The sequence below is a fragment of the Melanerpes formicivorus genome, unplaced genomic scaffold (genome assembly GCF_026170545.1).
Source record: "Melanerpes formicivorus ecotype bairdi unplaced genomic scaffold, bMelFor1.0.p_v2 SCAF_93, whole genome shotgun sequence".
In the NCBI taxonomy this organism is placed as follows: Eukaryota; Metazoa; Chordata; class Aves; order Piciformes; family Picidae; genus Melanerpes; species Melanerpes formicivorus.
In genome coordinates this window covers 10461-290580 of record NW_027142445.1, presented here as the reverse complement: position 1 = coordinate 290580, position 280120 = coordinate 10461, and the positions used below count along the sequence as shown (strand labels likewise).

The 280120-nt window shown below is 54.1% G+C and overlaps 6 protein-coding genes across 11 annotated transcripts; 3 read left to right on the top strand and 3 right to left on the bottom strand.

The window, feature by feature from the left end:
• Positions 1-17224: 17224 nt before the first annotated feature.
• Positions 17225-26389, top strand: A4GNT (alpha-1,4-N-acetylglucosaminyltransferase). The gene is made up of 2 exons (XM_068165841.1): positions 17225-17635; positions 25778-26389. Exons 1-2 carry the CDS (start codon positions 17231-17233, stop codon positions 26387-26389), a joined length of 1017 nt encoding a protein of 338 aa, XP_068021942.1. The 5' UTR covers positions 17225-17230.
• Positions 26390-29026: 2637 nt separating this feature from the next.
• GFM1 (G elongation factor mitochondrial 1) lies at positions 29027-60608 on the bottom strand. Its single transcript, XM_068165838.1, has 18 exons — positions 60510-60608; positions 59192-59344; positions 56838-56970; positions 55952-56156; positions 53595-53711; positions 50612-50762; positions 49990-50144; positions 48983-49067; positions 47874-48011; positions 46417-46518; positions 45531-45587; positions 44961-45098; positions 42084-42166; positions 34639-34801; positions 31942-32086; positions 30984-31144; positions 29684-29737; positions 29027-29483 (listed from the first exon to the last, which is right to left on the bottom strand). Exons 1-18 carry the CDS (start codon positions 60594-60596, stop codon positions 29352-29354), a joined length of 2259 nt encoding a protein of 752 aa, XP_068021939.1. The 5' UTR covers positions 60597-60608; the 3' UTR covers positions 29027-29351.
• LXN (latexin) lies at positions 35865-43120 on the top strand. Its single transcript, XM_068165840.1, has 6 exons — positions 35865-36127; positions 36994-37056; positions 37717-37891; positions 38403-38539; positions 40098-40160; positions 41170-43120. Exons 1-6 carry the CDS (start codon positions 35951-35953, stop codon positions 41263-41265), a joined length of 711 nt encoding a protein of 236 aa, XP_068021941.1. The 5' UTR covers positions 35865-35950; the 3' UTR covers positions 41266-43120.
• Positions 60609-61621: 1013 nt separating the features above from the next.
• Positions 61622-84526, bottom strand: MLF1 (myeloid leukemia factor 1). 6 transcript variants are annotated; one of them, XR_010990803.1, is made up of 9 exons: positions 84415-84526; positions 76874-77036; positions 71800-71844; positions 69289-69375; positions 68364-68492; positions 65898-66057; positions 64805-64919; positions 62024-63895; positions 61622-61911 (listed from the first exon to the last, which is right to left on the bottom strand). XR_010990803.1 is itself a non-coding variant. In XM_068165833.1 (8 exons), the coding sequence occupies exons 1-8, from the start codon at positions 84459-84461 to the stop codon at positions 63793-63795; spliced, it is 849 nt and encodes a 282-aa protein (XP_068021934.1). In that variant the 5' UTR covers positions 84462-84526; the 3' UTR covers positions 61622-63792. The 6 variants fall into 6 exon arrangements, 5 of the variants coding, with proteins under 5 accessions (XP_068021934.1, XP_068021938.1, XP_068021936.1 ...); XM_068165833.1 differs by having other exon boundaries at positions 61622-63895; XM_068165837.1 differs by lacking the exon at positions 84415-84526 and adding an exon at positions 80421-80443 and having other exon boundaries at positions 61622-63895.
• Positions 84527-97498: 12972 nt separating this feature from the next.
• Positions 97499-268098, bottom strand: RSRC1 (arginine and serine rich coiled-coil 1). Its single transcript, XM_068165813.1, has 10 exons — positions 268018-268098; positions 263911-264105; positions 261078-261203; positions 231286-231444; positions 195650-195686; positions 181222-181273; positions 127890-127958; positions 100335-100441; positions 98678-98824; positions 97499-97734 (listed from the first exon to the last, which is right to left on the bottom strand). The coding sequence occupies exons 2-10, from the start codon at positions 264096-264098 to the stop codon at positions 97642-97644; spliced, it is 978 nt and encodes a 325-aa protein (XP_068021914.1). The 5' UTR covers positions 264099-264105; positions 268018-268098; the 3' UTR covers positions 97499-97641.
• Positions 268099-269596: 1498 nt separating this feature from the next.
• On the top strand, positions 269597-277476 carry SHOX2 (SHOX homeobox 2). Its single transcript, XM_068165789.1, has 5 exons — positions 269597-270100; positions 271353-271561; positions 274145-274202; positions 274305-274393; positions 275025-277476. The coding sequence occupies exons 1-5, from the start codon at positions 269824-269826 to the stop codon at positions 275274-275276; spliced, it is 885 nt and encodes a 294-aa protein (XP_068021890.1). The 5' UTR covers positions 269597-269823; the 3' UTR covers positions 275277-277476.
• The last annotated feature ends 2644 nt before the right edge of the window (positions 277477-280120 follow it).

Here is a 280120-nt window from a genome sequence, read left to right as displayed (position 1 = left end):
TGCAGCAGCAGAGGGCTCTGCCTGGTGGAGCTCTGATGCCATCCCCTGCCCTGCAGCAGCAGAGGGCTCTGCCTGGTGGAGCTCTGATGCCATCCCCTGCCCTGCAGCAGCAGAGGGCTCTGCCTGGTGAAGCTCTGATGCCATCTCCTGCCCTGCAGCAGCAGAGGGCTCTGCCTGGTGGAGCTCTGATGCCATCCCCTGGGTGCTGCAGCAGCAGAGGGCTCTGCCTGGTGGAGCTCTGATGCCATCCCCTGGGTGCTGCAGCAGAGGGCTCTGCCTGGTGGAGCTCTGATGCCATCCCCTGGGTGCTGCAGCAGAGGGCTCTGCCTGCTGGAGCTCTGATGCCATCCCCTGGGTGCTGCAGCAGCAGAGGGCTCTGCCTGGTGGAGCTCTGATGCCATCCCCTGGGCACTGCAGCAGCAGAGGGCTCTGCCTGGTGGAGCTCTGATGCCATCCCCTGGGTGCTGCAGCAGAGGGCTCTGCCTGCTGGAGCTCTGATGCCATCCCCTGGGTGCTGCAGCAGCAGAGGGCTCTGCCTGCTGGAGCTCTGATGCCATCCCCTGGGCACTGCAGCAGCAGAGGGCTCTGCCTGGTGGAGCTCTGATGCCATCCCCTGCCCTGCAGCAGCAGAGGGCTCTGCCTGGTGGAGCTCTGATGCCATCTCCTGCCCTGCAGCAGCAGAGGGCTCTGCCTGGTGGAGCTCTGATGCCATCCCCTGCCCTGCAGCAGCCCTACAGCAGCGATGCTCTCGGCACTCCTGTGCTCTGGACACGCCTGGGTCCTGCTGCACAGAATCTGGGTAAGGAAGCACAGTTCCCCACTCTGTTCCATCTTTTGCCCCTCCCCAGCCCTGGCCAGGATCAGTGTTTTGGATGCCCACCAGCAGCCCCCTGGAGGGTCCCATTTCCTCCCCTCTCCATGCCAGTCCTGCTGCTGGCTCTGTGCCTCCCTCCCCTTCAGCCTGGTTCTGCTCCTGGCCATTTTCTCCTGTTTCACACAGGGTTTCCCAGGTGGCAGCACATCAGATGCTTTATTGAACTCCAGATAGATTGCATCCACCAAATCTCCCTTGTCTGGGAAGCCAATTATCTTATCAAAGGAGGCTCTCAGCCCAGGCTGGCCCAGGCTGCCTTTGCTGAAGCTCTGTTGCACTTCATCTCCTTTCTCTCAGTGCCTTTAACTAATGGTTCCTTCAGGATGTGTCCTGCAGGACCCTGAGCAGCTTACCCCAGGCAGAGCAGCCTGGCTCAGGCTTTTCACTTCCCCTGCCCTCCCTGGTGAGCCATTCATTTGAGGGGCTTCACTTGGTGCCATCTGCCCTGCAAACCTCCTCAGAGGTCTGCCCTCTGCACCCCCTGTGCCACTTCTCCCCAGGTGGGATGGAAACTTCCCCAGCCCCTTGGGCTTCACCTGGGTCCCCTCCAGAATCCTGCTGCCACGGCAGGGGTGGCTGCTTCCATTCTTCACCTCTCATTAGGAACAAGCTCTGCAGCAGGAGGCTGCTGGAGCGCTGCAACAGGCTGCCCAGGGAGCTGCCAGTTGAGGCTCCATGCCTGGAGCCCTTCAAGGTGAGGCTGGGCAGGGCTCAGGGCAACCTGCTCCAGTGGAGGATGTCCCTGCTGAGTGCAGGGGTTGGACTGGCTGACCTTTGGAGGTCCCTTCCAGCCCAACCCATCCTGTGATTCCACCACCCTCATAGTAGAGAGCTTCCTGCTGCCCAAGAGCCAAAGCTCTGCAGGGCAAAGGACAGAATCATAGAGTCAGTAAGGCTGGAAGAGACCTCAAGGATCATCCAGGGACCAGCCTGAGGGTCTCCCTCTCCATGAATCAGGCCCAGCACAAGCAGTGATTTCCCATCACAGCCCTGCCCAAGCATCTCAGCCTTCAGCTGGAAGAGGAGTCCAGGCCCTCCAAGCTTTGTGGTTCAGGACCTGAGTTATGCCAATGCCTCTCTGCAGGCGCTGCCTCTGAGATGCTAAACCCTAAGCCAGCAGCTCTGGGAGGATCCTGGCTGCCCAACAGCAGGAGTGCCCAAAGAAGGCTGCTTGGGAGCTGAAGATGCCCACAGAGATCCTCTTTGCTCTTGTGGTGCCTTAAAAAACAAAACCAAACCCAAGAGTCCACCAAAACCCACCCCAAAAGCCCAACAAAGGAGCCTGGGCCCTCCCCAGCAGTCTGCTAGCTGTGCCTTGGCAGCTGCTGCACCAAATGTTGTGTCTTGGCATGGTTGGATCCCTTCTTCTCTGAGTCTGTGCTGTTGGACTCGTGTCAGAGGAAGCCAGCTGCTAGGAGGCTGCTCCTGAAGCCTTGTGCCTCCCACACTCCCTGTGGCAGCCCTTGGGAGGGGGACACTGTGTGGGTCACAGGGAAAGGGAGGCCAGGATGGGACCTGCTGGTCACAGACAGAATGAGGGTGAAGGATCAGAGAACTGGCAGGGCTGGAAGGGAGCTCAAGGCTCAGACAGCTCCAACCCCCCTGCCATGGGCAGGGACACCTCACACCACAGCAGGTTGCTCACAGCCACAGCCAGCCTGGCTGCAAACACCTCCAGGCAGGAGGCTTCCACCACCTCCCTGGGCAACCTGTGCCAGGCTCTCACCACCCTCATGGGCAACAACTTCTTCCTCACAGTCAATCTCAATCTATTCTCCTCCAGCTCAGATCCATTCCCCCTGGTGCTGTGACCACCCAAGGACTCAATGCCTCTGCCACAAGCTCCCTGTGCTGCGAGGGGAGGGCAGGCCAGGCCATGCCAGCAGTCCCTGCAATGCCTCCCAGGCAGCCCTGCAGCCCCTCCTGCCTTGTTTTCCACTCCCTGGGCTGTCAGCTTGCTGGAGGAAAACCATCACAGAATGGGTTGGGGTGGAAGGGACCTCAAAGCTCATCCAGTTCCAACCCCCTGCCAACTCCTCCCACCAGCCCAGGCTGCTCAAGGCTGCATCTGAGCTGCCCCTGCACACTTTCATCCACAGCCTCCCTGGGCAACCTGTGCCAGGGTCTCCTCCCTCCCAAGATTGCTTCCTCCTCCCCAGGAAGAAGCTCTTCAGCATGAGGCTGCTGGGACTCTGGAACAGGTTGCCCAGGGAGGTTGTGGATGTTCCAGGCTGGGTTGGGTGAGGCCTGGAGCAGCTGAGTCCAGCTGAGAGGGGTCCCTGCCCAGGGCAGGGGTGTTGGAGGAGATGAGTTCTGAGGTCCCTCCCAAGCTGAGCCACTCTGTGGTGCTGAGGCTCTCACAAACTAAGCTCCAAACTAAACTCACCTGGAAACCAAAGCCCCAGGAGCCTGGAAGTGTCCCACACAACCTTCCCATGGCTTCATTCCAGTGCTGAGCATTGCTGCTGCTCTGGTTATTGCCTCTCACTGCAGGGCAAGCCCTGGGACATGAGCCTGCAGCAAGCTCTCCAGAAAGAGGATTTGCTTGGCTTGCTCTGGGGGTGGTTGCTGTGCTGCAGGGCTGACACTCACCCAGGACATGGTGCAGGAACTCCTTCCAGTCATACCACCACCACCACAGCCATTAGTGCATGAACTGGCCAGGCTGAGGAGTTCATGCACACAGAAAGCTCCTGGTGCTTGGCTCTCCACTAAGTGGTCACAAACCTCAGGCATCAGCTGCTGAGAGGCTTTCCAGTGAGCTTCCTCCAGGCATGGAGCTGCTCACTGCCCAGCTCCTGGCTCTGCACTGTGTTTGGATCAACCTCCTCACAGGATGCTGAGGGGTGGAAGGGACCTCTGGAGATGACTGAGTCCAAGCCCCTGCTCCAGCAGGGCACCCACAGCAGCTTGCCCAGCAGCACAGTGCCCAGGGGGGGTTGGAAGCTCTCCACACCAGGAGACTCCACAACCTCTCTGGGCAGCCTGCTCCAGGCCTCCAGCACCCTCACACCAAACAACTTTCTCCTCCTGCTCACATGGAACCTCCTGGGTGCCACTTTGTGCCCCTTGGCCTGTCCCTGGGCACCACTGAGCAGAGTCTGGCCCCAGCCTCTTGCCCCCCAGCCTTTAGCTCTTGCTGAGCATTGCTCAGCTCCCCTCTGGGGCTGCTCTTCTGCAGGCTCCCAGCCTTTACTCCTCCCAGAGCTGCTCCAGGCCCCTGAGCAGCTTCTTGTCCCTCTGCTGGGCTCTCTTCAGTCTCTCTTGACCTGGGAGAGCCCAGAGCTGGACACAATTCCCAGCTGAGGCCTCACCAGTGCAGAGGAGGATCAGTGACCAGTGGTGGGATGGGACCTGCCTGCTCAGCCTGCTCTGCGGCCAGGGTTGTCCTGCTGCTGCCATTCAGAGGCTGGCATCAGCTGCTCTGTCCCTGCTGAGCAGAGCATGGGGAGGGCATGAGTCAAGGAGGGGCAGATCAGCCTGCTCACAGCTGTGTGCCAGCAGAGCAGGCAGAGAGGATTCCTCCTTTCTTAGGAGCAAAGCAACCTCCTGGCTGGAGCTTTCCCCTTCCACAGGTCTGTGTTTGTTTGTTTGTTTCCCTAGGGGCTGGAAGCTCTGTGCTGTCCAGCAGAGATGATCAAAAGAGGGCTGCAGAACCTCTGCTGGGAGAGTTGGGGCTGTTCAGCCTGGAGAAGGCTGCAGGGAGACCTCAGAGCTGTGTTTCAGTATCTATAGGAAGGGACTGTCCTGAAGGGGCTGTGGGGATAGGATGAGAGCTGATGGTTTGAAACTGGAACAGGGGAGATGGAGACTGGATATGAATAAGAACTTCTGCACAGGGAGGCTGGGGAGAGACTGGCACAGGCTGCCCAGGGAGGTGGCTGAGGCTCCATCCCTGCAGCCATCCAAGCTCAGCCTGGAGGTGTCCCTGGGCAGCCTGCTCCAGCTGGAGCTGTGCCTGGGGCTGCAGGGGGGTTGGACAGGATGCCCTCGGGGGCTCCCTTCCAGCCCAGTGCCATCTGTGACCCTGTAAGGACCCTGCTGGCAGGAGCAGGGAGGGTCTGCCCTGGGCAAATCACCTGCAGGTTGCTGCTGGGTTTTGTGTGCTGAGGACTTTTGCCTTGCAAGGGCTGCAGCGTGAGCCCAGCCTGGCTCCCTGTGGCAGGAGCATGATCTGCAGCATGCAAACTGCTGCTGGGCACTGGCTCTGGCCAGAGGGAACAGAGCAGCTTCTGATGGGAGGAGACTTCTAGAAGGTAGCTTTTCCAGGTGAGGCCCCCAAGCTCTAATAGTGTTTGCACTCTGATAGAGCAGCACTAAAAGCCTCCCTGGGGCAAAGGCAGATTTAGAAGCACCCCCAAGGGCTCCATCTCTCCCTGCACCCTCCAGCAGCATCCCCTCTGCAGCTAACAACCCTCCCCGAGGGCACAACCCCCAGCAAACACTCAGCAGCAGGGAGCCTGCCCCAGAGCCCCACGTGGAGGAGGTAGGAATTCATCTCACAGCAGCTGAGTGAAGGAGAGCAGGGGAGGGCTGCAATAATCAGAGCATTGCCTGGGCTGGAAGAGCTCTCCCAGAGCAGCCAGCCCCACCAGGAGCCCAACCACGGCCCCAGCTGCCATGGCCACGGGTCTGTGGAACCCCTCCAGGGCTGGGGACTCCACCACCTGCTCCATCCCAGCTTGGAGCACAGAGGTGTCTGAGCCTGGCTGCAGGGCTGGCTGTGCCCTTACCTCCCCCCAGCAGCAGCCAGGCCTCTGGGGTGCAGGGGGTGGGGTCCTGCTGGGGGGAAGCACAGAACCATGGATGGGTTTGGGTGGAAAAGGCCTTCAGGATCCTGGAAGTCCAACATCCTCTGCTCCCAACGAGGCTGGGGCTAAAGCATGGCCCCCAGCACAACCCCTCTGCCTCATTCCAGCCCCTCCAGGCATGGGGACTCCACCACCCCCCTGGGCAGCCTCTGCCAGGCCCTGACCACCCTGGCAGCAAAGGCATTTTGCCTCCTCTCCAACCTCAGCCTCCCCTGGCACAATTTCAGGCCATTGCCTCTCCTTCCATCACCTGAGCCTGGGGAGCAGAGCCCAAGCCCCAGCTGGCTGCAGCCTCCCCTCAGGGAGCTGCAGAGAGCAAGGAGGTCTCCTCCTGGATGTGTTCTGTGTGCCCTGCCCTGGGTGCCCTGCTCTGGCAGGGCTTGGGCTGGCTGATCCCTGGGGGTCCCTCCCAGCCCCTTCCCCTCTGCAGGTGCCCTGCTGGGCACACACACAGCTCCCTGCACCCAGAGGGCTCCTCTGGAGCTCTGCCTGGCAGCATCCACACCAAACCTTGGCCCAGCAGGGGGAATCACCACCCCCCTGGGCAGCCTCTGCCAGTCCCTGACCACTCTGGCACCAAAGGCATTCTGCCTCCTCTCCAACCCAACCCTCCCCTGGCCATTGCCTCACCCGAGGCCGGGCAGAAGAGCCCAGCCCCCACCTGGCTCCAGCTCCTTGCAGGTCAGGCTGCAGAGCAGGGCCCTGGGCAGTGTTTGCTGAAGGAGAGGGTTGGTGGCAGAGGTGTGTCGGGGCGGGGGGCTGCTGGCCCACGTCATTGCCCGCGGGCTGGCCTTGGCAGCGGGGCCCTGCTGGCACTCAGCCGGGCTGCTATCTGCTGATTAAGCTCTGCCTATCTCGCCGGCTCCCCGCGGGCGCTGTTTGCCCTGCTGGCTGTGCCCGCGGGAGCTGCTCCTGCATCCTCCGCCAGGCTCTGCAGGAAACACCTCTGGGGCAGAGCAAACAGAGCCGGGGGCAGGCCCTCTGCAGCCTGCAGTGGGTGCCCCTGGGCTGGGCACACCTCGGCGAAGCCGGGGAGGGGAGGAGCTGAGTCGCCTTTCACAGGGCAGGATGGGCTGGAAGGGACCCTGAGCATCATCCAGCTCTGGGCAGGGACACCTCCTGAACCCATCTGCAGTGGCCAAGGCAGCCCTTGGGCTGCTGAACCACAGCTCAGGCAGGCAGAGAGGTGTCTCCTCCTGCTCATCAGCAGACTTTAAAGGCTAACTCTGAATGCAAAGTTGCTCAGGGCCTCGTCCAGCCTGGCCCTCAACACCTCCAGGCAGGAGGCAGCCACAGCCCCCCTGGGCAGCCTGTGCCAGGCTCTCCCCACCCTCACTGCCAAGAATTTCTTCCTCCTCTCCAATCTCAATCTCCCCTCTCCCAGCTCAAAGACACTGCCCCTCCTGTGCTCCAAACAAGCCTGGATGAGGCACTCAGTGCCATGGTTTGGTTCATCAGATGGTGCTGGGTGAGAGGTTGGGCTTGATGGTCTCAAAGGTCTTTTCCAACCTGGTGGATCCTGGGTGAGTTTGGTATTTTCACGAGGGGACTGGGTGAGTGCTGGTGGTGGTGCTCTGGGTGGCTTTGCCCTGCTCCACTGTGCACCTCGTGTGTGGCTGTTGGCACTCGTGGGCTGGACAAAGCCTGCAGCCCTGCTGGCAAACCTGTCCTGGAGACAGAGCCCTGCCAAGGAGCAGGAGATGTGCTCTGTGCAGCTCCTCTGCTCCTTGGCTCCTGTGGGGTGGCTGGGAGCCAGGCTCACCCCCCCCAGCAGCATCCTCTGGTGCCCTCCCCCAGGCTGGGCAGAGCTGTGCCAGCACAGGTCAGGCTTGCAGGAGGGCTGCACTGGGGAGGTCTCTTTGGTGCTGCAGCTCCACCTCTGCCTCAGGACTTCTGCTCTCTCAGCACAGAATGGTCACTGAAGTCCACAGCCCTTAGACTTCAGGACCAGGGAGCACCTCAGGGGTCCTTCCAAGCCTGTGGTGCCAACCTCGGGGGCACCTGACGGTGCTCCTGTACCCCTCAAGCCCCCTGCTTGGGGGCAGGCTCTGAGGGGTCAGCCAAACCTCCTGCCTGCCTCCTGATGGGGAAGTGGGCAGCAGCTGAGCTTGCCAGGCAGCCAGCCCAGGATGTGTGATGGCATTTGGGATGTGCTTGTGCGGGAGAAGGCTTTGGTGCCGCTGGCCTCGGAGGGCTCCACAGCATCGCTGCCACTGCAGCAGAGCCCTAGGGGCAGCCCAGCAGCCTCCCTCCCTGTGGTGCTGCATGCAGAGAGGCTTCACCTGCTGGCACCAGGGGCAAGTGGTCTGCCTGCAGGGCTCAGTCTTGCCCATCCCTTGTCAGCCCCTCAGGATGGCTGGGGCTGAGGTTTGGCTGCCCCCAGGGCCTTGCACCGTGCTCTGTGCCCCTTAGAGCAGCCCTGGCTGTGATCTCAGGTTGAGCTCAGCCTTATCTCAGCTCAGCAAGAATGCAAACAGCAGAGCTGCTGCAGAGCAAGCCATGAGGCTGTCCCAGGCCCTGGCAGGGCAGCAGATAGAGAGGCAGTGCACAAGCAAAGGGCTCTCCAGCAGCTCTGGATACCTCCTAGCGTGGTCCAGCTTGGCTTTGCTCCCCCGCAGCCTGCTCCCTGTGCCTGCTCTCCTGCAGCCAAGAGGTGAGTTCTGTTTCTTCCCTGGAGGTGTGGGGCTGTAGAATCAGGGCAGCAGGTCAGAAGCTGTGCAGTCTGCAGTCCCTTGGAGGTTGCAGGGGCTGCACTGATTACAGCCTGCAAGGGATATAAGAAACTCTGCCACAGCTCTTCCATCTGAGAGGGGTTTCCAGGGGTGCCTGGTGCCCAGGCTGGCAGGAAGGTGGCTGTGGGGTGCAGGCACTGTGCTGGCCTGGCTGTGGCTGGAACTGACTGGGGCAGGAGGGGACAGAGTGGTGTAGGCTCAAGCAGTGCTGTGTGTGCTGCAGGCAGGGACTGCCCTGGGGCTCTTCCCTGCCAGGAGAAATAAGGAGCAGGCACCACACAGAGCCAGCTGCAGAACCCCACCCGTGCTCAGAGGAAGCTGAGGCTCCACAGCCCCCACAGAGGCTGTGAAGTCTTCCTGCTCTGGAGACTTTCCAGCCCCCCCTGGGTGTGTTCTGGGTGCCCTGCAGGGGGCTGGGACTGGATGATCTCTGGAGGTCCCTTCCACCCCCTAACGTTCTGTGGTTTGGTGAGGTTGCCCCAAGGGAGGTTTAGGTTGGACATGAGGATCTATTTCTTCCTCCAGAGGGGGTCAAAGCCTGGCCCAGGCTGCCCAGGGCAGTGGTGGAGTCCCCATCCCTGGAGGGGTTTCAGAGCCCTGGAGATGTGGTGCTGAGGGCCATGGGTTGGTGCTGAGCCGGCAGGGCTGGGGCAAGGCTTGGACTGGGTGATCCGAAAGGTCTCTGCCAAGGCAGAGGATTCTGTGCCAGCTGCAGTGCTGGGGGCACAGCAGAGGCTGGGAGTCTCTTTTGAGGAGATGCCCAGGAGCAGTGGAAATGAGGAGTGAGAGCAGGGCTTGGCACTGCCAGGGGCATGTGAGGGGTGTGTGCTTCACCTGAGCTGCAGCTGACTTGCTGCACACAGTGGCAGACTCAGAGCTTGTGGAGTCTTTCTCCAGAGGCTTTCCAACCCCCCTGCATGGGCTCTGGGTGCCCTGCCCTGGGTGCTCTGCTCTGGCAGGGGGGGTTTGGGCTACATGACCTCTGGAGGTCCCCTCCAGCCCCTGCCCTGCTCTGTGGACTGCAGGACTCTGCTGACTCCAAGCTGCAGCTGCTCTCATTTTGTGTTAAACAAAGATCTTTTGGCCAGTAAGGAGCAGAGACCCCAGAGAGCTGAGCCTTGCCCAGGCTGCTCCCAGAGGATCAGGAGCTCAGCACTGGGGGGGGTCAGGCTGGACCCCACAGCTCCAGTGCACCCCAGCAGCTTCATTTACTCCTTTTGGAGGCCACCAAGATGAGCAGAGGATGGAGAACCTCCTCCATGGGGCCAGGCTGGGAGAGTTGGGGCTGTTCAGCCTGCAGAAGAGAAGGCTCCAGGGAGACCTCAGAGCAGCTTCCAGCACCTGAAGGGCTCCAGGAGAGCTGGGGAGGGACTCTGGACAAGGGCTGGGAGTGCCAGAATGAGGAACAATGGCTTTGAGCTGGGAGAGGAGAGACTGAGACTGGAGATGAGGAAGAAATTGTTGAGAGTGAGGGAGGGGAGAGCCTGGCACAGGCTGCCCAGGGAGGCTGTGGCTGCCTCCTGCCTGGAGGTGTTGAGGGCCAGGCTGGATGAGGCCCTGAGCAGCCTGTGCTGGTGGGAGGTGTCCCTGCCCATGGCAGGGGGCTGGAGCTGGATGAACACTGAGATCCAACCCAACCATTCCATGCTGTATTGACAAACCCTGCTGCACCTTCCCAAGGATTCCTCAGCAGCAGCCCCAGCCCTGGGCACCCCTGGCAGTCGTTGGAATCTCTCCTGTGGCCTCCCAGCCACCTTCCTCTCCACCTGCAAACGCTGAGGTTGCCTCAAGCACGGCAGCATCTCCAGGAGCTGCCCCACGGAGCTGTGCTGCACGCAGGGAGCAGCCCCCTCAGCAGGGCGATTCCCCCACCCCCGGGCCTGGGCTTTGATCCTTGCAGCTCAGCAGCAGGGCAGTGAACGTTCGGCTAACAGCAGCCCCCAGGTCAGGATGAGAATTCCTCCCTCTCCACACAGGCCCCTGGGGAAAAGCAATTTCCCAGGAGGAGAGGCTGGAGGGTTGCCTCCAGCACAGGGAGCTGGGGGCTGCTTGCAGGGGCTGCTTGTTACCTCCTCACCGTCTGCAACCCAGGCTCCTCCCAGACTGTTCTCAGCCCAGGGCTTTGCTAGGCTCATCCAGACCTCAGCCACTGCATCTTCAAGGCTGTCCAAGCAGCGATGGCAGCCTGGGACTGGCAGCCTGGGACTGGCAGCCTGGGACTGGCAAGGTGCTGCCCTTGGCTTTGCTGCTCCAAGCAAGTCCGAGAGAGAGAGCAGCTGAGATTTCAGCGCTGCCAAAGCTCAGCATCAGCTGCTGGCCCCTGGGCTGCGCTGCAGCAGCAGCAGGCAGGGACCAGGCCAAAAAAGCCTAAACCCTGAGCACGCTTTGGGGGTGGGGAGGGAGCTGCCAGGGACCAGAGCTGTGCTTGCCCTGGGCTGGTTGGCTTGGAGCACCTGGGGAGGAAGATGCAGGGGCAGGAAGGGGAGGGGGCAGGAGGGCTTGGTGCTGCCCTGGGGGTTTGTTTGGCTGTTTCTTGGCGGTGCTGAGTTTCAGTGCCGTTGTTTCTCGGGGCTTTGTTTTGCTCTTCCCTGGTGCTGGAGTTTCGTGGTGGTTGTTTCTCCACGGTTTGTTTGGCCTTCTCTTTGTGGTTTGTTTAGCAGCTTCTTGGTGGTTGATGTTTTGGCTTCGTGGTGGTTTGGGTTGTTGGCTCTTGGGGGTTTATTTCTCTGCAGCCTCCTGGGGGCCGACTCTGCAGCCTCCTGGGGGAGACTCTGCAGCCTCCTGGGGGCCGATTTTGGCAGCCTCCTGGGGGGAGACTCTGCAGCCTCCTGGGGGGAGACTCTGCAGCCTCCTGGGGGGAGACTCTGCAGCCTCCTGGAGGCCGATTTTGGCAGCCTCCTGGGGGAGACTCTGCAGCCTCCTGGGGGCGACTCTGCAGCCTCCTGGGGGGAGACTCTGCAGCCTCCTGGAGGCCGATTTTGGCAGCCTCCTGGGGGAGACTCTGCAGCCTCCTGGGGGCGACTCTGCAGCCTCCTGGGGGAGACTCTGCAGCCTCCTGGGGGCCGATTTTGGCAGCCTCCTGGGGGCCGACTCTGCAGCCTCCTGGGGGCCGACTCTGCAGCCTCCTGGGGGCGATTCTGCAGCCTCCTGGGGGAGACTCTGCAGCCTCCTGGGGGCCGATTTTGGCAGCCTCCTGGGGGCAATTTGGCAGCCTCCTGGGGGTGACTCTGCAGCCTCCTGGAGGCCGATTTTGGCAGCCTCCTGGGGGCAATTTGGCAGCCTCCTGGGGGTGACTCTGCAGCCTCCTGGGGGCCGATTTTGGCAGCCTCCTGGGGGCAACTCTGCAGCCTCCTGGGGGGAGACTCTGCAGCCTCCTGGGGGCCGATTTTGGCAGCCTCCTGGGGGCAATTTGGCAGCCTCCTGGGGGTGACTCTGCAGCCTCCTGGGGGCCGATTTTGGCAGCCTCCTGGGGGCAATTTGGCAGCCTCCTGGGGGTGACTCTGCAGCCTCCTGGGGGCCGATTTTGGCAGCCTCCTGGGGGCAATTTGGCAGCCTCCTGGGGGTGACTCTGCAGCCTCCTGGGGGCCGATTTTGGCAGCCTCCTGGGGGCAATTTGGCAGCCTCCTGGGGGTGACTCTGCAGCCTCCTGGGGGCCGATTTTGGCAGCCTCCTGGGGGCAATTTGGCAGCCTCCTGGGGGTGACTCTGCAGCCTCCTGGAGGCCGATTTTGGCAGCCTCCTGGGGGCAATTTGGCAGCCTCCTGGGGGTGACTCTGCAGCCTCCTGGAGGCCGATTTTGGCAGCCTCCTGGGGGCAACTCTGCAGCCTCCTGGGGGGAGACTCTGCAGCCTCCTGGGGGCCGATTTTGGCAGCCTCCTGGGGGCCGACTCTGCAGCCTCCTGGAGGCCGATTTTGGCAGCCTCCTGGGGGCAACTCTGCAGCCTCCTGGGGGGAGACTCTGCAGCCTCCTGGGGGCAACTCTGCAGCCTCCTGGGGGCAACTCTGCAGCCTCCTGGGGGGAGACTCTGCAGCCTCCTGGGGGCCGATTTTGGCAGCCTCCTGGGGGCCGACTCTGCAGCCTCCTGGGGGCCAACTCTGCAGCCTCCTGGGGGGAGACTCTGCAGCCTCCTGGGGGGAGACTCTGCAGCCTCCTGGAGGCCGATTTTGGCAGCCTCCTGGGGGAGACTCTGCAGCCTCCTGGGGGCGACTCTGCAGCCTCCTGGGGGGAGACTCTGCAGCCTCCTGGAGGCCGATTTTGGCAGCCTCCTGGGGGAGACTCTGCAGCCTCCTGGGGGCCGATTTTGGCAGCCTCCTGGGGGCCGACTCTGCAGCCTCCTGGGGGCCGACTCTGCAGCCTCCTGGGGGCGATTCTGCAGCCTCCTGGGGGAGACTCTGCAGCCTCCTGGGGGCCGATTTTGGCAGCCTCCTGGGGGCAATTTGGCAGCCTCCTGGGGGTGACTCTGCAGCCTCCTGGAGGCCGATTTTGGCAGCCTCCTGGGGGCAATTTGGCAGCCTCCTGGGGGTGACTCTGCAGCCTCCTGGAGGCCGATTTTGGCAGCCTCCTGGGGGCAACTCTGCAGCCTCCTGGGGGGAGACTCTGCAGCCTCCTGGGGGCCGATTTTGGCAGCCTCCTGGGGGCCGACTCTGCAGCCTCCTGGGGGCCAACTCTGCAGCCTCCTGGGGGCGATTCTGCAGCCTCCTGGGGGAGACTCTGCAGCCTCCTGGGGGCCGATTTTGGCAGCCTCCTGGGGGCAATTTGGCAGCCTCCTGGGGGTGACTCTGCAGCCTCCTGGAGGCCGATTTTGGCAGCCTCCTGGGGGCAATTTGGCAGCCTCCTGGGGGTGACTCTGCAGCCTCCTGGAGGCCGATTTTGGCAGCCTCCTGGGGGCAACTCTGCAGCCTCCTGGGGGGAGACTCTGCAGCCTCCTGGAGGCCGATTTTGGCAGCCTCCTGGGGGGAGACTCTGCAGCCTCCTGGGGGCCGACTCTGCAGCCTCCTGGGGGGCGATTTTGGCAGCCTCCTGGGGGCGACTCTGCAGCCTCCTGGGGGGAGACTCTGCAGCCTCCTGGAGGCCGATTTTGGCAGCCTCCTGGGGGGAGACTCTGCAGCCTCCTGGGGGCCGACTCTGCAGCCTCCTGGGGGGCGATTTTGGCAGCCTCCTGGGGGCGACTCTGCAGCCTCCTGGGGGCCGACTCTGCAGCCTCCTGGGGGGGGACTCTGCAGCCTCCTGGGGGCCGACTTTGGCAGCCTCGTTGGGGGCTGCTTGGAGTCTCCCTTCTGCTGGGCTTTCTCAGTCCCTCTTGCCCTGGGCTCTGAGCATTCCTGCTGGGGCTGAGCCTGGCTGGGGCTGTGGGGCTCTGCAGCTCAGGCTGCTTTATCTGCAGGCTTCGGAACAAGCTGTCTCCAAACCTCTTGTGTTTGCTCTCCACTCCTTGTCTTCCATCCAATATCCTTATCTGCAGGAGGAGGCCCTGGGTGCTGCCTCCTGCATGAAGGGCTGCAGGCTGCTGGGGCAGCACAGCAGAGTGGGAGGACCCTGGGGAAGGCTGGCTGGAGCTAAAAACAGGGGCAGCATTCTCTGCTCTGCAGGCTGCTGTGTCCAGCAGGTCCTACCCACAGCCACTGCTGGCACCCTGCTCACCCCTGGCTGCTTCTCCCACACTGTGGTGGTCACCCAGGGAGCAAAGTCTGTTGTGGGACTATGGGGAGGTGCTCAAGGCCAGCTTGGATGAGGCCTTGAGCAGCCTGGGCTGGTGGGAGGGGTCCCTGCCCATGGCAGGGGTGGTGGAATTAGGTGATCTTGGAGATCCCTTCCAACCCAACCCATGCTGTGAACAGTCACAGAGCCACAGATTGCATCAGGTTGGAAGCTGATCCTGTCCTCCAAGGGCATCCTGTCCAATCCCTGCAGCCCCAGGCACAGCTCCAGCTGGAGCAGGCTGCCCAGGGACACATCCAGGCTGAGCTTGGATGTCTGCAGGGATGGAGCCTCAGCCCCCTCCCTGGGCAGCCTGTGCCAGTGTCTCCCCAGCCTCCCTGTGCAGAACTTCCTCCTGGTGTCCAGCCTGACTCTGTCCTGCTCCAGTTCCAAACCACTGCTCCTCATCTTCAGCATCCAGTGTGGGGAGGATCTGGCTGGGGGATGTGGATCAGGAGCTGCCACAGCTTCCAGCACTCGCTGGGGAGCTTCCAAAGGGCTCAGCTGTGTTCTGCTTGGTGTCTGTGCCTCATGAGCGAGCCCAGCACACAGAGCTCTGCTCCCTCACACCCCCTTCAATCAATCAGGCTGGGGTGGCTGGACACTGCTCTGTCACTCAGTGTCTCCTCTCTGCTGGCCCCTGGCTCAGGACCGCTGCAGAGCTGCTGGGGTGCAGCCAGGTAACCTTTCAGGAGGGAATTTCCTTGGTCAGGAGCCTGTCCCAGAGGGTGATGCAGCTGTGACTCACTCCTGCCTTTTGCAGCAGGAGCAGCCCTGCTGCCCTGGGGCCTTCTCTTGTGGGCAGAGCAGGAAGGAGGAGCTGGGCCAGGCTGACGTAGGCTCCCCTAAAACCTGTCCCTCCTCTGTCCTTCCAGGTGAGCCCTGCTGGCCCCAAACCACCCTTGGAAGTGGGACTCAGCCTGCAGCAGAGGCAGTTTCCCTCTGTGCATCGGTGTCCTGCCCTCAGAACCCCCTCTGCATATGCTCCAGACAGTCTGGGGGTCTTCAGCAGGAAGCTGGGCTTTGAAGGACTCCAACTGCCACTGGGATGGCAAAGCAACCACCTGGCCATGTGGGTTTCTCAGAGCTATAACCCAGGTAGGTCCTAGCCCCTTGCTTGTGCAGCACCCGCTGCTTGCTGGCCTCACATCTGCCTCCCTCTGCTCCTGCAGCCCCAAACCCCTCACAGCCCTCAGGGCTGAAGCGTGAGACAAACTTTGGTGCCCAGGTGCTGGTGGTTTGGCTTTGGTTGACACTTCCCAGCCTCTCACCATGACCTCACTGGCAGGGGCAGCCTCCCTGGCCACCTAATGCCACTGGCACATCTGGGTCCTGGCATCCCCTGCTTGTGGACAAGCAGTGTTGGCACAATGCTGCAGTGCTTGGCAGCACTTTGCCACACCACCCTGCCCCAGGGCTTGGCTTGGTGGCCCTTGGCATGGCATGGGCTGAGCTGATCCTTCTCACCATGCCCTCCCTGCTCTCTGCCTTGCTCCTTCCCTCTCTGCCTACCCAATGCCTGCACAGCTGTGCCATCAGCACAGAGCCTCCCCAGGGCCTCTCCTGGTGTCCCCTGCCTGGACAGGGATGAGGAGGTGTGACCCCAGCACCTCAGCCCACAGGGTGGACCATGAGACATCCTGCCAGGGCTGTGCTGGGGAAAAGGCCTGAGCCTGCCCACACTGCCTATGTGCCATGGAGTGGAGCTCAGAGCCTGCCCACACTGCCTGTGTGCCATGGAGTGAAGCTCTGAGCCTGCCCACACTGCCTGTGTGCCATGGAGTGAAGCTCTGAGCCTGCCCACACTGCCTGTGTGCCATGGAGTGAAGCTCAGAGCCTGCCCACACTGCCTGTGTGCCATGGAGTGAAGCTCAGAGCCTGCCCACACTGCCTGTGTGCCATGGAGTGAAGCTCAGAGCCTGCCCACACTGCCTGTGTGCCATGGAGTGAAGCTCAGAGCCTGCCCACACTGCCTGTGTGCCATGGAGTGAAGCTCTGAGCCTGCCCACACTGCCTGTGTGCCATGGAGTGAAGCTCAGAGCCTGCCCACACTGCCTGTGTGCCATGGAGTGAAGCTCTGAGCCTGCCCACACTGCCTGTGTGCCATGGAGTGAAGCTCTGAGCCTGCCCACACTGCCTGTGTGCCATGGAGTGAAGCTCTGAGCCTGCCCACACTGCCTGTGTGCCATGGAGTGAAGCTCTGAGCCTGCCCACACTGCCTGTGTGCCATGGAGTGAAGCTCAGAGCCTGCCCACACTGCCTGTGTGCCATGGAGTGAAGCTCAGAGCCTGCCCACACTGCCTGTGTGCCATGGAGTGAAGCTCAGAGCCTGCCCACACTGCCTGTGTGCCATGGAGTGAAGCTCAGAGCCTGCCCACACTGCCTGTGTGCCATGGAGTGAAGCTCTGAGCCTGCCCACACTGCCTGTGTGCCATGGAGTGAAGCTCAGAGCCTGCCCACACTGCCTTCATGCCATGGAGTGAAGCTCTGAGCCTGCCCACACTGCCTGTGTGCCATGGAGTGAAGCTCTGAGCCTGCCCACACTGCCTGTGTGCCATGGAGTGAAGCTCAGAGCCTGCCCACACTGCCTGTGTGCCATGGAGTGAAGCTCAGAGCCTGCCCACACTGCCTGTGTGCCATGGAGTGAAGCTCAGAGCCTGCCCACACTGCCTGTGTGCCATGGAGTGAAGCTCTGAGCCTGCCCACACTGCCTGTGTGCCATGGAGTGAAGCTCTGAGCCTGCCCACACTGCCTGTGTGCCATGGAGTGAAGCTCAGAGCCTGCCCACACTGCCTGTGTGCCATGGAGTGAAGCTCAGAGCCTGCCCACACTGCCTGTGTGCCATGGAGTGAAGCTCAGAGCCTGCCCACACTGCCTGTGTGCCATGGAGTGAAGCTCAGAGCCTGCCCACACTGCCTGTGTGCCATGGAGTGAAGCTCAGAGCCTGCCCACACTGCCTTGCCACCACATTGTCCACACATCCTTGCCCTGCCCATCCCCTGCCCCGCCCCAGCCCCGCCCCTGCCCCGCCCCTGCCCTCTTCACCTGTTGCTGTTGCTGTCTCTCCTCAGCGCCCCCGGCTGCGGCGTGACATCCCGGGCCCCGGCAGAGCAAGGATGCTGAAGAAAATCCACCTCTGCCTCAGCTTCTTCTTCATCTCCGGCATCCTGTACGAGCTCTCCCTGCTCTCTGGCTGCTTCTTCCCCTACGTGCCCCTCTCCAAGCACCTCCTGAGCCCCGAGCAGGTGCTGAGCCTGGGCAGGAGCATCATCTTCCTGGAGACCAGCGAGCGCCTGGAGCCGCCCCCGCTGGTGTCCTGCTCCGTGGAGTCTGCCGCCAGGACCTACCAGGACAGGGCAGTCATCCTCTTCATGAAGGGACTCGGCAACCACACAGCCCTGCAGGGCAACTCCAGCTACGCAGCCTTCTCCCTCCTCTCCTCCATGAAGAACGTCTTCATCTTCCCCCTCCAGCTGGAAGCCATCTTCCAGGAGACTCCTCTGCTCCAGTGGTACAACCAGGTGGGCACCGGGGCAGGGGGGAGGCAGGGACAGTATCACAGTACAACCAAGGTTGAAAGAGACCTCAAGGATCATCCAGTCCAACCTGTCAACACAGACCACATGACCAGACCATGGCACCAAGTGCCACATCCAATCCCCTCCTGAACACCTCCAGGGATGGGGACTCCACCACCTCCCTGGGCAGCACATTCCAATGACCCATTGGTCACAGTTCTCTCTGTGAAGAACTTTCTCCTCACCTCCAGCCTAAACCTCCCCTGGCACAGCTTGAGACTGTGTCCTCTTGTTCTGGTGCTGGTTGCCTGGGAGAAGAGTCCAACCCCCTCCTGGCTACAACCTCCCTTCAGGTAGTTGTAGAGGGCAAGGAGGTCTCCCCTGAGCCTCCTCTTCTCCAGGCTAAGCAACCCCAGCTCCCTCAGCCTCTCCTCACAGGGCTGTGCTCAAGGCCTCTCCCCAGCCTTGTTGCCCTTCTCTGGACACCTTCAAGTCTCTCAATGTCCTTCCTAAACTGAGGAGCCCAGAACTGGACACAGGACCCATGGTGTGGCCTAACCAAAGCAGAGTACAGGGGCACAATGAGCTCCCTGCTCCTGCTGGCCACACTCTTCCTCCAAGTCATCAATGAAGATGTTAAAGAGGATGGGGCCCAGCACTGATCCCTGGGACACACCACTGCAGAGGGTCCCTCTGCAGACCAGAGCCATTTCATAGAGCTGTCAGCTGCCTCCCTGGTGCCCAAGTAAAAGACATTGTAGATAGAATTCCCAACCTCGTGAGTCCATCAGACTACTGCCCACTGCTGGTCTTTCAGGTGGGCAGTGACGATGTAACAATGAGGGGCTCACAATCCATTAAAAAAGACTTCAGAACCTTAGGGCAAATGCTAAAGGGATCAGGGGCTCAAGTCATGTTCTCTGCCATCCCTCTAACGTCAGCAATGGATGAGGACACACTGAGGAAGGGCCAACAGGTCAATTCATGGCTCAGGGGCTGGTGCCATCAACAGGGCTTTGGGTTCCACAATCATGGATTGGTTTTCAAGGCACCAGAGCTGAAAACAACTCATGGGACACACTTGTCCCAGAGGGGGATAAGAATCCTGGGGCAGGAATTGGCAGGGCTCATTGATAGGGCTTTAAACTAGATTTGAAGGGGGAAGGGGTTAATAGTCTCCTGCTGGCCGGTGACAGAGGGGCAGCTCACCAGCAGTAGAGAGAAGGAGAGCTGGTAAGGGCTCTCAACTTGCTGCCCTGAGGCAAGCCACGAATGATCCACCAGGACATTCTGTGGAAACCGAGGGGAATTGGCACAAGAGGAGGCCAGGGCCAGCCCAGCTGAAGTGCTTCTATGCGAATGCACGCAGCTTGGGCAATAAACAGGATGAGGTAAGGGCCACTGTGCTGCTGGGATGCCACGACATAGTGGCTGTTACTGACACTTGGTGGGATGAATCCCATGACAGGGATGTAGGCATAGATGGGTATAAACTCTTTAGGAAGGATAGGCAGGGAAGGAGAGGAGGAGGTGTTGCCCTCTATGTCAATAGCCAGTTGGAATCAGTGGAGCTCCAACTGGGGAGGGATGATAAGCTAGTTGAGAGTGTATGGGTCAAAATTAAAGGCAGGACAGGGGAAGGAGATATTACTGTGGGGGTCTCCTACAGGCCACCTGACCAGCAGATCCAAGCAGATGAGGCCCTCCACAGGCAAATAGAAGCAGCTTCCAGGTCACAAGCCCTGGTCCTCATGGGGGATTTCAACCACCCAGACATCTGCTGGAGGGACAACACAGCAAGGCACCAGCAATCCAGGATGGTCCTGGACTGCATAGAAGACAACTTCCTCCTCCAAATGGTAGAGGAACCAACAAGAAATGGTGCTATGCTGGACCTTGCTCTCACCAACAGGGAAGGGCTGGTAAGCAACGTGAGGCTCATAGACAGCCTTGGCTGCAGTGACCATGAAGCAGTTGAATTGAATCTCCTCAGGGCAATCAGGAGGAAGTATTCCAAGCTCACGACCCTAGACTTTAGGCGTGCAGATTTTGATGGCTTCAGGGATCTGATAGCCAAAGTGTGGTGGGACAAAGCCCTGGAGGGAAGAGGGACCCAGGACAGCTGGTCAGTATTCAAGGACCACCTCCTCTGTGTCCAGGAGCTCTGTGTACCAACAAAGAGAAAAGCAGGTAAGAATGCTAGGAGGCCTGCCTGGATGAGCAAGGAGCTACTGGACACACTATGACATAAAAGGAAACTCTACAGGCAGTGGAGAGAAGGACAGGTAGAACAGGGGGGAGATAAGGAAGTTGCCTGAGCAGCAAGAGTCCTGGTTAGGAAAGCCAAAGCAGAGTTTGAGTTGAATCTAGCCAGGGAGATTAAAGGGAACACTAAGAACTTCTACAGGTATATGAATGGGAAGAAGAAGCCTAGGGAAGGTGTGGGCCCCCTCAGAAAGGAAACTGGTGACATGGTCACAAGTGATGAGGAAAAGGCTGAGGCACTTAATAACTTCTTTACCTCAGTCTTCACTGCAAGGGCCTCTAGCCACACTCCTGATGTTATGGAAGACAATGCCAGGGACGGGGAGGAAGAACTGCCCATGGTAAGTGCAGATCAGGTTGGTGATCACCTGAAGAACCTGAAAGTGTTCAAGTCCATGGGACCCGACGGGATACACCCACGGGTGCTGAGAGAACTGGCAGAGGAGGTTGCTAAACCCCTCTCTATTCTATTTCAAAAGTCCTGGCAGTCTGGGGCAGTCCCCACAGACTGGAAAAGGGGAAACATTGCTCCCATCTTCAAACAGGGTAAGAAGGAGGAACCAGGGAACTCCAGGCCAGTCAGTCTCACCTCTGTGCCCGGAAAGATCATGGAGCAGATCCTCCTGGAGGCACTACTGGCTCAGAAGAATAGTGAAGAGGTGATTGGGAACAGTCAGCATGGCTTCACCAAGGGCAAATCCTGCCTGACCAACCTGGTGGCCTTCTATGAGCAGGTGACAAAATTAATAGCTGAGGGGAGAGCAACTGATGTCATTTACCAGGAGCTGAGCACAGCCTTCAACACTGTCCCACACCACATCCTGGGCTCCAGGCTGGTGACACATGGGTGTGATGGGTGACCACTAGATGGATAAGGAACTGGCTTGATGGCTGCACCCAAAGAGTGGCTGGCAATGGCTCCATGTCCCAGTGGAGGCCAGGGACAAGCAGAGTCCCTCAGGGATCAGTCCTGGGACCAGGCTTGTTCAACATCTGTGTGGGTGCCATGGACAGTGGCATTGAGTGCACCCTCAGCAAGTTTGCTGATGACACCAAGCTGTGTGGTGCAGCAGACAGCAGGAGGGAAGGGATCCATCCAGAGGGACCTGGACAGGCTGGAGAGGTGGGCACAAGCCAACCTCAGGAGGTTCAACAAGACCAAGGGCAGGGTCCTGCAGCTGGGTCGAGGCAATCCCAGGCACAAATCCAGGCTGGGCAGGGACTGGCTGGAAAGCAGCCCTGAGGAGAGAGACTTGGGGGTGCTGGTGGAGGAGAAGCTCACCAGGAGCTCTCAGTGTGCACTTGCAGCCCAGAAAGCCAATCAGATCCTGGGCTGCATCAGGAGAAGTGTGGCCAGCAGGGCAAGGGAGGTGATTCTCCCCCTCTGCTCAGCTCTGCTGAGACCCCACCTGGAGTACTGCCTCCAGTTCTGGAGCCCCTATTACAAGAGGGATGTGGAGGTGCTGGAAGGTGTCCAGAGCAGGGCCAGGAGGATGAGCAAAGGGCTGGAGCACCTCTCCTGTGAGGACAGACTGAAGGAGTTGGGGCTGTTCAGTCTGCAGAAGAGAAGGCTCCCAGGTGACCTCATTGTGGCCTTCCAGTGTCTGAAGGGGGCTACAGGAAGGCTGGGGAGGGACTGCTCAGGATCTCAGGGAGTGATAGGACTAGGGGGAATGGAATGAAGCTGGAGGTGGGGAGATTCAGGCTGGAGGTGAGGAGGAAGTTCTTCCCCATGAGAGTGGTGAGGCCCTGGAATGGGTTGTCCAGGGAGGTGGCTGGGGCCCTGTCCCTGGAGGTGTTTAAGCCCAGGCTGGATGAGGCTGTGGCCAGGCTGCTCTAGTGTGGGGTGTCCCTGCCCATGGCAGGGGGGTTGGAACTAGCTGATCCTTGTGGTCCCTTCCAACCCTGAATGATACTATGATACTATGCAGGCCAGGATGCCATTGTCCTTCTTGGCCACCTGGGCACACTGCTGGCTCATGTTCAGGCAGCTGTCAATCAGCACCCCCAGGTCCCTCTCTCTTTGGCAGCTCTCAGCCACTCTGACCCCAGCCTGTAGCTCTGCCTGGGGTTGCTGTGGCCAAAGTGCAGCCCCTGGCACTTGGACTTGTTGAATGCCATCCTGTTGGCCTCTGCCCATCTGTCCAGCCTGGCAAGGTCCCTCTGCAGAGCCCTTCTGTCCTCTAACTGACCAACATCTGCTCCCAGCTTGCTGTCAGCTGCAAATGTGCTGATGCCTGACTCAATCCCCTCCTCCAGATCATCAATGAAGATGTTAAAGAGGATGGGGCCCAGCACTGATCCCTGGGGCACACCACTGGTGCCTGGCTGCCAGCTGGCTGTGGCACCATTCACCACCACTCTCTGGGCTCAGCCTCCAGCCAGTTCCTAACCCAGCTCAGAGAGCTGCAGTCCAAGCCAGGGGCTGACAGCTTGGCCAGCAGTTTGCTGTGGGGGATGGTGTCAAAGGCCTTGCTGCAGTCCAGGCAGACCACATCCACAGCCTGCCCCACATCCACCAGGCAGTCACCTGGGCATAGAAGGAGATCAGGTTGGAGAGGCAGGACCTGCCCCTCCTAAATCCATGCTGGCTGGACCTGAGCCCTTGGCCATCCTTCAGGTGCGGTTATTGCCCCCAGGATAATCTGCTCCATCACTTTCCCTGGCACTGAGGTCAGGCTGCCAGGCCTGGAGTTTCCAGGTTCCTCCATCCCACCCTTCTTGTGGATGGGGACCACCTTGGCAGCTTCCAGTCACCTGGGACCTCTCCAGTGAGCTAGGACTGGAGGAAAATGATGGAGAGCAGCTTGGCAGCTCATCTGCCAGCTCTCTCAGCACCCTAGGATGGATCCCATCCGGCCCCATGGACTTGTGAGTGTCCAGGTGGCTCAGTAGGTCCCAAAGCAATTCCTCATGGATTGCCAGGTCACTACACTGCTCCCTGACCCCATCGCCCAGCTCAGGAGGCCACTTGTCCTGAACTCCTCCTGCCTTGCTGTTAAACATTGAGGCAAAGAAGGTGTTCAGGAGCTCAGCCTTTGCCTCCTCTTCAGTCACAGTGTTCCCCTCCAGGTCCCATAGGGAGTGCAGGTTCTTCCTGCCCTTCTTTGTAGTGTTAATATATTTGTAAACATGCTTTTTATTATCTCTGACTGAGGTGGCCAGCTTCAGTTCCAGCTGGGCCTTAGCCTCCCTAATTTTGTTCCTACATAATCTAACAACTTCCTTGAACATACCTCGAGAAGCCTTCCCCTCCTTCCAAAGGGGGGAGGGCTGAGAAGTGGAGAGGGAGGAAAAGTCTGGAGTGGGTTCAAGAGGGAGTGAAGACACACAGGGCTGCAGCAGGGGAGGTGTAGCATCATGGAATGGCTCAGGCTGGAAGGGACCTCAGAGCTCCCCTGCTCCAACCTCCTGCCATGGGCAGGGACAGCTCTCAGCTAGACTCAGCTGCTCAACCTCATCCAGTCTGGCCTTGAACACCCCCAGGCAGGAGGCAGCCACAGCCTCCCTGGGCAACCTGGGCCAGAGCCTCAGCTCCCTCCTGCTGAACAACTTCTTCCTCAGCTCCACTCTAACCCTGCTCTGCCTCAGCTCCAAACCATTTCCCCTTGGCCTGGCTCAGACCCCCTCAGCAAAAGTCTCTCTGCAGCCTTCCTGCAGGATCCCTTCAGGTCCTGGCAGGCAGCTCTGAGGTGCCCCTGGAGCCTTCTCCTCTGCAGGCTGCACAGCCCCAGCTCCCTCAGCCTGTGCTCACAGCAGAGCTGCTCCAGCCCTGGGAGCATCTCTGTGGCCTCCTCTGGCCTCTCTCCAGCAGCTCTGTGTCCTTCTCCTGCTGGGGACAGCAGAGCTGGAGGCAGGGTTGGAGGTGAGGTCTGACATCAAGAAGCCATCAGGAGGAAGCTCTTTATTGTGAGGGTAGTGAAGCACTGGAACAGGTTGCCCTGAGAGGTGGTTGAGTCCCCATCCCTGGAGACATTCAAGGTCAAACTTGCTGGGACCCTGAGCACCCTGGCCTGGTTAGAAGTGTCCCTGGATGAGATGGCCTTTAAGGGTCCCTTCCCAGCAGGATTCTGGGACTGGCTGTGTGAAAGGAATCACCTGGAGCTTGTCTGGGTCAGAACAGGATCCCTTTGGCCACCCCTTGCAGTGTGTCCCTGGCACACATCAGCAGCATTTCCTCCTCTCTAGCCGCAGAGCCTCATCCCTCTGGCAAGCAAACATTGGTAGCAGTGCTCAGGTCCCTGTGTGGATGAAGCATCCCTTCACACTCCTCCTGGGCAGAAGCTGGTGGGCCAAAAGGTGCTGCTCCAGCCCTCTGCAGTGCTTGTTCCTGCTGGCAGAGCCCCCAGCAGCTGGGGTGTGGGAGAGATGGGAGAGATGAGTGAGCAGAGCCAAGGTGGGAGCCTGTGAGCTCCACCCTGCAAGGAAATCCCTGGTCACAGCTTGGCTTGGGGCACCTTTGTTTGCCTCCATCTCTGGGCAGGGCAGAGCTATTTAGGGTCAGACCTCTTTGGGTTGGAGAAGCTCTCAAAGATCATCAACTCCAACCGTCAGCCCAGCCCCACCATGGCCACCAAACCCTGGCCCCAAGTGTCCACAGGTTTGTGGAACCCCTCCAGGCATGGGGGCTCCACCACCTCCCTGGGCAGCCTCTGCCAGTCCCTGACCACTCTGGCACCAAAGGCATTTTGCCTCCTCTCCAACCTTAGCCTCCCCTGGCACAATTCCAGGCCATTGCCTCTCCTTCCATCACCTGAGACTGGGGAGCAGAGCCCAACCCCCACCTGGCTGCAGCCTCCTCTCAGGGAGCTGCAGAGAGCAAGGAGGTCTCCCTCAGCCTCCTCTTCTCCCATTTCCTCTTCTTTTTCCTTTGTCTGAGACAAAATGACCACCAGTGCCAATGGGAAGCCTCCAGCCTGTCTCCAAGAGCTGGCAGTGCTCAGGGAGTGCCCACAAGGTACTGCAGCAGGCAAGGATTGGTGGCATCACTGATGTCACCTTGGTGACACCACCAAAGCAGCTGAGAGCTGCTCTGCATTCAGCTCTGTTTCCACAGCAAGGCTCTCCAAGGCCCTCCACTGCCCTCTTGGCTTATCCCAGGTTCCACAGCTGGAGGCAGAAAAGGTGATGGTGCCTTTGCAAGGCTGCAGGGGTGGGGTTGGGAGTGTGGAATCATGGAATGGGTTGGGTTGGAAGGGATCTTGAGGCTCATCCAGCTCCAGCCCCCTGCCATGGGCAGGGACACCTCCCACCAACCAGCCCAGGCTGCTCAGGACCTCAGCCAGCCTGGCCTTGAACTTCCCCAGGGAGGGGACATCCACAGCCTCCCTGGGCAACAACCTCAGGTTGTGGATGTCCCCTTCCTGCAGGTGTTCAAGGCTAGGTTGGACAGGAGAAGTTTCCAGGCAGGAGGCAGCCACAGCCTCCCTGGGCAGCCTCAGCTTGTCCCCCTCCTTGGAGGTGTTCAAGGCTAGGTTGGACAGGAGAAGTTTCCAGGCAGGAGGCAGCCACAACCTCCCTGGGCAGCCTCAGGTTGTCCCCCTCCCTGGAGGTGTTCAAGGCTAGGTTGGACAGGAGAAGTTTCCAGGCAGGAGGCAGCCACAGCCTCCCTGGGCAGCCTGTGCCAGGCTCTCCCCACCCTCCCTCAACACTTTCTTCCTCCTCTCCAGTCTGAGTCTGCCCTCTCCCGGCTGAAAGCCATTGTCCATTCTCCTGTCCCCCCCAGCCCTTGTCCTGTCCCTCCCCAGCTCTCCCCTCAGGTGCTGCGGAGCCACTCCAAGGTCTCCCCGGAGCCCTCAGCGGACCGCTGCTGGTGCCGCTGGCCGGCTGCAGCCCCTGCTCCGCCAGCAGCATCCCTGAGTCCCCTTTGCGCCCCCGCAGGTGGTCCCAGAGCAGGAGAAGAACTGGGTGCACGTCAGCTCCGACGCCAGCAGGCTGGCCCTCATCTGGAAGTACGGCGGCATCTACATGGACACCGACGTCATCTCCCTCCGGCCCATCCCCGAGGGCAGCTTCCTGGCGGCGCAGAAGTCGCGCTTCTCCAGCAACGGCATCTTTGGCTTCCCTGCCCACCACTGGTTCCTCTGGGACTGCATGGAGGACTTCGTCCTCAAGTACAACGGCAACATCTGGGGCAACCAGGGCCCCTTCCTGATGACCAGGGTGCTGAAAGCCGTCTGCAACCTGACGGACTTCCGCGGCGCCGAGGACCACAGCTGCCGCAACATCTCCTTCCTCAACCCCCAGCGCTTCTACCCCATCCCCTACCCGGCCTGGAGGAGGTACTACAAGGTGTGGGACCGGAGCCCCAGCTTCAACCACTCCTACGCCCTGCACCTCTGGAACTTCATGAACCACAACCGCAAGGCCGTGGTGGCGGGCAGCAACACGCTGGCCGAGCAGCTCTACCGAGCCTACTGCCCCACCACCTACCAGGACCTCATCCAAAACGCTCAGCAGAGGGACCCCACACCCTCGGAGGCTGCTGCGTGACCTGCTGGGAGCATCCTCCCGGCCCTCCCCTCCCCGGGGCCGCAGCGCAGCTCCCGCGGCGGCCAGCGGCCGGCTCGGCAGGGCGGAGAGCTCTCTGCGGCCGCCAGCCCTGCTGGCCTGGGGGGCTCGGCAGGGGGTGCAGGATGGTGCTGCTTACCCCGGGCAGGAGTCTCCGGTGGCACTAAGGACACCTTGGCCTCAGTGCTGTGTCCTCAGAGGTGCTCAGGAACCAAACCTTCCTGAAACAGAGGGACTCACGAGGTCCTGAGGAGAAGCTTGGCCTCGGGGGGGCAAATTCTGCTCTGGGGGGAGCAAATTCTTCCCTGGGGGAGCAATGTCTTCCCTGGGGAGAGCAAATTCTTCCCTAGGTGAGCAATTTGTGCTCTGGAGGGAGCAATTTCTTCCCTGGAGGAGCAGTTTCTTCCCTGGGGGTAGCAATTTCTGCTCTGGGGGAGCAATTTCTTCCCTGGGGGAGCAGTTTCTGCTCTGGCCCCGCTGGCACTGTTGGCAGCTCCTGCTGTCAGAGGAGCCGGTGCGGGCTGAAGCCTGAGGCCGGTGTCCTGCAGCTGGAGGGAGGCTGCCAGCTGCAGCTGCTGAGGAAGGGCAGCCCAGGGCCCTGCCCCGCTGGTCCCCTCTGGTTTCTCACCCAGCTCACCCCCTACGTTTTTGAGAGGGACCTTGCTGGTGCCAGAGAGAATAAACTGGTTCAAAAGCCACCACCCCTGAGCCTGCTCTGCCCTGCAAGCCCCTGGCAAAGCCCCAGCTGCCAGCCTCTCACTTGGGCTCCCCTCAGGAAGGGGCTTGCCCTGCCCTGTCCCCTGAGGTCAGTGCTGGCTGAATGCTCCTGCTGGAAAGGGAGGAGGTGCTGAGGCTCTGGGACAGCGTGGGGGGTGGTCCCTCAGGGCTCCCAAAGCCCTCTGGGGTCAGTAGAGGTCATCTGCCCTGGAGGTGAGGAGCAAAGGTCTGCACTGAAGCCCAGCTGAGCACCCAATGGCTTTGGGGCTTTTCCAAAGTCGGCAAACTGTCCTCCCTGGGCAGCCTGCTCAGCTCTTGGGGGCCCTAATTCAGCCTCCCAAACGTTGGAGCCATTAAGGTTGGAAGAAGACCTCTAAGCTCCTCCAGTCCAACCTTCAACCCAACACCACCATGGCCACCAAACCCTGGCCCCAAGCACCATGGCCACAGGGTTGTGGAGCACCTCTAGGGCTGGGGACTCCACCACCTCCCTGGGCAGCCTGGGCCAGTCCCTGACCAGCTCCCTGCAACTAGCAGGCCCCAAGGCTCCCACTTGTGTGTCCTACCAGGCACACAGGGGGAGGGTGAGGTGGGCATGGGGCTGCCAGGCTCAGCCAGACCTTGGCTTTTCAAAGTGAGAGCCATTTGGAGGGTGCCTCAGAACCATGGCCTCATTCCAGCTGGAAAAGCCCTTTAAGGTGCCTGAGTCCAACCCTGCCCTAACTCTCCCAAGGCTGGGGCTGCACCATGTCCATTTCCTTCCCTTCCTATTGCCTCTATTGCCAGAGTGATGCCAAGCCTGAAATGCAGCCCAGCCTGCCAAGCTCTGCCTGTGCGGGCAGAGCTGCTCTGAGCAGCGAGGTGGGGGCAGGCTGGTGGCCTGCCAGGGAATGTTTGCCACCTGCACAATGCTATCTCCTGCACACACAGCAGTGTGGGGCCTGCTGACACCTGCAGCCTGGCCTCTGCAGCTCCACACTGCAGCAGCAGCCAGCCAGAGGGGGAAGCCCTCTGCACACAGGGGCTCTGTGTGGAGGTGAGGCTGGAGTCTCCTGCCAGGCCTATGCCCACCCTCACCACCCCCAACCCCAACAACTGCTTGAGTCAGTCAGGAGGCAGCAGGATGGCCATGGACTGATGGAATCACTTCAGTTGGAGAAGTCCTTTCAGCTCCTCCAGCCCAACCGTTCTCCAGCTCTGCCAAGCCTGGGGCTAAGCCATGGCCCTCAGCACCACAGCTCTGCAGCTTTTAATCCCCTCCAGGGATGGGGACTCCACCACCTCCCTGGGCAGCCTGGGCCAGGCTTGGAGAATCCTTTCACTGAAGAAGCTTCCTCTAAAGTCCAACCTAACCCTCCCCTGGGGCAACTTGAGGCCATTGCCTCTTGTCCTATCTCTTGAAACAAGGGAGCAGAGCCCAACCCCCACCTGGCTGCAGCCTCCTCTCAGGGAGCTGCAGAGAGCAATGAGGTCTCCCTCAGCCTCCTCTTCTCCAGACTGAACACCCCCAGCTCCCTCAGCTGCTCCTCCCCAGCCCTGCTCTCCAGACCCTTCCCCAGCTTGGTTGCCCTTCTCTGGCCCTGCCCCAGCTCCTCAATGTCCTCCTTGGAGTGAGGGACCCAAACCTGAAGGCAGTGCTGAGTCCAGGGGCACACTCCCTGCCCTGCTCCTGCTGAGAGCAGCCAGCTGCTTTCTCTGGGGCTGGGGGGAGCCATTTCCCCCAGGGGTCCCAGCACCCCTCCTTTCATCCAGACAGGGAGAAGGCCCTGGCTGGGCACCAGAGGCTGCTGGAAGCCCTGTGGAGAAACCCAAACCTCCTGAAGCAGTTTTGCCTCATCCTGGAGGAGAAGCTGGAGAGCATGGGGGTCAAAAGGGTAACTCTGCCCTTGCAGTGCCAGCATCTGCCATGCCAGCCCTCAGCCTGTGCAGGGACACAGAGAGGGCTCTGAAATGATTTATTGGTTTTATTTTGGGGGTGGGGAGAAACCAAAGCCCTGACAGGCAGTGACAAAAAAACCCCAAGGCAGCCTCAGCTGGAGCAACCACACCTGGAGAGGCAGAAGGGAAGCTGGAAGCTGCCATCTTCAGCCTGCTCCTTCGTATCTGTCCAGCAAATGTTTCCCCCAAGCAGCAGTGCACAGGCTCCAGAGCTGCTCTTCCTCTGGGGCAGGGCAGGAGGCTGTCCCAAGTGTACTCAGGAGGAACGAGGTCAGCACAGGGATCAACATCAGCTCTTGAATTTCCCCTTCTTGGCAGGGAGTCTCCCTGTTGCCTCCAGGTGCTTGTTAATGAGCTCCTCCTGCACACTGGGGGAGCAGGGTTGGTATTTGCAGTACTCCATGGTGTATTCCCCCTTGCCCTGAGCAGCAGGAAAAACAACAGTCAGAGCATCCCAGAATCCCAGCAGGGTAGGGGCTGGAAGGGAGCTCTGGAGCTCCCCAAGCCCAAGCCCCTGCTCCAGCAGGGCACCCACAGCAGCTTGCCCAGCAGCACAGTGCCCAGGGGGGGTTGGAAGCTCTCCACACCAGGAGACTCCCCAACCCCTCAGAGGGTACTCACCTCTGTGCAAGACCTCAGCTCAGTGGCATATCCAAACATGTCATTGAGGGGCACCTGAAACCCAAGCAGAGTCAGAACAAGAGGGTTTGCCTTCACTTGTGGGTGCCAGGCTCCCAGAATGCTTTGGGCTGGAAGGGACCTTTAAAGGTCATCCAGTCCAACATCCCCCCCCCACACACTCCCCAATTATCATCCAATTAAGCTCAGTTTCATAGACTCACAGAAACATTTAGGTTGGAAAAGGCCTCCAAGATCACCCAGTCCAAGCCTTGCCCCAGCACTGCCAGCTCACCACTGAACCATGGCCCTCAGCACCACATCTCCCCTGCTCTGAAGCCCCCCCAGGGATGGGAACTCCACCACTGCCCTGGGCAGCCTGGGCCAGGCCTGGACAGCCTCTTTGGTTGTCATGTCCAACCTAAACCCCCCCGGGGCAACTTGAGGCTGTTCCCTTTTGGGCTGTTTCCAGCTCACGCTGAACTCAACCCCCAGCACTTCCAGGTCCTTCTCCCCAGCACTGCTCTCCACCCTGCTTGGATTTGTGCTTGGGATTGCCCTGACCCAGCTGCAGGACCTTGCATTTGGCTCTGCTGAACTTCATGAAGCTGGTACTGGCCCAGCTCTCAATCTACCCTACCCCAGGTGTGAGCAGCAGACTTCATGTGCCCTAACATGAAAACAAATCCATGTCCAGAGGGGACCTGAAAGAAGGGATGTGGAGGATAAGTCTCTGCCAGAAGGACCTTTCCCTCTGCACCTCTCACTGGGAGGCTGCACCACCAGACTGAAAAGGACCTGGGGCTGTTTAGTCTGGAGAAGAGAAGACTGAGAGGGGATTTAATAGATGTCTATCAGTATCTGAGGGCTGGGGGTCAGGAGGGAGGGGACAGGCTCTGCTCAGCTGCACCCTGGCACAGGACAAGGGGCAATGGATGGAAACTCCAGCACAGGAGGTTCCACCTCAGCATGAGGAAAAACTTCTGCACTGTGAGGCTCCCAGAGCCCTGGAGCAGGCTGCCCAGAGAGGTTGTGGAGTCTCCTGCTCTGGAGCCTTTCAATCCCTGTCTGGATGTGTTCTTGTGTGACCTGTGCTGGATTCTCTGGCCCTGCTCTGGCAGGGGGCTTGGACAGGAAGGTCTCCTGAGGTCCCTTCCAACCCCTGACATCCTGTGAGCCTGTGACCACCAGCCCACCCCCAGGGCCCCAAGTCCCTCTGCCTCAGCTCTGTCTGAGGTTAGGTGGGGAAGGCAAAGGAGCAGCAGGGAGGGAAGGCAAAGCCAAGGGCAGGAGCAGCCCAAACCTCAGCGTAGAGAATGAAGTAGTCGCCGGTGCCGTCCTGGCCGGTGATGACTCCGTGCCGCCGGTTGACTCCCGCGATGACAGCCCCCTGGAACTCGATGGGAGCCATCACCTCCACCGCCATGACGGGCTCCAGGATGCGCACAACAGCGCCCTCCATCGCTGCAACACAACACTGCACTGCAGCCAGCCCCGCCAGCAGCCCTGCTGCAGCCCCACACAGCCCTGGGCACTGGAGGGAGCTCCAGCAGCAGCCCTGCTGCAGCCCCACACAGCCCTGGGCACCGGAGTGAGCTCCAGCAGCAGCCCTGCTGCAGCCCCACACAGCCCTGGGCACTGGAGGGAGCTCCAGCAGCAGCCCTGCTGCAGCCCCACACAGCCCTGGGCACCGGAGTGAGCTCCAGCAGCAGCCCTGCTGCAGCCCCACGCAGCCCTGGGCGCCGGAGGGAGCTCCAGCAGCAGCCCTGCTGCAGCCCCTCACAGCCCTGGGCACCGGAGTGAGCTCCAGCAGCAGCCCTGCTGCAGCCCCACGCAGCCCTGGGCACCAGAGTGAGCTCCAGCAGCAGCCCTGCTGCAGCCCCTCACAGCCCTGGGCACCGGAGTGAGCTCCAGCAGCAGCCCTGCTGCAGCCCTGGGTGCCGGAGGGAGCTCCAGCAGCAGCCCTGCTGCAGCCCTGGGTGCCGGAGGGAGCTCCAGCAGCAGCCCTGCAGCAGCCCTGGGCACTGGAGGGAGCTCCAGCTGCAGCCCTGCTGCAGCCCTGGGCACCGGAGGGAGCTCCAGCTGCAGCCCTGCTGCAGCCCCATGCAGCCCTGGGCACTTCAGCCCCAAGGCTCTCAGCCTTTGCTCCTCGCAGAGCTGCTCCAGGCCCCCTCAGCATCTTCTTAGCCCTCCCTAGGTCATTATCTCTGCCGCCAGCACCACAGCATCAGGACCAGGTGTTCCAGCAGCTCTCTTCATACCTTGCTTTAGGGCTCCTTCTCCTGCTCTGATGAAGGAGATCTCGTTGGAGTCCACCATGTGGTGAGCCCCGTCCTCCAGCACGAAGCGCACGCCCGAGATCCGGTGCCCTGACACCAGCCCTTTCTCACAGGCTTCCCGGAACCCCTGGCAGGGAAGAGCTCAACCTCAGCGGTGTGCACCCCACAGGGAAGCATTAGCAACAGCCTGCCAAAGGCAGCAAGCTTAAAACAAAGCTGCAGGCCCTCCAAACCTTTCATGATCTCTTTTAAGTGGAGCCCCAGAGGAACTGAAGCAGCCTGCTGGTCCTTGGCGTGGGGGAACAGGGCCCTGGGGAAAGCTTTTCGTCCCCAAGTGCTGGAAAGCCTGCTGGGGCAGCTCAGTTTAATAATGAAGTATCAAAAGGAGGAATCACAGAAGGGTAGGGGGCTGGAAGGGACTTCTGGAGATCACAGTATCACAGTATAACTAAGGTTAGAAATGACCTCAAAGATCATCCAGTCCAACCTGCCACCACAGACCTCATGACTAGACCATGGCACCAAGTGCCACATCCAATCCCCTCCTGAACACCTCCAGGGATGGGGACTCCACCACCTCCCTGGGCAGCACATTCCAATGACCAATGACTCTCTCAGTGAAGAACTTTCTCCTCACCTCCAGCCTAAACCTCCCCTGGCACAGCTTGAGACTGTGCCCTCTTGTTCTGCTGCTGGGTGCCTGGGAGAAGAGACCAACCCCCACCTGGCTACAACCTCCCTTCAGGTAGTTGTAGAGGGCAATGAGGTCACCCCTGAGCCTCCTCTTCTCCAGGCTAAGCAACCCCAGCTCCCTCAGCCTCTCCTCACAGGGCTGTGCTCAAGGCCTCTCCCCAGCCTTGTTGCCCTTCTCTGGACACCTTCAAGTCTCTCAATGTCCTTCCTAAACTGAGGGGCCCAGAACTGGACACAGGACTCAAGGTGTGGCCTAACCAGTGCTGAGCACAGGGCACAATGACTTCCCTGCTCCTGCTGCCCACACTGTTCCTGATGCAGGCCAGGATGCCCTTGGCCTTCTTGGCCACCTGGGCACACTGCAGGCTCATGTTCAGGCAGCTGTCAATCAGCACCCTCAGGTCCCTCTCTGTTTGGCAGCTCTCAGCCACTCTGACCCCAGCCTGTAGCTCTGCCTGGGGTTGCTGTGGCCAAAGTGCAGCCCCTGGCACTTGGACTTGTTGAATGCCATCCTGTTGGCCTCTGCCCATCTGTCCAGTCGGTCGAGGTCCCTCTGCAGAGCCCTTCTGTCCTCTAACTGACCAACATCTGCTCCCAGCTTGCTGTCATCTGCAAATGTGCTGATGCCTGACTCAATCCCCTCCTCCAGATCATCAGTGAAGATGTTAAAGAGGATGGGGCCCAGCACTGATCCCTGGGGCACACCACTGGTGCCTGGCTGCCAGCTGGATGTGGCACCATTCACCACCACTCTCTGGGCTCAGCCTCCAGCCAGTTCCTAACCCAGCTCAGAGAGCTGCTGTCCAAGCCAGGGGCTGACAGCTTGGCCAGCAGTTTGCTGTGGGGGATGGTGTCAAAGGCCTTGCTGAAGCCCAGGCAGACCACATCCACAGCCTGCCCCACATCCACCAGGCAGTCACCTGGGCATAGAAGGAGATCAGGTTGGAGAGGCAGGACCTGCCCCTCCTAAATCCATGCTGGCAGGACCTGAGCCCTTGGCCATCCTTCAGGTGTGCAGTTATTGCCCCCAGGATAATCTGCTCCATCACTTTCCCTGGCACTGAGGTCAGGCTGCCAGGCCTGGAGTTTCCAGGTTCCTCCATCCAACCCTTCTTGTGGATGGGGACCACCTTGGCAGCTTCCAGTCACCTGGGACCTCTCCAGTGAGCCAGGACTGGAGCAAGATGATGGAGAGCTGCTTGGCAGCTCATCTGCCATCATCCAGACCAACCTCCCTGCCCCAGCAGGAGGGAACAAGCGAAGGACCAGGAGAGGTTTTGCTTTTCTTCTGATCCAAACCCAAATGGCTGCTCCATGTGGGACGCACAACTCTCTCCACTCAGCCAAAAAGAGTTTGGTATGGTTTGGGGTGGGTTTGGTTTTTTCCCCCCCTCCCAGGGTTTGGCAAAACACCTGGAAGTGTTTTTTACCATGGAGTAAGGAAGGAATTGTTTGAGGCTGAGGAGCTGAAAGGCCATGCTGAATGACACAGTGCCTGAGGGACAGAGGCAGAGGAAGCCTGCAGGAGAGATGGAAGAGCAAGGCTCTTTGGCAGTTCATGGAGGCAAAGTCACTCGATGGCAGTTTTCCACAGGACTGCCCCCAGAGGAGCACAGGGGAAGGTCCAGGTTGGGGCTCAGGCAGGAGAATTGTCTGCCCACACCCACAGCCAAAAGCAAAAGAGAAAAGCAGATTCAACAGGAAGGTTTCCTGAGAGCCCCAAAGGGAAGCCAACCCTCTGCAGTGCCACAGGCATGGAGCCCTAAGGACACACCACCAAAGGACACAGAGAGCAGCTCTGAATTCCCTGGGAAGCTTAGGGATGGAAGGCATGGAGCAAAGCCACACTGGTCTGGCCCTGCTTCCATCCCAGTCTGGTGGCCTGGGGCACGAGAGAGTGACCAGATGTGGCTAGGTGCCAGGAAAGCAAGCACATGCAGCATTTGTTAGGTTAGATACACACAGCGGGGAAAAAACCTTCTGTACCTTCTCAACAGCAGGCACAAACTGCTTGGGGATGTTGGTGCCAATGGTTCTGTCCTCAAACTCCAGCTTTGTGTAGTCCTCTGGATCCAGGGGCTCCAGGAAACCAATGACTTTGCCATACTGGCCTGCTCCACCAGTCTGCTTCTTGTGTATGAACTCAAACCTGAGAACAACCAAACACCCCCCCAAGAACAGCACAGCACTCAGGACACAAACCACAGGGTTCTTAAGGGGAACAAATCCCACCCTGTGTTTTGCTTTTGTTAAAGGGCTAAATGCCACCAGAGCAGCTGACACAGCAGCTCAGGGCAGTCAATCCCCCAATAGGGAGCACCACAGCTCTTCATCTGGCAAGCAGGGAGCTGAGGGATCAGGATGAGCTAAGTGTCTCCAAAAGCAGCCACAAGAAGCAGCTGCTGCTGTGTGCAGCAAGCAATGCTAGTGATGAGCATAGAGCAATAGAATGGCTTGGGTTAGAAGGGACCTCCAAGCTATGGGCAGGGACACCTCCCCCCAGCCCAGGCTGCTCAGCGCTCTCTATCTTTAGGCTTCCAGGTTTCATTGACTAAATTACATTCCTGGTTTTTCCCCTGCACAAACCAGCTGTTTCCACCCACAAAGTCCACAAAAGGACACAAAGTGGCAGCCAGGAGATTGCATCTGAGCAGGAGAAGAAAGTTGTTTGGTGTGAGGGTGCTGGAGGCCTGGAGCAGGCTGCCCAGAGAGGTTGTGGAGTCTCCTGGTGTGGAGAGCTTCCAACCCCCCCTGGGCACTGTGCTGCTGGGCAAGCTGCTGTGGGTGCCCTGCTGGAGCAGGGGCTTGGGCTGGGGGAGCTCCAGAGCTCCCTTCCAGCCCCCTCCACGCTGGGCTTCTCTGACATTAATTGCACGCCACAGACAAGGAAATAATCAAGAGGGAAACGCAGGAATACGAAACTTGAAACCACTCTGGAAGTGAAACCGCAGCGACCACAGAACCGCACAGCGGCCTGGGCTGGAGAGGAGCTTAGGGACCACGGCGCCCAACCCTCCACCCACGGCCACCCACGGGCGAAGCCTACCGGGGCACAGCCCGCAGAGCTTCACCCACGGTCCCCGCAGCGCACGGCAGGGCAGGAGGAACGGCCGTGAGGCCAGCCCTGGGCCAGGCTCCGCCCCTGGCCCCGCCCCTCTCCAAGCCTTACGCCTCCAGGCCCCGCCCCCTCCAGGCCCCGCCCCCTCCAGACCTTACCGCTCGACCTCACCTCTCCAGGCCTCACCTATTCCGGCCCCGCCCCGGCTCCGCTGGAGCAGGAAGAGGCTTCGCCGCCGCCATGGAGCTGCCCCCGAGCGGCTCCCCGGCGGCAGCGCTGGACACCGCCACGGAGCTGCCCCCGAGCGGCTTCCCGGCCAGCCGGGCGGCAGCGCTGGCCGCCGCCTACCTCTGCTACCGGCGGGGGGGCCCCAGCCGCGGCCTGGCGCTGCGCCGAGTCCGCCGAGCACGCCGGGAGGTGAGGTCCGGGCCGGCAGCAGAGCCAGACCCTGGTCTGCTGCGCTGCTTCCTGGGTCTGCCCACGGGGGAGCTGCGGGGTGCTGAGGCTGTGACTCGGCGAGGGGCAGGCTGGGGGCAGAGCGGCCGGGAGCTGGGGGTTAGTGGCTGAGGATAAGCCAGCGGTGCCCAGCTGGCACCAGCCTGGCTTGGGGCAGCAGTGGTGTGAGCAGCAGGAGCAGGGATGGGCACTGGAGAGGCTGCACCTCAAATCCTGGCTTCAGTTTTGGGCTCCTCACTCCAAGAAGGACACTGAGGAGCTGCAGCAGGTCCAGAGAAGGGCAACAGAGCTGGGGAAGGGTCTGGAGAGCAGGGCTGGGGAGGAGCAGCTGCAGGAGCTGGGGGTGTTGAGACTGGAGAAGAGGATCTGAGGAGAGACCTCCTGGCTCCTACAGGTCCCCATAAGGAGGCTGGAGCCAGGTGGGGTTGGTCTCCTCTACCTCATCACGATTGATAGGGTGAGAGGAAATTGGCTGAGGAGGCCCCAGGGGAGGTTTAGGTTGGCCAGGAGGAATAATTTCGTGCCCAGAAGGGTGGTCAAAGCCTGGCCCAGGCTGCCCAGGGCAGTGGTGGGGTCCCCATCCCTTGTAGGGTTTCAGTGTGGTGCTGAGGGCCATGGTTGGTGGTAAGCTGGGTGGTGCTGGGTTAAGGGTTGCACCTGATGGGTCTTGGAGGTCTCTTCCAACCAAAACCATTCTGTGCTCCCTAAAGCCTGCTAGGAGAGGAGATGCAGCAACAGGACCCTGCCAGCACACAGCTCTCAGTGACTGCAGTCAGAGGAACTCAGCCTCTCCCCAAAGCAATGCTCTTCCTCTTTCCCTTCTGCAGGACATAGCTGATGTTGGGCACAAATACCACCTGGAACTGGAGTTAGAAGATGTCACTGCCAAAGTGAGTGCAGTCTGAGTCACAAAGTCTGCAGGCAGCAGCTTGCCAACACTGCTGTGCCCTAAAGAGCCACCACTGGGTTCTGCTGTCCCTGCTGAGAGCAGTGCCCACAGCCCTGCCCCTTGCTGTCCCTGCTGAGAGCAGTGCCCACAGCCCTGCCCCTTGCTGTCCCTGCTGAGAGCAGTGCCCACAGCCCTGACCCTTGCTGAGAGCAGTGCCCACAGCCCTGAGCCTTGCTGCCCCTGGCTGAGAGCAGTGCCCACACCCTTGACCCTTGCTCTAGTGTTGGAGATGACTCTGTACCCCAAACTGGTCCCCAGAAGGCTCAGTTGCACCAAAAGGTAACTTTGCCCCCAACTCTCTGCTGCCCACCCCTGGGGCACAACCCAATGCTTCCAGAGGAGGACTTCCTGCTGGGATTGGATCTCCACCTGAAGCTCTCTGAGCACCACCCCTGCTGCCCTTTGTCAGGGCTGAAAGCCAAGGGCCCTGAGGGGACAGAAAGAAATAGCTTTCCCCCTGTCTTCATCACAAGTCCCTGTGGAGCAGACTGCAGAGCACATTGGCAGCCCCAGGGAGGAACAGAAACGTCCCAGGAGTGCAGATTGCCCTGATCAGACCTGCCCTGAGGCAAGCACTAACCCACCTGATCAACTCCAACAGGACACCCCTCTGAACTGCACTGCTGAGGTTCTCTATCACCTGGGCAGCCAAAGCACTGCTCCAGCTGTGCAGGTCACACTTGAAGGGGAGCTCAGGGCCACAGCTGAAGCAGATCAGCTCTTCTACCATCGACTCAAGAGCCTGGAGGAGGAGCTGCTGGCAGAAAACATTCCAGGTACAAGGGAGGGGAGTGGTGAGAAGGAGACCTCCGTGGGCAGAAGCAAACCTGAGCTCAGCTGGTGGTGGTTCCATGGTCCACATGGGAGGCCTGCTCCCTGGAGGTGTTCAGGACCAGGCCTTGAGCAGCCTGGGGCTGGTGGGAGCTGTCCCTGCCCATGGCAGGGGTTGGAACTGGATGAGCTTTGAGGTCCCTTCCAGCCCATTCCATGCCCAGGGGGCATCAGGCCTTCCTCTGAACCCATCCTGCTTCACTCTCTCTCTTCCAGACTGCTGTCAATCCTAAACTCTCCCCTGCACTCCAGACCTGGCACCTGATTTGCATGTGCCTGTCCTTGAGCTCTGCCTGCTGCTGCTCCCTCTGCCCTCAGCAGTGTGCTGCTGCTGGCTCTGGCTGGCCTGGCAGCAGAGCTCCTCCAGGTGACTTGAGCACCTGCTGGGAGGTGCTGAGGCTCTGCTGCTGGCTGCAGCTGCAGCAGCCTCATGGCTGTGCCCATTCTGTTTGCCAGACAGCCAGGGCAGTGTGTCCCCAGACATGGAGCCTCTCCACCTGCTGGCCTGGGTGGCCTCTGGCTATGTCATCTGGCAGAACTCCACTGAGAACACCAAGCTGCAGCTGGCCCAGATCAAACGTGTCAAGCAAGTGGTAAGTGCCCAGCAGGGGAAGGAGGGCTCAGGAACAAGCAGCTGTGCCAGGCAGAGCTGCAGCCAGCTTCTGCAGCAGGACCACTCAGCTGTCTCTCAACTTCTTGGTCTGGTTTGTTTTCGAGGCAGAGTTTGGGCTCTGCTCCCCCTGCCCTTCCCTTGTCCTGTTCACATGAGGAGCAGCTGTGAGGCTGCTCAGGTAAGCCAAGAGAACTCAGGAGGTGTGCCAGCACAGACAGGGAGCAGAGCCCCCAGCACCAACCAGCCTCCACCTTCCTCTTACCTCTGAGTGCTTACAAGGATGTGTTTGCCACTGAGCACAGGCAGTGCTGCCCAGGAAGCTCTGGGCAAGAGGGGGAGGCAGGCAGAACCTGGCTTTGGGAGCTCAGCCCGGGGCTTGTCAATGTTCTGCTCCCCCTGATGGCTTCCTGGAAGTGCTCACAGATGCTGCAGGGCTGTGCACAAGCAGTGCTGTGGGCAGCAGGAGCAGGGCAGGGATTGCCCCCTCCCCCCCAGACTGGGCACTGGGGAGGCTTCACCTCAAATCCTGGCTTCAGTTTTGGGCTCCTCACTCCAAGAAGGGTCTGGAGCAGGGCCAGAAAAGGGCAATGAAGCTGAAGGGTCTGGAGAGCAGGGCTGGGGAGGAGCAGCTGAGGGAGCTGGGGGTGTTCAGCCTGGAGCAGAGGAGGCTGAGGGAGACCTCATTGCTCTCTGCAGCTCCCTGGGAGGAGGCTGGAGCCAGCTGGGGGCTGGGCTCTGTTCCCAAGGAGCAAAGGTTAGGATGAGAGGCAATGGCCTCAGGTTGCCCCAGGGCAGGTTCAGGTTGGACATCAGAAGCAGCTTCTTGACTGAGAGGGTTCCCCAAGCCTGGCCCAGGCTGCCCAGGGGGGTGGCTGAATCCCCAGCCCTGGAGGGGTTTCAGAGCTGTGGTGCTGAGGGCCATGGCTTGGCCCCGGCCCTGGAAGAGTCAGAGACTGGTTGGGGCTGGATGCTCTGAAAGGCCTTTTCCTAGCAACCTGCTTCTGTGCTTCCAAGATGCTCATCCTCTCCTCAGTAAACCAGCTGGACCCAAGGACAAGGCAGTGAGGAAGTCCAACCCAACTGAAGAGCTCTCTTGTGCTTTCCTTCCTCTGGGGCACAGCTCCATGAGGAGCATGTTCCAAAGGCCAGCAGTTGAGAACTTCTCCACTGCAATGCCTCTGGAGTTCCTTCCAGCTCTCCTCCTGCTCTTTGGCTTCAGCTGACCCCTTATGGGATCAGGTGTGGCCTTCCCAGCTGAGCTGAGCTAAAGCCTGGCTCCTTCAAAGGAGGAGTCAGCAGCACTTTAAGCTTCACAATCTCTCAGCTGTGGTTTTGCAGTCCACAGAAACCCCAAACTGATCCTTTTGGTTCCTCCCAGGGCTTGAGCTCCACCTGCCTTGTGCACAGGAGCTGCCAGCTGGAACTGATCTGCAGCAGAGAGGTTGTCTGCTAACTGGAGAGAGCTGATTGAGAGCTCTCAAAGGTGCTGGGGGGAAGGGGGAGCCCCAGACTGATCCTTTCCCATCTTGTCTTTCCAGAAAAGAAGAGATGAGTATCTGGAATTTGACTACCTGGTCCTGCTTCATGAGATGGTGTCCCAGGTACAGGCTTGGTGCCATGGGGCATCTTAATTGCCATGAGAGCTAACTGGGTTACTGAGCTGGACAGCAGTGGATTGCTGGAATCAGCCTTTTTCTGCAGGCTGAGAGCTGGGCAACCTCCCAGCTCAGAGCTGCAGCTGCTGAGGGGTCCCAGCTCTGCTGCCTGCAGCTCAGGGTGAAGGCAGAGCTGTCTCAGCCCTGTCAGCTTCTGCCCCAGCAGGCACCAACCTGGCCAGCTGGCAGCTGCCCCTGGGCCTAGCTGGGAATGGCAGAGGTTCAGCAATTGGCTCTTCAGCTCCTGGGAGATGCTGTGGCCAAACAGGCCAGGGATGGAGGGAAGAAGCAGCTGGCAGCACCCTGGAGCTGCTTTGCAGCTGGAGCTCCCCAGAGCTGCTGTGCCAGAGGCCAGCAGTGGTGGAGCAGTGCAGGGAGCCAGCAGCACCCCTGAGAAGAGAGCAGCAGGAACTGTGGCTCCCAGCACACTGCTTGCACTCTCTGCTGCTTTCCATCCTCACTTTGTGAGCTGAGCAAATGCTTTTGAGAAGGAAAACAGCAAATGGGGAAGAGAAGCTCCCAGCTGTGCAACCTCCTGTGAGAAACCATCCACTGATGACCATCAGGGCTCTCACTCCAGCTCACTGCTTCCCACCCCCCTCCCAGCTACCTTGGGTTCGTTCCTAAGTGCTCTAGGAGGAGGAATTGCTGAGGGACAGCACAGCTCTGCATGGTGCTGAAGGACAGGGGCCAGAGAGGGGTGACCCACACAGACAGGCCTGAGCTCCAGACCTTGCCTAGGTGAAAGCAAACTGGAGCTGGAGCAGCAGGGAGCAGAGCACAGGCTGCAAAGGGTCTGCAGGAGAGGTTCAGATACTTGGAGAGCTCAGAGGGCTGTGTGGTGTTGGGCCCTGACTGCTGCTGCTGCTCAGCCTCCTCCTGAGCAGCCTGGGGGAGGCTCTGTCACAGCCCTCAGCTCCTTCTGCCTTTCCCCAGCTGTGTTCTCTCCCTGCAGGAGATCATCCCCTGGCAGATGAGAGTCCTGTGGCACCCCCAGCACGGAGTGCAGGTCACACAGGCCAGCTGCCAGGCACAGCACAGCTTGGAGTGACACAGCTGCTGCCAGGGAAGTGCTGCACTGCCACAGCCAGCACCCGGGGGGAGGGCAGAGGAGGTGCTGGGGTGGGGTGCAAGCAGGGATTGAAGGCACAAATCCTTCCTCAAGGGAACTTTCCACAGAAGCAGCAGGGTAGGGGTTGGAAGGGACCTCTGGAGCTCCCCCAGCCCAAGCCCCTGCTCCAGCAGGGCACCCACAGCAGCTTGCCCAGCAGCACAGTGCCCAGGGGGGAGACTCCACAACCTCTCTGGGCAGCCTGCTCCAGGCCTCCAGCACCCTCACACCAAACAACTTTCTCCTCCTGCTCACATGGAACCTCCTGGCTGCAACTTTGTGCCCCTTGGCCTGTCCCTGGGCACCACTGAGCAGAGCCTGGCCCCAGCCTCTTGCCCCCCAGCCTTTAGCTCTTGCTGAGCATTGCTCAGCTCCCCTCTGGGGCTGCTCTTCTGCAGGCTCTCAGCCCCAGGGCTCTCAGCCTTTGCTGCTCACAGAGCTGCTCCAGGCCCCTCAGCAGCTTTGCAGCCTCCCTTGGGCTCTCTCCAGCAGTTCCCTGTCCCTCTTGAGCTGGGGAACCCAGCTGTGGCCTCCCTAGAACAGAGCAGAACAGGGAGAAGAACCTCCCTGGACCTGCTGGCCACACTCATGCTGCATCTCAGGAGACCATTTGCCCTCTTGGCCAATTTCTGGCCTTTTCTGGCCAATTTTTGGCCTCTTCCTGTACACTGTGCTTTGATCTGAGAATCCTGGGGGCACTTCCTGTGCTCCACCCTCCAGCTGTGCACCAAGCCCTCTGCTCCAGGAGGAATACTCACGGGACAGCTGAGGCGATGCACTCCCTGAAGGCCACCTTTGGCTTTCCCATGGTGCAGGGGCAGCCATATTCCCTTTCCATCCTCTGCAGAGGAGACAACAGAAGGCAGTGACCTTGCTGCCCTGGAGCAGAGTGCAGTGGAAATGATTTGATTTTGCAGCTCTTTCTGCCATGAGAAACCTCAGCAGGGTTAAGCAGGCTCTTGGCTTGGGGGTGGATTGCTTTGGGGACCTTGGTGGCTTGGGGCTGCTTTGCTCTCTGGCAATGGTGTGAATGGTTCCCTGTCACATCCATCAAGAGGAGAGAGAGAGAGAGTGGGTGTGAGCAACAAGCTCTGCCCCAGGAGGCTGCTGGAACACTGCAGCAGGTTGCCCAGGGAGGTGCCAGTTGAGGCCCCAGTCCTGGAGATGTTCCAGGTGAGGCTGGACAGGGCTCTGGCCAACCTGATCTAGTTGGGGATGTCCCTGCTGGGTGCAGGGGTAGGGCTGGGTGAGCTCTGGAGGTCCCTTCCAGCCCAGCCCAGATTCTGCAGTCAGCCTTGTTGGGGAGATGTAGAACCCCAGAGAGGCTCAGGGTGGAAGGGAGCTCAGAGCTCATCTCCAGCCCCTGCCATGGCCAGGGACAGCTCCCAGCTACACTCAGCTGCTCCAGGCCTCACCCAACCTGGCCTTGAACACCCCCAGGGAAGAGGCAGCCACAACCTCTCTAGGATGCCCATTCCACAGGCTCAGCTCCCTCCTGCTGCAGAACTTCTTCCTCAGCTCCACTCTAACCCTGCTCTGCCTCAGCTCCAAACCATTTCCCCTTGGCCTGGCTCAGATCCCCTCAGCAAAAGTCTCTCTGCAGCCTTCCTGCAGGATCCCTTCAGGCATTGCTCCAGACAGAGGAAAGGGGAACAGCATTCACCATTTCAGCCCAGTTGAGGTTTTCCAGCCCCAAAGCTCAGCCTTTCCTCATCCTTTCCCCACCTTAGATCCATTGACTGTGTTAGAGTCAAAGGCAGAGATCAGCTTGAATCCAATAAATCACTCCACAAGAGCTGCTGCCTCCTGCCTGCCTCATCTCTCACTCTGGAGTGACCTCAGAGGACACAGGCAGTGCTCAGGACAAGGCTAACTCCTCAGAAGCCCAAGCTGCCCCAGCAAGCTCTGGTGCTGCACTAGAAGGGATTTCTTGTGCCTTTGAACCAAAAGGGAAAGCCACTCCAGGCAGGAAGCTGCTCACAGCAGTTGGCAAAGCCCTCAGCAGAGGAGCACTGCAGACAATCATCCTGCCTGGAGAAACTCCTTTCACTTCAACTCCAGCCAGCCTCCAAGCCTGGCAGTGAACCCTCAGCACCACTCCTCAGTGGCTTCCAAGCACCTCCAGGGATGGAGGAAAGAATCTTCAACAATCATAGTATCAGTATCACAGTATCAGTCAGGGTTGGAAGGGATCACAAGGATCAGCTGGTTCCAACCCCCCTGCCATGGGCAGGGACACCCCACACTAGATCAGCCTGGCCAGAGCCTCATCCAGCCTGGGCTTAAACACCTCCAGGGACAGGGCCCCAACCACCTCCCTGGACAACACATTCCAGGGCTTCACCACTCTCATGGGGAAGAACTTCCTCCTCACCTCCAGCCTGAATCTCCCCACCTCCAGCTTCATTCCATTCCCCCTAGGCCTATCACTACCTGAGATCCTGAGCAGTCCCTCCCCAGCCTTCCTGGAGCCCCCTTCAGATACTGGAAGGCCACAATGAGGTCACCTCAGAGCCTTCTCTTCTCCAGACTGAACAGCCCCAGCTCCTTCAGTCTGTCCCCACAGGAGAGGTGCTCCAGCCCTCTGCTCATCCTCCTGGCCCTGCTCTGGACACCTTCCAGCACCTCCAGATCCCTCTTGGAATAGGGGCTCCAGAACTGGAGGCAGGACTCCAGGTGGGGTCTCAGCAGAGCTGAGCAGAGGGGGAGAATCACCTCCCTTGCCCTGCTGGCCACACTTCTGATGCAGCCCAGGATCTGATTGGCTTTCTGGGCTGCAAGTGCACATTGAGAGCTCCTGGTGAGCTTCTCCTCCCCCAGCACCCCCAAGTCTCTCTCCTCAGGGCTGCTTTCCAGCCAGTCCCTGCCCAGCCTGGATTTGTGCCTGGGATTGCCTCCACCCAGCTGCAGGACCCTGCCCTTGCTCTTGTTGAACCTCCTGAGGTTGGCTTGTGCCCACCTCTCCAGCCTGTCCAGGTGCCTCTGGATGGATCCCTTCCCTCCAGCTGTCTGCTGCACCACACAGCTTGCTGCCATCAGCAAACTTGCTGAGGGTGCACTCAATGCCACTGTCCATGGCACCCACAAAGATGTTGAACAAGACAGGTCCCAGGACTGATCCCTGAGGGACTCTGCTTGTCCCTGGCCTCCACTGGGACATGGAGCCATTGCCAGCCACTCTTTGGGTGCAGCCATCAAGCCAGTTCCTTATCCATCTAGTGGTCACCCCTCACACCCATGTGTCACCAGCCTGGAGCCCAGGATGTGGTGTGGGACAGTGTCGAAGGCTGTGCTCAGCTCCAGGCAAACGACAGCAGCTGCTCACCCCTCAGCTGTTAATGAAGATGGGGAAGCAGTCTTCAAGAGCTAAGAAGTGAAGGGCCCTTCCCTAAGCAGCTAGAATTGTGCACAGGGCTGCCACACACTCCCTGCTGGGGAGCTCTCAGCATTCCTCTCCCACCCTCCCCTTGGTGAGGGCAGCTGTGCAGCTCCAATCACCTCCTGACCTGGGCATCAGCCTTGGTGCCAAGGGTGGCATTGCTCACCCAGCTGCAGCTCCATTTTGGGCTCAGCCAGGAGGGGAAGGGGAAGGCAGCTAGGAGCAGAGGCCAGCTGGAAGCTGCCTGCCAGCCTACCTGGGCATAGATCTCCAGGTGCAGTTCCCCCATGCCTGAAACGATCGTCTCCTTGCTCTCCTCATCAAAGTGCAGCCTGAAGGTAGGATCCTCCCTGCTGAAGCGGCTCAGGCCCTTGGAGAACTTGTCAAAGTCGTTCTGGAAGGCAAGGAGCAGCCTCAGGGGGCTGCAGCCCCAGCCTCAGCCTCCCCTCCCACCCAGCAGCAGCCCCAGCCCCAGCCTCCCCTCCCACCCAGCAGTCATACATCTAAAAGGCCTCCAATGTTCCTCTCTCCCCTCCTGAGGCTCTCTTTTGAGGCCCAGGCAGTCATGTTGAGGCCCAGGCAGTCATGTGGAGCTGTGTTTCTCTCCCCCAGGTATTTCAAGCCCCAGTTCAGCCAGGTGGAGGCCCTCAGCTCTGGGTGCAAGTGCTCCTCCCCAGCAGCTGTGTGCTGCTCCACACCGCTTCAGGCAGAGCACTGCAAACCTGCTCCCTGCAGCCCCTGGTCCCACAGGGAGCTGTGAAGCCCCAGGGAAAGGAGCAGAGGAGAAGCAGCTCAGGGAGGAGGAAGCTGATTCCCAGGTTCCTACCTTGTTGGAAGGCTTCATGGCCACTGAGACAACAGGGTCAGGGATGTGGATGGATTCCTGCAACAGCCATCAGGGAAGAGGAGCAGAGAGTCAAGCTCCACTCTGCCTGCTGAGCTCACCTCTCCACAAGCACTGAGCTTGGTGGAGCTGTCCTCTGGACCCCCAAGGTTGGACTCATGGAGTCCAAGCCTTACCCCTGCACTGCCAGCTCACCACTGACTCCTTGGCACCACATCCCCACAGCTTTATGACCCCTCCAGGGATGGGGACTCCACCACCTGCCCTGGGCAGCCTGGGCCAGGCCTGGACAACCCTGCTGTGAAAGAAACTGTTCCTCATCTCCAACCCAAATCTCCCCTTGAGGACATCTCCTCTCATCCTGGGAGCAGAGCCCAGCCCCAACCTGGCTGCAGCCTCCTCTCAGGGAGCTGCAGAGAGCAATGAGGTCTCCCTCAGCCTCCTCTCCTCCAGGCTGAACACCCCCAGCTCCCTCAGCTGCTCCTCCCCAGCCCTGTTCCCCAGACCCTTCCCCACTTTTCCTGCCCTTCTCTGGCCCTGCTCCAGCTCCTCAATGTTCCTCTGGGAGTGAGGAACCCAATCCTGAACCCAGGGCTCAAGCTGTGTCCTCCCCAGCGCCCAGCACAGAGGACAACCCCCAGCAGCTTTGTTGCCCTTCTGTGGGCCTGCTCCAGGACCTTCTGGATGCTGCTGGACACAGGGACCAGAGAGGGTCCCCACAGCTGGAGTGCAGCTCCTCCAAGCCCTGTGGAGGTGGTTGTCAGAGGGGCAGCACTGACCAAGGGGAGCTGCAGCAAGGAGCACCCAAGGAGTGCTCAGCAGTGATCCAGGTGGCAGTGGCTGGAGGGAGGAGGGGCAGGGGACTCACCATGGAGATGTCTGTGCTTGTTTTGTCAGTGAAGGTGTCCCCACTGGCACAGTCAATCCCAAAGAGGGCACAGATGTCTCCTGCATAAACTTCATTGACATCCTGCAGAAATAAAAGGTCACTCAACACCAGCAGTGCCCTGAGAGCCCCCAGCTGCTTCTCAGAGGGGCCCCAAGGCCTGTGCCCAGCAGCTTGGAGGCTGAGCTCCTCTGACAATCCCAGCTGGGCTGAAGGCTCTTTAGAGCTCCTCTCACTTCACTCAGAGCACACCAAGGAGGACTCAGCTTGGATGTGAAGGCAGCAACAAGAGCTCTGCTCCAGGCTGCCCCAGCCAGAGAGCTCAGGAATCCTGAAGAGGGGAGGCTGGGATCTGAGAAGCCACTTGGAGTGGAGAATTCCATGGGAGAGGAATTCTTTGTTTTGCCAAACCCTTCTCCCCTCCCCCAGGGCTGCAAGCTGGGGATAAGTCCTCAGCTGTCCTGCTTCAGCTATCAGCTCAAAGCCTTCTCTTAATGCTTCTTGGGCAAAGGTTGTTCCACTTCAGCAGGGACCCCTGGATCCTGCATGGTGGGGCTGGGGCTCAGCCAGAGCAACCCTCCTGCTCCAGCAGGGCACCCACAGCAGCCTGCCCAGCAGCACAAGGGCCAGGGTGGGTTGGAAGCTCTCCAGAGAAGGACACTCCACAGCTGTGTCTCTGGAACTGGGGAGCCCAGAACTGGCCCCAGGACTGCAGCTGTGGCCTCACCAGGGCAGAGCAGAGAGGCAGGAGAACCTCCCTTGCCCTGCTGGCCACACTCTTCTCCATGCAGCCCAGGCCACCTTTGGCCTCCTTGTCCCCAGGGGCACACTGCTGGCTCATGGTGACTTTGCTGTCCCCCAGCACTCCCAGCTCCTTCTCCATGGAGCTGCTCTCCAGCAGGTTCCCCCTCCCTGTGCTGCTGCAGGAGGTTGTTCCTCCCCAGGGGCAGGAGCCTGCCCTTGCCCTGGCTGCACCTCCTGAGCTTCCTCTCCCCCAGCTCTCAGCCTGGCCAGGGCAGGCTGCAGGCAGCACAGCCTGGTGGAGGGGGGGGGCTCCTGCAGCTCTGTGACTTGCTGGGGCCCTGGGCAGCTCTGATGCCCTTGGAAGGTCCCTTCCAAGCCAATGCAATCTGTGAACCTGTGAGGGTCCACTCTGAAGGGGACTGAAGTCCACCTGAGGGAGGCTGGCCCCGGGAGGGAGCCCTGGGGACCACCACGGGCTAAGGGGCTGCAGAGGGAGCTGCAGCAGGAGCCAGAGACAGGAGAACTCAGCACAGGGTCTGACAGAGCCGCTGCAGGTGAGCAGGGGAGGCTGCTGAGAGAGAGAGCCCAGCAGGGAGAGGCTGCTGAGAGAGAGAGAGCCCAGCAGGGAGGGGGTGCTTGTGTGCTGCCCCAGGAGAGAGCCCCGGGCAGGGCAGGGCAGAGCGGGTGGCACTCACCTCCATGGTGTCGGCGTGCATGCGGAGCAGGCGCTGGACGCGCAGCCGCTTGCCGGTCCGGGTGTTGTAGATGTGCTCAGACTTCCTCAGCAGCCCCTGGTACACCCTCAGGTAGGTCAGCTGCCCGAAGCGCCCCGCCTGCACCACGGCCTCCAGTCAGAGAGCAGCCCCTGCCAGCCCCAGGGGCACACAGCCACACAGCTGCCAGGCACCTCAAGGCTCAGCCAGTCCCAACCCCCCTGCCATGGGCAGGGACACCTCACACCACAGCAGGTTGCTCACAGCCACATCCAGCCTGGCTGCAAACACCTCCAGGCAGGAGGCTTCCACCACCTCCCTGGGCAGCCTGTGCCAGGCTCTCACCACCCTCATGGCCAACAACTTCTTCCTCACAGCCAATCTCAATCTCCCCACTTCTAGTTCTGCTCCATCCCCCCCAGTCCTATCCCTCCCTGACACCCTCAGAAGTCCCTCCCCAGCTTTCTTGGAGCCCTCTGCAGATCCTGGAAGGCCACAATGAGGTCTCCTGGGAGCCTTCTCCCCTCCAGCCTGCACAACCCCAACTCCCTCAGTCTGTCCTCACAGCAGAGCAGCTCCAGCCCTCTGCTCCTCCTCGTGGCCCTGCTCTGGACACCTTCCAGCACCTCCAGATCCTTCCTGGCACAGAGGCTCCAGCACTGGCCCCAGAGCTCCAGCTGTGGTCTCAGCAGAGTGGAGCAGAGGGGCAGAATCCCCTCCCTGGCCCTGCTGGCCACACTTCTCTTGCTGCAGCCCAGGCTCTGCTTGGCTCTCTGGGCTGCAAGTGCTCACTGCTGGCTCCTGCTGAGCTTCTCTTCCCCCAGCACCCCCAGGTCCTTCTCTCCAGAGCTGCTCTCCAGCCAGTCCCTGCCCAGCCTATAGCAGTGCCTGGGATTGCCCTGAGCCAGCTGCAGGACCTTGCCCTTGGTCTTGTTGAACCTCATGAGGTTGTCATGGGCTCAGCTCTGCAGCCTGTCCAGGGCCTGCATGCAGCACCAGCTCCTGCAGGGCCTGCATGCAGCACCAGCTCCTGCAGGCAGTGTCCTGCCTCTGCTGGGTTTGCTGCAGGAGGGGCCAGGGGCAGCTCTTACCTCCAGCTTGAAAGCCAGGCCTATGAAGGGCTGGGAGCCATCTCGAGCAGGGTTCAGCAGGAACTTGCTGCCACCCTGAGAATCCCTTAGAACAAGAGAGGTGCAGAGGGAGTTTTAAGTTGTGAAGCAAAAGATGAGCCCAACCTCAGACCACCCCTCAGGCCTCCAGTGCCACAGGTTAGTAGCAGAGTGAAAGCTGCTGACAGATGTGGCTCCCACACACTCAGGAACCATCTCGGAAACTGCAGCAGGTGCTCAGAGGAGGCTCAGGCTGTCAGACCCTCACATCCCACAGTCCCAGCAGGGAGGGGGTTGGAAGGGATCTCTGGAGCTCCCCCAGCCCAAGCCCCTGCTCCAGCAGGGCACCCACAGCAGCTTGCCCAGCAGCACAGTGCCCAGAGGGGGTTGGAAGCTCTCCACACCAGGAGACTCCACAACCTCCCTGGGCAGCCTGCTCCAGGCCTCCAGCACCCTCACACCAAACAACTTTCTCCTCCTGCTCTCATGGAACCTCCTGGCTGCCACTTTGTGCCCCTTGGCCTGGAACTAGCTCCAGCCCCCTGCCATGGGCAGGGACACCTCCCTCCAGGACAGGCTGCTCAGGGCCTCAGCCAGCCTCCAGGCAGGAGGCAGCCACAGCCTCCCTGGGCAGCCTGTGCCAGGCTCTCCCCACCCTCACTGCCAACAATTTCTTCCTCCTCTCCAGTCTCAGTCTCTCCTCTCGCAGCTCAAAGCCATTGTTCCTCATCCTGGCACTCCCAGCCCTTGTACAGAGTCCCTCCCCAGCTCTCCTGGAGCCCTTCAGCTCCTGGAAGCTGCTCTGAGGTCTCCCTGGAGCCTTCTCCTCTGCAGGCTGAGCAGCCCCAGCTCTCCCAGCCTCATGTGAGGCTGAACACAACCAAGCACCGAGCAGCGCTGCTGTGGCCTCTCAGCAGCCTCCTGCTCCATATTTTGCCTGCTTTGGGCAGCATCTCCCAAGCCCTCCATGCCCCCCTGCACAGACTCACCCCTGGTTCAGGATAGCAAAGTTCTCCACCTCTGAGGGGTTGGGGAGGTACTCCAGGACAGCATCCAGCAGGGGCTGCACTCCTTTGTTCTTCAAAGCACTCCCCACCAGGACTGGGGTGAAGGACTTCTTCAGCGTTGCTCTTCTGATGGCAAGCTGCAAAAGAGCAGGCTCTCAACTCTCCTCCTGCAGCAGCTGCAGCAGCCTGAGGGGGTTGCAGCCATGCAGCAGTCCAGGCCCTTCCTCTGGCCATCTCTACTCCTGGGCTGGCTGCTTGGGGCTCTGGTTTAGGGTGAGCTTTGCAGAGCAGGGCTCCGGGCTGGACTCGGCGATCCTGAGGCTCTGTGCCAAGCTGAATGCTGTCTGTGCTCCTGTGCCTGAAGTCACTGCTGCACCTGCACCAGAGCCTCCTGATGCAGATTCTCCATTCTCCTCACCACCAGAGCTCTCTGGGGCCGAGTTAGAGCTAAGCTTCCTGCTCGCTGCTCCTCACCCCTGTGTGGAACCTCCCGGCTGCCCCTTCCCTGCCCGCTGGGCACCGCAGGCAGGAGGCTGCCCCAGCCCCTCGCCCCCCACCCTGCCGCCACCACGCTGCACGGGGAGAGGAACCACCACCAAGTCACCTTCAGCTCAGCAGCTGTGGGAATCTTCTCCTCCAGGAACAGTTCCCCAAGCTGCTCATCGGCATTGGCCACGCACTCGATCAGCTCCCGGCGCCGCGCCGCCGCCTCCGCCCGCAGCTCCGCCGGGATCGCCTCCGAGCGCACGCTCTGCCTGCACACACACACACCATGGGCACCCCACATCCAGCAGCTGCACCCCAAACCAACAGCTGCACCCCATACCCAACAGCTGCACCCCACATCCAGCAGCCCCCGGCGCCGCACCGCCGCCTCCGCCCGCAGCTCCGCCGGGATCGCCTCCGAGCGCATGCTCTGCCTGCACACACACACACCATGGGCACCCCACATCCAGCAGCTGCACCCCAAACCCAACAGCTGCACCCCACACCCAACAGCTGAACCCCAAACCCAACAGCTGCACCCCACATCCAGCAGCCCCCGGCGCCGCGCCGCCGCCTGCGCCCTCAGCTCCGCCGGGATCGCCTCCGAGTGCACGCTCTGCCTGCACACACACCCCCGCCATGGGCACCCCACATCCAGCAGCTGCACCCCAAACTCAACAGCTGCACCCCACACCCAACAGCTGCACCCCAAACCAACAGCTGCAACCCACACCCAACAGCTGCACCCCAAACCAACAGCTGCACCCCACACCCAACAGCTGCACCCCACATCCAGCAGCCCCCAGTGCCGCGCCGCCACCTGCGCCCGCAGCTCCGCCGGGATCGCCTCCAAGCGCACGCTCTGCCTGCACACACACCCCCCCCCATGGGCACCCCAAAACAACAGCTGCACCCCAAACCAAGAGCTGCACCCCACACCCCACAGCTGCACCCCACATCCAGCAGCTGCACCCCACACCCAACAGCTCCCGGCACCGTGCCGCCGCCTGCGCCCGCAGCTCCGCCGGGATCGCCTCCGAGCGCACGCTCTGCCTGCACACACACACCCCCCATGGGCACCCCACACCCAGCAGCTGCACCCCAAACCCAACAGCTGCACCCCAAACCAACAGCTGCACCCCACACCCAGCAGCTGCACCCCAAACCCAACAGCTGCACCCCAAACTCAACAGCTGCACCCCAAACTCAACAGCTGCACCCCACACCCAACAGCTGCACCCCACACCCAACAGCTCCCGGGTCCGTGCCGCCGCCTGCGCCCACAGCTCCACTGGGATCGCCTCCGAGCGCACGCTCTGCCTGCATACCCCCCTCTGCCCCCCATGAGCACCCCACATCCAGCAGCTGCACCCCAAACCCAACAGCTGCACCCCACACCCAACAGCTGCACCCCACACCCAACAGCTCCCAGCGCTGCGCCACCACCTGCGCCCGCAGCTCTGCCGGGATCGCCTCCGAGCTCACGCTCTGCCTGCACACACACACCCCCCATGGGCACCCCAAACCAACAGCTGCACCCCACACCCCACAGCTGCACCCCACATCCAGCAGCTGCACCCCACACCCAACAGCTCCCGGCACCGTGCCGCCGCCTGCGCCCGCAGCTCTTCTGGGATCGCCTCCGAGCGCACGCTCTGCCTGCACACACACACACCCCCCCCCATGGGCACCCCACACCCAGCAGCTGCACCCCAAACCAACAGCTGCACCCCAAACCAACAGCTGCACCCCACACCCAACAGCTGCACCCCAAACTCAACAGCTGCACCCCACATCCAACAGCTGCACCCCACACCCAGCAGCTGCACCCCACATCCAGCAGCTGCACCCCAAACCAACAGCTGCACCCCAAACCAACAGCTGCACCCCACACCCAACAGCTGCACCCCAAACCAACAGCTGCACCCCAAACCAACAGCTGCACCCCACACCCAACAGCTGCACCCCAGACCCAACAGCTCCACCCCACATCCAGCAGCTGCACCCCACATCCAGCAGCTCCTGGCACCCGCGCCGCCACCTGTGCCCGCAGCTCTTCTGGGATCGCCTCCGAGCGCACGCTCTGCCTGCACACACACACACCCCCCCCATGGGCACCCCACATCCAGCAGCTGCACCCCAAACCCAACAGCTGCACCCCACACCCAACAGCTGCACCCCACACCCAACAGCTGCACCCCAAATCAACAGCTACACCCCAAACCCAACAGCTGCACCCCACATCCACCAGCTCCCGGCGCCGCGCCGCCGCCTGTACCCTCAGCTCTGCCGGGATCGCCTCCAAGCGCACGCTCTGCCTGCACACACACACCCCCCATGGGCACCCCACATCCAGCAGCTGCACCCCACACCCAACAGCTGCACCCCACATCCAGCAGCTGCACCCCAAACCAACAGCTGCACCCCACATCCAGCAGCTGCACCCCACATCCAGCAGCTGCACCCCAAACCCAACAGCTGCACCCCATATCCACCAGCTGTACAAACACACACCCACAGGCACTCCAGCAGCACCCTAGCAGCACCTCCAACCCACCAGCTGCACACACACCCCCAGCAGCACCCCAGGGCACCCCCACATCCACCAGATGCAGATCCAGAGGAGGTCTCCAAGATAGTCAGAGGCTGAAGCACCTCTGCCATGGGGCCAGGCTGGGAGAGTTGGGGCTGATCAGCCTGGAGAAGGCTCCAGGCAGACCTCAGAGCAGCTTCCAGCACCTGAAGGGTGCCAGGAGAGCTGAGGAGGGACTCTGGACAAGGGCTGGGAGTGCCAGGATGAGGAACAATGGCTTTGAGCTGGGAGAACGGAGGCTGAGAGTGGAGAGGAGGAAGAAGAAATTCTTTCCAGTAAGGGTGGGGAGAGCCTGGCACAGGCTGCCCAGGGAGGCTGTGGCTGCCTCCTGCCTGGAGGTGTTCAGGACCAGGCTGGATGAGGCCCTGAACAGCCTGTGCTGGTGGGAGGTGTCCCTGCCCGTGGCAGGGGGTTGGAGGAGATGACCCTGTGCAGAGCTTCCTGCTAATATCCAACCTAGCTCTGCCCTGCTGCCCTTCCAACCCATTGCCCAAGGTCCCCAACTCACCCCAGAGCCCCATCAAAGTAGAGAGCTCTCTCTTCAATCAGGTCTATAATGCCTGTGAAGTTGCCCTCCAGCCCAATGGGGATCTGAACAAAAGCTGCATTGTGCTTCAGCTTCGACCTGAAAGAGTGAGAGAAGAACAAACCACCACCACAGATCCCCTGCAAAGGGACTGCTCCCCATGTGCCCACAGCCCACCCTGCCCAACCCCACACTCCCTGCTTCTTTGGACAGGGCCAACCCCCCCCAGTGCTGATGGCAACCACTGCTGCTGTGAACCTGAGGGGCTGCCAGCAGAGCAACCTCCAGCACAAACTGCTTTAGAGTCACAGAGCTGCCAGGGCAGGAAGGGACCTCAAGGCTCAGCCAGTCCCAACCCCTGCCATGGGCAGGGACACCTCACACCACAGCAGGTTGCTCACAGCCACATCCAGCCTGGCTGCAAACACCTCCAGGCAGGAGGCTTCCACCACCTCCCTGGGCAGCCTGTGCCAGGCTCTCACCACCCTCATGGGCAACAACTTCTTCCTCACAGCCAATCTCAATCTCCCCACTTCTAGTTCTGCTCCATCCCCCCCAGTCCTATCCCTCCCTGACACCCTCAGAAGTCCCTCCCCAGCTTTCTTGGAGCCCCCTGCAGATCCTGGAAGGCCACAATGAGGTCTCCTGGGAGCCTTCTCCTCTCCAGCCTGCACAACCCCAACTCCCTCAGTCTGTGCTCACAGCAGAGCAGCTCCAGCCCTCTGCTCCTCCTCAGAGCTCTTCTCTGGGCACCTTCCAGCCCCTCCAGATCCTTCCTGGCACAGAGGCTCCAGAACTGGACCCAGAGCTCCAGCTGTGGTCTCAGCAGAGTGGAGCAGAGGGGCAGAATCCCCTCCCTGGCCCTGCTGGCCACACTTCTCTTGCTGCAGCCCAGGCTCTGCTTGGCTCTCTGGGCTGCAAGTGCTCACTGCTGGCTCAGGTTGAGCTTCAGATCCATCACCTGCCTGGGGGAGCTGCTTCTTCCTCAATGACTATTACCACCTGGGTCCCACAGAGGAGGCAGGCAGCAGCACCTGTGGGGTGTGAGCCATGCCAGCCCTGTGCCAGCTCCCTGCTAGGACCTGCCAAAGTCTAGGGGGGCGGGAAACAAGAGCTCATTTTCCATCAACCAAAGCAATGTCCAAGCTCAGCTCCTCAGCACTGCAGGCCTGGGCTGACAGCACCTCTTGGCTTCCTTGAGGGTCTGGGGGTCAGGTGAAGATTTAACCTCCAGTGAAGTGCTGGCCTCCTGGCCCATGGCAGGGGGTTTGGAACTAGCTGATCCTTGTGGTCCCTCCCAACCCTGACTGATACTATAAAACTGCAAGCACAGGACCCTCCCCCCAGGAGAAGCCTTCTCAGAGTCTCTCACATGTGCACTCTGGAGTGCACCCTCAGCAAGTTTGCTGATGACACCAAGCTGTGTGGTGCAGCAGACAGCTGGAGGGAAGGGATCCATCCAGAGGGACCTGGACAGGCTGGAGAGGTGGGCACAAGCCAACCTCAGGAGGTTCAACAAGACCAAGGGCAGGGTCCTGCAGCTGGGTCAAGGCAATCCCAGGCACAAATCCAGGCTGGGCAGGGACTGGCTGGAAAGCAGCCCTGAGGAGAGAGACTTGGGGGTGCTGGGGGAGGAGAAGCTCACCAGGAGCTCTCAGTGTGCACTTGCAGCCCACAAAGCCAATCAGATCCTGGGCTGCATCAGGAGAAGTGTGGCCAGCAGGTCGAGGGAGGTGATCCTCCCCCTCTGCTCAGCTCTGCTGAGACCCCACCTGCAGTACTGCCTCCAGTTCTGGAGCCCCTATGACAAGAGGGATGTGGAGGTGCTGGAAGGTGTCCAGAGAAGGGCCAGGAGGATGATCAGAGGGCTGGAGCACCTCTCCTGTGAGGACAGACTGAAGGAGTTGGGGCTGTTCAGTCTGGAGAAGAGAAGGCTCCCAGGTGACCTCATTGTGGCCTTCCAGTATCTGAAGGGGGCTACAGGAAGGCTGGGGAGGGACTGCTCAGGATCTCAGGGAGTGATAGGACTAGGGGGAATGGAATGAAGCTGGAGGTGGGGAGATTCAGGCTGGAGGTGAGGAGGAAGTTCTTCCCCATGAGAGTGGTGAAGCCCTGGAATGGGTTGTCCAGGGAGGTGGTTGGGGCCCTGTCCCTGGAGGTGTTTAAGCCCAGGCTGGATGAGGCTCTGGCCAGGCTGATCTAGTGTGGGGTGTCCCTGCCCATGGCAGGGGGGTTGGAACTAGCTGATCCTTGTGGTCCCTCCCAACCCTGACTGACACTGTGATACATTCAGCCGCTTTGGGAAGAGCTGAGATCTGCATCCCCAGGGTGCTAAGTACCTCAGCTGCTGCAGGGCCCTCTCTGGGCTGGAGCCCTGCCTGTCCAGCTTGTTGATGAAGGTGAGGAAGGGCACCCTGTAACGTGCCATCTGCCTGTTGACAGTGATGGTCTGGCACTGCACCCCTCCCACGGCACACAGCACCAGCACGGCTCCGTCCAGCACCCGCAGGGACCGCTCCACTTCGATGGTGAAGTCCACGTGGCCTGGGGAACAACACAGCCCCCTGGCACCCCAGCCCTGCTGGCCAGCAGGGACTGTGCTGACAGCTAGCTGCAGGGGGGAGCAGAGCCAGCACAGCAGCCTCCAGCTCTACAGCCAACAGCCAGGAGAGGACGCTGAGGGGCTGGAGGGTGTCTAGGGAAGGGCAACGAAGGGGCTGGAGAAGAGGGCTGGGGAGGAGCAGCTGAGGGAGCTGGGGGTGTTCAGCCTGGAGGAGAGGAGGCTGAGGGAGACCTCATTGCTCTCTGCAGCTCCCTGAGAGGAGGCTGAGGGAGACCTCATTGCTCTCTGCAGCTCCCTGAGAGGAGGCTGGAGCCAGGTGGGGGTTGGGCTCTTCCCCCAGGTAACAAGAGACAGCGCAAGAGGAAAATGCCTCCAGTTCCCAGGGGAGGTTTAGGTTAGACAGGAGGAACAATTTCCTCCCCAAGGTCTGGACCAGGCTGCTGAGGGCAGTGGTTGGATCATCCTCCCTGAAGGGGTCTGCAGGCTGTGGAGATGTGGTGCTGAGGCCATGGGTCAGTGGTGAGCTGGCAGTGCCTGGACACAACCCGCTCCAAGCTCTTTGCCAGCCCCAGGCACTCTGTGAGCTCTTCCTTGAGTGACCACCAAAGAGAGAAGTCAGGATGGCCCAGGGACCCCCCTCCCAGCTTCAGAGCTGCCCTCACCTGGGGTGTCTATGATGTTGATGTTGGTGCCCTTCCACATGGTGTATGTGGCAGCAGACTGGATGGTGATCCCCCGCTGGCGCTCCAGCTCCATCGAGTCCATCACAGCCCCGACTCCATCCTTGCCTTTCACCTTGGCACACAAACCACACCAGGAGGGACTTCAGCAAGGCCTTGGCAGCTGCAGGGCTGACACTTTATGAGCTCAGCATCACCTTCATGCAGAGAAGAGTGGCCCAGCCTGCCCAGGGCAGCCCCCATCCCTGGAGGGGCTTCCAAGCTGTGTGGATGTGGTGCTGATGGCCACGGCTCAGTGCTGAGTGCTGGGGCAAGGCTTGGACTGGGTGACCTTGAAGGTCTCTTCCAACCCAAATGGTTCCATGATTCTAGAGGGTGATTCATCAGCTTCCCCTGCAAACTTGACTGTCATGTGCCCTCCTGAGGGCCATTCCAGGGATCTGCAGGAAATGCTCCTTGAGGGTGGCTTCCACAGGGGAACATCCCTGGAGCCCTGAGCTCCCTGTTTCATACAGCCACAGAATGGCTTTGAGCTGGAGCATGCCCTCAAGACCACCCAGCTCCAACCCCATCCCTCACCAGCCCAGGCTGCTCAGGGCCTCATCCAGCCTGGCCTAAAACACTTCCTGGGACAAAGTGTCCACAGCTTCTCTGCACAACCCATCCCAGTGTCTCAGCACCCTCATAGCAGAGGGCTTCTCCCTACTATCTAACCTAAATCTCCCCTGCCCTACCTGCAGACCACTGCCCCCTGCCCTGTCAGCACAGGCCCTGACAAACAGCTCCTCTCCAGCTCTCCTGCAGCCCCTTCCTTCAGCCCCCTGGGAGGCCGCTCTAAGGCTTCCCCAGAAGCTTCTCTTCTCTGAACAGCCCCAAGCCTCAGCTTGTCCTCACAGGAGAGGTGTTCCAGCCCTTGGATCATCCTTGTGCTGCTCTGGATCTTCTTCACCACATCCATGTTCTTGGACCTTGTCAGTGGTGTCCTGTGACAGGATGAGGGGCACTGGACACGAGCTGGAACCCAGGAAGTTCCACCTCAGCATGAGGAAAAAACTCTTTGGTGTGAGGCTGCTGGAGGGCTGGAGCAGGCTGCCCACAGAGGCTGTGGAGTCTCCTGCTCTGGAGCCTTTCAAGCCCTATCTGGTTGCATTCCTGTTCCAGAAGCTGTAAGCTTGGACTGGATGCTCTCCAGAGATCCCTTCCAGTCCCTGCCCTGCTGTGACAAGCAGAGTCCCTCAGGGATCAGTCCTGGGACCTGTCTTGTTCAACATCTTTGTCAGTGACATGGACAGTGGCATTGAGTGCACCCTCAGCAAGTTTGCTGATGACACCAAGCTGTGTGGTGCAGCAGACAGCTGGAGGGAAGGAATCCATCCAGAGGGACCTGGACAGGCTGGAGAGGTGGGCACAAGCCAACCTCAGGAGGTTCAACAAGAGCAAGGGCAGGGTCCTGCAGCTGGGTGGAGGCAATCCCAGGCACAAATCCAGGCTGGGCAGGGACTGGCTGGAAAGCAGCCCTGAGGAGAGAGACTTGGGGGTGCTGGGGGAGGAGAAGCTCACCAGGAGCTCTCAGTGTGCACTTGCAGCCCACAAAGCCAATCAGATCCTGGGCTGCATCAGGAGAAGTGTGGCCAGCAGGGTAAGGGAGGTGATTCTCCCCCTCTGCTCAGCTCTGGGGAGACCCCACCTGGAGTACTGCCTCCAGTTCTGGAGCCCCTGTTACAAGAGGGATGTGGGGGTGCTGGAAGGTGTCCAGAGCAGGGCCAGGAGGATGAGCAGAGGGCTGGAGCACCTCTCCTGTGAGGACAGACTGAAGGAGTTGGGGCTGTTCAGTCTGGAGAAGAGAAGGCTCCCAGGTGACCTCATTGTGGCCTTCCAGTATCTGAAGGGGGCTCCAGGAAGGCTGGGGAGGGACTGCTCAGGATCTCAGGTAGTGATAGGACTAGGGGGAATGGAATGAAGCTGGAGGTGGGGAGATTCAGGCTGGAGGTGAGGAGGAAGTTCTTCCCCATGAGAGTGGTGAAGCCCTGGAATGGGTTGTCCAGGGAGGTGGTTGGGGCCCTGTCCCTGGAGGTGTTTAAGCCCAGGCTGGATGAGGCTCTGGCCAGGCTGATGTAGTGTGGGGTGTCCCTGCCCATGGCAGGGGGTTGGAACCAGCTGATCCTTGTGCTCCCTCCCAACCCTGACTATGACACTGTGATACTGTGATGCTGTGACTCGGGGGCTGTGTGCGGGGCTCTCCAGCCGGGGGCAGAGCTCCACCTCCCAGCGGCTGCCCCGCGCCCTGCCCTGCCCTGCCCGCAGAGCAGCCCTGCTGGGGTCCCCCGGCTGCTGACCTCGTGCATCTGCGCTATCCTGCCGGTGTAGAAGAGGATCCTCTCGGTGAGGGTGGTCTTGCCCGAGTCGATGTGCGCCGAGATGCCGATGTTGCGGATCCGCTGGTTGGGAAGCGGCCCCGAGGAGCAGCGCCGGCAGCAGGGCACCGCGGCCTGGGGAGCAAGGCAACAGCACACCTCAGCAGCTGCCCCTCCGCGCTGGGGCTCAGCAGGCAACGCAACGCGGCAGCCTGCCCGGGGAGCCGCTGGATAGCCCTCCATGGCCAGGCGGCAGGAGGCCTGGAGCAACCCGGGCTGGGGGGAGGTGTCCCTGCCCATGGGACCCACGGCAGGTTCTGACCCCAAGATCAGAGGCTTGGTCACAAGACCACCAAACACAGCTCCCTGTGCCAACAAACACACCCAGGAGAGCTGCGCTGAGGACAGGCTGAGGGAGTTGGGGTTGTGCAGGCTGGAGGGGAGAAGGCTCCCAGGAGACCTACCAGGATCTGCAGGGGGCTCCAAGAAAGCTGGGGAGGGACTTCTGAGGGTGTCAGGGAGGGATAGGACTGGGAGGGATGGAGCACAACTAGAAGTGGGGAGATGGAGATTGGCTGTGAGGAAGAAGTTGTTCCCCATGAGGGTGGTGAGAGCCTGGCACAGGTTGCCCAGGGAGGTGGTGGAAGCCTCCTGCCTGGAGGTGTTTGCAGCCAGGCTGGATGTGGCTGTGAGCAACCTGCTGTGGTGTGAGGTGTCCCTGCCCATGGCAGGGGTTGGGACTGGCTGATCCTTGGGGTCTCTTCCAGCCCTGACAGTTCTGTGACTCCATGGAGCCGCTTTGCTTTGCCCTGGCCCCAGCCGTGCTGCTCAGTTAAAGCACCGTGGCCCTTCCAGAAGCTCCTCAGTGCCTCCTCACAGCTCTGCACCACACTCTCGGAACCCAGGCAACCCCCCTAGGCTATGTCCCGCGTTTCAGTCCCAGCCTTCCGTCCTGTTCATCTGACCGAGTCCCCGCAGGGTTTTCCCGCGGCTGATGCGGTGCTGCCTGCCGGCTCTGTGCCCTCCATGCCACCCTCCCCTGCTCCTCCCTCCCAGCGCCTCGGTAACAGGGGGGAGACCCACCCGGCCCCGGCGGGGCACCGACACCTTGCATGCAGCCCGCGGCGGCCAGCCCTGCCCCGGCTCCCCCCGGCCCCGGCTGCCCCCAGCGCCGCGGTCAGCGTGTCCCGGGGCGGGCTCGGCCCTCTGGCTGCGACCCGAGCCCGCAGCCCCAGGCCACGTCCCCTGGGCCTTCCCGCCCCGTCCCGCCCCACCCTGCCCGTCACGCCGCGGCCGGCACCTGCGGGTGTCTGCGCCGGAGCAGCTGCAGGAGGCTGGGGGCCAGGCCGGCCCGCGGCAGCCGCAGCACCGCCAGCACCCCCAGCATGGCTGCGTCCTGCCCGCGGCGCCCGCAGCGCTTCCGGGGCGCGGCGCATGCGCGGCGCAGGGACGGGGCGGTGCCGGAGCGGGGCAGGGGCGGGGCAGGGGCAGGGGCGGGGCCGGAGCGGGGCAGGGGCGGGGCCACGCCGGGCAGGGGCTCGGGCTGCAGGCGGCGGTGTGCCCTTGCGGTCGGAAACGCCAAGGGTGACCTGAGGGCCATGAGGATGACTGTGGTCGGCAAGTCCAGGGAGGGTTTCCTCCGCCTCCACTTTGCCACATCTGCAGTCCTGGGGCCAGCTCTGGGCTCTCCATTTGCGGGACAGGGAACAGCTGGAGAGCGTCCAGGGAAGGTAGAATAGAATAGAATAGAATAGAATAGAATAGAATAGAATAGAATAGAATAGAATAGAATAGAATAGAATAGAATAGAATAGAATAGAATAGAATAGAATAGAATAGAATAGAATAGAAGAGGTTGGAAGAGACCTTCAAGATCATCGTGTCCAACCCATCAACCAATCCAACCCACCTAAAGAACTAAACCATGGCACTGAGCACCCCATCAAGTCTCCAAGACACTGAAAGACACTGAAGGGACCTGGAGCAGCTCTGTGAGGAGCCAAGGCTGAGAGCCCTGGGGCTGAGAGCCTGCAGAAGAGCAGCCCCAGAGGGGGGCTGAGCTAAGCGACCCGTGGGGAGCAAGAGGCTGGGGCCAGACCCTGCTCAGTGGTGCCCAGGGACTGGCCAAAGGACACAAAGTGGCACCCAGGAGGTTCCACCTGAGCAGGAGGAGAAAGTTGTTTGGTGTGAGGGTGCTGGAGGCTCTCCTTGTGTGGAGAGCTTCCAACCCCACCTGGATGTGTTCTGGGTGCCCTGCCCTGACAGGGGGGGTTGGACTCAAGGATGTTCTGAGGTCCTTTCCCGCCCCTGCCCCTGCCCTGCTGTGGTTGAAGAGTGTTCTGAAACAGCCCCAACTAACCAATGCACAAAGGGCTTTCTGCTGTGGAATGAACCAGCACAAGCACCACAATAAACAATAAATAACTTTTATTAAAGAATTACAGCTTCAGCTGTTTCTGTGATTCACAAGTTCTTCTCTGTGACATTTCAGGCCCCTGAGTGCCTTTTGTTTTGCATAACAAAGTTGAGTGGCATCAGTCAGCCTCCTCTTCCTCCTCCTCTTGTTTCAAAGCCACAGTCTGCACTTGTATCGATCACCTGGAACTCCTCCAGCTCCTGCAGCACAGCCAAGCATCTCAGCTCTCAGATGAATTTATTCTCCTGTTGCAGAGCAGCACCCCTCCAAGCAAAGCCTGGTGAAGCTGGATGCAAAGGTTTGGTGCTGCTTATTACTCTGAAATTTGAGTGGCAGGCTCAGAAAACGCCTCCCTGGCCTTAAATTGCCCATGAGACCCACTGCAAAGCTTAGCTTACCCCTAGGGATGGAAGAGGAGGCCCTTGAGGTCTGCTCAGTGTCAGAGAGTATCCTTCAGACTCAGGGTGCTGGGGCAAGAGCTGATCCTCTCCTCCTGCTGGAGGCTGTTATCCTCTTCACCACCTTGCTTACCTGAGCCACTCACAAAATGATTCAACAGCACAAAATTACAGCCCCAAGGATTTATTGCTCCAGTAACAGGAAGAGACCAAGTTTAGAATGCAGTAAGGAAGCAAAGAATTGGTTTAGGTCAGTTCAACCTCAACTCTGACAATTTCCTTACCAGAAGGCTCCTCTGAACCCTGGGCACATTTCCTGGCCAGAAAAGAAAGGTTTCAAAACAGTTACAAAGGTATTTTTGGGGGACAGATTCCCTGCTCAGAAAGTGACCAACAATTAAAAGGGACTTCTGGCCTCTGAGCAATGTCCCCCTCAGGATTCCACAGCACTTCTCTTGTCACCTATCAATACAGAAGCAAATTACCTGGGACAGCTGCAGGAAGGGAGGATTTGAAGGCCACTTCCTTCTTAGCCAAAGCTGAAGTTACTAAAGCTCTTTTCTGATACAAATGATGTCTATTTTTAAGCCCCCACTAAATGTTTTAGTCTTGACATCTACCCTCCAGTGCTGAAGCTGTCGTGTTCTAGCCTACAGAGGTTCTTGATGCCACAGGGATCAATCCTGCCTAACAGAATCTCCTCTGAACTCCAACCCTGCTGCCACAGAGACCTCTCTGCCTCTGGACACCAGGCTGAGAACCTCAGAGCTTCAGCAAGCAGTAACCAAAGCCAACACTCAGGGGGATGAGGTGTGGGATTTCCAGGCTCCATCCAGTCAAACAGGACACAGCAGGAGGGAAAGCACATCTCAGCTGGCAGGGGAATGCTTCCCTCCACATGAGGCTCCCCTTGGCTTCCAGAGCAGAAGGAATGGTGCAGTGTTGGTCATCCACTTCCACTCCTGCTTCCTCAACCCAATTTGCTGATGAGGAGCAAAGCCACAGCTCAGCTGGAGGACACAGTGTGGGATTATCACCAAAGAGTGAACAGCTTCAAAGATGGGGGGAAACCCATCATTAGGTGACCTCCCCAGGTAACAGAGGCAAGGAGCAGAAACACAGAGAGGAAAGAGGTGGAAAAACAAATTGTGGGCAACAGGAAGCTGATAAACTCCAATCAATTCCCTAGCATGGCAAAGGCTTCAACCTATCTCCTCTTGCTGTTCTTCATGTACAGGAGGTGAATCTGGGGGGCTCTAGAACACTTTACAGTCTGATTTGAAAGACATAAATCATCTATCTCTCCATTTAGTGGCTGCAGTGTGTTTATATTGCCATCAGTTACTCTGCCACCTAAATTAATGCAGTCATTGCTTCAGCCACACAGAGAATTTACTTCCTCTGCCATTTAGAGTGTGTGGGGTGGGGGTGGGGAGAGCAGCTTGCATCACCAGGCTGAAGAAGAAGTCTGAGCTGGGGGCAGCAAACCCTTGCAGGTCAGAAGTTTGGGGCTGTTCTGTGGTTGGTTTTTATCCCAAGCAGCATTCCTGCAAATCCACTCAAGTGCTTGGAAATGGAGAAGGTGTGTGGAGGCGGGGGGGGCCTACAACCTGCTGCAATGAGATGGTTTGAAGTGAAGCTGCCAAGGACATTCAGGTGCCAGGAGATGGGGAGTAGCAAGGCACAGAGAACAGAGATTGGTCATGGAGAGAGGTGTACTTAGATCAACAGAAGCAATGCAGCACCAGCAGCAGCCAAATGGAAGCCATCTATTGTTTGCTGCTCTTGAGGGGCAGGTGTGTTCCTCTCACATTCAGGTTCTCCATGGAGGCTCTGGGCTCCCTGGAAGCCTTGATGGCAAGGGGTTTCTCCCTGCAACAAAAACCAACCATCACTCACAACCACCACGTACTGGGGAAAGGGGAAAATACATCCAGAGTGTCATGCAAGGGGTTGGGTTGGAAGGGACCTCAGAAATCATCCAGCTCCAGCCCCCTGCCATGGGCAAAGACAACTCCCACCAGCCCAGCTTGCTCAAGGCCTCATCCAGCCTGGCCTGGAACACCTCCAGGAAGGAAGCAGCCACAGCCTTCCTGTTCCAGTGTCTTCCCCACCCTCACTGCTGAGAATTTCTTCCTACTCTGCAGCCTACACCATCATCAAGAAATGATGATGGAGTTTCTGTTCATTGCTTCTGTGGGGCTCCAGTTGTTAGATGTAAGCCCTGAGCTCTTGCTGAGCATTGAGAAGGTTCCCTTCTCAGGCTGCTCTTCTGCAGGCTCTCAGCCCCACGGCTCTCAGCCTTTGCTCCTCAGAGCTGCACCAGGCCCCTCAGCAGCTTCCCAGCCTGCCCTGAACTCTCTCCAGCAGTTCCCTGTCCCTCTTGAACCGGGGAGCCCAGAACTGCACCCAATACTCAATACAGCCTCCCCAGGGCAGAGCAGAGGGGGAGGAGAAGCTCCCTTGGCCTACTGGCCTCACTGCAGCTTAGAGCAGAGGAGCATTGCCCTTCTAGAGCCTTCTCTACCAAACATGCACTGATAAAGGCATCACAGCTTCCACTATGTCAGTAGGAGAGGAAGAACCCCAGAAAGCTTGCTGGACAGCAGCCCAAGCAGGGCAGCTTCTGCTCAGATGAGGACCAGGAGATGCTGTTTCCCCTCAGCCTGCCTGGCAGCACTGCTCCTTCAGGAGCTGATTGCTTCACAGCTGGATTTTCATCTGGCTTCTAGTTATTTCCTGTTCTGGAAACTCTTTTTTTACCTCCTCAGTCCAACTTACTTGGGCACATGATGGATGCTTCTGTACTTTGGAGCTTCCAAGTGGCCTCCGGATCTCGAGGGCTTGAACTTCATAATCTCCTTCTGCCATTCCTCATCAAAGGTCTGGGCCTCAGCTGGAAAACAAAGAGTTCAACTGTAGTAAACACATACAGGGGGAGGAAAAGCAACATGTGATGCAAGTGAGGGGTTCTGAACAGTGGGGTTTAAGCTCTGCATTCTCCACAAGGCCTCACGCTGCAAGGGATGTGGAAAGAACAACTCCAAGCTTACTGCCAGCCTGCCCTGGGCTGAGCCCCAGCAGTGTGGGCAGCAGGGGCAGGGAGAGGATTCTGCCCCTCTGCTGTGCTCTGCTCAGACCTCCCCTGCAGTGCTGGGGCAGCTCTGGAGTCCTCAGCACAGACAGGGACCTGGTGGAGCAGGGCCAGAGGAGGCCACAGCAATGCTGGCAGGGCTGGAAGCTCTCTGCTGTGAGGCCAGGCTGGGAGAGTTTGGGCTGTTCAGCCTGGAGAGGAGAAGGCCTCAGGGAGACCTCAGAGCAACCTTCCAGGATTTAAAAGGGACTACAGGAGAGCTGGAGCAGGACTTTGGACCAAGACATGGAGAGACAGGATGGGGGCTGATGGCTTCAAACTGGAAGGAGCTGGATTTAGATTGGACATGAGGAGGAAATCCTTCCTCAGGAGGGTGGTGAGGCACTGGGACAGGTTGCCCTAAGAAGCTGTGGAAGCTCCAAGCCTGGCAGAGTTGAAAGCCAGGTTGGATGAGGCCTTGAGCAGCTTGGGCTAGGAGGAGCTGCCCTTGCCCACAGCATGGGCTTGAAACTCAGTGACCTTCAAGATCCCTCCCAAGCCAAACCATTCTGTGACCCTTTGATCCAAAGTCCTCCCCACCAGCAGCAGTGACTGCAGCAGCCAACCCCTCCTGCACCACCACACAGCATTTTCAAGTCTGCTTGGTTTAAGTTGCCCACATTTATATCACAAATGAGGGAATTTGATTTGCAGACTCCCAGGCTGAGCAAATTCCCTTCTAGGATGCCTCAGGCTTCAGAGCTGGCAGGTGAGACAGCAGAGCTGCACAGCAGGACCTACTCTCATCCAGGTTGATGAACTCCTGGTTCATTTCCTCATCCCCAGTCCTGCTGTTCTTGGATTTCTTAATGACATGGCCACGCTCCCTGAGGTGGTGACCAATGGCCATCTTCTCCACTCCACTCTCAGAATCCCTCAGGGCTCTTCTTGTCTCCTTAACCTGGACAGAAAGAAAGCCCAAACCCACATGAAGTGTCCTGCCAAGCCAAGAACTTAGAGAGGGTTAGTTTTTGCTGCCTTTCTTTTGGGACAGGTTGGGCTTCCCCAGGCAGCCTGGGCTTCACACACAGCACCAAGTCCCTGCCTCCAGCCCACAGATAGGAAGATGAGAGCACAGCACCTAAAGCTGGGCTGCAGCCAGAGGAGTGTGGCCAGCAGGGCAGGAGAGGGGATTCTGCCCCTTGACTCTGCTCTGCTGAGACCTCCCCTCCAATCCTGTGCCCATGAGGGACACAGAGCTGCTGGAGGGAGTCCAGAGGGGGCCACAGAGGTGATCCCAGGGCTGGAGCAGCTCTGCTGTGAGCACAGGCTGAGGGAGCTGGGGCTGTGCAGCCTGCAGAGGAGAAGGCTCCAGGGGCACCTCAGAGCTGCCTGCCAGGACCTGAAGGGATCCTGCAGGAAGGCTGCAGAGAGACTTTTCCTGAGGGGGTCTGAGCCAGGCCACGGGGGAATGGTTTGGAGCTGAGGCAGAGCAGGGCTGGACTGGACCTTGGGAAGGCACAGGTTGGCCATTTAGAGCAATAAAAGGAAACCAATCCCTGGTAGCAGCTGTCTGGCTCAAGGGGTTTCTAAATCAGCTAAATTCAAGAAAATGTTAATAAAACTACAAAAACCTTCAGTTTGGTTCCTGAGGAGGAGGAACTCAAACTCCTTAAGGGCTACCAAGACCTCTGGGCAAGAGCTAGAGTGAATTTAGGGCACCAAAGCAGCTCAAGTGCCACAAGCTGCAGAAAAATGCCTTCCCCAGTTAAAAATCTGCAGCAGCTTGCCCAGGCAGTTGGTGGAGGCCTCCTGGAGGCACTCAAGGCCAGACTGGATAAGGCCTTGGGCAGCCTGGGCTAGTTGAGTCTCATGGCAGGGAGGTTGGAGGAGATGATCTCTGAGGTCCCTTCCAACCTGAGCCATTCTCTGATTCTTTTATTTCCAGGGGGCTGTCCAGCCTGGAGAAGGCTCCAGGGAGACCTTGGAGCAGCCTTCCAGCATTAGGAGGGAGCCACAGGAGACTTTTCCCCGAGGCATGGGGTGAGAGGGTGAGGGGTGATGGCTACAGTATTCATTATTGAGGGGTGGAAAGGAGAAGCTCAGTCTAAACGTGCAGCCAAGTGCTCACCATTCTCCTTGGCAGCAGGAGAGCACAGCTTTAACCAGGCTGGAAAAGACCTCCAAGAGCATCCAGTCCACCCTCTCACCCAGCACCATCTGATCAACTCAACCATGGCACCAAGGGCCTCATCCAGGCTCCTCTTGAACACCTCCAGGGATGGTGACTCCACCACCTCCCTGGGCAGCACATCCCAGTGGCCAATCTCTCTGGCTGGGAAGCAATTTCTTCCTCACCTCCAGCCCTGAACCTCCCTACCACTCCTGAGCACCAACAGGAGGAGCTGATGCCAATCTTCCCAGCACAAAGGCACAACTCACTGCTGGGCTGCCTGGCTTGGAACCCTCCTCTTCCCCACCCCCCCCGCTCCCCAAAGGGCCAACAACTCATTGCCAGGTTGTCATGCTGCCCAGTTGAAACCCAGGCAACCACTTATCCCTGTGGGGATATTATTAGACCCCTTCTTTTGATAACCCAAGTGTCTGCTTGAGCTTGAACACCTCCCCCCCAGCCAATCAGCCCTCAACAGCCTTTCCTGCTCAGGGATAGTCTTTCATGAACTCCCCTGCAGGGTTCAAATTCAAATTCAAATTGCTCAGCAGGATTAGAGGCAACAGCTGCAGGGGGAAGTCTGAAAGGGCAGCCCCAGCCCCAGCCTTACATAAGCAGCCCACAGGCTGCTTGAGGAGAGGGCAGGAGCTGAAGCTGGGCTCTGCAGGAGCAGACATCAACAGCTTCTTGTTAGCTGGGATTTGAGACAGGACTTGAAGGGTTCAAGGGAAGGGAAAGGCACTGGAGATGGCTTTGAAGATTCAGCTGTCCTGGGCCTCCATTTGCTAGGCCTACAATTTACTTGATGCATGCTTAGGAGCAGACCAAATGCCCAGGAAGCCAACAGCACTCTGGCTCCAGCAGCCTTTGATGCAGGGCAAGCTCCCAACACCTCTTTTTGGCTGTGTGAGCTGCCTTAGGTGACCCAGCTTCAGCAGAGGGCTGGGACTCAAGCTCCAGAGCTCCCTTCCAACCCCTGCGTTTCTGAATGAGAGGGGGAAGTGCCTGCAATGCAAAGCAGCTGGAGGAAGCTGGGGGTTGGTGCAGGCTCTGCTCACTGCATGCCCTCTCTGGGCCATCCCAGCAGTACTTACACCTCCGGGGGCCGTGCGGGTCTGGGCTGAAGCCTGGAAGACCTTGGGAGGTTCATCACCCACTTTGGAGTAGGTCATCACAGAGGAAGAGCTGAAGGTGTGTGCATCAGGGTGCACAGACAGGTCATCCTGCAAGCAAGGAGCACTTCTCATTAGTGCAGGTGGAAACTCAGGGATAAAAGCTACTCCTTGGCCTCCGAGGCTCCCTTGATATGAACCAGAATATCCCCCTGGCAATTAACCCTCAGACCTGGGGAACACAGACCTGGGCAGCTCCTCACTCTGGTCCTGCCTTTGGCTGGCTCTTGGTTCCCCAATGGAGGAAACAGGAGGGAGACCATGTCTGGAGTTCTGGGTCCAGCTCTGGGACAGGGAACTGCTGGGGAGGGGCTAGGGGAAGCTGCAAAGCTGCTGGGGGGCCTGGAGCAGCTCTGGGAGGAGCAAAGGCTGAGAGGCCTGGGGCTGTGGAGCCTGCAGAGGAGCAGCCCCAGAGGGGAGCTGAGCAATGATCAGCAAGAGCTAAAGGCTGGGGGGCAAGAGGCTGGGGCCAGGCTCTGCCCAGTGGTGCCCAGGGACAGGCCAAGGAGCAAGGGGCACAAAGTGGAGCCCAGGAGGTTCCACCTGAGCAGGGGGGAGAAAGTTGTTTGGTGTGAGGGTGCTGGAGGCCTGGAGTAGGCTGCCCAGAGAGGTTGTGGAGTCTCCTGGTGTGGAGAGCTTCCAACCCTCCCTGGATGTGCTCCTGAGTGACCCTGCTGTGGCAGGGGGGCTGGACTGGATGATCTCCAGAGGTCCCTTCCAGCCCCTGCCAGGCTGTGGTTTGACCTTTTCCCTGCCAAGGCTTGGAGCAGAGCTTTCAGCAGCTGCCATCCTCCAGGACCCTTCACCTCAGAGCCAGGCCAGGGGCTGGGGGTTTCTTCACACTTACAAATTTCCTTTGCATTTCCAGCATGCTGTTTCTCATGTTTGCCATCATCCTGTCCATGGCAAAAAAAGGATCCCCAAAATCTGCATCCTGTTAAGAGGGAGAAAAAAAAGAGGAGAGATGAAAAATGAAGCTCTGCCTCTTGACTCCTCAGGCCCTCTTTCCTGCAGAGCAGACCAAAGAGGTTCTCACAGACACACACAAGCCAGAATGCTGCTTTGTAAGGGAAAGCCAGTGCAGGAAGCTTGGTTGTTGGAGACACTGGGAGGACAGAAGGGAAAGGTTTGACACTCAAGTATCAAAATAAGCTCTTTTGGTGCCAAATGAACATCAGTCCTGTCCTCCACAACCTCACCAGATTCTGCTACAGGAAGCACCATCTGACCTCCCATGCCTTGATGAGCAACTGATGACCAACTCACCTCTCTGTAAAGCCCTTCAAGCAGTTGGAACCACGCTGAAAATGCAGCCCAGCAGGCACAGCTGCAGCAAGGGTTACTCATGAAGGGGCAGGGGGGATAAAAGCCATCATCACACAACTGAAACTTGGTACTTTAATGGCAGCTTCACTCCAAAACAGTCACTTGCATTAAAAAGCAAGCAGAAGGTCCAACACTGCACAAGGGAGAGCTCCTCAGCAGGGCTGCATGCACTGAGCTGCCCTGGGAGGGTCTGGAAGCTGAGGGCACAAGGGAGAGCTCCTCAGCAGGGCTGCATGCACTGAGCTGCCCTGGGAGGGTCTGGAAGCTGAGGGCACAAGGGAGAGCTCCTCAGCAGGGCTGCATGCACTGAGCTGCCCTGGGAGGGTCTGGAAGCTGAGGGCACAAGGGAGAGCTCCTCAGCAGGGCTGCATGCACAGAGCTGCCCTGGGAGGGTCTGGAAGCTGAGGGCACAAGGGAGAGCTCCTCAGCAGGGCTGCACTGGGAAGGTCTGGAAGCTGAGGGCACAAGGGAGAGCTCCTCAGCAGAGCTGCATGCACTGAGCTGCCCTGGGAGGGTCTGGAAGCTGAGGGCACAAGGGAGAGCTCCTCAGCAGGGCTGCATGCACAGGGCTGCCCTGGGAGGGTCTGGAAGCTGAGGGCACAAGGGAGAGCTCCTCAGCAGGGCTGCATGCACAGGGCTGCCCTGGGAGGGTCTGGAGCTGAGGGCACAAGGGAGAGCTCCTCAGCAGGGCTGCATGCACAGGGCTGCCCTGGGAGGGTCTGGAAGCTGAGGGCACAAGGGAGAGCTCCTCAGCAGGGCTGCATGCACTGAGCTGCCCTGGGAGGGTCTGGAAGCTGAGGGCACAAGGGAGAGCTCCTCAGCAGGGCTGCATGCACAGGGCTGCCCTGGGAGGGTCTGGAGCTGAGGGCACAAGGGAGAGCTCCTCAGCAGGGCTGCATGCACAGGGCTGCCCTGGGAGGGTCTGGAAGCTGAGGGCACAAGGGAGAGCTCCTCAGCAGGGCTGCATGCACTGAGCTGCCCTGGGAGGGTCTGGAAGCTGAGGGCACAAGGGAGAGCTCCTCAGCAGGGCTGCATGCACTGAGCTGCCCTGGGAGGGTCTGGAAGCTGAGGGCACAAGGGAGAGCTCCTCAGCAGGGCTGCATGCACTGAGCTGCCCTGGGAGGGTCTGGAAGCTGAGGGCACAAGGGAGAGCTCCTCAGCAGGGCTGCATGCACTGAGCTGCCCTGGGAGGGTCTGGAAGCTGAGGGCACAAGGGAGAGCTCCTCAGCAGGGCTGCATGCACTGAGCTGCCCTGGGAGGGTCTGGAGCTGAGGGCACAAGGGAGAGCTCCTCAGCAGAGCTGCATGCACTGAGCTGCCCTGGGAGGGTCTGGAAGCTGAGGGCACAAGGGAGAGCTCCTCAGCAGAGCTGCATGCACTGAGCTGCCCTGGTAGGGTCTGGAAGCTGAGGGCACAAGGGAGAGCTCCTCAGCAGGGCTGCATGCACTGAGCTGCCCTGGGAGGGTCTGGAGCTGAGGGCACAAGGGAGAGCTCCTCAGCAGGGCTGCATGCACTGAGCTGCACTGGGAGGGTCTGGAGCTGAGGGCACAAGGGAGAGCTCCTCAGCAGGGCTGCATGCACAGAGCACTCCAAGGCCTGCTCCAGTGACAACTGTGTCTTCAGAAGCAGGCTGTGCTACAGCTCTTGTTAGAATCATGGATTCAACCTCCCTCCCAGCTGCTGGATGACCTCCAGAGGTCCCTTCCCACCCAGACCATTCCAGGATTCTGTGCTAGTGTCCAAGCTGGGGGCCTGTCTCCAGGGAATAATTCATTCCTGGCCCCCAGAGATCAAGCACCAGCAGATCCATCACTGAGCACACCAGCCAAGCAGGCCCCTCTGTAGCCTTGAGATCAGCACATTTAGTCCATCCCAACATATTGGTAAGGAAAAAGTCCTTCTGGAATCACTCCAAGCCCAGGCAGTCCCCAGGCAGCCCCCAGGCAGTCCCAGCCCACATCCATGCTTTAGCTATGCAGAAGCATACAGAGAGCAGCAGGAGCTCCAGGGATGGCTGCTCCTGGGATACCAACCAGTCTACCAAAGCCTCCAAAGGGCATGAGGGAGTAGCTTGTGGCCTGGAAGGAAAAGCAGCAGAGACTTTGAGTCATTCTGGCTGTTAGCAGAGACAGCAGAAGAGATCTGCACACAGCCAGCAGGGGAAGTGGAACAGTTCCAGCCAAGTGGAGTCAGAGAATGGCTTTGGTTGGAAAAGAGCTGCAAGAGCAACTCCAACCATCCCCTGCCTCGAGCAAGGCTGCTGCTGAACCACCTCTGCATACTTCAAACCCCTCCAGGGATGGGGCTTCAGCCACCTCCCTGGGCAGCCTGGACCAGGCTTGGAGAAGCCTTTCAGTCAAGAAGCTTCTGATGCCCAACCTAAACCTGCCCTGCTGCAACTTCAGCTCATTTCCTCTTGTCCTATCACTTGTTCCTAGAGAGAAGAAACCAACGCCCACCTGGCTGCAGCCTCCTCTCAGGGAGCTGCAGAGAGCAATGAGGTCTCCCTCAGCCTCCTCTCCTCCAGGCTGAACACCCCCAGCTCCCTCAGCTGCTCCTCCCCAGCCCTGCTCTCCAGACCCTTCCCCAGCTTGGTTGCCCTTCTCTGGACCTGCTCCAGCTCCTCAGCGTCCTTCTTGGAGTGAGGGACCCAAAACTGAACCCCAGATTTGAGGTGCAGCCTCACCAGTGCTGAGTGTGGGGGCATCATCCCTGCCCTGCTCCTGCTGCCCACACCACTGCTGATCCAGGCCAGGCTGCTGGTGCCCTTCTTGCACCCTTGGGCTCATCTTCAGCTGGCTGTTAACCAACCAAAACCAGGCCTCAAGAGGACCTTGCTAATGTATAGTGTGCTACACCAACACAACACACAGCAGCTGTGTGCAGAAGCCAAGTGTTTGGTCTGGGGATCTGCTAGGATAGATGTGTGGCTGTCACCTCTGAGTCCTGTTCATCCTTATCCAGCAGCACAGGGAGGGGATTCTGCCCCTCTGCTCTGCTCAGAGCCCACCTGCAGCACTGCCTCCAGCTCTGGGGCCCCCAGCACAGGAAGGACCTGGAGCTGCTGGAGAGGCTGCAGAGGAGGCCATGAGGATGATCAGAGGCTGCAGAATCTCCCCTGTGGGGCCAGGCTGGGAGAGCTGGGGCTGTGCAGCCTGGAGAAGAGAAGGCTCCAGGGAGACCTCAGAGCAGCTTCCAGGAGCTGAAGGGCTCCAGGAGAGCTGGGGAGGGACTCTGGACAAGGGCTGGGAGTGCCAGGATGAGGAACAATGGCTTTGAGCTGGGAGAGGAGAGACTGAGACTGGAGAGGAGGAAGAAATTCTTTGCAGTGAGGGTGGGGAGAGCCTGGTGCAGGCTGCCCAGGGAGGCTGTGGCTGCCTCCTGCCTGGAGGTGTTCAGGGCCAGGCTGGCTGAGGCCCTGAGCAGCCTGTGCTGGTGGGAGGTGTCCCTGCCCATGGCAGGGGGCTGGAGCTGGATGAGCTTTGAGGTCCCTTCCAACCCACTCCATTCCATGAATCTGTGCTAGAAACACATCCAACTAGAAGCTGAGGCTCAGTTGTTTGCCATAACCTTGGTACAGGAATCACTTAAACCACGGCAGAGTGCTTCAGAGATGTCCCCTCCCCAGCAAACAGGCTGCAGGCACTGGCAGGCCATTAGAATCAGGAGGTCAGTCCCCCCCTGGAGTGTAAATTTCTGCCTGGCACCCAGTTTCAGAGCCTGAGGCACTGGAGGGATGCCTTGCTGCTGACAGGTGCTCAAGAGAGCTACAAATCCCTTGGGAGGGACAAGCCCAGGCCTTCCCTTGGCAGCACTTTCAAAGGGCACTGCAAAGGAGTTCCAGGTAAAGCTATCATCATCTGCAGAACCTCCCCAAGCCAAAGCCTCCCTGAGCAAGCTCCTTCTTCTGCAGCTGTATGAACAGCTGCAGCTATGAGCACCAGGAAGTGCAGCTCCTGGGGAGCAGCTCAGATTCAACATCCCCATGGCCAGGCCTCTGCTCATCCTCATGGCCTCCTCTGCAGCCTCTCCAGCAGCTCCAGGTCCTTCCTGTGCTGGGGGCCCCAGAGCTGGAGGCAGTGCTGCAGGTGGGCTCTGAGCAGAGCAGAGGGGCAGAATCCCCTCCCTGTTCTGCTGGATAAGGATGAACAGGACTCAGAGGACTTGCTAAGTGTGGTGACAGCCACACATCTATCCTAGCAGATCTCCAAGCCAACCTGAGGAGAGGCTGCTCACACAGCAGCAGCACTGCACTGGGGCCTGAGGGGCAGAAGGAAGGAATTCCCTGCTTGTGGAGTGCCTCTTTCAGACTGCAGCTCCCCCAGGGAGTGGCAGAAAGAGCAGAGTGGATGTTTTTGACAGACAGCTCCAGTGCAAAGGAACAGCCTCAGAAATGAAGTTGTTAGTCATCAGATGACAAACTTTGGTTTACAGTGCCTGCCAAGGGCTGTTAAATAGAGTCCCAGCCTGCTTGGCCTTGGAAGAGGCCCAAAAGTCACTGAGTTCCAATCCCCTGCCTGGGGCAGAGACATCTCCTCCTAGCCCAGGTTGCTCAAGGTCTCATCCAACCTGGCTTGGAATGCTCCCAGCCCTGGAGCCTCCACAGCTTCTCAGGGCAAGCTGTCCCAGTGCCTCAGCACCTTCCTGGCAGAGAATCCCCTCCCAATTCTAATCTCAATCCAGCTCCTTCCAGTTTGAAGCCATCAGCCCTCATCCTGGCACTCCATGTCTTGGTCCAAAGTCCCTCTCCAGCCCTCCTGTAGTCCCTTTCAAATCCTGGAAGGCTGCTCTGAGGTGTCCCTGGAGCCTTCTCTTCTCCAACTCTCCCATCCTGGCCTCACAGCAGAGAGCTTCCAGCCCTGCCACCATTGCTGTGGCCTCCTCTGGCCCTGCTCCACCAGGTCCCTGTCTGTGCTGAGGGCTCCAGAGCTGCCCCAGCACTGCAGGGGAGGACTGAGCAGAACAGAGGGGCAGAATCCCCTCCCTGCCCCTGCTGTTGGCTTGTTGAGCTTCTCACCAGCCAGCAGCCCCAATTCCTTCCCCTCAGCACTGCTCTCCCTCCATCCTCCACCCAGCCAGGAGCTGCTTGCCTGATGCTCAGCACAATCCCCAAACCAAACCAATGACAACTGCCTTCTGCAGATGCCTTTCCCCATTCCTCCTGCTCATATCCTTCCTTCCTCCTCCTCCCCTGTCTCCAGGAGGCTAAAAGCTGACAGTGCTTGAGAGAGGAACATCAATGCCAAGTTGCACTAATGCCTGCTGAGCTGCTGCTATGAATTCTGCTCCTTGTAAAGCAGGAGGAAGGCACTCTGTGGATCCTGCCATTTAGGTGGCTGCAAAGACAGGTTGGTGTGAAAGCAAACCCAGAGCTAACTACAGTGCAGCTCTGAGCACACAGTGCATGCTCCAGGTTCCCTCAGCACTGATTCAGAACATCACTAATTACCAGGAGGAATTGCAACAGTGCATCTGACATGGCAATAAAGAGATGCTGCTGTAGGGAAAAGGAGTGATTAAGTGTTTGCATCATTAAAGGCAGCTGGAGACAACTACAAGGCTCCAGTGATTAGTGCTGAGCCTTCTGTGACATCTGACAGCTCTTAGGTGAAGCCACGAGGAACATCAAAGGGTCCTGGGGAGACCTGAGCAGGTGTGGAGCTCTTTTGTGCTTATCACAGCCTGGCAGCCCTCTTGTACCCTCAACTCCTTCCCTCAGCAGCAGATGAAGGTTTCCTGTGCCCCACATTTATCCCTCCCTGCTAAGAACAAGGGCCATAGACCCCCAGGGTTTGCTGTACTCTTTTCATGCTAAAGGAAAAAGGAGCCTGATCTGGTTTGAGGCATCTGCTGACCCAGGGCTTGAGAATCTGCTTCAGTGGAGGCAAGCTCACACCCTAATTAGAGCCAGCAGAGTCTATATTTGAAACTAACTGGCAGTGTGTGAGCACTGAGGAAGGAATCTGACAGTTACCCTTTTGACTTGGAGGTGACAGCCTCTGTTTCAGCTCTACTTATTAAGCTCTAACTATCTAGGCTTGAACAAGCAGCACCACGGCTGGCTGAGTTCCACCAGCCCTTGTCAGCTGTCTTTGTCTTCCAACTGCTTTTTCAGCCATCAGATGTGACTTGTGAAGGCAAGAGAACACTCAGCTGCAGAACAGTTAGGCAGTGGAGGGAGAGGAACCAACCTGGAGCCCTTCTAAATACAGCAGCCAGATAAGCTTCAGCTACAGAAGCAGAAAATAGAATCACCCTGCCTGCCCAGAGAGCTGAAAAGGTCCTTTAAGTAAAGCAGATCAGTGCCAGCTGCCCAGTTCCAGGTGGGAACTCACAGGAGTGGGAGGTTTTGCATCAGTTTCTCTCATCTGGAGTTCTTAAATGGAGAGGAAAGAGCTCTGGAGTCATCACCACAGGGAGGATGTGGACCTGAGGGAGTGGGTGCAGAGAAGGGCCACGAGGAAGAGCAGAGGGCTCTGCTACAGGGACAGGCTGAGAGGGTTAGGGCTGGTCAGTCTGGAGTGGAGAAGGCTCCCAGGAGACCTCATTGTGGCCTTCCAGGATCTGCAGGGGGCTCCAAGAAAGCTGGGGAAGGACTTTTGAGGGTGTCAGGGAGGGATAGGACTGGGGGGCATGGAGCAAAAGTAGAAGTGGGGAGATTGAGATTGGCTGTGAGGAAGAAGTTGTTGGCCATGAGGGTGGTGAGAGCCTGGCACAGGTTGCCCAGGGAGGTGGTGGAAGCCTCCTGCCTGGAGGTGTTTGCAGCCAGGCTGGATGTGGCTGTGAGCAACCTGCTGTGGTGTGAGGTGTCCCTGCCCATGGCAGGGGGTTGGAGCTGGCTGAGCCCTGCCAGTTCCATGACTGTGTCACTGCCATGAGGAGGCTCCACGGGGCAGCTGCTCTAGCGCAGGATGTCTCTGCTGAGCGCGGGGGGGCTGAGGCTGGATGACGTTGGGAGGTCCCTTCCCGCCCTGCCCGTTCTATGATGCTGTGATTTTTCCCCAGCAAAGCCAGGACCCGCGCCGGGTGGCGAAGGCCGAGCCAGGCTTCAGCTTCCAGAGGCGGCAGGAGCGGGAGGGGAGGGCGGGAGCCGCGCCGAGCACTTACCCTGCCGCCTCCGCGGAGCGCCAGCTGCGAGTCCTGCCGCGCCCTGCCCTCCGCCCTGCGCTCCGCGCCGCCCGCCAGGCTCAGCAGCGGCTCCCGGCCGAAGGGCTCGGAGAAGCTCCGCATCATCTGCCGCACGCACTCCTGGTGGGCGGCGAAGGGCTCCCTGCAAGGGGTCACACACACACACACACTGTCACCGGCGCCTGCAGCCAGCTCCGGCAAGCGGCTCCCAGATGCCTGCGGCTGCCTGGGGGCTTTGCATCACTCCACAGGGCTCTTCGGTCCTCATCCCAACGGGGCCCGGCCGGGCAATTTCCCCTCTCCCCGCTAACTCTCACTTCTTTCCCTTTCCTTCCCATCCCACAGGGGCTGGAAATGACCCCCAGAGATCACCAAATCCAACCCCTCTGCCAGAGCAGGGCCATGGAAGCTGTTTGCCCTCTTGTCTTCTAGCTGCCTCCTTGCTCTGCCACTGTCCAAATCGCTTTGCCTCTCTCCTGCTCTTTTCCCACAGCCATCCTTCCCTTTCAGCTTCTTTGCTACCTGCCATAAAATGAACCTAGGTTTTATTTAGCTCTGCTTCTACCTCCAGCCCCTGATATTGAAAGAATTATTTCCCCCCTCCTCTGCTTTTGTCACTGCCATCTTCCAAAGCTTAGCACTCCCTGCATTCACAGGGCTCTACTAACCCTCCACCCCCCTCCATCTCTCAAGTTTATTTTGCTGCCTGCTCCCATTCCACTTTTCATCCTCTTTGACCCAAATTCAAGAGAGCTTTTTAACCTCAGCCACCCACTGCTGCATTTTCTTCTTCCATCTGCCTTCTTCTCTGCTCAGGAAGGAGTCTCACTGCTGTTTTGTGTCCCTGTTAGCTGCCCCCTCCTCTGCTGTCACAGCTGTCTCTAAAACCTCACAGACCTCAAGCACCAAGTCCCAAAGCTCAGCTTGCACACCAGACCTTGCTCAAGCTGCTCCCTGTTACTGCTTGCCCCTTTATAATCTCTCATTTGGACCAGAAGTGGAGATTCTTGAGGCCAAGAGATGAGCAAAAGATGGGTTTGGCAGAGCACAACATACAGTCAGCCCTCCTGCCTGTGGGGCAAGGCCACAAACTCCTCCCTCACCCCCCAAACCAGGCTCTATTTCCCACCCCCAGCTCCCCCAAACCAGGCTCCACTTCCCATCCCCCAGCTCCCCCAAACCAGGCTCCATTCCCCCCAAAACCAGGCTCCATTTCCCATCCCCCAGCTCCCCCAAACCAGGCTCCATCCCCTCCAAACCAGGCTCTATTTCCCACCCCCAGCTCCCCCAAACCAGGCTCCATCCCCTCCAAACCAGGCTCCACTTCCCATCCCCCAGCTCCCCCAAACCAGGCTCCATTCCCCCCCAAACCAGGCTCCATTTCCCATCCCCCAGCCCAGGCTCCATTCCCCCCCAAACCAGGCTCCATTTCCCATCCCCCAGCTCCCCCAAACCAGGCTCCATTCCCCCCTAAACCAGGCTCCATTTCCCATCCCCCGGCTCCCCCAAACCAGGCTCCATTTCCCATCCCCCAGCTCCCTCAAACCAGGCTCCATTTCCCATCCCCCAGCTCCCTCAAACCAGGCTCCATTCCCCCCTAAACCAGGCTCCATTTCCCACCCCCCAGCTCCCTCAAACCAGGCTCCATTCCCCCCCAAACCAGGCTCCATTTCCCATCCCCCAGCTCCCCCCAACCAGGCTCCATTTCCCATCCCCCAGCTCCCCCAAACCAGGCTCTATTGCCCCCCAAACCAGGCTCCATTTCCCATCCCCCAGCTCCCCCAAACCAGGCTCCATTGCCCCCCAAACCAGGCTCCATTTCCCATCCCCCAGCTCCCCCAAACCAGGCTCCATTGCCCCCCAAACCAGGCTCCATTTCCCATCCCCCAGCTCCCCCAAACCAGGCTCCATTCCCCTTTAACCCACGCTTCATTTCCTGCTTCCTCCCAACCCCAGGCTTCATGTCCTCACCATCTCCATTCCAGCTTCCCCCTTTGCTGTCCCTGCTGCAAGCCACTGAGCTGAGCACAGCTCCCCAGGGATGCTTCCCTAGCTCCAGAGCATCTCATGCTCCTGCCCACCATCTCGGTGGCACTCCCCAGACACCTCACACCTCTCCAGGACACCACAGCCTCACCCAGCACACCCCAAGCCTTCACACTGCTGCCTTCTTGAAAGCTTCCTAGCAGCTTTTCTCCTCCTCACTCCTCAGCTCCAGTCCCACAAAGCCTGGCTTTACAGATTCCCAGATCCATGGAATGGGTTGGGTTGGACAAGGCCTTCAGGACCATCCAGCTCCAGCCCCCTGCCACGGGCAGGGACACCTCCCACCAGCACAGGCTGCTCAGGGCCTCAGCCAGCCTCCAGGCAGGAGGCAGCCACAGCCTTCCTGGGCAGCCTGTGCCAGGCTCTCCCCACCCCAGCTCTCATCTCCAGTCTCAAGCTGCCCATGGCCATTTGGGCCTCCTTGCTTTGTCCTTTCCTGTGCCAGAGCTGCCTGCAGAGAAGTCAGAAGGAAAGGAGGTCGCAGTCCCAGCGCTGGATTCACCTCCACACGTGGGGCTTTCACATGCTGTCCCTTTAAGCCCTGCAGCTCCTGCCCTCCCTCCAGCTCAGCTTTCCAGTTCAGAACCAGCTGTCCTGTGACTGGGCAGGTCCTAATCTGCCCCCCTCACATGACTGCTGCTCAACATCTGGCCCAAGGCGATAAGCAGCTCCCCTGCGCAGCAAGAGGATGAAGAGCAGATGGAAAAAGCCTGAGCAGGAGCCAGGGGGAGCAGCAGCCAGGCTGAGGGCCTCCACACTCAGCATGGGCACACCTCAGCCTATTTTGACACCACAAGCCTCAGACAGGATTGGTGACCCTGCTTTGGACCCTTCCCAGCCCTGCCATGCTATAGTTCTGTGAACTGTACTGCAGCAGGGACTCTGCCTCACAAAGCTTCCTGTTCCCAGCTCAACTCCTTGAGTGCCCTACAGCTTTTAAGCCATCTCATCACGGGGAAGCAAGAGGGCTACTGTGGAGGGACAGAACTAAAGCCTCCCAGGTGCCCCAGGACATCTCAGGGAGCCATTCCTGAGAAGAGCTGCTGGGGTCGAGCCTTTGAAGGGAGCTCTGCAGCGCTGGTGTGCTCTGGAGCAGCCCAAAGCAGAAACCACAAGGCAAGAAAGGAAAGCAAAGTCAAGAGAGAACTGGTGTGGAGGAGCAGGCTGCCAGGGAATTAACCTCCACCACCTAAAATAGGTGGTCAGATGTAGTGGTTTGAGCCTTCACTGGGACTTAAGAGCTCAGATGGGGGCAAGGCAGAGAATCCCTCCCCCGCTCCCCCCTCCTCCCTCCCAGCAGAGAGGGAAGAAAAAAGAAAGGGAAGGAGCAAATTCACCAAGAAAAAGTTTGGAGTCAGCTTGGAAGCAGAGAGGCAAAGAGTTGCTCTTTAAACAATATATAACAATAACAGGTAAGGTTCACAAGGGCAAGGAACAAGGATGGATGGGAGGGAAAAACAAAACCCCCAGAATACAAAACCAGTCTCTGAAGAGGTGCAGAGGCAGCAGGGGGAAGGATCAGGCCCCACCACGTGGCAGAGGGGCAGGAAGGCAGCTGCAGCAGCTCTCCTCCAGGAAGGCAGGAGCCAAAAGAGAGCTAATGCCTGCAATGTCCTCCCATTTATACCCTGGCTGGGCAGGGAGGGGGGAGTGGAACAGACTCAGTTTCCCAGGGGGAAAAGGCCCTGCAGGGAGGGCAAAGCACTGGCAAGCCCTTCCCCCCTTGTTTTCAGGATGGGTGTTAACTCATCACAGCAGAGAACCTGTCTGGAAGGCCTCCAAGGATTTAAACCTCTCCTCTTGATGGCTCTGATGGCAGAGCTACCTAATCCCAGAATGGTTCAGGCTGGAAGGGACCTCAGAGCTCATCTCCTCCAACACCCTGCCATGCCCAGGGACACCTCTCAACTGGACTCAGCTGCTCAAGGCTCATTCAACCTGGCCCTGAACACCTCTGGGCAGCCTGTACCAGAGCCTCACCACCCTCACACTGAAGAACTTCCTCAGCTCCACTCTAACCCTGCTCTGCCTCAGCTCCAAACCATTCCCCCTTGGCCTGGCTCAGACCCCCTCAGCAAAAGTCTCTCTGCAGCCTTCCTGCAGGATCCCTTCAGGTCCTGGCAGGCAGCTCTGAGGTGCCCCTGAAGCCTTCTCCTCTGCAGGCTGCACAGCCCCAGCTCCCTCAGCCTGTGCTCCCAGCAGAGCTGCTTCAGCCCTGGGAGCATCTCTGTGGCCTCCTCTGGCCTCTCCCCAGCAGCTCTGTGTCCTGATGCTGGGGACAGCAGGATATAAAAGGTCCAAGGCTCTCTAGCAGAAGATGCAAGAGCTTCGGTTCTTTGTTCAGACCACAGATCTACAGAACAACAAGGGTAGAACACTCTGGGGTGAGCACAGCAGACTTAAAACCTGACCTTTTTCAGGGGGGAATGAAGATCCTTCTGCTGAGCAGGACACAGTTCCTGCAGACCTTGCACTCTCCTAGCATGAACACACTGAGCAACTAGAAAGGGAGCTGTGTTTTGCACACAGAACCCGTGCCCTTCACGTGCTAGGCACCACAAACGATCCACAGGTGAGTGCTGGAGGTGAATGGTTAACACATTTGCTGTCCCACTCCTCTGCAGCAACACAACCTGACCTTCAGCTGCTTGCAAGGATGAATAAAGGGAACAAAAATGTACTCAGCCTCAGCTTCACCACCTCGAACCAGATTTACATCTCAAACATCTACTGCATGGAGCAAGAGACATCCAAAAGGGCTGACTGATGCTGGTAAGACAGCAGTGAGGGTTTCCCCCTGCCCCTGGTGAGGGTTTCCCCCTGCCCCTGGTGAGGGTTGTGTGTAGCTCAGGCTCAAGCCCCAAAGCTGAATGCTCTGTGCTGCAGCTGGAACACTTTCAGCCCAGTGCTGCCCCTAGCTCAGCCTGGCTTTGTGTCCAGCTGGAAAGCAGCATCCTGCAGCAACAAAGGAAGTTCATTCTTTTGGGAAGCCTACTTTGCATTGAGAGTGACTGATTGCTTTTTCCCCACTGGGGGAGTTATGTAAGGCACTGGAGATAACACCTGGGAACAAGAACCTAAAAGCTGTGTGCTGGGGATTCAAACCAGAGCCACCTGCACTTGGCAGAGGAGACAGCTCTGCCACTGGCCAGGCTGTTTGGGATGGAGCTGGGCAGCACTTTGCCTGCCCAGCTGACTGACTGCTGCTTCCCCAAGACAGCTGCTCACACGTGGAGACGTTTTTCACTTCAGCCAGGCACTATTTCCAGTTCAGCAGTGAGAAGCTCTCCTTGTGAGGCAACAGCAGCTCATTATTACACTGATTTGGAAGCAGGTCTTATCTGAAGTAATAAGCTCTCCTCCTTAGCTGCATGCAGAAGAGATTTACAAGGCTGGTGCCAAGGAGATGAATCTGTAGATCAGTGTCTCTCTCTCTCATCTCTTTCACACACACACCCCTCCTCTATCTTCCCCAAGCTTTATTTTTCCCCCCCTTGGCATCAGCAGCTACAATAAAAATTACTATGGAAAATGAATAAAGAAGGGGAAAGCAAGCTACAAATTACTACAAACAAGACTTCATTTCCATCCTTCTTTTAACTGATAGAATTGGTTTGGTTGGAAAAGATCTCTGAGTCCAACCGTTAGCTACCTCTGCCAAGGCTGGGGCTAAGCCATGGCACTCAGCTCCACAGCTCTGAAAGACCTCCAGGGATGGGGATTCAGCCACCCCCCTGGGCAGCCTGGGCCAGGCTTGGGGAACCCTCTCAGTCAAGAAGCTGCTTCTGATGTCCAGCCTAAACCTCCGATGGTGCAACCTGAGGCCATTTCCTCTTGTCCTAGCTCTTGTTCCTATGGAGCAGAGCCCAACCCCCACCTGGCCGCAGCCTCCTCTCAGGGAGCTGCAGAGAGCAATGAGGTCTCCCTCAGCCTCCTCTTCTCCAGGCTGAACACCCCTAGCTCCCTCAGCTGCTCCTCCCCAGCCCTGTCCTCCAGACCAGCGTCGTTGCCCTTCCCTGGACCTGCTCAGGCAGAGGATTTGCCCAGTGAAGCTTTCTGCCCAGCCCATCCTGCCCAGAACCTGAAGAGCTGCTCTGCCACTGCATCTATTCCTAGAACCCCAGCAGGCTGCTGGCAACGTGCAGCCAAGCAGCAGATCCTCCTCTCAGAGGCACAAGGGCCACCTCAGCTAGAATGTCCTGTAACTAAGGGATCCAAGTCAACATACCCACATCACAGGGCCCGATGCCTTTCCCTTCCTCATCCACCCACCACCTTCATTTGCCCCTTATCTTTGCCTGTCATTAAGCTCCCCACAGTCATGTACCACATCTCAGAAAATAAACCAACCACAAATTAAATGATTCAGGCTGCTCTGAGTTGTCTGATCCCATTCCTAGCTGCTACACACACACACACACACTGGGGCCAGACTGGATGCTGCAGCAGTTTGAGCTTATCCCAGCGCTCTAAGGGGATCTCAGATGTTTCTCTACTTACATTTGGGCTTCAGCAGCAAAGATTCCCAGGGGAAACAAACTGGTTTCCAAGCTGAACACACACACACACACACACACGTGCTGTGCCCCAAGCAGTACCATTCCTGGTATAGAAATTGGAAACCTCACATTTGCTGAGCCAAAGCATCAGCATCCACTCAGGAAACCAGGGCAAGGAACCAGCTTGCCTCTCCTGATCTCACACATACTGAGTTTAATGCAAGAACCTTTAGCTCTCTGTCATGCAAGCACCATCAGCAGCTAGAAGGAAAAAACAAGCCAACAAATCTGACCCAAAGGGAGGCAGAACATCCAGCACCTGTCTGCTTTACACAAGAAAATCAAGGAACTCAAGCCAATGGAGGGGAAGATTCCTTAGACAACATTGCTATGGACTCCCAAAGCTCTTCTCCAGCCTAAATGCCTCAGAATTTATGCTCCTAAGGGCTTCGGTGCGCTCCGAGGCAGTGAAGACTACCAACACGACCCAGGAGGGGTAAGAGACAAGACTCTGCCGTTTAAAATCTCTGGCAACAACCTCAGCCCCTCCGCAGCTTGCAAGCACGCATCTCACAGCCGCTCCCGTCGGGTACGCGGCCGAGCACGGCTGGGACCCACACCTCGGACCCCCTCCTGGGACCTCAGCTGCCCCTCGCCACCTCGGACCCCCTCCTGCCACCTCAGCTGCCCCTCGCCACCTCAGACCCCCTCCTGTCACCTCAGCTGCCCCTCGCCACCTCAGACCCCCTCCTGCCATTCGGATTCGCCTCCTCGCCACACTGGACCTCTTCTGCCACCTCGAACCCCCTCCTCACCGCCCTGGGATCCCTTCCTCGCCCCCTCCGAACCCCTCCACGCCACCCTCCGAACCCTTCCTCAGCCCCTCAGGCCTCCTCTTCACCACCCTCGGACCCCCGCACGGCCACCCCCCAGCACACACACCCCACCGCTGCGGCGGGTGGGGGTGCCCCTCACCGGAAAAAGGGATCCTCCTCGAAGCAGCGCCCCAGACTCCCGAACATGGTTGCGGCTGCAGGAGGGCTGCAGGAGGGCTGCAGGAGGGCTGCAGGAGGGCTGCAGGAGGGCTGCAGGAGGGCTGCTGGAGGGCTGCTGGAGGGCTGCTGGAGGGCTGCTGGAGGGCTGCAGGAGGGCTGCAGGAGGGCTGCAGGAGGGCTGCTGGAGGGCTGCTGGAGGGCTGCGCGATGCTGGAGCGCTGCCGGAGCCCTGAGCGATGCTGGAGCTCTGAGCGCCGTCAACCCCTGCCGGCCTCGCCCGCTGCCCGTGACGCCTGGCAGCGCCGCTGATTGGCCGCCGCCGCTGTGACGCAGGAGGGGGCGGGGCGCAGCGGGCGCCGCCGTTGCCGTGGTAACCGCGGGGCGCTGCGCGGACCAGCTCCAGAAGGTTCGGGGCCGGGGCTCAGCGCCGCGCCCGGCGGGGAGCGGCTCTCGGCGGGGACACCTCCTCGGGCTGGCCTCCCCGAAACTCCCTTATTGCCTGAAGAGGCCGTGGGGTGCCGCCCGGCACGGTTCGGCTTGGCTGGGCTTGTTGGGGGGCGGCCGAGCCGGGCGTTAGCGGGGCGGTGCTTGCCGCCGCTCCCCTTTCAGCCGTGTAAGTTCCAACGCTTCCAGTAGGTGGCAGTAAAGCAAAGCGGCAGCGGGGGCCGCGGCTCCGCGGCTGCCTTCCCCGCTGAGCAGCAGCCGTGGGGCTGCGCTGGCACCGCCGCGCCAAGCATCGCCCTGAAGAGCTGTCCCAGCGGGACGCAGCGACGAGGGACAGCCAGGGCCGGGATGGAGCAGGATATCTGACCGAGCGGCTGCAGCTGGCCGTCTGTTGGCGGATCAGGATCACCTTTCACTCCCGGCCAGCCAAGCACTCGCAGGGCAGATCTGGTTTCAGAGGCTTTACCTCCTGGCCAGGAGTTCATTCTGTATCGCATCACTGTGCCGGCTCTGGGAGCGAGACTGGTTAGGGTTACAGGTTAAACGAGGAAAAAGAGCTCCTTGTCTCCTTGGCTGGAAGAAGCAGCCCCGTGGGCAGCTGTCAAGCAGAAACCCCTCCGCAAAGCCTGCCCCTGGGCACGGCCGGCGAGAGAAGGCTCAGTGAAAGAATGGAGCAAGAGCACGGGGAGGGGCTCCTGGTGCTACCTAAGCACTAGGGCAGAGTGCTCGAGAACATGCAGGGCTGTGCATAAGAACGGTGGTCAGACACAAATTTACTCATGAAGGAGCACAGGTGGAAAGAACTAGAGGTGGAAAGACACAGAGCTGCTGGGGAGAGGCCAGAGGAGGCCACAGAGGTGATCCCAGGGCTGAAGCAGCTCTGCTGGGAGCACAGGCTGAGGGAGCTGGGGCTGTGCAGCCTGCAGAGGAGAAGGCTCCAGGGGCACCTCAGAGCTGCCTACCAGGACCTGAAGGGATCCTGCAGGAAGGCTGCAGAGAGACTTTTGCTGAGGGGGTCTGAGCCAGGCCAAGGAGGGAATGGTTTGGAGCTGAGACAGAGCAGGGTTAGAGTGGAGCTGAGGAAGAAGTTGTTCAGCAGGAGGGAGCTGAGGCTCTGGCACAGGCTGCCCAGGGAGGCTGTGGCTGCCTCCTGCCTGGGGGTGTTCAGGGCCAGGTTGAATGAGGCCTTGAGCAGCTGAGTCCAGCTGAGAGGTGTCCCTGGGCATGGCAGGGTGTTGGAGGAGATGAACTCTGGGGTCCTTTCCACTCTGAGCCATTCTGGGATTCTGCTTCTTCATAAAATGGGAGAAAAGCTTTTGTGTGCTTGGGAAAATTGTCCTGCTCTGGATGGCAAAGAGCTGTGAGCCTGGGAGTGGTTTCCTCTCCTGCATCTCCTGCCCAGAGGCTGGTGAAAGCTTTTCCCTTCTCTCCTCTTTTTCAATATCCCAGGTTTCAGAGAAAAGAGAGCAGTGCCCTGTGCAGCCAGGAGGGATTAGAGAGTGGTGGAAGCCAGGGGAGCAGATCCCTCGTCCTGCTGAGATCCATCATGTGCAGAAGCAGCTCTGCTGGTATTTGGCCCAAAGTGGCTACAGCAACATAAAAGATGAATGAAGAGAGGCTGCAATATTATTGAGAACTATCTGTAACCAGGTCAGCATTGATTTTGCTGTCAGCTGAGGTTGGCTTCTCCTTAGATCCTCTCAAGTGGTGATGTGGCAGCCCTGCGATGCACTGGGGGCTGGCGTGGAGCTCGCCGTGCAGACCTTGATGCTGACTGACAGGGGGGCAGGGACACAAAGAGGGTTACCCATCGATTACCCAGCTGAAGCCTCTCAGCTGTGTGTCTACACCTCTGATGAAAGATGAGCAAATAAATCAGGCAGCAGCCATGGGACTCAGCTCTGAGGCTTGGGGGCTTTCGGTAACAAAATCTTGAGCCGGTTGGATGCTCGCAAAGAACTTTCCTGGTGCCTGGGGAGAGGCTTCAAGACTGGTCACAAACTGCACACAAGAAATACTCCACATGTTGTAGTAATGGCACCTGCTGTGCTTGTCATGGATGCTAAAGCTCTCTAAAGCTCACAGAAACACAGAACTCCACTGTGCTGGGGGCTGGAAGGGACCTCTGGAGCTCCCCCAGCCCAAGCCCCTGCTCCAGCAGGGCACCCCCAGCAGCTTGCCCAGCAGCACAGTGCCCGGGGGGGTTGGAAGCTCTCCACACCAGAAGACTCCACAACCTCTCTGGGCAGCCTGCTCCAGGCCTCCAGCACCCTCACACCAAACAACTTTCTCCTCCTGCTCACATGGAACCTCCTGGCTGCCACTTTGTGCCCCTTGGCCTGTCCCTGGGCACCACTGAGCAGAGTCTGGCCCCAGCCTCTTGCCCCCCAGCCTTTAGCTCCCCTCTGGGGCTGCTCTTCTGCATGCTCTCAGCCCCAGGGCTCTCAGCCTTTGCTGCTCACAGAGCTGCTCCAGACCCCTCAGCAGCTTCCCAGCCTGCCCTGGACTCTCTCCAGAAGTTCTCTGTCTCTCTTGAGCTGGGCAGCCCAGAACTGGCCCCAGGACTGCAGCTGTGGCCTCCCCAGGGCAGAGTAGAGGGGGAGGAGAACCTCCCTTGCCCTGCTGGCCGCACTCTTCTCCATGCACTCCAGCAAGGATACCTCTAACTGGTTGAGGTTGTTCATGGCCCTATCAAGTTTGATCTCAAATGTCTCTGGGGATGAGACCTCCACTGCCTCTAATGTTCAATCTAAACCTCCCCTGGGGCAACTTAAGGCCACTTCCTCTTGTCCTCTTGCTTGCTCCTTGGGAGCAGAGCCCAACCCCCACCTGGCTCCAGCCTCCTCCCAGGGAGCTGCAGAGAGCAACGAGGTCTCCCTCAGCCTTCTCTGCTCCAGGCTGAACACCCCCAGCTCCCTCAGCTGCTCCTCCCCAGCCCTGCTCTCCAGACCCTTCCCCAGCTTGGTTGCCCCTCTCAGGCCCTGCTCTAGCTCCTCCATGCCAGTGAGGACAGGAGCTGTGCCCTGCCAGGAGCCAGCTCATTACCAGCAGGCTGCCCAGGCCGCGGAGTCAGCTCTGTGTGTGCTCAGAGTGGTTCCTCTAATTGCTGAGGCCCTCTCTTGCTTCCTGTCTGCTCCACTTAGGTTTCTTTTGTGCAGATAAAAAGCCCTGTGCAAGAAATCACCTCGCTGCTGTCAGTCTGGAGGGCATCTCCAATGAGATTAATGATGTCTGCCTTAGTACCAGAAAACTTTGCCTCCACGAGGTGATGCTTGCTGCTGGAGCCTGCCAGCTCTCATTCCTTTGCACCTAAATATTATCTGTAATTAAAAGTTTTCAGGTATCTTGTTCCTCAGCTAATGAGATCTGCAGTGATGTCCCTCAGGAATTAATTTACCTCCTTAATTCCTATTCAGTTTGGTGATGTGGCTGTTTAAATGTGCTCCAGACTTCAGAGCCTGCTGGGGGAACACATTTCATCCACAACAAAGAGGTCACTTTGCCATCTTGACTTTTGTGTCTGTGTCTGTTGGTATTTATAATTCTCCCTGCTCTCTCTCTCTCTGTCTCTCTCCCTTCCAGAGGCACCTGGGCAGGTTCCTGCCCCAAACATCATCTCCTAACGCTTCTCTTCAGCTTCACTTCATGCTCAGAGGCTCTCTGATCTCTACCCATTCCACTTTGCCTCCTGTTTTGTGTGCAAATTCACACACTCACAGAATGGCTCAGGTTGGAAGGGGCCCTAAAGCTCATCCAGCTCCAGCCCCCTGCCACGGGCAGGGACACCTCACACCAGCACAGGCTGCTCAGGGCCTCAGCCAGCCTGGCCCTCAACACCTCCAGGCAGGAGGCAGCCACAGCCTCCCTGGGCAGCCTGTGCCAGGCTCTCCCCAGCCTCACTGTAGGGATTTCTTCTTCATCTCCAGGCTCAATCTCTCTCTGAGTCTCCCATCAAGTCCAGTGGTACTGGGAAGGGATCCTGATTGTGATGAGCTGCTTAGAGCTACACAGTTGGAGTGGAAAATCTACCCAAAGGAGTGGAAAACATCTAGAGAGCAGACCCAGAATCATTTATGGTGGAGGAGACTTTTCAGACCACCCAGTCCAAGCCTTACCCCAGCACTGCCAGCTCAGCACTGAACCATGGCCCTCAGCACCACATCTCCACAGCTCTGAAAGTCCAGGCATGGGGACTCCACCACTGCCCTGGGCAGCCTGGGCCAGGCCTTGACAACCCTTCTGGGGCAGAAATGTTCCTCATGGCCAACCTAAACCTCCCCTGGTGCAATTTGAGGCCATTTCCTCTTGTCTTATCCCTTGTTTCTTGGGAGACCAGCCCCCACCTGGCTCCAGCCTCCTCTTGGGGAGCTGCAGAGAGCAATGAGGTCTCCCTCAGCCCCCTCCTCTCCAGGCTGAACAATGAGGTCTCCCTCAGCCTCCTCCTTTCCAGACTGAACAATGAGGTCTCCCTCAGCCCCCTCCTCTCCAGGCTGAACAATGAGGTCTCCCTCAGCCCCCTCCTCTCCAGGCTGAACAATGAGGTCTCCCTCAGCCTCCTCCTCTCCAGGCTGAACAATGAGGTCTCCCTCAGCCTCCTCCTCTCCAGGCTGAACAATGAGGTCTCCCTCAGCCTCCTCCTCTCCAGGCTGAACAATGAGGTCTCCCTCAGCCTCCTCCTCTCCAGCTCTGTTCTCCAAACCCTTCCCCACTTTTCTTGCCTTTCTCCTCAGTGCCCTCCCTGGAGTGAGGAGCCCAAACCAGGATTGAAGGTGAAGCCTCACTGGTGCCCAGTGCAGGTGGATGATCCCTGCCCTGGCCCTGCTGCTGAGAACTGCAGGACTATTTCTGCCTTGGAGCTGAGTATCCATCAGCTGTGTTTGCCCTACCAGGACTATATTTAACCAGAGGGGACTCTGGAGAGGTGGAGGTGAAAATTGCTTTCCTGCCTACATGTTTGACTAGGCACAGTGCCAGCAGGCAACTGGTTTGGGGGGGAAAGAGAGGCAGAACCCACATGAAGATTGCACAGAGAAGGAGAAAGAAAACTGCCAGCCAGATTTTAACCTCCTGGTTAGGTCTAATTGATCCTGGCCCCTTGTGTCACACAGCAATGGAGATCAAAATGTGAATAGAACACTGAAAGGAGAGGTCCAAGGAAGGCACCAGGAAAAGAAGGGAAAAGAAAGACTCCTCAGGTCAGGAGCAAGAGAAGCTGCTGAAGCCTAATCTGCATCCTGAGACCTTCACAGACTCCTGGAACGGCTCAGGGGGGAAGGGACCTCAGAGATCATCGTCTCCACCCCCCTGCCATGCCCAGGGACACCTCTCAGCTAGACTCAGCTGCTCAGGGCCTCATCCAGCCTGGCCTTCAACACCCCCAGAGGGGAGGCAGCCACAGCCTCCCTGGGCAGCGCAGCCTGTGCCAGGCTCTCCCCACCCTCACTGTAATTATTTGATCCCTCTCCAGATGTCCCTTGGCGGTGTTAAGCTGAACCACATTTTATGCAAGGTGCAGTGTTAGGAGGATCAATTCCTGCTCTTTCTCAGGAGAACTTTCTGTCTGTTGCTGTTACTCAAACGTTTTCCATCTTCCCCCTCCCTCCCCCCCAGGAATCTGTGCTGGAAGACATTTCTGTGTCCACTCTTCTTGGGCTCTTGGCAAGGACACTGTGCTCTCTGTGAAGCAGTTCTCCACAGACTGCAGGCTAAACCCCCTGGCTGCAGGAGATCCCTGCCCCTCTCCTTGCTCCACCAGTGGGTAAGAATCATCTCCTGTGGCATCAGCAGAGCAGCTGCTGCCACTGCCTCTGGATGGAATCAGCACCAACTTCTCCAGGCTGCTAGGGACAATGGTTTGGAAGTGGAGCAGGGCAGGGTCAGGCTGGACACCAGGAGGAAGTTCTGCACAGGGAGGCTGGGGAAGACACTGGCACAGGCTGCCCAGGGAGGGGGCTGAGGCTCCATCCCTGCAGCCATCCAAGCTCAGCCTGGATGTGTCCCTGGGCAGCCTGCTCCAGCTGGAGCTGTCCCTGGGGCTGCAGGGGTTGGACAAGCTGCCCTTGGAGGCTCCCTTCCAACCTGATGCCCCCTGTGAAGCTGCTGACAACCTTCCATTCCTACCCACCTTGCAGCCCTGCTTCCTCCCTCCACACAGCAAGGAGAGGCTCTCAATAATGCATGAGCTGAGGATGGCTGCCTGCCTGCCTGCCGTTGTCAGGGCAACAAACAGCACTGCAGCTGCAGCAGGGCCTCCATGCTGCCTCCACTTGAAGCCTTCCACACTCAAGGCTTCAGCAAAGTTTAAAAGGAAGGAGTTGGGTTGTTTTTTTGGGGGGGATGTGTTGCTGATTCTTTGTCCTGTTGCATCACTGGGACACAAACCCATGTCCAAGACCTGCAGGAAAAGCTTTGTCTTCATTCTGAAAGCTCTCTCCAAGCTGTGGCCCAGTGGAGAGCTGCTCAGCTGTTGGCTTCAATTCAGAAGCCTCAGAGAGTCACAGAATCAATCTGATCCTGCAGCAATCAGCTCCTGGTTCCAGCTGCCTCGCTGGGAAGCAGCATTCCTTCTCCTCAGCCCTAACTCTGCAGCTTCCCCCCCTTTATGCTCCAATCCTGGCTCAGCAGAGTGAAAACTGAGGCAGAGGAATCCATCCTCCTGCTGTGCAGAACCGAGCCCCAGGCCAGAGCTGGCCCCAGGGGGAGCTTTCCTCACCGATCCCAGGACTTGATCCCAAAGGAAGGTTTGCTGCCACTGTGTGCAGTGACTGCTGTGCTACAAAGCCCTGGGCAGCACATCCTGCAGTGTCCCAGGGAAAGTTTCTTGCTCCTGACTTACTCCAATCATTTGCAGCTGTCTCACTTGGCCATCCCCAAAGGCCAAGCCACCAGCCAGTACCTGGTGAAGATGCTGAACTGCCAACAGTCTTCTGTGAGGGGAGATGGAATGCTTCAACCCTGGCAGCCTCCCAGCCTCAGCACCTTGGCATCCAGGAGGTGGCTTTTCCTGAGGACTGGGGCAAAAGCTCAACCATGGGGCCACAAAGCAGCTTTGGTTGGAAGAGACCTTCGAGAGCATTTGCTGCAATCTTTAAGCCAGCACTGCAGGGACAGCACTGAACCAGGTCCCTCAGCACCAGCCCACACTGCTTGAGCACCTCCAGGGATGGGGACTCTGCCCTGGGCAGCCCTGGGCCAGTGTCTGAGAACCCTTTCAGTGAAGAAATATTTCCTGACATCCAGCCTGCCCCTGCCCTGAGCCTTGCTTTCTCCTGCCATGTGTGGCAGGTGGGAAAGGCTGCTCTGCAGAGCTGGGCACCAAGAGACTCAGAGTCCCAGAATGGTGGAGGTTAGAAGAAAGCTCTGGGGCTCCCCCAGCCCAAGCCCCTGCTCCAGCAGGGCACCCACAGCAGCTTGCCCAGCAGCACAGTGCCCAGGGGGGGTTGGAAGCTCTCCACACCAGGAGACTCCACAACCTCTCTGGGCAGCCTGCTCCAGGCCTCCAGCACCCTCACACCAAACAACTTTCTCCTCCTGCCCAGGTGCAACCTCCTGCCTGCCACTTTGTGCCCCTTGGCCTGTCCCTGGGCACCACTGAGCAGAGCCTGGCCCCAGCCTCTTGCCCACCAGCCTTTGTCTCTTGCTGAGCATTGCTCAGCTCCCCTCTGGGGCTGCTCTTCTGCATGCTCTCAGCCCCAGGGCTCTCAGCCTTTGCTCCTCACAGAGCTGCTCCAGGCCCCTCAGCACCTTTGTAGCCTCCACCCTCTTCAATCCTTTCCCTCAAGTGTTTTGGGGAAAACCCACCCTGAGCTCAGCAAGCTGAGCAGAGCAGTGTCAGCAGCAAGGCTGAGGGCAACTTTAGAGGCCTCAGCTCCCCAAGGTTCAGTCCCCAGCCAGTCCTGAGGGGCTCAGCAGTTGCTACTCACATTTCAGATGCTGGGCAGCAGTGAGGGACCTTTCCCTCCTGCCCTGCCCTTCTCTCACAGGTAGCCTTAAAGATGCAGCACAATTCCCAGAGGCTTTTAGTGGCAGTGGCCTTTTGGTGTTCCAGAGCTGTCTGCATCCCCCCTGTGCCATCAGCCCCGTGCAGAGGCAGTTTGTTATCAATTGCTCCTAAATGTCAGACAAAGGCAGGGCTGTGCTGACAGCCACCAGAGGTAGGTGTGTAATAACAGAGGCATTAATATTGCATTGCAATAGAGATTCCATTCACACACCCAGCTCTGCAACTTGTCTAAAGGCTGAGAGTGGTCTCCAAAGAATAACCCCCTGAAAGTCACTGGGAAAGGCCCCCCAGAGGCAGCCTGGCAGCTAACAAGTGTGGAGCTCCCCTGAGCAAGGATTAATGAGCCTTGCTCCTGCCTTCCTTTCACACAGCCACAGAATGGGCTGGGCTGGAAGGGACCTCAGACAGCACCCAGCCTCCTGCAGGGACACCTCCCACCAGCACAGGCTGCTCAGGGCCTCAGCCAGCCTGGCCCTCAACACCTCCAGGCAGGAGGCAGCCACAGCCTCCCTGGGCAGCCTGTGCCAGGCTCTCCCCACCCTCACTCTGAGGAATCTCTTCCTCCTCTCCAGTCTCAGTCTCTCCTCTCCCAGCTCAAAGCCATTGTTCCTCATCCTGGCACTCCCAGCCCTTGTCCAGAGTCCCTCCCCAGCTTTCTTGCAGCTCCCTTCAGGTGCTGGAAGGATCCAGGACCTCTCAGAACTGTACATGGGACTATGGCCACTGCCTCCAGAGCCGTGCAGACTTGCTGTGTCCCGAGGAAGATGCCAATCCCTCCAGCATCCCTGGCAGAGCAGCTCCAGAACCCAGCTGTGCTGCTGAGCCAGGGGGCACTCACCCTCCAGCAGCTGATTTGGGGAGCAATTCACTTTTCCTTCCCCCAGGGACAGCACCACACAGATCATAAATGTCTGGAGCTTACCTTCTGGAGCAGCTGACTTGTTTATAAAGATGTGGTGCCCAGGGACAGGCCAAGGGGCACCCAGGAGGTTCCACTGGAGCAGGAGGAGAAAGTTGTTTGGTGTGAGGGTGCTGGAGGCCTGGAGCAGGCTGCCCAGAGAGGTTGTGGAGTCTCCTGGTGTGGAGAGCTTCCAACCCCCCCTGGGCACTGTGCTGCTGGGCAAGCTGCTGTGGGTGCCCTGCTGGAGCAGGGGCTTGGGCTGGGGGAGCTCCAGAGGTCCCTCCCAACCCTCACCCTGCTGGGATTCTGCAAGGCAACAGAAAACTGGGGGACAGACTGCTCTGCCTCATTACCCTGCCTCCAAACCAGGGAAATTCAGAGTCACAGGAAAGAGCCTGGCCCCAGCCTCCTGCCCCCAGCCTTTAGTGATCGATCAGCACCGAGGGGATTCCCTCTGGGGCTGCTCTTCAGGCTTCCTGCCTCTCCCTTCCAGCCAGCCGCTGGTGTCAGCCCTGCTCTGGGGCAGCAGAGACATCTAGCGGGGAGCAGGTTCTTACCGTGCAGGACACCACCTCTGATCATAGTATCATTCAGGGTTGGAAGGGACCACAAGGATCAGCTAGTTCCAACCCCCCTGCCATGGGCAGGGACACCCCACACTACATCAGCCTGGCCAGAGCCTCATCCAGCCTGGGCTTAAACACCTCCAGGGACAGGGCCCCAACCACCTCCCTGGACAACCCATTCCAGGGCTTCACCACTCTCATGGGGAAGAACTTCCTCCTCACCTCCAGCCTGAATCTCCCCACCTCCAGCTTCATTCCATTCCCCCTAGTCCTATCACTGCCTGAGATCCTGAGCAGTCCCTCCCCAGCCTTCCTGCAGCCCCCTTCAGATCCTGGAAGGACACAATGAGGTCACCTGGGAGCCTTCTCTTCTCCAGACTGAACAGCCCCAACTCCTTCAGTCTGTCCTCACAGGAGAGGTGCTCCAGCCCTCTGATCATCCTCCTGGCCCTTCTCTGGACACCTTCCAGCACCCCCACATCCCTCTTGGAATGGGGGCTCCAGAACTGGAGGCAGGACTCCAGGTGGGGTCTCAGCAGAGCTGAGCAGAGGGGGAGAATCACCTCCCTTGCCCTGCTGGCCACACTTCTCCTGATGCAGCCCAGGAGCTGATTGGCTTTCTGGGCTGCAAGTGCACACTGAGAGCTCCTGGTGAGCTTCTCCTCCCCCAGCACCCCCAAGTCTCTCTCCTCAGGGCTGCTTTCCAGCCAGTCCCTGCCCAGCCTGGATTTGTGCCTGGGATTGCCTTGACCCAGCTGCAGGACCCTGCCCTTGCTCTTGTTGAACCTCCTGAGGTTGGCTTGTGCCCACCTCTCCAGCCTGCCCAGGTCCCTCTGGATGGATCCCTTCCCTCCTGCTGTCTGCTGCACCACACAGCTTGGTGTCACACCCTGTTCAAAACCCCATCTCCAAGGGCCAGAAGCCTTCTCCCACCACCAGCCGCGCTGCACCCACACAGCCCCAGCCTGCATGGACCTTCTGGAGGAGCCAAACCTTAGCCCAGCAGCAATTGCCACTTTCACCTGGGTCTGTCTGAGAGCTTCAGCTCCTGCTTCCTTCCAGGGAGAGCAGGTGGAGCACACCCCCAGCAGCTGGATCATGTCCCAGCAGATGGATCATGTCCCAGCAGATGGATCATGTCCCAGCTCACCCTGGAGTGGCAATTCCAGAGTGACTCAGTGCCTAAGTCTTGCTCCACAGCCTCACATCAGCCAGCTCAGCAACTTGCTCCTCTGTTTTTCCCTCCTTAGCAAAGGAGGGGAGGGAGAAGAGGAAATAATAACAATGAAAAATGAATGGAACTGAGATAATTCTGCACTAAGCCACAGTGAGAGATGGAGAATATTTTACACTCTGGACTGACTCTACTACCCCTGGGATTGCTTCTTGTCCCTGGTGGGGGAGAGCCAGCCCAGCCCTGTGCCATACCTGGATTAAGCTGTGGGTTCAAGCTGATCTCTCCTGGAGCAGGGTTCTAGAGGTCAAGGATCTCCACTAAAAATAACTTCCTTCTGGTAAGCTGACAGCTGGAAAGCTCTCAGCCTGGAGAGGGGTGGGGGGGTTGGGTTACTGCTGCAAAAAAAAGGCCTCCAGGATCATCCAGTCCTGCTGCTGGCAGAGTGGCCCAAGCAGGGGCAGCAGAATTTGATCTGCTGCCTGGCAGGGCTTTCTCAGGCAGCACTGTGTGAGCTGCAGGCACCACTGGGGAATGAGAGCACTGAGAGCGTCTTGGAACAGCACACAGCTCCTCCTGGAGCTGTTACCAGTACAAAACTCAGATGTTGGCTGCCTCCCAAGCAATCAGCCCCTGGGGAGTGACCACTGCCCTGAGGAGCTCTCAAGCCCCAGCCCAGCTGCTTTGATGGTGGTGATTGCTGGTGGCTGGCCAGCAGCCCCAGGGAAATCACTCTGCTGATGTGATCTCCAGGAGGCTTTGCTGCCTACCAGAACTCAGGTTACAGCTTCACCCTCTCACTCCTACACACCTCCTCCTGGGGCCAGCTTTAAGGGTGTTTGGCATCAGGAGGAACTTTGTGTCACCAGTCCTGAAGAGCCCAGCCCAGAGCTGCTGCAGGCAGTGGAACGTCTCCAGGCTGAGGCAGCTGGGGCTTGGAGCTGGGAGCAGAGCAGCCTGAGGGCTGCCCTCAGTGCTGGGGATCAAGATGTGCAGGGCTGGAGCCAGGCTCTGCTCAGGGATGTGCAAGGGCAGCACCAGGGGCACTGGGGGCAAGCTGGAGCAGAGGAGGTGCCAGGGGAACAGGAGGGAAAGCTTTGTCCCTGTGAGGGTGGCAGAGCCCGGAGCAGGCTGCCCAGAGAGGTTGTGGAGTCTCACTGGCAAGAATTCTTCCTGATGTTGCTGCCTTCTTCTGTGGCACTCAAAACCTGCCAGCCTTTGACAGAAGATGAATGATCTTGGAGTCAGATCCCCTCTCTCCAGCTCTGGCAATGGGCACTGGCAGCCCAGAAGGCCAAGGGCAGCCTGAGGCTGCCCTTGGCCTTCTGGGCTGCCAGTGCCCATTGCTGCCTCCTGTCCAGCTTCTCCCCAAGCTCATTTTTTACCCTCTGCTGAACATCTGTCCTGCTTCCAATTGCTCCATGCAACCCTGGTGAAGACCAGAAGAATTCAGTCCAAAGGGTGCCAGAACTTTTCCTTTCCATCTGCTGCTGGATGCTGAAGAGCAGCGAGGAGGTGCTGGAGGCAATGCGAAGCACTTTGTCTCACTGCAGCCTCCCCAGAGCTGAAGATCCAAGCAGGAGGATGACCACATCCATTCAGAGCAGCTCCTCAAGCAGGAGACAACCCACAGACATTTGGGGGGTTCAAGCCTCTGCCCCCACAGCACCCAGGAGAAGGAAGAAGAGCTCACAGCCAGGTGGTTTGTCCCAAGCCTGCAGGTGTCACAGCCCAGGGAGGTTGCACTTCTTTCTCTGAGGGCTCAGCTGTCCCTGACACCCTGATGTGGTCATCTATCTCTAACCTCAGCATGGTTCTCTTTCCTGTTCTGATGTGGAGGTAGCAAATGGCATCTCCTCGAGCTCCCAGGTTGGTGTTTTCACCACAGAGGAACTCAGTGCAACCCCAAACCCCTTCTTCTCTGGTAGCCTTCCTGTCTGCAGCCACAGCAAGGAGTCCTGGGGGGGGCCAGCACAGGACAGGACATTCATCTTTATTGAGATGCAAATCGATTCCCTCTACAGTTCATACAGGGCAGTAAAAGCCCTAACAAGGATTAGAATCCAACAGTGTGACGCTGGAGCTCCTCACAGCACTGCTGGAGGTGTGGAAGGTGCTGGCTAGGCCACCGGGCTGCCCATCAGCCTCTCCTGCCGCAGCGCCACCAGCCGCTGGAACCACTTCTCCTCTGCTTCTGCCTTCTCCATGAACAGCTGAGGGACAAGGGGGAGACGAAGGAAAGGAGATTCAGAGTCTGCAGAGTCACAGAATGGCCACTGACTTCCAAGCCCCTGCCATGGCCAAGGACATCTCCTACCAGAGCAGGCTGCTCACAGCCCCAGACAGCCTGACCTGCACTGGTGCCAGCCACGGGGCAGCTCCCAGGGCCAGGCTCTCACCACCCTCAGGGGCAAACATTTCTTCCTTCTCTCCACTCTGAGTCTCCCTCTTCCAGTTCAAACCATCCCCCCTTGGCCTGTCCCAACAGGCCCTGCTCACAAGCCTGTCCCCAGCTCTCTGCTCAGCCCCTGAAGCACTGCAAGGCCACCAGAAGGTCTCCCTGGAGCCTTCTCTTCTCCAGGCTGACCAAGTCCAACTCTCCCAGCCTGGTCCCACAGCAGAGAGCTTCCAGCCCTGCCAGCATTGCTGTGGCCTCCCCTGGCCCTGTCCCTGTCTGTGCTGAGGGCTCCAGAGCTGCCCCAGCACTGCAGGGAAGGTCACAGCAGAGCAGAGCAGAGGGGCAGAATCCCCTCCCTGCCCCTGCTGCCCACACTGCTGGGGCTCAGCCCAGGGCAGGCTGGGGCTGGGCTGGCAGTGCTTGGTGCTGGCTCCTCTCCAGCTCTGCACCCCCAGCACCCCCAAGGCCTTCTCCCTGGGGCTGCTCTCCAGCCCTGCATGCCCAGCCTGTGCTGATACCAGAGGTTGTCTCAATCCCAGTGTAAGACCTTGGCCACGTTGAACCTCCTGATGTTCATGCAGACCACCTCCTGAGCATGTCCAGGCTTGGTTTGAAGAGACTTTCAAGATCATTGAGTCTGAGCCCTACCCCAGCACTGCCAGCTCAGTACCCAACCATGGCCCTCAGCACCACATCCACACAGCTCTGAAACCCTCCAGGGATGGGGACTCCACCCCTGCCCTGGGCAGCACACTTACATTTGGGTGTGCCAAGGAGTTATCATCTTGATACTTGATGGCTGTAGGGATGTTGGCTGCTGGTGGCTCTTTGTCAGGAGCAGGTGGCTCAGCAGTCCCCACCCCAATGCTTGCAGGCTCATACTGGGGCTCAGCAGGTTCTGTTGACTGAACAGAAACAAACACAGCTCAGTGTTGCACCCTCAGCCTCCCAAATGTGGCAGCATCTTCACTGAGCTCTCAGCTTCCTTCCCAGCACAGCTTGTAGCCATGGAAGGATCCTCAGGCAGAGTGTCCTGCTCTGAGCTGGACCAGCAGCAGTTCTGCTGGGTGCTATCCCTGCTCAGCTCAGTCCCTGCTCACTCAGGCACTGGCTGAAGCTCAGGGCAGCTTGGCACAGCCAGGGGCTGCTGCTAGCAGGGAGAGGCTGATGGGAACAGCTCCTGCCAAGGGCTGGGGGGCAGAAAGGCTCTGCCTCAGACTTGCTCCTGGGCACACCAAGGGCACTGCCACAGCTTGTGTCCCACCTGGGGGGCAGGAAGGCAGAGGTGGCAGCTGTGGGGAGGAGCAGACAGCACAGGGGAGCCTCAAGTGCTCACCAAGGGACTGCAGCCCATGGAGGGCATCTTCAGGAGCAAGCTGAGGGATGCCCAGGGTCCAGCCTCTTCTTCCCTGGCTGCTGTCCCAGCAGGACTCTGTCCCTTCTGCCTTCCATCCCCATCCCTCTGTGCCTGAATGTAGTTCCCCTCTGCTGCTGAGTGCAGTCTGGGACTTGCCCAGCACCTGCCCCCAGCATCAGTGGTGCCAGTGATGCCATCCTTGCCATAGGGCTTGGCTTCCATGTTGGTTTGTGTCTCTGTGTCTCTGTCCCTTGGCATTGTTCTTCTTCCCATCCCAGCTGGCTTAGTTTCTTTCCCAGCCCATCAGCCTCCCTCCCTTCTTCCCTTTCTCTTCCCTTTGGGAAGCAGAGGGCTTCCTGGAGAGCCTCTGGCTCTGTTCTGGTGCTCAGCCCAGCCCTGACTCATGACAAAGCTGCATGAACATCTCAGAGACTTCTGGAAAGGCAATGGAATATTCTGGAGAACTCAAAGAGTGAGAACTCAACAGCCCTGGGAGGCAGAAGGGGAAGCCTGCCCTTGCAGACATCCAAAGACAAAAGCATCCAAGCTCCCTAGAGTTTGGCAGCCAAAATGCAGGTACAGTCCTGGAACCTGGGTCCTGGAAAGCTAAGAACAGCACTGTTTGGTTTCAGGGAGCAAATCCCAGGAGCCCAGCACAGTGAGGGTTGGAAGGGACCTCTGGAGATCCTCCAGTCCCTGATGATCTGCTCCAGCAGGGCACCCACAGCAGCTTGCCCAGCAGCACAATGCCTGGGGTGGGGGGTGTTGGAAGCTCTCCAGAGGAGACTCCACAGCCTCCCTGGGCAGCCTGCTCCAGGGTCTCCCCACCCTCAGTGTCAAGAATTTCTTCCTCATCTCCAGTCTCACTCTGCCCTCCTGCAGATCCTCTTCCTCCAGATGTCTTCTGTGAGCAGCACACCGAGAAGACAGGAGAGTGGCTGGTGGGGTTCAAGTCTGTCAACATCAATGCTCCTTCATCAAGGGAAGCTGAATGAACAGCTCAGCCTCCACCTGGCTCTGAAAGGCTCCTGCAGCCAGAAAGGAAACTGCCAGCTTACCTTCCTGACTTCTTTACTGGATCTGAAGGTCTGTGGAACAAAGGAGTCGCTTTCAATCGCTTCAATTTCTTTGACTCGCTTCACTTGCTCCACCAGGGTGGCTTGGTCTACAAAGAGAAGGGAGCGGTGGCAGAGGACATCAGGGCAAGCTTTTGCTATCTGCTGCCTCTGAGCAATGCCTTGAATGTGTTTTACAACAGCTGATACCAGGAAGAGCCACTGGCAATGTGACCCCAGGTGCTCTGCTGCAGAGATAAAACCTCTGCTGCGGGAAGAATGACAACAGGGAGCTGGGCACAGCATTGTTCCGCCCCTGACAGCACTCCAGATGCTCAGGCAAGGAGCACAGAGGTGTCCTGGCAGGATTTAGGGCAGGAGGATCTCCTGGAGATGGCAGGGCTTGGAAGGGACCTCTGGAGACCATCCATGTCCAACCCCCCTGCCAGAGCAGCAAAGGGTTTGGGGCTGGAGCAGAAAACTCCCACCTGGCTGCAGCAGTAAAACTACTGCCTGTGTGGAAGTGAATTTGGCTGTGGATGGCCCAAGAGATCAGCCAGCACCTTTACATCACCTTTGCATCACTTTTGCATCACCTTTACACCATCTTTACATCATCTTTACAGGGAGGGTGGGGAGACACTGGAGCAGGCTGCCCAGGGAGGTTGTGGAGTCTCCTTCCCTGGAGAGCTTCCAGCCCCCCCCTTGGCCATGGTGCTCCTGGGCAAAGCTTCCCGGGCTGGAAGGGAGCTGAAAGATCCTCTGGTTCCAAACCTCCTGCCATGGGCAGGGACACCTCCTGCTAGAACAGGTTGCTCAAGGCCTATTCTGCAGGCCTGGAGCCTCCACAGCTTCTCTGGGCAACCTGTTCCAGTGCCTCCCTGGAACACTGCATCACAGAATGTGAGGGGCTGGAAGGGGCCTCTGGAGAGCCTCCAGTCCAACCCCCCGCCTGCCAAAGCAGGACCATCTAGGGCAGGTCCCACAGGAACACATCCAGCTGGGGTTTGAGGGTCTCCAGAGAGCTGGTAACTGGGAGAGGAATTTCTTCTTCCTGCCTGCTCTAATGACAGATTATGGAGGGAGCAAAAAGCCTCCCAGGAAATAAAACGCTGCAGTGCTTGGAATGAGCTCAGTGGCATTAAGAGAGAGGGGGAAGCTGGACTGGAGGGAGCACAGCCATTAGCACATGGGGAGGGGGTGGGGGGTGGGGGTAGGTTTGGGTTTTGTTGACTAACACATTACTGGGAGATAAAACAGCTCCCAGATGCTGTTTGTCAGCTGCCAGTGGGAAGGAGAAAAGTATTTCATAGTAAAATCAACAATAATGGAGTCAGAAAGCAAAGAGGCTGCAGAGCAAGGATCAATCAATACTAACTCAGTGCAGGGCCAGGCTTTGACCAAGTTAGAGGAGGAAAAACATCAGCAGGGCCTTGGCTGAGGGCTTGTTTGAGGCTGTTGCCTGTGAAATGGCAATTCCAGCACTGCTCACAATGAGCCCTCCTGTCACCAGCTCCTGCAATGGGCACTGCACCCTGTGGGGCTGCCTCTGCCCAGCTCAGCACCACAGACCCACCCCAGAGCCCAGCCTTAAACCCAGCACTGCCCTGAGCATGGGAAGGGTTTTGCTGGGGGAGTGTTTGATGAATGGATTCTTAGAGAGCTGGTTTGCTTGGGAAAGGCCTCTGAGATGACTGAGTCCAGCACCAACCCAGCCCCACCATGGCCACCAAACCCTGGCCCCAGCTGCCATGGCCACAGGGTTCTGGAACACCTCCAGGGCTGGGGACTTCACCACCTCCCTGGGCAGCCTCTGCCAGGCCCTGACCACTCTGGCAGCACAGAGATTTTTCCTCCTCTTCAACCTAACCCTCCCCTGGTGCATCTTGAGGACATTTCCTCCCCTTCTCTCACCTGAGACCAGGGAGCAGAGCCCAAGCCCCACCTGGCTCCAGCCTCCTCTCAGGGAGCTGCACAGAGCAATGAGGTCTCCCTCAGCCTCCTCTTCTCCAGGCTGGCAGGGGGCTGGAGCTGGGTGATCTTTAAGGTCTCTTCCAACCCAACCCCTTCTGTGGATCACTTAAAAATCCAATTATCTGTTACTGATGCAAAAGAATTGCTTACAAGACAATAGATGGCAAGACACTTCCAAATGGAGGCTATTTGATCTCAAAAGTACCTCAAATGTAGTATTTAATGACAGTAATAGATAGTCAAACCTAATCTCATTGCTAGTTAGAGCATATGAAACATGGAAGTCAGAGACAGTCACTTAAAATAGCTGTCAGGTTGAAGCTCTTTGCTGTTCCTAGCACATAAACTGCATTTAATTAAAGGCAGGCTGAGAGGTGAGACCTCCAGCATCAGTGGCCACAAACCCAGGGCAGAGCAGCCCCAGCTGAGCTGCTCCTGCAGGGCTCTGTCTTAACAGAGAGTTCCCCTCTCACCCTGCCTCCCTTCTCCTGCCCAGCTTGACTTGGCTGAGCTGTGGCAGCTCCTTGGGGATGAAGGACTCCTCACCCTCGGTTTTGGCCACCTCACCCCTGCTTTTGGCCTCCTCACCCCCCTCTTTTTTCCACCTCACTTGTTTTGGCCACCTCTCCCCTGGTTATTCATCTCACCCCCAGTTTTGTCTCCACCTCACTCCTGGTTCCAGCCACCTCACCTCTGGCTTTAGCCACCTCACCCCTGGCTTTGGCCAGCTTGCTGATTGTTTTGGCCAACTCACCCCCAGATTTATCCACTCCACCCCTGGCTTTGGCCACCTCACCCCTGGTTTTGACCACCTCACCCCTTGTTTTGTCCACTCCACTCCCAGTTTTGTCCATTTGATCCCTGGTTTTGACCACCTCACCCCTTGTTTTGTCCACTCCATCCCCAGTTTTATCCATTTGATCCCTGGCTTTGACCACCTCACCCCTGGTTTTGACCACCTCACCCCTGGCTTTGGCCACTCCACCCCCAGTTTTGTCCATTTGATCCCAAGCTTTGTCCACTTCACCCCTGGTTTTGTCCACTTCACCCCTGGCTTTGACTACCTCACCCCTTGTTTTGTCCACTCCACTCCCAGTTTTATCCATTTGATCCCTGGTTTTGACCACCTCACCCCTGGCTTTGACCACCTCACCCCTTGTTTTGTCCACTCCACCCCCAGTTTTGTCCATTTGATCCCTAGTTTTGACCACCTCACCCCTGGTTTTGACCACCTCACCCCTTGTTTTGTCCACTCCACTCCCAGTTTTGTCCATTTGATCCCTGGTTTTGACCACCTCACTCCTGGTTTTGACCACCTCACCCCTTGTTTTGTCCACTCCACCCCCAGTTTTGTCCATTTGATCCCAAGCTTTGTCCACTTCACCCCTGGTTTTGTCCACTTCACCCCTGGCTTTGGCCACCTCACCCCTGGTTTTGACCACCTCACCTCTTGTTTTGTCCACTCCACCCCCAGTTTTGTCCATTTGATCCCTGGTTTTGACCACCTCACCCCTGGTTTTGACCACCTCACCCCTGGCTTTGGCCACCTCACCCCTGGTTTTGACCACCTCACCCCTAGTTTTGTCCACTCCACCCCCAGTTTTGTCCATTTGATCCTAAGCTTTGTCCACTTCACCCCTGGTTTTGTCCACTTCACCCCTGGCTTGGGCCACCTCACCCCTGGTTTTGACCACTCCACCCCCAGTTTTGTCCATTTGATCCCTGGTTTTGACCACCTCACCCCCGGTTTTGTCCCCCTCACCCCCAGTTTTGCCCACTCCACCCCCAGTTTTGTCCACCTCACCCCCGGTTTTGCCCACTCCACCCCCAGTTTTGTCCACCTCACCCCCGGTTTTGCCTACTTCAGCCCCGGTTTTGTCCACTCCCCCCCACACCCTGGTTTCAGCCACCTCACCCCTCGTTTTGTCCGCCTCCCCCCCCAGTTTCGCGCACCTCACCCCCGGTTTTGCCCCCGCTGCTGCCCCCCCAGCGCCGGCTGCCGGCCTCCCGGCCCCCGCACCGCCGTTAGAGGGAGGCACCAGCACGCACAACGCCGCCGGCCGCATCCTGCCTTTGTCTGCTCCAGCGGGGGACCCGCGGATGCCAACCCCCGCGGATGCCAACCCCCGCAGCACCCCTGCCAGGCGACCACCGGCACACGGCCGGGGGGTGGTGGGTGGGGTGTGAGGTGGCTAAGCATCCAAACCAACCCCTTTCAGCCACGACCCAGCTCCCCCTTGATCCTCCTGCTGCTTCCCCATCCCTCCTCTGAGCTGCAGCATCCTTCCAACGCTTGGCCACACTGTTCCCCGGCTTTGAGAATTCCAAAGACACAACTTTGGGCTTTTTTCTTTCCCCAGCTGAAGTCACAGAAACAACAAAACCCCACCCCCCCATCCCTCCCCAAATAAATGAAATAAAAGACACCAAAAAGCAGAGCAGCTGAGGGCAGGGAGAAGTTTGGATTCTTAATTGGTATTCCAGCTTGGAATCATTAAGGTTGGAAAAGACCTCTGAGGTCACCAAACCCAAGCTGGAGTAATAACCATAAAAGTTAATGCTAAGTGCTCTGCCTCTCCACTTGTAATGGACTCCAACAGCCAGTTTAAGTACCCCAGGACTTGCTGGGCAGCAGCAGAGTGCTTACAACTCGATGCTTTAGTGCATTAAGGAGCCCATCCATAGCCATTCTAATTATAGGGGTGGGCTTCCCACTACTCCCAAGCACAGCTGGACACTAAGGGCTTTTGCTTGGCAAAGGAAGGGAAGCACTGGGGATGAAATCCAGCAGAAGACACGAGGGGAAGCTTGAGATCTGGATGGAAGAGCTTCATATTGAAGCAGTCTAAGAACATCTGGGTCTCTATTCTGGCCATGGAGTTAACCTCCAGGCAGCTTACCCTCACCTCTGAGCCAGCCACACCTGCAGCTCCTCCAGTCACTCCCAGCTTCAAAGAACCACGGAGCCATGGAATCATGGAAAAATAGTCATAGAATCACTGAGTCATGGAGTCATAGAGTCATAGAATAGAATAGAATAGAATAGAATAGAATAGAATAGAATAGAATAGAATAGAATAGAATAGAATAGACCAGACCAGGTTGGAAGAGACCTTCAAGATCATCACGTCCAACCTATCACCCAACACCACCTAATCAACTAACCCATGGCACCAAGCACCCCATCAAGTCCCCTCCTGAACACCTCCAGTGATGGTGACTCCACCACCTCCCCAGGCAGCCCATTCCAATGGGCAATCACTCTCTCTGTGTAGAACTGCTTCCTAACATCCAGCCTAAACCTCCCCTGGCACAGCCTGAGACTGTGTCCTCTTGTTCTGCTGCTGGCTGCCTGGGAGAAGAGACCAACCTCTGCCTGTCTACAACCTCCCTTCAGGGAGTTGGAAAGAGCGATAAGGTCTCCCCTGAGTCTCTTCCTCTCCAGGCTAAGCAACCCCAGCTCCCTCAGCCTCTCCTCACAGGGCTGTGCTCCAGACCCCTCCCCACCTTTGTTGCCCTTCTCTGGACACCTTCCAGCAAGCCAACCTCCTTCCTAAACTGAGGGGCCCAGAACTGGACACAGGACTCAAGGTGTGGCCTAACCAGTGCAGTGTACAGGGGCACAATGACCTCCCTGCTCCTGCTGGCCACACTGTTCCTGATGCAGGCCAGGATGCCCTTGGCCCTCTTGGCTGCCTGGGCACACTGCAGGCTCATGTTCAGCCTACCATCGACCAGCTCCCCCAGGTCCCTCTCTGCCTGGCTGCTCTCAGCCACTCTGACCACAGCCTGTAGCTCTGCCTGGGGTTGCTGTGGCCACTGTGCAGAACCTGGCACTTGGTTGTGTTCAATCTCATGCCTAGAGTCATGGCATCATGGAATTGTTTGGGTTGGAAAAGTCCTCTAAGCTCATCCAGTCCAACCTCCAACTCAACCCCACCATGGCCACCAAACCCTCTCCCCAGGTGCCATGGGCACAGGGTTCTGGAACTTCCTCCAGGGCTGGGGACTCCACCACCTCCCTGGGCAGCCTGTACCAGCCCCTGACCACTCTGGCAGGAAGGAACTTTCTCCTAATATTCAACCTAACCCTCAATTTTGAGGCTTTTTGGGGTGATTTTGGAAATATTCCAGGGGAAAAGTGAAATTTACCTTAATGAAGCTGTAGGACACAAGTTTAAATCAGTTTAAATGGGAATGGACTGAAGCTTGAAGAGGGCAGACTGAGACTGGAGATGAGGAAGAAATTCTTTGCAGTGAGGGTGGGGAGAGCCTGGCACAGGCTGCCCAGGGAGGCTGTGGCTGCCTCCTCCCTGGAGGTGTTGAGGGCCAGGCTGGCTGAGGCCCTGAGCAGCCTGTGCTGGTGGGAGGTGTCCCTGCCCATGGCAGGGGGTTGGAGCTGGATGCTCTTCAAGGTCCCTTCCAACCCCAAGGAGTTTGGGGTTCTCTGATTCTCAAGTGCTGGAAGTTTTCCTTCTCTTCACAGAAGGAGGTGTGGAGGGCAGTGGTTGGAAATGAGAGCAGAGCAGATTGAGATTGGATGTGAGGAACAAGTTCTGCAGCAGGAGGCTGCTGGAACACTGCAGCAGGTTGCCCAGGGAGGTGTTTGTGGCCCTGTCCCTGGGGGGATCCTCAAGGTGAGGCTGGACAGGGCTGCGAGCAACCTGCTCTAGTGCAGAATGTCCCTGCTGGGTGCAGGGATTGGGCTGGGTGAGCTCTGGAGGTCCCTTCCAGCCCAACCCCTGCTGCGATTCCACGGACCAAGCAGCAGCAGCAGCAGCCCGCCGGGGGCCGGCCCTGGGTCCCCCTGGGAGAGCCTGCAGAGGGCTCACCACGCTTGTCAGCGTGGCCAGCATCCCAGCCTGGCTGCTCTGCTCTTCCCCTTTCCCCCCTCTTCTCTCCCCCCCCCCCCCCCCCCCCCCAAGAGCAGAGCTGTAATTCAATGCTCAATTTACCCTTGTCTCGCAGGAGATTTTTTTCCCCGCTAATTGATAGAAATTAAGCCATTAATCAAGCCACCAGCCATCATTCAGAGCAGGGGAGATGAATACAAACTTTCATCATAACCACCTTCCCCATTTTAGTGTTCATTAGCATTAATTTTTAATGCAATTATGCTATTCTTTTACGCTGAGCTCATAAATTACTGCTCCTTTGTTGCCGCCTGGCCTTGTAAAATCCAAGGTAATGCTTTGTGCTCTGATCTTAAAGGCAATTACTGAGTTCCTCTATCTGCTATAGATCTCCAGCCCAAATCACCTCTGCAGTGTAGGGACAAGCTCCTGGCTCTGGCTGTTACACCACCCGAGCACACAGAACAATTTGTCTGGGTTAAACCCTACCCCCGGATCTCACCGGCAGATAAACAAAGCTGCTTCCCACCTCCCTTCCCCTCCCCCGGGCCACACCACCCACAGCCAGGGAGCCAACGGCAGAGCAGCGGCAGTCAGAGGGCAGCCTGCAGAGAGGGAGGATGGGAGGGACCCAGGGGGAGGAGAGAGTGAAAGGTTACCTTGCACAGAGGTGGGCTGGGGAAGGAATCAGATCAATAGCTGGCCCTGGGCTGTGCATGGAGCACTCCTTGGCACGTGGGAATGGAACTGTCACAGAGTCATGGAGTTGGTTTGGTTGGAAAAGACCTCCAGGATCATCCAGTCCAACCTCCAACCCAGTACCACCATGGCCACCAAACCCTGGCCCCAGCTGCCATGGCCACAGGTTTCTTGTACACCTCCAGGCATGGGGACTCCACCACCTCCCTGGGCAGCCTCTGCCAGTCCCTGACCACTGTGGCAGCAAAGAAATTGTTCCCAGTCTCCAACCTCACCCTCCCCTGGCACAATTCCAGGCCATTGCCTCTCCTTCCATCACCTGAGACTAGAGGGAAGAGCCTAAGCCCTACCTGGCTCCAGCCTCCTCCCAGGGAGCTGCAGAGAGCAATGAGGTCTCCCTCAGCCTCCTCTCCTCCAGGCTCAACACCCTCAGCTGCTCCTCCCCAGCCCTTTTCTCCAGCCCCTTCCCCAGCTTCATTGCCACCTTGTGGGTGTTGAGGTCTTTTCAAGGCCCCTTTTTATTTACACCTCAACAAAACAGTGCAGAGAACCAAAGGGTGGCTGGCTGCACCTCCTCAGGGATTATTACTTTGGTTCACTGCATGTTACAGAGTGCTGAGCCCAGCAGGTCCTCCCGAGAGGTCCCAGAGTCACAGCCTGGTTTGGGTGGGAAGGGGCTTTGAAGATTCACAGAATAGTTTAGGTTGGAAGGGACCTTAAAGACCATCCACTTCCAACCCCCTTGCTGAAGGAGGACCCTGCTCAAGGCCCCAGAGCTGAGGTTTAATGTGTCTGGTTTAGCTGTTCCTCAGCATCATGTGCGGTGCCACTGTGGTGCTCGGTGTCAGTAACTTCCAGGCTTTTATCCCAGTCCATATATTGATCCTTGGGAAGACAGCAGGGGAAATGCACAGCAGCTACAACCACCTCTGGTTGCCCTCAAACACTGCCTACAATTTAAATGGCTGAAGGCAGAAGGCTGAAACGGGAGCCTGGCAAAGGGCTGCTCGCCGGCCTGGGAGGATTTGATTCTGCTGCTCTCCCCTTCAGCTGCGACACCGACCGATGCGGTTCATGCCGGCGAAACATCTGCCTAGCACCAAGGAAAGAGGATCCCTGGGTTTCAAATCCCATTTCATCCAGGCCTCAGCCAGCACAAGCAAGACAATTCTCAGCTAAGTCTCCCTGATCCCATGGACTCCCTCTGCTCTGCTGGATAAGGCTCTGCCTGCCGGGCGGGGAGCGTGCGGGCGGCGCTGGCACCGCCGCCGGCAGCAGCCCAACCTCCTCCTTCTTCCCCCAGAAAAGGCTCCCCAGGAGGGATTCTGGGTTAAGCAAATGGATGTGATTTCTGTGAAACTGAACCAAAGGAACCCTCTCTAACTCCACAGGAGCCTTAATCCACCCGCTTGCTGGTAGGCCACGGCCACAGGCTCTGCACCGAGGTGCCCCGGCTTGGTTCCTCGTGATGCAGGCAGCCCAAGCACTCAGTGCTGCCACAATGCTGCCCCGAAGAGCAACCCCCCAGACAATCCAGGAGCATCTCCACCAGGCTCCACTGCTGATCCACTCTCTGCATCACCCTGCAGTGCCCTGAGCCACAGGTCAGGACACGCAGGTGGCCCTCACAGGCAGGTCGCAGGGTCCAGGGGGTGAAGGTGTTCTGCACTTCATACAACCATGGAGTCGCCTCCAAGCTCATCCAGTCCAACCATCACCACTATGCACACTAAACCCTGCCCCAAACTGCCATGGCCACCCATCTCCTGAGCACCTCCAGGGCTGGAGACTCCACCACCTCCCTGGGCAGCCTCTGCCAGTCCCTGACCACTCTGGCAGCAAAGACATTGTTCCTCCTCTCCAGCCTAACCCTCCCCTGCTGCAGCCTGAGGCTGTTTCCTCTCATCCTGTCACTGGATCCTTGGGAGAGCAGACCAAGACACACCTGGCTCCAACCTCCTTTCAGGGAGCTGGAGAGAGCCAGGAAATCTCTCTTCAGACTCCTTTTCTCCATGCTGAACCCCAGGTCCCTCAGCTGCCCCTTACCAGACCCTTCAGCAGCTTTGTTGCCCTTTTCTGGACCTGCTAAACGTGCTTGGAGTGAGGGACCAAGAGACTATTTAGACTCTGCCCTTATCCCCAGTCTATCAATCTGCTTCTGAAGGAGCTCATAACACTACAGCTCCTGAAACAGGCTTCAGACACTCACTCTATGAAGGAAAAACAACCCCCAGAGCAAACCAGACCCAAACCAAAGGCAGGCAGCAGGGCAGGCTGCTCCCTGAGCAGGAATCCTCAGCACCTTGGCCTCAGACCTTCAAGCCAGAACCATTCCTATCTTCAATCTGAGGCACCAAAACTGCATCAGCCACAGGTTTTGGAGAGCTCTTGAGGAGGCCACTTGCAAAACATCCTTTGGAATCCCTATTGCTGACCTTGTCAGGCCAGGACTTAACTTCTGTTCTATCTGTCCAGATTATGCCTTGCTCTGCTAACACCTGCAGGGAAGGTTTCCTAACCCATCCTGCTCTAATATCCTGATTTGAGCTGCTTGTGAGTGTGCCAAGCCTGAAATCCCACAGTCCCAGCAGGGTAGGGGCTGGAAGGGACCTCTGGAGCTCCCCCAGCCCAAACCTCTGCTCCAGCAGGGCACCCATAGCAGCTTGCCCAGCAGCACAGTGCCCAGGGGGGGTTGGAAGCTCTCCACACCAGGAGACTCCACAACCTCTCTGGGCAGCCTGCTCCAGGCCTCCAGCACCCTCACACCAAACAACTTTCTCCCCCTGCTCACATGCAACCTCCTGGGTGCAACTTTGTGCCCCTTGGCCTGTCCCTGGGCACCACTGAGCAGAGCCTGGCCCCAGCCTCTTGCCCCCCAGCCTTTAGCTCTCGCTGAGCATTGCTCAGCTCCCCTCTGGGGCTGCTCTTCTGCAGGCTCTCAGCCTCAAGGCTCTCAGCCTTTGCTGCTCACAGAGCTGCTCCAGGCCCCTCAGCAGCTCTGCAGCCTCCCCTGGACTCTCTCCAGCAGGTCTCTGTCTCTCTTGAGCTGGGGATCCCAGAGCTGGACCAAATGCTCCATCTGTGGCCTCAGCAGGGTAGAATAGAAGGGCCAGAAGAACCTCCTTTGACCTGCTGCCTGCACTCTATACACCCCAGGAGACCTTTGGCTTCTCAGCTGTGGGAGCACACTGCTGGCTCCTGGTGAACTTGTCCCAGAGTCTTTATGAATGTTCCTCTGCCCCAAAGCTCTCATTTAGCCGATCCCATTTACCAGCTCCCAGGATGGAGCCTTCCTGGGGCACAAACAATCCATTTGTGCATTTTTTCCCCAGCAGAGCCCCCCCCTTCCCCACCCTACCAGGCTGCCTGGGGATTGGTGCAGGCTCTGCTGCCCCCATGTGCACCATTCCTTCTCCTGGGGCTGTGTTTAAGTGTAACTGGAGAAGCCTGGAGAGGGCTGGAGGCAAATCAAAGACTCAGAAAAGAGAGGAAAAATCCCCTTCCTTCCAATTGTTAGTGGGGAACACAATTAGGCCAAATTCCTTCTGCAGGGAATATGTGCAGTGAAGTCATTTTCCCCATGCCCCACAGTACAGGGAGCCCCTGCAGGCCTCCTTCCTGATGGGAAAAGGCCTCGGTGCTGATGGAGATGGGGGGCACCGTGTCCCTCCACATCTCTGCTGCTGTTGGCATGAGCACTGCAAGCCAGGCTCAGCCCAAGCCAAGCCCAAACCCCAGTGGCCAGCTCTACTCTTCCACTTGCTTTGAAGACAAGAGCACAAATCTGGAGCCCTGCGCTCGGCTGCGGGGCCTCACCCTAGGCAGGACAGAGACCTCTTAGAGGGGCTCCAGAGGAGGCCATGGGGATGATGTGAGGGCTGGAAGCTCTCTGCTGTGAGGCCAGGCTGAGAGGGTTGGGGTTGTGCAGCCTGGGGAAGTGAAGGCTCCAGGGAGACCTTCTGGTGGCCCTGCAGTGCTTCAAGGGCTGAGCAGAAAGCTGGGGACAGGACTGTGAGCAGGGCCTGCTGGGACAGGCCAAGGGGGGATGGTTTGAACTGGAAGAGGGAGACTCAGAGTGGAGAGAAGGAAGAAATGTTTGCCCCTGAGGGTGGTGAGAGCCTGGCCCTGGGAGCTGCCCCGTGGCTGGCACCGGTGCAGGTCAGGCTGTCTGGGGCTGTGAGCAGCCTGCTCTGGTAGGAGATGTCCTTGGCCATGGCAGGGGCTTGGAAGTCAGTGGCCATTCTGTGACTCTGCAGACTCTGAAGCTCCTTTCCTTCCTCTCCCCCTTGTCCCTCAGCTGTTCATGGAGAAGGCAGAAGCAGAGGAGAAGTGGTTCCAGCGGCTGGTGGCGCTGCGGCAGGAGAGGCTGATGGGCAGCCCGGTGGCCTAGCCAGCACCTTCCACACCTGCTTTGAACTGGAAGAGATTCAGACTGAAGGGAGAGAGATTTCAGCCTGAGGGTGGTGAGAGCCTGGCCCAGGTTGCCCAGACAGGTGCTGGCAGCCCCATCCCCATCTCCCCTCATCCTGTCACCTGAGACTAGGGAGGAGACATCCTTCAGTTGCAGCCTCTGCTGTGGGGACTTTGCTGACACTCTGCAGACTTGGGAGAGCTGCCTCCAGCCTCCACCTCTCTGTTACCACTGTGGATGGCACCTTGAGCATCATTCACTTAGGCTGTGTTTCACTCTTTCTACCTTACCCAAAACTCCATGTTTTGTCTTGGCTCTCAGCCTCTGCTCCTCACAGAGCTGCTCCAGGCCCCCCAGCAGCTCTGCAGCCTGCTCTGGACTCTCTCCAGCAGTTCTCTGTCTCTCTTGAGCTGGGGAGCCCAGAGCTGGACCCAGGACTGCAGCTGTGGCCTCACCAGGGCAGAGCAGAGGGGCAGGAGAACCTCCCTTGCTCTGCTGGCCACACTCTTCTCCATGCAGCCCAGGCCATCTTTGGCCTCCTTGTCCCCAGGGGCACACTGCTGGCTCATGGTGACTTTGCTGTCTCCCAGCACTCCCAACTCCTTCTCCATGGAGCTGCTCTCCAGCAGGTTCCCCCTCCCTGTGCTGCTGCAGGAGGTTGTTCCTCCCCAGGGGCAGGAGCCTGCCCTTGCCCTGGCTGCACCTCCTGAGCTTCCTCTGCAAACAGCTCTGCTAGGAGCCAGGAAGCAAAGCCTCAACCTTCAAACCCTCTTTCTACACCCCGCTGCAAACCACACCAGGACTCTCCTCAGCAGTTTGCTGACTCTCTGTGGCAACCTGCGGACCTCCTGACTTCAGAACTGGATGAAAGGAGACCTCCCCCCAGAACAAGAAGTTACTTTGTGCCTGGAGCCACCTCGGTGGAGCTCAGGCCAGCACCCACAGCCTCTGACAGCCGGGCTGGTTGTAATAGTTTGTGAGTGGATTGATTGCTCCCTGCCAATAGGTGACTCAGCCTTGCAAATGCATCAAGCCTGTAACGAGCAGCTATTAAGTCCATTGATTTTCTGATTCCAATTGATAGCCACCAGGCCAAAGCTACACATCAATATTTGCCTAACCAATGCCCCAGGGCCAACCCTGCTGACAAATGGGAACCTCAGCAGGCCAAGCTCTGCCAATTAATGGGAATTTAAAGACCAAACCTCAGAATTTAAGGGAAATATTTAATGGATGGATGAAAACGCTCCCAGAAAACCCCAGAGTGGGCCAGAAAGGTAAGCAAATAGAGATGTGACCTCCTCTCCTCTCCTGTGCACTGTGAGGGTGGGGAGAGCCTGCCACAGGCTGCCCAGGGAGGCTGTGGAAGGGACCTCAGAAAGCATGCAGCTCCAGCCCCCTGCCAGGGGCAGGGACACCTCCCACCAGCACAGGCTGCTCAGGGCCTCAGCCAGCCTGGCCCTGAACCCCTCCAGGCAGGAGGCAGCCACAGCCTCCCTGGGCAGCCTGTGCCAGGCTCTCACTGAGGATCAAACCCTACCTGGAGCTATTGGAACATCCCACTGCTGGTCAGACCACTTCATAGCAATTCAAGTCCAGTTAAAGGAAGTAATTTAATTTGGTACTGAACCATTAAGGTTGGAAAAGGCCTCTAAGCTCATCCAGTCCAACCAGCAACCCAACACCACTGTGGCCACCAAACCATGTCCCAGAGTGCCACGGCCACAGGGCTCTAGAACCCCTCCAGGGGTGGGCACTGCACCACCTGCCTGGGCAGCCTCTGCCAGTCCCTGACCACTCTGGCAGCAGAGACATTTTCTTCTGATATTCAGCTTAACCTCCCCTGGTGCAGATTGAGGTCATTTCCTCTTCTCCTATCACTTGCTCCTTGGGACAGAAAGCCAACCCCATCTGGCTCCAACCTCCTTGCAGGGAGCTGCAGAAAGCAATGAGGTCTCCCTCAGCCTCCTCTTCTACAGGCTGAACACCCCCAGCTCCCTCAGCTCCTCCTCCCCAGACCCTTCCCCAGCGTGGTTGCCCTTCTTCAGGACCTGCTCCAGCCCTTTCCCTGTCCCTCAAAGCCACTTCTGCAGAGTGCAAGCATGCATTAGGAATCCCTCTGGAAGAGGCCACCTTCTGCAGGCATGAATCACAGCCAGGCTTCAGGAAGCCTTTTGAGTCAAAGGCTATTTCCCAGCCACACCAACCTATTTTCTGCTCATCAAACTGCCACTCTGCCTCCCATTTGGTACAGCAAGCCCAGGCAGCAAGTGGGGAAAAGGCATCCAGGAGGTTGGGAGGACAGATTGGCCACCTGGTGAAGGAGCTCATGGCAGCCCATAATGCTTCCAAGAGGGAGCTGCTGGGGACCTCTGCTGATCAGTAGAGGCCCATATTAGCACACTGATCATTTTTACCTCGGTGGCTGGTGCAGGGCTGCTGACAAACAGCAGCTCCTGCTGTTGTGTTTGCTCTGTCCCCTGGAGGGCTTCATCTCCAGGGTCGTATTTCAGGCAGACAACCCCGGGCTGGGCAGGCAGCAAGCAGCACAGTGCAGCTCTCAGCCTCAGCACAGCCTCCTCCTCTCCAGCCTCACAGGGTCACAGAATTGTCAGGGCAGGAAGGGACCTCAAGGCTCAGCCAGCTCCAACCCCCCTGCCATAGTCAGGGACACCTCACACCACAGCAGGTTGCTCACAGCCACAGCCAGCCTGGCTGCAAACACCTCCAGGCAGGAGGCTTCCACCACCTCCCTGGGCAGCCTGTGCCAGGCTCTCACCACCCTCATGGGGAACAACTTCCTCACAGCCAATCTCAGTCTCCCCACTTCTACTTTTGCTTCAGTCCTATCCCTCCCTCAAAAGTCCCTCCCCAGCTTTCTTGGAGCCCCCTGCAGGTCCTGGAAGGCCACAAGAAGGTCTCCTGGGAGTCCAACCCCCTGCCAGAGCAGGAGCATAGAGTCCAGGACAAGTGGCACAGAAATTACTCCAGATGGGTCTGGAAAGTCTCCAGAGGAGACTCCACAACTCTCTGGGCTGAACAACTCCAACTGTCTCAGCCTGGCCTCACAGCAGAGGGCTTCCAGCCCTCACAGAATCACCCAGGTTGGAAGAGACCTCCAGGATCATCAAGTCCAACCTATCACCCAACCCCACCTAATCAACCAGACCATGGCACTGAGTGCCTCACCCAGTCTTAAACACCTCCAGGGACACTGACCCCAGCACCTCCCTGGGCAGCCCATCCCAAGGGCAATCTCTGTGTCTGGGAAGAACTTCTTCCTAACATCCAACCTAAACCTCCCCTGGCACAGCTTGAGACTGTGTCCTCTTGTTCTGCTGCTGGCTGCCTGGGAGAAGAGACCAACCCCCACCTGGCTACAACCTCCCTTCAGGGAGTTGGAAAGAGCAAGAAGGTCTCCCCTGAGCCTCCTCTTCTCTAGGCTAAGCAACCCCAGCTCCCTCAGCCTCTCCTCACAGGGCTGTGCTCCAGACCCCTCCCCAGCCTCGTTGCCCTTCTCTGGACACCTTCCAGCATCTCAATGTCCTTCTTAACCTGAGGAGCCCAGAACTGGACACAGGACTCAAGGTGTGCCCTAACCAGAGCTGAGGTCCATTGATGCCCTTTCTGACCAGCTCTGTGGAGGAAGGAAATGGACAGAGAGAGTGACCAGAGAGGTTGGCACACCTCAAGCACCCCTTTTATCCTGGTTTCCTGTTAACTTGGGGATGTTCTCCCTACCAGGCTGCACTTTGCCCCTGCACCTGCCCCCAAACCTCCCCTTGTTCTGCCAGCCTCGATTCCTCTCCTGCTCACTTTGCATTAGGAGATGTCAATAAAAAAGATTAAACACAGATGAGAAAGGCTCAGAGCCTGTGCCAGATGCTGCAGCAGCCCCCTGAGACAGCCACAGCCATGCCAGGTGTTGGTGGCACAGGAATGAACCAAGACTCAGCCCAGGGTGGAGCTGGGGCTGCAGACCTGCCTTTCTGAGGGGAAATGGCAAAGATTGGGAATGACAAGTTTGGAAAGGCAAGTCACACCACTAATGCACAGCTGTGCTCATGGAATCATGGAATGGTTGGAAGGGACCTCAGAGAGCATCCAGCTCCAGCCCCCTGCCATGGGCAGGGACACCTCCCACCAGCACAGGCTGCTCAGGGCCTCAGCCAGCCTGGCCCTCAACACCTCCAGGCAGGAGGCAGCCACAGCCTCCCTGGGCAGCCTGTGCCAGGCTCTCACCACTCCTAGAGATAAAAACTCTCATGCCTAAATATGTGCTCTGTAGAAATCCCTGTGCCTAAGCACACAACAACCTCCTCCTAGGGAAAGTGACAGAGGACAGAGGACAACCCAGACAGAGTCTGTGTGGTGGGGAAGGAACTGCTGGCCAGGCCCTACCCAGAGGGTGGTAGTCAACACTTCCTCCTCAGACTGGTAACCAGTCACAAGTGGGGGCCCCAGTCCAACATCAACCCAGCCCCACCATGCCCACCAAACCATGGCCCCAGCTGCCATGGCCACAGGTTTCCTGAACACCTCCAGGGCTGGGGACTCCACCACCTCCCTGGGCAGCCTCTGCCAGGCCCTGACCACTCCTGCAGCAAAGACATTTTTCAGGTCCTTGACAGAAGGAATGAACCTCAATAAAATGTGCTGACCATGAAGGATGAGCTCAGGCTGGATCTGATGCACTGCAGGGCACCTCAGTGTCTCTCCCCACCAGGGAGGAAGGTGCTTCCACTTACTGCAGCTGCCTGGCTCTGACCTCATGCAAGCAAATCCCTGTGCAGCGCATCCAGCCTGGCTTTTTAATCTCCATTACATTCAGGGAGAGCCTTTCAACTTTTCCTGAAGGAAGCCTGGACATGAGGAAGAAGTTCTAAAGTATGGGTGGGGTAGAACACTGCAACAGGAGAGCTCAGGACACAGGAGGGAGGTTGCTGAGCCCCAGCAGAGCTCAGGACACAGGAGGGAGGTTGCTGAGCCCCAGCAGAGCTCAGGACACAGGAGGGAGGTTGCTGAGCCCCAGCAGAGCTCAGGACACAGGAGGGAGGTTGCTGATTCCCCTGCTCACAGCACTCACTCAGGACACAGGAAGGAGGTTGCTGATTCCCCTGCTCCCAGCAGAGCTCAGGACAGAGGAGGGAGGTTGCTGAGCCCCAGCAGAGCTCAGGGCACAGGAGGGAGGTTGCTGATTCCCCTGCTCACAGCACTCAATCAGGACACAGGAGGGTGGTTGCTGAGCCCCAGCAGAGCTCAGGACACAGGAGGGAGGTTGCTGAGCCCCAGCAGAGCTCAGTACACAGGAGGCAGGCTGCTGAGCCCCAGCAGAGCTCAGGACACAGGAGGGAGGCTGCTGAGCCCCAGCAGAGCTCAGGACACAGGAGGGAGGCTGCTGAGCCCCAGCAGAGCTCAGGACACAGGAGGGAGGCTGCTGAGCCCCAGCAGAGCTGCCTCCCTTCCATGCCTCCCTGCTTCCCAGCCCCTGGCCCCTCCTGCCCACGTGGCTTTGCTATTTCCAAGCCTATTCACAAGGATATTTTTCCAAGCATGTGCCACATGCCTTGTTCATATAAATGGAACAAATTAAACTGTCTCCACACATATCCCAGCACATTTGTAGCCCTGATTCCCCTGCCCCCCCCTTCCCCTCCCAGCACACGTGGCCACGGCACCGTTTGATCCGCCTGCAGAGCCTGACCTCAGGATATTAGATTCTGCCACATCGCTTCTCTTGTACTGAAGGGAGGGGAAACACTTCATCACCCCCTGCCTTTACAGGCAACCAAACACCACCACCCCCCCCAGAATCAACTTGAAATCTGCCCTGCTGAAAAATCCCTGAGGCAGTAATTGCTTGGCTTATCAGGGCATGGAGGGACGGCAGCCCAGCCCGCCGGCGGGGCTGGGGTGCCAGGGGAGGGCTCTCAGCATCACTGAGCCCCAAAAGGGAGAGGTCTCCCAGTGATAATTAAATCTCCTCATGCTGATTTGCTGCCAACTCCATTTCCCCAGAGCACATTAAAAAATAACAGCCACACAGCCCAAACCTGCTTGCACTGCTAACTGCCTGGGCAGAGCCAGTCCCTCCCACCCCCAGGCCAACAGGCAGCAGCGGCACAGCCTGGGGACAAAGCCACCTCCACAGTGCCACCTCCACAGTGCCACCTCCACTGACCCCACTGGCTGGCTTCCAGAGGGCACACTGGGGGTAGCCACCTGGAAAAGTTCTCTTCCTTGTTCTCTGGTGGGCACCTTTCACAGATTCATGGAATGGGTTGGGTTGGAAGGGACCTCAGTGATCATCCAGCTCCAACCCCCTGCCATGGGCAGGGAAACCTCCCACCAGCACTGGTTGTAGTCAGGAGGTGTTGGGTGACAGCTTGGACTCGATGATCTTTGAGGTCTCTTCCAACCTTATTGATTCTATGATTCTATGCTCAAGGCCTCATCCAGCCTAGTCTTGAACACCTCCAGGCAGGAGGCAGCCACAGCCTCCCTGGGCAGCCTGTGCCAGAGTCTCCCCAGCCCCACTCTCAACAATTTCTTCCTCATCTCCATCTCAATCTGCTCTCCTCAAGCTTAAATCCATCCTCCCCCCTCATCCTATCACTATAAGCCCTTGTAAAAAGTCCCTCCTCAGCCCAGGTCCTGGAAGGCTGCTCTGAGGTCTCCCTGGAGCCTTCTCTTCTCCAGGCTGAAGAGCCCCAACCCTCACAGACTTCTTTGTGTCCATCTCCATCATACTGCCCAGCTGGCCACCAGCATCCCCAGTGACAGGACAGGAGGCAATGGGCACAAACTTGACCACAGGAAGCTCCATCTCAACAGGAGGAGGAACTTCTTTACTCTGAAGGTGACTGAGCCCTGGAGCAGGCTGCCCAAAGTGGTGGTCCCCTGGGACTCAGCTCTGGGGAGGCCATACCTTGAGTGCTGTGTCCAGGTTTGGGCAGCTCAACACAAGAGAGCTGTGGAGGTGCTGGAGCCAGGGCAGAGCAGGACAAGGAAGCTGGGAAGGGCCTGGAGAAGAAATCTGATGGAGAGAGACTGAAGGAGCTGGGGATGGTTAGTGTGAGACAGAGGAGGCTGAGGGGAGACCTCCTGGCTGGCTACAGCTCCCTGCAAGGAGGTTGTGGAGAGGCTGCTGCTGGTCTCTGCTCACAGGTCATTAGTGACAGAGCAAGAAGGGATGGCCTCAAGCTGCCCCTGGGGAGGCTCAGACTGGACAGTAGGAAAATATTTCTCCCATCCAGAATGGTCAGAGATTGGCAGAGGCTGCCCAGGGAGGTGGTGGATTCCCCAGGGCTGGCTGTGTTTGGAGGTGGTTTGGCTGTGGTGCTTGGGGCTGTGGTTTAGGGCTGAGCCTTGCAGAGCAGGGCTCTGGGTTGGACTTGGTGCTCCTGAGGGTCTGTGCCAAGCTGAGTGATTCTCTGATTCCAGCTGAATTTTGCTTGCCAAACCTGCAGTGAAAGCCAACTTTGGCAGCAAAATGTCCACCACACCCCTCAGATGCTGATGCCACTTTTTCAGGTGACTGAAAAGAAGCAAACAAACAAACAAACCACCAAAGCCCAACCCCAAAAGCATGGCAGAGAGAAGCCTGCAAGGCAAGTTTGGAGATGACAGCAAGCTGGGAGTAGATGTTGGTCAGTTAGAGGACAGAAGGGATCTGCAGAGGGACCTCAACCGACTGGACAGATAGGCAGAGGCCAACAGGATGGCATTCAACAAGTCCAAGTGCCAGGGGCTGCACTTTGGCCACAGCAACCCCAGGCAGAGCTACAGGCTGGGGTCAGAGTGGCTGAGAGCTGCCAAACAGAGAGGGACCTGGGGATGCTGATTGACAGCTGCATGAACATGGGGCAGCAGTGTGCCCAGGTGGCCAAGAAGGCCAAGGGCATCCTGGCCTGCATCAGGAAGAGTGTGGCCAGCAGGAGCAGGGAGGTCATTGTGCCCCTGTACACTGCATTGCTTAGGCCACACCTTGAGTCCTGTGTCCAGTTCTGGGCCCCTCAGTTTAGGAAGGACATTGAGAGACTTGAAGGTGTCCAGAGAAGGGCAACAAGGCTGGGGAGAGGCCTTGAGCACAGCCCTGTGAGGAGAGGCTGAGGGAGCTGGGGTTGCTTAGCCTGGAGAAGAGGAGGCTCAGGGGAGACTTCATTGCTCTCTACAACTACCTGAAAGGAGGTTGTAGCCAGGAAGGGGTTGGTCTCTTCTCCCAGGCACCCAGCACCAGAACAAGAGAACACAGTCTCAAGCTGTGCCAGGGGAAGTTTAGACTCGAGGTGAGGAGGAAGTTCTACACCGAGAGAGTCATTGGAATGTGCTGCCCAGGAAGGTGGTGGAGTCCCCATCCCTGGAGGTGTTCAAGAGGGGACTGGATGTGGCACTTGGTGCCATGGTCTAGTCATGAGGTCTGTGGTGACAGGTTGGACTCGATGATCCTTGAGGTCTCTTCCAACCTTGGTGATACTGTGAGACTGTGACAAATACTCCTGTGAACAGAGTGAGTTTGCTCTTCCTAATCCTCATTTCAGGCAGCAAATTAGCATAGCTCCAATGGAAGGGCAAATGTGATCAAACTTAAAACATTCAAATGAGATGGAGGGAGGCCTTTTTCTTGATTGCTTTGCCTTTTTTTATCACTTAAAAATATATCTCACTTAAAAAATACACAAAAGAATGAGAAAGCCAAAGCCAAAGCCATTCCTTTTTGCTGTGTGTCCTTCAGCTGGCTGCAGGGACTCTGGCAATTAAAACACTTAAACCAGCACAGGCCCCTCCAGTCTCCACCCTGAGCTCAGGTCAGCTGTCTGTAGCTTCTAATTTGTCCTTGATTTGTATTCATGGCAGCAAAACCTCTCTCTGCATATGGAAGAGGCAGGCAGGGGAGGGGCAGAGCTGGGCTGGCAGGTCAGGCAGTTGGATTTCTGAGCAGCTGACATCTGACGTCCAAAGGCTCAGCCCACACCTCCCTGGGCAGGGAAACTGCAATCAAAGGAACCTTCACAGAGCCCCAGAACTGCCAGGCTTGGAAGGGACCTCCAGGCTCAACCAGTCCCAGCCCCCTGCCATGGGCAGGGACACCTCACACCACAGCAGGTTGCTCACAGCCACATCCAGCCTGGCTGCAAACACCTCCAGGCAGGAGGCTTCCACCACCTCCCTGGGCAACCTGTGCCAGGCTCTCACCACCCTCATGGCCAACAACTTCTTCCTCACATCCAATCTCAATCTCCCCACTTCTAGTTGTGCTCCATCCCCCCCAGTCCTATCCCTCCCTGACACCCTCAGAAGTCCCTCCCCAGCTTTCTTGGAGCCCCCTGCAGATCCTGGAAGGCTACAATAAGGTCTCCTGGGAGCCTTCTCCTCTCCAGACTGCACAACCCCAACCCTCTCAGCCTGTCCCCATAGCAGAGGTGTCGAGACACCCTGGCCACCAGGCTTGGGGTGGGGAGGGGGAAGATTCACCTTGTAAGGAGCTGAGGAACCCTTCTTTGTCCCACTTGGGTTTGATTATGGCAGGAGGGAAGAGCAACATCTGAGCCAGGGTCACCATGGAGCAACCAACACAGAAATGAGATTGCGGACTGGCCCAGGCTGCCCAGGGAGGTGGTGGAGTCCCCATCCATGGAGGTGCTCAAGAAACCTGTGGCCATGGCACTTGGGGCCATGGGTTGGTGGCCATGGTGGTGCTGGGTTGATGGTTGGGCTCAAAATCTTCAAGGACAATTCCAGGCCAAGCAAGTCTGTGATTCTTTTCACTCTCCACATCCAGGCACTGAACCCAGAGATGGTTTAGGCAAAAGCTCTTACAGAATGGTTTGGGTTGGAAAAGCCCTGCAAGACCTTTGAGTCCAAGCAGCCTCTAACCCTCCCAAGGCTGGGGCCAACCCATGGCCCTCAGCACTACAGCTCTGTGTCTTTTAAACCCCTTCAGGGATGGGGATTCAGCCACCTCCCTGGGCAGCCTGTGCCAGGCTTGGAGAACCTTTGCAATCAAGAAGCTCCTTCTAAAGTACAACCTAAACCTCCCCTTGGGGCCAGTTCCTCTCATCCTATCTCTTGTTTCTTGGGAGCAGAGCCCAAGCCCCACCTCCCTGCAGCCTCCTCCCAGGGAGCTGCAGAGAGCAATGAGGTCTCCCTCAGCCTCCTCTTGGCCACACTCAACACCCCCAGCCCCCTCAGGTGCTCCTCTCCAGCCCTGTTCCCCAGCCCCTTCCCTAGCTTGGTTGCCCTTCTCTGGCCCTGCTCCAATGTCCTTCCTGGAGTAAGTGCCCCAAGACTGAACCCAGTGAGGTTCCTCAGGCAGCCTCTGCCACAGCAGGGCCACTTTGCCAACTGGCCATTCCTTCCAGGACTTGCACAATCTCCTCAGCACCATTCCCACCAGACAGGCTTGGGGCAGCCGGCTGGCAACCACTCTGAGCAGGTATCAAAGACTTCAGATCAACCAAAATTGGTATTTCACCTTCCCCTCCCCCCCTCATTTAGGCAGTGGACACTAATCCATTGAGAACTGAATGATCACAATGAGCTGAAGCTGTTCTGTGCAGAACCAAAAGCAGCAACCAAAGCCTAAATCAATGGAAAGGAGGTGAAAGAGTCCTGGCACTTTCTGCCCAAAGCCTAGGAACCAAGAGGAGAAAATGGAGGAGCATCTCTGTCCACCTGAGTCCAAGCTCCAAGCAGCTGGGAATCAGACAGCAGCAAATCAAAGAGGGTTCAGAACTGGCCACAGAAGCCAGATGGAGAACTGAGAACTAAGAGGAACTGGGAAAAGCTCATTTTTGCCCAGCAGAGGATGTCAGAAAGTAGCCAGCAGCTGGAAGCTGTGTGGTGGAGGTGGGAAAGAGAACCTGCTCTGGCAGACCCACCGTGGTCTGGGTTGGGAGGGACCTTAAAGATCAGCCAGTTCCAATCTCCCTGCCATGGGAGCCTGCTGCCCCAGGCTGCTCAAGGCCTCATCCAACCTGGCTTTGAACACTTCCAGCCTGGGACCCTTCACAGCTTCTCAGAGCAACCTGTCCCAGTGGCTCAGCACTCTCCTGGGGAAGGATTTCCTCCTCATGTCCAATCTCAATCTGGCTCCTTCCAGTTTGAAGCCACCAGCCCTCATCCTGTCCCTCCATGCCTTGGTCCAAAGTCCCTCTCCAATTCTCCCCTTCAAATCCTGCAAGGTTGCTCTGAGGTCTCCCTGGAGCCTTCTCTTCCTCAGGCTGAACAATTCCAACCCTCTCAGAGCAGAGGGCTGCCAGCCCTGCCAGCATTGCTGTGATCTGCTCTTGGCCTGCTCTGACAATTGACAGAATCACAGAATCAGCCTGGGTGGAAGAGACCTCCAAGATCATCCAGTCCAACCTATCACCCAACACCATCCAATCAACCATGGCACTGAGTGCCTCATCCAGGCTTTGCTTGATGATCTCCAGGGATGGTGACAGTATCACAGTCTCACAGTATAACCAAGGTTGGAAGAGACCTCGAGGATCATCGAGTCCAACCTGTCACCACAGACCTCATGACCAGACCATGGCACCAAGTGCCACATCCAATCCCCTCTTGAACACCTCCAGGGATGGGGACTCCACCACCTCCCTGGGCAGCACATTCCAATGACCAATGACTCTCTCAGTGAAGAACTTTCTCCTCACCTCGAATCTAAACATCCCCTGGCACAGCTTGAGACTGTGTCCCCTTGTTCTGGTGCTGCTTGCCTGGGAGAAGAGACCAACCCCCTCCTGGCTACAATCACCCTTCAGGTAGTTGTAGAGGGCAATGAGGTCACCCCTGAGCCTCCTCTTCTCCAGGCTAAGCAACCCCAGCTCCCTCAGCCTCTCCTCACAGGGCTGTGCTCAAGGCCTCTCCCCAGCCTTGTTGCCCTTCTCTGGACACATTCAAGTCTCTCAATGTCCTTCCTAAACTGAGGGGCCCAGAACTGGACACAGGACTCAAGGTGTGGCCTAACCAATGCAGAGTACAGGGGCACAATGACTTCCCTGCTCCTGCTGGCCACACTCTTCCTGATGCAGGCCAGGATGCCCTTGGCCCTCTTGGCTGCCTGGGCACACTGCTGGCTCATGTTCAGGCAGCTGTCAATCAGCACCCCCAGGTCCCTCTCTGTTTGGCAGCTCTCTGCCACTCTGACCCCAGCCTGTAGCTCTGCCTGGGGTTGCTGTGGCCAAAGTGCAGCCCCTGGCACTTGGACTTGTTGAATGCCATCCTGTTGGCCTCTGCCCATCTCTCCAGCCGGTCGAGGTCCCTCTGCAGAGCCCTTCTGTCCTCTAACTGACCAACATCTGCTCCCAGCTTGCTGTCATCTGCAAATGTGCTGATGCCTGACTCAATCCCCTCCTCCAGATCATCAATGAAGATGTTAAAGAGGATGGGGCCCAGCACTGATCCCTGGGTGACTCCACCACCTCCCCGGGCAGCCCAGGTCCTCCTTGCGCTGAGGACTCCAGAGCTGGCCCCAGCACTGCAGCTGATGGTCTCAGCAGAGCAGAGTAGAGAGTAAGATGATGAAGACAAGAGGGAGAAAGGTCCTGCTGGGAAGCCCAGGTGGGATCCCAACCCCCCAGAGAAGTGAAGCTTCCCGTTGCACAGTGCCTGATGGCCGTGGTGTGCTCCAGCCCTCGACCCAAAGCTGAGCAGCTCCCTCCTTCTGCAGTGCCAAGAAACCATTTTGCTCTTTGATTGGTGGCTGAGTCTGCAGACAAACTGATGACTTTTTCTTCCACAAGCTGCTCCTCAGGAGACATTTTCTATTCACTTCAGAACAGCCCAGGGTCCTCACAACCCTTTCAAAGTGCACCACGGGACACTTTTTATGGTGCTTATTAATCAATTGAAAAGAAGTTTGCCCCCTGCTTTTTGCTGTTAAGTTGCCATTGTTCCCAAGTCACCAACCAGCCCCTTCTGGTGTCTTCTTTCCCCCCCTCCCCTTCCCCTTTCCATGCTCTCCCCTTTCCCATCACTGGAGGCCAAGCAATTGTTAGCAGATGAGGCCTCACAATGGGATGGGATGGGATGGAAACAGCAACAGATGGATTGTGCCAAACATAAGCTGCCAATTTCTGCTGGGGCAGATCCAGCTCCTCACCACCACCAGCCCCCAGGACCACCTCCCCCAGCCCCCAGCTGTGAGCCTGGCTCTGCCATTCCAGCAGTCTGAGCTTGCAGCCCAGAAGGCCAAGGGCAGCCTGGGCTGCATCCAAAGCAGTGTGGCCAGAGTGGCACCTGGGGGTGCTGGTGGGGGAGAAGCTGGGCAGAAGCCAGCAATGGGCACTGGCAGCACAGAAGGCCAAGGGCAGCCTGGGCTGTGCTGCCAGTGCCCATGGGCAGAGCAGGAGAGAGGGGATCCTACCCCTCTGCTCTGCTCTGGGGAGACCTCACCTGCAGGGCTGGGGCCAGCTGTGGAGCCCTCAACACAGGAAGGACCTGGAACTGATGGAGCAGGTCCAGAGGAGGCCACAAAGATGATCAGGGGGTTGGAGCTCTGCTCTGCTACAAGGACAGGCTGAGGGAGCTGGAGCTGTGCAGCCTGGAGAAGAGAAGGCTCCAGGGAGACCTCAGAGCAGCTTCCAGCACCTGAAGGGCTGCAAGAAGGCTGCAGAGGAGGGACTGCTCCCAAAGGGCTGCAGGGACAGGCCCAGGGGCAGTGGTTAGAAATGAGAGCAGAACAGATTGAGATTGGATGTGAGGAACAAGTTCTGCACCAGGAGGCTGCTGGAACACTGCAGCAGGTTGCCCAGGGAGGTGCCAGTTGAGGCCCCAGCCCTGGAGATGTTCAAGGTGAGGCTGGACAGGGCTGTGAGCAACCTGCTCCAGTGCAGGATGTCCCTGCTGGGTGCAGGGGTTGGGCTGGGTGAGCTCTGGAGGTCCCTTCCAGCCCAACCCATGCTGTGATTCTATGATCCTGACAGCAGATCTCCCATCTTGCTTTGAAACCAGCTCCAAACTGTGAGATCATCATGAAGGCATCACACACACACCCCCACACACCTTGCCCAAGCAGGACTAGCTTTGAGCATGAATTAATTCCCCTCAGCACACCATGGTCTCAAAGCAAACCACACTAAATGATTATCACAGAGTCACAGAATGCTCTGGGTTGGAAGGGACCTTTAAAGGTCACCCAGCCCAAGCTGACAACATTCTGATCTGTAATGAAATTCATTCCAGCCCCAGGTTCAAAAGGGGAACTCTGGAGTTATTTCTTTTCAGCCACAAATTCCCTTTGTGGAGACATTCAGGAGGTACTTCCCAGCACCTGGAAAGCTGTTTTCAGTGTCCCTCACTGGGAGATCTTATTCCAGTAACTCACCAGTTCCAAACCTGCCTGGCAAGCAGCCAGAGCTGAGGGCTTGGAAGAGCTTCCAAGGCAGAAAACCCCACCTGAGGTGTTTCACAGGCAAACCTCTGGTGGTTCACACAGTAGAGTTCCCAGTTCCAAAGAGACTCCAGCACACAGGCTCAGAGCTGAGTAGGAGCATCTGGAGCCTGGGAAGGATGCTTGGCTGGAAGAGACCTCTCAGATCATCAAGTCCAACCCTCAACCTTGAACTCAGCAGAGCTCATCACTTCAGTTTGAGAGACCTAAACCACAAGCCCTAGGCACCTACTGGAGGACCATCCTCACCACCCTTGCATCCAGCAGGGTTACAGAACCAGAGGAGTGTTTGGTTGGAAAAGACCTCTAAGATCTGGGTCACAGAGCCCTGGAGCAGGCTGCCCAGAGAGGCTGTGAAGTCTCCTTCTCTGGAGTCTTTCAAGCCCCATCTGGATGTGTTCCTGTGTGAGCTGTGCTGGAGTCTATGGCCCAGCTCTGGCAGGGGGGTTGGACTGGCTGAGCTTCAAAGGTCCCTTCCAGCCCCCAACATCCTGTGTGTGATCCTGTGCTCATCAAGTCCAATCACCACCCTAAGACCACCATGGTCACTAAACCATGTCCCTGAAACCATGCCAGAGCCTTAGGTGATGGACTTCTCCTAGCTAATCACTCCTCTCTCCCACCTCCCCTCGCTCCCAGAAGGACACTGAGGGGCTGGAGCAAGTCAACCAAGCTGGGGAAGGGTCAGGAGAACAGGAGTGGGGAGGAGCAGCCAAGGGACCTGGGGGTGTTCAGCCTGGAGAAAAAGAGGAGGCTGAGAGGAGACCTTCTGGGTCTCTACAGCTCCCTGAGAGGAGGCTGGAGTCAGGTGGGGGTTGGTCTCTTCTCCCAAGGAACAAGTCATAGGACAAGAGGAAATGACCTCAAGTTGCCCCAGGAGAGGTTTAGGCTGGACATGAGGAACAATTTGTTGATGGAAGGAGCTGTCAAGTCCTGGCCCAGGTTGCCCAGGGCATTACTGCCTCATGGTGACATTGTTGCCCACCAGCACTCCCAGGTCCTTTTCCCCAGAGCTGCTCTCCACCAGATCAGCCCCCAGGCTGTAGTGACCCATGAGGCTGCTCTTCCCCAGCTCCAGAAAGCTGTGGTGTGCCAGAGGAGCAGCAGAGAGGGCAGCCCAGCTTCAGAACAGGAAATCCCTGAGCCCCACTGCAGCTTGGTCCCTTCAGCATGCTCACTTCTGGCTGAGTGGCTTTCAGTTTGTGAGGGACTGCAAACTGCATTACCTTCTTCCTTCCTCTTCTTGGCTTCTTCTTCACTTCTCTCTTTAGCCTTCAATGCTTCATCAGCTTTAGCTGAAAAGGAAACACAACAAACAGATGTCAGAACCACTTCAGCTCTCTCTGCTTTGCTTTGCAGCTCCTTCACATTCCCTGGGGTCAAAGCCCAAGTTCAGCAGCCCCCCCGAGGGAGCTGAAGGGTATCAAAGAGGACAACTTGGTTCTTACTGAAGATATCAGCACAGGGAAGGCAACAGGAGTGGTAGTGTGGAGGGCAATGCTGGCACCTTGCACTCATTCAACACAGATCATGGAACCACAGAGCTGTGTGGGTTGGAAAACAGCTTTGAGGCTTCCAACCATTCAGCCAACACTGCCACTGCTCCCCCATGGCCCTCAGCACCACATCTACAATCTCTGCTCTTTAGTTTTTTACTGTTGTTGTTAGGAAAAACATATTCAAGCTGAGCTCCTTCCACACACATCTCCCCACCATGCTTGCCCCAGCCCAAGCTACAGACACAGGCCAGCTGAAGAAAAGATCTGCTGCCAGAGTCAGCAGCTCCTAGGACCTCTCCTGAGGCTAACCCAGAAAGAAGGCCTCATGCTCAGGGGAGCAGAGCTGCAGAGTGCATTTAGAATAGGAATCAAAGACCTGGTTCTGGGCTCTCCAGTTCAAGAGAGACAGAGAACTGCTGGAGAGAGTCCAGGGGAGGCTGCAGAGCTGCTGAGGGGCCTGGAGCAGCTCTGTGAGCAGCAAAGGCTGAGAGCCCTGGGGCTGAGAGCCTGCAGAAGAGCAGCCCCAGAGGGGAGCTGAGCAATGCTCAGCAAGGGCTAAAGGCTGGGGGGCAAGAGACTGGGGCCAGGCTCTGCTCAGTGGTGCCCAGGGACAGGCTAAAGGGCACAAAGTGGCAGCCAGGAGGTTGCACCTGAGCAGGAGGAGAAAGTTGTTTGGTGTGAGGCTGCTGGAGGCCTGGAGCAGGCTGCCCAGAGAGGTTGTGGAGTCTCCTGGTGTGGAGAGCTTCCAACCCGCCCTGGGCACTGTGCTGCTGGGCAAGCTGCTGTGGGTGCCCTGCTGGAGCAGGGGCTTGGGCTGGGGGAGCTCCAGAGATCCCTCCCAACCCCCCTCCATGCTGGGACTCCAGGATTACTTGGGATTCCATGAGGCAGCAGGCAGCTCTCCCAGCAGATCCCAGCAGCACTCCTTTATTCCTGGTACCAGAGCATTCCTGAAAAAGACTTTTTTCCCCCTAGAAACCTCTTGCCTTATTACTTAATTATCTACTGGTTGCTCAACTGCAGGGGTTTACCCCACACTTTGCTGGAGATGTTGGAGGAGATTAAAAATACACAGCACAGTAACAAGGGACTATCAATACACTCTGTAAATTAATTAAATTTCTGTTCTAGCACATCATTTATTCCACAGCATTAATGTCTCAGAGGGGCCATTCTCCTTTATTGCCATCTCCCTGCCTGATGAGTGAACTCAGTGAGAAGCAGCCTCTAATAGCATCACACTTGATGAAAGATTGGGTTTGAGAAAGCAGCACCACGTGGAAAAGGAGGAGAACCCAAAAGAAAGAGACCTGAGAAGTTAAAGCAAGGCCTTGCAGGGAGCAGCACTGCTGCAAACTGGGGCACAGGCAGCAGCCCCTGCTCAGGTTTGCAGGCCCTTAGCTCTACCATCACCTGAATGAGGAAATCCCTGAATCCCAGCAGGGCAGGGGCTGGAAGGGAGCTCTGGAGCTCCCCCAGCCCAAGCCCCTGCTCCAGCAGGGCACCCACAGCACCTTGCCCAGCAGCACAGTGCCCAGGGGGGGTTGGAAGCTCTCCACACCAGGAGACTCCACAACCTCTCTGGGCAGCCTGCTCCAGGCCTCCAGCACCCTCACACCAAACAACTTTCTCCTCCTGCTCACATGGAACCTCCTGGCTGCCACTTTGTGCCCCTTGGCCTGTCCCTGGGCACCACTGAGCAGAGCCTGGCCCCAGCCCCTTGCCCCCCAGCCTTTAGCTCCCCTCTGGGGCTGCTCTGCTGCAGGCTCTCAGCCCCAGGGCTCTCAGCCTTTGCTGCTCACAGAGCTGCTCCAGGCCCCTCTGCAGCTTTGCAGCCTCCCCTGGACTCTCTCCAGCAGTTCTCTGTCTCTCTTGAGCTGGGCAGCCCAGAACTGGCCCCAGGACTGCAGCTGTGGCCTCCCCAGGGCAGAGTAGAGGGGGAGGAGAGCCTCCCTTGCCCTGCTGGCCACCCTCTTCTCCATGCACCCCACTGGCCATACTGAACCCAGTCCTGACCTGTGGGGAACACCTCTAGCTCCAGGCCCTGCACCACTGACCACAACCCCCTGAGCTGTGTCCTCCTCACTGTTCACTCATTTCACCCACAGTTCCTGAGCTCACTAATGAGGATGTTATTGGAGTCAGTGTCAAAAAAAGATTCAAGCTCAGATGGGGAGGGCTGTGGAAGGGCTCTCCAACCCTGGGGGCTTTCTGAAGCCAGTAGCTACCTCTCCTGAAAGTACACAACTTAAACAGAGATGTTAGCCAGCAACAGAAGGGATGACACTGACACAGAACTGCTGGAGCAGGTCCAGAGGAGGCCACCAAGATGATCAGAGGCTGGAGAAGCTCCTCTGTGGGGCCAGGCTGGGAGAGCTGGGGCTGTTCAGCCTGCAGAAGAGAAGGCTCCAGGGAGACCTCAGAGCAGCTTCCAGGAGCTGAAGGGCTCCAGGAGAGCTGGGGAGGGACTCTGGACAAGGGCTGGGAGTGCCAGGATGAGGGACAATGGCTTTGAGTTGGGAGAGAAGAGAGACTGAGACTGGAGATGAGGAAGAAATTGTTGGCAGTGAGGGTGGGGAGAGCCTGGCACAGGCTGCCCAGGGAGGCTGTGGCTGCCTCCTGCCTGGAGGTGTTGAGGGCCAGGCTGGCTGAGGCCCTGAGCAGCCTGTGCTGGTGGGAGGTGTCCCTACCCCATGGCAGGGATTTGGAGCTGGATGAGCTTTGCAGTCCCTTCCAGCCCAGCCCATTGTGTGACCCCCTGCTCTGTTTCCATGCCCATTTTCCCCACGCCTCTTTCGACCACATTTAAGGGCCATGAAACATTAGCACTTCCCTGCCAGCCACCATCATTACACAGATCTGTTAAATGAGATAATAAAAACAAACTGCCACTAACTCTAAAGACTTTTTACTTCATTTGCACTTTATTCTCCCTGGTAAAAGGAGAGGGATAATAGAAATCCCATTTAAATTCAATTTGGGTTGGCTGGGTAATTGTAGATCTACCCCTTGAGTCATGTAAAACGCTGGGCTGATGTTCCTCTCAAATTATCCTGCTCAGGCTCACATGCTGCTCCTTACAACTGTCTTCAATATGTATTAGCAGAGCTCATTAGGCTGCAATTTAATAATGCAAACATCAGGTGGATTTCATGAGCCTCCATTATCAGCAGAAGATGGATTGCTTCGATAGCTCTTGGGCCAACTGGGCACGATTGAGATTCAATAAACTACCCACGCCGAAACGTGATTTATCTCTCCCCCTCTGCTGCTGCTTCCTCCTCATCCACTTGGTGCTGCACAGGAACAGGGTCACACAATCACAGACTCGCCATTGTTTGCCCCTTTCAGATCATGGGGTCCGACCAGCCTCTCCCTCTGCCGAGGCTGGGGCTAAAGCCTGGCCCTCAGCACCTCTGCAGCTTTGAAACACCTTCAGGGATGGGGATTTGGACACCCAGCCTGGGCAGCCTGGGCCAGGCAAGCAGCTTCTTTCAAGAACAGTGTGGCCAGCAGGGGCAGGGAGGTCATTCTGCCCTTGTACACTGCAATGGTTAGGCCACATCTTGAGTCCTGTGTCCAGTTCTGGGCCACTCAGCTTAGGAAAGAGGTTGATTTGCTGGATGGTGTCCAGAGAAGGGCAACGAAGCTGGGGAGGGGTTTGGAACACAGCCCTGTGAGGAGAGGCTGAGGGAGCTGGGGTTGCTTAGCCTGGAGAAGAGGAGACTCAGGGGAGACCTTCTTGCTCTCTACAACTCCCTGAAGGGAGGTTGTAGCCAGGTGGGGGTTGGTCTCTTCTCCAGCCAGCACCAGAACAAGAGGACACAGTCTCAAGCTGTGCCAGGGGAGGTTTAGGTTGGATGTTAGGAAGAAGTTCTACACAGAGAGAGTGATTGCCCATTGGAATGGGCTGCCTGGGGAGGTGGTGGAGGTTGGACTGGATGATCAACCTGATCTCCTTCTACGATCAGGTGATCTGCCTGGTGGATGTGGGGCAGGCTGTGGATGTGGTCTACCTGGACCTCAGCAAGGCCTTTGACACCATCCCCCACAGCAAACTCCTGGCCAAGCTGTCAGCCCCTGGCTTGGATGGGAGCACACTGCAATGGGTTAGGAACTGGCTGGAGGGCCAAGCCCAGAGAGTGGTGGTGAATGGTGCCACAACCAGCTGGCAGCCAGGCGCCAGTGGTGTGCCCCAGGGATCAGTGCTGGGCCCCATCCTCTTTAACATCTTCATTGATGATCTGGATAAGGGCATTGAGTCCTTCAGCAGTAAATTTGCTGATGACACCAAGCTGGGGGCAGGAGTTGATCTGCTGGAGGACAGAGAGGCTCTGCAGAGGCACCTCGACAGGCTGGACAGATGGGCAGAGGCCAAGGGCAGGAGATGGAACACATCCAAGTGCCAGGTGCTGCACATTGGCCACAGCAACCCCAGGCAGAGCTACAGGCTGGGGTCAGAGTGGCTGAGAGCAGCCAGGCAGAGAGGGACCTGGGGGTGCTGGTTGATGGTAGGCTGAACATGAGCCTGCAGTGTGCCCAGGCAGCCAAGAGGGCCAATGGCATCCTGGCCTGCATCAGGAAGAGTGTGGCCAGCAGGAGCAGGGAGGTCATTCTGCCCCTGTACACTGCACTGGTTAGGCCACACCTTGAGTCCTGTGTCCAGTTCTGGGCTCCTCAGTTTAGGAAGGAGGTTGACTTGCTGGAAGGTGTCCAGAGAAGGGCAACAAAATTGGTGAGGGGTTTGGAACACAGCCCTGTGAGGAGAGGCTGAGGGAGCTGGCATTGCTTAGCCTGGAGAGGAGGAGGCTCAGGGGAGACCTTATTGCTCTCTCCAACTACCTGAAGGGAGGTTGTAGCCAGGAGGGGGTTGGTCTCTTCTCCCAGGCAGCCAGCAGCAGAACAAGAGGACACAGTCTCAGGCTGAGCCAGGGGAGGTTTGGGTTGGATGTCAGGAAGAAGTTCTACACAGAGAGAGTGATTGCCCATTGGAATGGGCTGCCTGGGGAGGTGGTGGAGTCACCATCACTGGAGGTGTTCAGGAGGAGACTTGATGGGGTGCTTGGTGCCATGGGTTAGTTGATTAGGTGGTGTTGGATTGGTTGATGGGTTGGACGTGATGATCTTGAAGGTCTCTTCCAACCTGGTCTATTCTATTCTATTCTATTCTATTCTATTCTATTCTATTCTATTCTATTCTATTCTATTCTATTCTATTCTATTCTATTCTATTCTGTTCTATTCTGTTCTGTTCTGTTCTGTTGTATTCTGTTCTGTTCTGTTCTGTTCTGTTCTGTTCTATTCTATCTTGGAGGTCTCTTCCAAGCTGGTTGATTCTAGGATTTAAGCCACAAAGTGCATTGTAAGAAGGGGCACATTTACAAAAGCAAGCAGTGACCAAGGACCTGGCTGGGGTTAGAGGATTCATCTGATCTGGCCAGGCTGGATCAAAGGCCTGAGGGCAATGGGATGAGGTTCAACCAGGCCAAGGGCTGGGTCCCACACTTGGGGCACAACAACACCAGGAAGGCTCCAGGCTGGGGCAGAGTGGCTGGGAACTGCCAGGTGGGAAAGGACCTGGGGGTGCTGGGTGCCAGCAGCTGAAAGCGAGCCAGGGGGTGCCCAGGTGGACAGCAGCAGCCTGGCCTGGAGCAGCAGTGGTGTGGGCAGCAGGAGCAGGGCAGGGATTGTGCCCCTGGGCTGGGCACTGGTGAGGCCAAACATCAAATCCCAGGTTCAGTTTTGGGCTTCTCACTCCAAGAAGGACATTGAGGGCTGAAGTAGGTCCAGAGAAGGGCAACAAAGGTGGGGAAGGGTCTGGAGAAGAGGGATGGCGGGGAGCAGCTGAGGGAACTGGAGGTGTTCAGCCTGGAGAAAAGGAAGCTGAGAGGAGACCTTCTGGCTCTCTACAACTCCCTGAAAGGAGGCTGGAGCCAGGTGAGGGTTGGTCTCTTCTCCCAAGGAACAAGGGGATATGGCCTCAAGTTGCCCCAGGGGAGGTTTGGGTTGGGCTTGAGGAACAATTTCTTCCTCAGAAGGGTTGTCAAGACCTGACCCAACCAAAAGAAGTCAATGATCATAATGGCACCAGGTAAATAGGATGGACAATGCAAGATGGAGCCATCCTGGTAGGATTAGGGGGCTCTGCTCCATGAATGCGCCAGAGAAGTGGCCACCAGAATGTCTGTGCCAGCTCAGTTTGATGGAAATGATCTTTTAGCATGGACTAAAAAGATGAAAATGCCCCAAATTGGCATAAATGTGGCAGGATGATGCTGTTGTCACTTCTGGTTTTGAACAAATAGCTCCAGGCCTCTGCTCTTTCTGCTCCTGGCTGGGGAAAATGCTTGTTTGGAATTGTGGGGATGTGTAAGAGATAACCTTCCATGGCAGTAGTTGGATATTCCAGCAGAGAGGATTTCTACCAAGCTTTCTGCTCAGCCCTTGAAGCACTGCAAGGCCACCAGAAGATCCCCCTGGAGCCTTCTCTTCTCCAGGCTGATCAGCCCCAACTCTCTCAGCCTGGTCCCATAGCAGAGTGCCTCCAGCCCTGCCAGCACTGCTGTGGCCTCCTCTGGCTCTGTTCCACCAGGTCTCTGTCTGTGCTGAGGACTCCTTTGTGCAGTGTGATGAAGCTGGACATTTACAACTCATTTGATCTCAGTTGGGGCTGTAGGAGAGCGATCATTTTGGGTTTGAAAAGGAGCAGAAAAGGTCCTTTTGCTCCTGCTCATAAAGGTGGTTTTTCACTCCACCTTGGAAGCTGACAGGCTCACTGGTGCCCAGCCTTTTGCTTTAATCATACTGCCAAAAGCTTTAGATTAGAGAAGGGTTTGTCAGGCTTTAATGCACCCTTTACCTGGGGGGGAGGGGGTTTACCCTAGTCTGCATTGGTTGAGCAAGTCCCTGCTTCAAAGCCACTCAGGAGATGGTGGATCTTGGTACTAGACAACAAACTTGGGACTGAACCTCAAGTTCTGCTGGGGCAGAGGTGCTGCCTCAGGCAGAGCATTTGCATTCCCTCCTCATCAGTTATCATCAGTGGGACCCTTTGTGGAACTGCTGATGGAAAGTGTGAAGGTAAATAAGTATGAGGGAAGTGTGCCTGAGCTCAGAAGGCTCTGAGTGAAGCACACTCAGTAGAAAACCCTTGGAGATGCTTGGTTGGTAGAGAGAAGGCACCAAGTAATAGCTTGGTCATGTGCTGGAACAGGCTGCCCAGGGAGGTGCTGGAGTCACATTTGCATGTCCAGGTGCAGACTGTTAGTGGAGATGGAAACATGAAGGATGTTTGGGGGGCAGCTTGTGGGTTTCTTAATGACAGAGAAGCTACTTAATGTACCTTAGGTTGGATGAGATGTCAGAGCTTTGCTTGGGACTTAGCAATGTTGTTTGACTTCTGCACCCAGCAGCATCTCCTCACTTCTTGCTCTTGGTTCATTCTCACAGGGTCACAGAACTGCCAGGGCTGGAAGGGACCTTAAGGCTCAGCCAGTCCCTACTCCCCTGCCATGGGCAGGGACACCTCACACTACAGCATGTTGCTCACAGCCACATCCAGCCTGGCTGCAAACACCTCCAGGCAGGAGGCTTTCACCACCTCCCTGGGCAGCCTGTGACAGGCTCTCACCACCCTCCTGAGGAACAACTTCTTCCTAACCTCTAATCTAAATCTCCCCTCCTCTAGCTTGGATCCATTCCCCCGGTCCTATCACCACCTGATACCCTAAACAGTCCCTCAGCAGCTTTCTTGGAGCCCCCTTCAGATCCTGGAAGGCCACAATAAGGTCTCCTCAGAGACCTTCTTCTCCTTGCAAAGTTTTATTTCTTCTTCCAGCACAAGGAGCTGCTGACCCCAGCCAGGCTGGCACAGCTCTGCAGGGGACACCTGGAAATGCCTCAGATGCTCTTCCATCCCATGCTGCTGGGATTGGCAGCCCATGAGCTACCTGCAGATCTCTGCATCCCACAACTAAGGCTTTAGCTCAGCGTAGGTAACATCTCCCACGTGTCCCTTCCCCATCCTTTAGAGAGGGGAATGGAACAGGATCAATAGGATTGTCATTTAATCCGGGCTTGGATGAGCTCTGAGATACTGCAACCTGGAGCACCTCTTGATTTATTTATTTCATATTTCAGAAAGCTTGGTAAGCAGTTGGGCTTTTGTTGTGCCAGCTGTTTCTGCGTGCAGGAAGCCCAGCTTCAGGAGCAGCCTCAGCAGCTCCCTGGATCAATGCATCCCAGACTGCTGCTGCACTGACTCCTTTGATCTGCTGGGAGTGATAAGCAGCTGTCTGTCTTCCTCTGGCTTGAGGAAAAAGTGCATTGCAGGACAGAGTTCTCTTCCCAACAGCAGGGCTTTTAAGTGGGCTTCTAAGTGCTTCTCACACAATCCCAGCACGGTGGGGGGTTGGAAGGGGCCTCTGGAGCTCATCCAGTCCAAGCACCCTGCCAGAGCAGGGCACCCGTGGCAGTTTGCCCAGCAGCACAATGCCCAGGGGCGGTTGGAAGCTCTCCAGGCTCTCCAGAGGGACCTGGGCAGGCTGGATCCATGGGCCAAGGCCAGTGGGATGAGACTGAACAAGGCCAAGCACTGGGTCCTGCACTTGAGTCACAACAACTCCATGAAGGCTCCGGGCTCGGGGCAGAGGGGCTGGGAAGCTGGAAAGTTGGAGTCAGCTGGGGCTGGGCTCTTGCCCCTAGTAACAAGTGAGAGGACAAGAGGAAAAGGCCTCAGGTTTTCCCAAAGGAGGTTTAGGTTGGACAGTAGAAGAATAGAATAGAATAGAATAGAATAGAATAGAATAGAATAGAATAGAATAGAATAGAATAGAATAGAATAGAATAGAATAGAATAGAATAGAATAGAATAGAATAGAATAGAATAGAATAGAATAGAATAGAATAGAATAGAACAGAATAGAATAGACCAGGTTGGAAGAGACCTTCAAGATCATCACGTCCAACCCATCAACCAATCCAACCCACCTAAACAGCTAACCCATGGCACCAAGCACCCCATCAAGTCTCCTCCTGAACACCTCCAGTGATGGTGACTCCACCACCTCCCCAGGCAGCCCATTCCAATGGGCAATCACTCTCTCTGTGTAGAACTTCTTCCTGACATCCAACCCAAACCTCCCCTGGCTCAGCCTGAGACTGTGTCCTCTTGTTCTGCTGCTGGCTGCCTGGGAGAAGAGACCAACCCCCTCCTGGCTACAACCTCCCTTCAGGTAGTTGGAGAGAGCAATAAGGTCTCCCCTGAGCCTCCTCCTCTCCAGGCTAAGCAACGCCAGCTCCCTCAGCCTCTCCTCACAGGGCTGTGTTCCAAACCCCTCACCAATTTTGTTGCCCTTCTCTGGACACCTTCCAGCAAGTCAACCTCCTTCCTAAACTGAGGAGCCCAGAGCTGGACACAGGACTCGAGGTGTGGCCTAACCAGTGCAGTGTACAGGGGCAGAATGACCTCCCTGCTCCTGCTGGCCACACTCTTCCTGATGCAGGCCAGGATGCCATTGGCCCTCTTGGCTGCCTGGGCACACTGCAGGCTCATGTTCAGCCTACCATCGACCAGCACCCCCAGGTCCCTCTCTGCCTGGCTGCTCTCAGCCACTCTGACCCCAGCCTGTAGCTCTGCCTGGGGTTGCTGTGGCCAATGTGCAGCACCTGGCACTTGGATGTGTTCCATCTCCTGCCCTTGGCCTCTGCCCATCTGTCCAGCCTGTCGAGGTGCCTCTGCAGAGCCTCTCTGCCCTCCAGCAGATCAACTCCTGCCCCCAGCTGGGTGTCATCAGCAAATTTACTGCTGAAGGACTCAATGCCCTTATCCAGATCATCAATGAAGATGTTAAAGAGGATGGGGCCCAGCACTGATCCCTGGGGCACACCACTGGCGCCTGGCTGCCAGCTGGCTGTGGCACCATTCACCACCACTCTCTGGGCTTGGCCCTCCAGCCAGTTCCTAACCCATTGCAGTGTGCTCCCATCCAAGCCAGGGGCTGACAGCTTGGCCAGGAGTTTGCTGTGGGGGATGGTGTCAAAGGCCTTGCTGAGGTCCAGGTAGACCACATCCACAGCCTGCCCCACATCCACCAGGCAGATCACCTGATCGTAGAAGGAGATCAGGTTGATCATCCAGTCCAACCTATCACCCAGCTCTATCCAATCAACCAGACCATGGCACTGAGTGCCTCATCCAGGCTTTGCTTGAACACCTCCAGGGATGGAGACTCCACCACCTCCCCGGGCAGCACATTCCCATGGCAAATCACTCTCTCTGGGAAGAACTTCCTCCTCATATCCAGCCTGAACCAACCTCCCCTGGCACAACTGGAGGCACAACTTGGCACAAATGACACAGGCTGGGGAGAAAGCTGAGGATAAAAGAGAGGAGTGTGTGTGTCCCCCCTAAATCACCTGAGCCTGCCGAGGGAAGGAACTGTTTTGAAGCCTAACCAGGTTAAAATAGCAAACCAAGTTCTCCAGAGAGAGAGAGAGAGAGAGAGAGAGAGAGAGAGAGAGAGAGAGAGAGAGGAGCACATTTTCCAGGCTATTAACATGCTGGTCAGAAACCTGGAAGGGAGGGGAAAAAAAAAAACCAACCAAGACACAAAAAAATGTAAAATGCCCTGGGAAGGGGAGAAGGAGGTGTGGGGAAGCAAGGGAGGAACGGAGGGGGAAGGACTGGCAGCCAGAGCGCCGCGGCGGCGGCGAGCGGGGAACGACCTCCCCAAAGGCTTCCCGGCTCCTGCTCGCTGCCTGCTGTATTAAGACTGCCTTTCTCATCACTTAATGCTTATTTTCATCACTTTGCTTAAAATATTGATAATCAATTAGGGCTACGTCTGTTTTGCCACAGAATCTGTGTCAGAGTCTATCAGGCTGTCAGGGCCAATTCCATCCCCGCTCCGAGGTAATTTTTGCTTCATAACTCTGCCTTTGGAGGAGTCATTAAGGCGCGGGACGTAGCCCGAGGTGCAATCAGCGATTCCCTTTCATTGGCGGCAGGCGGGGGAGGGAGGGGGGAAGGGGAGGGAGCTGATTAGAACCTGGGCAGGATCACAAAGCAGCGTGCTGCCTGTCACATCCCCCCAGCGCTTCATTCATCTCGGCCGGCTCGCCCTGCCCCCGCCTCTGAACCGACATTATTCATGAACATCTGTGACACGCTGGCGAGCCCAGGGTGGGCAAGGAGGAAGCGGCGCTTCCCCGCCACCATCCACCACCTCCCCCCACCCCTTCTGGGGGTTTTTTTGCGGTTGTTTTGTGGTTGGGTTGGTGGGTTTTGGTTTTTTTTTTTTTACTTGAAAATTAATTCCGTGGTCAAAACAATCAGGAATAGAACCAACAGCAGTGTGCTCAGGTGGCCCCAAGAGGGCCAGCGGCATCCTGGCATGCCGCAGGAACAGTGTGGCCAGCAGGAGCAGGGAAGTCGTTCTGCCCCCGTCCTTAGGCCACACCTCGTGTCCTGTGTCCAGTTCTGGGCTCCTCAATTTAAGAAGAACATGGAGATACCTGAACGTGTCCAGAGAGGGGCAACGAGGCTGGAACAGAGCCTGAGGAGCACCAAGTCCAACCCAGAGCCCTGCTCCGCAAGGCTCACCCCTAAACCAGAGCCCCAAGCACCACAGCCAAACCACCTTCAAACACAGCCAGCCCTGGGGACTCCACCACCTCCCTGGGCAGCACATTCCAAGCCCTGACCACTCTGCATGGGAGAAATATGTTTCCTACTGTTCAGTCTGAGCCTCCCCAGGGGCAGGTTGAGGCCATCCCCTCTTGCTCTGTCACTAATGACCTGTGAGCAGAGACCAGCAGCAGCCTCTCCACAACCTCCTTGCAGGGAGCTGTAGACAGCCAGGAGGTCTCCCCTCAGCCTCCTCTGCCTCACACTAACCATCCCCAGCTCCTTCAGTCTCTCTCCAACAGATTTCTTCTCCAGGCCCTTCCCAGCTTCCTTGCCCTGCTGTGCCCTGGCTCCAGCAGCTCCACAGCTCTCTTGTGTTGAGCTGCCCAAACCTGGACACAGCACGTGAGCTGTGGCCTCCCCAGAGCTGAGTCCCAGGGGACAATCCCCTCCCTGCTCCTGCTGGACGCAGCACTCCTGATCCCAGCCAGGATGCCATTTGCTCTCTAGGCTCCCTGAGCACTGCTGGCTCCTGTTCAATTGATTGTCCATGAGCACCCCCAGGTCCCTTTCTGCCAGCAGCTTTCCAGCCACATTGCCTCAAGCCTGCAGCTTGGGGTTGCTGTGCCACAAATGCAGGCTTGGCCGCTTGGCCTTGTTGAAGCTCCTCCTGGTAACGCTGGCACATTGATGGTAGAGCTCCCATCACTGGAGGTATCCAAGATGTGACTAGAGGGTGCCAGCTAACCTCAGTGAGGCCCTGCTGGAAAAGAAAGGCTGGGCCAGGTGATCTTCTAAGGTCCTTTCCAACCTGGGTCACTCTATGATCCCAGGTGAAGTGGCTGCTGCCTTTCCTGGCAGTGGGAACAGGCTCATCACAATCAGATCTGTTTATTGCTGCTTCTCCCCTCCAAGTGAGCAGCTTTCCAGGGGAGAAGGGCAGCAGTGAGGAGCTGCCTGCCAGCCTCAGAAATGACAGAAAAACCCTGGAGTATCCACACAGGATCCCTTAATGCATGCAAAGGGTTTAAACACGGAGAGACTTTAAGGAAAAGTCATTTACATCTAATGAAATAACATCAAGTAGCTCCTGGAATTTCATTAGGCAAGGCAAGAGAATTGTAATTGCCATTTCCCCCCCCCCCCCTTGTTATTCCTAGGAACATGGTGCTGCCATGAGCAAACTTCTCACAGCACCCCCCCAGCATCCTCCTCCCCAAAATCATCTTCAGTTTCTGACTGCAACATCAAGGGCCAGATCCTTGGCAAATTCAAGCTGGCACAATTCCACTGGCTTTTCAGCTGAGCTACACAGTTATTCCAGCTGAGGATTTGGCACTAATAATAACAATAATATCAAGAACAATGATAATAGTTGTTATTGTAATTTATAATCTTAAGATTTAATACTAATTAGTAGTAGTAGTAGTATGTTACTACTATTATTACTGCCTTGGGCAAGCAAGTCTAGCTGAGAGGCATTATGGGGATTGGAGTAGGTGATCTCTGAGGTCCCTTCCAACCTAATCCATTCTATGATTCTGTGGTGATTGGGTGCTGAGCAGCTCCCCAGGAGCCAGCAGTGCCCTCCTGCAGCCCTCAGGCAGCTGTGTGCTGGGCTGCAGCCAGAGCAGTGTAGGCAGTAGGGCAGGAGAGAGGATTCTGCCCCTGGGCTCTGCTCTCCTCAGACCTCACCTCCAACCCTGCCTCCAGCTCTGCTGTCCCCAGCACCAGGACGCAGAGCTGCTGGAGGGAGTCCACAGGAGGCCACAAAGATGCTCCAAGGGCTGGAGCAGCTCTGCTGTGAGCACAGGCTGAGGGAGCTGGGGGTGTGCAGCCTGCAGAGGAGAAGGCTCCAGGGGGACCTCAGAGCTGCCTGCCAGGACCTGAAAGGATCCTGCAGGAAGGCTGCAGAGAGACTTTTGCTGAGGGGGTCTGAGCCAGGCCAAGGGGAAATGGTTCGGAGCTGAGGCAGAGCAGGGTTAGAGTGGAGCTGAGGAAGAAGTTCTTCAGTGCCAGGGTGCTGAGCCTCTGGCACAGGGTGCCCAGGGAGGCTGTGGCTGCCTCCTGCCTGGGGCCATTCAAGGCCAGGCTGGATGAGGCTGAGCCTAGTTGAGAGGTGTCCCCGCCCATGGCAGGGAGATTGGAGTAGAAGGTCTCTAAGGTCCCTTCCAGCCTAAACCATTCTAGAATTTGATGATGATGATGATTTAATAAGCAGATCCTGGCTAGGTCCATCCACCTGCTCTTCAGCACAGCTCTCATTTCTTCCTTTCTCACACATCCTTCCCACACACACACACAACCCCCTGAGAAAAAAAATCAGCTGAAACATGTTTCTAACACTAAGAATTAATTGGTTTCAATTGCTTCTGTGGCTCCCAACTGGTTGCAGTAGATGCTATAAATATTGCAGAGAGTGGCTTCCAGCTCAGAAAGGCCTCCACCAGCTTTGACATCTTGTCATCAACGAATGTGCCACCCAAGACCTGCACCCCCCCCAAGAGTGCAGCTGAGCTGAGGAAGAAAAGCCTAATTGGAGGTAATTCTTGTCTCAGCTGATGTTCAGCCTGGGAGAGGAAATGAGTTTGGAGAAGAACTCCATGATGGAAGTGTTCAAACGGCAGCTTCCAACTGAGTGACTTTCTCTGGGGGAGGGGAAGGAATGGGGAGAAGAAGGAAGAGCCTGGGGGAGGAAAAGTTCAGCATTTCCCTATTTATTGAGTTGGAAAGGGCAGAGAGGCTTGGGAGGGAGGAGAGAAGCCCTTGTGGGGTGTGTGGGGCTGGTTTGCCTTTTCTTGGTGGTGTTCCCCACACTGGTGTGTAAGCACCACCAGGAGTTGTCCTCTGCTGGGTGTTCACTTACTGTGGTGACTGCTGCTGCTTTCCAACTGGAGGATGAAGGAAGAGCTCCTTCTGACTCCCAGTTTTGTGAGTGAGTTGCTCAAGTTTGTTGACAAGCTGCCAGGCTGCATTCTGCTGCTAGCCCCAGCAAGCACAGCCAGCTGTCACCCTCCCTGCACAGCCCCAAGTCACAACTGCAGCTGAAACCTGCTGCCAGGTTTGTCTGCAAGACTGAGTGTAATGTTTATGTCACTGAGTGGATTTGAGACAAGGAGGCATTTTCTTTCTAAGTGTTTAGGAAATTGTATGGAGGAGCTGTTAGGTTTGTGCTTGTGGCACAGGTCAGCTCTGGGCTGGGCACCAGAACAGAGCCAGAGGCTCTCCAGGAACCTCTCTGCTTCCCAAAGGGAAGAGAAAGGGAAGAAGAGAGAGAGGCTGATGGGCTGGGAAAGAAACTAAGCCAGATGGGATGGGAAGAAGAACAATGCCATGGGATAGAGACACAGAGACACAAACCAACATGGAACCCAAGCCCTATGGCAAGGATGGCACCACTGGCACCACTGATGCTGGGAGCAGGCACTGGGCAAGTCCCAGACTGCACTCAGCAGCAGAGGGGAACCAGATTCAGGCACATAGGGAGGGGGATGGAAGACAGAAGGGACAGAGTCCTGCTGGGACAGCAGCCAGGGAAGAAGAGGCTGGACTCTGGGCATCCCTCAGTTTGCTCCTGAAGATGCCTTCCATGGGCTGCAGTCCCTTGGTAAGCACTTGAGCCTCCCCTGTGCTGTCTGCTCCTCCCCACAGCTGTCACCTCTACCTTCCTGCCCCCCAACGTGTGGCTCAAGCTGTGGCAGTGCCCTTGGTGTGCCCAGGAGCAAGTCTCAGGCAGAGCCTTTCTGCCCCTCAGCCCTTGGCAGGAGCTGTTCCCATCAGCTTCTCCCTGCTAGCAGCAGCCCCTGGCTGTGCCAAGCTGCCCTGAGCTTCAGCCAGTGCCTGAGTGAGCAGGGACTGAGCTGGGCAGGGACAGCCCCCAGCAGAACTGCTGCTGGTCCAGCTCAGAGTGGGACAATCTACTCTATGTCCATAAAGACCCAGGACATCACTGAAGGAAAAGCTCTTCTGGAGTGTGCCAGCAGGAGAGACTGGCCCTGGTGCTGAGGGGACAGTGGAAAACGAGGAAAGGATGAGGTGGAAAGCTCCTGGTGCAGGATTCACTGTGCATTAACTGCAGAATCACAGGACAGGCGTCCCAAAGGAGCTGACACCTGGCACTAAAAGGGGGGAAGTGTGCACCAAGGGAAGCTTTGTGGCAGAGCCTCACAGCCGATGGCAGCAGGCACTCCATCCCCCTCCCGACAGCCTTGGAGGTGGCGTGCTCCTAGCCTGGCCAGGCACAAACTTACCCCCTCAAGCACTGAGCTCCTTCTGCCGGGGGAAGAGTCAAAAGTGATGGCTGCCTGTCCATCCTCAGCTCCCATCATTAAGCACTCCAATCAGGGACCATACAGGGCGTCATTAAACATTCCCCCCCCCCCCCCCCCGCCCAGGATCAAAGGGGTAAATCTAGTGCTGAAATATTCAACTGTAAAACCTCATTCCAGACTAACTGATGAAGATGAAGAAATGCTGCTGAAAACAAACAATTTATCTTGGCTGGGAGCAGCAGATCACTGCTGGAAGGGTGCCAGGGGCTCGTGTGGGTTTGAATTCAATAGCTGCATTAAAAGGAAAGCTTCACCCCTCCGACAGGCTGAATAAACAGCCTGCTGCAGCCCTGCTTCAATCACCCAGCAAGGAAGCTGGGGGGGTGGGGGGGGGGATGGGGGATCAAACAGGAGTTTGTTGTTGGGGCTTTTTGTTTTCCTCTTGCATTGTGTCTCTTAATGGGTTGCAAAACAAATGCTGGTCTGGTTGGGTTTTGTAAAACTCCTGTGAAAATCCATCAGGGGAAAAGGGGAAAGAGAGGAAAAGCCAAAGAGTCAGAACCACCAAAGGGTTGGTTTCCAGGAGAGGGCTGCAGAGAGATTTGTCATGGGTGGGGAAAGTCACCTCCAAGGGCAGGTACCTGGTGATATACACTTCCTCTGCAGCCTTGGGAGAGCCCAACTGGCTCTCATATGTCTGGAGAGCATAATTTTACCTCATGCATCTGGGTATTTGTATAGAGCCACAGCAAAGCCATAAACAAGCAGCCTTATGCAGCACCACCACTTCCAGAAACTCTCCAATCAGATTTCTTTGCCAGCTAGCTGCAGCCTGGGGAGCTCTGCAAAGTCTGCTCCTGCAGCTTTACTTCACAGGATCACAGAATGGTAGGGCTTGGAAGGGACCTCTGCACATCATCAAGTCCAACCTGCCTGCCCAGGCAGGGTCACCTCGAGAAGGCCACACAGGAGATCCTTCCTGAGTGCACTCACACACCCACAGAAGGCTTTGGGCTGGGAGGGACCCTCCAAGGCCATCTTGCCCAACTCCCCTGCAGGCAGCAGGGACACCTCCAACTAGAGCAGGCTGCCCAGATCCAGCATCTCCAGGGATGGGGCCTGCACCACCTCCCTGGGCAGCCTGAGCCAGTGTCTCCCCAGCCTCACTCTGAAGAATTTCCTCCTGGTGTCCAACCTAACTCTGCCCTGCTCCAGTTGCAAACCACTGCCCCTCGTCCTATCCCCACAGCCCTCCCCAGCCTTCTGCCACTTGGAGACAAATGTCACTAACCTGAGAGATTAAAGCCTCTTGTCTGCCTAAACAGGTAACTTCTTTTAAGCCACTATCATTCCCAGATGATTTTATACATCTCTCTCTCTCTGGTGGAACCAGGGTGGTAAATAGGTCTGAAAACTCCCTGGAAGGGCCTTAATTGCTGTTTGCTCAGAGTACTTGATTGGGAGCCCTTTGAAGAGCCCAGGATCAATAACCAGCAGGCTGGGCGAGTTTGGAGCCTGACATGATAAAAATGGGTAATAAACTGCTGCTGGTGCAGGAGGCTGTGCTGAGCACAGGTCAGCTGGAGGTCCCAGGTACACAACCCGTCTGTGTCCTGGAGCCATGTTTCACAGGAGCTTCCTCCCCTCTCAGCATCCTCCTCCTCTTCCTCCTCAGCTCTCTAACCAGCAGCCCACTGCACCCCATCGATCTCCTTTAACTCTCCAGAATAATACATTGCAGGACAACGCCGCCCAAGCTGACTAAAGCTCTTTAATTACATCACTGCTGAAAGGAAATCATTGATCAGCAGCATTCTGGGAGCATCAACTGCCCCCCAGACCAGATCAAAGTCGATGGAAGGGCCCCAGTTGGGACCCTCCCCAGCTCAGTGCCCGTGGACGAGCCGAAGGAAGCGGGCTGGCGCACGCTGCTTGCCGTTGGGCTCGAAGCTCTCCCTGGCAGGTGTCAGGCTCCGAGCGTGGGTTTTGATGGCTCTAATTAAATATAATATCAGCAACAGATCTGCAGATTGATCCCTAAACCCCTCTTTCTAAGCAGAAAATTAAAAGCTCGGGGGGAGGGACTTGGGAGGCCAGCAGGTAGGTCTGATGGTTTTCATCTGCCATCAGCCTTCTCTCGGCTCTGTTGCCTATTGATTTCTTTGACTGCAGCAAACCCCATTTGAATATTTCCCTTCATTAGAGTCCCATTAGCTGCTGAAGGGGAAACCAAAGCAAATCAGCAGCAAATCTCCGCTCCTCTGACCAAAGCTAGCAACATTACGCCAGGCTAAACGAGTCGTGGAGGTGGGGCTGGACCTAGGACTCGCTCTGAGAAACCCCAAACCATTGTGTGAGCAGCAGGAAACCCTCAGGCGTGTAAGGAAGTTACCTTGATTGCAATTTATCTTGCTCAGGAAAGCTTCATCTTGAAGAGGAATTGATCCTTTGATCAGGAAATCCTTGTCTTGATAGACATTTGTATTGATAAGAATTTGTCCTGATAGGAATTTACCTTGATCAGGGAAATCTTTATCTTGAGAGGAATTGATATTGGTAAGAATTGACATTGATAGGGATTTATCCTGATCAGGAAATCTTTATCTTGCTAGAGGAATTGATATTGATAGGAATTGATATTGATAGGGATTTATCCTGATAGGGATTTAGCCTGATCAGGAAATCTTTATCTTGCTAGAGAAATTTATATTGATAAGAATTTATATTGATAGGGATTTATCCTGATAGGGATTTAGCCTGATCAGGAAAACTTTATCTTGCTAGAGGAATTGATACTGATAAGAATCTACATTGATAGGGATTTATCCTGATGAGGAAATATTTATCTTGCTATAGGAATTGATATTGATAAGAATTTACACTGATAGGGATTTATCCTGATCAGGAAATCTTTATCTTGCTATAGGAATTGATACTGATAAGAATTTACACTGATAGGGATTTATCCTGATCAGGAAATCTTTATCTTGCTAGAGGAATTGATATTGATAAGAATTGATATTGATAGGGATTTATCATGATAGGAATTTATCTTGATCAGGAAATCCTTATCTTGATATAGGAACTGATACTGATAAGAATTTACATTGATAGGGATTGATATTGATAGGGATTTAGCCTGATAGGGATTTAGCCTGATCAGGAAAACTTTATCTTGCTATAGGAATTGATATTGATAAGAATTTACACTGATAGGGATTTAGCCTGATGAGGAAATTTTATCTTGCTAGAGGAATTGATATTGATAAGAATTGATAGGGATTCATCCTGATAGGGATTCATCCTGATCAGGAAATCTTTATCTTGCTAGAGGAATTGATATTGATAAGAATTTACACTGATAGGGATTTAGCCTGATAGGGATTCATCCTGATCAGGAAATCTTTATCTTGACAGGAATTGATATTGATAAGAATTTGTATTGGTAGGGATTTATTTTGGTCAGAAAAATCTTGATAGGAATTGATATCAATATGAATTTGGCCTCATAGGAATTTATCTTGATCAGGAAATCTTGATAGGAATTGACATTGATAAGAATTTATATTGATAGGGATTTATCCTGATAGGGATTTAGCTTGATCAGAAAAATCTTGATCTATGGTAGGAATTGATATTGATCTGGAAATCTTCATCTTGATTAGGAATTTACATTGATAAGAATCTATCTTGATCACAATCTATCTTGATGAGAACTTTGATCAGGAAATCTTGATCTTGATAAGGGATTTACATTGATAAGAATTTGTCCTGATAGGAGTTCATCTTGATCAGAAAAGATCTTGATAGGAATTGATATTGATAATTAGACAAAACAATGACTAAAAACTTCAAAGGCGTTTCCAGCACCACGAGGGAGGAGTTTGGATGTTTATGGTTATTTTTGTTAACCACATTTAAAGCCCCACCAGAATGGAGCTGGAATTTTGAGCCAATTTGCTACACATTCACAGCCCCCTGGGGATGGAGTCTGAATTTTGAGCCAATTTTCTGTAAGTTTACTGCCCCCTGGGGAGGCAGTTTGAATTTTTAGTCAGTTTTTTAGCATATATTTACAGCACCCTGAGGCTGGATTTTGAAATCTGAGCCATTTTCTGTGAGTTTACAGCACCCTGAGGATGCATTTTGAATTCTGAGCCATCTTGGGATATATTTAGAACGGGAGGGGAGGGGAGGGGAGGGGAGGGGAGACCTTCAAGATCATCGTGTCCAACCCATCAACTAATCCAACACCACCTAAACAGCTAACCCATGGCACCAAGCACCCTATCAAGTCTCCTCCTGAGCACCTCCAATGACGGTGACTCCACCACCTCCCCAGGCAGCCCATCCCAATGGGCAATCACTCTCTCTGTGTAGAACTTCTTCCTGACATCCAACCTGAACCTCCCCTGGTGCAGCCTGAGACTGTGTCCTCTTGTTCTGGTGCTGGCTGCCTGGGAGAAGAGACCAACCCCCACCTGTCTACAACCTCCCTTCAGGGAGTTGTAGAGAGCAATAAGGTCTCCCCTGAGTCTCCTCCTCTCCAGGCTAAGCAGCCCCAGCTCCCTCAGCCTCTCCTCACAGGGCTGTGCTCCAAGCCCCTCACCAACTTTGTTGACCTTCTCTGGACACCTTCCAGCAAGTCAACCTCCTTCCTAACCTGAGGAGCCCAGAGCTGGACACAGGACTCAAGGTGTGGCCTAACCAGTGCAGTGTAGAGGGGCAGAATGACCTCCCTGCTCCTGCTGGCCACACTGATGCAAGCCAGGATGCCATTGGTCCTCTTGGCTGCCTGGGCACACTGCAGGCTCATGTTCAGCCTACCATCAACCAGCACCCCCAGGTCCCTCTCTACCTGGCTGCTCTCAGCCACTCTGACCCCAGCCTGTAGCTCTGCCTGGGGTTGCTGTGGCCAAAGTGCAGCACCTGGCACTTGGATGTGTTCAATCTCCTGCCCTTGGCCTCTGCCCATCTGCCCAGCCTGTCCAGGTCCCTCTGCAGAGCCTCTCTGCCCTCCAGCAGATCAACTCCTGCCCCCAACTGGGTGTCATCTGCAAATTTACTGATGATGGACTCAATGTCCTCATCCAGATTTACAGATTACAGCACCATGAGGATGGGCTTTGAATTCTTAGTTATTCCTGTACAAGCCTGCAGCACAACAAGGATGACTTTTGAATTCTTATTCCTTTTGGGGATAGATTTACAGCACCATGAGGATGGATTTTGAATTTTTGGTCATTTTTTGGATAGATTTACAGCACCATGGGGATGGATTTTGAATCTTTAGCCATTTTGGGATAAATTTACAGCACCATGAGGATGGATTTTGAATTTTTAGCCATTTTTGGATACCTTTACAGCACCATGAGGATGGATTTTGAATTTTTGGTCATTTTTTGGATACATTTACAGCCCCATGGGGATGGATTTTGAATTTTTAGCCAATTTTGGATAGATTTACAGCACCATGAGGATGGATTTTGAATTTTTAGCCATTTTTTTGATAGATTTACAGCCCCATGAGGATGGATTTTGAATTCTTGGTCATTTTTTTATGAGCTTGCAGCACAAAAAGGAGGATTTTGAGTTTTTAGCCACGTTCTGCAAGTCTGCAGCACACTGAGGATGCATTTTGCATTCTTAGCCATTTTCTGTGAGCTCACAGCACCACGAGGATGTTTCCCACATCCCAGGATCAATTCATAGTATCATAGCATCAGTCAGGGTTGGAAGGGACCACAAGGATCAGCTAGTTCCAACCCCCCTGCCATGGGCAGGGACACCCCACACTAGAGCAGCCTGGCCAGAGCCTCATCCAGCCTGGGCTCAAACACCTCTAGGCATGAGGCTTCCAGCACCTCCCTGGGCAACCCATTCCAGGGCTTCACCACTCTCTTGGGGAAGAACTTCCTCCTCACCTCCAGCCTCAATCTCCCCACCTCCAGCTTCATTCCATTCCCCCTAGTCCTATCACTCCCTGAGATCCTGAGCAGTTCCTCCCCAGCCTTCCTGGAGCCCCCTTCAGATACTGGAAGGCCACAATGAGGTCACCTGGGAGCCTTCTCTTCTGCAGACTGAACAGCCCCAACTCCTTCAGTCTGTCCTCACAGGAGAGGTGCTCCAGCCCTCTGCTCATCCTCCTGGCCCTTCTCTGGACACCTTCCAGCACCTCCACATCCCTCTTGGAATAGGGGCTCCAGAACTGGAGGCAGTACTGCAGGTGGGGTCTCAGCAGAGCTGAGGGGGAGAATCACCTCCCTTGCCCTGCTGGCCACACTTCTCCTGATACAGCCCAGGATCTGATTGGCTTTCTGGGCTGCAAGTGCACACTGAGAGCTCCTGTTGAGCTTCTCCTCCCCCAGCACCCCCAAGTCTCTCTCCTCAGGGCTGCTTTCCAGCCAGTCCCTGCCCAGCCTGGATTTGTGCCTGGGATTGCCTTGACCCAGCTGCAGGACCCTGCCCTTGGTCTTGTTGAACCTCCTGAGGTTGGCTTGTGCCCACCTCTCCACAGCAATCAAGCCATAAATGCCCAGACAATGCCCCAACTTTGTCCTTCCAGGAGTCATTTGGTGTCCTTACCTCCCTCTGGCAGGCACCCAAGCGCTCTGCCTCCCCTTCCCAGCTCTCCTCATTCATTCCCTATTCCCTCAGGTGGTTCCTCTTTGCTAATGCCCAAATGGCATCAACCTGTTGTTTCGCCCAGCCGTGAAAAGGCAGAGAGCCTGCTGGCTAATTTACCAAGGGATTAAAGCCCTCAGAACCACTTCAAGCTGTTACTGTGTCTCCGTGGGCAAGCCCTGCCCCTGCCAGCCTCGGGGGAGGGAACAAATAAATTCATTTGAAGAAAGGCAAAATCAGAATGAGGAAGGTTTGAAACACGAAGGGCCTGCACAGGGCAGATGAATCAGCTGCAGCCATTGGGAGCCTAAAAGCTGGGAAATTGGGGACTCTGAGGTGTTGTGATGGTGCTAAGGGAAGGTGTTTGCCTTTGAATGTGCCGAGATTGTGGCTGCTAATGAAACCTGAAGCTCTGCTAACACAAACCATGGCCTGCTGCTTGCAGCCCCTGCTTAGAGCTCTGCCCAACTCTGGTTTACCTCCTTTGTAAAACAAATCTTGCATTCATAGCATCACAGAATCAGAGACTGGGTTGGGTTGGAAGGGACCTTTAAGGGCATCTGGTTCCAACCCCCTTGCTACGGGCTGGGACACCTCCTCCTACAGCAGGTTGCTCAAGGGCTCATCCAGCCTGGCTTTCATCACTCCCAGCCCTGGTGCCTCCACAGTTTCTCTGGGCAACCTGTCCCAGTGCCTCAGCACCCTCTTGGGGAAGGATTTCTTCCTAATGTCCAATGTAAATCCAGTTTGGAGCCACCACCTCTCATCCTGTCACTCTGCGAAGGTGCTGGGTGGATTTTGATGCTAACAAGGGACAAAGGGTGAGGACTGCAGTCACAGCTTCAAAAAGGGTTTGGGTAGGAAAGGACCTTCCAAGGTCACCCAGCCCAACCCCCCTGCAGGGACACTGCAGCTAGAGCAGGCTGCTCACAGCCCCAAACAACGTGACCGGGAATGCTGCCGGGGATGGGGCATCCACCACCTCCCTGAGCAGCCCGGGGCCAGGGTCTGACCACCCTCAGTGTCAAACATTTCTTCCTTCTCTCCAATCCGAATCTCCCTCTTGTAGTTTCAAACCATCCCCCCCTGTCCTGCCCCCTCAGGCCCTGCTCAAAAGCCTGTCCCCAGCAATGGTCACTGAAGGCTCTTTCCCTAAGGACTTGGTGGTTGCACACTGCTCCTCTGGGCACCCCCAGGAGCATTCAGATGATAAAGTTAAGACTGTTTGTCAGCCTTGGTAGGAGCAAGGCTGTCAGGGAGGGAAGGTGATGTCTGCACATCCCTAAAACCAGCTTTAAGCTCTCACCTCAGCTTTGTGATGACCCCAGAACCACAGGATGGCCTAAAGATCATCGACTCCAACCTCTCTGCCACGCATCCAAACAAACATCCGAGGGCAGGATCCCGCCCGCGCCGGCTCCTGAGTCCTTGCCACTTTCCTTTTTCTCCCCTCTCCAGTTTAATAAGCAGCAAAGCCATGAGGTTTTCACACTGTACAAAGGCAGTGCAGTGATTCATAACTGTTTCATAATTAAAATTTTATGGCAAATAGATCCAGCCATCAGTCATCCCAGCCTGGGCCTCCACAAAGAGGGGGATTTCAATTTATAAGGGCCAGGCAGCGGTGGAGGAGCTAGAAAAACACATTTCAAGGGAGTTATTGAACTGGGGGAAGCAAAAGTTGGTTGTGTGGTTGTGTGTGTGTGTGTTGGGGTGGGTTTTTTTTTTTCTTAAATCAAATAGAGTGTGGATTATGAATTTGTCTGCACATTGCAGCAGCTCCCTACGGTGACTGATGTGTGAAAGAGGAGAAGAAATATTGCTCTTCCTTTCTCTTCTTCCAGTGGGACATCAATAATGTGAGGTGGTAGTTCTGGTACCTCCCCACGGCAGCAAGAGAGCTTGGCTGGAATTAAAAATGCCAGGAAAGAAGCCTCAAGCCCTGTCAGGGCCAGAGGGATCTCTGACACTCTACTCGGAAACTGGTGTGCATTGGAGCTTGCCGGGCAGCACAGAGTGCCAGCAGGGTGGGCTTGGAAGGGACCTCTGGAGCTCAGCCAGTCCAACCCCCCTGCTCAAGCAGGGCTCCCACAGCAGCTTGCCCAGCAGCACAATGGCAGTGAATGGGGCCAGACTCTGCTCAGTGGTACCCAGGGACAGGCCAAGGGGCACAAAGTGGTAGCCAGGAGGTTCCATGAGAGCAGGAGGAGAAAGTTGTTTGGTGTGAGGGTGCTGGAGGCCTGGAGCAGGCTGCCCAGAGAGGTTGTGGAGTCTCCTGGTGTGGAGAGCTTCCAAACCCCCCGGGCATGGTGAGGATGTGCACTTACAGCTCAGAAGGCTGCAGGGTCCTAGGCCACATTAACAGAAGTGTGACCAGCAGGACAGGGAAGGAATTCTGCCACTCTGCTCTGCTGAGACCCCACCTGCAGCACTGCCTCCAGCTCTGAGGTCCTAAACACAAGAGGGACATGGAACTTCTGGTGTGAGTCCAGAGAAGACCACAAAGGTGATCAGAGCCTGGAGGACCAACCTGGTGGGGACAGGCTGAGAGAGTTGTGGTTGTTCAGCCTGGAGAAGAGAAGGCTCCAGGGAGACCTCAGAGCAGCCTTCCAGGATTTGAAAAGGGCTACAAGAAAGCTGGGGAGGGATTTTTCACAAGGCCTTGTAGTGCTAGGAGAGACAATGGCTTTGAGCTGGGAGAGGGGAGATTGGGACTGGCACAGGCTGCCCAGGGAGGCTGTGGCTGCCTCCTCCCTGGAGGTGTTCAAGGCCAGGCTGGATGGGGTCCCGAGCAATCTGATCTAGAAGGTGTCCCTGCCCATGGCAGGGGCTTGGAACTCAATGATGCAAGAAGGGCAGACCTTCTGGCTCTCTACAGCTCCTTGCAAGGAGGCTGGAGCCAGGTGGGGGTTGGTCTCTTCTTCCAGGTAACAACAGGACAAGAGGAAATGGTCTCAAGTTGCACCAGGGGAGGTTTAAGTTGGACATAAGAATAAACTTCTTGGCTGAAAGGTTCTCAGCCACTGGCCCAGGCTGCCCAGGGAGGTGGCTGAATCTCCATCCCTGGAGGTGTTCAAAAGATGCAGAGATGCTGAGGGCCATGGGTCACCCCCAGCCTTGGTAGAGCTAGAGAATGGTTGCACGGGATGATCTTAAAGGTCTTTTCCAACTAAAATGATTCTATGATCTTTAAGGTCCCTTCCAACCCAACCCATTCCATGAGTCTATGACTCCATGAAACACCTTTTCCTGCAGGGAAAAGCTGGTGTAAGCTTTCCAGTGGAAATTCACAGTCTCACAGTATCACCAAGGTTGGAAGAGACCTTGAGGATCATCGAGTCCAACCTGTCACCACAGACCTCATGACTAGACCATGGCACCAAGTGCCACATCCAAGCCTTTCTTGAACACCTCCAGGGATGGGGACTCCACCACCTCCCTGGGCAGCACATTCCAATGACCAATGACTCTCTGGGTGAAGAAACTTCTCCTCACCTCCAGTCTAAACCTCCCCTGGCACAGCTTGAGACTGTGTCCTCTTGTTCTGCTGCTGGCTGCCTGGGAGAAGAGACCAACCCCTTCCTGGCTACAACCTCCTTTCAGGAGTCTCCCCTGAGCCTCCTCTTCTGCAGGCTAAGCAACCCCAGCTCCCTCAGCCTCTCCTCACAGGGCTGTGCTCAAGGCCTCTCCCCAGCCTTGTTGTCCTTCTCTGGACACCTTCAAGTGTCTCAATGTCCTTCTTAAACTGAGGGGCCCAGAATTGGACACAGGACTCATTTCATACTCAATTCATCTCAGGATAAAGATTTCCTGCTGCTCAGACAATCATTTTGGTTTCCTTCAAGTGAGCCTAAGATCAAAACCCAGCTTCATTACCCATTTAACCTCGTTTCATAGCTGTCAGTTTCAGTTAAAGGAGTGAACATTTCTCCTTGGAGAAAACAACCTGCTTGTGTTTTCAGCCCAAATAAAGAAGGATGGGGATGGGGGGGAGAGAAAAGCTAAACAGTAGCCTTGCTGTTCTAACAAACTCTTATTACATGCTTCACCAGTCCATTAAAGAAAGTAATTGAATCAGTTTGTATTTTCCCAGTGAAATCTCATTCAGAGAAACGCTATTGCCAGCTATCTAAATAGTAAATACTTATTATCGGCTCAAAATGAGGTTTGGCTTGCCGAGGGCAAACCCGGCGCTGTTATTGCCGTGCTCTGCCAGGGAAACAAGAAGTTAAAAAGGTTATAAAGACACCATTAGCGTCACGGGAGCGTCGTGGCAGGGCTCACAAGCGCTCAGTAATTGAGAGGCTTCCTCCCGGCAGGGGCAGCACCCAGCGCGGCCGCGGCGCTGCGGGCTCGCTGAAGGCTGCAAACGGAGCTGCTGAGGGGCACGGCTCCTTCTAGCAGCTGCTGCCAGGATGAGCTCACAGCATATTAGAAGTTGGAAAGGGCCCCAAGAGATCATTGGGTCCAGTGGCGCTGAGTGCACCCTCAGCAAGTTTGCTGATGACACCAAGCTGTGTGGTGCAGCAGACAGCTGAAGGGAAGGGATCCATCCAGAGAGACCTGGACAGGCTGGAGAGGTGGGCACAAGCCAACCTCAGGAGGTTCAACAAGAGCAAGGGCAGGGTCCTGCAGCTGGGTCGAGGCAATCCCAGGCACAAATCCAGGCTGGGCAGGGACTGGCTGGAAAGCAGCCCTGAGGAGAGAGCCTTGGGGGTGCTGGGGGAGGAGAAGCTCAACATGAGCTCTCAGTGTGCACTTGCAGCCCAGAAAGCCAATCAGATCCTGGGCTGCATCAGGAGAAGTGTGGCCAGCAGGGCAAGGGAGGTGATTCTCCCCCTCTGCTCAGCTCTGGGGAGACCCCACCTGGAGTACTGCCTCCAGTTCTGGAGCCCCTGTTACAAGAGGGATCTGGAGGTGCTGGAAGGTGTCCAGAGCAGGGCCAGGAGGATGAGCAGAGGGCTGGAGCACCTCTCCTATGAGGGCAGACTGAAGGAGCTGGGGCTGTTCAGTCTGCAGAAGAGAAGGCTCCCAGGTGACCTCATTGTGGCCTTCCAGTATCTGAAGGGGGCTACAGGAAGGCTGGGGAGGGACTGCTCAGGATCTCAGGTAGTGATAGGACTAGGGGGAATGGAATGAAGCTGGAGGTGGGGAGATTGAGGCTGGAGGTGAGGAGGAAGTTCTTCCCCATGAGAGTGGTGAAGCCCTGGAATGGGTTGTCCAGGGAGGTGGTTGGGGCCCTGTCCCTGGAGGTGTTTAAGCCCAGGCTGGATGAGGCTCTGGCCAGGCTGATCTAGTGTGGGGTGTCCCTGCCCATGGCAGGGGGGTTGGAACTAGATGATCCTTGTGGTCCCTTCCAACCCTGACTATGATACACTGACCCCCTGCCAGAGCAGGATCACTTAGGGTACTCTGCACAGGAATGAATGCAGGTGGGTTTTGAAAGCCTGCAGAGAAGGAGACTCCACAACCTTCCTGGGCAGCCTGCTCCAAGCTGCTGAGTAGCAGACAGCTTAAAGGTAGATGGAGAAGTGTGCCCAGCAACACAGGGAGGGGATTCTGCCTCTCATTTCTGCTCTGCTCAGCCCCCACCTGCAGCACTGCAGCCACCTTCTTCAAGGAGGCTTAAGCCCACAACTGAAAACTAAAGCTGAACTTTGGGGTTTAACCAAACTGGGCAAGGCAGGGCACTGCCACGGTTTGCCCAAAGAGGTGGTAAATGCCCCCTCATCCTGGAGGAGGGAATGCTCTAAGGAGACCTTCTGGTGGCCTTTCAGGGCTTTAAAGGGGTTGATTAGAAAGCTGGGGACAGACTTCTGAGCAGGGCCTGTTGTGACAGGACAAGGGGGGATGGTTTGAACTGCAAGGGGGAGATTCAGACTGGAGAGAAGGGAGACTTTTTTTCGTGGTGAGACCCTCATGGGCCAGCATTGCCCAGATTGGTGGTAGGAGCCTCATCCCTGGAAGCATTCCAGGTCAGGTCGTTTGGGGCTCTGAGCAACCTGCTCTGGTGGCAGATATCCCTGCTGACTGCAGGGGTGTTGGGCTGGGTGAGCTTTAAAGGTCCCTTCCAAGCCAAAGCATTCTGTGAGTCTCTGAATGGTTTATATCTGCCACTCCCCTGCTCCAGTAACTGCCAAACACTGTCTGTACTGTTCTTATCAGTCCTTACAAAGCATCCAGGCTGCTGTTTTAACTCAGAGCTCAGCCTCTCTCTCTGCCTTGCACACTCTGGTTTCGGATCAAAAGCAGCTTGCTGGTGCTTGTTCAGCTCTCCCTGCACAGCTAAAGACCAGACAAGGAATTAGGAGCTTGAAATGCTGCAGGCAGATATAGCTCTAGGCAGTGAGTGTTAAGTTTATTCATCAGGTATTTGGGAGGCTGTTGTTTTTTTGTAATGAATAAACTCTCTTCAGAGGTGGTTATGTGAAGCCCCAGAGCAGAGCACGCAGGGCTTCAGGCAGGTACTGTCATCAAACAGCAAACACTCATTTGTCTTTAGAGAAAGTTATTAATACCTACAAGAAGCTCCTTCAAGTAGCTGAGACTGCAGATGTACTCAAGACTTTCACACAATTCTGTGGCATGAGTTAGCTGGGCTGCTGCTGGAGGGTAAAAGGGAGTTTCAGGGCCAGAAACAGGCAATATCCCACGACAGACTGTATTTGCATAGAATGGGATGGATTGGAAGGGACCTTAAAGACCATCCAGTTCCAGCCCCCTGCCATGGGCAGGGACACCTCCCACTAGCCCAGGTTGCTCAAGGCCTCATCCAGCCTGGCTTTGAATAGCTCTAGGCTTAGAGCCTCCACAACTTCTCAGAGCAATCTTTTCCAGTGTCTCACCACCCTCCTGGGGGAGAATTTCTTCCCAGTGTCTAATCTCAGTTGAGCTTCTTCCAGTGTGAAGTGTGGACACAAAAAACCCCACAACCAAATAATGCCTCTTTTAATCAAAATTCATAGAGTCACAGAGTAGGTTGGGTTGGAAGGAACCTTAAAACTCACCCAGTTCCAATCCCCTGCCATGGGCAAGGACACCTCCCACCAACCCAGGGTGCTCAAGGCCTCATCCAGCCTAGCCTTGAACACCCCTAGGGAGGGGACATCCACAGCCTCCCTGGCCAAGCTGTTCCAGTGTCTCCCCACCCTCCTGGGGAAGAATTTCCTCCTAATGTCCAATCCAGCTTCTCCCAGTTTGAAGCCATCACTCCTCATGCTGTCACTCCAGCATGCCTTAGTCAACAGTCTCTCCAGCTCTCCAGAAGTACCTTTTAAATCCTGGAAGGCTGCTCTTAGGTCTCCCTGGGTACCTTCCTGGAAAACCAACAATGCCTCTTTTAATCAAAATTCTCCCTGGCAGACCCCTAAAGCTGAGCAGCTCCTCTTAAGCCACACCAAAGTTCTGTGGGTGTGGTACTCAGGGACACAGTTTAACGGTAGGAGCAGCAGGATTGTGAGTTCACAGTATCACAGTATCACTAAGGTTGGAAGAGACCTCAAAGATCATCGAGTCCAACCTGTCACCACAGACCTCATGACCAGACCATGGCACCAAGTGCCACATCCAATCCCCTCTTGAACACCTCCAGGGATGGGGACTCCACCACCTCCCTGGGCAGCACATTCCAATAACGAACGACTCTCTCAGTAAAGAACTTTCTCCTCACCTCGAGTCTAAACCTCCCCTGGCACAGCTTGAGACTGTGTCCTCTTGTTCTGGTGCTGGTTGCCTGGGAGAAGAGACCAACCCCTTCCTGGCTACAACCACCCCTCAGGTAGTTGTAGAGGGCAATGAGGTCACCCCTGAGCCGCCTCTTCTCCAGGCTAAGCAACCCCAGCTCCCTCAGCCTCTCCTCACAGGGCTGTGCTCAAGGCCTCTCCCCAGCCTTGTTGCCCTTCTCTGGACACCTTCAAGTCTCTCAATGTCCTTCCTAAACTGAGGGGCCCAGAACTGGACACAGGACTCAAGGTGTGGCCTAACCAATGCAGAGTACAGGGCACTATGACCTCCCTGCTCCTGCTGGCCACACTGTTCCTAATGCAGGCCAGGATGCCATTGGCCCTCTTGGCCACCTGGGCACACTGCTGGCTCATGTTTAGGCAGCTGTCAATCAGCACCCCTAGGTCCCTCTCTGTTTGGCAGCTCTCAGCCACTCTGACCCCAGCCTGTAGCTCTGCCTGGGGTTGCTGTGGCCAAAGTGCAGCCCCTGGCACTTGGACTTGTTGAATGCCATCCCGTTGGACTCTGCCCATCTGTCCAGTCGGTCAAGGTCCCTCTGCAGAGCCCTTCTACCCTTCGAGGCAAGCGGTTGGACTTGATGATCTCAGAGGTCTCTTCCAACCTCAACAGCTCCGTGATTAGATGAGAGTTGCTCATCTTTCTATGAAGCCTAACACAGCCCTGGGGGGAGGTGGGGGGGGAGAAGAAAAGAAAAAACCCCAGCCTTTGCCAAACACCCACCGCTGGATCCGAAGATTTATTCAGTCGCCGCCTCATAATCATCTCTAACCCTAATGGGACACGAATGCATTTCATCACAGATGAAAATCTTCAGCCACTGCTCAAATGAAAACCCCCAAAATTATTACAATCCCCCTCGCCCTGCCTCGCAGCAGCATTAATCAGAAATCATAATAAATCCACATGCTCCTCCAGACAGCACATTACTCACGCAGCCCTCCGCCGCCGCGACGGTGACTAATGGGCTCCGAGTTGGAAGGGTCAATCATAAACTCATCAAATGCTTCATTTCATTTCTTAATTTGGACAAACACAATTTGTTTATGGGAAAGATATCAGGTGTGCTTGAATGACTAATGGCTGGGAAACCAAACTCCATTAATCAGCTCCTGATTACGAATGACTCCGAGATTGTTTGTTCTAATTCCGTTCATTTGGGCCAACAAAGGAAACAAGAGCGAAAGGGAAGCGCTGGGAGAAAGTGGCACACTTGGGGCTCCAGATTTAATAAACTTGTGATAAATACCCTTTCAATAACTGTAAAACAGAGATTTCATTGCCCACATTAAATGCTACTCTTGGTATGAGTCAAAAAGGGGGGAAAAAAAGGAGAAGAAATGAATAGATTTGATTTACAAGGAGATGGTGGAGGCACAAAAGAGGAGCTTCAGGTGTGGGAGGCCATCAGTGCCAATTCAGAGCAGGGTGCTGCTGAGTCAGGTTCTGTGCAGTCACTAGACCCCATTCAAGGGGTTGCTCAAGGCCCCATCCAACCTGGCTTCGAGCACTTCTAGGCATGGAGCCTCCACAACTTCTCTAAGCAAGCTGTTCCAGTGTCTCACCACCTTCCTGGGGGAGAATTTCTTCCCAAAGTCTAATCTCAGTTGAGCTTCTTCCAGTTTGATGTATGATAAGACAACCAACTATGCCTATTTTAACCAAAAATCATAAATCCATAGAATGGTTTGGGCTGGAAGGGACAATAAAGATCATCTGGTTCCAACCCCCTGCCACAGGCAGGGACACCTTCCACCAGCCCAGATTGCTCAAGGCTTCATCCAACCTTGCCTCGAACAACTCTGAGGAGGAGACAGCCACGCTTCCTAAAAGCATGACTATGAAAAGCCCAAGAGTGGCAGCTTTGGATTCCCACTCCCTGTGAAATATTTCAAGACATTAATGCAACACTGAGGTGCTGGAGTGTGTCCAGAGAAAGGCAACCAAGCTGGGGAACAGAGCTGGTGAAGACCAGCTGAGGGAACTGGGGGTGTTCAGCCTGGAGAAGAGGAAGCTGAGGGAAGACCTCATTGCTCTCTACAGCTGCCTGAGAGGAGGTTGCAGTGAGGTGAGGGTTGGCCTCTTCTCTCTAGTATCAGGTGACAGAATGAGAAGAAATAGCCTCAAGTTGTGCCAGGGGAGGGTTAGGTTGGAGATGAGGAAAAGTTCCTTTGCTGCAAGAGTGGTCAAGGACTGGCAGAGGCTGCCCAGGGAGATGGTGGAGTCCCCATCCCTGGAGGGGTTCCAGAAACCTGTGGCCATGGCACCTGGGGACAGGGTTTGGTGGCCATGGTGGGGTTGGGTTGGAGGTTGGACTGGATGAGCTTAGAAGTCTCTTTCAACCTCAACAGTTCCATGATTCTAACCAGGATTATGATTAGGAGTCATGAGAATCAGCACAGACACCACTGCTCCAGGGAGACCTCCTGGTGACCTTTCAGGACTTTAAGCAGACAATCAGAAAGCTGGGGGCAGACTTTTGAGCAGGGCCTGTTGGGACAGGACAAGGAAGGATGGTTTGAACTAAAAGGGGGAGATTCAGAGTGGAGAGAAGGGAGAAATGTCTTCCACTGAGGGTGGCGAGAGTCTGGCTCAGGTTGCCCACAGAAGTGGGAGCTGCCCCATCCCTGGGACCATTGCAGGTCAGGTTGGTTGGGGCTCTGAGCATCCTGATCTAGCTGCAGGTGTTCTGGAACCATTGCAGGTCAGGTTGGTTGGGGCTCTGAGCATCCTGATCTAGCTGCAGGTGTTCTGGAACCGTTGCAGGTCAGGTTGGTTGGGGCTCTGAGCATCCTGATCTAGCTGCAGGTGTTCTGGAACCATTGCAGGTCAGGTTGGTTGGGGCTCTGAGCATCCTGATCTAGCTGCAGGTGTTCTGGAACCATTGCAGGTCAGGTTGGTTGGGGCTCTGAGCATCCTGATCTAGCTGCAGGTGTTCTGGAACCATTGCAGGTCAGGTTGGTCGGGGCTCTGAGCATCCTGATCTAGCTGCAGGTGTCCCTGCTGGCTGCAGGGGGGGTAGGTCCGGGTGAGCTTGGTAGGTCCCTTCCAACCTGAAGCATTCTGTGATGCTGTCACATCAGATCTTAGGAGCCCACATTCTGCCTAATGCTTTAATGACCAAGGCAGGCACCTCTGCAGAGAAGAGAAGCAGGCCAGATTGGGTGAAACATGAGAGAAAGAGAAACATTTTGCTGTCACATGAAGACAAAACAGCTCCCCAGGGGCCTGCTGCGACAGGCCCGAGCCCTGCCGCTGCATATGCTTGGGGCAGCCCAAACAGGGCAGTGCTCAATTACTGAGCAAAGTTGCTAAATCTGAATGGATGTGAAAAAACTTCAGCTAACTGGGGAAAAAAAAAATGTCTTTGACTGAAGATCAAGAGCAGGACTGCAAGATTCATCTGCACATAATTAGCAGACATATTTGCATCAAAATCACCTAGACCATATGGTACAAGCTTCCTGCAAACCCATTAGTGAGGATGGGAGGCTGAGATACTTCTGGGGGGTTTGGTAGCACACACACAGACCGACAGACACAGAATAACACACACAGACAGAATAACACACACATAATACACAGAATAACACACACATACACACACACACATACAGAACAGGACACAGGCACAAAACAGAATAACACACACAGACACACAGACACATACACACAGAGGCACACAAAAGAATAACACACATACACACGCATACAGACACAGGCACAAAACAGAATAACACACACACACATACACGCACAGACACAGGCACAAAACAGAATAACATACACACACACACATAACACATATAACAGAATAACACACACATACACACACACACACACAGAGAGGCACAAAACAGAATAACACACACAGAGACACAGGCACAAAACAGGTAACACACACAACAGAATAACACACACATACACACACACACATACACACAGAGGCACAAAACAGAATAACACACACAGAGACACAGGCACAAAACAGGTAACACACACACAGAGACACACACATACGCAGACACGCACACAGACACACACAGACACAGGCACAAAACAGAATAACACACACACAGAGACACGGGCACAAAACAGAATAACACACACACACATACATACACACAGAGACACACACACAGACACAGGCACAAAACAGAATAACACACACATACACACAGAGACAGGGGCACAAAACAGAATAACACACACACACACAGACACAGGCACAAAACAGAATAACACACACATACACACACAGACACAGGCACAAAACAGAATAACACACACATACACACAGAGACAGGGGCACAAAACAGAATAACACACACACACACAGACACAGGCACAAAACAGAATAACACACATACACACACAGACACAGGCAAAAAACAGAATAACACATGCACACACAGACACAGGCACAAAACAGAATAACACACACATACACACACAGACACAGGCACAAAACAGAATAACACACACATACACACACAGACACAGGCACAAAACAGAGTAACACACACACACATACACACAGACACACACACAGATACACAGACACAGGCACAAAACAGAATAACACACACACAGAGACACAGGCACAAAACAGAATAACACACACACACATACACACAGAGACACAGGCACAAAACAGAATAACACACACACACATACACACAGACACACACACAGATACACAGACACAGGCACAAAACAGAATAACACACACACAGAGACACAGGCACAAAACAGAATAACACACACACACATACACACAGAGACACAGGCACAAAACAGAATAACACACACACACATACACACAGACACACACACAGATACACAGACACAGGCACAAAACAATAACACACATACACACACAGACACAGGCACAAAACAGAATAACACACACATACACACACAGACACAGGCACAAAACAGAATAACACACATACACACACAGACACAGGCACAAAACAGAATAACACACACACACACACACAGACACAGGCACAAAACAGAATAACACACATACACACACAGACACAGGCACAAAACAGAATAACACACACACACACACACAGACACAGGCACAAAACAGAATAACACACATACACACACAGACACAGGCACAAAACAGAATAACACACACACACACACAGACACAGGCACAAAACAGAATAACACACACACACACACACAGACACAGGCACAAAACAGAATAACACACACATACACACACAGACACAGGCACAAAACAGAGTAACACACACATACACACACAGACACAGGCACAAAACAGAATAACACACACACAGAGACACAGGCACAAAACAGAATAACACACATACACACACAGACACAGGCACAAAACAGAATAACACACACATACACACAGACACAGGCACAAAACAGAATAACACACACACACACAGAGACACAGGCACAAAACAGAATAACACACATACACACACAGACACAGGCACAAAACAGAATAACACACACACAGAGACACAGGCACAAAACAGAATAACACACATACACACACAGACACAGGCACAAAACAGAATAACACACACATACACACACAGACACAGGCACAAAACAGAATAACACACACACACACACAGACACAGGCACAAAACAGAATAACACACACACACACACAGACACAGGCACAAAACAGAGTAACACACACATACACACACAGACACAGGCACAAAACAGAATAACACACACACAGAGACACAGGCACAAAACAGAATAACACACATACACACACAGACACAGGCACAAAACAGAATAACACACACATACACACACAGACACAGGCACAAAACAGAATAACACACACACAGACACAGGCACAAAACAGAGTAACACACACACACAGAGAGACACAGGCACAAAACAGAGTAACACACACACACACAGAGACACAGGCACAAAACAGAATAACACACACACACAGAGACACAGGCACAAAACAGAATAACACACACACACATACACACAGACACACACACAGATACACAGACACAGACACAGGCACAAAACAATAACACACACACACATACACACACACACACAGACACAGGCACAAAACAGAATAACACACACACACACACACACAGAGACACAGGGACAAAACAGAATAACATACACACACACACACAGACACAGGCAAAAAACAGAATAACACACAAACACACACACAGAGACACAGGCACAAAACAGAATAACACACACACACACACAGAGACAGAGAAAACAGAATAACACACACACATATACACACAGACACACACAGAGACACAAAACAGACTAACACACACATACACACACATATTCACACATACACACACAGAGACACAAAACAGAGTAACACACACATACACACACATATTCACACATACACACACAGAGACACAAAACAGAGTAACACACACACACACAGACACATACACACAGACACACACAAATAAAGGTCTCAGATGAAAAATGAATAAATCTGACACCAACATTCTGCAGGCTTGAGAATCCTTTCTCAAGGCACTCAATGGCCATCCACTAACACAGGGACTGGAAAGGCTACTTCCAGGCCCTGGTTTACAGCCTGGAAGCCCTAAATGAGCAACCACTCATTGAGTGTGTGTGTGTGGGGGGAGAATCAATAGTGTGCAAAAATGGTTCCAAAAATAGAGTTTTCATCTCTGGGATGGACCTAGAAGAGGTTCAGGAGGCAAACGGCTTCCAGACACTGAGACAGTGGCATCACGTAGGACAAAAGTCAGCACTTTGGCTTCAAACAGGTTTTAGTCTCTGCCTACAGTGGTTTAATCCCTCCCTATTTTTGTCAACAGTGGTGAAAATGTATTAACTACTGAAGCAGTTATTGATACCTTCACTGATATTTTATTCTCTGCCTAAATTGGTTTAATTGCTCTCTGGTTTTCTCTACAATGATGAAAATGACTTCAAATTACCTCAATTGGTTTAATTATTCTCTATTTTCCCTCCACAACGAAGAAGATTAATCAGTGCTTGAAATCATTCCTGATGTCTTCAACCATATTTTATTCTCTACCTAAATCTGCTTAAGTCTTCCCTATTTTTTCCTCAGCAATAATGAAGATTCATTAATTACTGAACTAACTGTTGATACCCTGGAGGTGTTTAAGCCCAGGCTGGATGTGGCTCTGGGCAGCCTGATCTAGTGTGGGGTGTCCCTGCCCATGGCAGGGGGGTTGGAACTACATGATCCTTGTGGTCCCTTCCAACCCTGACTGATACTATGATACATTCAAAGACATTTTAGTCCCTACTTAAATTTGTTTCATTATTCTTCACCACTCACACTAATAATGAAAATCAATTAGTTATCGAAGTAATTATTGATCCATTCCAATATCTTTTATCCTCTGCTTAAACTGCTCTCTGGTTTTCCCCAAACAGGACGAACATGAATCAGGTTTTTGAAGCAATTGCTGACACATTCAAACAGATTTTATCCTCTACTTAAATGTGTTCAATTATTCTCCATTGTTCCCAATCACAATGAAAGTCAATTAATTATTGAAGCAATTAATGGTATTTGCCCTATTTCCTATTTTATTCTCTACCTAAATCTCCTGAATTCTTCCCTCTTTTTTTTGGCCAACAACCACGAAATGAATTATTGAAGCCATTATTGATGTGTTCAAACAGATTCTGTTCTCTGACTAACTCTGTTTCATTACCCTCCATTTTTTTTGCCAGCGATGGTGGAAAATTAATGAATTATTGAAGCAATTATTGAGAACCTTTACATGTATTTCATTCCCTACCTGAATTGGTTTAATTATTCCCTATTTTTCCTCCAAAATGGGGAAAATGAATTAATTAGTGAAGCAATCACTGATACATTCAAACACACCTTCCTGCATTGGTTTGATTAGTCTCCATTGTTTCTCGACACTGATGGAAATCAATTAATTATTGAAGCAATTATTGATAGGCTCAAGCATACTTGATTCCCCACCTCCCTCTGTTTAATTATTCCCCATTTTTCTCAACAACTATGAAATTTAATTAATTATTGATACAGTCAAACATATTTTATTCCCTACCCAAATCTGCTTAACTCTTCCCCATTTTTTTTCCCAAGCAGCTATGAAATTCAATTAATTATTGAAGCAATTATTGATACACTCAAGCATATTTGATTCCCTACCTAACTCTGTTTAATTATTCCCCTATTTTTTTGCCAACAGTGATGGAAATGAATTAATTATTGAAGCCATTATTGATCAGTTAAGCCTCTGCTTTCCTCACCAATGACACCAACCAGCTGTGCTCATACTCTTTAAGGACCAGAGCATTAATGTGTTAAATAAAAAAGAGTCACTATTTGGAGGCATGATTCTTTTTGTTTCATTATTATGTGCTTGTCACTTTGCAAGCAGCAAGAGGGAACTTTTTTTGAGTGCTTTAATGAGCCTGTGCAGCTTTGCCCACAAATTAGGAGCAAGTAATGGATGAAGAAATGCATTTCGGGTCCAGCTCTACAAGCACTCAGGCACAGCCATGGAGCTATTGGTGGAGCTCGTCCAGGGGAGTTCAAATAATTGCTCTGCACCCTCCAGAAATTAACTCATAAAGCATCTGCAATTCTCATCTGATGCACAGTGTCAAAAATTAGCTACCATACAAGTTAGGCCAAGATTCATTTCCTTGGTAGATTTTTTTTTCCCTCCCAGCCCTTGAATTCTTCAATCACTCAGAGAGGGTTTGAAAATGCTCCTTCTGCTGATGTCACCTAAATGGGTTTTGACACAGAAATCTGCTGAGCAGGAGTCAGCCCTTGACCTAGGAACTGGGTTCACTAACTCCATAATTAGATGTTTCCTGCATTAGCTATTTTCAAGAGTAGGAGAAAAATCTTCCACCTGGAGCAAAAGGATGCACCCATGAAAACGCTAAGCTGAGGATGTGCACCTGCCACAGTTACACTGAGTGGAAGTGAGAAGAGGAAAACCAAAGGAAGAAAGCATCAAGAGAAGTGTGGCCAGCAGGGCCAGGGAGGGAATTCTCCTCCTCTACTCCGCTCTGCTGAGACCACAGCTGGAGCTCTGGGTCCAGCCCTGGAGCCTCTGTGCCAGGAAGGATCTGGAGGTGCTGGAAGGTGTCCAGAGAAGGGCCACGAGGAGGAGCAGAGGGCTGGAGCTGCTCTGCTGTGAGGACAGACTGAGGGAGTTGGGGTTGTGCAGGCTGGAGAGGAGACCTCATTGTGGCCTTCCAGGATCTGCAGGGGGCTACAGGAAAGCTGGACAGGGACATTTGAGGGTGTCAGGGAGGGATAGGACTGGGGGGGATGGAGCAAGACTAGAAGTGGGGAGGTTGCGATTGGATGTTAGGAAGAAGTTGTTCCCCATGAGGGTGGTGAGAGCCTGGCATAGATTGCCCAGGTGGTGGAAGCCTCCTGCCTGGAGGTGTTTGCAGCCAGGCTGGATGTGGCTGTGAGCAACCTGCTGTCGTGTGAGGTGTCCCTGCAGGGGGGGTGGAACTGGCTGAGCCTTGAGGTCCCTTCCAACCCTGGCAGTTCTGTGATTCTGTGATTCTGTGATTTCAGGAGGCAGGAGGTGTGAACTAATCTGGAGAATATGAAAACATGACTGCTGCTGGAGGAACCAATATTCAGGTCCTTATGCAAAAGCTGAGCTCACTGACAGCCCTGGAGTCCCTTTGTTGAAGCTGCAGAAAACTACACAACCTTTTGCTCCACAACTGGAAGAGAGATCATTCAGTGTGTCAGGTGGCAGCAGGGGGAAAGCAGGCTGCACAGCCTGGGTGGGTGCCTTGGTTGTATCTCACAGAATCATCACAGAATCATTTGGCTGAAAAGACCTTCAAGATCAGAGAGTTCAAGCCTTCCCCCAGCACTGCCAGCTCAGCACCAAACCATGGCCCTCAGCACCACCTCTCCACAGCTTTGAAACCCCTCCAGGGGTGGAGACTCCACCACTGCCTTGGGCAGCCTGGGCCAAGCCTTGGCAAGCCTTTTGGGGAAGAAACTGTTCCTCATATCCAACCTAAATGGCCCCTGGGGCTACTTAAGGCTGTTTCCACACAAATATCATTGCCATTTATTTATTTCTGGAGGACCTGAGGCAGGGAAAGACACAACAAACATGACAGGCACAGGCTGGTGCAGACTCACTACAGACCACAATCCCCATCAGGGTTCAGAGCCTTGTCGGCACTGAAAGAACCACCCCCAGCTTCCTCTTCTGTGGATCCTTCAGACAGCAAATGCTTACCAGAAATTCAAACCAAGGCCATCAAGTTTTCAACAGGAAGAACACAAACAGCAAACCCAGAAGCAGAACCCCCACAATCAAACCCAGAAATCCATCAGCACTTTGCAGGCTTGGCGCTCAGGAACAAGCACCAATAAAAGGGAATTTTCTCCTGCTCCTTGCCAGCTGCCTGCCTCCCTGCTTTGCATAGCTGAGAAAAAGAGGCAAGCAGAGGCCATCCTATTTAACTAGCCAGTTTTTATTAAAGGCAAAGAAAAGCAAGAATCTATGAAGTAGCAAGTGATCCTATTAGTTCCACCAGACTAAAATCATACAGTCTACGTATGTGGTCCTTCCAGCCACATCTGTTATCAGCCATTTTGAGACCAGAAAGTAGAGAATCTTTGACTCTCTTTCGCACTGAGGAGGATTTTCCTTTGGCCTCCCCACCAACCTCCTACAAAGGGTAGGTTTTATTAAAAATGCAAAAAGAAGGGGGGAAACCACACCAAAAACAAAAAAAAAGAGGATTCTATAAAAGTGGCATTTTCACAGCAGCTCAGCTCAGGCCAAGCCAGTTGTTAAATTCCACCATTTCTCCCTCCCCCCCCACCCCCTCTTTAAGGAAGATGTGAAACAGAATAAAGGGGCAGGGTAGGAAATTCCAGGGAGCCATCTGATAGAGTCTTAATTCAAAGCTAATGAGTTCAATATCCAATAGCCAGAACTGCTGCCAAACAGCTCTGATAAACGCTGAAGGCTCCTGAGCCGCATTCAAGTGAGTGTGACTGAGCGTCTCGCTCGCGCCAGGGCAGTGCCTCGGCTCCAGGGCTGCCTTTCAATGGGAACTCCATCGAGGACCCTTTGCACACTGGATGAGGCTCTGGGCAGCCTGATCTAGTGTGGGGTGTCCCTGCCCATGGCAGGGGGGTTGGAACTAGCTGATCCTTGTGGTCCCTTCCAACCCTGACTGATACTACTACTACTCCCACACAAAGTGCTCTACTCCTGAATGCTCTTTCAGCAACAGACTGAAATGCAAATCCCCCCCAAACCAAACCAAACAAACCCAGATCAGTCACTTATTTCAACTCTGGACCCTTGAAAACCCAAATCGGTTGCCTTTTGTCATCATCTTTATATGGAGACTAAGAATCTTCTGCTACTTGTGTAATTTGGAACTCCCACCTGCCACTTGCTAGCAATACATTTGTGGACCATCCATCCCTATTTGAGCCTTTCTGAGGAAACACAGGAGCCACACAACAACTCAGGGCACGAATCAAACAGATTTCAAGTCTCCCTGGGTGTTTTTGGGGGGTCATTTGGAACTTGGGTAATTTGGAGCACCCACCTGCCACTTGCTAGCAATACATTTGTGGACCATCCATCCCTATTTCAGCCTTTCTGAGGAAACACAGGGGCCACACAACAACTCAGGGCATGAATGGAACAGATTTCAAGCTTTCCTGGGTGTTTTTATGGAGGGGTTTTAAGAAGGTTAGGATTTGCTGGGGGGCAAACTCTTCCCCCCCCCTTAAAATCGGCGGTCAGGAGCAAGCCAGCCTTTAACTCCCATCTTTCCCTGCCGCTGCAGCTTCTCGGTAATGAAGTCTGGGAAAGAAATCACAGACACCCAAGTGGTTTGGCAACTGTAAGTGACAGAAGCTCAGCTAAATCCTCTGTTTACACTGGGGATTAGGCAGGGAGATTGTGCGCCGCGCACTGAGCTGGCGATGGTCAAGGGAAGCTGCTCCCCGGCAGCCCGTGGGGCAGCGGCACAAAGCCCCGGCCTGGTAGGAAGTGACCCATAAACGTATCCCTACCAAGGATTTACACAAAGCCAGTCTGCCTCAGAGAAGCTCCATATGACCATTAACTGGCCTGCAAGGCCTGCCAGGAGGCCTAATTACAGGCCTACAGAGCCCAATAACAAAAGCTGAAGAGCTTTAGCCTAGGGATGATCTGCTTTATACTGACTTGAGAGAGTCCATATAGAGTGGCGAAAAAGAAAGAGGTTTAGCTGGAAAATTCTCCCGAGAGACAAAGCTTTGTCCCTAAGTCTGCAAGGCCCACATGCAACATACTTCAGATAGGCTTAAACATACCAGCCTCTCAAAATTAACATTCAACTATTGCCTGCTTAACATCTGCTCAAACACAGCAAGTTGCTGCGATATTGTTAGAAGATGCTGAAAAGGCTTTCTGCTGCGGGGCGGGGGAGAGAAACAGAAACGCAGAGCTGAGACCAACAACTTCTGCTGAGCCACGCTCTCCACAAAGCAAAAATCAGCTGCCTTAAAAGAGCAAGGAGAAGGAAGAGATTGGCATTAATCTGCAGCCACAAAAGGGAAAGAAAAAAAAAACCCAAACTTGGCAACAGAGGAAAAAATCATTGAGTGGAAAACAATTGTTGAGCTAAGAAATTATTGACCAAGGAAATTATAGCCCAAGGAAATTATTGACCAAAGAAATGATAGCGCAAAGAAATTATTGACCAGTGGGATTGTTTACCAAAATCATATCACAAAGTGATTATTGACCAAAGATATTGTTTACCAAAGGCATAATTTACCAAAGAAATCATTTACCAAAGAGATTACTGACCTCAGAAATTATTGACCAGTGGGATTGTTTACCAAAATCATATCACAAAGTGATTATTGACCAAAGACATTGTTGACCAAAGCCATCATTTACCAAAGAAATTATATCCCAAAGAGATTATTGACCTCAGAAATTATTGACCAGTGGGACTGTTTACCAAAATCATATCACAAAGTGATTATTGACCAAAGAAATTGTTGACCAAAGGCATCATTTACCAAAGAAATTATATCCCAAAGAGATTATTGACCTAAGAAATTATTGACCAATGGGATTGTTTACCAAAATCATATCACAAAGTGATTATTGACCAAAGAAATTATTTACCAAAGCCATCACTTACCAAAGCAATTATATCCCAAAGAGATTACTGACCTAAGAAATTATTGACCAGTGAGACTGTTTACCAAAATTGTATCACAAAGTGATTATTGACCAAAGAAATTGTTTACCAAAGGCATCATTTACCAAAGCAATTATATCCCAATGAGATTATTGACCTCAGAAATTATTGACCAGTGGGATTGCTTACCAAAATCATATCACAAAGTGATTATTGACCAAAGACATTGTTGACCAAAGCCACCATTTACCAAAGAAATCATTTATCAAAGAGATTATTGACCTCAGAAATTATTGACCAGTGGGATTGTTTACCAAAATCATATCACAAAGTGATTATTAACCAAAGAAATTATTTACCAAAGCCATCATTTACCAAATAAATTATATCCCAAAGAGATTGTTGACCAAAGAAATTAGTGGCCAAAGAAATTATTGTCCAGAGAAATCATTAACCAAGAAATTTACCACAGAAATTATTGATCAAGGAAATTATTGATCAAAGAAATTATTGACCAAAGAAATTATCAACCAAGAAATTGTTGACCAAAGAAATTGTTGACCAAAGAAATGGTTGACCACAAGGAAGTTATTAGCCAAAGAAATTATTGGCCAAAGAAGTTATTGACCAGAGAAATTATTAACCAAGAAATTATTGGCCAAAGAAATTATTAACCAAGAAATTTACCACATAAATTATTGATCAAGGAAATTATTGACCAAAGAAATTATTGACCAAAGAAATTATCAACCAAGAAATTGTTGACCAAAGAAATGGTTGACCACAAGGAAGTTATTAGCCAAAGAAATTATTGGCCAAAGAAGTTATTGACCAGAGAAATTATTAACCAAGAAATTATTGGCCAAAGAAATTATTAACCAAGAAATTTACCACATAAATTATTGATCAAGGAAATTATTGACCAAAGAAATTATTGACCAAAGAAATTATCAACCAAGAAATTGTTGACCAATTAAATTGTTGACCAAAGAAATTGTTGGCCACAAGGAAGTTATTAGCCAAAGAAATTATTGACCAAAGAAATTATTGACCAGAGAAATTATTAACCAAGAAATTTACCACAGAAATTATTTATCAAGGAAATTATTGACCAAAGAAATTATCAACCAAGAAATTGTTGACCAAAGAAATTATTGACTAAAGAAATTGTTGACCACAAGGAAGTTATTAGCCAAAGAAATTATTGGCCAAAGAAATTATTGACCAAAGAAATTATTGACTAAAGAAATTATTGGCCAAAGAAATTATTAACCAAGAAATTTACCACAGAAATTATTTATCAAGGAAATTATTGACCAAAGAAATTATCAACCAAGAAATTGTTGACCAAAGAAATTGCTGACCACAAGGAAGTTATTAGCCAAAGAAATTATTGACCAAGGAAATTATTGACCAAAGAAATTATTGACCAAAGAATTTATCAACCAAGAAATTTACCAAAGAAATTGTTGACCAAATTGTTGACCAAAGAAATTATATCACAGGGAAGTTATTAGCCAAAGAAATTATTGACCAAAGAAATTATTTAACACATAAATTATTGACCAAAGGAGTTACTGACCAAAGAAATTACTTCCCAAATAAAGTTTATATCACAAAGAGATTTGTAGCACAAAGAATTGTATCACAGAGAAATTACATCACAAAGAATTGTATCACCAAGAATTACATTTCCCCCCCCCCCCAAAAAAAAGGAAGAGAATTATTTAGCAAGGAAAAGAAATTATTTAGCAACAAATTATTTAACAAGGAAAAGAAATTATTTAGCAACAAAAGAAATTGTTTAGCAACAAAAGAAATTATTTAACAAGGAAAAGAAATTCTTTAGCAACAAAAGGAATTCTTTAATGACTAAAATTACTTCACAGCAGCAAAAATGACTTCCAAAATGATTCACCAGAGGGAAAATTGTACTTAACAAATGATGTAGCAAAGGCAGCACGAACCGAGGGCTTGGGGACAAAACTTCCTGCCATCATTACCTGCCCCTGGATGAACTGATGGGCAGCTTCCCTTCCTCCCCTCCCAACCCCAGGTGAAGGGTTTTCATTTTACCAGCTCCCCCACAACGAGACCCCAAGAGTCACAATTTCCATCCCTTCCCCCCCCCACCAAAAAAATCACCAAACACATCAGATGAAACTGTTGGCTTCCTTTTGCCTCCCAGAGCAATCAGGTGTAGCTTCCTACATTACCACCTAGGGCAAGTTTTCCCAAGGTACTAAATATCCATGACTCCTGCTGGGGCTGATCCCTTGGTTGCTGGCCCTACCTGCTCTGGTGATGAAGGAAGCAGGGAAGAGCAAAGAGCACACAATGAGGCAGAAATAACTTTCTTAATCCAGGGCTGCTGTCCCAGGACAGGAACAGCTGCCATGCTGAGAGCACTTTCAAACCTCTCTCATGCTAATCCATAACACTACTCCTGTATTTCCCTACCTTTCTGCCTTGTGCTAATCCATAACACTACTCCTGTATTTCCCTACCTCTCTCTCTTGGGCTAATCCATAACACTATTCCTGTATTTCCCTACCTCACTCTCTCATGCTAATCCATAACACTACTCCTGTATTTCCCTACCTCTCTGCCTTGTGCTAATCCATAACACTACTCCTGTATTTCCCTACCTCTCTCTCTCATGCTAATCCATAACACTATTCCTGTATTTCCCTACCCCTCTCTCTTGTGCTAACCTATAACACTACTCCTGTATTTCCCTACCTCTCTGCCTTGTGCTAATCCATAACACTACTCCTGTATTTCCCTGCAGCACTTTCTCTTGCCTCAAAAGCCACAGGGATGAAGCCAAGTTAATTTCCATGTCAATAGGGTGATGTGGAGGAAAAAGAAAAGCACACACACACACAAACACCTTCAGGTTGAGAAGACAACTCTCAACACCACAACGTTGCACTCCACCACCAGCACAAGCAGCAAACCAAGAGCTATCCAAACCTTTTCATCCCTGAATCCTTTTGGAAGTCACATCCCTTATTAATTAATCACACCCCTCTTGGCTGTAGCTACTGCTGTCGTCTGTGGAGCTCAGCATGGAAGCAGGGTTAGCTGTTTTACCACAGAGTGTGCAATCAGCTTTTGGATTGATGCTTCCTGTGGAAAAAGGTTGGGAATTCCAGCCCTTAAATTTGAGCTAAATATCCTCAAATGTTGCACTCTGCCTTCAAATTTGAACTAAATATCCTCCAATATTCCATTCTGCCTTCAAATTTGAACTAAATATCCTCCAATATTCCATTCTGCCTTCAAATTTGAACTAAATATCCTCCAATATTCCATTCTGCCTTCAAATTTGAGCTAAATATCCTCAAATGTTGCACTCTGCCTTCAAATTTGAGCTAAATATCCTCAAATGTTGCACTCTGCCTTCAAATTTGAGCTAAATATCCTCAAATGTTGCACTCTGCCTTCAAATTTGAACTAAATATCCTCCAATATTCCATTCTGCCTTCAAATTTGAGCTAAATATCCTCAAATGTTGCACTCTGCCTTCAAATTTGAGCTAAATATCCTCAAATGTTGCACTCTGCCTTCAAATTTGAGCTAAATATCCTCCAATATTCCATTCTGCCTTCAAATTTGAGCTAAATATCCTCAAATGTTGCACTCTGCCTTCAAATTTGAGCTAAATATCCTCAAATGTTGCACTCTGCCTTCACATTTGAGCTAAATATCCTCAAATGTTGCACTCTGCCTTCAAATTTGAGCTAAATATCCTCAAATGTTGCACTCTGCCTTCACATTTGAACTAAATATCCTCCAATATTCCATTCTGCCTTCAAATTTGAACTAAATATCCTCAAATGTTGCACTCTGCCTTCAAATTTGAACTAAATATCCTCCAATATTCCATTCTGCCTTCAAATTTGAACTAAATATCCTCAAATGTTGCACTCTGCCTTCAAATTTGAACTAAATATCCTCCAATATTCCATTCTGCCTTCACATTTGAACTAAATATCCTCCAATATTCCATTCTGCCTTCAAATTTGAACTAAATATCCTCAAATGTTGCACTCTGCCTTCAAATTTGAACTAAATATCCTCCAATATTCCATTCTGCCTTCAAATTTGAACTAAATATCCTCAAATGTTGCACTCTGCCTTCAAATTTGAGCTAAATATCCTCAAATGTTGCACTCTGCCTTCAAATTTGAACTAAATATCCTCCAATATTCCATTCTGCCTTCAAATTTGAGCTAAATATCCTCAAATGTTGCACTCTGCCTTCAAATTTGAACTAAATATCCTCCAATGTTCCATTCTGCCTTCAAATTTGAGCTAAATATCCTCAAATGTTGCACTCTGCCTTCAAATTTGAACTAAATATCCTCCAATATTCCATTCTGCCTTCAAATTTGAGCTAAATATCCTCAAATGTTGCACTCTGCCTTCAAATTTGAACTAAATATCCTCAGCTATTTCCCCCTCTGATGAAAGCAGTGCCCCAAATGCCTCCCCTTCAAAAGCACACATTGACATGCCATGTGAACAGGCATTTGGCTGGAAGGTTGGGTGGGGAGAAATGGAATTAAATCCAACCAGGCCAAGGGTAGAGTCCTGCAATGCCATAGACCAGGAGAGGTTGGGAGCTGATCTGTTGGAGAGCAGCTCTGGGAAAAGGGACCTGGGGGTGCTGGTGGCCAGCAGGATGGCCACGAGCCAGCAATGTGCCCTGGTGGCCAAGAAGGCCAAGGGCATCCTGGGGGGCATCAGAAGGGCTGTGGTCTGTAGGTCAGAGAGGTTCTCCTGCCCCTCTGCTCTGCCCTGCTGAGGCCACAGCTGGAATCTTGTGTCCAGCTCTGGGTCCCTCAGCTCAAGAAGGACCTCAGGGAGGTGCTTGAGAGAGTCCATCCCAGAGGCACAGAGCTGCTGCAGGCAGTGGAACATCTCCTGGGAGGCCAGGCTGAGGCAGCTGGGGCTTGGAGCTGGGAGCAGAGCAGCCTGAGGGCTGCCCTCATGGCTGGGGATAAAGATGTGCAGGGCTGGAGCTCAGGGATGCTCAAGGACAGCACCAGGGGCACTGGGGGCAAGCTGGAGCAGAGGAGGTGCCAAGGGAACAGGAGGGAAAACTTTGTCCCTGTGAGGGTGGCAGAGCCTGGAGCAGGCTGCCCAGAGAGGTTGTGGAGTCTGCTCTGGAGCCTTTCCAACCCCCCCTGGATGTGTTCTGGGTGCCCTGCCCTGGCTGCCCTGCTCTGGCAGGGGCTCGGTCTGGATGATCTTTCTGGTGAATAGAATAGAATAGAATAGAATAGAATAGAATAAACCAGGTTGGAAGAGACCTTCAAGATCATCACGTCCAACCTATCACCCAACACCACCTAATCAACTAACCCATGGCACCAAGCACCCTGTCAAGTCTCCTCCTGAGCACCTCCAGTGATGGTGACTCCACCACCTCCCCGGGCAGCCCATTCCAATGGGCAATCACTCTCTCTGTGTAGAACTTCCTCCTGACCTCCAGCCTGAACTTCCCCTGGTGCAGCCTGAGACTGTGTCCTCTTGTTCTGGTGTTGGCTGCCTGGGAGAAGAGACCAATCTCTGCCTGTTTACAACCCCCCTTCAGGTAGTTGTAGAGAGCAATAAGGTCACCCCTGAGTCTCCTCCAGGCTAAGCAGCCCCAGCTCCCTCAGTCTCTCCTCATAGGGCTTGTGTTCCAAGCCCCTCACTACCTTCATTGCCCTTCTCTGGACTTGTTCTAGCAAGTCAACCTCCTTCCTAAACTGAGGGGCCCAGAACTGGAGGTCCCTTCCAACCCCTACCATTGTGTGATTCTGTGGTTTGTTGCTGTGCTCAGTTTGAAGCAAGCACCTGAACTTAAGCCCTGACATCAAACAGTTATCCCTCAAGCCCATATCTTTTGCAGGTACTGAGAGAAGTTTCCACTTAAATGGTTATTGACAATAAAGAATTGCTCCTGAATTTTCATGCTGGGCTGGAGGAGACAGGGCAGGATTCCCAGCAGTGCCAGTTAACCTGCCACCAGTCCTTAGATCTGTCTTTAATTAGTCAATAGAAGTCATTAAAGCCACATTCTAATATCATTTCCAGCGAGGATAAATGTGATCAAAATTAACTTCTGCAGTCCAGCAGGGACTTGTTGTGGAGCTGCATCATTATTTACAGGCAATTTCTTTTCCCAGCAGCACACAAGTTCCATTTTTCTCCTCATGCTCAGCAAACTTCACCTCCCAGCCTCTCTCCCCTTCCTCCACACAAAGCTTTCATCTGCTGACAAAGAATTCAGAACATTTGATGGGGCTAAAGAAGAGGGGAAATGAGACAGCACCAAACTCTGTGATTCCCTGACCAGGGGCAGAGATGATCTCAGAAATTCCTGAGATCCCCAGACTTAGATAAAGCCCCCAAAAAACTTCTGCATTTTGGATAGTGAGAGAACCAGCTGAACCCTGAGAGCCACTTATGAACAACTTGCAGCCTCAACCCAAGTTTCAGCCTTCAGTTGTGACTGTTTAAATCCCAGCACGTCACAGCCCTTTTCCATGGCTCTGCAAGTGTGGGGGCCCCAGGTCACCCTGGTCTGCAACCCACAACCAGCTTTTCTCCCCAGCCCAGGTGTTAAATGAAAGGCTGAGGTGTGAGAGATGTGAGCACCATCCACCAACTGTGGGTTGGTCCTTTTTTTCCCCCCCATGTTTTTAGGTCAGGGCTGTCACATCTCTTCTCTAATTGTACGTTGCAAAGATTTATTAACAGCTGTGGAGAACAATGAAGGGATTGGAAGCTGCAAAACGTTGGATGCACTGCAGAACAAAGTCTGAGCCACGTGAGATGAGTGTTGCTCGAAACAGAAGGAGTCCATCAATAAATGAAGGGTATTAAAACCCCAGCTCTGAGATGCAAGCTGAACTAAAGACAAATCGCCATTTCTTGCCAATATGTTTGAAACATTGAAAGCCTTTTGCATGCCAGACTGACTAAATGTTAACAGCAAAATCCAAGTCAGATACAGAAATTAATTAGGCTTACAAAGCTCAGAGCAGATTGCCACTGCAGAGCAGCAAAGCCTGCAACTGTCTGGCCTGGGAAAGCTCTCCTAAGATCAGCCGGTCCAACCATCAACCCAACACCACCACGGCCATCAAACCATGTCCCAAAGAGAAAGGAAGCAAGGAAGCAAGCAGGAAAGGGAGAAAGAAAGGAAGGCAGGAAAGAAGGATAGAAGGAAGGCAAGGCAAGGCAGGAAAGAGAGAAAGGGAGGAGAGGGAGAAAGGGAGAGAGGGAGAGAGAGAGAGAGGAAGAGGGGGAGAGGGGGGAGAGGGGAAGAGGAGGAAAGGGGGAGAGGGGAAGAGGGAGAGAGAGGAAGAGGGGGAGAGTGAGAGAGGGGAAGAGGGGGAGAGTGGGAGAGGAGAAGAGGGGGAGAGGGGAAGAGGGAGAGAGGGGAGAGGGAGAGAGGGGAAGAGGGAGAGAGGGGGAGAGGGAGAGAGGGGGAGAGGGAGAGAGGGGAAGAGGGAGAGACGGGAAGAGGGGAAGAGGGGGAGAGGGAGAGAGGGGAAGAGGGAGAGAGGGGAAGAGAGGGAGAAGGGGAGAGAGGAAGAGGAGAAGAGGGGGAGAGGGGAAGAGGGAGAGAGGGGGAGAGGGAGAGAGGGGAAGAGGGAGAGACGGGAAGAGGGGAAGAGGGGGAGAGGGAGAGAGGGGAAGAGGGAGAGAGGGGAAGAGGGAGAGAGGGCAGGAGGGAGAGAGGGGAAGAGAGGGAGAAGGGGAAGAGGGAGAGAGGGGAAGAGGGAGAGAGGGGAAGAGGGAGAGAGGGGAAGAGGAGAAGAGGGGAAGAGGGGGAGAGGGAGAGAGGGGAAGAGAGGGAGAGAGGGGAAGAGGGAGAGAGGGGAAGAGGGAGAGAGGGGAAGAGGGAGAGAGGGGAAGAGGGGGAGAGGGGAAGAGGGGAAGAGGGGAAGAGGGGAAGAGGGGAAGAGGGGAAGAGGGGGAGAGGGGGAGAGGGGGGAGAGGGGGGAGAGGGGGAGAGGGGGAGAGGGGGAGAGGGGAGAGGGAGAGAGGGGAAGAGAGGGAGAGAGGGGAAGAGGGGGAGAGGGAGAGAGGGGAAGAGGGAGAGAGGGGAAGAGGGAGAGAGGGGAAGAGGGAGAGAGGGGAAGAGGGAGAGAGGGGAAGAGGGGAAGAGGGGAAGAGGGGAAAAGGGGGAGAGGGGGAGAGGGAGAGAGGGAGAGAGGGAGAGGGGGGAGAGGGGGAGAGGGGGAGAGGGGAGAGGGGGAGAGGGGGAGAGGGGGGAGAGGGAGAGAGGGGGAGAGGGAGAGAGGGAGAGAGAGGGGGAGAGGGGGAGAGGGGAGAGAGGGGAAGAGGGAGAGAAGGGAAGAGGGAGAGAGGGGAAGAGAGGGAGAAGGGGAAGAGGGAGAGAGGGGAAGAGGGAGAGAGGGGAAGAGGGAGAGAGGGGAAGAGGGAGAGAGGGGAAGAGGGGGAGAGGGGGAGAGGGAGAGAGGGGAAGAGGGAGAGAGGGGAAGAGGGAGAGAGGGGAAGAGAGGGAGAGAGGGGAAGAGGGAGAGACGGGAAGAGGAGAAGAGGGGGAGAGGGAGAGAGGGGAAGAGGGAGAGAGGGGAAGAGGGAGAGAGGGGAAGAGGGAGAGAGGGGAAGAGGGAGAGAGGGGAAGAGGGGGAGAGGGGGAGAGGGAGAGAGGGGAAGAGGGAGAGAGGGGAAGAGGGAGAGAGGGGAAGAGAGGGAGAAGGGGAAGAGGGAGAGAGGGGAAGAGGGAGAGACGGGAAGAGGAGAAGAGGGGGAGAGGGGGAGAGGGAGAGAGGGGAAGAGAGGGAGAAGGGGAGAGAGGAAGAGGGGAAGAGGGGGAGAGGGGGAGGGGGGAGAGGGGGAGAGGGGGAGAGGGGGAGAGGGGGAGAGGGGGAGAGGGGGAGAGGGGGAGAGGGGGAGAGGGGGGAGAGGGGGAGAGGGGGAAAAAGGAATAGGGAGAGAAAGGAAGAGGGGGAGAAAGGAAGAGGGGGAGAAAGGAAGAGGGGGAGAAAGGAAGAGGGGGAGAAAGGAAGGGGGGGAGAAAGGAAGAGGGGGAGAAAGGGGGGAAGGAGTGAAGGGAGGAAGGGGAAAGGCAAATTTTGAGAGCACAGAATCAGGCCTCAGTAGCAGCAAGAGGACAAACCCATTTTTAGCTCCTCAAAGAGATTTACTAAGTGCCAGTGAGGACCACAGAAGGGCCTGTGTTGGAAGGGACATTAGAGTTCATTTACCTCCAACCCCTGCCACGAGCAGAGATGCCTCCCACTAGATCAGGTAGCTCAAAGCCCCATGCAGCCTGGTCTGAGACACTTCCAGGGATGAGGCATCCACAACTTCTGTGGGCAAGCTGTTCCAGTGTCTCACCACCCTCACAGTATCGATCCTGTGCCTAATATTTAATCTAAACCTACCCTGCACACCAGGTTCTTCTGAACCAGAATGTGGAGTGAGCTGTGGAGAGAGGGACTTCACCAAAGAGAAAAGGCTAAAACCACTCCTCGATATCCCAGAAGCTCAGTGCACCTTTGAAGAGCAGCATTTTGCCTCTCACAGCAACACTCACCAGCTGCCTCCAGAACCAGCTGCAGTCGAGCCTTGGCCTGTTCAGCAGGAGTCTGAAAAGAGAGGAATTGGAAACCTTCATGAGTGCTCCCACAGCCAGCACACAGGGTCACACCAGCAGGCAGCTCCCACCTCCAGCAGTGACAGTGCTGCGCTCCAGCCACAGAGGCCTCCAGGCTGAAATCAGCTCTGGCACCTCTGAGCTAGAAACCATCAGAGGTTTGCAGAACTGACAGAAAACACCAGCCTGGGTCACAGGTTGTACTGGGCTGGAACAGACCCTCAAAGGTCACCTTGGCCCACCCCTGCAGTCACAGGGACAGCTCCAACTGGAGCAGGCTGCCCAGGGACACCTCCAGACTGAGCTTGGATGGCTGCAGGGATGGAGCCTCAGCCCCCTCCCTGGGCAGCCTGTGCCAGTGTCTCCCCAGCCTCCCTGTGCAGAACTTCCTCCTGATGTCCAACCTAACTCTGCCCTGCTCCAGTTCCAAACCATTGCTCTCATCCTATCCCCACAGCCCCTTCTGAACAGTCCCTCCCCAGCCTGCCTGCAGCTCCTCTGCAGATATTGAAATGATGCTCTAAGGTCTCCCTGGAGCCTTCTCTTCTCCAGGCTGAACAGCCCCAACTCTCTCAGCCTGGCCCCATAGCAGAGGTACTCCAGGCCTTTGATCACCTTGGTGGCTTCCTGTGGACCCTCTCCATCAGCTCCAGGTCTCTCTTGAGCTGGACAGAGCCCTGCAGGTGAGGTCTCCCCAGAGCAGAGGGGCAGGATCCCCAGCTCTGGCAATGGGCACTGGCAGCACAGGAGGCCAATGGCAGCCCCAGGCTGCCCCAGGCTGCCATTGGCCTCCTGTACTGCCAGTGCCCACTGCTGGCTCCTGCCCAGCTTCTCCCCCACCAGCACCCCCAGGTCCTTCTCTGCAGAGCTGCTCCCAATCTCATCACCCCCAGCCTGCATTGATTAGGTAGCATTGTGCCAACCTGAGCACCCACAGCCAGGCTGAAGCTGAAGCCCACCTCTAGCTCCTTCCTCAGCCCTCCAACAGCACTCAGCTGCTGGGTGCCCCATTCCCCACCAGCACAGGGCTACACAAGCTCCAAATCTGGCTTTAATGTGATTAATATGGAGAGTTCTTCACACTTCTTCTGTTATCTGTTTGACTGTTTTTTTTCCTCTCCTCAAGGTATTTCCTCACATCTGTTGGGTTGAGGAACACATTGTTGGCTGTGTACCCACTATGCTAATCACTCCAAGTGATGTTTTACTGTGTCCAATGTGCTTGCCACCCCTCTAATTCTGCAGCCACTCAAGACATTTCCACAGTTAAATTCATACACAAACCACATTTGTCACGGGCTTCAGAAGTTGATTATTTCTAGGAGCAACTGAGAAGTTTGGGCTCAGAATGCCTCCTCCAAACCAGGCCTGGTGCAGCAAAAAAAAAACCCACCCCACAAAACAGTTCAGCATCCTTGTGGGCAGCTAAAAGAAGACCTCAGCCTCCTGAGGTCTCCTCTGAAAGGAGCCTCAGAACCACAGAAATATTCAGGTTGGGAAGGAGCCTCAGGATCACCAAGCCCTACCCAGAACCCTACTCTAAAAGGCCTAAACCACTAAACCATATCCCCAAGCACCACAGCCAAACCACCTTTAAACACTCCCTTGGAAGGACTCTTCCTGAGTACATCAAGAATGGGAAAGGACAAGGAAGAAATGCCAAAAATGAACCAAAAAATTCAACCATGGTGACAGGATTGAGGTTGGCTCAGTCAGGAGCCTGCCTTCCCCTGCAATATTCTACATCCCAGTTCCAGTCCCTCCACTCCAACAGGGAAAGAGCAACCCAGAGCTCTTCCCAATCATTAGTAAATTTGGGGATGACACCAAGATGGGGGCAGGAGTTGATCTGCTGGAGGGTAGAGAGGCTCTGCAGAGGGAACTCAACGGGCTGGACAGATGGGCAGAGTCCAAGGGCAGGAGATTGAACACATCCAAGTGCCAGGTGCTGCACATCGGCCACAACAACCCCAGGCAGTGCTACAGGCTGGGGGCAGAGTGGCTGAGAGCAGCCAGGCAGAGAGGGACCTGGGGGTACAGGTCAATGGTAGGCTGAACATGAGCCTGCAGTGTGCCCAGGCAGCCAAGAGGGCCAAGGGCATCCTGGCCTGCATCAGGCAGAGTGTGGGCAGCAGGAGCAGGGAGGTCATTCTGCCCCTGTACACTGCACTGGTTAGGCCACACCTTGAGTCCTGTGTCCAGTTCTGGGCCCCTCAGTTTAGGAAGGAGGTTGACTTGATGGAATGAGTCCAGAGAAGGGCAACGAAGTTGGTGAGGGGTTTGGAGCACAGCCCTGTGAGGAGAGGCTGAGGGAGCTGGGGCTGCTTAGCCTGGAGAAGAGGAGACTCAAGGGTGACCTTATTGCTCTCTGCAACTCCCTAAAGGGAGGCTGTAGCCAGGAGGGGGTTGGTCTCTTCTCCCAGGCAGCCAGCACCAGAACAAGAGGACACAGTCTCAAGCTGTGCCAGGGGAGGTTTAGGCTGGAGGTTAGGAAGAAGTTCTACACAGAGAGTGATTGCCCATTGGAATGGGCTGCCTGGGGAGGTGGTGGAGTCAGCATCACTGGAGGTGTTCAGGAGGAGACTTGATGGGGTGCTTGGTGCCATGGGTTAGTGGTTTAGGTGGGTTGGATTGGTTGATGGATTGGACACGATCTTGAAGGTCTCTTCCAACCTGGTCTATTCTATTCTATTCTATTCTATTCTATTCTATTCTATTCTATTCTATTCTATTCTATTCTATTCTATTCTCTTTCCAACTCCAATCTCCTTTTCCAATGGTGTTTGCTCAAATTCTGGGGAGGATTTATGTTTGCTTGGCATAGGGATGGCTCTTCCAGTCACTGTCTCCTCTCTTGGAGTTGAAACACCATTAAAAATAATTAATTAGCAAGGCAAATGAAAATTAAGATCTTTTATTAGAGAATATTCACCAGTACTAAAACCAAGGGAGACTGAGAACCTGTAATTGATGCCTCTTTTTTTTTTCCCAGCTAAGCCAGAGCAGAGTGAATTTAAGTGGCAAACCCAGCCCTGAACAGAGGAACATTTTATCACATTAAACACTACAAAAACAAATTCAACAACCCACCAAAAAAAAAAAAGCACAAACACCAACCCCAACCAACAACCCCCCAAAGCCCAAACCCTAATAAATCCCAGAGTAGAAATCATCATCTGAATTAATAACACAGCAACATAATAAGCAGATCTGGCACTGCTTGAATTAAAACCTCTCCATTTCCAGGCATAAATCAGTTTAAGTGATTGGATGCTAAAATGCTGCTCCTGCCTACGTCGCTGCCTCTTCCCCAACGCCATCAATCAGCGGCCCACTGGCGGAGAGGCTCTGCTGGCACCACTGCCCTGACCTGACAAAAATGCCCCAAGATTCCATGCTGACAAACTGTGGCAAAGGGATAACTCTGTGTGTGTGTGGGAAGGGGGAAATGCACCCAGTGAGGGCTGCTACTGGTTCTGTTATCTTAAAAGGCAAGATTTGCCCTCATCTGCTTCCTGCCCCAAACTATTTATCTCCCACATACCACAGAGGAATGAGAATTTGTTTGGACTCCTCTCCAGCTGCATGAAAATGGTCAGAAAATTGGAAGGGAAAAAAAAAAACCAAACCCAAGCCACACAAATTCTATCACATTGACAGAGCAGTTTTACACTGCTGCTACTACAGAGAGCGAAACTGGGGGGGAAGGAAGGGGGGGGGCAAGAAAATGTCCAAGGGATTAGCAGGCGGCTCGCAGCCTCCAAGCAGCACACAGACAATTAGAGATGATAATAAACAGAAACATTTGTAAGCAGCAAACTCCCTGGTGTTTCCTTCCCTCAGATAAATAGCCTGAAGAGGACCAGCAAACATTTTAAGCTGTTTTTTTTTTCCCCCCCTGTTTCCTAAAGAATTTGAGACTGTTTATGGACCTCCCATCAACACACATTGATGCAAATGAACACCGCGTTCCATCCGAGTTGGAGCAGCACAAAACTGTTGATCTTTCAGTGTTGTCAGACCCAGAGAGTTATCAAAGCAATGATCTGTGTGAATAAGAAGTGGAAGCTGGGGGGGGATGGGGGGGGAAATCATGTAAAACATGGAATAATAGCAGCAGCTGCCCATCAAACACAGCCATGCACTGCCAGACAAAGGAAAGAAGCCGGCACCAGAAAGATGCTAACTAGGAAAGGGCAATCATTATCCCCCCCCATCCCCCCAAAAAAATAGAGAAGGAGCCAGAAAAATGTTTTTTTTTCCCGCCTTTAATGGAGGTAAAAGTCAGGGAAAGAAGATAATGATGAAGTGAAAAGTAGTCCTTTACTAGCAACACACCACCCTATGGAGAACAGCCAGCAGCATCTGCGGAGGCAAGAGGAGCCTCCCAGGCACAGCCAGGACAAGAAATAGCTGCTCCTGCACAGAAAGGTCTGGAAAACTCTTCCAAGCTGTATGCTCCTGTTTGGGGTCACCCCTCTGAGACTGCCAACTCAGCAAAATGGGGCAGGAAAGAGCAGAAAAGGGAATGATGTGGCCCAGTCCTTAAAATTCAGAGCCCAGGAATGGCAAACTTGTCAGCGTGGCTATGGACACCCAGCTGAAGCTCCTCAAGAACTTCTTGAGGTGTTAGAGTTTTCTGGAGGTTTGGCCAGGAGCTCTTCACCCAGCTGAATGTTCATACACAGCTGAGCTCAAGGGGGGAAACGTGTCCAGAGCAGGGCCACGAGGAGGAGCAGAGGGCTGGAGCTGCTCTTCTGTGAGGACAGACTGAGGGAGTTGGGGTTGTGCAGTCTGGAGAGGAGAAGGCTCCCAGGAGATCTCATTGTGGCCTTCCAGGATCTGCAGGGGGCTCCAAGAAAGCTGGGGAGGGACTTTTGAGGGTGTCAGGGAGGGATAGGACTGGGGGGGATGGAGCAGAACTAGAAATGGGGAGATTGAGATTGGCTGTGAGGAAGAAGTTGTTGCCCATGAGGGTGGTGAGAGCCTGGCACAGGTTGCCCAGGGAGGTGGTGGAAGCCTCCTGCCTGGAGGTGTTTGCAGCCAGGTTGGATGTGGCTGTGAGCAACCTGCTGTGGTGTGAGGTGTCCCTGCCCATGGCAGGGGAGCTGGGACTGGCTGAGCCTTGAGGTACCTTCCTGCCCAGACCGTTCTGTGATTCTGTGATATTGTCCCTAGACATTATGGACACTGTGACATGTGCCATGTCCTGACAGAAACTCCTTTCCTTCCATCATCCACTGCATAAGATTGGGCTCCATGATTCAGAGATTTACAGAATGGGTTGGGTTGGAAGGGACCTGAAAGCTCATCCAGTTCCAGCCCCCTGCCATGGGCAGGGACACCTCCCACCAGCCCAGGCTGCTCAGGGCCTTATCCAGCCTGGCCCTGAACACCTCCAGGGAGGAGGCAGCCACAGCCTCCCTGGGCAGCCTGTGCCAGGCTCTCCCCAGCCTCACTGCCAAGACTTTCTGGATTCTTTCATAGAATCATAGCATGGCAATCATTGGAAGGGTCCTGCAGAGATCGAGTCCAACCCCACTGCAAACCAGGACCACTTAGGGTAGGGCACACAGGGACAACATCCAGGCAGGTCTGGAAGCTCTCCACACCAGGAGACTCCACAACCTCTCTGGGCAGCCTGCTCCAGGCCTCCAGCAGCCTCACACCAAACAACTTTCTCCTCCTGCCCAGATGGAACCTCCTGGGTTCCACTTTGTGCCCCTTGCCCCTTGGCCTGTCCCTGGGCACCACTGAGAGGAGCCCCACAATGGAAAGCTTTCTCCTCACGTTGAGGTGGAGTGTCCTGTGCTTGAGCTCACATCCATTGCCCCTCATCCTATCCCTGCCTGTCACTGAGCAGAGCCTGGCTCCATCCTCCTGACAGCCACCCTGCAGTTGTGTCAGTGATTTTCCTTCAGAGCTCAAATCATTTTGCATATTGCTGTGGAAATGCTCCTTTGAAAGCAGGAGAAGGTAATGTGAAATCATTTTCAGCGAGAATCACTGAGTAAAAGCGAGGCAAACGGCTTTCAGGCTGCCAGCGGAGGCAGAAAATGGATTAACTGGCCACCAGAAATAGAGTTGTGAATAGCATTGGGGAAAAAGCAAAAAAAAAAAAAGAGAGAAAAACCCAACATAAAAAATCAGCAAATCCAGGTCTTTTTCAAAGGAAAATTTACTGTGAATGTTAAAGGCAGCCATAAACCCTGCTTGGCTTCTTTAATCAGAGAGAAAACACAGATGAGCTTGGATCGAGATAGATGCTAAAAGGCCACCCAAAAAAAAAAAAATAAAATCACCACCCCTTTATTGCCCAGCAGCACAAAATATCACCTCTTATATTTACATCTTCATGGCAATCCAATAACCATCAGCCCCCGACAGAAATCAATGCCTTGAGAAATAGAAGAGAGGGTGGGTTGGTGGTTTTTTTTTCCCCCCTGCCTGAACCAACACCTTCCCCTGATTTATGACTCCACAAATTAATGCATTTCCTAATGTGCCCTGAGAAAATTATTTGGATTGTGAAGCTTTGGTGCTGAATTTGAAGTGGGGAAAGAGAATCCTTTGGAGTATTGCGGGGCAAGTGCTGCTCTCGAATGAAAGGCAGCGAAGGTAATGAGGATCTCCAAGGCTTTCAAGAATTATAAGGTTGTCAATATTTAGCTTCTAAATATGGATTCCTGTTTATCTTTTAGCACTCTTTCATATTTCCAGTCCATTAGGTTACAAGGAAATAGTCTGTAGCTCTGACAACAGCGGCAGATAAATCCAGGGCCTCAAAACAAGTTTGTTAACAGATTATTATCACACTGCTATTAATATTAGTATTAAGCTGCTCTTAATATTATTATTAAGCTGCTCTTAACATTATCATTCACTGCTTCATAGTATCATAGTATCAGGCAGGGTTGGAAGGGACCACAAGGATCAGCTAGTTCCAACCCCCCTGCCATGGGCAGGGACACCTCACACTAGATCAGCCTGGCCAGAGCCTCATCCAGCCTGGGCTTAAACACCTCCAGGGACAGGGCCCCAACCACCTCCCTGGACAACCCATTCCAGGGCTTCACCACTCTCTTGGGGAAGAACTTCCTCCTCACCTCCAGCCTGAATCTCCCCACCTCCAGCTTCATTCCATTCCCCCTAGTCCTATCACTACCTGAGATCCTGAGCAGTCCTTCCCCAGCCTTCCTGTAGGCCCCTTCAGATACTGGAAGGCCACAATGAGGTCACCTGGGAGCCTTCTCTTCTCCAGACTGAACAGCCCCAACTCCTTCAGTCTGTTCTCATAGGAGAGGTGCTCCAGCCCTCTGATCATCCTCCTGGCCCTGCTCTGGACACCTTCCAGCACCTCCACATCCCTCTTGGAATAGGGGCTCCAGAGCTGGAGGCAGTACTGCAGGTGGGGTCTCAGCAGAGCTGAGCAGAGGGGGAGGATCACCTTCCTTGACCTGCTAGCCACACTTCTCCTGATGCAGCCCAGGATCTGATTGGCTTTCTGGGCTGCAAGTGCACACTGAGAGCTCCTGTTGAGCTTCTCCTCCCTCAGCACCCCCAAGTCTCTCTCCTCAGGGCTGCTTTCCTGCCAGTCCCTGCCCAGCCTGGATTTGTGCCTGGGATTGCCTCCACCCAGCTGCAGGATCCTGCCCTTGCTCTTGTTGAACCTCCTGAGGTTGGCTTGTGCCCACCTCTCCAGCCTGTCCAGGTCCCTCTGGATGGATCCCTTCCCTCCAGCCTTCTGCTGCACCACACAGCTTGGTGTCATCAGCAAACTTGCTGAGGGTGCACTCAGTGCCACTGTCCATGGCACCCACAAAGATGCTGAACAAGCCTGATCCCAGGACTGATCCCTGAGGGACTCTGCTTGTCCCTGGCCTCCACTGGGACATGGACCCATTGACAGCCACTCTTTGGGCGCAGCCATCAAGCCAGTTCCTTATCCATCTAGTGGTCACCCCTCACACCCATGTGTCACCAGCCTGGAGACCAGGATGTGGTGCAGGACAGTGTCGAAGGCTTTGCTCAGGTCCAGGTAAACGACATCAGTTGCTCGCCCCTCATCTATTAACTTTGTCACCTGCTCATAGAAGGCCACCAGGTTGGTCAGGCAGGATTTGCCCTTGGCAAAGGGCATTATCATTAACTACTTTTAACATTATCATTAACTACTTTTAGCATTATCATTAAACTGCTCTTAACATTACTATTATTAAACTGCTCTTAATATTTTCATTAAACTGCTCTTATTAAGCTGTTCTTAATATTATTATTAAGCTGCTCTTAATATTATAATTAAACTGCTCTTACTGTTATTAAGCTGCTCTTCTGATTATTAAGCTGCTCTTATTAAGCTGCTCTTAATATTATTAGTATTAAACTGCTCTTCATAGTATTATTATTAAACTGCTCTGAATACTGTCATGAAACTGCTTTTCTTAAGCTGGTCTACATAAAAAGAAAGAAAGGGGAAAAACCCTGTAAAGGGATTAATTTGCTGAAATAATTAGACTAATAACTAATCACATTTCAGCTAAACTGTCTGTTTCCTCAAGACAATCCTCCTAGGCAATACCTAGCCACTGCACTCCATAAACTTCCTCCCCATCAAAGATCTTCATAGAAAATCATGAGGAGGAGAGAAAAAAAAAACCCTTAACAGGGATTAATTTGCTGAAAGCTTCAATAATTAGACTAACAACTAATGACATTTATGCTGAAGAGTTTGTTTCCTCAAGACAATCCTCCTAGGCAAGGCACCGAAACCCGGGGCTGGAGAAGCAGCCACCGCACTCCATGAAGTTCCTCTCTATCGAAGATCTTCATAGAAAATCATGAGGAGGAGAAAAAACAAACCTCCAAAAGGATTAATTTGCTGAAAGCTTCAGTAATTAGGCTAATAACTAATCACATGGATGCTAAACTGTTTCCTCAAGGCAACCCTCCTAGGCAAGGCACTTAAACCCTGGGGCTGGGGAAGCAGCCACCGCACTCCACAAACTTCCTCTCTATCAAAGATCTTCATAGAAAATCATGAGAGGAGGAGGAGGGGAAAAAACACACCTTAAAAGGGATTAATTTGCCAAAATCTTTAACGATTAGACTAATAACTAATCATATTTATGCTGAAGAGTTTGTTTCCTCAAGACAATCCTCCTAGGTAAGGCACCTAAACCCCGAGGCTGGGGAAGCAGCCACCGCACTCCATAAACTTCCTCTCTATCAAAGATCTTCATAGAAAATCACGAGGAGGAAAAATAAAATAAACCTTAAAAAAAGATTAATTTGCTGAAAGTTTGAATAATTAGACTAAGAACTAATCACATTTGTGCCAAAGGATTTCTTTCCTCAAGACAATCCTCCCAGGCAAGGCACTTAAAGCTGAGGGAGCCGGCACCGCACTCCATAAAGTTCCCCTCTCTATTTTTTTTCCCCACCCTTATGCACAAACCCGGAATGTGAAATCAGAAACATTTTTACACACTCTCATACTTCAGGGCGAGCTAACAGCATTTTCCTCGTCGAAAGCACTTCATCTTCGTGTCTCTGCGAGGCAGAGCCGGTGCATAATAATGTAATTCATATTGCCTAAATGTTATTTTGGGAGCCTCGCATCATTTCTCAAGCTCCCTGACCTTTACGATTCCCTAAACTTTTATTTCCCTCATTATTCTGAACAGATTTCATTACATATTTCGAACGTAAACAACTCTCCCCCCCACCCCCCGCTCTCCCTCCCCGCCGAATAACGACGGGGGCTCGTTCGCCGCGCCGGGGCCGGGCGAGCGGGCGGGCCGCCGCGGCGGAGATGGGAGCCGGCCCGCATTAATTTCCCTCTCCTCTCTGCCGGCGACCGCGCTCCCCCATCAACAACAACCGAAAAAAAAAAACCCTCACCGCACAGAGGAGAAAGTTTTATACTCGACTCACATAAATCACCGCCGAGAAAAAAAATGAGCAAATCTGGTGGCTAACTCATCTCCCGGCATTCTGGGGAAAATGAAATTCACTGAAATACCTATCAAACCCGCAATCATCAAGAGATAATGTCTTCTTAGGTCTATCTGCACTTTCCGATTTAATTTCCTCCCCTGCCCTTGACATCCACCGATACCATTAAGATTAAGCGCGGGGGGCGCGGGGAGCGCTTCCCGCGGCTTGATGTATGGGGGGCCTGGGCGCTAAATGGAATAGCATCATTTGAAAATTAATGCAATATTTCTTTTGTTAGGCTTGCCTTTCCCCCCCCCCCCCCCCCCCCCTAACACCCCACCCCCCCCACCCCCCATTTTTTCTGTTCAGTGTCGGGGACACACACACAGACAGAGAGAGAGAGAGGCAGCCGAAGGCTTTTGGGTGCCGGCAATTTCCCCGGCAGAACGCGGCGCAATTACGGCGAGCTCCGCGGGCGGTCAGAGGTCACCCAAATTACTACATCATTTAATGAGTGGAGAGATCAAAACGGAGCGGCGCCGCTGCCGCCGAGAGACGCCTCGCAGCCCCGCTACATCAAATGTGATGGAATCATTAGAGTAATAAGCATGGAAATCTGTTTGCAGATTAACCTCTGGTTCCAGGCCGCTTTCATCCGGCGGGGCGCCGCGCAAACCTTGTCGGCTTTTCATCAGCAGCCCTCAAATTACCGCCGGGCGCGGGCGGACCGCCGCCGCAACCGGCACCTGCCGGCGTGGGGGGCTTGGGATGGGCGTCCAGAGAAGGGCAGCAAAGCTGGGGAGGGGGCTGGAGCATAAGTCCTATGAGGAGAGGAGGAAGGAGCTGGGGGTGTTCCACCCAGAGAAGAAGAGGCTCAGGGGAAACCTTCTTGCGGTCTACAACTACCTGAAGGGAGGTTGTAGCCAGGTGGGGGTTGGTCTCTTCTCCCAGGCAACCAACACCAGAACAAGAGGACACAGTCTCAAGCTGTGCAGGGGGAAGTTTATCATAGAATCAGCCAGGTTGGAAGAGACCTCCAAGATCATCCAGTGCAACCTATCACCCAGCACTATCCAATCAGCTAGACCACGGCACTGAGTGCCTCATCCAGGCTTTGCTTGAACATCTCCAGGGATGGTGACTCCACCACCTCCCCGGGCAGCACATTCCAATAGCAAATCATGCTCTCTGTGAAGAACTTCCTCCTCATATCCAGCCTGAACCTCCTTTAGGCTTTGGTCTTAGAAAGAAGTGTTCCACAGACAGAGAGATTGCCCCTTGGAATGGGCATCCACAGCCTCCCTGGGCAGCCTGTGCCAGAGTCTCACCACCCTCACACTGAAGAACTTCTTCCTCAGCTCCACTCTAACCCTGCTCTGCCTCAGCTCCGAACCATTCCCCCTCAGCCTGTCTCAGACACCCTCACCTCTGCAGCCTTCCTGCAGGATCCCTTCAGGTCCTGGCAGGCAGCTCTGAGGCCCCTCTGGAGCCTTCTCCTCTCCAGGCTGCACAACCCAGCTCCCTCAGCCTGTGCTCACAGCAGAGCTGCTCCAGCCCTTGGAGCATCTCTGTGGCCTCCTCTGGACTCACTCCAGCAGCTCTCTGTCCTTGTGTGTACATAAATTCCATACATCTCCAGTAAAAAACGGTTCTCTGCAGATCCTTCTGATCCAAACAGAACCCATGGCAGAGGAGTCCATCTTTCACCCCCATGGGCAAATGCAGCCAAGAAAAGCATTTTCTCATGGATATTCATAAGCTATTGGTCTGCAGCTGAATCATTACCTAACATGAACCTGATCCAAAGCCTGCTGAAGGATCATGCTGCTATTCAGCCTGGAGAAGAGAAGGCTCCAGGGACACCTCAGAGCAGCCTTCCAGTACCTGAAGGGGCTCCAGGAGACCTGGGGAGGGACTTCTGACAAGGACTAGGAGTATCAGGACGAGGGACAATGACTTTGAGCTGGGAGAGGGGAGACTGAGACTGGAGATGAGGAAGAAATTCTTTGCAGTGAGGGTGGGGAGAGCCTGGCACAGGCTGCCCAGGGAGGCTGTGGCTGCCTTCTCCCTGCAGGTGTTGAGGGCCAGGATGGATGAGGTCTTGAGCAACCTGGGCTGGTGGGAGGTGTCCCTGCCCATGGCAGGGGGTTGGAGAAGATGATCTCTGAGGTCCCTTCCAACTTGAGCCATTCTATGACATTAGTTATGAGTTAATGCCCTTGACACACACTCTCTCTGACACGTGATGCAGCTCAAAGTGTCAGTAGTGATCCCCAGCTGCTTCCTTGGTGGAGTCCCCATAGGGACCTTCAGGAAAGCTTGATCCACACCTGCTGGGGGTTATTGATCCCCACACCACGCAGGGAGCACCCACATCCTTGGCAGACAGTACCTCTGTTCTCACAAACCACTGCTGGCCTCAACAAGCTATTAATGACAGGCTGCTCTTCATCTCTTAAAGCGGGCAGGCTCTGCTGCTTGGCCACAAGGACGAGCAGGTTATGGCGGTGGAATGTTCTACAGGAGACACAAAAAGCCATGGGGACGGCTCCATGGCTCTTTTTTAGCAGAGTTATTAATAGAAGAGAGGAGCACTTTGGAGTGCCAGATGCAGAATCATCAAGCACAAGGGTCAAACAGTTCCTTAGGATTTGGTCCTTGGAGCTGGCCAAGTAGAATGCAGCCAATCACCAGCAAACTTGCAGGGACAGAAGATCAATTCCCCTCTGCTTAGAGCTCTGCACTTTCTTCTCTTAATTAGATAAAACTAAAATGTGGTCCTGAGCAGATGGAGCTGTGGGGGTCAGCAGGGAGTGTGACTGTGGCCTGCTTTGCTGGGGGTACTGGGTGACAGCCAAGTCAATAGGAGCCAGGGAGTGCCCAGGTGGCCAAGAAGGCCAACAGCAGCCTGGCTTGGATCAGCACTGGTGTGGGCAGCAGGGCAGGGATGATGCCCCCACATTCAGCACTGGTGAGGCTGCACCTTGAATACTGGATTTAATTTTGGGCTTCTCACTCCAAGGAGGACACTGAGGAGCTGGAGCAGGTCCAGAGAAGGGCAACTGAGCTGGGGAAGGGTCTGGAGAACAGGGCTGGGGAGGAGCAGCTGAGGGAGCTGGGGGTGTTCAGCCTGGAGAAGAGGAGGCTGAGAGGAGACCTTCTGGCTCTCTACACTTCCCTGAGAGGAGGCTGGAACCAGGTGGGGTTGGGTCTCTTCTCACAAGGAACAAGAGAGAGGACAAGAGGAATGTCCTAAAGTTGCAGCAGGGCAGATTTAGGCTGGACATGAGAAGAAACTTCTTGACTGAAAGGGTTCTCCAAGCCTGGCCCAGGCTGCCCAGGGAGGTGTCTGAATCCCCATCCCGGGAGGCATTTCAAGAGGCAGAGCTGTGGTGCTGAGGGCCACGGGTCAGCCCCAGCCTTGGCACAGTTAGAGACTGGCTGGCCTGGGTGAGCTAAAGGAGCTTTTCCAACCAAACCCATTCCATGCCTCTATGATTTGATCAGTTTTGAGGAACTCCTTAATGCCTGCTGATGACATCCTCAGCTCTACCCCCTTCAGCTTTGTGGCAACATTGCCTTGTTCCCACTTTTGAGCCACTGATTAAGGCTTCCCCCCAACACACCACCATATGCTAGCCCTAACCTCCCCATCCCTTGCTACTTGAAGAGCTTCACTTGAACACCACCGCCCCCCCCCCCCCAAAACATTTTGCCTCTCAACCCTTATTTTCCACCAGAGCAGTGATTGGGATTTCAGTGGATTCATTATTCATTAAGCCAAGACAAGGGGCTGGAGGGGTGGGGAGGGAGGGGGCTGGAAAACAGTAAATAAAGCAAGGCACAAAGCCGCACACTTCTGTCAAAGCCTTCAAACCACTACCCCACACCAGATTTATGCACGCAGTATTTGATTGTCTGCAGGGCTTTTTCCTCTGGTGTTTGCTTGGTTGGGGGGTTGGGGGGTTTGGGGTTTTTTTTCTTTGCCTTTTTTGTTTTGTTTTAATCACAGGCTTGTTGTTTGCAGATCAGGGGATGCCAAAAATCCCCCCACCAAACACTTTGGTTTTGTTTGCGACCGCTTGTGATGAAGGCAATCAGCAATCCAAGGATTGTGGGCAGGTTCATTTCATCTCCACATCAAAAACAGGAAAAAAAAAAGGGAAAGGAAAAAAAAAAAAAAAAGAGGGGAAAAAAAAAAAAGTAATTTAAAATAAAAATAATAATAAAAAAAAAATGTAAATTAAAAATTCCCTTGAAATGGGAAGATAAAATGAAACTGGAAGTGCCTGCACATAATAACGGTAAGCTGACCCTCTGGGAAATGGTTGACTTTCTCAATTCAAGGTATTCAAAGCTCATTCAAAAGTGTTCATTTGGAATGCAGATATCAAAGATGATGCAAATGTTCAAGAGAAAATTAAAAACTTACCAGATGTTCTAATCCGGCTTTGATGTTGCCAGGGTCCCTGTAACAGAAGAACAGAAGTTCTAAATAGTTGCTAAACCCTTGTCTGCAGTGATTTCTCTGTAACTCAGGGGATGGCAGAGCCAGCTCCTTTCTCCAGCATGGGCAATTCTTTACTTTGCAGGATCTGAATCGTTAAGCATCCATTACCTTAATGCACAGATACAGAAGCAGCTCAGCCCTGCCCTGAAATGGCCTTGAGGCACTCACAAGCCAGGCATGCTGGAGGCTGGAAGGGACCTCTGGAGATCACCCAGTCCAAGCCCCCTGCCAAAGCAGGGCACCCACAGCAGCTTGCCCAGCAGCATAGTGCCCAGGGGGGGTTGGAAGCTCTCCACACCAGCAGACTCCACAACCTCTCTGGGCAGCCTGCTCCAGGCCTCCAACACCCTCACAACTTTCTCCTCCTGCTCACATGCAACCTCCTGGCTGCCACTTTGTGCCCCTTGGCCTGTCCCTGGGCACCACTGAGCAGAGTCTGGCCCCAGCCTCTTGCCCCCCAGCCTTTAGCTCTTGCTGAGCATTGCTCAGCTCCCCTCTGGGGCTGCTCTTCTGCAGGCTCTCAGCCCCAGGGCTCTCAGCCTTTGCTGCTCACAGAGCTGCTCCAGTCCCTTCAGCACCTTTGCAGCCTCCACTCTCTTCAGTCTTTTCCCTCAAGTGTTTTGGGGAAAACCTACCCTGAGGTCAGCAAGCTGAGCAGAGCAGTGTCAGCAGCAAGGCTGAAGGCAATTTTAGAGGCCTCAGCTCATCAGGCTCCTCATCAGCTTTGCAGCCTCCCCTGGACTCTCTCCAGTGCTTCTCTGTCCCTCTTGAACTGGAGAGCCCAGAATCAGCAGCCCCAGGACTGCAGCTGTGGCCTCACCAGGGCACAGCAGATAGGGCTGAGATTTGTCTGTGACCTTTGCTGTGCCTTGCAAAGCCTACTGAAATAAGCACCTCTGAGCTGAAATCAGAGCTGGAAACAGGAACCTGCAATTGAGCAGAAACCACAACAATGCAACATGTAGAAAGTTCAGTGGAATATGATGGGAGGCAGGGCAGAATCCATTTCCAAAAACTGCATCAGGGACTGCCTGAGGCCCAGACTCAAGCCTGCTCAGGGGAGAACTTCAAATCTGAAGTTCCATCTGCCCAGTGACCACACCAACATCACAGCCACGTGCTTCTGGTCCACATGTTGCTGATAGGGAGAACAGATTTTTTTCCTGTGTTGGCTTTTCTTGCATGGACCTGAACAAAGGCAATGATCTGGCCCTGACTGCTCTGCTCTTGCTCTCTTCCATCTCTACAGGAGGACAAACATCTTTGTGGTGAGAGTGCTGGAGCAGGGCCTGTTGTGCCAGGTCAAGGAGGGATGGTTTGAAACTAAAAGAGAGAGATTCAGCCTGGAGAGGAGGAGGAGGAGGAGATTTTTGCCACGAGGGTGCTGCAACCCTGAGCCAGCTTGCCCACAGAAGTGGCAGATGCCCCATTGCTGGTCAGGCTGGGTGGGGCTCTGAGCAACCTGCTCTAGTTGCAGCTGTCCCTGCTGACTGCAGCACTAGAATAGAATAGAATAGAATAGAATAGAATAGAATAGAATAGAATAGAATAGAATAGAATAGAATAGAATAGAATAGAATAGAATAGAATAGAATAGAATAGAATTAGAGCAGACCAGACCAGACCAGGTTGGAAGAGACCTTCAAGATCATCACGTCCAACTTATCATCCAACACCACCTAATCAACTAAACCACGGCACCAAGCACCCTATCAAGTCTCCCCCTGAACACCTCCAGTGATGGTGACTCCACCACCTCCCTGGGCAGCCCATTCCAATGGGCAATCACTCTCTCTGTGTAGAACTTCTTCCTAACATCCAGTCTGAACCTCCCCTGGCACAGCTGGAGAGCACACCTTGAGACTGTGTCCTCTTGTTCTGGTGCTGGTTGCCTGGGAGAAGAGACCAACCCCCATCTGGCTACAACCTCCTTTCAGGTAGTTGTAGAGAGCAAGAAGGTCCCCCCTAGCCTTCTCTTCTCCAGGTTAAGCAACCTCAGCTCCCTAGATGACCTTGGAAGGTCCCTTCCAACCCAGTTCAGTCTGGGATTCTAGGACTCTCTCTTCATGGTGCTCCTCTGCAGGAGGATTGTGACGCTGGACGCGCACAAACCCGCTCTTCGCTACAAAACAGCAATCAAACGTGTTAACAGTGAAGCTTTCTGTGGACATCTGAAGGGTTTGTGCCAGACTGAGCTGCAGCAACAGGTCTGCCTCTGCACAAGGCGCTAGCAGAAGCCCAGCAGCGAGCAGAGCGTGCTTTCCACCACCACTAAAGCAGAAGCGCTGCAATCGTTAAACCGGCGAGATAAAAACCACGCCACGGCTTCGCCGCCTGTCGCCGCTGATGGATGCGCAGCAGCCCCAGGCTGGCCGGGGAGGTTTCATGGGGAGTGACAGGTGCCAGAGGGTTTATTTAGGAGAAGCTCAACCTCACCCTGCTTCCTTGGATAAGGCATCCCTCCTGCCCCAGCACCCGGCTCCCTGTGCTGCGCCGCGCCGCCGTCCCTCCCCGCGCTGTGCCGCCTTCCCTCCCTCCCTCCCTGCGCCGCCTCAACTACAAATTGGATGAACAGCCAGTGACACTTTTTCAATATTATTACATTAAAGCAAGTGGATTTTGATTGATAACCTAATATTCAACTAATGCAAAGCATCAATCACGGCGAGTATATTAATTATTTAATATTGCAGCCTAATTCAGGAATCGATGTGCCGCGGGAGGGGAAGGGAAACGCGCTGTTCCCAGAAGGCTGGAGACAGGGAATGATTAAAAAAAGCCCAACCCCACCAACCCCGGGCCCGGCCCTGCTCTGCTCCTGTGTGCTAGCTCGATACAAATCTTTATTCATTTGCCAATAATCTTGTCGCATTTTCCACTTCAGGACCTTTGTTATCAGTTTTGAGGCCTCTTAATTGAATTAAGGGCTGCTGCCGGCACGGGGCGAAGGGCGTCGCACAAATATTGATGAAGTCATGACAGGGACAGGGCTGCAGACAGACCACTAACAGGGCAGGCTCAGACCCTTAGCTGGGAGCTCCTGGTGCCTGCTTCCGAGCTAATTCAATCCTCTAAGGCTATTTAGCACCTCAAAAATGGGGGGGGGGGGGAGGAGTGATTTCTATTTAGATATTGCATGGGGGTGGATAATAAATTCCTGCTTCAAAACACAGAATCATGGTGTAAGGAAAATGCATCTTTTTCCTCTTGCTTCAGTCACAGCATGGACTGGGGTTCTTGGTTCAAACTACACCACACTGGGTTAAGGAGAATGCAGCTTTTCCTCTTGCTTCAGTCACAGCATGGACTGGGGTTCTTGGTTCAAACTATACCACATTGGTTGAAGGAGAATGCAGCTTTTCCTCTTGCTTCAGTCACAGCATGGACTGGGGTTCTTGGTTCAAACTACACCACATTGGTTGAAGGAGAATACAGCCTTTCCTCTTGCTTCAGTCACAGCATGGACCGGGGTTCTTGGTTCAAACTACACCACATTGGTTGAAGGAGAATGCAGCTTTTCCTCTTGCTTCATTCGTGCTATGGACTGAGACTCTTATTTCAAACTACAAACTATTGGGGTGAGGAAAGTGCCTCTTTGCCTCTTGCTTCACACCTGGGTGTGGACTCCATTTCTTGTTTTGAAACACAACATCAGGGTGAAAGGAAAATCACAGAATGTATCTGGTTGGAAGAGACCTCAAAGGTCATCCAGTCCAACCTTCAAGGCACTAAACCATGTCCCTAAGCACCAGGTCCACCCAGGGCCTGGACACCCTCAGGGATGGTGACTCCAGCACTGCCTTGGGCAGACCATTCCAATGTTTTGAGAACCCTTTCAGTGAGGAAATATTTCCTGAGATCCAGCCTGAACCTCCCCTGCTGCAGCTTGGAACCATTTCCTCTAGTCCTGTCCCTTGCCACCAAGAGGCTGCCCCCTCCTCACAACAACCTCCCTGCAGGGAGCTGTAGAGAGCAATGAGGAGGCTGGAGAGAGGTGGGGGTTGGCCTCTTGCCTCTAGAAAGAAGGTATAGGACAAGAGGAAATAGCCTCAAGTTGTACCTGGGGAGGTTTAGTTTGGATGTTAGAAGAAACTTTCTCACTGAAAGGGTTCTTAAAGACTGGAATAGCCTCCCCAGATTGAATCCCCATCCATGGAGGCATTTAAGAGACAGAGCTGTGGTGCTGAGGGACATGGTTTAGCCCCAGACTTGGCAGAGTTAGAGAATGGTTGGGCACCATGATCTTAAAGGTCTTTCCCAACCAAACTGATTCTGTGATGAGGTCTCCCCTCAGCCTCCTCTTCTGCAGCCTGAACACCCCCAGCTCCCTCAGCCCCTCATCACAGGCCAGGTGTTCCAGGCCCTTCTCCAGCCCCATTGCCCTTCTCTCCAGCCCCTCAGTCTCCTTCCTGGAGTGAGTGGCCCAAAACTAAACACAACACTTGAGATGTGGCCTCACCTTGAGTGGATTGAGGTGGGGGTTGGTCTCTTCTCCCAAGGAACAAGAGAAAATGGCCTCAAGTTGCATCAGGCAAGGTTTAGGTTGGACATGAGAGGCAATTTCTTCCCCACAAGAGTGGCTAAGTCCTGAAATAGGCTGCCCAGGGAAGTGGTGAATTTGCCAGCTCTGGTAGTGGTCCAAAATGTGTAGAAGTGGCACTGAGGGACATGATTCAGTGGTGTCCCCGCAGCCTTAAATTAAAACAGTTCCTCCTCCTGTTCAGATGAACTTCTGATGTTCCAGTTGATGCCCCTTGGCCTGTCCCTGGGCACCACTGATCAAAGCCTGGTGCCACCCTCCTGCCACCCACCCTTGAAGCATTGATCAGCATTGATGAGATCCCCCTCAGGCTGCCCTCCTCCACACTCCCCAGCCCCAACTCTCCTCAGCCTTTCCTCCTCACAGAGAGGTTTCAGTGCCCTCAGCATCTCTGGAGCCCTTTGCTGTGCCTTCTCCAGCAAGTCCCTGGAGTCCCAAGAGCTGGACACAGTGCTCCAGCTGCAGCCTCAGCAGGGCAGAGCAGAGGGGGAGGAGAACCTCCCTAGACCTGCTGGGCATACTTTTCCTGCTGCACCCCAGGATGCCCTTGGCCTCCTTGGCCACAAGGGCACAGTGCTGGCTCCTGGGCATCCTTAATGTCTTTAATAGCTGTAGCTCCTTGTATCTAAACCCTGTTTTCTGCCATTACTGGAGATACAACCAATCAATCAAATGACTGCAAAATAAAACAGTGAAAATACTTTAGCAGTGCAAAGCCAATATCAGAGGGGTCAGAGGGCAGACTGAGACTGGAGATTAGGAAGGAACTCTCAACAGTGAGGGTGGGGAAACACTGCAACAGGGAGGCTGTGGATGCCCCCTTCCTGGAGGTGTTCAAGGCCAGGCTGGATGAGGCCTTGAGCAACCTTGGGCTGGTGGGAGGTGTCCCTGCCCCTGGCAGGGGGTTGGAACTGGATGAGCTTTCAGGTCACTCCCAGGCCAAACCATTCTATGAATCTCTGGGTTATGGGTGAGGAGAAACAGAGGACAATACCTGGCTGTAATCCTGACAAGCCAGAAGAACTTCACTAACCCAAAATCCAACATAATTTATCAGCTGATAATTCCCTTTTGCAGACAAGAGCTCAACAAGCTGAGATGGAGCTAAAGTAACAGTTTGCTGCTGCTCTTTCTGATCTTCTGTGCAGAACAAATCCTCATCAAAGAGAGCAAATGGTCAGGGAATCCTGCATGCTGCCAGGAAAAGCATCCATGATAGTTTTGAGCAAGTGTGGAGGGTTGTTTTGCTCTTGCTTAAGATCAGATTCAAACACCCTGGAATGGATCCTGACGTGGAAAAGAGTCCAAAGCTGGTGGTGGTGTGCTCGGTGGCTCCCTCCCTCCAGTCATCCAAAGGATGAAAGGGAGGAAGTGGGGCCAGTTACTCATCAATGAAAATGGAGCAAAGACTCAAGATGATCATATGGAGGTCACTTATCAAAAGCAGGAAGAAAAGGAGGAGTCAGCCCCCCCACAAACACAGCTGGAATGACTTGGAGCTGCTGAAGGACTCGGCAGAATGTAATGCAAGCTACAATGAACCCTGCTGAAAACCAGGGACTTGAGACAGGACATGAAGTGAAACCATTTCCAGGATCTGTCAGCCTACAGAGAAGAAAAACTGGTACCCAAGAGACCTTCTCAAATATTCAGGAGGGAGGAAAAATAGATGAGAGTGGCTGACAAAGTCAGGATTTGATGCAGTAGAGATAAGTACTGAAACTAAAGAGAGGGGCAAAAGCTTGAAAGACAGACTCCTAAGAATTGCTTGGGTTGCAAAACACCTCTAAGACCACCGAGTCCAACACCACCAGGGCCATCAAACCCTGTCCTGAAGTAGTGTTGGTGGAATCAATATTTTCAAACACACCCTACCAAAACAAACAAACAAAAAAATCCATTCATTATTTATCAGATCAATAAGAGCCAAAATAACCCCAAAGCTCCTCATGCTCTTTTACCAAGACCTCAGGTCAGTTATGCAAGCTCCAGCAACTATCACAGCAGATTACACAGCATCCCACCAGGGTAGGGGATGGAACCTCTGGAGCTCACCCAGCCCAAGCCCCGTGCTCTAGCAGGGCACCCACAGCAGCTTGCCCAGCAGCACAGTGCCCAGGGGGGGTTGGAAGCTCTCCACACCAGCAGACTCCACAACCTCTCTGGGCAGCCTGCTCCAGGCCTCCAGCACCCTCACACCAAGCAACTTTCTCCTCCTGCTCAGGTGCAACCTCCTGGATTCCACTTTGTGCCCCTTGCACCTTGACCTGTCCCTGGGCACCACTGAGCAGAGCCTGGCCCCAGCCTCTTGCCCCCAGCCTTTAGCTCTTGCTGAGCATTGCTCAGCTCCCCTCTGAGGCTGCTCTTCCCCAGTGTCCTATTCTGCACTCTGGGTTCCCTTCCCAAAGAGTAAAACATCATTAATCAGCGTAAGCAAACACCAGTAATTAAGCTTCAGGCTTTGGAATGTCACTGCCTCTGTTAACCAGATTATTTGGTGGTCTGAAATAAATTAGACAGCTTTGGCCTGGTTTCCCTTTTCTGTGACATTATTTAGTAGCTATTCAATTAAAGCACATCCTGTAGGTGAAAGTGTACAAAAACAAGTCCACAATGAACATCTGCAGCAGTAGGCAGTGTTGCTAATTAGGGCAATGAAGCTGGAGAAGGCTCTGGAGAGCAGGGCTGGGGAGGAGCAGCTGAGGGAGCTGGGGCTGTTCAGCCTGGAGAAAAGGAGGCTGAGGGGAGACCTCGTTGCTCTCTGCAGCTCCCTGCAAGGAGGCTGCACCCAGGTTGGGCTCTGCTCCCAAGGAGGAGAAGAAATGTCCTCGAGTTGCACCAGGGGAGGTTTAGGTTGGACATGAGGAACAATTTCTTCCCCAAAGAGGTTGCCAAGGCCTGGCCCAGGCTGCCCAGGGCAGTGGTGGAGTCTCCATCCCTGGAGGGGTTTCAAAGCCTTGGAGATGTGGTGCTGAGGGCCACGGTTTAGTGGTGAGCTGGCAGTGCTGGGGTAAGGGTGGGACTGGATGACCTTGGAGGAGGACAAGGGGAAATGTCCTCCAGTTGCTCTAGGGGCGGTCTAGTTTGAATGTTGGAAGAAACTTCTTGACTGAAAGGGTTCTCCAAGCCTGGCCCAGGCTGCCCAGAGAGGTGGCTGAATCCCCATCCCTGGAGGTGTCTGAAAGATTCAGGTGTGGAAGGACAGAATCCACGACCACATGTGGCAGAATTTGGCAATGGTTGGAGACCTCAAGGATCTCCAAAGGTCCTTTGCACCCAAACCAACTGTCCAAGTCTATAATTAGCTGAGAGCAGCAGCCCAGCAGTGTAAGGCAGTGGAGCCTGCACTGAATACTAACCAAAGGGGAGCAAGTTTGACTGTTGGGGAGCACAGGCAGAGAGAGGAGTCCCCGGACCAGCAGAGAGTGTTGCAGGTTAATGAGGAACATCGGCAGAGTGCAGAGTAATTATCATAGCCAACACCTCACCATCTGGGCTGGGATGGCTGCAGAATACCAACACAGTGGCAGGCTGGCACTAATTACACAGGGATTTGTATTAGCATGCTGCTAATGGACAAACAGTGCTGGAGATAATTAATAATAATAGTTGGAGAGATCACTGCACGCTGCTGAGAGATAAGACACTGCTGATGGACAACACTTCCCTTAGCCCACTGCTAAGGGGGAATTAATAATAGTGATAGAGAGATTTAATAACAGTTCTATAGAGGATTTCATGGTGCTCAGATGTTTCTGCTGGCCTGCTGCTAATGGAGAATATTTATGTAATTAATAATCATTACAGAGATCATGTCACTGTGCTCAGGTGTTTCTCCTGGCCTACCACTAATGGATAATATTTACACAGAGAATTATCAATACTCATATAGAGTATTAGTAATATTTCTATAGATAGTCATATTTCTGCAGATAATTTCATGCTGCTCATAGATATTTCTCCCAGCTTACTGTTAATATTTAGATGGAGAACTAAGAATATTTATATAGAGTGACATTAATATTTATATAGATATTAATAGTATCATAGTATCATAGGCAGGGTTGGAAGGGACCACAAGGATCAGCTAGTTCCAACCCCCCTGCCATGGGCAGGGACACCCCACACTAGATCAGCCTGGCCAGAGCCTCATCCAGCCTGGGCTTAAACACCTCCAGGGATGGGGCCTCAACCACCTCCCTGGACAACCCATTCCAGGGCTTCACCACTCTCATGGGGAAGAACTTCCTCCTCACCTCCAGCCTCAATCTCCCCACCTCCAGCTTCATTCCATTCCCCCTAGGCCTATCACTCCCTGAGATCCTGAGCAGTCCCTCCCCAGCCTTCCTGGAGCCCACTTCAGATACTGGAAGGCCACAATGAGGTCACCTCAGAGCCTTCTCTTCTCCAGACTGAACAGCCCCAACTCCTTCAGTCTGTCCTCATAGGAGAGGTGCTCCAGCCCTCTGATCATCCTCCTGGCCCTGCTCTGGACACCTTCCAGCACCTCCACATCCCTCTTGGAATAGGGGCTCCAGAACTGGAGGCAGTACTCCAGGTGGGGTCTCAGCAGAGCTGAGCAGAGGGGGAGAATCACCTCCCTTGCCCTGCTGGCCACACTTCTCCTGATGCAGCCCAGGATCTGATTGGCTTTCTGGACTGAAAGTGCACACTGAGAGCTCCTGGTGAGCTTCTCCTCCCCCAGCACCCCCAAGTCTCTCTCCTCAGGGCTGCTTTCCAGCCAGTCCCTGCCCAGCCTGGATTTGTGCCTGGGATTGCCTCCACCCAGCTGCAGGACCCTGCCCTTGCTCTTGTTGAACCTCCTGAGGTTGGCTATAATGGTTGTATATTTAATCTTTTATATATGTATTAATATGTATATATTATAACATACACAGACATTACTAATATTGATATACTAAATTTACTAATTGCTACTATTTATATATCAATAATATTTATCTATTAATAATCTACATCCATGCATCATATTTATGGAGGCATTACTAATATTTATATAGGCAATTAATATTTAGCACATTTGATGGTGCTCACAGATATTTCTATTAGCCTGCTGCTAACACTGAATATTTCTGCAGAGAATTAGTAGCATTTATATGGAGAATAGTATTGGTAGAGACAATTAATACTGTGATTATTTTAATTAATATTTAGAGTTTAATTAATATTTAGATTGATTTAATTAATATTTCTATTGTTTTAATATATTGTTTTAATTATTATTTCTATTATTTTAATTAATGGATTGTTTTAATTATAATTTCTATTTTAATTAATATTTATGTTATTTTAATTAATATTTCCATTGTTTTAATTAATATTTATATTAATTTAATAGTTCTGTTGTTTTAATTAATCTTTTATTAATTTAATTATTATTTAGATAATTTTAATTACTATTTAGATCATTTTAATTACTGTTTAGATAATTTTAATTACTATTTAGATCATTTAATATTTAGATCATTTCTTAGTGCTGCTCACAGACATTTCTCCTAGCCCACTGCTAACAGAGACTCTTCATATAGAGAATTAGTCATATTTATAGAGGGAATTATTCATTGACAGAGAGAATTAATAACATTTCTATAATTTCATAACATTCCCAGATATTTCTACTAGCCAACTGCTAATAAACACCGTTTCTAGAGCACAGAAACAGTAACAGCAGCAATAATTCTCTACAGAGAATTAACAATATTGATATCTAGATAATTTAACACTGCCCACAGATATTTTTCCAGGCTCCTGCTAATAGAGAATATTTATTCAATGAATAATAACTGCACCATCTCACAGTGTTCATATTTCTCCTAGCCTACTGCAGAGAGAGAAGAGTTATATAAATAATTAATAGCATTTCTAGAGGGTCATTCATGCTGCTGATACACAACCTACAGCTTCTAGGTATTAGCCCACAGGTAATAGATAACGTTTAGAGAGATGATTAGCAGCACAAATACAGATCACCCCACACTAATGGATAATGTACTGCTCACTGATCCTCTTTCTGTCAGTCTCCTGTCACTAACTACTATGTATACAAACAGCCACAGTTATGCTGTCCTGCTGCTAATTGATACCAGGCTGCTCAGCTATTTCTATTAGCCTCTTTCTGAGAGAGAATGTTCAGAGAGATAATTAATGATAGCGACATCATTTCATCCTGCTCACCATAATATCCTGCTCAGAGAGATCTCTATTGGCATACTGATGATAGATAACTTTTATACAGACAATTAATAGTATTGATAATGCCACAGCAGTTGGCAACGGGCTGCTCAGATATTTCTATTAGCACACTGCTAATAATACTTTCTGTTGGCATGCTGCTAATAGGTCAACTATATTGATAAGTAATAACATTGATACAGCTAACACTATCTCTATTAATACCCTGCTAATAAATCAGCATTTCTACAGGTAAATCATAATCAGCTACCTATAGATTCTTTCATACAGACAATGCAATGCTGATAGATAATCTATTAGCACGGTGCTAATAGATCAATTTATATTGGTAATAACCTTTAAGTAGCTGATTTCATACAGCCACACATTCTTTCTGTCAGCATCCTGCTAACTGATCAATATTTCTTTAGATAATTAATAACACTCCTACAGAGATAATTAATAATTACATTCCTATAGGTGATTTCAGACTGCTAACAAATAGTATCTCTTATTAGCACCCTAATAGGTCAAATTAGATTGATCATTAATTACATTTGCACAGCTGCTAACAGATCAGGATCTCTGTAATCAATCATCATCGGTCTATAGATTATTTCATACTGCTAGGAGATAATATCTCTATTAGCACACTACTAATAAATCAAATTAGATTGATCATTAACAACATTTGCACAGCTGATTTCATGCAGCTAACCTCTCTGTTAGCATCCTGCTAATGGAGCAGGATCTCTCTAATCAATCATCATTGTTCTATAGATTATTTCACACTGCTAAGAGATAACACACTGCTAGTAGATAATATTTCTATTAGCACACTAATAGATCAAATTAGATTGATCATTAATAACATCTGCACAGCTGCTAACAGATCAGGATCTCTCTAATCAATCAGCATTGTTCTATAGATTATTTCCTACTGCTAGGAGATATCTCTACTACTAATAAATCAAATTAGTTTGATAGTTAATATTTGCAGAGCTGATTTCATGCAGCTAACCTCTCTGTTAGCATCCTGCTAATAGATCAGGATCTCTCTAATCAATGATCTTTGTTCTATAGATTATTTCCTACTGCTAGGAGATAATATCTCTATTAGCACACTATTAATAAATCAAGATTGGTAATTAACAACATTTGCAGAGCTGATTTCACGCAGCTAACCTCTCTGTTAGCATCCTGCTAATAGATCAGGATCTCTCTAATCAATGATCATTGTTCTATAGATTATTTCAATACTGCTAAGAGATAATATCTCTATTAGCACACTATTAATAAATCAAGATTGATAATTAACATTTGCAGAGCTGATTTCACGCAGCTAACCTCTCTGTTAGCATCTTGCTAACAGATCAGGATCTCTGTAACCAATCATTACGGTTCCACAGATTATTTCACACTGCTAGGAGATAAAACACTGCTAATAGATGGTATCTCTATTGGCACCCTACTAATAGATCAGATTAGAGTGATAATTAATAACGTCTGCAGAGCCGATTCCGTGCAGCTAACCTCTCTGTAAGCAGCCTGCTAATAGATCAGCATTTCTAGGGCGAACAGTAATGCCGGTATTGATCATCACCAATATTTCCATTAGCACCCTGCTAATAGATGAAGATCTCAGGCGCTCCGCTTCCCTCAGCTGCGCTCAGCTCCCAGCACCGGAGGAAAGCGAAGCCCGAGCCGGGGAGGACATTTCGACGTTCGCAGCGCCACAACCCTTTTGAGTCCAATCGATTTTCCGTGCGCTGAAAGCCCCTAAATCCTCCTCGTTCACCCAATTACTACTGTGCTTAACCTAATGAAATGTTATTCTTGTGGCAACAATGCGACCCTGCCAACAAATTTGGGAGGAAACAGAAGATTAAAAACTTCCAGACAAAGCCTAAAACTCCTGGAGAAAAGAGGCGAAATAAAATTAGCGCTCGGCGGGCTTTTGTTTTTTATTTGCAAGTATAAAACCCGAAGGAGAAACAAAAGCAGGGAACACAGCATCTGTCATATCAGAATATAAAAAGATGATCCTGGCACCAAATGAAAAAGCTCCTAATTCATTTGCAAATCAAGCCTGCCAGTTCTATTGCAAGCTGGCGGGAACTGTCAAGAGTTAACAAGATAATCACTTTCAATCCTGCCTTCAATGGTACATTACACTCTTATTCCATTCAACACAGCCCTTCTTTGGGGCACTAGATGAATGGGTTTCATTTCCAACTCGCACACACACACACACAAAAGTTGCACACACACAAAAACCCCAACCCTTAATAATAACGATAAAAATAACAAAATCAAATCCGTGGGGGCTTAAGGAAGAAATCCCTTTATGGGCATTTATCTGCCGGCACTTCTGCTCCCAGGCACAATGAGACATGCTGCTGTCCTCTTGCTTCCTCCAGACCTTCCTCAGTCTGCAGAGGAGGAAAAAAAAAAATAGCTCAGGAGGAAACCTCAAACCCGGTCCCTTTTTAACTCTCCAAGACATTAACCAACTCCTGCACTCCTGTTTTGTCAGCCCTCCAAGGCTCCTCCCTGAGCTGACGGCGCAGATCCATCCTCGCCTAAATGAATTCTAAACTGGACAAAAGTTAACCAATGCCCTTCAAAGCTGGGCTTAGGGAAAGCTCTTCCTCGAGTGCTCAACAACAAATTCACCAGCTCAAGGCACTCTGCCTACAAAAGACGTTAATCCCCAGTCTGTAGTAATAATTCTGAGACACAGATATTCTGTTAAGGTTCTGCGCTGTGCGTCCTTCCCGCCAGGATAAAACCTTAGAGAAGCCTCAGAAAGCTGAAAAATCAAATTGCTGCACAGAATTCATTCTGTTCTAGCTCAAACCAGGACAATGAAAGATTTAAAACTTATTTGCTGGCACACAACTTTATACCAATCTCTCAGCCTGCTCCAGGCCTCCAGCACCCTCACAACTTTCTCCTCCTGCTCACATGCAACCTCCTGGCTGCCACTTTGTGCCCCTTGGCCTGTCCCAGGGCACCACTGAGCAGAGCCTGGCCCCAGCCTCTTGCCCCCCAGCCTTTAGCCCTTGCTGAGCATTGCTCAGCTCCCCTCTGGGGCTGCTCTTCTGCAGGCTCTCAGCCCCAGGGCTCTCAGCCTTTGCTGCTCACAGAGCTGCTCCAGGCCCCTCAGCAGCTTTTGCAGCCTCTGCTGGACTCTCTCCAGCAGTTCCCTGTCTCTCTTGAGCTGGGGAGCCCAGAATCAGACCCAGGACTCTGTGACCTCACTAGAGCAGAGTAGAGGGGAAAGAGAATCTCCCTTGACTCACTGGCCACACTCTTTTTCACGCACCCCAGGAGGCCATTGGCTTTCTTGGCCACAAGAGTCACACTGCTGGCTCACGGTGAACTTGTTTTCCACCAGCACTCCCAGGTCCTTCTCCATGGAGCTGCTTTCCAGCAGGTGTCCCCCACCCCGTACTGGTGCGCTTGGAACAAGAGTTAATAGAAAGTGCAGAGCTGGATTTCAAGAGCAGGATGTGGCTTTAGGGGAAGGTAACACACTGCAACACAGAAAAGCAGGGAGAAGCTTGGGATGATTCCTTGCTCTCTAGCCAGCAGCAACGCAGTGTCAACAGTGCTTAAAAAGAAACAATTGACTGAAAACAGTCAAAACCACACCAAATCCCACTATCCATTCTGCAGAGCAGGTATTTGGGCTAGAAACCAAACAGAACAATTCATAGAATCAGAGAAGGGTTTGGGTTGGACAAGCCCTCTAAGATCTATGACTCCAACCATCAGCCCAACCCCACCATGGCCACCAAACTATGGCCCCAAGTGCCACGGCCACACATTCCTTGAACACCTCCAGGGCTGGGGACTCCACCACCTCCCTGGGCAGCCTCTGCCAGTCCCTGACCACTCTTGCAGCAAAGAAATTTTTCCTCCTCTCCAACCTAACCCTCCCCTGGCACAATTTCAGGCCATTGCCTTTCCATCTATCACCTGAGACTAGGGAGATGAGACCAACCCTCAGGTATTTGTTTCTCACCTCCACAACTGATTAATCTCCACAGCTCAGATAAAGGCCAGGACAACCCAACAGTCCCAGGACACACACATTTTAGGGCCAAAGCCTAAGAAGAGGCAGTTTCACGTTTCCATTAGTACTGAAGATGAGCACAGCACTTTGGCAGCCGTGGCGGAGCTCAGCTGAGAGCCACAAAGTGCCACTTTGCTGCCATTCCACGGCTTGTCCCTGCCTTTGATCCCTTTTTAGCACACTGAAACTTCATCCTTTTTTTAGGCAGCACTGTTGGGAGGCATAAAAACCCAATTTGTAAGTGCTTTTTCACTCTCCCCCTTTGTGTCCCTGCAGTTTGATTGTGTCACGTTGGTCGAATTCCTCCACGTCCGTCCTTTCATCTGGCCTGAATCCCTCTCCCTAAGGAAGGCAGGGCCACATGCACAACATGCTCCAAAGGTTTAAAAGATGTTTCAATCCACTCCTCTAGGAGGTCAACATTTCTTCTTCTCCTCTAAAAACATCTACTTGAGCTCACAATATTTAGTTTCCTCAACTCCCTCAGTTAATCCACTTGTACCATTTAATGAGTCAGAGAATGGGTTGGGTTGGAAGGGACCTTACAGATCATCCAGTGCCATGGGCAGGGACACCTCCCACCAGCCCAGGTTGCTCAAGGCCTCATCTAACCTGGCCTTGAACAGCTCCAGGGAGGGAGTATCCGCAGCCTCCTTGGGCAGCCTGTTCCACAAGAGGCAAGAGTTTCAGGTTGTATGCCACAATTCCAAAGCTTGTTTCTATCACAACTCAAAGTGCCCCCAAAGAAAGCTCTGAAAGCCTCTTGGTTGCTAGAAGAGACTCATTCCAAGGCGATGGCCAGGTGGAGCAGCCTGCCCAGAGAGGCTGTGGAGTCTCCTTCTCTGGAGAGATTCCAACTCCCCCTGGCCACTGTGATGCTGGGCAAGCTGCTGTGGGTTGGACTGGGTGATCTCCAGAGGTCCCTTCCAACCCCCCACCATGCTGGGGTTGTGGGAACCTACCCTCCCAAATCCTTGCATTCATTATCTTGCTTTTAACCTTCTCTTCACAGGAGGTACTAACATCATCTGCTTTATCTGGCACTTCTCAAGCTCTCTCTGGTGAAAGCCCAGAGCAGGGCAAGACACAGCAACCTGCCAAGAAGTGGCCAGCCAAAGTCTAGACCAGAAGTCTTGCTCAGCATTTCAGGTGCTGGCATTCCTTCAAGGAAATTCAAGTAATTAGTAGTGCACACTGCTGATTTACCAGCAACTGGACCAAACCTAGAAGGCACAAATAGAAACTGCCTCTCATTCTACAGCCAAGATTTTCCTCAAAGGTGGGAATAGAATAGAATAGAGAATAGAATAGAGAATAGAGAATAGAGTAGAATAGAATAGAGAATAGAGTAGAATAGAGAAGAGAAGAGAAGAGAAGAGAAGAGAAGAGAAGAGAGAAGAGAAGAGAAGAGAAGAGAAGAGAAGAGAAGAGAAGAGAAGAGAAGAGAAGAGAGAAGAGAGAAGAGAGAAGAGAGAAGAGAGAAGAGAGAAGAGAGAAGAGAGAAGAGAGAAGAGAGAAGAGAGAAGAGAAGAGAAGAGAAGAGAAGAGAAGAGAAGAGAAGAGAAGAGAAGAGAAGAGAAGAGAAGAGAAGAGAAGAGAAGAGAAGAGAAGAGAAGAGAAGAGAGATCAGAGCAGAGCATGTTGGAAGAGACCTTTGAGATCATTGAGTCCAACCTATCACCCAACACCATGTAATCAACTAATCCATGGCACCAAGCACCCCATCCAGTCTCTTCCTAAACACCTCCAGTGATGGTGACTCCACCACCTCCCTGGTTTTGCTACAATGAAGGTTCCTGAAATAAAAAGAAGCACCAGAAACACAGAAGGGTCCAAGGAAACCTGGACCCCAAGCAGCTTGGATCTCAAAGGTTAAACCCAGCGCTGCCCATTGCAGCTGCACACATTGGAGGTAAACTGAAACACTCCACAAACACTCTGAAAAAATGAGTGCCAGGTCCTCCAACAGCAGCAGTTCCTAGAGGAACCACAGGTGATACAGAAGACCTGGAGATGCTGCTGATCAGGCCTGGAGACTGAGCAAGAAAGGATTTCTAACCTGCAAAACCTCAGGGAATCTCCAACCACCACCTCAAGCCACAAACTGCACTAAGAAACTGCAGCCACGGATCGCAAAGCCTGCTCCCAGCAGCACTGTTCCTTGGTCTTCCCTGGGGAAATAAGTTGGAGTCAGGCATCTACTAGCCTATAAAAATTCTCTTAATCTCTGTATTTTTAGCTCTATTGGTCTCAGTTCACCTCAGGTAACATCACTTAGGACAGGAGATGTGGTGAACCTTCACAGACCTCCCTTGACAGACCTTGTACGGACACAACAGTGTGAGCCCTGCCACAGACATGGTTTTAGCTGATCACACATCCATCCTCTCCAGCATTCCTCTACCTGGTTGCTCATGCAGGACTTCCTGAAGCTTTACAGACTAACCCCAGAATCCCAGCATGGAATGGTCCTCTGAGGATCACTTAGTCCCAGCAGGGGCACCCACAGCACCTTGCCCAGGATCACAATGGCCAGGGGCGGTTCGGAATCTCTCTCTCTGGAGAAGGAGGCTCCACAACCTCTCTGGGCAGTCTGGCCAGGATATTCCTGACAAAACTTGGAATATATTGGCTCTTTTCCTGGATTTTCAGTTCTGGCTGGAAGCTGTAACCACAATACACAAAATTTCACCAGTTTCTTCACCTCCCTGTGTGGAACTTCCTCCTGGTGTCCAACCTACCTCTGCCCTGCTCCAGTCTCCAACCACTGCCCCTCATCCTATCCCCACAGGCCCTTCTGAACAGTCCCTCCCCAGCTCTCCTGTTGCCCTTTCAGGCACTGAAGTGCCTAAATAAGAATTGGGCAGCAGGTCAAGGGAGGGTGTCTTGCTCCTGTGCTCTGCCCTAGTGAGGTCACATCTGGAGCCCTGGGTCCACCTCTGGGCTCCCTGCTTCAAGAGAGACAGGGAACTGCTGGAGAGAGTCCAGCAGAGGCTACAAAGCCGCTGAGGGGATCCTGTGATCAATTAGGGCACAAACCCAGCACTCTGCAAGCTGTCAACTGCAAGAGCGACTCTGCCACGAAGGATCCGAAGCCAATTCACTTGGCAGCACGGAGGAGCTCTCAGCAATCACAACTCTCACACGTGAAAGCTCAACTTCATTGGCTGCTGGTCACTTTAAACCCTTAATTCTCCCGATAAAACTCGCTCAAAGTCTTAGTTTTAAAGCCTGCAAATCAGCAAAGGAGCCAGCAGCTAAATGTATGCTGGGAGCAGAGGGTCTCCCCTCACAAGCTGGGACCTTCCCGTGCTTCAGCTGCGATACGGCCCCTGAGCCACGGCCAGCAGAAGCCGATTTGAATAATCAATATGACAACCTTATTTTTCTAATGCAAACGGGATTGATACAGTAAGGTGTCTCCCTGCCACATCACAGTCATGGCCTCTTTTAACCCCTAATTAGATTTAGGCGATTATCCCTGCTCTTCCTTACAAGTGTACAGCCCGGATAAGGGATGACAAAAGCTATCTGCCACTTCCTCAGCCTTCGCAGACTGCAGGTTATCCCAGGGAGATACAGGGGTAAGATCAGCACAACAATTGTTATTCATATCATCCCCACCGCTCTGCCAGCCAGCCCGAAGTGAAAACAACCCCCCAAAAAACAACAACAACAACAGCAGCCCGGAGCATTAGGTAAATGCAAAGCACTTAAGAGCATCAGGGTTACACAGATGGAAATCCAAGGTGATGTTAGGGAAGTGTGTTTCATTCAAACTGCTCAGCACAAAGAGAGCTATGGAGCAACGATTCGGGGGTGGTTCTTTCATGCTGGCTTTTCCCCCAGTTGGGAAGCACCGAGTTTTCCCTAAGTCCTCCTTCACTGCTGATTTGACTCTGACAGGGAAATGTTAGCTGTCCCTAAAAACAGACATGAAAAAAAAATCAAACTTTTGGACCCAGCAATCCCCATTCTGACACAGCTAGCCCCAAAACATCACAGCAACCTTTTGGACCCAGCAATCCCCATTCTGACACAGCTAGCCCCAAAACATCACAGCAACCTTTTGGACCCAGCAATCCCCATTCTGACACAGCTAGCCCCAAAACATCACATCAGCCTTTTGACCCAGCAATCCCCATTCTGACACAGCTAGCCCCAAAACATCACATCAACTTTTTGACCCAGCAATCCCCATTCTGACACAGCTAGCCCCAAAACATCACATCAACCTTTTGACCCAGCAACCCCCATTCTGACACAGCTAGCCCCAAAACATCACATCAAACTTTTGACCCAGCAGCCCCCATGTTTCACACAGCTAGCCCCAAAAAGATACACCAAAAATCAACCTTTTGGACCCAGCAATCCTCATTCTGACACAGCTAGCCCCAAAACATCACAGCAACCTTTTGACCCAGCAACCCCCATTCTGACAGAGCTAGCCCCAAAACATCACATCAGCCTTTTGACCCAGCAATCCCCATTCTGATACAGCTAGCCCCAAAACATCACATCAACCTTTTGACCCAGCAATCCCCATTCTGACACAGCTAGCCCCAAAACATCACAGCAACCTTTTGACTCAGCAACCCCCATTCTGACACAGCTAGCCCCAAAACATCACAGCAACCTTTTGACTCAGCAACCCCCATTCTGACACAGCTAGCCCCAAAACATCACAGCAACCTTTTGACCCAGCAATCCCCATTCTGACAGAGCTAGCCCCAAAACATCACATCAGCCTTTTGACCCAGCAATCCCCATTCTGACACAGCTAGCCCCAAAACATCACATCAACCTTTTGACCCAGCAATCCCCATTCTGACACAGCTAGCCCCAAAACATCACAGCAACCTTTTGACTCAGCAATCCCCATTCTGACACAGCTAGCCCCAAAACATCACAGCAACCTTTTGACTCAGCAATCCCCATTCTGACACAGCTAGCCCCAAAACATCACAGCAACCTTTTGACCCAGCAGCCCCCAGGTTTCTCACACCTAGCCCCAAAAAGATACACCAAAAATCAAACTTTTGGACCCAGCAATCCCCATTCTTACACAGCTCTCCCTAAAAATGTAAACTAAGAATCAAACTTTTGGGGGGGCCACCAGTCCCCATTTCTACACAGCTAACCCCAAAACCCGAACCCCAGACTTTAGGAAGCAGCAATCCCCATTTTCACAGAGGTAGCCCTAAAAACACAAACTAAGAATCAAGGGGTTTGACCCGGCAACTCCTCCATTTTCACACAGCTAACCCTAAAAACCAAACCCAAAACAACCATCAAACTTTAGGAAGCAGCAATCCCCATGTTCAAACAGCTATCCCTATAAAGGTGTTGATCTGCTGGAGGATAGAGAGGCTCTGCAGAGGGACCTCGACAGGCTGGACAGATGGGCAGAGTCCAAGGGCAGGAGATTGAACACATCCAAGTGCCAGGTTCTGCACATTGGCCACAACAACCCCAGGCAGTGCTACAGGCTGGGGTCAGAGTGGCTGAGAGCAGCCAGGCAGAGAGGGACCTGGGGGTGCTGGTCGATGGTAGGCTGAACATGAGCCAGCAGTGTGCCCAGGCAGCCAAGAGGGCCAAGGGCATCCTGGCCTGCATCAGGAAGAGTGTGGCCAGCAGGAGCAGGGAGGTCATTCTGCCCCTGTACACTGCACTGGTTAGGCCACATCTTGAGTCCTGTGTCCAGTTCTGGGCTCCTCAGTTCAGGAAGCAGGTTGACTTGCTGGAACGAGTCCAGAGAAGGGCAACAAAGCTGGGGAGGGGTTTGGAGCACAGCCCTGTGAGGAGAGGCTGAGGGAGCTGGGGTTGCTTAGCCTGGAGAGGAGGAGACTCAGGGGAGACCTTCTTGCTCTCTCCAGCTCCCTGAAGGGAGGTTGTAGCCAGGTGGGGGTTGGTCTCTTCTCCCAGGCACCCAGCACCAGAACAAGAGGACACAGTCTCAGGCTGCACCAGGGGAGGTTTAGGCTGAGGTTAGGAAGAAGTTCTACACAGAGAGAGTGATTGCCCATTGGGATGTGCTGCCTGGGGAGGTGGTGGAGTCACCATCACTGGAGCTGTTCAGAAGGAGACTTGATGGGGTGCTTGGTGCCATGGGTTAGCTGTTTAGGTGGTGTTGGATTGGTTGATGGGTTGGACACGATGATCTTGAAGGTCTCTTCCAACCTGGTCTGGTCTATTCTATTCTATTCTATTCCATTCCATTCCATTCCATTCAATATACCTTAAAACTCAAACTTATTGACCCAGCTATCCCCATTTTTAAGCAGCTATCCTTAAAACTCCAACTTTTTGACCCAACAATCCCCATTTTTAAGCAGCTATCCTTAAAACTCAAACTCATTGACCCAGCAGTCCCTATTTTTAAGCAGCTATCCTTAGAACTCCTTAGAACTCCAACTTACTGACCCAGCAGCCCCCATTTTTTAAGCAGCTCTCCCTAAAACTAAAAAAACCCCAAACTTTTGCCCCAGAAATGCCCCATTCTTACACAGCTCCCCCTCAAACTCCAACTTTTTTTTTGCCCCAGCAGTCCCCCCACACACACAATCCCATAGCTCAGCAAAGTATTAGCAGACAGGGAAGATCTATTCCAGAAGCATAATCACATTTCATTTACAAGAACTCTTATCTCAAGCACTTAAACATAACATTTAAACAGTTTTTCCATTTTATTGTGCTCAGTATTGGAGCTAATAAGATAGAAAAGTCTAATCATGTTAGCAACATTTCTATTGCATTACATAAACACAGCCCTGGATTAAAGGCAGAGCAGGGGGGAAAGCAAGCACGAGGATGCCCAATAAATTTGCTTTAGATCCTCTATGGCAAAAGTCACTATTGGAGCCAACAGATCAAGCACTTAGCATCACACTGCTGAAGGCTTTGTGGCCCCTGGCAGAAATAAGGAGCCTTGGTATCGGGGTGGGGGGGAACTGCCATGCTAGAATCAGAATGGGTTGGGTTGGAGGGGACCTCAAAGATCATCCAGCTCCAACCCCCTGCCATGGGCAGGGACACCTCCCACCAGCCCAGGTTGCTCAAGGCCTCAGCCAGCCTGGCCCTGAGCACCCCCAGGGAGGAGGCAGCCACAGGCTCTCTGGGCAACTTGTGTCAGTGTCTCCCAACCCTCACTGCAAAGAATTTCTTCCTCCTCTCCAGTTTCAGTCTCCTCTCTCCCAGCTCAAAGCCATTGTGGCACTCCCAGCCGTTGTCCAGAGTCCCTCCCCAGCTCTCCTGGAGCCCCTTCAGCTACTGGAAGGCTGCTCTGAGGTCTCCCTGGAGCCTTCTCTCCTCCAGGCTGAACAGCCCCAACTCTCCTAGCCGGGCCCCATAGCAGAGGTTCTCCTAACATCCTGAGATAAAATAGCATTTAAACTTTCTCCTCCTTCCTTCTAGCTCTTTAAAAGAAGTTTCTCATTAGCTCTACCTTCTGAAAACTTCCCATGGTCATCACTAATTGGGAATCTTTCCCCTTTGTTAATATCATTACCAGTGACTCAAGCATGCGGATTTCTGGACTGAAACCCAGAGAGAGCAAGCAAACAAAATCCCATCTAACAAGACCCACGTCAGAAATGCCTTCAGCTCACAAACACCCCCAAGCTCCTGCAGACCCCTCCAGCCAGGCGGGGCTGAAGCTGGTTGCTCCTCACGGCTCCTGCTCACCCAGCAGGGTTTGGGTTTCATCCTCCAGGTTCAAGGCTCTCTCCACTCGCTGCCTGCTTTGCTTCCCCAGGCACCTCGGCACACCTGGCAGCCAAGAAACACCCCCCCCCCCCTCCCCCAGGGCCCGGGGTTTTTTAGGAGGAGTCACGGAGGCACTGACAACGCCTCGCAGCAAACACCTCAGGGAGAGGTTAGCGGAGGTCAGCACCGAGCGAAGAACAGCACCCGGGGGGCTGCGCCGCCGCCGAGGCAAACCGCAGCCACTCACCGCGGGGAAAACATCTCCAGGTAGAGGCACCAGGTTCTTGGAACCGTGGAACAGAATCATAGGGTGGGGTGGGGTGGAAAGGACCTTTGATGCTCATCCAAGTCCAACCCCCCCTGCAGACGGCAGGGAGATCCCCAACTACAGCCCAAACAGCCTGACCTGGGAAGGGTTTCAGGACTGGGGCTTCAAGCGCCTCTCTAGGCAGCCTGAGGCAGCGTTTCACCACCCTCGAGGTAAAAGAGAGAGCTCTGAAATAGATCAGGAAGGCATCTGGAATGCGTTCGTGGTGTTCAAAGGCCGTCTCTAGCCCCTGCATCAGACACTTCCCAGTGTCCCACAAGTCCCACATCAGCCGGGCAAGAGACTCCTGGCACGAAACGTAGCTGCACTAAATTCCTCATCTCCCCTCCTGTGACACACAGAATCTCACACAGATAGAGAATCACAGAGTCACCAAGGTTGGAAGAGACCTCAAAGATCATCGAGTCCAACCTGTCACCACAGACCTCATGACCAGACCATGGCACCAAGTGCCACATCCAATCCCCTCTTGAACACCTCCAGGGATGGGGACTCCACCACCTCCCTGGGCAGCACATCCCAATGGCTAACAACTCTCTCTGTGAAGAACTTTCTCCTCATCTCCAGCCTAAACTTCCCCTGGCACAGCTTGAGACTGTGCCCTCTTGTTCTCGTCCTGGGTGCCTGGGAGAAGAGACCAACCCCCACCTGGCTACAACCTCCCTTCAGGTAGCTGTAGACAGCAGTAAGGTCTCCCCTTATATTTAAAATACCTGAAATTCCTGAGCTATAAGCCAAGATTGATAAGCCTGAGGTAAGCCAATGCTTTCTGCTGGTAGATGACATTGAGCCATGGTGACAGCATCAAGTCACGCTGAGACTGGCACTTTCAACCTTCAGTGGAGGCTTTCAGTTTGGTATTACAGACAGAGCTCTGCAAACCAGTCCCTCCAAGCACCTGCTTTGAAGAAAGCATTAAAGCCACTTACAGGTCAGAGAATTTCACACTTCAATGACTAAAAATGTTTAATTCAATGAAGAATTGGACACTATTAAATATTATTTAACACCATGATGATCCTCCCCCTCTACTCAGCTCTGGTGAGACCCCACCTGCAGTACTGCCTCCAGTTCTGGAGCCCCTATTACAAGAGGGATCTGGAGGTGCTGAAAGGTGTCCAGAGAAGGGCCAGGAGGATGAGCAGAGGGCTGGAGCACCTCTCCTATGAGGACAGACTGAAGGAGTTGGGGCTGTTCAGTCTGGAGAAGAGAAGGCTCCCAGGTGACCTCATTGTGGCCTTCCAGTATCTGAAGGGGGCTACAGGAAGGCTGGGGAGGGACCGCTCAGGATCTCAGGGAGTGATAGGACTAGGGGGAATGGAATGAAGCTGGAGGTGGGGAGATTCAGGCTGGAGGTGAGGAGGAAGTTCTTCCCCATGAGAGTGGTGAAGCCCTGGAATGGGTTGTCCAGGGAGGTGGTTGAGGCCCCATTCCTGGAGGTGTTTAAGCCCAGGCTGGATGAGGCTCTGGCCAGGCTGATCTAGTGTGGGGTGTCCCTGCCCACGGCAGGGGGGTTGGAACTAGCTGATCCTTGTGGTCCAACCCTGACTGATACTGATACTATGATACTACCATTTAACCCTGTGAACCACTATTTAACCCTATGAACCACTATTGAACCCTGTTTAACACTATGAACCACTAGTCATCATTATTGAACCCTATTTAACACTATTAAGCACTATTTAACACTATTAATCCCTATTTAACCCTATTTAACACTATCAATCCCTATTGAACACTATTAATCCCTATTGAACCCTGTTTATTTCACCCTGTTTATTTAACCCTGTATTCAATCACAATTAACCACTGCCCAATGCCACTTGAAACACGATTAAACACTTTAAAGCCCTTAAACACTAATTAAAGAGGGTCAGGAAATAAAGGATTTGATTTCCACACTGAAATGCCTAAAAAAGATTAAGAAAGAGAATAATTTCTTGAAGAAATTACCACTGTGAAGCACTATTTAACACTATTAATCACTATTAGGCACTAAATTGAACACTATTTAACAGGGCTGGGGAAACCAAAGTACTTTTCCTTTCACATGGGAATGCTTCAACAAATTAATTCAAGGAAGAATTTAACACTATTTAATAGTATAGTGAACACTGTTTAGCACCATTTTAAACCCTATTAACCACTCTTTAACCCTATTAAACACGATTTAACCCTATTTTAACCTCTATTAACCACTATTTAACAGCAGTTTACAGCCTTATTAAATATTACTTAACCCTGTTTTAAACACTGCTTAACAGGGCCAGGACAGAAAGATTTTCACAGCTCACATCTGAATTCCTAAAGTACAACTCCTTGAAGTACTGAAGGTTATTAAGCCCTATTAAGACTATTTTAAGCACTATTAAACACTATAAAACCCCCACTATTTACCACTATATTAATCAGTATTAAACCCTGCTTTAAATGCTATTAAACACTGCTTTAATTGCTATTAAATACTGCTTTAATTGCTATTAAACACTGCTTTAAATGCTATTAAACCCTGCTTTAATTGCTATTAAACACTGCTTTAAATGCTATTAAACCCTGCTTTAAATGCTATTAAACCCTCCTTTAAATGCTATTAAACCCTCCTTTAAATGCTATTAAACCCTGCTTAAGAGAGAAATAAGCATTTGGTACTCTCAAAAATTACTTCACTGAAGGATTGAACACTATTAAAAGCTACTTAAAATTCTTTTAGGCACTAGTGAACCCTATTTAAGACTATTTTAGGTGCCATGAAATACTGCTTTAAACATTATTAAGCACTCTTTAGCACTATGTTAAGTACTCTTTAACCCAATGTTAAATACCATTAGCCACTATTTAACAGGGCCAGGAAATAAGGATCTTTGCTTTCACACCTAAATACCTAACAAAGGAATTAATTCAAGAGCTGAGCACTGTCAAATATTGTTCATCACTCTTTTAAACACCACTGAGCAAGACTCAATGCTATTTTAAGTACTCTGGAACACCGTTCAGCAGGCTCAGAAAACACAGGTCTTTGCTTTCACACCTGAATCCCTAACAAATTGGTTCACTGAAGAACTGAACGCTGTTGAATATTCTTTATCACTATTTTAAACAGCATTAAGCACCATTTAATGTTATTTTAAATACTATTAAACACCATGCAACAGGGCCAGGAAATAAAGATCTTGGCTTTCAACAAGGTTGGAAAAGACCTCAGAGGTCATTGAGTCCAACCTATAGCCTTTCACACCTGAATTCCTGATAAATTAATTGATTGAAGAACTGAACACTGCTAAATGTTGTTTATCACTGTTGTAAACATCATTGAGCACTATTTAATGCTATTTTAAGCACTATGAGATGCTGTTTAACAGGGTCAGGAAGAAAAGAGCTTGGCTTTCACATCTGGATTCCTGCAAAAATTAGTCCCTTCACTCCCTGAGCCTCTGTGAGCAGCTGACAGCTCAGCAGGTCTCTGCCTCCCAGCACACCCCCAAGTTTCTTCTTGTGAAGAACCACATCCAGGTCCTTTTCCCATGGATCAGACTCTCCCTGAGCCATGGATGGATCCATAGGATAAATATTGTTCCAGGGGAAGCATTCCCCTCCACACTCTGCTAATCACAGACCTATAAATCCATTTAGTTCTAATCAAAGCAGAGAGCAATGCCCACCTGACAAGAATCAATGGGAACAAACCCTTCTCCCTCTCTGACACAGCGTGATCCCATTAAGCTGCTTCAAAAGAGTCTGATCCCAGCAGCAAAGTCAGACCCTTCCTGATCAATTCCTTAATCCATTTGGAGAGAATGGACTGAGCTGGCTTTTTCAACTGCAGCCCAGGAAAAAATCATTCCCAACATAATTCACCATTAAATGGGCCTTGTTCTACAAGAACTTCAGCAGCTGGAAGCAGAATCCAGGAGGATCAGCAGCACATCAGACATCGTTGCTCTGATGTCTTCCCACTTCCAGCCAGACATTCACTCCATGCCTGTGCCAGGCTGGTCTCTCATGGAGCTTTTATAAAGCTGCTTTTAACACAATAGAAAATGTGCAGAATGATGCCTTGAGGGGAAATGATTCCCAGCTTTTTCCTCCAGAAACACTTCATTAAGGTACCACCATGGGGTCACCACCATCTGAGAGAAAGTGGAACACAACTGTTGTGATGCTGATTTATTTTGGTTGGAAGAGATCCCTAAGATCATCCAATCCAACCAACAACCCAAGCCCACCATGGCCATTAAACCATGGCACCAAGTGGTGCTTGAACACCTCCAGGGCTAGGGACTCCACCACCTCCCTGGGCAGCCTCTGCCAGTCCCTGACCACTCTGGCAGCAAAGACATTTTTCCTCCTCTCCAACCTAACCCTCCCCTGGCACAATTTCAGGACATCTCCTCTCCTTATCACCTGACACTAGGGAGAAGAGACCAACCTTCCAGGTATTTGTTTCTCACATCCAGAAATGTCTAATCTCCACAGCTCAAAGAAAGGCCAGGATGACCCCAAGGGTCACACACATTTTAGGGCCAAAGCCTAAGAAAAGACAGTTTCACATTTCCCTGGCACAAGCTTCACAGACTCACTGGATCATTTTGGTTGGAAGAGACCTTTAAGGTCATCAAGTCCAGCTGTCAGCCCAGCACTGCCAGATCACCACTAAACCTTCATTCTGCAGTAAGCTCCATGCTAGAAAACCCATTCTTTAGCCAAAAAAAAACCCAGACTCCTCTATTTTCAAGAGAGAGTTTCATGTTTTCATGAGTTTCATAGAATCACAGCAGGGGCTGGGCTGGAAGGGACCTCCAAAGCTCACCCAGTCCAACCCCTGCACCCAGCAGGGATATCCTCCACTGGAGCAGGTTGCTCACAGCCCTTTCCAGCCTCACCTTGAACATCTCCAGGCATGGAGCCTCAACTGGCACCTCCCTGGGCAACCTGCTGCAGTGTTCCAGCAGCCTCCTGCTGCAGAGCTTGTTCCTCACATCCAATCTCAATCTGCTCTGCTCTCATTTCCAACCACTGCCCCTGGGCCTGTCCCTGCAGCCCTTTGGGAGCAGTCCCTCTGCAGCCTGCTTGGAGCCCTTCAGGTACTGACAGGCTGCTCTGAGGTCTCCCTGGAGCCTTCTCTTCTCCAGGTCTCATCAGGACTGTAGTGGTGTTGAAAATGAGAGTTTTACATTTTCAGGAGGGACTTCCACATTTTCAGGAGGGACTTTCAGTTTCATAAGAGTTTCACATTTTCAGGGGAGAATTTCACATTTTCCTGGGAGTTTCATATTTCCATGACAGAATTTCATCTTTTCACAAGAGACTTTCATATTTTCAGGAGAATTTCCATTTGAGAGAGTTCCACATTTCCAGGAGGGAATTCCCCATTTCCAGGAGAAAGCTTTCCACTTTCCTGAGAAAGTTTCCTATTTTCCTGTGAGTTTCATCTTCTCCTGGGAGAATTCCCCATTTCCCTGTACAATTCCCCCTCACTTCACAGCCACACAGCTTTCCACATGTGGGTGTTGGGGTGGTTTTTTTTTCCCCTCCACTTGCCTCTATTTTTTCCCCTCACTCTAAGGACTCAATTTGTTGTGTTTGTTCTGCCTCTTTTTTTTTCCCACCCCCCTCTCCACCTAAATTCTTCCTGGAGACTCCTCAAGCTTTAGCTGCATGACAGCAAGAGCCTTGGGTGCACAGTTAGGTGATTACTGTATCTCTGCAGTTCAGTATCTGCAGGGTGTCTGGATGCCACTCCAACTCCTTAAACCCAGTAAAGAGATTACAGCTCCCTCTAAGTGGATTTGCACAGCTCCCCTATCATTCTGTTCGGATTCCTCACACACAGATTAAGAGAGGGCCATTAAAACAATCCCCAGCTGCTCTCAAAGTGCAAGGTGCCTTGGTTGAGAGGGGGGAGGGGAGGGAAGAACAAACCCCCAACCTCAACTCCCATCATGGAGCACGTGTAGGGGAATAAAAACACACCTCCAGGAGGAAGAAGTCTGAGTGCAAGGAATTACTGCCTTGGAAAATGGAAGGCAGAAAAGAGGCAGGCTAATGCAGATGACATAGCTGTAAGAGGACAATCGTGGTGCCTGGCAGTTTGAAGGAGCAGAGAGTTTGGAAAATTCTAAACAGCTTAGAAGAATGTGTGGCTTTGAAGATATTGCCTTCAGATGCAGGCCAAAAAACCCTCTTGCTGCAAAGATGGAGAAAAGAAAGGAAAGGAAGAAAGAAAAAAACAAACCCTAAAGATCTCCCTCTAATTCCCTCACAGTACATGAATTTAGGAGGGAAGCTCATTTAACAAGCAGCTCTGACAGGCTGAACTCCACAAATTGGGCACAAAAATAGTGACTGGGGCAGCTTAGCACCAGGGAAGGAAAATGAAATGCTTATTCTGGGGTGGGGGTGGGGGAAATCCTGGTTTGATAGGCTGGGTGGCTTGCTGCCATCTTACAGAATCATGAGGACCTTGGAGGTCTTAGAATCATAGAACTGTTTCAGTTGAAAAAGACTTCTAAGACTATCAAGTCCAACCAGCAGCCTACCACCACCACAGCCATTTAACCATGGCCCCAAGTGCCATGGCCACACATTTCTTAGACTCACAGAACCCTAGAGTTGGTTTGGCTGCAAACATCCCTCTAGGGTTATCAAATCCAACCAGCAACCCAACCCCACCATGGCCACCAAACCCTGGCCCCAGGTGCCATCTCCACAGGTTTCTTAGAATCACAGAAGCCTAGAACTGGGGTTGGGAAAGCCCTCTGAGCTCATCCAGTCCAACCAGCAACCCAACACCACCATGGCCACCAAATCATGGCCCCAGGTGCCACAGCCACAGGTTTGTTGAATACCTCCAGGCATGGGGACTCCACCACCTCCCTGGGCAGCCTGGGCCAGCCCCTGACCACTCTTGCAGCAAGGAAATTCTTCCCCCTGTCCAACCTAACCCTCCCCTGGCCTCTCACAGTTGTGCTCCACGGCTTGCACACAACTTCTACCCACGCTGGGTTTTCACAGCTGCCTGGTAGTGAAAGGAGAAGCAATCAAACCATATGTTGCTGTCTCAATGTCACAGCACAGGAAATCAATGCCCAGACCTTTTTTAGTCTTAAAAAGGGAGATTTCCAGCAAACAAAAAGAAGAGCAAGGCCAACACAGCTCAGATGACAATAGTGACAAATTCAGGTCAAAGGCACATGACCCTGGAGCTGCTCTGGGCATATGGACAGCTCTGTCTTTTGCAAGGGGAGGCTCTTGCTCTGCTTCCCATTGCCCTTTGGCTGACTTGCTGCAGAGGAAATTGTCCTCATTTGGCCTTTCAGTGGCTTCCTTCAGGTTCCCACCACCTGAACACTCGTTGCCTTGTCTTATTACTGTGCACCACTGAACAGAGATTGGCTCCATCCACTTGACACCCACCCCTCAGACATTCGTAGACATTATTAGACCTATCTGCGTCCAACAAACCTCAAAGAACACAGAATTCCAGGATGGCAGGGGTTGGAAGGGAGCTCATCCAGACCAATCCCCCTGCCAAGACAGGGTCACCTAGAACAGGGCACACAGGAACACATTCAGGTGGGTTTGAAATCTCTCCAGAGATGAAGACTCTACCACCTCTCTGGGCAGTCTGCTCCAGGGCTCTCTCACTCTTAAACCAAAGAAGTTCCTCCTCATGCTTGGATGGGACTTCTTATGTCCAAACTTGTGCCCATTAGCCCTTGTCCTGCTTGTGCCCATTAGCCACTGGGCACCACTGAGAAAAGCACCTGAGAATGAACCACAATGAGTGCAAGGTGACCTCTTTATTTACAGAGCCTGTGGCCAGCTCTGGGCTCCCCAGCTCAAGAGGGACAGAGAACTGCTGGAGAGAGTCCTGGGGAGGCTGCAAAAGCTGCTGAGGGGCCTGGAGCAGCTCTGTGAGGAGCAAAGGCTGAGAGCCCTGGGGCTGAGAGCCTGCAGAAGAGCAGCCCCAGAGGGGAGCTGAGCAATGCTCAGCAAGAGCTAAAGGAGCTGTTGGGAGCAAGAGGCTGGGGCCAGGCTCTGCTCAGTGGTGCCCAGGGACAGGCCAAGGGGCACAAAGTGGCAGCCAGGAGGTTCCCTTGGCATGGCACTACAAACAAAACCTCTTTAGAGCCCACTCCAGAGGAAGCTGAAACAAATGCCTGGCAAGGATACCCCAGGTCAGATAAAGAGGTTCAACTTCTCAGCAACTTTTAGAAGCTCATTATCTGCTATTCCTCAAGAAGCCACCAGAATTAATTACTGTGGCTAATTAGGACTATCAAGGATCTTAAAACTATATTATAACAACCTCTCAGCAGCATGACTGCAGCCATTACAAAGTCCTCATAATTTAGTCCAGACATGGAAATAAAACCACTTGGATTCAGGAAAGGTTTTATTTTTTTCCCCCTCTGAGAAAAGAACAAAGCAAACTCCACAGCAAGTACTCCAAACTATTTTCCAACAGGGTACTGAAGCAGTTTGGGTTCAGCACTCAAAATGCAGGCTCTAATTTTAACCAGATTTTAAAGAAGCTCTGCAATTTTTCTCCTAGTTCCTGGGGTTTGTGTGGCCACATGGCCACAGAGTTCACTCCCCCTGAGCAGGGCATTTCCTCCAGGGACAAGGATCATCCCCTGGCAGACAAAGGGTCTGTCCTGGGGCAGAGGGGCTGGAAACTGGCCCGTGGAAAAGGACCTGGGGGTGTTGGTCAACAGCAGCTGGATAGAAGCCAGTGTGTGCTCAGGTAGCCAAGAAGGCCACCAGCAGCCTGGCCTGGAGCAGTGAGAGTCTGACCAGCAGGACCAGGGCAGGGATTGGTCCCCTGTACTGGGCACTGATGAGGCTACACCTTGAGTGCTGGGTTTAGTTTTGGGGCTCTCAGGCCAAGAAGGACACTGAGAGGCTGGAGCAGGTCCAGAAAAGGGCAACCAAGCTGGGGAAAGATCTGGAGAGCAGGGCTGGGGAGGAACAGCTGAGGGAGCTGGGGGTGTTCAGCCTGGAGAAGAGGAGGCTGAGGGAGACCTCATTGCCCTCTACAGCTCCCTGAGAGGAAGCTGGAGCCAGGTATGGTTTGGCCTCTTCTCCCAAGGATCAAGTGATAGGACAAGAGGAAATGGCCTTAAGTTGGACCAGATGAGATTTAGGTTGTCCATGAGGAACAATTTCTTCCCCAAAAGGATTTCCCAGCCCTGGCCCAGGCTGCCCAGGGCAGTGGTGGAGTCCCCAGCCCTGGAGGGGTTTCAAAGCTGGGTGGATGTGGTGCTAAGAGCCATGGTTCAGTGGTGAGCTGGCAGTGCTGGGGTAAAGCTTGGACTGGATGATCTCAGAGCTCTTTTCCAGCCTAAACGATTGTGTGATTTGAGGTATTTTTGTCCAAAACTGTGGTTTGTGCTGTGAGAACTGCCCTGAGGATCCCTCACTTGCCCAGGGAACTGCCTTGCCTGCAAGAGTTTACACTGACAGGCAGGGAGCTATTAACAATTCAGTCTCTTATCCCCTACTATTAAGCCATCACTTAGTTTCCACCTTCTCCCCTGTTCCATCATGACAGGACCAGCGCTAAGCCCTTGTTACAACCAAGCAGGCTCAAGCTGAAGGCGCTCCCAGGGCCTGCCAGAGCAAAGCAGCTCAGAACAAACAATCTTAAGCTCTCTTTACTTATTTAAAGCCCAAGCACTTCTCAGCCCTCCTGTGCTAGAGCCCAAGCAAGAGGCGCTGGAGGTATCTTCCCTTCCCATCAAACATTTACCCTTCGCCACTGGTGAAAGGCAACAAGGATCTCTTTACAGCACCTCGTCTCCTCCAATAAATTTTGCATGAAAACATGTTGCCCAAGCACAGAGTTGCCTGCTGTCACGTTGGAAGTGTGATAAATGTTTAATGAAAACAACACCACACAGCTTGGTGTCAGACAACAGCGATCACACAGCCCTGCTTTGATCTGAGCAGACACTTGAAAGCGGCTCCGAGTGCGCTCTGCACCACGGAACTCCATAACCTATATGCAAATGGGAGAGAATTACCATAAATGAGCTCCTACTGCAGAGCTGAAGGAAGAGGGAGGGAGAATTAAAAAAACCAACAACAAACACCACACACACACACACAAAAAAAAAAACCCTCCCACACCACAGGAATGTGACAAGCTGCAGGAGTGTCTGACTGCTGTCAAACCCAGCCAGCGCCAATATTCCCAGTTTACTCCTGATGTCTTCTTGCCAAGCTCATCAACAGGCATTTGTCAACCCAGGACTGGAAAAAAACAGCTGGGACACTGCCAGGGCTCAGCACTGAGAAGGAAACTCTGCAAATGGTTTGGCTGAACACCACTGGAAAAAGTCCTCTGGACAGAGGGCACCTCAGCAAATCCTTGAAGATGGAGAGGAGAAGGCTCCCAGGAGACCTCATTGTGGTCTTCCAGGATCTGCAGGGGGCTCCAGGAAAGATAGGGAGGGACAAGGCTGGGGGGGATGGAGCAGAACTGGAAATGGGGAGATTGAGATTGGCTGTGAGGAAGAAGTTGTTCCCCAGGAGGGTGGTGAGAGCCTGGCACAGGCTGCCCAGGGAGGTGGTGGAAGCCTCATGCCTGGACGTGTTTGGCTACGGCAATCCCATGCAGAGCTATAGGCTGGGGTTGGAGTGGCTGGAGAGCTCCCAAACAGAGAGGGACCTGGAGGTGCTGATCGACAGCTGCCTGAATATGAGCCAGCAGTGTGCCCAGGTGGCCAAGAGGGCCAATGGCATCCTGGCCTGCATTAGGAATAGTGTGGCCAGCAGGAGCAGGGAAGTCATTGTACGCCTGTACTCTGCATTGGTTAGGCCACACCTTGAGTCCTGTGTCCAGTTCTGGGCCCCTCAGTTTAGGAAGGACATTGAGAGACTTGAAGGTGTCCAGAGAAGGGCAACAAGGCTGGGGAGAGGCCTTGAACACAAGCCCTATGAGGAGAGGCTGAGGGAGCTGGGGTTGTTTAGCCTGAAGAAGAGGAGGCTCAGGGGTGACCTCATTGCCCTCTACAACTACCTGAAGGGTGGTTGTAGCCGGGTGGGGGTTGGTCTCTTCTCCCAGGCAAGCAGCACCAGAACAAGGGGACACAGTGTCAAGCTGTGCCAGGGGAGGTTTAGACTGGAGGTGAGGAGAAAATTCTTCACCGAGCGAGTCATTCGTCATTGGAATGTGCTGCCCAGGGAGGTGGTGGAGTCCCCATCCCTGGAGGTGTTCAAGAGGGGATTGGATGTGGCACTTGGTGCCATGGTCTAGTCAGGAGGTCTGTGGTGACAGGTTGGACTCCAATGATCCTCAAGGTCTCTTCCAACCTTAGTTATACTGTGATACTCTGTTTGCAGCCAGGCTGGATGTGGCTGCGAGCAACCTGCTGTGGTGTGAGGTGTCCCTGCCCATGGCAGCGGGGTTGGGACTGGCTGATCCTTGAGGTCCCTACTAACCCTAACAATTCCACGATTCTATGTCTCAGGATGCCAGAACTTGCCTGGTCTTAAGCTAATCAGGACTTCAAACATCAGAATTCAGCAGCAGCCACGCAGAGGTCAGTGGAATCAGGCATGCAAGTTGTTTTAAAGCAAGTGAAGTACAAAAAGCATAAATAAAAGATGAACGAAAGGCTTTGACTAGCACCAAATGCAGTGGGGGAAGATTGCAGTGGGGTCAGTGCACAGTGAAGTGAATCACTGCTACCAAACACTGCTCCTCTGAAGAGCTCCAAGATCATCCAGCCCAACCCTTCACCCAACACAAACCACCTCCCCCAGCACCACATCTGCATAGCTCAGAAGCCCCTCCAGGGATGGGGACTCCACCATTGCCCTGGGCAGCCTAGGCCAGGCCTTGACAACCTTTCTGGGAAAGAAATTGGTCCTCATCTCTAACCTAAACCTTCCCTGCTGCAACTTGAGGCTCATTCCTCTCATCCTACCACCTGACACTATGGAAGAAAGACCAACCCCACCCCACTCCAACCTCCTTGCAGGGAGTTGGAGAGAGACAGAAGGTCTCCCCTCAACCTCCTTTTCTCCACACTGAACACCCCCAGCTCCCTCAGCTGCTCCTCCCCAGCCCTGTTCTCCAAACCCTCCATCAACTTTGTTGCCCTTCTCTGAACCCTCCCCAGGACATCAGCATCGTTGTAGTGAGTGACCTAAAACTGATTGCAGGATTTGAGGTGCAGCCTCACCAGGCCCAAGGACAGCTGATCTTCTTTAGCCAAGGTCTTGAGCAACCTGGGCTAGTGGAAGCTGTCCCTGCTCATGGCAGGAGGGTTTGAACTAGATGATCTTCAAAGATCCTTCCAACCCAACCCATTCTATGAATTTATGAATCTCTTCCTCATCTCCACTCTCAGTCTCTCCTCTCCCAGCTCAAAGCCATTGTCCCTCAGCCTGGCACTCCCAGCCCTTGTCCAAAGTCCCTCCCCAGCTCTCCTGGAGCCCTTCAGCTCCTGGAAGCTGCTCTGAGGTCTCCCTGGAGCCTTCTCTTCCCCAGGCTGCACAGCCCCAGCTCTCCCAGCCTGGCCCCACAGGGGAGGTTCTCCATCCTCTGATCACCTTGGTGGCCTCCTCTGGCCCCACTCCAGCAGCTCCAAGTCCTTCTTGCACTGAGTGCCCCAGACCTGGAGGCAGCACTGCAAGTGGGGGCTGAGCAGAGCAGAGGCCAAGAGTCATACCAGAGCCAGGCTGTTTGGGATTTCACTTACCCCTGCTTCAGGCCATGGGTCTCCTTCTCCTTTCCTTTGGCCTTCTCCTTGGCCTTCTCCTTGCCCTTGCGCCGCTCCCGGGAGCTGCTGCGCGTCCTCCTGTGAGCCGACCTCTCGCTGCTCCGGCTGTAGGAGCGCTGCCGCGGCCGCGAGCGGGACCTGCACCCAACCAGAGCAGGGAGATGCAGCGCTCTGCCAGGGGGAGGCTTTGCCCCCCAGCATCAGCTCGGCTGCAGGCAAAGCACAGCTGCATCGACAGGCAAAACTACAACCTGCAATGGAACGCCAGCAGTGGGTGCAAACACACAGGGGTCACAACACGCACAGGGACTTAACCCACACGTGGGAAGGGGTCCAGGGAAGGGCCATGAGGAGGTGCAGGGGGCTGGAGCTGCTCTGCTGTGAGGACAGACTGAGGGAGTTGGGGGTTGTGCAGGCTGGAGAGGAGAAGGCTCCCAGGAGACCTCCTTGTGGCCTTCCAGGATCTGCAGGGGGCTCCAAGAAAGCTGGGGAGGGACTTCTGAGGGTGTCAGCGAGGGATAGGACTGGGGGGGATGGAGCAAAACTGGAAGTGGGGAGATTGAGATTGGCTGTGAGGAAGAAGTTGTTCCCCAGGAGGGTGGTGAGAGCCTGGCACAGGTTGCCCAGGGAGGTGGTGGAAGCCTCCTGCCTGGAGGTGTTTGCAGCCAGGCTGGATGTGGCTGTGAGCAACCTGCTGTGGTGTGAGGTGTCCCTGCCCATGGCAGGGGGGTTGGAGCTGGCTGAGCCTTGAGGTCCCTTCCAACCCTGACAATTCTATGATTCTATGATAAACAGCACAAGGAGTCCCCTGGTCAAAGATCAGGGGAAGCTACCAGCTTCTCCCTCCCTGCCCCCCTTGCCCCCTTGGACAAAAGGGAGAAGAAAAAGGAGCAAAGAAAGTTGCTGTTAGACTTAACCAAAACAACACAGCCAGGGTCAAGCAGAAGCAAGATCGCATCTCTCCAGAGCAAAGCAGCATGGAGAGAAGAGAGGAATTGTTTTGGTGCAACCAATCTCATGGTAGAGATGTCTCCAATGGGACTGTTTAGAACTCTCTCTGTTTCCTTTTTTTCACACTCAACAGGGCTTTCTTCACATTTCACTACTTTTCTGCTGAAGATCTGTGAAGAATTTTCCAAGGCATGGCCTAGAACTACCCCAAGCAGCCACACATCCATCACCATCTCTGCTGCTCACCTGGGCTCCACAGCCCAATTATTCCAGTGAGATAAATGATCAAATCATTTGGTAATTTAATGCTTTCAATTAAAAACAAAATAATTAGCACTCTGTCAAAAGGGAAAGTGACAAAAAGCTTTGCTCCTGTGCTGAGGGAAGAACACAGAACGAATCCAGCCACCCCACTCACTCCTCACCCAGCACCGCAGCGAGACGTGGAGCTGCTGGAGAAGGAAAGCAAAGACAGGCAGCTTGCAAAGGCCTGCAGGGGCAGGACAAGGGATAATGGCTTCAAACCAGAGCAGGGCAGATTGAGATTGGATGTGAGGAACAAGTTCTGCACCAGGAGGCTGCTGGAGCACTGCAACAGGTTGCCCAGGGAGGTGCCAGTTGAGGCTCATCCCTGGAGATGTTCAAGGTGAGGTTGGACAAGGCTCTGGGCGACCTGACCTAGTGGAGGATGTCCCTGAGGAGTGGGGGGGGAAGTTGCAGTAGATGACCTTTGGAGGTCCCTTCCAACCCAAACCATTCTAGGATTCTATGAAAGCAACATTTTCTTCTATATTAAACTTTACATTCTAAACATCTGGTCAAGATACTACTGGAGAGAGTCCAGGGGAGGTCCCAAGGATGCTGAGGGGCCTGGAGCAGCTCTGTGAGCAGCAAAGGCTGAGAGCCCTGGGGCTGAGAACCTGCAGAAGAGCAGCCCCAGAGGGGAGCTGAGCAATGCTCAGCAAGAGCTAAAGGCTGGGGGGCAAGAGGCTGGGGCCAGGCTGTGCTCAGTGGTGCCCAGAGACAGGCCAAGGGGCACAAACTGGAAGCCAGGAAGTTCCATGTGACCAAAAGAAAGCTCTTTGCCTAAAAAGTCTCTGCCTATCTTTCTGCTCAGCCCTTTAAGTTCTGAGAGGCTGCTCTAAGGTCTCCCTGCAGCCTTCTCCAACTCTCTCAGCCTGGCCTCACAGCAGAGAGCTTCCAGCCCTGCCAGCATTGCTGTGGCCTCCCCTGTCCCTGTCCCTGTCTGTGCTGAGGACTCCAGAGCTGCCCCAGCACTGCAGGGGAGGTCTGAGCAGAGCAGAGCAGAGGGGCAGAATCCCCTCCCTGCCCCTGCTGCCCACACTGCTGGGGCTCAGCCCAGGGCAGGCTGGGGCTGGGCTAGCAGCACTCAGTGCTGGCTTCTCTCCAGCTCTGCACCCCCAGTACCCCCAAGTCCTCCTCCTTGGGGCTGCTTTCCAGCTCTTCATGCCCAGCCTGTGCTGACAGCAGGAGTTGCCTCAAGCCAGTTGCAAGAGCTTGCCTTGGCCTTGCTGAAGCCCATGAGGTTCACACAAGGCTGCTTCTTGAGCATGCCCAGGTCGCTCTGGCTGACATGCCCTCCCTCAGGCAGCCTCTGGGACTGTTTCCTATGTGTCTAAAAAAAGCTTTTCATTATTCCTCAAATTCTTTTGGATTCTTTTCTACATTGTCATTTACCATGGCTCAAGACCTCTGTTTTTTTCCTGTTGTGGTACCTGAGTAGCTACAGACAATGAGCAGTCAGGAAAACAGGTCGAGCTTGCTTTAGTTCCCATCACAACCTCCACTCTTCATGAAAGTTCTGATGGCAGCTCATTGAAAAGTTTCATTAAGCACCTCGAGGGCTGGAGGAGGGAGGTTTAAAAGAGCACAAAACGTTTCTGCAGCACCTCCTGCAAGTGCAAGACTCCAAAGGGCTTTGAAAGCCAAATCACAGGCAGAAGATCACCGCCTCTGAAAAAGGCAACCACGGTTTAATAAAGCTCCACAATGGCACGAGCAGAAGAAAATACCAGGTCCAGATGAAACTATAAATTACAGGGAGGGAAAATGCTGTTATTGAGCCTGGAATGTGTCCAGCCCAGCCGGGTGAGCCAACCTCCTCCTGCCAGGCAGCCTTTCAGGCAAGCACTGGAGGTCAGAACCCCCCGGGTTACGTTTCACTCGGCATATGGCATCTCTCCCAAGGCAAGATCTCCTCTTAGCACTCAGGCCACAGCTCAAATTACCACTTAAGTGGCCTATTGTGAACTAAAGCAGCTCCGAGGGTGACGGGGGGCTTGAACACCTCTCCTGTGAAGAAAGGCTGAGGCACTTGGGGCTGTTTAGTCCAGAGAGGAGAAGGCCGAGAGAGAGGTGATCTGATTGATAAATATTTGAGGGGTGGGTGTGAGGATGAAGGTGATGGACTCTTTTTGGTAGTGCCCAGTGATAGGCTGGATGTTAGGAAGCACTTCCTCAGGGAAAGGGCCATCAGACACTGGAATGTGCTGCCCAGGGAGGTGGTGGAGTCACCATCCCTGGAGGTGTTTAGGGAAAGACTGGAGGTAGCACCTAGCGACATAGTCTGGTAGAGGTGCTGGTGTTAGGTCAGAGGCTGGACTTGATGGTCCCAGAGGTCTATTCCAGCCTCAATAATTCTGTGCTAGGACAAGGACCAACAGGTACAAGCTACAACACAGGAGGTTCCACCTCAGCATGAAGAGAAACTTCTTTATGGTGAGGGTGACAGAGACCTGGAGCTGCCCAGAGAGGTCATGGAGTCTCCTTCTCTGGAGGTGTTCCAGCCCCATCTGGATGTGTTCCTGTGTGACCTGCCCTGGGTGATTCTGCTCTGGCAGGGGGGCTGGACTCAATGACCTCCAGTGGTCCCATCAACCCCCAACATCCTGTGACTGTCTCAAAATGGATTTTGATTGGGGCATGGCAAATTCAAAAGCCTCCAGCAATTCTTTAGTCCTCAGGTAGAGGAGGTTTTGACCTGGAAGAGCTTTCTATCTAGTAGGTCTCCTGACACAAAGGTGCTGGGATTGCCAGCATCAGGGTGAAGGTGATTTGCAAACCACTGCCCTCCAGGCGCTGAGGCCTTGAGCAGTGTGGTCTAGTGAAAGGAGTCCCTGCTGACTGCAGGGGGTTGTACTAGATGAGCCTGAAAGGTCCCTTCCAACCCCAACTCATCCCAAGGATGAGTTTTCCTGCATTCCCCACCACTGTACAACAGCTCTTTGCAAACATTTGGTTTTTCATCCTTTTCCCTTAACAGAGCTACAGAGCCCAGACAAAACCAACCCTGCCTGCTAACTGTTGCATTTATTTCAGTGGATCACCAGCAGTATTCATAAAACACAGCTGCAGCAACACAGCTGCAGAGGTTTCTACTCAGCTCAGTCAGGAATCAAGAGCAAAAAGTAACAATCTACCCTGCATGCTTCCTTCCAGTCCTGGCTGCTGGTGAAACAGATTCTCTTGATCACTTTCTCACTGGGGTCACTGCTGTGCTTCCACTTCATGTTCTTGAAGAAGCTTAGCTCAGAGATCAGACAATCACTGCAGTTGGACAAGGCTTTTAAGATCACTGAGTCTAACCATTCTCTAACTACCGAGGCTGCTACTAAACCCTGGCCCTCAGCACCACAGCTCTCACCTTTGAAACACCTCCAGGGATGGGGATTCAGCCACCTCCCTGGGCAGCCTGGGCCAGGCTTGGAGAAGCCTCTCAGTCAAGAAGTATCTGTCAATGTCCAACCTAAACCTGCCCTGCTGCAACTTCAGATGATTACCTCTCATCCTACTATTTGTTCCGTGGGAGCAGAGCTCAACTCCCCCTGGCTCCAGCCTCCTCTCAAGGAGCTGCAGAGAGCAGTGAGGTCTCCCTCAGCCTCCTCTTCTCCAGGCTGAACACCCCCAGCAACCTCAGCTGCTCCTCCCCAACCCTGGTCTGCAGACCCTTCCCCAGCTTCCTTCCCCTTCTCTGGGCCCACTCCAGGACTAGCAATGACTGAAGCAGAAGCAGAGGTTTAGGTTGGACATGAGAAACAATTTCTACCCCCAAAAGGGTTGTCAAGGCCTGGCCCAGGCTGCCCAGGGCAGTGGCGGAGTCTCCATCCCTGGAGGGGTTTCAAAGCTGTGGAGATGTGGTGCTGAGGGCCATGGTTTGGTGGTTCCCTGCAGTGCTGGGGCAAGGCTTGGACTCAATCCTTTGTCTTTTCCAAGCAAAAGGATTCTGTGATTCTATATTAAATCCAAAATGCACAACAGACTCCTCACAGTGGAGGATAATTTCATCAAGTGAAAAGTAAACAGAGGAAATCTGCTGCTCAGTGTCTGACAAGCTGTGGAACATCTCCACTTGTAGCATGGACAAATTTCATCTGTATGCCATCAGGAAGCACTATTAAGGTATCCTGTGATTAATACAGAAGAGGAAATAAAGACACAGCTTTATGAAATGGAGCTACATGAGGCCATCTGTGCCAACAACTCCTCAGCAAACAAGAATAAAACTCCACAGATCAAGCAGAGAATAGGTTTTCATAGCTTCATGGAGTGGTTTAGGTTGGAAGGAACCTCAAAGATCATCCAGCTCCCACCCCCTGCCATGGGCAGGGACACCTCCCACCAGGCCAGGTTGCTCAAGACCTCATCCAGCCTGGCCTTGAAGACCTCCAGGGAAGGGACATCCACAACCTCCCTGAGCAACCTGTTCCAGTGCCTCATGCTCTCTATGCCATGACTGCTGAACACCAAGCACCACCCTGATTATTCACCTTAAAAAAAATCCCCCAAACCTCCAAAGCAGAGAGCTACTGGAGGGAAATTAAAACCCCAAAACAAAAAGCCAAGCTGAAGAGAAGACTACCAGCATGCAGACCCCCTTCCCCCCCACCCCAAGCACCCACCCACCATGCCAAAGGTTAAGTCATTCAGCCAAGTTCAAAGCTCTTCAAAGAGCCCTTAGATCCAGATAAGCCCATATGGTACCAAAACCTCTGTGAAGAGCCAGTGCTTCCCAAGCTGCTTTTCATGTCCAACTTCCAGAACACACAGATGCTTGGCACCACTCACAATCCTCTCTCCCCCCCTCCCCACCTCAAATTCTCACACCACCTAATGGAGGCTCACCAATAACTTTTCTATCTCAGATAACAAGCCCCAAACCCAACCCCTCTCCAGGTCCTGCCAGGCAGCTCCCTTCCCATCACCGCTTGGAAAAGCTGAAAGCCTCCACGGAAAAGAACCCCACCCACCACCACCACCACTCCAGTTCACTCCCTCCACAAGAAGTGTTAATTTGCTAATTTCTTCACAGGTAATCAATTAAAATGGGCAAAGAGTGGATAAAATGAGTTGCACTAAACTCCCAACAGCTGCTCCAAAAGCATCATTAGCTTCACGAGGGCCATATGCACCCCGAGCAGGGATGGGAGTTGAAACAAATAAGCAGATCTCCTCTTTGCTTTCTGGGTTGGGTTTTTTTCCCCCCCCTGGTTTAACCCAAGTCTGAGGCAATCTGGATTTAATTAGCAGGTGGGCACTACAACTGCATCATGGTGGGGTGGTGGTGGGGTTCTTTTTTTTTTTCCCCATGCACTTATATTTATGAAGTGAGAGAAGATCTGAAGGGGCTTTTTAAACTGGCGTTTATTGTTTGAATGGGAACGCGGGGAGGGGAGGGAGTGGGGGGAAAAAGGCTGCTGCATGCTCAAGTGATTTAAATCCCTTCTAGCTTGAAATAAAAAAAAAAAAAGAAGAAGAAAAAGAAAGAGGGGGGGGGGGGAGAGAAGAAAAAAATCATAAATGGTGAAAGAAAACATGTGGAAAACTGTAAAAGTAGAAAGAAGGGGCGACAGAAAGCAGAGACACATACCACGAGCAAAGAGGAAACTACACTTAATTAAAGGCCCAACTCCATCTGGAATATCAGCCTAATAAAACCTGAAACTATTAATGTTCATTGTTCTGAAGGAAATGAGGGCAGGGGGAGTTTAGGATTGCCCCAATTACACTGCACTAAAGCACTGAATTCCATCTCCCAGGGCCGACCGAAGCGCTTCGGCACAGGACTCGCCGAGAGGGACGCCGATCAAGGGAGATCCTCCAGGCCAGGCTCCACAGGGCTCTGGGCAGCCTGATCGAGGTGAGGGTGGCCCTGCTGACTGCAGAGGGTTTTGGACTGGGGGGGGGGGGCTTTGGAGGGCCCTTCTAACCCAGACCATTCTGTCACTCTTTGATTCAGCAGACACTGCTAGGTCCTTTCAAAATAGACCCTCTTGGCCTCACGTTAAACTCTGCTCTTGTTCTCCAACCTGAAAGGTTGGACTGGATGATCCTTGAGGTCCCTTCCAACCTGGTGTTGGAAAGGGAAAGGTTGGACTGGATGATCCTTGAGGTCACTTCCAACCTGGTGTTGGAAAGGGAAAGGTTGGACTGGATGATCGTTGAGGTCACTTCCAACCTGGTGTTGGAAAGGGAAAGGTTGGACTGGATGATCGTTGAGGTCACTTCCAACCTGGTGTTGGAAAGGGAAAGGTTGGACTGGATGATCCTTGAGGTCCCTTCCAACCTGGTGTTCTATGAATCTATAAAAGAGGAGGCAGGGCACAGCACCAGGTTGGCAGCACAAGGGCAAGAGATTTGGTAGGCAAAGAAAAGCACTCCAGTGGAAGGTCCCAAGGTGTCAAGAGCATCCCTGGACTTCTGTCAAGGGTCAGGGCTGGGCACCCAAACAGTGCCAGAGGCTCTCCAGGAACTTCTCTGCTTCCCAAAGGGAAGAGAAAGGGAAGTGAGAGAGGCTGATGGGCTGGGAAAGAAACTAACCCAGCTGAGATGGAAAGAAGAAAAATCACAGAATCACAGTATCACAAAGGCTGGAAGACACCTCAAGGATCATCGAGTCCAACCTGTCACCACAGAACAACAGTGCCATAGGATAGAGACACAGAGACACAAACCAACATGGAACCCAAGCCCTGAGGGCAAGGATGGCACCACTGGCACCACTGATGCTGGGGGCAGGCACTGGGCAAGTCCCAGACTCCACTCAGCAGCAGAGGGGAACCACATTCAGGAGCTGGGTTCAGGCACAGAGGGATGGGGATGGAAAGCAGAAGGGACAGAGTCCTGCTGGGACAGCAGCCAGGGAAGAAGAGGCTGGACCCTGGGCATCCCTCAGCTTGCTCCTGAAGATGCCCTCCATGGGCTGCAATCCCTTGGTGAGCACTTGAGGCTCTCCTGTGCTGTCTGCTCCTCCCCACAGCTGCCACCTCTGCCTTCCTGCCCCCCAAGGTGTGGCACAAGCTGTGGCAGTGCCCTTGGTGTGCCCAGGAGCAAGTCTGAGGCAGAGCCTTTCTGCCCCCCAGCCCTTGGCAGGAGCTGTTCCCATCAGCTTCTCCCTGCGAGCAGCAGCCCCTGGCTCTGCCAAGCTGCCCTGAGCTTCAGCCAGTGCCTGAGTGAGCAGGGACTGAGCTGGGCAGGGACAGCCCCCAGCAGAACTGCTGCTGGTCCAGCTCAGAGCACAACACTCCTTAGTATCTCTCAGTTGACAGAAGTCTCCATTATTAGATCATTAGTTCAAACATTATTTATTTAGCTTATTATTAGCTCAACAGCTGCACAGCAAATCCCCAACCAAGTCAGGGCACTTTAATATCTCAGCAATAAATCAAGAGTCTGGGGAAGCCCAAGGAAATCCAACTGCATTCCATCAAACCTGGGTGTTCACCTAGGCAACAAAGGCAGAGTGCAAACCCACCACTGACTGCAGCACAACCACAGGGTCCCCTTCGAAGTGTATTGAGAGGAACTCTCTTGTTTAACTCAGCATCACCACAAGGAGCAAAAGAAAACCCCACAAACATGGTAGGAGATGTTGGAGAAGGTTGAATAAGGATGAGCACCAGCTGGAGCTGCTCAGAGTGTAGAAGGTACTAATGCTATTAATATGTAATGAAAATATGGCCACCTCTACACAACATTTCAGGTCAGGAGTGGTCTACAGTCTGAAACTGATGCATTTCAGGAAGTTAAATATGGATAATATGAGTGAGAATATGGAAAGGGTTAGTTGGAAAAGAGCTTCAAGGTCATTGAATCCAACCATTCTCTAACTCAAACAAGGCTGGTACCAAACCCTATCCCTCAGCACCACAGCTCTCACCTTTGAAACACCTCCAGGGATGGGCACTCAGCCACCTCCCTGGGCAGCCTGGGCCAGGCTTGGAGAACCCTTCCAGGGAAGAAGTTTCTTCTTAAATCCAACTTAAACCTCTCCTGGTGCAACTTGAGGCCATTTCCTCTCCTCCTGTCACTTGTTCCTAGGGAGCAGATCCCAACCCCCACCTGGCTGCAGCCTCCTCTCAGGGAGCTGCAGAGAGCAATGAGGTCTCCCTCAGCCTCCTCTCCTCCAGGCTGAACACCCCCAGCTCCCTCAGCTGCTCCTCCCCAACCCTGTTCTGCAGACCCTTCCCCAGATCTGTTGCCCTTCTCTGGACCTGCTCCAACTCCTCAATGTCCTTCCTGGAGTGAGAGGCCCAAAACTGAAGCTAGTACTGAAGGCTGGGATTTGGGGATTTCTGGCACACAGAACAACTGTGTGAAAGGCTTCCATCCAGCTACTGGAACTGCAAACTGTTCCACCCATTAGTGACACAGGAGGGGATTCTCTTCCTAATTCATTCTTTTACATTACCCAGAGGTCAGTTAACTGCCCCAAACACTACAGAATCCCAGCTGGTGGGGCTGGAAGAGATGAGGAAAAGCTGAGAACCCTGGGGCTGAGAGCCTGCAGAAGAGCAGCCCCAGAGGGGAGCTGAGCAATGCTCAGCAAGAGCTAAAGGCTGGGGGGCAAGAGGCTGGGGCCAGGCTCTACTCAGTGGTGCCCAGGGACAGGCCAAGGGGCACAAAGTGGCAGCCAGGAGGCTCCATGTGAGCAGGAGGAGAAAGTTGTTTGGTGTGAGGGTGCTGGAGGCCTGGAGCAGGCTGCCCAGAGAGGTTGTGGAGACTCCTGGTGTGGAGAGCTTCCAACCCCCCCGGGTCACTGTGCTGCTGGGCAAGCTGCTGTGGGTGCCCTGCTGCAGCAGATTATCATGGACTGGATGACCTCCAGAGGTCCCTTCCAACCTCACCATGCTGGGACTTGGGGATTTTTCAGGTGTTTCCAACTTTTTTCTCTCCCCACTTCCATCATTTCTTGCTACTAATCAAGCCCCCAAGTCTTTGGGGCTGAAATTCTACTCTGAGTGCTCACAGCCACTGCAGGCAGGAGACCAAGAGCTCAATCCCTGTCCTTGATTCCTATCTAAAGTGACATAAGAGGAGGTTAACTAACCACAGACAATGTAGATGTCACCATTCCTCAGGTGAGGTGACTTCATCTCTACCAATTTCCTCTGCTCCACAGCTGCAGCACCCTAGGAAGTTGCTAACTTTGGTTACCAGGCTTCAGTTTCAGAAGATGCACCAATCTTGTGGGGCTGTCTCCTGACTGGAAGCCAAGGTCTGAAGTAAGGTCAGGACTTCATTGTATTATGCAGGTAATTCCACCTTTTTAATTCATCTGCAGCATGGGAACACTCCAGACCTCAGGTGCTTCCCCACAGTCCTGAGGAAAGATTTCATCAGAGTCCTTGAGATCTTTATCCTCTTGCCTGAGCCACAAAGCTCAGACTTCTAATGCTCCTGTGAGGAACAACTGATCCTCACAACCTCACTCTGCCACCCCTTTAAGCAACTCAGATTTAAGATCAGAGCTGCAATCTAAGAGCACTTTCAAAGCCTATGGCTAGAAATCTGAGGATACAGAATCACAGAATTGTGTCAGTTGGAAGAAACCTTTAAAGACTGAGTCCAGCCCTTGGACTTGATGGTCTTAAAGACCTTTCCCCATCTGAATGATTCTAGGATCTGCTGGATCCCATGAGCAAGTACCTGCTCAAATCAGAGGCTGCAATGAGGTGGAAGTTGGGCTCTGCTCCCTAGTGTCAGGTGATAGGAGGAGAGAAAATGTCCTGAAGTTGTGCCAGGGGAGGGTTAGCTTGGAGAGGAGGAAAAATTTCTTCAAGACATTGCTTCAAGAGTGGTCAGGGACTGGCAGAGGCTGCCCAGGGAGCTGGTGGAGTCCCCAGCCCTGGAGGGGGTTCAAGAAACTTGGGGCCGTGGTTTAGTGGCCACGGTGGTGTTGGGTTGATGGTTGGACTAGATGACCTCAGAGGGTGTTTCCAACCCAAACAATTCCCTGATTAGTTTACATCTTATTTTCTGCTTCCCTAATCCCCTCATTTAACCTCTTCCCTCTCACTCACACTAACATCTCAGGACTAGATGCTGGCTTTTTTCCCCCCCACCCCAACTCTTTTAAAACCATTAACTCTTTTCAAGCCACTTAAACTTTAACCACAACCTGAACAACTCCTTTTTAAAGCTTATGCTTTCACATTCAGTTACCAGAAGTGCCCTTTCTCTGTGTGTGTGTGTGTGTGTGTGTGTAGCCCAAAGAGGCAATGCTGACCTCTCTTTTATTAGCCTACAATTTGCTCGCCGGTGTTTCTTTAAGCTGTAGCAATGGCTCTTGTAGGCTGACACCAACCCACAGATGGTTCTGATTAGGGCCACCAGGACAAGATGCTGCTCCCTGAGAGCTCTTTACCTAATGGGATGTCACATTAAATCTGACACTGGGAGATAAAATAACTAAACGCTAATTAGAACATCTCCGAAAGGTCGTTTCCAAGCCCCAGCCCCCACCTTCCCAATGTAATTATTGACTGACATCCATGGAGGGATCAGCACTCCAGCAGGCAGCATCAGGCCAGCCCAAGGCACAGATCCAGGCTGGGTGTAGAGTGGGTTGAGAGCAGCCCTGAAGAAAGAGACTTGGGGGTGTTGGGTGCTGAGCAGCTGCCCCTGAGCCAGCAGTGCCCTCATGCAGCAGGGCAGGAGAAGGGATTCATAGTATCAGGCAGGGTTGGAAGGGACCACAAGGATCAGCTAGTTCCAACCCCCCTGCCATGGGCAGGGACACCTCACACTAGATCAGCCTGGCCAGAGCCTCATCCAGCCTGGGCTTAAACACCTCCAGGGACAGGGCCCCAACCACCTCCTTGGGCAAGCCATTCCAGGGCTTCACCACTCTCATGGGGAAGAACTTCCTCCTCACCTCCAGCCTGAATCTCCCCACCTCCAGCTTCATTCCATTCCCCCTAGTCCTATCACTCCCTGAGATCCTGAGCAGTCCCTCCCCAGCCTTCCTGTAGGCCCCCTTCAGATACTGGAAGGCCAAAACAAGAACATGAGAACATGAGATTCTGCTCCTTGAGTCTGCTCTGCTGAGACCTCACCTCCTATCCTGCCTCCAGTTCTGCTGTCCCCAGCAGGAGTAGGACAGAGAGCTGCTGGAGAGACTCCAGAGGCCACAGAGATGATCCAAGGGCTGGAGCAGCCCTGCCATGAGGATAGGCTGAAGGAGCTGGGGGTGTTCAGCCTGGGGAAGTGAAGAATCTGGGGGAACCTCAGAGCTGCCTGCCAGTACCTGAAGGGATGCTCAAGGAAGGCTGAAGAGAGACTTCTGCTTAGGGTGTCCAGAGGGAGGATAAGGGGGAATGGATTGAAGCTGCAGCAGAGCAGGGTTAGACTGGAGCTGAGGAAGAAGTGCATCAGTCTGAAGGTAATGAGACTCTGGAAGAGGCTGTGGATGCCTCCTCCCTAGGATTGTTCAGGGCCAGGTTGGGTGAAGCCTTGAGCAACCTGGGCAGGAGGGTTGGAGTAGATGATCTCTGAGGTCCCTTCCAACCTGAGCCATTCTATGATTACTACACAGCCTTCTTCTGCCAGGAGATGCCCTTGACTACCCCAAGCTGTCAACATCTTGGAAAGAACAGAATAGAACAGAACAGAATAGACCAGACCAGGTTGGAAGAGACCTTCAAGATCATCGCGTCCAACCTACCATCCAACACCACCTAATCAACTAACCCATGGCACCAAGCACCCTGTCAAGTCTCCTCCTGAACGCCTCCAATGACGGTGACTCCACCACCTCCTCGGGGAGCCCATTCCAATGGGCAATCACTCTCTCTGTGAAGAACTTCCTCCTCACCTCCAGCCTAAACCTCCCCTGGTGCAGCCTGAGACTGTGTCCTCTTGTTCTGGTGCTGGCTGCCTGGGAGAAGAGACCAACCTCTGCCTGTCTACAACCTCCTTTAGGTTGAGAGCTACCCCCCACCTCTGGCAAACATCAGCATTCGATGTGCCCGCTCCCGGCTTCCCCCCTTAAAGCTTCAACGACCGACTCCTTGGAGGCAGCCTCTCTGAAAGCCCTAAACCGCTGCCTTTGGGTCGAAGCTTTCCCTGGGCAATCAACGGGGAGGCAAAGGAGGCGACCGCGTCGAAACCGCTGCCGTGCTGTTTCAAGCTAACAAATGAAGGAAGAAAGGTAGGAGATGGGAACAGATGCCACTACACTCGAGCTGCTAAAAGGGGTCTGCTGGAGGAATATTTGGTTTCCAGTCAAGCTAACGCGCGACGAGCAGGCAGAGGGATGAAAGAGCGGCGAGTCAGATGGAAACCCAAACACCCTGACAGGCACAATTATTTTACTAATTGCTAATGAATACAGCCAGGCGGCTTCAAACAGCCAAACTTTGCTTGGACTACTTCAGGTTCTGACCTCCGCAGGAGCAAACTGCATTTCGAGCTCAAGCCCACCACAACTGATTAACGGCGCCAGCCAAGGCCAGCCTCCAGTGGAAGCTTTCTTCCTTCCCCTTCCCCTTCCCCCCCCTCCACCCCCATCTATCACATGGCCCCAAGGATAGTTAAATGAACCTTAAAATGGCTACAAACAGCTCAATGACTACACAGACTCCTGCCAATTAGAAATAATTAGGCAGTCATTTTGGTGGTAAGTCTTTTTAAGTGCATACATAATGATGCAATGATGCTGATTAGCGAGCTCAGAGGAGCGGCGCTCAAACAGCCTGCCTTCATTATGCGGCGATCACAAAGCCGCCGCGCCGCTCTGTACTTCACCTTAATGCAGTTAAAAAATCCACTTCATTACCTCCAGTAATTAATCCGCCATTAATTGCAGGAAGGGCCCGGTTTACCCTGCCTCGTCTCCTAATTATCTTATAAATAGTTATGGTTCTAATTAATGTGTTCATTAAGCTGAGCCTCTGTCTCAAAGCCCCGCTCAGAGCAAAGGTTCTGCTTTGGAGAGAAGGAGCCCTAACTAGCCATAAGGTGAGGCCATTGCGGTTGTATTTGCTTTTATTTTAGTATATTCAACCTCCTAATTGGCATTTAAAATCTAATTTGGAAGAACTTCAAGAAGACTACAGAGCAGAAAAATAGGAAAAGGGTTTGCTGGCCTTTTTTTTTTCCTCCCCCCCCTCTACCTCCCCCCTCCCTCTCTCTCTCTCTCTCTCTCCCTTCTCCAATCAAGAAGCTGTAAGAGAGGAGAAAACTTTTAGCACATCTTTTTGATAGCAGGCTGCTAACAGATTGGTTTGGGGTGGTGGTTTTTTTTTTTGCAGTGCTATGCCACAGCTTCATTGAAATTCTGTTTCAATGTAGCTTATCCCTGCTTGCTTCCATACAACAGCAGCAAAAAGAAACTACAGAAGAAGGAAAAAAAGGGGGGGGGGGGAGGGAAGCCCCAACCACAAACCTAACAGTATATGCATAATTTAAACCCCCCCCACCCCTACCCTTGCCTTCATTTTCCAGGCTATAAATCAGCAGCTCAGAACTACAAACAAGTTGGAATCACTTATTTGAGCTGAGCCTAAAAATCAAAACCCTTTACAGGCAAGGAGAGGGCCTTGGGTTGGTTTAGCTTGGGTAGGGGCTGAGATGATCCTATGGAAAACAGCCCTGAAAGAGAGCTGAAAAATCACAGTTCTGAAGGGAAATGCATGTTGAAAACATTGCTCCAAAGGCCTGGGGAGGGAGGCAGGAGAATTGGAGCCTTTCTCTGCAAAACCCCAATGCAATCAAATGTTCTGATTGTTCTTTTGTAGACACAAATCTCTTTCACAGAAACACAGAATGGCCAGGAAAGGAAGGGACCTCCAGAGAGCATCCAGCCCAAACCCCCTGCCAGAGCAGGGGCACCCAGAACACATCCGGGGGGGTTGGAAAGGCTCCAGAGGAGACTCCACAGCCTCTCTGGGCAGCCTGCTCCAGGCTCTGCCACCCTCACAGGGACAAAGTTTTCCCTCCTGTTCCCTTGGCACCTCCTCTGCTCCAGCTTGCCCCCAGTGCCCCTGGTGCTGTCCTTGCACATCCCTGAGCAGAGCCTGGCTCCAGCCCTGCACATCTTTATCCCCAGCAATGAGGGCAGCCCTCAGGCTGCTCTGCTCCCAGCTCCAAGCTCCAGCTGCCTCAGCCTGGCCTCCCAGGAGATGTTCCACTGCCTGCAGCAGCTCTGTGCCTCTGGGATGGACTCTCTCAGGCAGTTCCCTGAGCTCCTTCTTGGGTTGAGGGGCCCCAGAGCTGGACACAAGATTCCAGCTGTGGCCTCAGCAGGGCAAAGCAGAGGGGCAGGAAAACCTCTCTGACCTACAAACCACAGCCCCTCTGATGCCCTTGGCCTTCCACCAGGGCACATTGCTGGCTCCTGGCCATCCTGCTGGCCACCAGCACCCCCAGGTCCCTTTCCCCAGAGCTGCTCTCCAGCAGGGCAGTCCCCAACCTCTCCTGCTCCATGAGGTTGCTCTTTCCCAGATGCCAGACCCTGCCCCTGGCCTGGTTGGATTCCATTCAGTCTCTCCCTGCCCAGCTCTCCCTGGCAAAGATTCTACAAAAGAGCAATCAGACTGAAGTGACAATTAATAATGAAGTAGATATTAATAAATATTCACTTCCTAGCCTTCCCTCCTTTCAAACATACATTTAAATACCTCTCTCTCTCTCTCTCCACTTAACACTAAGGGAAGTAAATAGTTCAATATAAACTCCCTCTGTTCTTTTCAAGCAGCCACTTTTGTTCAGCTGCCTCCACCTACCCCCCAGACAAAACAAGCAGCTGGCACATTTTTCCCTGATGCGATCACACATTTCACCGTCAAGTGTTTCGCTCAGCCAGCAAACTTCAGCACTGTTCCAACAGCAACAGGATGAAAACTCTACATGTGTCTGAAATTATCACTTTCTGAGGGGTAATCCTTTCTTCCTCGCACATCACACCTCAGTAACAATCCAGACTGGCCGAGGCCAGGAGCAGCTTTGCCAGCAGCTGTGGGAGGGCCAAAGTTTTACACCAATAAATCCATGCAAAGAGCAGCTGAAGCTGCAGCAGGTTTTCATCCCCTGCAATCTCATGCAGATCTGCTGCCCTGCTGGAGAAACTGCCAACAGCCCCTGCTCAGCACCTTACCCTAGCATTAAAATTGGCTTTCACCTTATCTCAACTTCAGTGCCCCATGCTTGACCTCTTTTCCCTTTTCCCCACCCAGTGTTGTCCATGCAGGGGCATTTCAACTTCTTCTCTTGCTGCCCCCTGGGAGAAAGCAAGAGGGAGAGCTCTCAAGAGCCTAGCAGAGGGCTATGAAAATACTGAGGGGCCTGGAGCAGCTCTGTGAGGAGCAAAAGCTGAGAGCCCTGGGGGTGAGAGCCTGCAGAAGAGCAGCCCCAGAGGGGAGCTGAGCAATGCTCAGCAAGAGCTAAAGGGAGATGGCCTGAAATTGTGCCAGGGGAGGGGTAGGCTGGAAAGGAGGAAAAATTTCTCTGCTGCCATAGTGGTCAGGGACTGGCCCAGGCTGCCCAGGGAGGTGGTGGAGTCCCCATGCCTGGAGGTATTCAAGAAACCTGTGGCTGTGGCACCTGGGGCCAGGGTTTGGTGGCCATGGTGGTGTTGGGGTGCTGGTTGATCTCAGAGGGCTTTCCCAACCCCAGTTCTAGGCTTCTGTGATTCTATCACAGAATTCTCTTCTGCCAGAGTGGTCAGGGATTGGCACAGGCTGCCCAGGGAGGTGGTGGAGTCCCCATCCCTGAAGCTGTTCAGGAAACCTATGGCCATGGCACTTGAGGATATTGGTTCATGGCCATGGTGGTGTGGGGTTGCTGGTTGGACTGGATCATCTTGGAGGTCTTTTCCAACTGAAACACTTCTGTGATTCTAGGCTTCTATGACTTCTATGCAAGCTGCTCTGGGGGCACCTGCACTAGCAGGGATCTCCAGAGGTCTCTCTCAACCCAAACCACTTCTGTGAGACTCTGCTATATTATTAGAAAGGATGAAAAGTGGGAATGAAAAGCAACAAAATATTTCTGCTCAGTTCTAAGGGGTTGTGTTTCTCATTGTGATCATCACATACTAGCAACTAACCCTGGGAACAGCAGCAGCTTAGAGAGCACTCAGTGAAGGCTTTATGTTACCAACCCATCTTTAAGACATCTGCTCTAGGTTGGTTTGCATCACTGCCTGCAGAAATGTGAGCTCTGCAGCTAAAGGAATAACAGCTCTGGCTAGGAAACACAATCTGTGGTAGCAGGGGGGGTGGAAAGGAGGATTAGAAGTAAAGATACAGAATATAGACCACAGAAACATTCAGGCTGGAAAAGACCCTCAGGATCTGGAGAAGAGAAGGCTCCCAGGAGACCTCATTGTGGTCTTCCAGGGTCTGAAGGGGGCTACATGAAAGCTAGGGAGGGACTTCTGAGGGTGTCAGGGAGGGATAGGACTGGGGGGATGGAGCAAAAGTAGAAGTGGGGAGATTGAGATTGGATGTGAGGAAGAAGTTGTTCCCCAGGAGGGTGGTGAGAGCCTGGCACAGGTTGCCCAGGGAGGTGGTGGAAGCCTCCTGCCTGGAGGTGTTTGCAGCCAGGCTGGAGGTGGCTGTGAGCAACCTGCTGTGGTGTGAGGTGTCCCTGCCCATGGCAGGGGGGTTGGAACTGGCTGAGCCTTGAGCTCCCCTCCAACCCTGACAATTTTATGATCAAGTCCAACCCAGAACCCTACTCTGCAAAGGTCATTCCCTAAACCATCTCCCCAAGCACCACATCTAAATGACCTTTAAACACATTCAGGGCAGGTGACTCTACCACTTCCCTGGGCAGCCCATCCCAAGGCTTGACCACTCTTCCTGGGGGGAAAAAAAAAACCACACCAAGTAGCTTAGAATGTAGACACTGACACATCAGAGAGTCCATCCTCTGCTGAGGGAAATCAGATTCCTGCCTTTGAGTGCCTGTTCCCTACCAGGGAACTGCAGCACAAAAAAAGGAACTAAACCCTAAAAAAGCCTCAACTGCAAGCACATCCTTTGCCAAAGGGAGAAAGAATAGGGGGTTGGGCAATGAGCAGCTCAGTGGATAACACAAACCCCAACCTGCAAACACATCCATTGCCAAAGGGAGAAATAAAAGGGTTTGGGGGCAATGAGCAGCTCAGTGGATAACACAAACCCCAACCTGCACACATCCCCTTTGCTAAAAGGAGAAGCAGAAAGGGTTTTGGGGCAATAAACAGCTCAGATTATAACACAAACCCCAACCTGCAAGCACATCCATTGCCAAAGGGGGAAATAAATGGTTTGGGGGCAATAAGAAGCTCAGTGGATAACACAAACCCCAACCTGCAAGCACACCCTTTGCCAAAGGGAGAAATAAAAGGGGTTTGGGGGCAAAAAGTAGCTCAGATTAGAACACAAACCCCAACCTGCACACATCCCCTTTGCTAAAAGGAGAAGCAGAAAGGGTTTGGGGCAATGAGCAGCTCAGTGGATAACACAAACCCCAACCTGCAAGCACATCCATTGCCAAAGGGGGAAATAAAAGGGTCTGGGGGCAATAAGCAGCTCAGATTATAACACAAACCCCATCCTGCAAACACATCCTTTGCCAAAGGGGGAAATAAAGGGTCTGGGGGCAATAAGCAGCTCAGATTAGAACACAAACCCCAACCTGCATACACATCCATTGCCAAAGGGGGAAATAAATGGTTAGGGGGCAATAAGCAGCTCAGATTATAACACAAACCCCATCCTGCAAACACATCCTTTGCCAAAGGGGGAAATAAAAGGGTCTGAGGGCAATAAGCAGCTCAGATTAGAACACAAACCCCAACCTGCATACACATCCATTGCCAATGGGGGAAATAAATGGTTAGGGGGCAATAAACAGCTCAGTGGATAACACAAACCCCAACCTGCAAACACATCCTTTGCTAAAGGGGGAAATAAAAGGGTCTGGGGGCAATAAACAGCTCAGATTAGAACACAAAACCCATCCTGCAAACACCCCCTTTGCTAAAAGGAGAAGCAGAAAGGGTCTGGGGCAATGAGCAGCTCAGTGGATAACACAAACCCCAACCTGCAAACACATCCATTGCCAAAGAGGGAAATAAAAGGGTTTGGGGGCAATAAGCAGCTCAGATTAGAACACAAACCCCAACCTGCACACATCCCCTTTGCTAAAAGGAGAAGCAGAAAGGGTCTGGGGCAATGAGCAGCTCAGTGGATAACACAAACCCCAACCTGCAAACGCATCCATTGCCAAAGGGGGAAATAAAAGGGTTTGGGGGCAATAAGCAGCTCAGATTAGAACACAAACCCCAACCTGCACACATCCCCTTTGCTAAAAGGAGAAGCAGAAAGGGTCTGGGGCAATGAGCAGCTCAGTGGATAACACAAACCCCAACCTGCAAACACATCCATTGCCAAAGGGGGAAATAAAAAAGGTTAAGAGCAACAAGCAGCTCAATTTCTAACCCTTCCTGTGTACATCACACCTGGGCTGCTTTGGAACACAAGTTTACACCTAATTAGACTCCATTCTCAGCTCTACCCAAGCAGCACTTAGGCAGTCACATCTTTAAGGCTTTCTGGTTTTTGAGGGGGGTTTATAGCAATGAAAGGCATCAAAGCAACTGTCACTAGCAGCTCCTTGGCCTTATTGATAACTTAAGGGCCCTTGGCATTGCCTTGTGAAGTTTAATTTCCCACAGTGGTCAATTAGATGCAGGGAAGGTGCTTGGTGGTGGGTTGCTGCTCCAGGACATCTTCAGGGCTGCTCTATTTTTGCCACCAGAGTCAAGCAGGCAAACTGTTCAGTTCCCCCTTTCCCTCCCCCTCCCCCCCCAATTATTACAGCTGAAAAATATTTTTAGAAGCTCTTGGTGAGACAACCTTGTATTGGTCTAAGCTGACTAGGAGGGACCAAAGGCCAGGGCTACCCCCACCACACTTTCCTCCTTGGCCACCCAGAGGGGAGGAGGGGATGGAAGGAGAAAACCCCTCTGTTCTAAATGCACTGCCAGGACTCAGCTGCCAGCTGAGTTAAACCCAGGACAAACCTGTGACACAACAAGAGCCTCAATAAAGCCTGCAGGGTTTGATTTATTGGGGGGAGGAGGGGGATGGGGGTGAGAAGAGGAAATAGGATCTGAGGTGACCCTCCACAGAGAAACTGAAGAGTACATCAGCAAACTGAGCAAGCTGGGTTTTGCTCCTCCTTCCCTGCCCCAAGCCTTCATTTGAAGTTCAGGGAAATAAATTGGAGCAACCCCAAGAATAAATCCAGGCTGGGTGGAGAATGGACACAGAACAACCCTGAGGAGGAGGACTTGGTGGTGCTGGGGGTGCAGAGCTGGAGAGGAGCAGGCACCGAGCACTGCCAGCCCAGCCCCAGCCTGCCCTGGGCTGAGCCCCAGCAGTGTGGGCAGCAGGGGCAGGGAGGGGATTCTGCCCCTCTGCTGTGACCTTCCCTGCAGTACTAGGGCAGCTCTGGAGTCTTCAGCTCAGCACAGACAGGGACCTGGTGGAGCAGGGCCAGAGGAGGCCACAGCAATGCTGGCAGGGCTGGAAGCCCTCTGCTGTGAGGCCAGGCTGAGAGAGTTGAGCTTTGTCAGCCTGGGAAAGAGAAGACTCCAGGGAGACCTTAGAGCAGCCTCCAAGGATCTGAAGGGGGCTACAGCTACAGGAGAGCTGGAGAGAGACTTTAGACCAAGGCATGGAGTGACAGGTTGGGAGTGATAGCTTCAGACTGGAAGAAGCTGGATTGAGGAGGAACTTCTTGCCCTTGAGGGTTCTAAAGCACTGAAAAGCTTGTCCAGAAAAGCTGTAGAGGCTCTAAGCCTGGAAGTGTTGAAAGTCAGGTTGGATGAGACCTTGAGCAACCTGCTCTAGGGGCAGGTGTCCCTGCCCAAAGCAAGGGGATTGATACTGGATGATCTTTGAGGTCCCTTCCAAGCCAAACCAGTCTGATTGTGTGATACTACAGCAGCTGAATTAAATGCACATTCTGATGGACCCAAGCCTCCAAAGCTCCCCTTCCTCACCAGGGAGAGGAGAGAGAAACCTGCATGGTTTCCTAGAAGGGTTTGGAGGTCTGGCTACACATGAGCATGTGAATTTGGGTAGCAAGTACAGGCAGCAGGTCCAAACTTTGAAGCAGCAACTCCAGGAGCTGCTCCCAGATGAAATAAAGAAGTACTGCAATAGCATTGCTTGATTCCTTCCAGGACTTTCATCTGCTTCTTGCCTCCATTTCCAAAGCATTTTTATAGCCTCAGACAGCTTTTCAGGCCTGGCTGACGAGATGCCCCCAACCCTGTTCTTCACAGCTGTCATTTCTTGTTTCTCACAGCAGATAGAGAGAGCCAAGCAAGTCCCCTCTCCACCCACAGCTCTCAGTCAATGCTGCTCTTGTTACTCAAATTCCACTTCCTAATTCCTTCCATCTTCTTCCCATCAGACAATAAAACTCATACTGCCTGACACTGGCAGGATGGAGAGTCCAGAAGACCTTCACCCTCCCCCCAAGCCCTTCCTTTCCCACAGGCCACAGTTTAGCAGCCATGGAGGTTGGCTTACAGTTGGACTTGGTGATCTGAAAGGTCTTTTCCAACCTTGCAGGTTCTATGACAGCTCACATCAGCTATGCTAACACTCCCACAGGCAAGACCTCTAACTCTTCATCCCAAACCAGCTCCAACTTCCACTCCATCCAGCTGCACTATATTGAAATTATCTTCACAGGCTCCTCACAAATCACTCTCTTCAATCCACACAACTGTGATGATCTCTGCCCACTGCTGGAGCCACTCCAATCCATTCTCTAATTAACCTCTGCCTCCAGAAGCTGTCCAGCTCGTAAGGCTACTCACAATTTGCCTCTCTACCTGTCATTATCTCTTCTACTAGGCACTGCTGCTGAGATGTCTGCCTCAGGATGTACACCCCTTCATCTTTCCCTCCCCTAAAGGCCTGCATTTCCTCGTCAGAAAGAAAATTCTTCCTGAAGAAGACTCTTGATAGGAGGTTGAAGCAAGGTGGAGGTTGGGCTCATCTCTCCAGCAGTAAGGGATAAGAAGAGAGGCAACAGCCTCAAGTTGGACATTAGAAGAAACTTCTGCACTGAAAGGGTTCTCAAAGCCTGGCCCAGGCTGCCCAGGGAGGTGGTTGAGTCTCCATGCCTGGAAGTGTTTAAAAGAGGCAGAGCTGTGGTGCTGAGGGCCATGGCTTAGCCCCAGCCTTGGCAGAGTTGGAGAATGGTTGGACTGGATGACCTGAAAGGGCTTTTCCAGTCAAAGCAATTCTATGCTAATTGAAACTCACTCTGTAATCTATGAGCAGCTCTCCACCAGTGTGTACTAACCAGGACAGACAGAGCCTGGACCTCAAAGGAGGCTTTGCACAGATTGTGTCTTGATCCAACACTTGATATCAGCTGTAAGATCTGAGAGGGCAAGGGTTCAGTTTGGAAAGACTAAGACATGAATAGAATCAGAGAATCACTGCGGTTGGAAGAGACCTTCAAGATGAGCCAGTCCAAGCCTTACCCCAGCACTGCCAGCTCAGCACCCAACCACGGCCCTCAGCACCATATCCACACAGCTCTGAAACCCCTCCAGGGATGGGGACTCCATCACTGCCCTGGGCAGCCTGGCTCAGGGCTTGAGAACCCTTTTAGTCACCTGCACCACACTATAACAACTGAAGCATGGAAAAAAGGAGAGCAACTGAAGCCAGCCTCACTCCTGTTCACCAATCCAAGTGATACAAACACAAAAGCATTCATCTGTCCAAAGTCTTCCCAGCAGCACTGCCCTGTGCAATGCTGACTCTTCACTGGGGCACTTCCCAGCAGTGGTTTGCATTTACTTGAAAGAAGAAAGCTAAAAAAAGGGAACTCTCACAGACCAAACCCCCACCCCACACACAAGAGATGCCTGACCCTTGCCAGTGCTTTGAGTGCAGATCAACCCCAAAGGCAACAATCTCTAACTTCAGGGCAAGTTTCTCCTCATGTTCAGGTGGAGCCTCCTGGGTTTCTGTTTGTGTCCACTCCCCTTGTCCTATCACAGGATACCACCAGACAGAGCCTGGCCTCTGCTTCTTTCCCCCCCCAGCATTCAGATGTTTATAGGCATTGCTCAGGTCCCCTCTAGGGCTGCTCCTTTCCAGGCTCAACAGCCCCATGGCTCTCAGCCTTTCCTCCTCACAGAATCGTTCCAGTCCCTTCATCATCCTCATTGCCTCCCCTGGACTCTCTCCAGCAGTTCCCTGCACCTCTTGAACTGGGGAGCCCAGCACTGGTCACAATACTCCAGATGTGCTCTCCCCAGGGCACCTTGACCTACTGGCCACATTCTTAAGGCACCCCAGGACACCATGTAAATACCAGACAGGAAAAAGGATGAAGAAATGAGATGTAACCATGGTGCCCCCACACACACATTTGGAACTAAACACCCAACACTTCCTTCACTGCCAGCTCAAAGCTCTTGGTACCACAGAATGGTCTGGGTTGGAAGGGACCTCCAAAGGTCACCCAGCCCAACCCCCTGCACTCAGCAGGGACATCCTCCACTAGGTCAGGTTGCCCTGAGCCCTGTTGAGCCTCACCTTGAGTAAATTCTACACCCAGGATTAATTTGCACATGGTAGTTACCCTCCTTAGGTAGGTAAACTGGGGAGGGGTCTGGAGCACAGCCCTGTGAGGAGAGGCTGAGGGAGCTGGGGTTGCTTAGCCTAGATAAGAGGAGGCTCAGGGGTGACCTTCTTGCTTTCTACAACTCCCTGAAGGGAGGTTGTAGCCAAGTGGGGGTTGGCTCTTCTCCCAGGCAAGCAGCACCAGAACAAGAGGACACAGTCTCCAGCTGTGCCAGGGGAGGTTTAGGCTGAAGCTGAGGAGAAAGTTCTTCCCAGCAAGAGAGATTGGCCATTGGGATGTGCTGCCCAGGGAGGTGGTGGAGTCACCATCACTAGAGGTGTTCAACAAAGGCTTGGATGTGGCACTTGGAGCCATGGTTGAGTTGTCAGGAGGTGTTGGGGATTAGGTAATAGGTTGGATTCGATCTCTGAGGTCCTTTCCAACCTGATTGAATCTATGACTCTAAGTTACTCCCCTCAGGTAGCTACTGACTCTTACTGTGCCTGCCTTGGAGTTGAACTGCCTTAAAGAGCTCTCAAAGCAGCAGTTTGAAGCTTAAGGGAAAGGGAAAAAGCCAAAACACTTTGGGGGGAAAGAAAAAGCAAGTGTCTATTTAAAGGCAATCCTGGTGACTATTTAAATGCTCTCCAGAATTGCCCTTTAAATATTACATTTAAATCAAAATTAAATATTAAAGGCAATTCTGGTGACTATTTAAAGGCAATCCTGGTGAAACACTCTGTAACCACAGCCTGGAACCAACCCAAGGAATCAAGGTTAACATCTTGGGCTTAATTCTATTTAAAGCTCCTCTGAATTAAAAGGTTTGTGGTCCCAACTCCTGCTGCAAAAACATCTCCAGCTAGGACCAACTTGCAGAACAAGTGAGGAGCTCAACAGGAGCTCTCAGTGTGCACTTGCAGCCCACAAAGCCAATCAGATCCTGGGCTGCAGCAAGAGGAGTGTGGCCAGCAGGGCAAGGTGAAGAGAGTGGTGAAGCCCTGGAATGGGTTGTCCAGGGAGGTGGTTGGGGCCCTGTCCCTGGAGGTGTTCAAGCCCAGGCTGGACGAGGCTCTGGCCAGCCTGATCTAGTGTGGGGTGTCCCTGCCCATGGCAGGGGGGTTGGAACTAGCTGATCCTTGTGGTCCCTTCCAACCCTGCCTATGATACTATGATGCTATGAAGTGGCAGGGAAAGCTCTCCAAACATTAACAAGCCTCTCTCCACGTAGAAATACTCTGCAACCTGAGGTTCCTCCCCCACCCCCCCCAGCCCCAGTCCAGAGCAGCAGAATATTCTAATAAGAACTCCCCTAATCTTCACCCAGCAATCATTTCAAGCTGATATTATTATTATTCTCATTTCCTTGAATAATATCCATACTCCAGGGCCATTTTGCTCCTCATATTCAATATCTTGCACGCCTGCTATCAAGATTCCTTTCTTCATATCCTGTCACAGTATCAATCACTGCCTCCTGTCCACTCAATCCCCTTTTGATTTATCAGCCACCGTCTCGCTGGACTCCATAACTCGACCCAAACCATTTTAGTGAGACATTGACAAATAGCACCCAGGATCACATCAACCTGTTCCACTTAGTAAACTCAGAAACAGGAACTGTGACATCTCTGCATAAGTATTTCCATTCTGTTCCCCTTCCCCCCCCCCCTCCTCCTCCTCCCCTCCACCCCAGCCTGATGTATATTAATGAGGAGATGGGATTTGAAATGCTTCTCCCTACCATCAGCATCTAATATGATCAAATTAGGAAATGGGATGATTTATTAAATTCTGCAGAGCTGGAATATTTCTTTCCTTTCCTCCCCCCCCTTCTTCTCCTCTTCTTTCCCCCTCCCTCCCTCCCTCCCTGCCCTGTGTGGTTGGAGAAAGCGAAGCTGTTGCTTTCAATTTCCCCCGCCGAGGATCTCCTCCGCCGCGCCGCAGACGAATTATTGGCTTGGAAAAAAAAAACCAACCCAACACGAGATTGCAGGGAGGCAAAATGTTATTAAGCAAATGCTCAGTAAAACAAACTCAATCGGGGTTTTAAAACCCCCTAATTTAATGGAAATCTGGGTGCTTTGCCTGAAATTCACTTTGTGAGCTTATTAAGGGCCCGATTTGCATCGCGGCGGCTCGCTGGAGGACGGCGGCACGGGCAACGCGGTGCAAGGGAGCCCCACTTTTGTGACTCTCAGAGAAGGGGGGTGGGGGAAAAAAAAGGGAATGGATCTCCAATAAAACAGTGATAATAGGCATAAGTTTTCATAGCTCCTGAGAGAGAGCACCAAAACAAAAGCAAAGTGTCAATCTCATCGTAGGTTACAAACGAGATCTGCCGAGCGCTGCCAGCCCGGCCCCAGCCCGGCCTGAGCCCCAGCAGTGTGGGCAGCAGGGGCAGGGAGGGGATTCTGCCCCTCTGCTGTGCTCAGACCTCCCCATGCAGTGCTGGGGCAGCTCTGGAGTCCTCAGCACGGACAGGGGCAGAGCCAGAGGAGATCACAGCAATGCTGGCAGAACTGGAAGCCCTCTGCTGTGAGCCAGGCTGAGAGAGTTGGGGCTGCTCAGCCTGGAGAAGAGAAGGCTGCAGGGAGACCTCAGAGCAGCCTTCCAGGATTTGAAAGGGGCTACAGGAGAGCTGGAGAGGGACTTTGCACCAAGGCATGGAGTGACAGGATGAGGGCTGATGGCTTCAAAATGAAAGAAGCTGGATTGAGATTGGGCACTAGGAAGAAATCCCTCCCCAGGAGGGTGCTGAGGCACTGGAACAGGTTGCCCAGAGAAGCTGTGGAGGCTCCAAGCCTGCAAATGTTCAGAGCCAGGCTGGATGGAGTCTTAAGTAACTTGGTCTAGTAGGAGCTGTCCCTGCACATGGCAGAGGGATGATCTTGAAGGTCTCTTCCATGTTGTTATTCTGTGTGATACTACAACATCGGAATTAAAGGCCCATTTGAAGGGACCAAGGACTCCAAAGGTCCCCTTGCTCACCAGGTAGGAGAGAGAGAAACCTGCAATATTCACATTGATTCCTTAGACAATTAACAGAGTTGCTCAGGCCTTGAGTCAAGAACCTGCTTTAGCAGAGGGGTTGGACTAAATGTCCCCCAGAGGCCCCTTCCAGCCCCCACTGTTCCATGAAGTGCTGGCAGTGATACTCTGCCCACAACCCAGCAGCATTTCAAAGACAAGCAGCACAGAGCTGAGCTTTTTACTGCTATTGGAGCCAGTCCAGAGGAGGCCACAAGGATGATCCAAGGGCTGGAGCACCTCTGCCACGAGGACAGGCTGATGGAGCTGGTGGTGTTCAGCCTGGAGAAGAGAAGGTTCGGGGCAGGGGGGACACCTTAGAGCTGCTTCCCAGTACAGGAAGGCTGCAGAGGGACTTTTCAGGAGGGTGTCTGAAACAGGACAAGGGGGAAGAACCCAGAATCAGTCAGGTTTGATTTCCCAACCTGCAGAACAGCTTCCCTTTCACCTGGGTTGGAACATTTCACTGTGTTTCAAACACAATTAGCCAAAGAGTGAATAGAATAGACCAGGTTGGAAGAGACCTTGTTTGCAGGAGGGCTGCTGCAGACAGCACAGCAGCGTCCCTGCACACAGCTCAGAGGCTAAACCCACTCAGAGAGCAGTGAGAGACTTTAGATAACCAAATTGCCACTCCAAAGGCACTGCAGCAATAAGTGTCCAGGCAACTATTCTAATGAAGAGCTGTGAATAAGTCATGAGAGCAGCAAAACAGAAGAGAGAGCGCCAAACCTCCTGGCTTCCACGAGTGATTTTTCAGCACTGAGAGGCAACAGCTCTACTGATTAGCTATGGGGGGGGGGGGGGGGGAAATAATGCAGTGAGAGGTTTGACTCAATTCTTTGTGCACACACACACACACACAGAGTCACCTGGCTGCTGCTCTGCACACAGCTTGGATCTGCCTGAGAGCCTCCATTACATTCAACATCAAAATGCCAACAACTCCTTCTGACACCCAGAGAAAACTTCACCTCGTGGCTTCCCTTCCTAAAATGCACAGGAAAATAAATGGAGCTCCTTTAATTACAGGAGCAGGAAGCAGAGGTGGGGTTTTTTCCTAACCCCATTTGAAGCAGTTGCTTGAGATTTAAATAGTGGAATTGTTAATAGAAGCCTTAAGGTTGGGAAGGACCTTGAAGATTGAATTTGGGAGTGGAAATATTCATTGACCAACCAAGCTATGAACAACTTCAGTATTTATGGGGTGGGGAAGAGGGGCAGCAGAGGGAGGCAAGGAGCAGGGGGGGAAGAGGGGCAGCAGAGGGAGGCAAGGAGCAGGGGGGGAAGAGGGGCAGCAGAGGGAGGCAAGGAGCAGGGGGGGAAGAGGGGCAGCAGAGGGAGGCAAGGAGCAGGGGGGGAAGAGGGGCAGCAGAGGGAGGCAAGGAGCAGGGGGGGAAGAGGGGCAGCAGAGGGAGGCAAGGAGCAGGGGGGGAAGAGGGGCAGCAGAGGGAGGCAAGGAGCAGGGGGGGAAGAGGGGCAGCAGAGGGAGGCAAGGGGGGAGGGGGAAGAGGGGCAGCAGAGGGAGGCAAGGGGGGAGGGGGAAGAGGGGCAGCAGAGGGAGGCAAGGGGGGAGGGGGAAGAGGGGCAGCAGAGGGAGGCAAGGGGGGAGGGGGAAGAGGGGCAGCAGAGGGAGGCAAGGGGGGAGGGGGAAGAGGGGCAGCAGAGGGAGGCAAGGGGGGAGGGGGAAGAGGGGCAGCAGAGGGAGGCAAGGGGGGAGGGGGAAGAGGGGCAGCAGAGGGAGGCAAGGGGGGAGGGGGAAGAGGGGCAGCAGAGGGAGGCAAGGGGGGAGGGGGAAGAGGGGCAGCAGAGGGAGGCAAGGGGGGAGGGGGAAGAGGGGCAGCAGAGGGAGGCAAGGGGGGAGGGGGAAGAGGGGCAGCAGAGGGAGGCAAGGGGGGAGGGGGAAGAGGGGCAGCAGAGGGAGGCAAGGGGGGAGGGGGAAGAGGGGCAGCAGAGGGAGGCAAGGGGGGAGGGGGAAGAGGGGCAGCAGAGGGAGGCAAGGGGGGAGGGGGAAGAGGGGCAGCAGAGGGAGGCAAGGGGGGAGGGGGAAGAGGGGCAGCAGAGGGAGGCAAGGGGGGAGGGGGAAGAGGGGCAGCAGAGGGAGGCAAGGGGGGAGGGGGAAGAGGGGCAGCAGAGGGAGGCAAGGAGCAGGGGGGGAAGAGGGGCAGCAGAGGGAGGCAAGGAGCAGGGGGGGAAGAGGGGCAGCAGAGGGAGAAGAGAGGCAGAACCTTTAAGTAGTAAGACTGAGCCCAAGAGGACTTTATTAATGTAGGGTTGGGTTGTGGATTTTTTTTGCACTTGATCAAATAAAAACCAATGAGAAGTATATAAGAGATCTTCAAACCCAATTTTCTACCAGTAACAATTTCCTAGACTGCTCTGGGCAGGAAGGGACCTCCAAAGGTCATCTAGTCCAACCCCTAGCTCAGAAGGATCTCACATTAGGAAAGGTTTCAAGTGACACAGTTCAAACAATCACTGAGCAACTTGGAGTTGTTCAGCCTGGAGGTTCTGGGGGACCTCAGAGCTGCTTTCCAAGAGCTGAAGGGATCCTGCAGGAAGGCTGCAGAGGGACTTTTCATGAGGGTGTCTGAGAGAGGACAAGGGGAAATGGTGTGAAGCTGATGCAGAGCAGGGTTAGACAGGATCTGAGGAAGAAGTTCTTCAGTCTGAAGTTGGTGAGACACTGGAACAGGTTGCCCAGGGAGGTTGTGGATGTGCTCTCCCTGGGGGCTGGCCAGGTTGGATGAGGCCCTGAGCAACCTGGGCTAGTTGAGAGGTGTCCCTGCCCAGGAACCACAACCGAGATGTGAAATTCATGTTTTGAAGCAGCACAACACTCCTCCTTTTTGCTAGGGGGGAAAAAACCACCCAACCAACCAACCAACCACTCTTACCTTCTTGTTCTGCTTTTTGACCTTGATCTCTGGGACCTGTAGGATTTGCCTCTGCCCCTCGACCTGCTGCGGCTGCGTTTCCTCCGGGAGCCGTAGGAAGAGCTGCTGCTGGACCTGTGTCTGCGTCTGGAACAAAACCAAGCTGTTGTTTACACACAAAAAAAACCCAACCCAACCAAAACCAGGCACAGAACCCCTGAGAATTTAATTAGAAGGGGCACAAACTTGTGGGACTTCTGTGCTCTGCTGCAGAAGCCTCGGATGCTACTGACTCGATGATCTCCCAACCCAAATGATCCCATTAGCCTGGAGGAAGTAACTCCCATGCAGATGGGCAGTGCCCACCTTCAGGAGCTGGTAAGTCCAAGCTAGATGCAGAAAGGGTAGGTGGAGAATCAGAAGACAGCTGGTTAGCCTAGAATCAGGCACTGCACCCCCAGGGCAAAGCCAGGAGCACAACTCAGCTGTTGATGGTTTCCAGCCTCAAGAGCAGCTCGCTGCAGCTCCTCACCTCCTTGCCAAACCTCATGGAATTATTAAGGTTAGGAAAGATCTCTAAGATCATCAGGTTCAACCTCCTGCCCAGTACCTCTATGACCACCAGACTAGATTTGATGTTGAAGAAAACATTTAGAACAGAAACCCATCGTGGTGATCGGAAGCTCCCCAGAGGACTCCACAGCCTCCCTGGGCAGCCTGGGCCAGAGGCTCACCACTCTCACACTGAAGAACTTCTTCCTCAGCTCCACTCTAACCCTGCTCTGTCTCAGCTCCAAACCATTCCCTCCTTGGCCTGGCTCAGACCCCCTCAGCAAAAGTCTCTCTGCAGCCTTCCTGCAGGATCCCTTCAGGTCCTGGCAGGCAGCTCTGAGGTCCCCCTGGAGCCTTCTCCTCTACAGGCTGCACAGCCCCAGCTCCCTCAGCCTGTGCTCACAGCAGAGCTGCTCCAGCCCTGGGAGCATCTCTGTGGCCTCCTCTGGACTTGCTCCAACATCTTTAAACCCTAAACTGGGGAGAGGGACAAATTCCAAGCCTCAATCTTAACATTTCCCCTCCAACTCCTGAACACCTAACTAAACAATCACAATCCTTGTGAGAACCTTCATATTTGTAGCCCTTATTTTGCTTAATTGTTCTTCAAACCTAGCACCACATGGAAACACTTCTGCAGTTTAGGATGTGGTTGAAGTGATGTGAGCTCAGCTAGGATAAAGGAGCAGGTAGGTGATGGACCAGGAGTGCTGCAGCAGCCCACACTGGAAGAGGGATGGAAGGGAACTGCTACAGAACAAGCCTTCACCTGACACAGGAACACAATGCTCCTGCTAAATCCAGAGCAGTCACCTTACAGCCTGCTGCTTTTCATTCTGAGGGGTCAGGGATAAACCCAGCAGGATCCCAGCCTGTCACAGTGACTTACAGCCTGAATTAAGGGCAAAGCAAAGGTGCCAGCCAGATCCTAAAAGCAGACACTTTCCTCTCTTCTGGATTCAATTTAAGTCAGCTGGTGCTGGTCCAGGCTCTAATCTGCCTCAGAGCTCTGTTTTTATCTGTGAGGTAGCCATGCCTGCACTGGACTAAAGGGATTCATGAAGCTGCATCTCATCAGCATCTTGTTGGCATCGAAGCCCACATCATCTCCTGGTGTCCCCTAAGGGCTGTATGGAGATGCTAAGCAGGAACACAAGAAAGAAGGGATAAAAAAGAACCAAGAAACATCCACAAGCAGCCCTGTCCCTCACTGCCATCCTTCTGCCAAGTAAAGGCTTGGCAGGAGCAGTTCCTTACACATGGACAGGGCAGGTGGACACTAGGAGCATTTTCCAGCTCCACGGGAATTCACAGATACATAGAATGGCTTGCATTGGAAAACTCAGACCCAAAGCTCATCCAGCTCCATGGGCAGGGACACCTCCCACCAGCCCAGGCTGCCCAAGGCCTCATCCAACCTGGCCTTGAACACCTCCAGGGAATGAGCATCCACAGCCTCCCTGGGCAACTTGTGCCAGTGTCTCCCCACCCACACTACAAAGAATTTCTTCCTCATCCCCAGTCTCAATCTAAATTGGCCACCATCTGTTCAGTTTGATTCCTCATGTCCAACCCAAACCTTCCCTGGTGCAACCTCAGGCAACTTTTGCTGGAGCTCTGCCTTTCATACTGAACATTAGGAACAATTTCTTCCCCCATATTGTTATCATAGTATCAGTCAGGGTTGGAAGGGACCACAAGGATCGAGTACCAACCCCCCTGCCATGGGCAGGGACACCCCACACTAGATCAGGCTGGCCAGAGCCTCATCCAGCCTGGGCTTAAACAACTCCAGGGACAGCACCCCAACCACCTCCCTGGACAACCCAGGCTGCCCAGGGCAGTGGTGGAGTCCCCATCCCTGGAGGGGTTTCAAAGCCATGGAGATATGGTGCTGAGGGCCCTGGTTTGTGAGCACAAAGTTGAACACAGCTTCACCTCAACAGGAGCAGAAACTTCTTTCCAGTGAGGGTGGCAGAGCCCTGGAGCAGGCTGCCCAGGGGGGTTGTGGAGCCTCCTTCTCTGGAGACTTTCAATACATGCCTGGATGCATTCCTGGGTAGACTACCCAGGGCGATCCTGCTCTGGCAGGGGACTGGCCTCCCTCTCTGGATGTCCCATCCAACCTCTAACATGCTGTGAATCTGTGTGGCTCAGGGGCTGCAGGGGGAGATTTGGCAGCGCTGCCTTAAGGCTTGGACTTGACGACCTGGGAGGTCTTTCCCAGCCTGAGCGACTCCAGCTGAGAGCGCCTGGCTGGCAGCAGCTGCAGCAGGTGAGCAGCAGGTGAGCAGCACCCCACCTCTTCTCGTAGGAGTGTGAGCGCGGCTGGAGCTCTCTCCCGCGGGAGCCGGACCGGGACTTCCTGCCTGCCTTCTTGCGGCCGTAGCTCCTGCTGTCCGAGGAGCTGCTGGAAGACGACCGCCGGCGGTGCTTCTTCTTCCGCCTGCTCCGGCTCTCCTCCTCCGTGTCCGAGGAGCGGCGCCCCATCTGCACGCTGTGGGGGAGAAAAAGCCCAAAGAAATCCACACGCACAGATCTTCCAAACTGCAGGAAGGGCTCAGGGCTACCAACACCCGGGGCGCAGCAGCCCCGGGAGATGCTCCGGCGCGGCTCGGAAGGCGCCCGGTGAAAAGAAGGAGCTGGGGGTGCTGGTGGGCAGCAGCTGCAGACGTGCCAGCAGCGTGCTCAGGCGGGCAAGCAGGCCACCAGCAGCCTGGCTTGGATCAGCAATGGTGTGGCCAGCAGGAGGGGGGAAGGGATTGCGCCCCTGGGCTGGGCGCTGCTGAGGCCTCACCTCAAATACTGGGTTGGGTTTGGGGCTGCTCGCTCCAGGAAGGACATTGAGGGGCTGGAGGGTGTTCAGAGAAAGGCAACAGGGCTGGGGAGGAGCAGCTGAGGGAGCTGGGGCTGTTCAGCCTGGAGGAGAGGAGGCTGAGGGGAGACCTTATTGCTTTCTACAACTCCCTGAATGGAGGCTGGAGCCAGCTGGGGGCTGGAATCTCCTCCCGAGTCTCAGGTGATAAAAGGGAAAGAAATGGCCTGGAATTATGCCAAGGAAGGGGTAGGTTGGGGGTGAGGAATAATTTCTTTGCTGCAAGAGTGGTCAGGGATTGGCAGAGGCTGCCCAGGGAGGTGGAGGAGTCCCCATCCCTGGAGGTGTGGACATGGCACTTGAGGGCATGGTTTAGTGGCCATGGTGGTGCTGGGCTGATGGCTGGACTTGATCTTTGAGGTCTTTTCCAGCTGAAACAATTCTATGATTCTATATGTGCAAACTTGAATCACCAGGGTGTGGGAGGTCCTCCTCCCTCTCTACTCTGCCCTGCTGAGGAATTACTAGGAGGAGAAGGGGAGGAAGGAAAGGCACATTGAAAGGCCCCAGCAGCAAACAGATTGGTTCAGATCAGCTTAGAGCCTGGCTTATGTTCCAGGCATTCATAAGGAGGCAGTCTCCTGACCACCACATCAGCAAGGCTCATTCATGTCCATCACCCAGCCCAAAGCTTCCCCTCAGCCACACACTTCTCAGTCACTTCTGAATTTAGATCAAAGTGCTCTGGTCAGAGAGCAGAGCACAGAGAGCTCAAAAGATGCACCTCAAGACACCAGAAACTAGAGCAGCTTCATGCTGAAGCCCGAGCTGGAACATCATCACTTGAATGAGCTGCTTCCAGCCTCCTGGAGGCTCTGGTGAATGTCTCTGAGCTTCAGCATGCTGAAGGCCTGCAGTTTGTCTCACACTGAAGAGCTTGGCAACAGGAGGGCCCACAGCTGGACCTGATAATATTTCAATCCCTGGCCTGGAGGACCTCAGGGATTTTAATAGTTAATCTCTGCTGAAGTTTTGTCAAGTACAAGTACACACCTGTGCCTGGCCAAGAGAAACACCAACATCAACCATCTCCAACCAGCTCTTTGCATTTGGTAAGGCTGTGAACAAGCTAAATGAGCTCACCTGCTACCAGCCCTGCAACCTCCACCCTGCATTTGAAACAGATGATACAGGACACATTGCTCTAGAAAAAACATAGCTTCAACAGTGTGACAAAGATGAGGGCTAGGCTGGCCACCAGAACAGTGCCAGAGGCTCTCCAGGACCCAAAGGGAAGAAGGAAGAGAGACTGATGGGGTGGCAAAGAACAATGCTATGGGATAGAGACACAAACCAATATGGAACCCAAGCCCTGACAGCAAGGACAGCACCACTGATGCTGGGAGCAGGCACTGGGCAAGTCCCAGACTGCACTCAGCAGCAGAGGGGAACCACATTCAGGCACACAAGGATGGGGATGGAAGGCAGAAGGGACAAAGTCCTGCTGGGACAGCAGCCAGGGAAGAAGAGGCTGGACCCTGGGGATCCCTCAGCTTGCTCCTGAAGATGCCCTCCATGGGCTGCAGTCCCTTGGGGGGCAGTTGAGGCTCACCTGTCCTGTCCCTCCTCCCTGTAGGTGCCCAAGGTGTGGCACGAGCTGTGGCAGTGCCCTTGGTGTGCCCAGGAGCAAGTCTCAGGCAGAGCCTTTCTGCCCCCCAGCCCCTGGCAGGAGCTGTTCCCATCAGCTTCTCCCTGCTAGCAGCAGCCAAACCAACACAAAGTTCTCCTGTGAACATATCACAGCCTCAATACTCAGGAACACAGCTCTCAGGAGCAGGATGCTGAGTGAGCTCCTACAAGGAAGCAGGGCAGGAAAAGGAGGTCCTGTCTTTGCTAAACTCCCCCCTTTATACTCCAGAGGAGGTTTGTGGGATGGGATACACCTGTGGCTAATACAAGTCAGCTGCCCTGAGTGCTGCCCCTCCCAGCTTCAGCTCCTGGCTGACTGGAAAGGGCTAAAAGCAGAAGCCATGGGGACAAAACAACCTCCATGCTTGATCAGCACCAGATCCAAACAGGTTTTGTCTGTTAGCTACTATGAAAACTGGTTACAACTGACTTGCAGTCATCACTAACCACACCTTCATGGAGCACCTCTACAAACAAGATCCTTTCAAGAAATCCTAACCAATTTTAAGGGCACAGGTGGAAAATCCACCCCCTCAGTGTCCCCTCCCTTCCTGCTGAACTGTGAGCCCATCTGGAGGAGAGAATATACACCAGGAGATGACCTTCAGGCAGGAGAGCAGACAAACTGAGGTAAAATGTGTTCCAAGTCCTCCAGAAACATGGTCCCTGGATAAAAGTAGGCAGTCACCCTTTGCCTCATTGGAAAACATGAAGGAACAACTAATTTGTAAGGGTATAAATAGGGGGTGCATGAAAAAGAGTGTGGGCAGCAGGTCAAGAGAGGTTCTCCTGCCCCTCTTCTCTGCCCTGGTGAGGCCACAGCTGGACTATGTGTCCAGTTCTGGGCTCCCCAGTTCAAGAGAGACAGGGAGTTGTTGAGAGCCAGGTGGTCTCCCCTCAGTCTCCTTCTTCCAGGCTGCACAACCCTAGGTCCCTCATCTGTTCCTCACCCAGCCCTGTTCTCCAGACCCTTCCCCAGCTTGGTTGCTCTTCTCTGGACCTGCTCCAGCCCCTCAATGTCCTTCTTGGAGTGAGAAAACCTTTAAGACCAACCATTCCAATCCTTAACCCAGCACTACCAGGTCACCACTAAACCACGTCCCTCAGCACCCCATCTCCAAGGCTTTTAAACGCCTCCAGGGAGGGCGACTCCCGCAGTTCCCCGGGCAGCCTGCTTCTCTTATCACCCAGGGAATCAAAACATAGAGCAGATTCCGAGGGCAGGTAGCAGGGTCAGCAAGCTCCACCAGAAGCACGGGGGTGCTCCCCGCTCGCACGGGGCGGGGGTGCTGCCAGTACACAGCCAGAGGGCACAGGGACTTGCAATTGACAGGGCAGTCGGTTTCCCGCAGCGCCGCCGGGCCGGGCTGTGCTTCCCAGGCAGCTGCTCGGCGCTGCTGGCTATCACAGACACACACACCCCCGCTCCCCGGCGCTCCCCAGCCTCAACCCCCAGCTCCCAGCAGCACCAGGCTGCCGGGAAGCCGAGCCCAGCACCGCTAGGACCCCCGCGGCCGGGACAAGAGGCTCGGAACAGGAAGCAACCCGCAGCCTTCCCACGCGGGTCCCGGCGGGCGAGCCCCGCAGGGCGGCGAGACCCCCGCGGCCAGGGCGAGAGGGCCGCGGCGGGAAGCCAGCAGCAGCCTTCCCACGCCTGCGGCCGCCGTCCCGGGGCCCCGCCACAGCCGGGGGCGGCCGGGCCGCGGCGGCGTCATGGCAGCACCACGCAAGCCAGCCCCGGCCGCCGCTCCCCGCTCCCTGACCCCGCTCCGCAGCCCGGAGCCGCCGCGGCCCCGGCAACCGCAGCAGGCCGCAAGGCGCTCCCGGCCCCCGCGGCTGCACCCCGCGGCACCTCGCCTCGTCCCTGCCGGGGGTGGGCTCACCGCAGGGCTCCACCAGTGTTACCTGAGGGGTGGAGAGGCCGGAGCGAGCCGGGGGAGCAAAGGAGCGGCCGGGCCGCGGCTGCCGGTTTGAGCGCAGCGCCTTCCTGGGCGGCGGGCAGGCAGCAGCAAACCACCGCCGAGTGCGGCCTGAGGCCTAGGCAGCGTCGCCGAGAGCCGAGCAATCGATGCGACAGACGCTCTAGCCGCCCCGGCGGGGCGAACCCCCCCCAGCCCCGCGCCCCGCCCCATCCCTGTCCCGGGGTTGAGAGTCCCCGGTGCCCACAGGCAGCGCTCGGTGCGCTGGCTGAGGCATGGTGACGGCCGCGACGACTTACCGGCGCGTTGCCGCGGATGACAGGCTCCGTGGGGAGAGGAGGGTTCCTTGTGTTCAGCCCAAAGTGGTTAACGGGGGTGGGTTAACCGGGGTCGGGGGGGCAACGCTTCCCCCCGCGGCGTGGGCACGGCATCGCGGCTGAGGTGTGCAGTGGGAAAGGGAGAACCCCAACCGCCACCCATAGAGCCGGGCCGAGCTCAGTCTCCGCCGGGCAACGGCGAGGAACGCAACGCAAACGATTTCGTCCCTCCGCTTATTTTTGGTTTTCACCGAATTCGGTTAGTTTAAGGCGAGTTCCCGAGCTCACGCACCCCGTCACGGGAAGCACGAAGTGTGGCGTGAGGATAAACAAAACACATGGATGGAAGAGCAGCTGATGAGCATCCTCCCGGGCGGGATGTTGCCAGCTGTCCTGTGCCCCCCACCTCACCCGGTACCAAAAATTTCCTCCCCCCCGAACGGGCGGGGACACCGGCGGGCCCGTTTCACCGGCGGTGGAACCCTGTGGGCTGCCTGGAACGGAGTAACCGTAAACCGTGTCCCATCGCCGTCGCTGCGTGTTTAATTGGATCTGATGAAATGTTAATTCCATCCTGCTCAAGTAAATAAACACTCTTTTAAGTAAAGTCATCATCCCAGAGGTCAGATGAAAAATCAATTCCATAAACAGGAGTTAAACAATTTGGAATCGTTTAATAGAGTTCTAGGGAAGGTGGGAAAGGGGCAAGATGTGTCCACAAAAGTAACGGTTTAACGGGATTCCGACAACAAAGGGAAAACAATATTAACCAGAAATAGCGGAATTTGCCCTAATCCGATGCCTGGGATGAGAAACCCTTCCCGCTGCAGTTCTATTGTCACTGGCAATTAGCCCTTCATTTATTCAGTGGATTTGGGCATCCACGGAGGAACTTTTCCGGCTCCCTCGGGGCCGCTTCCACGGGCAGACTCCCGCTCTCCCTCTGCCCCATACAGAGGGAGGGAGGGAGGCGACAACCCCTCAGCCCCCTCCCGGGGCCGCCCCGACCTACGTGGGGCGGTCCGCGGGTGCGGAGCCTGCGCACCCCCCCACCACATCCCCGTCCTTTGGCCACTCCCCCGCAGCTCCGGCCCCTTCTCCCGCTCCGCTCTCGCCCGGGACCCGGCACACGGACCCGCTCCTAATTAAATTAATTAGGGCAGCTCGCGGGGACGGGTGGGCCGGTGGTGCCTTGGCCGCAGTGCCCCGCGGCGGGCGGCGAAACCGGGCGGGCGGCGGGGGGGAAAAATCAAAAAAAAAAGGGGGTTCCATTCAGAGCTCCGAGGGGAGGTAATTCTCTGGGAACAAGGGGCAGGCTTTGCAAAGTATAAATAGTGCCACTTGAATCGCGGCTGTCTCTGTCAGACCCCGAGAGCCCTGCACGTCGGGCGGCACGGCACGGCTCGGAACGGCCCGAAACGGCCCCGTGGATGCCCGCCCGGGGAGCCGGGGCAGCGCGCCCCTGAGCCGCGGCCATGGAAGAGCTGACGGCGTTTGTCTCCAAGTCGTTTGATCCCAAAACGAAGGAGAAGAAGGAACTCATCACCTACCGGGAGGTGCTGGAGAGCGGGCCGCTGCGAGGAGGAGGAGGAGGAGGAGGACCGAGGGAGAGCGGTGGAACCGCGGCTGAACCGGGCCGAGACGAAGCGGGCAGCCCCGCGGCAAGGGCGGGCAGCGGGAGGTCCCCGCCGCGGGAGCCCGACGCCGCCGCCGAGAGAGCCGCCGAGGCAGCCACCCCCAAGCTCAGCGACGGTAACGATGGCACCGGGGGCTTCCCCTTCTTTCCTTCCCCATACCCTCCGTCGGGGTTGGGACGCGGGGAGCGGGCGATGGACGCGCACCGGGAGAGACGGACCCGCGGCGGCGGGGGGAAGGGGCTCGGCAGCGCCCGTGGGGAGGCTGCGATCGGTGTTGACGGGTGGCTTTCCGCCCTTTCCCGGTTACGGGAAATAGGCGGCCAGCCCCGAAGTTTACATTAAAATATTTGAACAAACATTTAACTTGCTCCTAACGCGCTCCACTGTCGTTCAGCATCCCACGGGAAAGCCCCGCTGCCAACGAAACCCCGGCCGGGCGGGCCCTTTCGTTCCTCCCTCCTGTGAGTCCCGGTTGCGCGGACACGCGTGGGCCCGAGCAGCGCTATCGACGCGCAGCCCAATCTCCGCGCCCCACTGTTCCACGCAGGGTGGATTTCTTCTTAAATTCTCCGTTGTTTTTCCGTACCGGGGGCTATGCCCGTACCGGGGCCGCTCTCGCTAGCTGCGGGAAGAGCGGGGAGCAGCGCGGAAATCTCCGCGCCCATCCGCGGAGCTTATTCCTGTCGCTAAGCTGGGATCCGCCGTACCCTGCCGCCGCTTTTGTTCGGGCAAACGTTCGCGGTGGAACACGGGTGAATCGGGAGCATCCCCGGGGAGAAAAAAAAAAAACAACTGAGAGAAAAGGGATAATAAACAAATTTGATGCTCACGGGCCGGGGCAGGGCCGGGCGGGCAGCTCTGCGGCGAGCAGGTTCCGCGGGGCTCCGCTTAGCGACACCGGCGGTCCGGTCCGGGGCCAATCTCGGGAAGAAAAATTAAGCAACGAAAAGAAATCCACCCGGGAGCGAACCGGGCTCGGAGGGGCTGCGGTGATCGGCGGAGAGCACCGGAGACCTGTTGCTGCGCTTCTCCCCGGGCTGGAGACCCGGAGCCCGAGGAAGGGCTGGGCTCGGTGCGGACCCTCCGGGTGGATGCCAGGCTGCGGGAAGCGGCCCCGCCGGGCCCCCATTTTCCCCAACGCCAGCGGTTAACGGAGCCGAGCGGCGGGGCCCGGAAAAGGCAGAGGCCGAGGCGGGCGGGCCTAGCTCGGCCCGGGAGCACAGGCCCCGGCCCCGGGCTGTGGGGGGGGTGTCCAGCCCGGAGGGCTCGGGGATGAGCTGGGGCTAACCCCCTAACCTACCCCTCCGAGCTGAAGATAGGGGTGCCCTGTGCCAGCCGAGTCTGACTGCCGCCTATGTCGTGCCCAGTGTCCCCAGAGCTGAAGGAGCGCAAGGAGGATGCGAAAGCGATGGAAGACGAAGGGCAGACGAAAATCAAGCAGAGGAGGAGCCGGACGAATTTTACCCTGGAGCAGCTGAACGAGCTGGAAAGGCTTTTTGACGAGACCCACTACCCGGACGCGTTTATGCGGGAGGAGCTGAGCCAGAGGCTGGGGCTTTCTGAGGCCAGGGTGCAGGTAGCCAAACCCTGCGGGGATGCGTGGGGTGCCCGTGGGGGTGGACGTGGGTTCCTCGTTCAGGAGCCAACTCGGTAAAAGCCGGTCGTGCCCCTCTCCCCACCGCGCCTGACTCGGGTTGTCAGAGGAGAGGGGAGTGCTGCCGGTACCGAATTGCACCCGGTAAATCTGTACGATCCGCTCTCCCCACCGGGGGGAGGTTACGGTGGTTTGACTCTTTGCAAGTCCCCTGCCCCTCGCTGCGTTGTGTTTGATTTAATCTCTGCGGTCATTTCACCTCGGCAAGGAGCTGCAGTGGCTATTTTGCTGGCGTGGGTTGTGGTTCCTTCTCTGGGTGGCTTCTGGCTCGCCGGGAGGACGCAGCAATTAACTTTATAGATGTAACGACCATAAACTAAATTAACAACTAAGTGCAAAAATAAATTTACAACCCGCTTCTCCTCGTAGTTTTTAAACCGGGAAGGGAAGCAGCAGGGGAAAAAAAACCGGAGCCAAGTGCACAGCCCGGCTTTGTTCGGCTTCATGGAATACAGAAATCTGGGATAAAATCAGGCGATTTTAGGCACCGAAAGAGCTTAACCCCCCGCGTTCTAACCTTCCCGAGTTCTTTCAAATTGGGTTCTTGGGCTGATTTCTGCGACTTTAATCGGGATGAGAAGAAGAGTGAGGAAAGGAACTCCTCAGATGAGGACAAATGTAGTTGCTGCTCTGTGTTTCCGTCCGAATAATGCGGAGAAAATGATGGTCATCATTATTTCTCTGAACACATGGAGTAGTTTTAGGCCCCGAACATCTGCAGCTCTTAAAGTGTTGCTGTAACAGATACTTCCCCCACACACACACACACTGCCGCCCCCCCCCCCCTCCCCCCCCCCTCGCCCTTCTCCTTTCCTCGATCTTTGTGCTCCCGGGCCACCATCTGCACCCAACTATTTGCCTTGTGGGGCTTGTTGTTGCAGGGTTTAGGACTGGAAACGCAGCGGCCACCTTGAACCGAAAAATTGATAATAAGCAGCTTTGCTCATCGCAGCCTAATCAAATTAAATAGAATAACATTTAAAAGCTCTGGGCTATTTTTTTTTGTCCCCCCCTCCCGTTCCTAACGTCAAATCGGAACAAAACCGAGCCTAAAATAAAAAGTTCAGGGGGTTCAACTTGTCTGAGAAGGATGGAGAAAGGAGGGTGCTTGGTGCTTCCTTCTGCGGGCTCGACAAAGACCACGGCAGCAGCAGCAGCAGCAGCAGCGCATAATCCGCGCTCCCTTGATGCCAAATCGCCGGGTGCATAATAACTTGGGGGAGATTTACATAGATTAAAGCTTTCCCCTTCAAACTCGTTCCGCGAAAACGCTTTGCAATAGTATTTATTTTGTTTATTTCTTTTTTTTTACTTTGCCGCGGATCCGCGCTGATTAGTGGATTCACGGAGGGAATTTCCAGGGGAAAATGTGGCTCTTGGGCAGGTTTTCTTCGGATGAAGTAAATGACAGGGCGAGGGGGAAAAATCGTCTTTATGTTTGTCTCCGCGTGTTAGACCTCAAAAACAAACAAACAAAGGCTATTTAATTTTTTTTGGCCGTGTTTGGTGGTAGTTGAGGAGGGAATTTCTTGGTGGATATGGCTTGTGAGACACGGTGCAGGAGTCTGGCTTTCAGCAGGGCTGTTTCCAGGCACTTTCTCCGTCTTTTCCCTACTCCTCTCTCAGCCAGCAGAACTTTATTCCGGGAATTTATTCCAGCGATTCCATCCCTAATATTAAAAGGATGTTCTTGGCTAAACGCGCAGCCCGTTCTGTGGAAGCAAATTAGATTAGCATGATAATGAGATAATTATTCCGCTTCTGAGCCCCACTCCGCTGCACAGAGAAATTCCCAACTTCCAGGGAGCAAAGCTTTTATGGCCAAAATTCTCCCTTTTCCCCCCAACCGGCCTCTCCCCTCCCACCGCCACCCCCTCCCCCACAAAAAAAAACCCAACCAAAAAGCCCAAAGCAAACAAACAAAACAACCCCCAAACGACCAAACCAAACCCCAAACCAAACCCAACAGCAAACAAAAACCCAAACAAGCACAACCGCCAAACTCCTGGGGGTTTATTTCTTGGGGGGGAGGGGGGGAGTGGGTGTTGATTTTGGGGTTTGTGTTTGTTTCTATTCTTTTTTTTTTTTCCTTGAGGATACAGCTAATTAATTAATGTATTAATGAGCACCATCTTCCCAGGCCTGGCCGATGCAAACCCATTATCGCCAGGATTAGATATCAGGGGGGGTGATTTGAGGTCTTTTGGGACTCTGATGTGGAAAGCTGAAGCTGGGGCTCGGAAAGTGATTTCTCGTTGCCGAGCCCTCTGTAAATGACCGTTTTCGGTATATTTTTAGCTCTCTATACATTATTTATATGTCTGTATTTCCCCCCACGCACCCCTTTCCCTTCATATTCCGGAGCTGGGCGGGGGGGGCAGCTCGGGAGGATGGAGCCCAGCCACGTTCCTTTGTTTTCCGGGGTTTTCTTTTAACCCTCAGTGGGTTTATTTTTTTTTACCGTGACCCCCGTGTTCCACCCCCTCCCCACTCCTCTTCCCTCAGGTCTGGTTCCAAAACCGAAGAGCCAAATGCCGAAAGCAAGAAAACCAACTCCACAAAGGTACTGAGGGAAGAAGGGGGGATGCGGGGTGGCTCAGACACGCGTAGAGGGTACTGCGGGAGAGTCTTCTCCACGCTGACCCCTTGCCCTACGTCCCTGCAGGGGTGCTGATCGGTGCTGCCAGCCAGTTCGAAGCTTGCCGGGTGGCTCCGTACGTCAACGTGGGTGCGCTGCGGATGCCCTTCCAGCAGGCAAGTGGGCGACAAGGGCACACTCACGGGGTCCCCCTCGGCTGTGGGTGGGTGGGTGGGAGAGTAACAGACAGGGTCACCTTCGGCTGTGGGTGGATGACACCCATGAGGTCCCCCCGGTTGTAGGTAGGTGAGTGACAAGGGGACACCCACAGGGTCCCCCTCGGTTATATATGTCTGACACCCAAAGCATTCCCCTCCGTCGTGGGTGGGCAAGTGACAGGGAGACGTGTCCCCCTCGGTTGTGGGTGGGTGACAGAAGGACACCCACGGGATACCCCCAGTTGTGGGTGGATAACATCTCCAGCATGCCCTACTTGTAGATGGATGGGTGGCAGGAGGACACGCATGAGGGTCCCCTGGTCATGATGGGTGGATGACAGGGTGATATCCACGGGGTCCTCCTCGATTGTGGGTGGATGACACTCCTGGAACTCCCCTGGTTGCGGGTGAGTGAGTTCAGAGGAACACCCACGGGGTGCCCTCAGTCGTGGTGGCTGGGTGGGTGACAGAGGAACACCCATAGGGTGCCCTTGGCCGTGCCGGGTGGGTGGCAGGGGGACACCCACGGGGTGTCCCCAGTCTGGGTGGGTAGGTGGGTGGATGTCTTCCACGCAGGTTGTCTCGACAGGTTCAGGCTCAGCTGCAGCTGGACAGCGCCGTGGCCCACGCCCATCACCACCTCCACCCGCACCTTGCCCACGCACCCTACATGATGTTCCCCGCACCTCCCTTCGGGCTCCCGTTGGCCACCTTGGCCGAGTCCGCCTCCGCCGCCTCCGTGGTGGCCGCCGCCGCCGCCGCCAAGACCACCAGCAAGAACTCCAGCATCGCCGACCTCCGCCTCAAGGCCAAGAAACACGCCGCTGCCCTGGGGCTGTGACCTGCCGGACCTGGGCCTTTTACACACACAAAAAAAAAAAAAGAAAAAAAAAAAGGGGGAAAAAGGAAAAAAAAGAAAAAAATAAAAAGAAAAAAACACAAGAAAGAGAAGAGGAAGAAAAAGAACAAAAAGAGGCGGGAGAGGAGAAACGGACGGGAGATATATAGTTATTTAAAGAATTAGAGGAACTAGGCACGCAGCTGGGAAGTTCACAGGTTTTGAAACTGACCTTTTTCTGCGAAGTTCACTTTAATACAAGAAATTTGATAAGAGAGGCGGGCCTCCTTTCACCTTGCATCAGATACTTGAGTTGAACAACCACGTCTGGAATAGCGACATAAAATTAAAAGAGGGGAAAAAAGGGGGAAAAAAAGAGAGAGAGAGAAAAAAAAAAAGACGACGACGAAGAGGGGGGGAAAGAATTAATAATAATAAAAAAAGGGGAAAATGAAAAGAGAGACAGTGATTGCTCTGCGAATTTCTAATGGGAAACTGTCCGGGATACTTCCTCCAGCAGCATTCCGGGTTGCATGTGTTTGTATTTCATTGATGGAGTCCTTTGATTCACTTGCACTTCACCCTCATCTTTAGTAGGAAACAAAACAAAACAAAACAAAAAACCTCCCACCACAAACCAAACCAAACAAACGTGGCTGGGTTCTGCCGCTTTTAATCTTGGAGGGAAGCAGGAAAAAGAGAGGGGAGATCAAGCGCTACCTTTGCCGCGCTCTGAAATCTTACCTTTTGGTTGGCCCCTTTTGCCGTCCCACCTCGGAAATAAAAAAGGAGCGGAAAGCATCAGGAGAGCAGCGGAGTGTTGCCTCTCTTTGTCCTGAGGGCATAAAAAAGAAAAAAAGAGGGAAAAAAAAAGGAAAAAAGGGAGAAAAAAAAAAAGAGAAAAAAAATAAAAGAGGAAAAAAATAAAAGAGGAAAAAAAAAACAAATAGAAAGAATATTTAATTCCCAAGCACCGCTTGACACCACGGCGAAGTCCCAAGACGAGGTACTGGGTAGATGTAAATTATGTTGATACACACGAACAAAGTTTATTTTTGGCTATAACTTGTGAATCGATGGTTGACTGTCAAACGTTTTGCATTTTTTTTCCTCTCATAAAGGTGTATCTATTCGCGTAACCTTGTGAGTTATTTTTGGTTCCTTGGGTTGGTCGCTTTATTCTTAATTATTATTAATTATTCTTAATTATTATTATTAATTAATTATTATTATTATTGTTTCAAAGACCTATAGCTATTTAACCTGGGGTACGGTGCAGTTTGACCTGGTTTGGTGTGGTTTTTTTTTTTACCCCCACCCACCCCCTCCCCCCTCCAGTTTCACCATCAGCCTCCCCCTTCATGCTTCTTGCCAAGACGAGAGGAAAAGCTCTTCCACGCGACCTTCGGGGCTGGACGGGCTTTGTATCTATTTGTTCTCCATGAAAACAAGATTATTTATATTGACCATATTTTTTCTAGTGTATTTTAAGTTATTTAAAAAGAAGAAAAAAAAAAGAAAGTAAAGGGGGAGGGAGGGGGGGAAAGAAAAGAAAGAAAAGAACAAGAACATGAAGATGCTGTTTTCTCACGGCGTTTGGTGTCAGTACAATATATATTTTGTTCCACTCAGGTTGGCTTCACCTTCTCATTTATTTTTACTTTTATTGTGTTATTCTTTTCTCTCATCCATTCTCGAACTCACGGATGAAATAAGTGCCAAGTAATGAATTTTAAGACACTTTGCGACCTATTGACTGGGATAAAAGGGTAACGTTTCAGTGGACGGTTTCATCCCTGGTGCTGTTAACAGTGTTAAATCGTCGGTGATATTCTTTCTTTGCTGTGTTTGACGCCTTCTGTAGAGCTCGCACCTTTCTTTCTGCTCCGTAGATATCGCGACAAAGCCGATAGCGCCCAGCACGACGAGGAAGCGCCGCTCACCTCCGCGCAGCTTTTCTTTTTTACCACTTTCTGTCAGTTTTCTGCTTCGCAAAACGCCTTTTAATTTGGCTTTTTCTTTCTTTCTTTCTTTTTCACTTTTATTTCTTGCTTTTATGTTTCCTTTTCTCTGTTCTTTTTCTCTTTCTCGTTCTCTTTTAGTTATTTATTTTTTTTCTTCAAGACAAAAAACCCCAAAACAAACCCCACGACAACAACCCAACCCCGCAGACCGGTGGAAGTTACATAGCAATTGTGTCTTTACAAGTTCTGTCAAGTTCCCTCAGGTAATAAAAATCGAGGAAAGTCTAACGGCTCCAAATATTTTCCAGGGAAGGACTGGGAGGGGGAATTTGCACCGAGCCTCCTCGGCTCCCGGCCGTGGGCAGAGCCTCGCACCCCGCGGCCGGGAGGCTCGGGGCACAGCCCGCATCCCGCTGCTGGAGACGCCCGGCCCCGCAGTGCCGTAGCGATCCGCTCCACGCCGGGTGCCACCCGCCAGCCCCGTCCCTGCTCTGCCCTAGCCGACACAGAGTCCTGCATGGAGCCTGCTCCTCCATGCTGTGCCTGCCGGGACGCCTCTGTTCTTCCGACGGGTCCCTGAGGGGAAGGCTCCGGCTATAGGGGGTCCCTAGGAGGAGAAGGCGTCCATCGTGGGATGTTCTTGTGAGGGAAGATGCCCACTGTGAGGAACCTTGTGTGGGAAGGTGCCTGATTCGGGCGTCCCTGAGAGGGCAAGCCGCCCCCACAGTGATTATTGAGAAGGGAAGGTGCCCACCATAGTGAATGCTGCGAGGGGAAGACGCCCGTCAAGGGGTGTCCTTGTGAGGGGAAGGGGTCTGCCACAGTGAATCCCGTGAGGGGAAGGTCCTCGCTATGGGGGGTGCCTGTGAAGAGAAGGCGCCCGCCACGGGGTGCCTGTGAGGGAACGGAGCCCTCCTCGGTGCCCCCGAGCCCATCTGCGGAGACCGGCAGCGCCTGCGGAAAGGCGCCGGCTCGGCGCTGCGGGGAGGAAGCCGAACGCTGCCCGAAGGCTGCGGGGGCGCTGGAGGGGTGCGGAGGCGGACGAGGCACAGTTCCCCTCGTCCCCACCGCGCTCTTCGCCCTGGAAGCGGCGAGCCGCGGCCTCCCCGCTGGGAAGGGCTCCGCCGGGCCCGGCCGCAGCGGGGAGAGCCGGCGGCGCCGCGGGGTCCCACGACGGCCGAGCGGCAGAGGGTGGTCGGCAGGATCGAGCCCGAGTGTTCCCCGCGGGGAGAGCAAAGACAGGGACAAGGCAGGGGCAGCGTCCCCCTTCCCGCTCAGGAAGGAGCCCTCCCAGGGAGGGTTTTATGGTGCAAAATCAGCTAATAACGGGCGGAAAGTGATAGATTTTACGTTAGGCAAAACAGCTTTATGCAAGGAAAAGTAAGATACTGCTAATTATAAAGTCAATAAAACAAACAGCGGTGTCGATTGATCCCCGAATAAAGAAGTTCATTAATACGTGGACAAGCAGCTAATACTGCAGCCCGGTCATCGTGACTCTCCCCCCCTCCCCGGCTCACATCCCAAGCACGACCTTGAATGTTCTCCAAATAAACTTGTCACGTTTCACCTGCTCTGCTTTAAGAAAGATACCACTACTTTAAACGTCGTTGCCTAACAGCCTTGCGCCAGGTTATTGATGTAAATGGTGATGGATCCGTGCAGCGTGGCTTTCAGATCCTTACAATATGCTCGGCTATTGGCGTGCCTGTCTTCAAGATGATTGTAATGGGGGGGGGGGGGGGGGGGGGGGGAAGGGGGGTAGGAGAGGGGGGGGGGTTGGAAAACAACGTGAAAAATGTGCTTTCATCAGAAGAGGGAAAAGCAGATTGGGCGGTGCAAGCGAGCTGTGTAGTTGTTAGAGCAGCTGTGATTAACACAAAATAGTCTTAACGGGATATTTCTGGAGAGGAATCGCTGCATTCCTGCTTTCCTTGGGCTGCAATACCTCAGAAGCCTGGGGGCCGGCGGCAGAAGTTGGCCGGGACTCTCCCCATTCCTATTGTATTCCTTAGAGGGTCTGGGTCTACACAAACCCCCCTGCGGGTTCCGTGCAGTTGGGTGATGGCTGCGTTGCCAGCCGGCCCCAGCACATGCGACACAGGCTTTCGGCAGAGACGTTTTCAGCCTGGGATTTGCACGGAGATGTAGCGGCCTTGGGAAGGGGATTTTTTTACAGTATTTATTTATTTATTTAGAGAAAAGATCAAACAAACCATGTAGGAAGGAGCAAACCCGCCTGTTTCTGTCCTTGTAGAGCCGATGGGGTGTTTGCAGCAGCAACTTCCCGCAGCTCCTTACCCCTTCTGCCGGCTCGGCGTGAGGTGAGCGGCGAAGCACGATGGCAGCCAGATGTCTTAGGGAGGGCACCAACCAGCAGCAGCACCGCCTTAACTCCCACCATCGATATTAGTTCTTCAAAGGAGCGAGCCAGCCAGCGAGCGAACGAGCGAGCGAGCACTGCTTTTGCCCAAGCCTTGCGTTAAACGCCGCCGTACAAAAAGTGCTAAGTTTCACAGCGGTCGTTAGCAGCTCAGTTCTAGCCCAGGCAGAGCTTTTTTTAAGCAGCAGGGTTTAAACCTGCCTTTCAGAGGAGCGGCATCAGAAGAGCACTTGAGCCTCTGTGGTATCCAGCTGATGGTTCTGAGCACCAGCAGCATGCCCTCATGAGTACGGCTGACCTTCTGGTGGACCACGACTGAATACTCAAGGAATAAATGATGTTGGTTTTTTTTTTTCCAGTGTAACAGGACACACTGTACTGACTCCTGCCCAGTCAATATTGATACTTGTCCAATTTTGTGGCTGCTCCCCTTCTGTTCTGCCCTTGAGTTTGTAGTTTATCACCGTTTCTGAGCCTTGTTCATCTGCGATGTAACAGCA

Excerpts from the sequence above, each read along its gene's own strand:
- LXN (XM_068165840.1), top strand. The coding sequence starts at position 35,951 with ATGGAGCTGCCCCCGAGCGGCTCCCCGGCGGCAGCGCTGGACACCGCC. Across the intron at positions 38,540-40,097 it reads TCAAACGTGTCAAGCAAGTG|AAAAGAAGAGATGAGTATCT; the intron begins GTAAGTGCCCAG and ends TTGTCTTTCCAG. Across the intron at positions 40,161-41,169 it reads TTCATGAGATGGTGTCCCAG|GAGATCATCCCCTGGCAGAT; the intron begins GTACAGGCTTGG and ends CTCTCCCTGCAG.
- MLF1 (XM_068165833.1), bottom strand. The coding sequence starts at position 84,461 with ATGTTCGGGAGTCTGGGGCGCTGCTTCGAGGAGGATCCCTTTTTCCG. Across the intron at positions 68,493-69,288 it reads TGGAAATGCAAAGGAAATTT|GATGACCTGTCTGTGCACCC; the intron begins GTAAGTGTGAAG and ends CCTTGCTTGCAG. Across the intron at positions 64,920-65,897 it reads GTTCATCAACCTGGATGAGA|CTGAGGCCCAGACCTTTGAT; the intron begins GTAGGTCCTGCT and ends TTTGTTTTCCAG.
- RSRC1 (XM_068165813.1), bottom strand. The coding sequence starts at position 264,098 with ATGGGGCGCCGCTCCTCGGACACGGAGGAGGAGAGCCGGAGCAGGCGG. Across the intron at positions 98,825-100,334 it reads CCAGTAAAGAAGTCAGGAAG|TCAACAGAACCTGCTGAGCC; the intron begins GTAAGCTGGCAG and ends GTTTCTGTTCAG. Across the intron at positions 97,735-98,677 it reads ACTCCTTGGCACACCCAAAT|CTGTTCATGGAGAAGGCAGA; the intron begins GTAAGTGTGCTG and ends CTTGTCCCTCAG.
- SHOX2 (XM_068165789.1), top strand. The coding sequence starts at position 269,824 with ATGGAAGAGCTGACGGCGTTTGTCTCCAAGTCGTTTGATCCCAAAACG. Across the intron at positions 270,101-271,352 it reads CACCCCCAAGCTCAGCGACG|TGTCCCCAGAGCTGAAGGAG; the intron begins GTAACGATGGCA and ends TGTCGTGCCCAG. Across the intron at positions 271,562-274,144 it reads TTTCTGAGGCCAGGGTGCAG|GTCTGGTTCCAAAACCGAAG; the intron begins GTAGCCAAACCC and ends CTCTTCCCTCAG.
- A4GNT (XM_068165841.1), top strand. The coding sequence starts at position 17,231 with ATGCTGAAGAAAATCCACCTCTGCCTCAGCTTCTTCTTCATCTCCGGC. Across the intron at positions 17,636-25,777 it reads TGCTCCAGTGGTACAACCAG|GTGGTCCCAGAGCAGGAGAA; the intron begins GTGGGCACCGGG and ends GCGCCCCCGCAG.
- GFM1 (XM_068165838.1), bottom strand. The coding sequence starts at position 60,596 with ATGCTGGGGGTGCTGGCGGTGCTGCGGCTGCCGCGGGCCGGCCTGGCC. Across the intron at positions 59,345-60,509 it reads TCCGGCGCAGACACCCGCAG|GCCGCGGTGCCCTGCTGCCG; the intron begins GTGCCGGCCGCG and ends CTTGCTCCCCAG. Across the intron at positions 31,145-31,941 it reads AGAAGGAGCCCTAAAGCAAG|CGATGGAGGGCGCTGTTGTG; the intron begins GTATGAAGAGAG and ends GTTGTGTTGCAG.